The sequence below is a fragment of the Muntiacus reevesi genome, chromosome 13, assembly GCF_963930625.1.
Source record: "Muntiacus reevesi chromosome 13, mMunRee1.1, whole genome shotgun sequence".
NCBI lineage: Eukaryota > Metazoa > Chordata > Mammalia > Artiodactyla > Cervidae > Muntiacus > Muntiacus reevesi.
Genome location: NC_089261.1, coordinates 16556972 through 16845329, shown reverse-complemented (window position 1 = coordinate 16845329; position 288358 = coordinate 16556972). Strand labels below are relative to the sequence as shown.

At 42.9% G+C, this 288358-nt stretch overlaps 1 protein-coding gene and 1 pseudogene across 3 annotated transcripts; one reads left to right on the top strand and one right to left on the bottom strand.

Annotated features, from left to right (window-relative positions):
- Nucleotides 1-69812: 69812 nt before the first annotated feature.
- Nucleotides 69813-122598, top strand: LOC136145463 (cytochrome b-like; annotated as a pseudogene).
- An 11137-nt stretch (nt 122599-133735) lies between these two features.
- On the bottom strand, nt 133736-284888 carry SUDS3 (SDS3 homolog, SIN3A corepressor complex component). Of its 3 annotated transcripts, none has more exons than XM_065904311.1 (13): nt 284338-284888; nt 282029-282098; nt 279228-279283; nt 277730-277801; nt 274675-274694; nt 272975-273131; nt 265772-265867; nt 264735-264796; nt 264567-264588; nt 263299-263404; nt 254911-254995; nt 251794-251879; nt 133736-133838 (listed from the first exon to the last, which is right to left on the bottom strand). In XM_065904311.1, the coding sequence occupies exons 1-13, from the start codon at nt 284714-284716 to the stop codon at nt 133751-133753; spliced, it is 1299 nt and encodes a 432-aa protein (XP_065760383.1). In that variant the 5' UTR covers nt 284717-284888; the 3' UTR covers nt 133736-133750. The 3 variants fall into 3 exon arrangements, with proteins under 3 accessions (XP_065760383.1, XP_065760384.1, XP_065760385.1); XM_065904312.1 differs by lacking the exon at nt 133736-133838 and adding an exon at nt 142720-142771; XM_065904313.1 differs by lacking the exon at nt 133736-133838 and having other exon boundaries at nt 250864-251879.
- Between the last annotated feature and the right edge of the window lie 3470 nt (nt 284889-288358).

Here is a 288358-nt window from a genome sequence, read left to right as displayed (position 1 = left end):
CAGATAATAAGAAGCACCAGACAAGTCAGTCCCAAGTTTCATCACTGCTGAGCCTGACACTGTGTTAGAAGGGGACAGTGCCCTGGAGAGCTCAGAAGAACAAGGACATCAGCACTGCTGAGATAGACGGAGATGACCCAAAGGAAGGGACTCTGTCCCCATTTCCTGGCATTGGTCAGAGGAACTGGGAAACTTAAAAGTTGAGCTGGACTCATGAATAAATAAGACCTACAGGGTGACTGTGCAGATCAGAGATAATATGTGAGAAGTGTCAGCACATAGCAGATGCTCAGTAAAGGCTAAATGTTGTTAAGATGAAAGGCACAAACCGGTGCCATGACAGATGACAGTAGGGACCTGGAGAAAGAGGATCAGACCAGGAGCAGGGATGTCTAGGCACCAAAGAGTTTTGTGCTCTAAGCAAAGTGGAGGCTCTGGAGCTCTGAGTTTTGTAGCTCCAGGACATGGGTTTAAGGGCCTCTACGAAGGGTCAGTTTAGGAAGGTCCTAAGTTAGTTAGGTAGCTCAGCGGTAAAGAATACACCTGCAATCCAGGAGACGCAGGAGATGTGGGTTCGATCCCTGGGTTGGGAAGATCCCCTGGAGGAGGAAATGGCAACCCACTCCAGTATTCTTGCCAGGAAAAGTCCCATGGACAGAAGAGCCTGGTGGGCTAGCAGGCATGTAAGTTAGTTGACTAGTTGAGAGGGCAGAACAGAGGCTTCCCCTAAAGGGAAGAAGTTCTCTCCTGAGGCCAGGGTGAATCTCTCCAATGCTGAGAGTCTACACTGAACCAGAAGAGTCTTTCCTTGAATTCCTCTTCAAATTCACAGTGCATCTCTCTACCCCTTCTCACCAACCCTGTCCTCTGATTTACAGCTTTAGCTTCACTTCCTCCAGGAAGCACTCTTAGACTTTTGCAAGCTACATACTGCTTTTCCCATCTCTATATCCCTATAACATTCACAATCTGCAGCAAACAGTCTAGGCTGCTTTTCTCACCTTATACCTTACTGGTTTCTGGTAAGGAGTTTCCCAGGTGACACTAGTGGTAAAGAGTCCACCTGCCAATGTGAGATCTTGAAGCCCTCTTGAGGGTTCAGACTCTGGCTCATCACCTCATGTATCCCTCACAGTTATGTTTTCTAATTAGGGCTTCTCATGTTGTAATATGCACATGAATTCCCTGGAGATCTCTTGAGCCTTAGATACTGATTCTGCAGGTCTTGCGTAGGGCCTGTGACTCTGCATTTCTAACAAGCTTCCAAGTGATGTCAATACTACTTTGAGTAGCAAGGATGTAGAGCATCTTACCAACATTTTTTCTTCAAGCTTTTAATGTGTTACATATCTAAAAGATAACAAGTCTACTCCAGGAGTTCTCTGAGCCTTTAGTGGGTATTATGAACGTCAAAGAAGAGGTTATGGTGGGCAGTGTCTCCCAACAGAAGCCTCTGTTCAAGGCCTGTCCTATAGCATTTATCTCATTATCAGACACACATCAGTTGCTAATAATAAGAGCAAATATTTATTGTATCCTCACTACAGGCCAAGCATTTTATTACATCATCTTATTTGATTATTCCACTGAACACTGTGAGGTACATACTCTAGGGCTCCTCATTTTAGAAGAGGAGATGGAAGCTAAGAGGAGTTAAGCCATGCGCCCAGGTGTGTGTGGTAGAGTCAGGAATTGAACCCCATTAGTTTTGACTCCAGGGTCCTCCATTTTAACCACTGCACTTGATCTCTAAGCCTGGGCCCACAAATCTTCCTTCTGCCATGAATAATGTTTAAGAGTCCTAACTTGGCGAGTGGACCTCTGTCTCAACGGCAATCAGTTTTGCCTAGGTGTTCTTTTTTTTTTTTTTCACACAGCTATGAGGTTTTTCCCCCTACGGTGAACATTTACTAATCAGATATAGGAAAGAAAAACAGCACACTTCTATTTCAGCTCAGAATGTGTCTGGCGCAAGTAAAGAGGACAAACAGGTGTTTGTTCTTAAAGTACAAGATGTCCAGAGATGTTGTCCAGTCATTAAGTCGTGTCTGACTCATTGTGACCCCACAGACTTCAGCATGCCAGATGAACTGGAGCAAAGTGATGTCTCTGCTTTTTAATACACTACCTAGGTTTGTCTAGGCTTCCTACGTGGTGCCAATGGTAAAGAATCTGCCTGCCAGTGCAGGAGATGCTAGAGAGACAGGTTTGATCCCTGGGTCAGGAAGATCCCCTGGAGAAGGAAATGGCAATCTACTCCAGTATTCTTGCCTAGGAAATTCCGTGGACAGTGGAGCCTGGTGGGCTACAGTCCATGGGGTCACCAAGAGTGGGACATGACTGAGCACACACACAGTTCTATCTAAGCATGTTTGTCATAGCTCTCCTTCCAAGTATCCAGAGATAGACAGAAACTTGTTAGTTTAGCCAACAGAAACCCAGACCCTTTCTTTCTCCCCAGGTGCCATGAACAAAGATGAAGAGACACAACCAAGTCTATGGGTCATATATGATTATACAGATAAGTAACCTCACAATTATGATACCATGTAGTGACAGTTATTTATTTCAACCCTGGATTTCTACAGAAAGGATCTGAGGCACTAACGTACTGTGATAGGTATTATAATGAAGTAAGCACAGGGTTTCTGGGAGCCCAGAGAAAGGGCCCCTCAACTACCTGGGGGTGAAGAAGAGCATGAAGGGTCAGGAAAGGGGTAGATCTGAGTTTTGTAGGGCAAACAGAAATGAGCTGGGCAACAGAAGGTCAGGTAGGCAAGGCATGCTCTGGATATCATAGAGGGACAGAATAATGTTCTCATCTTTCTCTGAGGCTCCCGGACACCTTTGCTTTTCCAGGAAAACTTGCTCGCTTTGCCATGTAGCACAGGAGTCTGCACCTGGGCTCAGAGGTTAAACCAGATGAGATTCAATGGAGACATGCAAAGTTTTAAGAGAACTGTATACTTGAAGAAACAAGTATGACCTCGAAATGAAAGGGACAGAAAGGTACGAAGTGAAAAGAAATATTCAGATCATTAAATTTCTACAAGCAGAAGGCAGAGAGAGAAAACTATTTAGTATATATGCACGCTACTTTTTATATAAAAAGAAGGATAACTCACAGGCTAGAACCAGGAGTCTAGAATTTGTAGTCAAGAGCCTTGGAGAGTTATTCCCAGGTCTCGAGGCTGAATCAAGAACTGCCAATCTGTGCCCAGCTGGATTTCAGAACTGCTATGAAGCAGTGATTCTAGCATTGCCTCACATCTTCCCCTTTGTGAACAAGAATATCTACCCTCTGAACCACCAGGGAAGCCCTCCACCCCACACCAGACAGAGATTCAAATGCTTCTCATCCCACTGACTGAAGAAAGTCACTACTAATTGATTGGGAGTGCCATGCACAATTAAACCTACTTTCCTACTCTGACCTAGATGTTCACACTACCCGTATAGTCCTCATGATTATCTTCTTTATATCTCTAACAACATGATCCTAACAGCATCCTAAGCAATCATGAGCAGACTACTTCCATTTTATCATATTGCCTCTTCTCTCTAGGATCCTCTTACTTTTCTAAAGTGCACTTTAGTAGGACATAGTATGAAACAGTTGAATAAAATCACATTTACCATGAGAATATTATTGAGGATATTGTTCATTACTTTATATACAGTCTTCTCTATGAGGCTCCAGGAGGGAAAAAAAAGGTCTTCTGATCTTAGAATCAATAATAGATGTCTCTCTCCTGAGTCACCAGATTTTCTTGCCCTATGAATCATATGTATTCTGTAACTGACATGTTTCCTTCTTTGCACTGGCTGCAGGAAGCCTATACACTACTTGCCTTATAATTCATGCATTAATCTCATTACAGAACCCAAATTATCTTTCTGGGTTGTTTCCCTCCACTGTCTTATTTATCTTAATTTTCTTTTATTTTATTCTGCTACATTTTGTGCATCTTTGTAAGCCACCTTGAATATCTGGGGGAATAAACTTGGTATAAATAGAGAGGTGGATAACTAATAACTCAATGAATGTGAAGCATTATTCGGTATTTTTACCATTCAATTCATGTGCAAATATTGGGGATGGGATGCATCAGAGTTATGTTTATTGGGGGAGGGGAGTACATAAGACCGTCTTTCTCTTTAAGCATCCACCCTTGTTCCTCTTACTCCGAAGGACCTAAAAAAGGTGTGTGTGTATAACTATATTTGTGTATATATCATCACTTCCTTACTTCATACATGCTCTTACAGGTCTGAGACCACCTCACAGCAACCTCAGTCAGCTTGCTAAGAGGCACATAGTTTAACCTTAATACCAAATGCCTACAGGGTATTTGAAATACCAAGATGACAGAACAGTCACTCTCATTATTCCCCAGAGCCCAGCTCTTCACTGACTAAACTACCTTCCAGTCACATGGGAAATACCCTGGTATGTCCAGTAGCTAAGACTCTGCTTCCAATGCAGGGGACCTAGGTTCAATCCCTGGTCATGAAACTAGATCCCAGATGTCACAAGGAAGATCGAAGATCCTGCATGCTGCAACTAAGACCTGGCATAGCCAAATAAATATTTTTTTAAAAGTTAAACACATGGACTCTGAAGCTGCATTTACCTGTGTTTAAATCCTCATGTTGCCATTCAAAATGCATTTACTTAGCCACTCTTTCTAAGCCTCAGCTTCCTCTTCTGCAAAATGCCTGCTTTCTGGAGTGAGATAACACATGAAAAGCATTTAGCACAATGTTGGGCACATGCTAAGTCCTTAATAAATGATAGCTATCATTCTACAGCTTTTACTATTCTTGTCTCTCTTAATCTTACAAATGGTAGGCTCTGCTTCACTATGCCTGGTGGAGGAAGAGAATAATTTGGTTTATTTCGTCCTTATTAGCATCTAGGCCAGGGTCAGGTACAAGAAGATGTTTAAAACCTGGCTGCTGAATATCTGGTAGAATGCATACCTGGAGACATTGAGTGTCATTGTGAGACACTGAGTGTTTCCCATGCAGTACCTTCCACTATACTGTACCACTTCCTCCTTCCTAGAATGGTCTCTCTTCAGTTGGCATCAATTGTATTGATAGCACCCTCTGCTAGCTGGCAGTAGCAACAAATAACCATGAGATTTGCTCTGAGGGAAAAGAAAGGAAGAAAACAGACATGTACTGAGTGCCCGATGTGTGCCAGCCAACGTCCTGGACATGTCCATCATCTGCGCATAAAACTGTGTGGTCAGTTAGCGAAATCCACATCAGCCCCCTTCAGGTCAATTCTCCCTGTGTGTAAATTCTACAACCAGTGCACCTAACAATCTATACTCTTTCCTGGGTCAAATGAAACGACAAGAGGATTAAAAATGTGTCTCAGAAAACCTTAGCCAGAGCTCAAGGAGCCAGCAACTGGGAGAGTCCTGGTTAATTTCAAGATGCCAAACAGCCAGCTTTCCATCAATTTCCAGGACCTCATTTCCCCCCCTTCATTCTCAGAATTGATGTTTATGTTTCCACCAGGATAGAGACCAATTCTCCTTGGCATCCTCTGTCAGAGAGAATCAGAAATTTTCCACCTGGGATGCTACAAATTGCATTTCTCAACACAGTTCTGGAATACAGGATATGACCAGCATAGCTAATGCTGAGTGATCAAAACTCAGGTGCTCTAACTTTATAACAATCATCATCAGGCAGTCAGAGCTTCACCAAGGGATGGAGCCTCCTGTCCTCTAAGATTCAGAGAGCAAGAGCACAATGATCTGAAAGCAGCTCCCAAGGGAGACTGCAGTGTGAACAGAGGCTGGGTGAAGGCTCTGCCAGCTCCACCCATGCAACTCGGGGCACACTGCCACATTCATCTGAGCCTCAGTTTCCCCGTGGTATGGAATGAGGATCAAAGCAGGACCTAATTCAGTGAGCTATTGGCAAGACTGAATAATAAAACACTATGTGAAATACTTAGCCCAGTGCCTGGATCATGGGAAGTGTGTGATGTCTTAGTCAAGCTAGAGTGGGCAGCTTGGTCCAATGTTTGTTCTTCTTCTGTAAAGATACCTCTTAATCCACACTCTGGTTAGACCCTTAGGAGCTATATTTATCCTATCTGGAACTCCCTACCACCCTCCAGACTTTCCAGCCAATGGTGACTGGAATGCGGAGGAAACCTCTCCCAGACCAGACCAATCAGACTCTCCTCCAGAAACCTGGACTGGAACTAAAGCAGCTAGTCTCTGCTGGTTGTTTCAAGTGAGAACATGAAGAGTTAGGAGCTGGGAGTGTGCCGTCTTCCATATGGGACTAAAGATGCACAGAAAGAGTCTTTGGAGAAAGAGCGTTCTCTTCCAGGTCTGTGGCTTCTCTGGGAGAGACAGACCACAGAGAACAAGAATTGGCTTTAGTTCCAGACCTGTTCTGGCTCATGGTTCCAGGGCCATGGAAGGCCAGGCTGCATCTGTTCCCCATGGGTCCCTGAGTCAGCACTGTGGGTCTTTGACAAACCCCATTTGTTAAGCTATTCTAAGATTTCTCTTTGAGGCAAAGGCAAATAGACTTCAGGCCCCAAACTCTTTTCTTTGAATATGCTACTCCCTGGGATTTAATGAGGAATTCTATGAGGAAGGAAAGAAAAAGAACAACAACAAAAAAAAATTACCATCTAATGAGCAACTACTGGCTACCAGCCCCTCTTCGTGGTGTTCTCTCATATTACCATCCAGATGTGAGACAACTGTATGTGGCTGGGACAATCGTCAATATTTTATGCATTATTTTATCAATATTTTAAACCTCTGAGAGGTTAAGAGCCTGACCCAAGATCACATAGCCCAAAATCATGGTGGAGCTCAGAACTGAACCCAGATCTGTCTGAACCCATGTAAGCATTTTTTATATATTCAGTATTAACAAATTGGGACTTAATTCAATGTCTGCTTCATGGTCACAATCATCATCATCATTACTAGCGCATCATCATCATCTTTGATCACCATCATCACTGTCATCATTACACCATCATGATCATTATGACTAGTATCATCATCACTATCATCATTACCATCATCACCATCATCACCACCATCATTATCACTATCATCACCATCATCAGCATGCTAATGGCTAACATGTATTTAATTCCATTCAATCAGTCTTTGTGTTGAACATGGTATGTATATGTGTTAGCAAACAACAAGCCTTTGAAGAAGGTATTATTATTATCTTTACTTGACAGCTGAGGAAACTGAGGTACTGTGAAGTGAAGTCACTCATCTGAAGTTACATTTTTGTTGTTGTTGTAGTTTAGTCACTAAGTCGTGTCCAACTCTTTGCGACCCCATGGACTGTAGCCCGCCAGGGTCCTCTCCCCATGGGATTCTCTAGGCAAGAATACTGGAGTGGGTTGCCATTTCCTTCTCCAGGGGACCTTCCCAGTCCAAGGGCAAATCTGAGTCTCCTGCATTGCAGGCTGATTCTTTACCACTGCACCACCGGGGATGCTCCTGAAGTCACTAAAGATTCAAACCAAGTCTTTTTGAATCCAGAGCCCACTCTGTATGACTATACTGTCCCGGAGAGCAGGGGCTGCATTTCCTATTTCTTTTGAATCCCCTGTGATGCCCAGCATTGTGCTCTGCATGCAATAGTTTCCAAATAAATATCTGTCGAGCTGATGAAAAATGTGGAAAGGATCGTAGAAATGCTGAAAGGGAAAGAGTTAAATGCTCTGTTCCAGGTCACAAACAAAGACAGCAGGAAAGCCAAGCCCTGAGCACCAATCTCAAGGTACAAAAGGGTCTCTTTCAAGTTGGTAATAAAGATGTTTGTCAAAATGCCTTTCGACGTGGGGTTGAGAGGCTGATGGGAGCGTGCCAAGCATCTCAAAGGCTGAGGTTTGCTTCCTAGTTCTTTACCTTATCTCCAGGGCTGGGTCAGGACATGAATTAATGCCAGAGAATCCCTCTCTGACCCTCAGCTCAAGCCAAGGAGACAATTAGAAGAGAAGATCCCATTTAGTGAGTGCTTGTATGTACCAGGTACTGTGCTAAGTACTTTACTGAACAGGACAAAAATTGCTGAGGTCACCTGATATAAAGTATGGTAGTTAAACAATTAGGCTCTAGAATCAGCCTGCTTTCAGCTCTGGCTCTACCACTCACTACCTGTGTGTCCTTGGACCTCAGCCACCCTGGTTATAAAGTAGGAACGATGTCAATGCAAATCAAAGCTACAACGAGGAATCACCTCACACCAGCAAAATGCCATCATCAAAAAGTCTACAAATAATAAATGTTGGAGAGGGTATGAGGAAAAGGGAACCCTCCTACACTATGGGTGGGAATGTAAATTGGTGCAGCCACTATGGAAAACAGTATAGAGGTTCATTAAAAAAACTAAAGGTAGAGCTATTATATGATCCAGCAATCCTGGGCATATATCCAAAAAAGACGAAAGCTCTAATTCAAAAAGATACATGCACCTAATATTCACATCAGCATTATTCACAATACCCAGATATGGAAGCAACCTAAGTGTTCATCAACAGATGAATGGATAAAGAAGATGTACACAATAGAGTATTATTCAGCCATAAAAAAAGAATGAAATAATGCCATTTGTAGCAACATGGATGGACCTAGAGATTATCAAACTCAGTAAATTAAGTCAGACAAAGACAAATATATGATATCACTTATATGTGGAATCTAAAAAACAGCACAAACAAACTTATTTACAAAACAGAAACAGACTCACAGACAACAAACTCGCAGTTGCTAAAGTGGAAGGAGAGGGGAGGGATGAATTTGGAGCATGAGATTAACAGATGCATGTAATTATGTATAATACAGATAAACAATAAAGATTTGTTTTATAGCATAAGGAGCTATATTCAATATCTTGTAGTAAATGATAATGGAAAACAATTGAAGAAAGAATATAGACATAATATATATGTATTACAGAGGCATGCATGTATACATACATATTCATATATATACATGAATCACTTTGTTGTACACATGAATCTAGCATAATACTTTAAATCAATTATACTTCAATTCACTGGAGAAGGGAATGGCAAACCACTTCAGTATTCTTGCCTTGAGAATCCCATGAACAGTATGAAAAGGCAAAAAGATGTGACACTGAAAGATGAACCCCCGCCCCAGGTTGGTTGCTGCCCAATATGCTACTGGAGAAGAGTAGAGAAATAACTCCAGAAAGAATGAAGAGGCAGACCCAAAGCAAAAACAATGCCTAGCTATGGATGTGACTGGTGATGGAAGTAAAGTCTGATGCAGTAAAGAACAATATTGTGTAGGAACCTGGAATGTTAGATCCATGAATCAAGGCAAATTGGAAGTGGTCAAACAGGAGATGGCAAGCATGAACATCAAAATTTTAGGAATCAGTGAACTAAAATGAACTGGAATGGGTAATTTTAACTCAGATGACCATTACATCTACTACTGTGAGCAAGAATCCCTTAGAAGAAATGGAGTAGCCCTCATATTCAACAAAAGAGTCTGAAATGCAGTCTTGGGTGCAATATCAAAAATGACAGAATGATCTCTGTTTGTTTCCAAGTCAAACTATTCAATATCACAGTAATCCAAGTCTATGCTCCAACCAGTAATGCTGAAGAAGTTGAAGTTGATCAGTTCTATGAAGACCTACAAGACCTTCTAGGACTAACATCCCAAAAAGGTGTCCTAGGGGAGTGAAATGCAAAAGTAGGAGGTCAAGAGATACCTGGAGTAATAGGCAAATTTGGCCTTGGAGTACAAATGAAGCAGGCCAAAGATTACCAAGAGTACACACTGGTCATAGCAAACACCCTCTTCCAACAACACAAGAGAAGACTCTATACATGGACATCACCAGATGGTCAATACTGAAATCAGATTGATTATATTCTTTGCAGCCAAAGATGGACAAGCTCTATACAGTTAGCAAAAACAAGACCAGGAGCTGACTGAGGCTCAGATTACAAACACCTTATTGCCAAATTCATACTTAAATTGAAGAAAGGGAAAAACCACTAGACCATTCAGGTATGACCTAAATCAAATCCCTTATGATTATATAGTGGAAGTGACAAATAGATTCAAGGGTTTAGATCTGATAGACAGAATGCCTAAAGAACTATGGACGGAGGTTCATGACATTGTACAGAAGGCAGTGATCAAGACCATCCCCAAGAAAAAGAAATGCATAAAAGAAAAATGGTTATCTGAGGAGGCCTTACAAATAGCTGAAAAAAGAAGAGAAGTGAAAGGCAAAGGAGAAAAGGAAACATATATACATTTGAATGCAGAGTTCCAAAGAATAGCAAGGAGAGATAAGAAAGTCTTCCTCAGTGATCAGTGGAAAGAAATAGAGAAAACCAATAGAATGGGGAAAAGACTAGAGAGCTCTTCAAGAAAATTAGAGATACCAAGGGAACATTTCAGGCAAAGATGGACCCAGTAAAGGACAGAAATGGTATGGACCTAATAGAAGCAGAAGATATTAAGAAGAGGTAGCAAGAATACACATAAGAATTATACAAAAAAGATCTTCATGACCCAGATAATCACAATGGTGTGATCACCCACCTAGAGCCAGATATCCCGGAATGCGAAGTCAAGTAGCCTTAGGAAGTATCACTATGAACAAAACTAGTGGAGGTGATGAAATTCCAGTTGAGCTATTTCAAATCCGAAAAGATGATGCTGTGAAAGTGCTGCACTCAATATGTCAGCAAATTTGGAAGACTCAGCAGTGGCCAAAGGACTGGAAAAGGTCAGCTTTCATTCCAATCCCAAAGAAAGGCAATGTCAAAGAATGCTCAAACTACCTCACAGTTGCACTCATCTCACACACTAGCAAAGTAATGTTCAAGATTCCCCAAGCCAGGCTTCAATGGTACATAAACCATGAATGTCCAGATGTTCAAGCTGGATTTAGAAAAGGCAGAAGAATCAGAGATCAAATTGCCAACATTCACTGGATCATCGAGGATGCAAGAGAGTTCCAGAAAAACATCTACTTCTGGTTTATTGACTACACAAAACCCTTTGACTGTGTAGATCACAACAAACTGTGGAAAATTCTTAAAGAGATGGGAATACCAGACCACCAGACCTGCCTCCTGAGAAATCTGTATGCAGGTCAAGAAGTAACAGTTAGAACTGGACATGGAACAACAGACTGTTCAAAATTGGGAAAGGAGTATGTCAAGGCTGTATACTGTCACCCTGCTTATTTAACTTATGTGCAGAGTATATAATGCAAAATGCCAGGCTGGAAGAAGCACAAGCTGGAATCAAGATTGCCAAGAGAAATATCAATAACCTCAGATACACAGATGACACCACCCTTATGAGAAAGCAAAAGAAGAATTAAAGAGCCTTTTGATGAAAGTGAAAGAGGAGAGTGAAAAAGTTGGCTTAAAACTCAACATTCATAAACTAAGATCGTGGCATCCGATCCCATCACTTCATGGCAAATAGATGGGGAAACAATGGAAACAGCGAGAGACTATTCTGGGGGGCTCCAAAATCACCGCAGATGGTGACTGCAGCCATGAAATTAAAAGATCCTTGGTCCTTGAAAGAATAGCTATGACCAACCTAGACAGCATATTAAAAATCAGAGACATTACTTTGCCAACAAAGGTCCATCTAGTCAAAGCTATGGTTTTTCCAGTAGTCATGTCTGGATGTGAGATTTGTACTATAAAGAAAGCTGAGACGGGAGGGAGGTTCAAAAGGGAGAGGTATATGCATACTTATGGCTGGTTCATGTTGAGGTTTGATAGAAAACTACAAAATTCTGTAAAGCAATTATCCTTCAATTAAAAAATTAATTTAAAAAATTTTTTTTAAAAAGAAAGAAAGCTGAGCACTGAAGAATTGATGTTTTTGAACTGTGGTGTTGGAAAAGACTCTTGAGAGTCCCTTGGACTGCAAGGAGATCTAACCAGTCCATCCTAAAGGAAATCAGTCCTGAATATTCATTGGAAGGACTGATGCTGAAGCTCAAACTCCAATACTTTGGCCACCTGATGTGAAGAACTGACTCATTGGAAAAGACCCTGATACTGGCAAAAATTGAAGGTAGGAGGAGAAGGGGATGACAGAGGGTGAGATGGTTGGATGGCATCACCGACTCGATGGACATGAGCTTGAGTAAGCTCCAGGAGCTGGTGATGGACAAGGAAGCCTGGCATGCTGCAGTCCCTGGGGTTGCAAAGAGTCGGACACAACTGAGTGACTGAACTGAACTAATACTTCAATTAAAAATAAATAAATAAATAAATAAAATGGGGGTGATTTTATTAATTGTGCCTTCTTCATAGAGTTATTTTAAGGGTAAATTGAGCACATGATTAGTGTTCCATATATATTAGCATATATTAGGCTTCCCTGGTGGCTCAGAGGTTAAAGCGTCTGCCTGCAATGTGGGACACCTGGGTTCGATCCCTGGGTCGGGAAGATCCCCTGGAGAAGGAAATGGCAACCCACTCCAGTATTCTTGCCTGGAGAATCCCATGGACGGAGGAGTCTGGTGGGCTGCATTAGTCCATGGGGTCACAAAGAGTTGGACACGACTGAGTGACTTCACTTTCACTTTTCACTTTCAGTCCTCCAAATGACCCTGTGAAGTAGGTACATCAACCCATTTTTCAGATGAGGACATGGAGGCTCAAGGGCAGAAACGACTTGCCCGAAACCACACACTTAATAAATATATAGAAAACAGATTGAAATCTCTGTCATTCTCATCCCACTGCTGGAGCCTTTACCATTCATACTATCATGTTACTATAGGGTACCCTGCCATTGTGTCCTCAGCTTTGGAAAGAAGGAAAAGGTCAAAGTCTTTGTCTTTACAGACTTTCTGTCATTCTTCCAATGGTTTAATTTTGTCACATGCACATATACATGGGTGCTGCAGATACAAAGAAGCCAAGTGTCAAGGTTGATATCACTCTTGTCTTTATTCATCACATGTTTACTGGGCCAGGCACTGGGAAGGTGCTGGGAATAAAGTCACTGACAAAACAGACTGAATCTCTGACCTCATGGAGCCCAGTTTAGCAGAGGATGCAGACATAAATTCAGCTCAGTAACATAAATTAGTGATGCACTTGTACTATTGTGGCTGTAACATGTGTAACATGTAAAGTAAAACTGATGTTGATGCTCAGAGGGCCTGTGATAGCAATGACAGAGAAAGCAGTCAGAGAAGGCTTCTTGGGGAAGGTGATGACTGAGCTAGAGTGTATAATAGCCAATAGACACAGAAAAAGTGAGCAGAAGTCATTTCCAGTAGAAGGGGTTGCATATGTAAAGGCCCTATGGCAGGGGGAGCATGTGAGTAAGAGGGACTGAAAGGCAACTCGTATGGCTGAAGCAGAGAGAATGAGGGATGCATGTTATGGGAGGCAGCTAGGGACACCACTGGGAGACAGGCCAAGTAGGACTTGAGGCCAGAGCAGAGGATAAGACTGATGCAACAAAGCAAATCAGAGATGCCTTGGTTTATTTGCTCCATGTGTGAGCTTCAAGAGGACAGGGATGTTGTCTATCGGTTTACTGCTGCATCTAGACTGCTGCATGTCTAGAATGGTACCCAGAACACAGAAGATGCTCAGTGAACATTTTTGAATGACTGCATTTATATATTCATCCCACAAATATTTACTGCTTTATGCCAGGCCCTGGCCGAGGTCCTGAATGAATGATGGACCTTGAGTAGTTCTGGGTTAATGAGAAAGGCAGAGGATCCACCAGACTGTGAGTGTCCTAAGGACAGAGACCGTGTCCTTGGTTGACTCTGCACCTTTACAAGAGCAACTCTTCACCTTCATTATGCAGATCCCCAGGACCGTGCTCTCAGACAGTCTAACCTGGAAGTTTATATGTGCACCAGGGATGCTGCATTTTAACAAGGGCTCCTGTTGATTCTGAAGCAAGTAGTTCCCCCAAAACAGTCTTGAGAAACACTGTTATAGAATATTGCATGGAACAAAACATTGCCTGTTCAATATAAAGTTGACAAACGAATAAGTGAAAGGACTGAGTCACTGACTGAAAACAACCTATAATATCACATAATGAGATGGAATGCTGTAACAATGAAGGCACAGAGAAAGAACTACAGAATTGCTTATAGGAATGCAATCGCAGGACAGGGAAGGCTTCCAGGAGGAGGCGGCTTTTGAGTTGAGCCCTGGAGACTAAGAAGACATTTTCTAGGTGGACATGTCTGAATCTCAGTTTTCTCAACTGTTCAATAGGAATAATAATAGCTTCACCAGGATGAGGGTCTAAGAATTATATGAAATTTACTTATTCATCCCATAAATATTTATGGAGCATCTACCACATGCCAGGTACCATTTTAGGCACATGCTCAGTCGCTTCAGTCATGTCTGACTCTGTGACCCCATGGACTGTAGCCCGCCAGGCTCCTCTGTCCATGGGATTTCCCAGCAAGAATACTGGAGTGGGTTGCCATTTCCTCCTCCAGGGGATCTTCCTGACCCAGGGACTGAACCTGCTTCTCCTGCAGCTCCTGCATTGGCAGGCAAATTCTTTATCATTTGAGCCACCACATAGGGGCATATCAGTAAACAAAGCAGTGAAAGAATCCTGTCCTACTTATACACTAGGAATAAGACACACAATAATCCTAATAAATGAGTGTGTTATCTAGTATTTTAGAAGGCAAGAAATGCTATGGGAAAAACAGTAAGGAAATGTATCACATGTAACACATCAGACACCTTAAACTTACACAATGTGGTGGTTTAGTAAGTCATGTCTGACTCTTGGTGACCCCCGTGGACTGTAGCCTACCAGGCCTCTCTGTCCAAGGGGTTTTCCAGGCAAGAATACTGGAGTGGGTTGCCATTTCCTTCTCCAGGGGAATCTTCCACACCCAGAGATTGAACCTGGGTCTCCTGCAACACAGGTGGATTCTTTACCAACTGAGCTACCAGGGACAGTGTATGCCAATTACATCTCAATAAAAATTTAAAAATAAAGACAACCATTGCTGCTATCATGAGCAAACATTTGTCAAGTAAATAACTGCTCTTTTTGACAGATCTTTTATTTTTTTGGCTTTCCTTGCTTGGGATGATAAATCCTTGCTCCCTCAGTCGATTCCGTGAGGACTAAAGTTCTTCCCATCCAGAAAAATGGCTTTTGCCATTAAAAATAAAAACAAGCGAGCAAACAAACAAGCAAATCTCCTACTTCGAGCACGTGACAAATGGAAATGTAAGGTCTGGGGCCCAAGAGCTCCCCTTGTCCTGAAGCACAGGTTCGGGGTGGGTAGTGCTGCCCCCTAGGGGAGAAATCTGGAAATGCTGGTAAGGGGTTAGATCATCCCTGGGTCTGGGAGTGTGCAATGCACTCATACCAATGTCCAGACACTTAATACCCATGAAAAATAAATTCATCAGAACCAACTGAGTCTGACTCTTAATTCCTTTATACATAGAAACAAAAAATATATTTTCTGCATGGTTTAGGCATATATTGAATTTTAAAGGAATATAACTACTGGATAAATTGAGCAAAGGTTGTTCTTTGCTTTGTTCAGAACGTTACCAAAAGTTCTGTGCCATTTCAGAAAACCAGGTCAGGGACAGCAGTGCTGTGCATGATATATTTTTTTTTTCTGTAGGTGACAGAACACATCTGTACAAGTTTGCCGCTGTTGCTGCAGCAGTCACAGTGATTATATATAGAAGCAATTATCTGGCTATATCATTATGTTTTATTGTAGAGTCATATCCAAGCATTTACATATTGAAATATACACTGTCTTATTATAGACTACTTTCACTTTATTCTCTGTTATAATGCTGTTAGGACATTATATTGATTTTTTGAAGTTATGTGTATATATAGATTCTATTATCTGTGAATTTCATTTCTGGATAGTAAAGAGGGGGTTATAAAGTGTTTTTTTTTTTTTCTTTTTACATAAAGGGCATTGAATCTGACTGAGGATCAATTCATCTAAATGCTACTACTGAGCTTTAGAAAGTATGCCCTGTGGATTTCGGCACTATTATTGCCTGATCTCTCCATATTTCAAGAGAAACTGGGCATCTAGGTGTTTACAAGCAAGCTTCTGAGTTTTAAAGAAACAGCAACAAATTTTAAATATGTATAAATATTTAATGAAAAGATGAGCGGTGTCAGGGATTTGGGTGAATAAAGGATGAGTGGGAAGAACACAGATTTTTAAGGCAAGGAAACAATTCAATATGATACCAAAATGGTAGACATATGTCATTATGTGTGTGTGTGAGATGCTTAGTTGTGTCCGACTCTTTGCAAACCCATGGGCTCTCGCCCTCTGTCCATGGAATTCTCCAGGCAGTAGTACTGGAGTGGGTAAACATTCCCTTCTCCAGGGGATCTTCCCAACCCAGGGATTGAACACAGGTCTCCTGCACTGCAGGCAAATTCTTTACTGTCTGAGCCACAAGGGAAGCCCATATGTCGTTATACATTTGTCACAACCATAGAGTGTGCAACACCAACAGTGAACCCTCAAGTAAACTATGGCCTCTGGTGCAGTGATGTGGATCCATTCACTGTAATAAGCATATCCCTCTGGTGTGACATGTTGATTAGGGGGAAGGTTGTACATGGGTGGGGGCGGGAGATCTGTATGGGAACTCTCTGTCCTTTCTACTCAATTCTGCTGTGAACCCGAGACTCTTCTAAAAATAAAGTCTTTTTTTTTTTCTTCTATAAACACTGAAGTGAAGTGAAAGTCGCTCAGTCGTGTCCAACTCTTTGCAACCCCAAGGACTGTAATTCTCCAGGCCAGAATACTGGAGTGGGTAGCCTTTCCCTTCTCCAGGGAATCTTCCCAACCCAGGAATCAAACTCAGGTCTCCCGCATTGCAGGCGGATTCTTTACCAGCTGAGCCACAAGGGAAGCCCTCTATAAACACTATTCAGGACAAATAATCACATCTTTTGGCTAAATATAGCCAGACTGTGATCTCAAATTTTAAAAAAATGATGTATTTGATGGAGGAACCAAGAGAGATATGTGAGCCTCTCCAGGGTGTATGTATTTCAATTGGCAGTCACTAAACATATGTACTGTGCAGTCTTACACACATCATCACTTCATTTCACAAGAAGCATCGAAGGTAAATAGCGTCCATGTCACAGACGAGAAAGCTGAGGCTTGGAGAAATGAACTGACTTGGCTTCAAAGGTAAAACCAGAATTCCCACTGAACTCTGGAATTAACTGTACTCTGTGATTAACTATAGTAATCACTGCTCAAAGCATTTTAGGGCTCACCATTTTCCTGACCCTGTGCACAGTGCACTTCTCTTATGGTTACTATAGACACATTTGGAGAACTGTTTATTGCTACTAACCCATCTCCCTCTGACCCCCTCATGCATGTGTGCTCAGTCATGTGACCTCATGTGACCCCATGGACTACAACTCACCAGGCTCTTCCATCCATGGACTTTCCCAGGCAAGAATATTGGAGTGGGCGGTCATTTCCTACCCCATGAGGCATATATATTTTTCATGCTGCTGCTGCTGCTGCTAAGTCGCTTCAGTCGTGTCCAACTCTGTGCAACCCCATAGGTGGCAGCCCACCAGGCTCCCCCATCCCTGGGATTCTCCAGGCAAGAACACTGGAGTGGGCTGCCATTTCCTTCTCCAATGCATGAAAGTGAAAAGTGAAAGTGAAGTCACTCAGTCATGTCCGACTCTTCGCGACCCCATGGACTGCAGCCCACCAGGCTCCTCTGCCCATGGGATTTTCCAGGCAAGAGTACTGGAGTGGGTTGCCATTGCCTTCTCCAATATTTTTCATGAGGCATATATATTTTTATCCCCACGTTCTAGACTGTGAACCTGAGGCTCAGAGAGCAGGACCTGCACAGACCATACAGCCAAAAAGCCTCAAAGTAATCTCAGAATGACTCCAGCCAGATCTAGTTGATTCCAAAGCTCATATGATCAACTACAATTCCTATATTTACTCTAAAAATATTAGCAATACTTACAGTGGGAATGGCAATCCACTCCAGTAATCTTGCCTGGAGAATCCCATGGACAGAGAAGCCTGGTGAGCTACAGTCTGTGGGGTCACAAAGAATCAGACATGACTGAGCGACTAACACTATAGTTATATTCATTCACTGAACCCCTTCTATGACAGGGAATTCATTCATGGTCTCTACCAGAGATTGTCAATCCTGACTACATATTAAACTCACTGGAGCACTTTAGAAATTATTCATTCCAGGGTCTCCCATCATTGTTCTAGGATATGACCTGAACGTCAATATTTGTGAAAGTTCCCCCATGTAATTCCAATAGTGTTAGTCGCTCAGTTGTGGCCGACTCTCTGTGACCCCATGGACTGCAGCCTGTCAGGCTCCACTGTCCATGAGATTTTCCAGACAAGGATACTGGAGTGGGTTGCATTTCCTTCTCCAACAGTTGGCAGTAATTAGTATAATGAATTAAAGACTTCAAAGTCAGGTGGGAATCCCGACTCTCCTTCTTGAGCCAAGTCACCTCTCTAGGCCCTTTTCTCAAGTGCTACATGGACACTACTTGTCTTAGGTCTTTCGTGAAATTAAGTGCGACCTCCAGGTGATGCCCACGACCTGGCCAGGTCAATGGTCCTCAGGGTCTGTGTGCTAGGATCATCTGGAGGGTGTTCTTTTCTAGTTACAGGTGTCCAGGCTCCATTCCAGAAAATTTTTTTCAGCTGGTCCATTCACTGGGTGCAGATAAAAGCCTCCCAGGTGATTCTACATAAAGGTCAAGAACTACTGAGCAAGGTGTAACTGATACCCTATTTTGCTTATGCACTAAGAGAAACTCACAGAGAAGTGACTTATTCAAGGTCCCATACCTAGCAGGTTGTGTTTTTAACCATTATCCTACACTATCCTGAAAAATTAAAACCGTCTTTCCTTGCCACTAAATCCAGATTTTTGCTAGAACCTTCCTGTCAAGCCACAGAATCATAAGATCTCAGGGTAAGTATGTCCCTTAAAGACTACCATAGTCCCACCCACCATCTGACACTGACCTCCTTGCCTTAGCGGTTACTTTATTCTACTTGGTTCCTTTGGAAGCTGAGAGATCATTAGCGCTTAAGCAATCCGGTCCGCCTTTGAACAGCTCTGACTCCTAGAGAGAGCCGCCTTACTACACAGCTGTTGAGAATTTTGAGAAATATCTGTTTGAGCTGACACAGAAAAAATCTCTGAGATAAATTATTAAAAGCAAAAAGCAAGTTGAAGGACTATATGCCTAGGATGATCTAATTGTTATGCAAAATACAAAACCTTCTGAATGTGTATGTAATTGCATAGGGGAAAAAAACCTGGAATCATGAGAACAAGTCAGTAACAATGGTCCACTTTAATAGGGAAAGGGAAATTTAGAGGGAGTAAGTGTGTATTTTTTCTGAATAGTAATGATATGTACCTCATAGGTTGTTATGGGAATAAAATGCAGAAAGTAAGAGACTTAAACTGATCCTATCATAAACACTCAATGAATGTTAACTAAATATTTTTTATCATAAAAAAGTTTCAAAAGGATTCAATAGTAATTATTTATGGATTTTTTGCTTGGTTGTTTTTAATATTTTTTTCCTAAAATGAGCATTTGGTTAGGGGCCAACAAGAAAGAAAAAGAAGTCACTTCTGTATCAACGCAGAATGCATTTGGCTGCAAGTAATGGAAAACCTAATAAACAGAGGCTTATACAAAGAAAAAATAATAAAAGGGTTGTTTTTATCTCTTAACAAGATTTCCAGAAGTAGGTGGCTGCTGTTAGCTTGGTCATCAGGGACACAGGGCCACCGGGCATCTTAGCACATTTGCATTTAGCCCCGTGCTCCTTGCACGGTGGCTGCTGCATCTGCAGACACCACATCCACTTTCCAAACAGAAAAGGGGAGGAGAGGTGAAGCCAGCTGCATGTTTTCCTTTTTGGTGGGAGACACACTTGTTCCCAGAAGCACTAACAGCAGATGTATTTAGGTCTCCTGGATCTCATTCATGTCACTTCTAACTTCAAGGGAAGCTGGCAAAGTTAGGAACAAGATTGTCAAGACTGGCTTCAGCTCACCACTAACTCAAAGTCTAGGATTGGGTATACCAGTGCCTATTTTTTAAAATGTTGTTCTGCTATCAAGGAAGGAGGGGGTTTAGATATGGGGTATGATACACAAGTGTCTGCTACAGCTTCCATTTGCGGAGCCTCTATTTCTCCCCCACACATCTACCACTGATCCTCGTTGTTGTTTACAAAATTACATGCATTATTAATAACTGCACTTGTAGGCTGCTTACAGTGTGACACATAACTTATTTAAAATCTCATGGGGAAACCCAGCAGGGTCAGAGCTGGGATGTGCAGACTCCCACCTGTGGAGATGAGTAATACTACCACCCCCAGTATTTATTTATATCCAACTGAAATACATAACTGAGAGGGGGGCGGAAATAGCTTGAATCCCAAGTTTGGGATTTATACACATTCAAACACCATCTGAAAGAGAAATGGACAAGGAGGAGTAGAGAATGGGAGCCCAGTTTTAGGGAGGGATGGCTCAGGTTCTGAGAATAAAGTCACCATAAAAGTAAAAACGTGACAGAACAGGGAAGACTTGATCGCAGAGTCTGCAGGGCAGAGGGGGACAGGGGGTCCAGGTAACAGGCAACAGATAGAACATAGTCTAACCCAGATAATGGGTGGTATGTATGTGAGTGTGTGCCCTGGGAGAAAGGGGACTCTCAGACAGAGTGATGTGAAAGTTCAACTTAAGAGACAGTAGCTTGTCTTCTCACTTTACAAGACAATACTCAGCTTCCATGGCACCGTGAGAATCAAGAGCTGCTTACAACAGAGGTTGAGGACTCTGGTTCTAGAATCACATGACTTTGCTGCACACCCCACTTCTACCATCAACTATCTCTGTGATCTTGGCCAAGCTGTTAATCCTCTGCTTCCTCAGTTTCTTCATCCGTAAAATGGACATAATAAAAATATCTACCTTTAAACAGGGTCATGAACATTAAGCCTAGAAAGTGCCTGGGACGTGGTATGCTCTTGCTACTGGTTAGCTGGGGGCCCAGACAATAAAGCGGAGAAGGCAATGGCAACCCACTCCAGTACTCTTGCCTGGAAAATCCCAAGGATGGAGGAGCCTGGTAAGCTTCAGTCCTTGGGGTGGCTAGGAGTCGGACATGACTGAGCAACTTCGCTTTCACTTTTCACTTTCATGCATTGGAGAAGGAAATGGCATCCCATTCCAGTATTCTGGAGAATCCCAGGGACGGGGGGAGCCTGGTGGGGTGCCGTCTATGGGGTCGCAGAGGCAGACACGACTGAAGGGACTTAGCAGCAGCAGCAGCAGACAGTAAAGAATTTTCCTGCAATTTGGGAAACTCAGGTTCGATCCCTGGGCTGGAAAGATCCCCTGCAGAAGGGAAAGGCTACCCACTCCAGTTATCTTGCTTGGGGAATTCCATAGATACTGGAGCCTGGTGGACTACAGTCCATGGGGTTGCAGAGAGTCAGATACAACTGAGCGACTTTCACTTTTCACTGGTTAGCTAGTGGTATTGCTATGCCAAAGGGCTGAGACCACCAGCAACTACATGGGGATTTCAGCATGATGAAGGCCAGCAGTTAGAAATCAGAATTGATTTGAGAGTCTACATGTAAGTCTAATCAAATTCAAGTTCCCACATGGCCAAGTCTGGAGCACTGTAGAATTTGATTGCTCAGCCCAGCAGCCAAAAGTATGCTAGTCTTTTTTTTTTTTTTTTTAATATTTTGGGCACCATTAAAGAGGTATCAAATTCATGACCCCTTTGCCTTACATGCCAACTCTCTCCCTTTCCTTATCAGCACATTTCTCACTCCCAATTCTCCCCTCAAAACCTCCAACCTCCACTACCACCCATGCCTCACAAAGCCTCCTCCTCTCACAGAACTCTGTTCTCTCTCATCTCTGACAAGTCCATCAAGGTCTTTTCAGACAAAATCCCACCATCTCTTCTCTGGTTCTTTATCCAGGGATTAGCACATACTGCATTTGAGTCTGAGGCAGGGAGACAGGGAATGATACTAAATGGGTAATGCCAGAAATCATCCCCCAAAAAATGAAGGATGGGAAAAACACTATGGCTAGTCATTTGGTCTCTGCTTTTTATGCAAGGGTACTTTTCCTTTGCTAATATGGCCATTCAACAGATATTCGTTTGTGCTGGGCACAATTCTTGTCTTGGGCATAGGAGGATGGTAATATGTGGTCTCTGCTCTTAGGAGCTCACTGTCATCTCCTCTTACCTCAGCCACTTGCCAGCACAGGGGATAGCCCAGGTTGCCCAGCACCTGAGCCAGAAGTAGATGCTCAGCCCCCCAGAAAGTCCTCCTAAAGATCCCTGGTGAGGTATGGGGTTCCAGCCTGATGACTATTTCCAGTCTTTCTACAACACTCTCAGGAAATGAAGACGCAGAGTTGACAGTGGCCTTGGCAGAGCCAGAGAGAGATCCCAACACATTTATCACCAGCCAGAGAGCTGCTGTTCAGCCTCACTGACCTGTAAAATCCACACTAAACTCAGATCTGGCTCTTCAGCTTCTAAATTTGATTTAGACCTGAGTAAAGGCCCCTAAGGCTTGATACTGACAAATCACTATTAAATTGGGACTGATCTGCTTAATGTGGATGTCTGAAGGATGCTAGTGGGAAGAACCAGACTTGTCTCATCTACTAGGCACAAGGGACCACAAGCTTCCCTAAATACCCCCTCAATTGGTACTGTTCCCTCATAACACTCTTCACATTTGAAATTATCAAAACAAAATCTTCCTCTTATGATGGAGTGATGAGTTCCAGTTCCAGGAGGGCAGGGACCATATCCGACCATATCCAACCCATTCATCACAGGGCTCTTTCACATATCAAGCTGACCTTTCCCAAGGACACCTGAGTCCTTGCTCCTCCCATCAAATTTTTATATCCCTGTGGGTCTGCATGCTTCTGGGAGATAGCTATATCCACGTTAAACTGGTTTGATGAAGTTGATTGTGAGGCTTAGATTGCTCAGCTTTTCTGGAAGTTACATGAAGGTTCTGAACTGAAATCTGTCTTAGCATTAACCTAATCCTCAGGAGGACCAGCTTCTACTTCTTCAGGGTCACCCTAAAATATTTGGAATCCTTATATCCTGGAGGAATGATTCATAACTGTTCAAAGGGAAGGGGTGGCACAAACCCCTTTAAGAACCTGATGAAAGCTCCAGACTCCTCTATCTGGGAGAGGACACCTCTGCACAAAATGTTAAATACAATGTCGGGAGCATGGTAGACACCTCTCAAAACTCCATTTTGAGATTAGGGTAAAACCCAGGGATGAGAACATCAGAACTGGGAGAAATCTTAGAAATTATCTGGCTGAGCTGGTCCACTGAACAATAATGATAACAACAACAACGATCATGATTATAAAGTCTATCATCTATCAAATATAGTACTTACTATGTACTAGGCACTCTGATGAAACTTCATATACATCATGTCTTTAAGTGCTACAATAATCCATCCTGATAGGTGTTATTTCATCCCCACATCTTAAATGAGGCACCTGAGTCTCCTGGAATCTAAGCCACTTGCCTGTGGATAGGGAATAATTGAGTGGCAGAAAGCCCACTGACTCCTAGATCCAGGCTCAAAACCACTGTGTGTTAGTACCTGCCATTCATAGTTCTTGTTGTCACCCTTGGTGACAAGCAACAGGAACCCGCTGAAGTTAGCTTAAGCACAAAGGGGGGTTGTTGTAAGAAAGGATATCAAGTGTCTTATAGAATCCATAGGGAAGGGATTAGCTGGACTGCAGAATTCACCTGGAACTAGACATTGGTTTACTATAGGAACTGAAAAAAACAATCCATATATTATGGACTGAATTATTCATTTAATGAAGCCCTAATCACCAATGTGACTGTATTTGCACCTAAAAGAAAGTGATAAAGGTTGAAAGAAGTCATAAAGATTGACTCCTAATCCAATAGGGCTGATGCCCCTATATAAAGAGGAAGAGACACAGCAAGAAGGCAATCCTCTGCAAGCCAAGAAGAGTGCCCTCACCAGGAACCAAAGCTTGCCAGAACCTTGATCTTGGACTTTGCACCTCAGGAACTCTGATAAAAGAAACATCTATTGCTTAAGCCACCCAGTGTGTGTTATTTCGGGCTTCCTTGCTGCGCTTAGCCGCTCAGCTGTATCCGACTCTTGGCGACCCCATGGACTAGACCCCGCCAGGCTCCTCTAGCCATGGGGATTCTCCAGGCAAGAACACTGGAGTGGGTTGCATACCCTCCTCCGAGAGATCTTCCCAACCCAGGGATCGAATCCAGATCTCCCACATTACAGGCAGATTCTTTACCATCTGAGCCACCAGGAAAGCCCAAGAATACTGGACTGTGTTGCCTATCCCTTCTCCAGGGGATCTTCCCAACCCAGGGATCAAACCGGGGTCTCCCACATTACAGGCAGATTCTTTACCAGCTGAGCTACCAGGGAAGCCCTTGGACTTCCTTAGTGATTTTTCAACACTGCACACTTCTACAGTCCAAACTAAACTCCATGTATGTGCTATTTCTAGACTGAGGGCAGCCAGCTTGTGGGCTGTGTTTACAAAACCCTATAGAATCCAGTTGGAGGGAGGGATGGGAGCAGAAAGAGAACTTGCTATGGACTCAACAGGCCCAAGTTCAAATCCTCCAACGCTCACTGTGCTGCTTAACAGGTTACTTAACCTCTCTGATCACGGTGAGCTAACCTCTTAATCCTATTGTTTCCAACATTTTGCCAATACAAACAATGCTGTTATAAATCATGCTGTACATGCCATTTTGTATTTTACAAGTCTGTCTGGAGGATAAATTCCTAAAGGAGAGATTGCCAAATGTCACAGGTTATATTCTCTGGAACAGATGCTGAGATGGAGTTCGGGTTGAAAAATGTTTATTAGAAACATATGTCAAAAAAAAAAAAAAAAAAGAAACATATGTCAACATGAAAACTTGTACGTAAATGCTCATAGCCATGTTATCCATAACAGCCAAAAAAATGGAAACAACTCAAATGTCCATCAACTAATGAATGGATGGATAAAATGTGTCATATCCATACAGTAGAATAGTATTTGACAATAAAAAGGAATGAACAATGGATGTATGCTACAGAACAGATGAACAATGAAAACATCATGCTAAGCAAAACAAGCCAGACACAAAAGACCATGTATTAGATGATGTCATTCATCTGAAATGTCCAGAACGGGTGAGTCTTTAGAGATGAAAAGTATATTAGGGCTTGCTTGGGGCTGGAAGTTCTGGGGGGAAAAGAGGAACAAAAGCCAAAGAGTACAGGGTTTCTTTTTAGGGTGATAAAATTCACAGTTGTGAATATACTCAAAACTTGACCTCTGAAAGTTAACTGTCCACCTGAAATGGGTGAATAATATTTCAATAAAGTTGTCCCCAGGCTTTCCTGGTGGCTCAGATGGTAAAAGAATCTGCCTGCAATGTGGGAGACCTGGGTTCGATCCCTGGGCTGGGAAGATCCCCTGGAGGAGGGCATGGCAACCCACTTCACGATTCTTGCCTGGAAAATGCCGAGGGACAGGGGAGCCTGGTGGCCTCAGTCTATGGGGTTGCAAAGAGTCGGACATGACTGAGTGACCACTCACACACACACACAGTTGTCCCCAATACATGGAAGAGAGGGGGAAGGAAAGAGAATTGGGCAGACAAAAAAGTCTAAACTGTAGTGCAGGTCCAGGGCAGTCAGCCAAGCAAGCAGAGAATGGCTGAGCCAAGACAGCCACGCCTTTCTAGCCATCTCGTTCAGCCAGGATGTTGACTGCTCTAGAAGGCATGGCCTTGGCTGGATGAGGTTGCTCTCGACAGTTGAAAGCTGGAAGCCACGTGCTGACCACGCTCCCCGCAGCATAGCGGGAAACCCTCCCCTGAAGCTGGGATCTGGGAAGCCCATCTCCAGGTCTACCTCACCAACTTGAAAGGCAAATTTAATTAATCTTGATAGATATGGCCACACTACATGATTGTCACTGTTACCACTGTCATCCAATAATTCCCCCACCACTGGAAATATTTTTATATCTGGCAGGTGGGATCCTATTGGACAACAGCAAGGGATACCTTTTAGAAGTCCACTCTAAGGAATATTCAAACAGCCATATGAGAGATTTTTCATTTTCTCCTGTGATGACTGGTTCTGTTGTTTTCCAAAGAGAGCTGACATGATGTAAAGCTATGTTTTAGAATACTCATTCTAGAGACAGTGTGCAAGATGAATTGGAAAGGGAGACTCAGAAGACAGGGAGACTAATTAGTTGATTATTGAAAGCACCCAGCCATGAGGTGGGGTGAGTGGGTGGCTGCCACAGACAGGGAAGGAAGGAATAGAAGGAAGAAGTTTTAGCACAGCTGGAGACTGATTGGAACTGGGTGGAAGGGAGAAAGTAGCTCCTTTTAGTCCAAGTTCAGGGACACTGAATGGATGCCTTGGCCCTATCCCATCATACTAACCTCCTTAATATCTTCCCCATCCACCCATTTCCATCTCTACTATGACCACCACCATCTCTTGCTTGAGCAGCTCTACAACTTTCTGACCAATCTCAGAACCTTTATTCTGACTTGCTGCAATCTACTTCCCCTATAATCCCTACTCCCCTATAACCAGAGGGACCTTCTTAAAACTTAAATCAGGTCCTATTACCCCCAGATTCAAACTATTCCAATTGCACCTCATTGTCCTTCAGATAAAGCACTGTCTAAAGGACCCTTCATTGATTGCCTCTGCCCAGCTCCTCAACCTCATTGTTACCAGTCCCCACGCCTCTTGCTGCTGAACTTCCTAGAAGTCTCTGAAAGTTCCATGTTCCCCTTTGCCTTTGAGTCTTCACACACACTGTTCTTCTGTATTAGATATCCCACAGTCTCTAGCCTATTCCTACTCAAACTGCAGGTGTCCACTTAGATGTTGCCTATTCAAGGAAGCTTTCCCTGACCACCATACCGTAAGGATGGATGAGTTTACTGTAGTAGATTATTGGCAAAGATAGCATCGTCAATCTCCCCATCTCTGTTTGCACCTGCTCTGCCTTCCTCATCACAGAGTGGACTCTGTTCCCCCACTCCTTGAATCAGGCTGGAGGATGACCAGCTTTAACCAATAGACGGCATCAGAAGTGACATTCTGGGGTGTCAGATCCCAAGCCTTAAGAGACTACAAATCCTCTTCTGTTTTCAATCAGGGGAAACACAGCCCCCTAGTAAAGAAGTCCAGGAGAGAGAAGTACTGCAAGGAGGAGAAGTAAGGTCCTAAACTATGTGAGAACCAACATCATGAGAAGAAAGCAGCCCAGCCATATGAACAAGCCCCAGGAGAGTCAAGTCATCCCCATGAGGTGTCAGACATGTGACTGAGGTCACCTCAACTCCTGTCTCAGTCCAGATGCCCCAGCCAATACTATGTGGGAAAGAAACAAGCCAGCCTGCTAGATCCTTAACCCATAGAATTGTAAATAATAAAATATTTGTTTTAAGCCATTGTATTTTGGAATGTTTTGATATATAGTAATGGATAGTTGATAAAATGCCCCTCCCCTTAGTTCCTACAGAATCTCCTGATGCCTTCTATCACAGCATCTATTTCACTTGTCTATGGTTACTTGTTTAATCCCTTCTATCCTCCCTTCCAGGCTTCTATGGTGGATCAGTGGCAAAGTATCTGCCTGGCAAAGCAGGAGGAGACACAAGAGAGAAGGAAGGTCCTCTGGAGAAGGAAATGGCAACCCACTCCAGCATTCTTGCCTGGGAAATCCCATGGACAGAGGAGCCTGTCTGGTTATAGTCTATGGGGTCAAAAAGAGCCAGACACAACTGAGTGACTAAACAACAATCCTCCTATCCACACACACATTAGCATCATGAGGAAATGTACTAAACTATGTCTTGTTCAACACTGTCTCTCCAGGACCTGGCAAGTGGTAGATGCTCATTAAATATGTTAATAATTCAATCAATCAAGGTAAGGACACTCTAAGCACCACTTCCCTTAATAAAACCAAGCCATCTCTCCAGGTTGCCAGGGAAGCGTGAATTTCCACTTGGCAAGAGTGACCAGACCTCATTACCACACTCTTTCTCCTCTTCTCTCCCCCAAATTTACCCAACCACTGGCTCTTTGGAGAATTTGGATGTTTTTATGAAAGAAGTTATGGTTGCCCCCTATCTTTTTTCCTTTTAATTGGAGGCTACTTTACAATATTATAGTGGTTTTGCCATACATTGACATGAATCAGCCATGGGTGTACATGTGTTCCGCAACCTGAGCCCCCCTCCCACCTCCCTCCCCATCCCATCCCTCTGGGTCACCCCAGTGCACCAGCCCTGAGCAGCCTGTCTCATGCATCGAACCTGGACTGGAGGTCTGTTTCACATATGATAATATACATGTTTCAATGTTATTCTCTCAAATCATCCCACCCTCGCCTTCTCCCACAGAGTCCAAAAGACTGCTCTATACATCTGCGTCTCTTTTGCTGTCTTGCATATAGGGTTATCATTACCATCTTTCTAAATTCCATATATATGCGTTAGGATACTGTATTGGTGTTTTTCTTTCTGGCTTACTTTACTCTGTATAGTAGGCTTCAGTTTCATCCACCTCATTAGAACTGATTCAAATGCATTCTTTTTAATGGCTGAGTAATATTCCATTGTGTATATGTACCACGGTTTTCTTTCTTAAAAAATTAAACTCATGACCACAGCATCCTTAAGCGTAAGGATTATACACATTATCCTTTCATTTCTGCCCCTCAAAACCTAGCACATTTTTTGGCTCACATTCAAAATCAAGTAATTTGTGTAACAGATAGAACAGAAGAAGCAAAATGGACAGGCTAGAACAGGAGGAAAGGAATGGCTGTCAGTGCCAATGGTGCAGTCTTGGGCAAATTACTTAACATTTCAAACATCATTACTCTTCTTATCTATAAAATGGGCGTAATGATTTTCTGGTAGCTAACATTTAGTGAATAACTTACTATCTGCAAAGCATAAGTCCAAAGGTAATATCTCACTTAATCCTTAAGTAGCTACTATTTGATATTCACATTTATTCTTTTTTGCCTATTTTTATGACCAAAACTCTAATTTTGTTTTGAATTTTTCAGTGTGTGCAAACACACACACACTTCACAGATGAGGAAACTGAAGCAGAACATAATTAAATAACCTGTCCAGGATCACACAGCTTCTAAGGAGTCGAGTCAGGATTCGACCCCAGGACACATAGTGTTTATAAAGACTAAATAGAATGATGGATGTAAGATGCTTAGCTCAGGGCTTAGCATATATGGATCATTCTTAGGAATAAGGGAGGGAGAGAAGGAAACAGGGTATCAGGCCTAGTCTCTGCTTTCTTGTGTTTGTCTCCCCCTTCCAGGTACATAGAGTCAGGTTAATCACTAGCTAATGGTAACCATTTTATTTATTGTTTTTTAAATAATACAATGACCACCATGAACTCATCGCCCAAATCAAGAACCTAAGTATTTTTCTAATATTTATTTTATTTTTATTATTTATTTGGCTGCACCAGGTCTTAGTTGCAGCAAACAGGATTTTCAGTCTTCCTTGCTGCATTGAGAGGATGGAGTCTTAGCCACTGGGCTACTAGGGAAGTTCCAAGAACCTAAATGTTAGCAATAATTTCATCCACACATCCCATCTTCTGTGTTTCTCTTAAAGGTAACCATGATCCTAAATGTTGGATCTGACATCCCACTGATTTTTTTCTTTAGTGTTTTCACATATATATGCCTAACGATAAATTATTTCACTCTGTCTGTCTTTAACTTTCTAACCTCTAGGTCTTTCAATTATAGGCTCTTACGTCTTTTGTTGCGATTGAATTTTATAGTTTCACTCAGGCTGCCATGTTTGGTTGTATGGGCTCTTCGATGCACGAGGGCTCCCAGCCAAGGATGCTGAAGGGGTGGGGGGTGTTGAAATCCACCCTGCAGCTCCTCCGCTCTACTTCTTATCAGCACAAAGACACCAGTCTCCCACCGGGTCACGTACTATGAGGCAGCACCCACTGTTGGCAGGGGGTGGAGGGGGGCAGGGATGACTTTCTCTAATTTGCACAAAGGTGTCATAACGGCTAAAGAGGGCTCTGAGGTCACCACCCCTGAATCACCAGCAATCCCTGTCAGACCCTCCACATTCAAGGTCAAGATCGAGCTACTGGGATTAGAGATGGGAAATGACCCACAATGACAGCCTCTGAAGACAGCCTGCATCATGAGATTCACTGTTCCTGCTGGAAGCTCGCTGGCCTCACTCCATCCGTCCATCTCTGACCCACCAGGAGGGACTTCCTAATTGCGTTCCAGGGGCTTTAAGATTGATGTCAAGGGGCCTCGATTTATTGAATTAATGCTGCTGAGCAGAACTGTAGCTGTTAAACAGTGTGGAGATCTGGATTTTACAGCAATGTAACTAATAAGGCTATTAACACAAACGGGGCTTGCCACTGGCATTTATAACACCATAAATTTCTCTTACCCCTGGAAGTATTTATGGCATGGCATGTCCTCAGAGTTCACTGCCTTTTCTGTGCTCTGCTCTCCGGGCTCAGTGAGGAGGATGTCTGCCCAGTAAGGGGACTAGTCAGGAGGAAGGAGGGAGAGAACTGAATCTAGGCTGATTCTTGTCTCCCATCCCTTCCATCAGTTGGAAAGGCTGGCCACTGCCACGGGCAGATGTAGTAGATCTTTTCAATTATTATTTATGTATTTATTTCCCATTTATGGAGCATTTACCATGTTCCAAGCCCTTTGAATACTTAGTGACTATGACTTCCCCAGAACCTTCTCAGGAATGAAGCCTATATGTTCTCTCACTGAACTTAATTTCTGTCTTGAGCCCCCCGAAACTCTCTGAAGCAGGACATTTAATCTTGTCCCTTATAGCTAAATGCAATCATTTTAGTGATTTTTATTTTCCTCATTGATTTCAGCTTAAACCAAGACAGATTTTGGATTTTCTCCCTCCCTTCCTCTTAGTGGAAAAGATGCCAACCCTCAGGGGTGTGCAAATCTCCCCATGCCATGTGGAGAGGAGTGGCCAGCTCTTTTTTTTTCCTTAATATTTATTTATTTGGCTGTGCTCAGTCTTAGTCATGGCACGCAGGATCTTTGATCTTCCTTGCAGCATGCAGGATCTTTTAGTTGTGGTAGGTGAACTCTTAGTTGTGGCATGTGGGATCTTGTTCCTGGATCAGAGATTGAACTCAGGCTCCCTACACTGGGAGTTCACAGTCTTAGCCACTGAACCACCAGAGAAATCCCTGGTCAGGTTTTTATTTTCATCTGTTCATGTTCTCTACTGACACCCACTGAGATGGAACCCCCAGCTCACTGCCAGCCTCCATGCTGACTGACTTCAGAGATGGGAAGTACCTCATGTAGTCAGCATGTCCTTCACTATGGTGCCGGCACTCGGGCCAGAGGCAACCTTGCAGAACCACTGTCTCACCCTCTCCCTCCCCTCCTCCTGAACTCCAAGTCCCATTTAGGGGCCAGGAACTATGACACTCCAGGAACACTGGAAAGACAGCCTCTGTCCTGCACATGCCTGGCTAGACGCCCCCCCCCCCCACCATGTTTGGTCTCTCCAGCTGGTACACTTCAATGCCACAATGGCTCTGGGGACATCTCCACGAAGCATGTCATCTCCCTTAGCTTTCTTGCTTTCCTTCTTTCTTTTCTTTTTTTTTTTTTTTTTGCAGTGCCTGGGCTTTCTCTAGTTGCAGCACTCAGGCTTCTCTTGTGGACCATGGGCTCTAAAGTACACAGGCTCAGTAGTTTCAGCTTGGGGGCTTAGTTGCCCCATGGCATGTGGGACTTTAGTTTCCCAACTAGGGATCAAACTTGAGTCCTCCACGCATTGGAAGTCAGATTCTTAACCACTGGACCACCAGGAAAGTCCCTCTTTCTTTTCTAAAACACCTTTTCGAACCCTTCTCGGGCACCATTCTCAGGTTTACAAGGTGTGCTTCATTTACTACCACCAACAGGTCTACGAGGTATGATCTGTTTTTAACCACCTCCCCCCCACCCCCCAACCCAATCCTAAATGTAGAAACTGAGGTCCAAAGCTTAGCTCTCCTGTGTAAGGTCACATGGTCATTAAGAGGGAGAACTGGATTTGAACCCAGACAGCTAGACTCCCCAGGGCAATGAGACACTCATAAAATCCAAAACTTAAAAGTGGGGTCCTGCTCCCTAAAACTTTGCCCCAGAGAGGTACTGTCCAGACTCCCATGTGCACACAAGTGTTTAACTTCCCTCCCTTCCTCCAGTCTGGAGTTAAAGGAGTTTGGAGAACAAACAGTTTCTAAAGGAAATCTTAGCATTGTTTATAATAGCCAGGACATGAAAGCAACCTAGATGCCCATCAGCAGACGAATGGATAAGGAAGCTGTGGTACATATACACCATGAAATATTACTCAGCTGTTAAAAAGAATTCATTTGAATCAGTTCTAATGAGATGAATGAAACTGGAGCCCATTATACAGAGTGAAGTAAGCCAGAAAGATAAAGAACATTACAGCATACTAACACATATATATGGAATTTAGAAAGATGGTAACGATAACCCTATATGCAAAACAGAAAAAGAGACACAGAAGTACAGAACAGACTTTTGAACTCTGTGGGAGAAGGTGAGGGTGGGATGTTTTGAAAGAACAGCATGTATATTGTCTATGGTGAAACAGATCACCAGCCCAGGTGGGATGCATGAGTCAAGTGCTCGGGCCTGGTGCACTGGGAAGACCCAGAGGAATTGGGTGGAGAGGGAGGTGGGAGGGGGGATCGGGATGGGGAATACGTGTAACTCTATGGCTGATTCATATCAATGTATGACAAAACCCACTGAAAAAAAATAATAAAATTAAAAAAAAAAATAAAGGAAATCTTCCTAAACTCTCCCAAATACCTCAGCCTTTGGAATTCCAAAGCTTCAGATGTCACTGGAATCCTTTTTTCCCCCCTTTAGGGCAGTGGAGGCTGAACTTGAATACTTCAGGGAACAAAGAAGCCAACAAAGGTGGAAGCTTCATACCTCATACATAGTCACATAATCACATTCAGCCTTACGGACGTCCCCTTGAGGAATATGCAGTCCTCCCTTTTGTTCAGGGGAATAAAGATTGAGGAAAACTCAAGGGCTTCTCCAGTGAAGTGAAACTCACAAGTTGGGAAAGGAGAATTTGGACCCAGGTCTGTCCGAGTTTCAATGGGATCACTAACCTCTCTCCTGGGAGTATAAACTTGGTCTTGATTGGTTTTCCTGTCCCGCCTAACGATGAAGAAACTGGTCTGAGTAGAGAGCTGTCCTGTGGGAGCCAGGCAGGCAGGAGGAAGTACGTCACAGAGGATGCTCAGCTATGGACTCTTGCCAGGAACCTTCTGTTGAAGCAGAATTCTGGAGATCCACTCTTCTGATGCTTCCTGGCTTGCCCCCTTTCTGCTTCTTTCTTCTTTGGCTCCCATTGCTTATATTCAAAATATTTGTGAATCCCTACTATGTAGTGGGTTTCCTTGGTAGCTCAACTGGTAAAGAATCTGCCTGCAATGCAGGAGACCCTGGTTTGATTCCTGGGTTGGGAAGATCCCCTGGAGAAGGGATACGCTACCCATTCCAGTATTCTTGGTCTTCCCTGGTGGCTCAGGTGGTAAAGAACCTGCCTGCAATGTGGGAGACCTGGTTTCAATCCCTGGGTTGGGAGATCCCCTGGAGGAGGGCATGGCAACCCACTCCAGTATTCTTGCCTGGGGAATCCCCATGGACAGAGGAACCTGTTAGGCTACCGTCCATGGGGTCCCAACGAATCAGACAAGACTGAGCGACTTTCACTTTCACTATGTGCTAGGCTCTTTTTAGAAACTGGGGAGATAGTAGAGAGCAAATCAGACTCCTTCGCTTTCCTCAAGATCTTAGAGCCTCAGGGTGACCAGGAAGACTTTTAGTTCCCCTGGAGGGCAGGGTCCTGGCACAGAGTCAGTTGTTAATGAAGAGATCAAGTATTTTCAGTTTCCATCAACTATACAACTTAGAAATACAAGGTGAAGGGACGTCCCTGGTAGTCCAGGGGTTAAGAATTCATTTTTCATAGCAGGAGGTGCAGGTCTGATCCCTGGTCAGGGAGCTAAGATCCTGCTGCACAGCCAAAAATACAAAACATTAAAAAAAAAAAAAAAAAGCAGCAGCAGCAATATTGTAACAGGATCAATAAAGACATTAAAGAAAGTAGTCTAAATAAAAGAAAATCTTTAAAAAAATTTTTTAATTAAAAAAAATAAATACAAGGTGAAGATCTCACAGGTATCTCAAAGATTTGGTCAGTTCTGTGCTCCCCAGATTCCTAGCAATACAGACATCCAAGGTGGTCATTACAGGCTTCAATAATGACTGATGCAAAAGGAGACAAAGCAGATGAGGAAGTACTCAGATTAGGACTGGAACCCAGATGTGAGTCGTTGCCAGGGGAGGAGGAGCCTCATATTTTCTGAAAACCTACTCTGTGCCAGACCTTAGCCTAGACAATTAACCTATACTATTTCACTTCATGTTACAACAGAGGAATCAGTGGGCACTGTTGCCAACCCTGCAAATTATCGCTCATCAATAAAAGAGGGCTCTGTTATTGTTCAATTTCCTGTGGGTGATGATTGCCTACCTCCTATGGGTGTTGAATTAATTTTATGAATAAAACTAGAATGGAAGCCTGACCCACGCTGAACCTGGGAAATGTGGCCTCACATGCCGCAAGGATATGGCTGGCTCATTTGTTTTACTTAATCAAACTTCTATTTGCTAAAATAATATGGTGAGGGTTTTTTTTGTTTCTTTTTTTGCTTCATCAGTACATGTACATGGTTCCTCTGCCTCTCCCTTTCTCTCTTCTAAGTCATCCTCTTCACCCTTCAGGCTGTATCTTAAGTGCTTCTTACTTAAGAGAAGAATCTTAGCCCCAAACAAGTTCATGCCCCTATTATGTGCTTTCCCCATGTCCTGTACTTGTAGTTTAAAATAAGTATTATAGCAGTAATTAATTGCATTTGTAATTATTCTCATAATGTCCCTGGTCTGCAAGTTCTGAGACCTAACACGAAATCCTAGTCAACTCTCATCTCCCAGCTCTAAAACTGCCCTTCACTAATCTGCTTTGTGTTGTTGCTGTGAGGTCTGAAAATTACACTTCTCCTTTGCTAGCTAGATCTCTTTATCCATTTCAATAGCAGGAGATGTCAAGGCTGAAGGAGGCAGAAGGGACGTAGGGACTTGCTCCTTCTTATGGTTGGCATCCAACCCCCATCACCCTGTAGCCCCAGCACCATCACCTCTACCACCTCCCACTCTGCTTTGGCAAGTGATTCCAGGCTACAGTTGCTTTCAGCACTCCCAGAGTCAGGCAATGTGTGCCCTTTCACGGGTGTTAGCACAAACGAGGAGTGTACCCTCATCAGAGGTATAAGCTCAGATCCAAGAGCCCCTCCTCTCAGCTTCTAGGCTTTGATAACCATATGTTCTTCCCTTTGTTCCCCCAGCTATAGAACAGGAGCAGATTCCCTTGGCTATTACATCTATCTTTCTCCTACTTTTGCTTTTCCACAATCTATCCATCCAATTCCCTATATTAAACTCCCCCCATTAAAATATCTTGTGTGGGACTTTTCTGGCAGTCTAGAGGTTAAGATTCTGCCTTCAAATGCATGGAGTGAGAGTTCCATCACTGGTCAGGGAACTAAGGTCTCACATGCCTTGGGGTGCTGCTAAAGTTGTTTTTTTTTTTTTTTTTTTTTTTTTTTTTTTTTTTTTTTTTTACTACCTAGTGTGGTTTCTGTCTTCCTCACTGAACCCTGATGATACAGTAGATATTCAATTAAAATTTCACTGCAATCAGGCATGATCCTATGGTTAGAAGACAACATGAACAACTTAAATCAATCTTTCGAGATTGGGCATCTACTATGAGCCTGGCATTTTGTGGGATTCTGGAGGTCCAGCAATGAAACAAAAACAGAATGAGCCAGGAGTGCCCAAAATACCTTTAGACAGAGAGTCAAACCCCCTTTCTCCTATCTCCACACCTAGATCAGACTTTCTAAGCCTCTTAACAGGGAGAAGTTTAAGCTAAGTTTTCCTCCTCCTCTCTGAATTTTGCAGGGTTTATCAGTAAGCGTCTACTAACATACTGGGGAGAACTTTTTATTGTGCAGGACTGACTCTGCAAGAAGTTTAGCATTTTTTTTTCAACCACCTTAGGTAGATGTTCATGCCCCTCCTCCAGTCATTCCATCCAGTCAGCCAAAAATGTCTCTACTCATTGACAAACGCCTCTTTGGCCGTGTCCACACTGTCTGCCCATAAGGAGGTTGTTCACTGTAGAGATACCCCTGGGGCATGAAGAATTTGCTACTGATTTCTGACATTATCAGCCCCAGCAGAGAAACCTTTAATAAATGTAGAAGATGGTATATTTCTGCCTGATTTCTGCAAATTAACCAAGACAACCAGTGGAATGAAATTCAACAGAGGGCATGACAGGGCGGCAGACTGGTAGGCTGTTGGGTAAAGGAGTAAGGCAGCCGGAAATCTAATTAGCCAAGACTGCTCATATCTGAGTTGTTCTGCTCCCAGCTGCTTCCTGACTTATAACTTGTTGAAAATGAAATAATCAAGAAGCGCTCACACACAGCCCCTTGTTAGAAATGGGTCCTGAGTAGGCTTAATTGGAAGAAGAAGAATAGGGAGAAGGGAGGGCATGGAAGAAGGGGGGTGACAGCTGACTGTGGGTCCCCCATACATATGCTATCATCCAAGGTAGGGTATTTCTGAAGGAATTAAGGTTTTCTCCACTTCTTGCCCCTCCTTTCCCACTATTCCACCCACTGGTGACTTGTGGAGTACCAGTTTTCAACAAGGTAGGTTGATACACTTTAAATGCATGGAAACTGACAGTGAAATGTGGTAAAAGTAACCCTATTGTGGTTTAAAAAAAAAAAAAACAGCACTAACAGCAGTTTTCAAAAGACGATTTGCCTCTTCCTTTTATCTCTTTTTTCAATTCTTTAAAAAAATTAAAGTCAATTCAAGTTGTCTCTCTAATAATATAAATTTGTGGCAGTTGTATTGCAAAATCCTGTCTTACATGGGAGAGCAAAAAGACAGTTCCATGTGTGGATCACAACTCAATGAATCTCATCTTCCCAACACAATTACAAATTATGTTTGTCTTTTACTTTCTATAATTTTCACCCCCAACCAAAGAAAATAGTTTTGACTTTTGAGATTAGCATAGTACCACATGATAAAGGACAGTGGAGCCAGAACTGAATTCTAATCCTTTCTTGGACGTTTAGCGTCTCTGGGATTAACATCAAATTACTAGCCACTCTGAGGCCTAGTTTTCCTCCCCACTGGATACAGCCATTGACTTCTCAGTCTCTGAATCCTGGGTAATCATTCCACTGATTATGTTTGTTGGTTGTGTGTGCATGCTCAGTCATGTCTGACTCTTTATGACCCCACAGACTGTAGCCCACCGGGTTTCTCTACCCACGGGATTTTCCCCAGCAAGAATACTGGAGTGGGTTGTCATTTCCTCCTCCAGGGAACCTTCTCAACTCAGAGATGGAACCTGTATCTTTTGCATCTCCAGCATTGGTAGGTGGATTCTTTCAGTTCAATTCAGTTCAGTCGCTCAGTCATGTCCAACTCTTTGCGACCCCATGAACTGTAGCATGCCAGGCCTCCCTGTCCATCACCAACTCCCGGAGTCCACCCAAACCCATGTCCATCGAGTCGGTGATGCCATCCAACCATCTCATCCTCTGTCGTCCCCTTCTTCTCCTGTCCTCAGTCTTTCCCAGCATCAGGGTCTTTTCAAATGAGTCAGCTCTTTGCATCAGGTAGCCAAAGTATTGGAGTTTCAGCTTCAACATCAGTCCTTCCAATGAATATTCAGGACTGGTTTCTTTTAGGATGGGCTGATTTGATCTCCTTGCAGTCCAAGAGACTCTCAAGAGTCTTCTCCAACACCACAATTCAAAAGCATCAATTCTTTGGCGCTCAGCTTTCTTTATAGTCCAACTCTCACATCCATACATGACTACTGGAAAAACCACAGCCTTGACTAGAAGGACCTTTGTTGGCAAAGTAATGTCTCTAATTGTTAATATGCTGTCTAGGTTGGTCATAACTTTCCTTCCAAGGAGTGGATTCTTTACCATGAGCCAAATCTATGTCTGTCTCTCAAATAATCCTACATGGGAGCTCTGGCCAGAGTGAGTGAGTGGCAGCCCTTTTGATTGCCTACCCAACAACCATTCATTGCTTCCTTTTTACCAACAGAATCCCAATTTTATTTATTTTCCTAACAGCCAAGTGCTTGAACTGGGGCTATGTTCCCTCTTAATCCCAAGAGAGGAGTAAATCTCAACTGGTCAAAATCAATCATGGTAATTCCATTGCCTTTGTCAGTGATTTGTTGAAACATGGGCATGTGACACAATCCTGAGCAATAGGAAGTCTGCTGGGGGCTCTGCAAGATAATTTTCTTGTTCTAACAAAGTCAGTGCCTCATTTAAAATATCATTAAAAAGATACTTAGAAATACATTTAAGAAAAGAAGTATAAGGCCTGTATACTGAAAAACCACATAACATCATTAAAATATTAAAGATTTTAAAAACAATAAAGTCAATGTCTTTTATGATGATGTTCTCTTGATGCTTCAAGCTGTTGCAGACACCTCTGAACTCAAAAAGAAAAGTATAAGGACAAAAGCTAATCACTGAGACTTTGAGAGCCTCAAAGTCTTTGATCTTCAGGGTTAACTCTAGATATTCCCTGTCTAGAGATGTCCTTATGTGTAGGATAATATAGGGTGATCACACATCCTTGCCTTAGCTCAGGCTAATACAACTTGTCATAGACCGAGTGGTTTAAACAATAAGCATTTAATTCTTACATTTGGGAGGCTGAAGTCAGAGATCAGAGTGGTCAGGTTCTGGTGAGAGTCCTCTTCCAGATTGCAGAAGACCCTGAGATACTCCTTTGTATCCTCACATTATGGAAAGAGCAGGATAGCTAGCTCTCTGGCCTCTTCTTGTAAGGGTACAAATTCCATTCATGAGAGTACCATGACCTAATGACATTTCAAAATCTCCATCTCCAAATACCATCACACTGGGGATTAGACACTGGGGGACATAAACACTCATTCCGTAAAATCCTGGTTTTCCTGGAGCTGTTTCAGTTGACATTTGTGCCAGTGTATTTTCTGATTTAGCATTTGTCCTGAACAAAAGTTTACTGGTTTGAATGATAAATCATACGGTCTCCCTACTGATAATAAATGTCCTTATTATTTAAGTCACGTTGAGTTAGATTTATTCTATGCAGTCAAAATATTCTAATTAATAAAGGGCTAGAGAGAGGTATAAGTGATGTCTATATACATATGTGTGCCTATTTATGCATACACACAAGTACATGAATGACGATACTAAAGCTTAGAATGAATATCTTGTCATCGCCTCTACTTAAAATTTTCTGTGCTTTTTCTTCTTCCCTCTTTAGTAAACATCATTACTGTGGAAACAGAAAACACATGAGAGAGAAACAAATAATAACATTATAATCTGAGAATCTATCTTCTCCCAAATGTCTCATGAATCTTCAAGGCAGAGCTATGTGCCTCCCCTCCTGCAACACACTGTATTTTTATTATACTAGCATCTCATGCAGCAAAACCCTGTCCTTCTCAATGTGTGTAGCTCTTTAACTTTCTCCAAAGTTATGCCTGCATTGTTAGAAAATGCATCTACAAGTGCTTGTTCTCACTCTCTCCTTCATCTGTCCTTCCCCAGTCACTCCATTAAAAGCTTCAATTTGCCAGTTGCCCTCTCCTCTTATGCTGTTACAGATAAAGATTAAGATGGCAAAGTAAAAATACGTGTACTCATCTTCTCCTGTGAGAACTCCAAAATTGCAACTTGCTGCTGAACAACCGTCTATAGGAGAATGTTGGAACCTGCCAAAAAAAAAAGATACCCCACATCCAAGAGCAGAGGAGAAGCCCCAACAAGATGGTAGGAGAAGCAAAATCACATTTAGAATCAAACCCAGAGGCCCCCATAGAGACTGACTCAGACCTGCCTGTGAGTGTTTGAGTGTCTCCTGTGGAGGCACGGGTCAGCAATGGCCTGACACGGGGACAGGGGCTCTGGCTGTAGCAGATTTGGGTCACACAGCATTTGGAGGAGGTTGCCGTTAGCTCCACCAGAGCTGCCAAGCAGATGACCCAAAAACTGCAAAACAATTATACCAAAGAAATTCTCTCATTGTTAAGAAAGTTCTAGGACCCACAACAGATTTCCCAACCTGGGGATCCAGCAAAGCGATTAGAACCCACAGCAAATTTGACTTTGGAGGCCAGTGGGATTTGATTACAGAACTTCCACAGGATTGGGGAAACAGACTCTCGGAGGGCGCAAACAAAACCTTGTGCATACCAAGAGCCAGGAGAAAAGACAAGTGTCCTCACAAGAGACTGACTTTGACTTGCCTGTGAGTGTCCAGGATTCTCCGGTGGAGGCCTCAGGCCAAATAACTGGGAGGGAACACAGCCCCGCCCACCAACAGAAAATTGTATTAAAGATTTACTGAGCATGGTCTCACCCATCAAAACAAGACCCAGTTTCCCCCTCAGTCAGTCTCTACCATCAGGAAGCTTCCATAAGCCTCTTATTCTTATTCACTAGAGGGCAGCCAGAAATGAAAACCACAATCACAGAAAACTAACCAAACTGATCACATGGCCACAGCCTTGTCTAACAATGAAACTATGAGCCATGCCCTGTAGGGCCACCCAAGATGGATGGGTCATGGTGGAGAGTTCTGACAAAATGTGGTCCCACTGGAGAAGGGAATGGCAAACCACTCCAGTAGTCTTGCCTTGAAAACATCATGAAAAAAAAAAAGAAAGAAAGAAAACCCCATGAACGGTATGAAAAAGCAAAAAGATATGACACTGAAGAATGAACTTCCCAGGTCAGTAGGTGCCCAATATGCTACTGGAGAAGAGTGGAGAAATAACTCCAGAAAGAATGAAGAGACAGACCCAAAGTGAAAACAACACCCAGCTGTGGATGTGACTGGTGATGGAAGTAAACTCCAATGTTATAAAGAACAATATTGCATAGGAACCTGGAATGTTAGGTCCATGAATCAAGGCAAACTGGAAGTGATCAAACAGGAGGTGGCAAGAGTGAACATCGACATTTTAGGAATTAGTGAACTAAAATGGACTGGAATGGGTGATTTTAACTCAGGTGACCATTATATTCACTGCTGTGGGCAAGAATCCCATCGAAGAAATAGAGTAGCCCTCACAGTCAACAAAAGAGTCTGAAATGCAGTACTTGGATGCAATCTTAAAAATGACAGATGATCTCTGTATGCTTCCAAGGTAAACCATTCAGTATCACAGTGATCCAAGTCTATGACCCAACGATTAATGCCAAAGAAGCTGAAGTTGAATGGTTCTATGTATAAGACCTTCTAGAGCTAACACCAAAAAAGATGTCCTTTTCATCCTAGGGGACTGGAATGCTAAAGTACGAAGTCAAGAGATACCTGGAGAGTCACAGGCAAGTTTGGTCTTTGAGGACAAAATGAAGCAGGGCAAAGGCTAAAAGAGCTTTGCCAAGAGAACGCACTGGTCATCGTAAACACCCTCTTCCAACAACACAACAGATGACTATACACATGGACATCACCAGATGGTCAATCCTGAAATCAGATTGATTATATTCTTTGCAGCCGAAGAGGGGAAAACTCTATACAGTCAATAAAAACATGACAGAGAGCAAACTGTGGCTCAGATCATGAACTCCTTACTGCAAAATTCAGACTTAAGCTGAAGAAAGTAGGGAAAACCACTAGACCATTCATGTGTGACCTAAATCAAATTCCTTATGATTATACAGTGGAAGTGACAAATAGATTTAAGGGATTAGATCTGATCAACAGAGTGCCTGAAGAACTATGAATGGAGGTGTATGGCATTGTACAGGAGGCAGTCATCAAGACTATCCCTGAGAAAAAGAAATGCAAAAAGGCAAAATGGTTGTCTGAGGAGGCCTTACAATTAGCTGAGAAAAGAAGAGAAGATAAAGGCAAGGAAGGAAAGGAAAGATATACCCATCTGAATGCAGAGATCCAAAGAATAGCAAAGAGAGATAAGAAAGACTTCCTCAGTGGTCATTGCAAAGAAATAGAGGAAAACAATAGAATGGGAAAGACTAAAGATCTCTTCAAGATAATTAGAAATACCAAGGGAACATTTCATTCAAAGATGGGCACAATAAAGGACAGAAATAGTATGGACCTAACAGAAGCAGAAGATATTAAGAAAAGGTGGCAAGAATACACAGAAAAACTATATAAAAAGATCTTCATGACCCAGAAACCACAATGGTCTGATCACTTACCTAGAGCCAGACATCCTGAGTCTGCAGTCAAGTGGACCTTACGAAGCATCACTACAAACAAAGCTAGCGGAGCTGATGGGATTCCAGCTGAGCTATTTCAAATCCTAAAAGATGATGCTGTTAAAGTGCTGCACTCAATATGTCAGCAAATTTGGAAAACTCAGCAGTGGCCACAGGACTAGAAAAGGTCAGTTTTCATTCCAATCCCAAATAAAGGCAATGCCAAAGATTGTTCAAACTACCACACAATTGCACTCATCTCACATGCTAGCAAAGTAATGCTCAAAATTCTCCAAGTGAGGTTTCAACAGTATGTGAAATGAGAACTTCCAGATATTCAAGCTAGATTTAGAAAAGGCAGAGGAATCAGAGATCAAATTGTCAGCATCCATTGGATTATAGAAAAAGCAAGAGAGTTCCATAAAAACATCTATTTCTGCTTTTTTGACTGTGCCAAAGCCTTTCACTGTGCAGATCACAACAAACTGTGGAAAATTCTGAAAGAGATGGGAATACCAGACCACCTTATCTGCCTCCTGAGAAATCTGTATGCAGGTCAAGAAGCAACAGTTAGAATGGGACATGGAACAAGACTGGTTCCAAATTGGGAAAGGAGTACATTGTGTCTGTATATTGTCACCCTGCTTATTTAACTTAAATGCAGAGTATATCATGCGAAATGCTGGGCTGGATAAAGCACAAGTTGGAATCAAGATTGCCAGGAGAAATATCAATAACCTCAGATATGCAGATGACACCACCCTTATCACAGAAAGTGAAGAGGAACTAAAGAGCTTCTTGATGAAAGGGAAAGAGAAGAGTGAAAAAAAGTGACTTAAAACTCAACATTCAAAAAACTAAGATCATGACATCTGTTCTGACCACTTCATGCAAATAGATGGGGAAACAGTGGAAATAGTGACAGACTTAATTTTCTTGGCCTCCAAAATCACTGCAAATGGCAACTATAGCCATGAAATTAAGACGCTTGTTCCTTAGAAGAAAAGTTATGACCAACCTAGATAGCATATTAAAAAGCAGAGACATTACTTTGCTGACAAAGTTCCATCTAGTCAAAGCTATGGATTTTCCAATAGTCATGTATGGATGTGAGAGCTGGACTATAAAGAAAGCTGAGCGCCAAAGAACTGATGCTTTTGAACTGTGGTGTTGGAGAAGACTCTTGAGAGTCTCTTGGACTGCAAGGAGATACCAGCCCATCCTAAAAGAAACCAGTCCTAAATATTCATTGGAAGGACTGATGTAGAAGCTGAAGATCCAATACTTTGGCCACCTGATGCGAAGAACTGACTCATTGGAAAAGCCCCTGATGCTGGGAAAGATTGAAGGCAGGAGGAGAAGGAGACGACAGAGGATGAGATGGTTGGATAGCATCACGAACTCAATGGACATGAGTTTGAGCAAGCTCCAGGAGTTGGTGATGGACAGGGAAGCCTGGTGTGCTGCAGTCTGTGGAGTCGCAAAGAGTCAGACATTACTGACTGACTGAACTGAACTGAACTTACACTGCTACCAGCAGACTGGGCTGACCTGGCCACTGTCAAAGAGAAAACTGAGCACTCTGCTGAGGTGGTATATCAAACAAGTGTCCCATTGGTTTTCCGATCATCTGGTGAGCCTCATCCATTAGTTTGGCTGATATGAAACTGGGTTTCAAGGTAAATCTAGCAAGGAGACACCCTAAGTTAAGACAAGCAAGTTAGAACACTCACTGCCTGCCCAGCCTATAAACGACACTTGCAGGCAAACTCTCTTTTATTCCTCACCTGATACAAATCCAAACGTCTGAAATCAACCTCTAACCAGTCAATATCAGGGGTATCTGGACTTGGAAATTGGAATCAAGGAACTTAGAAGATATTCACAATTGTTATGAATACTCTTTCAAAATCAGTGAAACAGGCACTCTTCTATTTTGAAGGTACAGGTATAAAAAGGTACAACATTTTTGAGGGGAAAATATGATGGTGTGCACCAAAAAACTTAAGAGTTCATATACTTTGATTCAGCAATCCAGTATCTATGAATTTATCCTAAAGAAATAAAGGGACAGTATATATGTGTTTAAAAATATTCACTGTCAAGGAACTGATGAGATGATTTAAAATACATCCATGAAACGGAGTACAGTATACTTATCAAAACAAGTCCTTATCATTTTAACACATTTAACATCATTTTAACTGGCACAGTCTGTAGGCTAGTTTGGCAATATGTATCAAAAGCTTTAAAAATGTTCATACTGCTTGAAAGAGTCACTAATGCTATTCACAATGTCTCTGGCTCTCCACCTTCCAGACACACAGTAGAGTTGAACTTCATGGTCTCCTAGTTATTATCCACCTAGTTTCTACACATGGTTCAGATTAATGAGTTGTTAAGAAGAGCTGAGTACCACCTAGACCAGAACACTAAATTGTCAATGTAACACCTAAAGAACCGCTTTCTTCTTCCACAGTGACTATCAATGATTGAAATGGTGGATTTCATCAGCCTTGGTCCCTGAGAGTGAATACATAAGCATAACCCAGCTGAATACATAGGATGAATAGGAAATAAGCCTTTGTTGTTTTAATATTTTGGAGTTATTCATTATTGCAACCTATCTTACCTATGCTGACTGATATACCCTTTGACTTATTAGCATGTCTGTCTCTAGAATCCACCACCCCCCCATAAGTCAACAAGGTCCATTTAACAAGGAATATATAGAGAAAAAGCTTTTACCTATCTCTAAACATATCTGCTATGTTCCCGCCCTGGAGTAATGGGTACATATTTGCTTTGCATCTACATAACCCACTCAAGCAAAGTTTCCACCTTTAGAAATAAAAGCAGCTGGAAATGTAGAAATGTCTCTCAACTTGGAGGGAAATAACTTTTAAGTTTATCAATTCCCTATACCACTATTATTATGAGCCATACAGACATATTGACAATGATGAGAAATAAGACAAAGATATAGCAGAGAGAAATGACATGTTTCACCACCCAGATTAGAATTTGCCTTAGGGTCTCAGGATGCCCCTTTCAGCAACAACTCTTTAAAGTTTAATGACCCTCCTGGATATACCTTCTGAGCCCTAGAAAGTAATTGGTGAAGAGATAAAGTAGAGTGAAAAAAGTCACCGAGGCCCCCAAAGAGAGAGTTTCTCGACTGCTAGAAGTCCTTATAAGTTGCCCGTGGTAGCAACTGTGGCAATAGTGGTAGTAGGGGTGGTAGGTGATGGTGGTGGTAACAGCGAAACACGATAGGCCCACTCATCAGCCTAATCCTGAGCTCTCAATCCAGAATGCTGAATTAATGTGACAGTAATGAGGCATTAATATTTCTAAGGATTTGATATTTTATAACCAGTTTCTCACTCTAGAAATGGATTGAAAACAGAGAGGTCAGCTGTCATCAGGGAAAACAAGTAACTCAAAAGCAAAAAGGGAAGAGCAGGGAAGTCACAGGGAAGAGGTCAGAGCAATGAGAGGGGAGAACAGTGAATCCCACAATGAGTGGAGGATCTTAGAGCGCCTGTCCTCATAGTCTCCCAGTCTACGAGACAGAAGGATCACCAAAACATCTGGCCAACCACTCTTCCCTCATGTTTATCTTCTTTCTATAACATTCTGCCTCTGTTAGCTCACCTATCTCTCCTCCCATGAAATCCAGAAAAGGAAGAGAAAGTACCCTTTTATACCTGGAAAGGCAATAGGCTGACTTCAGGGAACAAATTGACTTGGGTCAAGGCTACCATGCAAGACCAGGACTAGAATCTAATCATTTACTGCCTTTGGGATATCTCCTCTCTGGAAATAGGTGAACCCTACTAAGTATCACAGTTTTTCCCAAAGAGTATTTGAAGATGTAAGCTGACTGGTAGGGACCAGGTCTATCTTGATCACTAACATTTCCCAAGAGCTGGAAAAGTTCCTGCCATACACTCAGAGCTCAACAATGCTTGAGAGATGAACAAATGAGCGGATAGTCCTATGGAATGTTTTCTTTTTAAAGGTTCTATAGTCAAATAGTTGTGGAAAACATGTGTCTCCTAATCCTCTTGCAGAATTACAATGCAACATCAGAGAAGCCTTTGTCCAACTCTTTCTCACAGAAGGTCTCAAATTTGTTTGAACACATTATCCTCCACCTTTTTTGGCTTCCCTGGTGGCTCAGACCATAAACAATCTGCCTGCAATGTGGGAGATCTGGGTTCTATCCCTGGGTCAGGAAGATACCCTGGAGAAGGGAATGGCCCTACCCACTGAAGTATGCTTGCCTGGAGAATTCCATGGACAGAGGAGCCTGGCAGGCTACAGTCCATGGGTTCAAGGAGTTGGACATGACTGAGCAATTAACATTTTCACTTTTTTTCACTTTTCAACTGTTTCTATGGGCCATGTTTTGGAAAATGCTGATACATAGCATTACAGCACAATGGATAGCACAAAATAGCCGGAGTCAGACAAATCAAGATTCAAAATCTCAACTTTGCTACCTTTCAGCTGGGTTACCTTGGACAAGTTGCTTGATCTCTCTGAGTCTCAGTTTCCTCATTTGTGACATGTAACTATAACAATATCTCCTTTATGTTCCTCACAGGGCTTGTTACAAGAATCAAATGCAATACCACACAGGAAAAGTAAACTGCTTGCACATAGTAGTTGTATTTTTCTAAAAGCTAGAATCATCTCAAGGTGACATTGCCCAAAGCAATTTCCAGGTTCAGACCCAGCTAAAGATGCCCCAAGATACGCTGATTTCTGGGAGCTTTTTGGGCTTTGAAGGTACAGTTCATGGTGCAGATGAGTCTTACTATCCTAGAAAACTAATACCTGAACTTTTTAAAAGACTGTTTGAGATACTATAGTAGGTACTCTGTTGTTCAGTCACTCAGTCCTGTCCAACTCTTTGCAACCCCATGGACTGTAGCATGCTAGGCTTCCCTGTCCTTCACCTACTGGTCATTCACAATACCTGTATCCCTTGTCATCCCCCACTGTTTGAAGGCTAGAGATCCAAATACTCAATTTCCAGATGACTTTAAGCTAAGGAAGTTATGGCTTATGAAATATAGCAGACATCATCAATGAAGCTTCTGACTTTGATTTTCTGACTTAAAGAATCAGGCAAAATCAGCCTTCTCCCCACTTCCTTCTTGAATTGAGTACAGATGTGAAGGCTGGAACAGCAATAGCCATCTTGCAACTTTGAGGGAAAATACAAGAGGCATTATTGTGGGATTATTGAGCCAATGCACCTGAGCCAAAAACCACTTTCCCTCAACTTCATGCTATTGTAAAAAATGCTTAAGTCACTATAGTCAGGTTTATGCTACTTGCAGCTGAAAAAAATCCTACCTGATAAAAATAGTGGAGAAAGGCTTTTGTTTTGATTGGAACTTTAAAAATCAAACTAAAAATTATGAAAACAAGTTTATATATCAATTTAAAACAACTTTGTTATAAACAAGTTGCTCTATAATTACAAGCTCTAATTCTCAAAACCGAGAATGTATTATTGATTTGTTTGATACAGAGCACAATTCTTCTAACCAAATTATACCCCAACATATTGTAGAGGTGCTTCACCTCATATCTTACTTTTCCAACAAGTTCATTATAATCAGATTCATCAGTTTTCTTGATAGTCTCTTAGTCCACTGTTTTCCTCATCCCTCCCCTTGGCAGCTCCCATTGTAGGGTCACACTTCTAGATTTTTCTCTTCTTTAATTGCCTAACTCTGCCGGGTGTTCAGTTGTCAAGGGCTGTGCATGAGATGTGAGCAGTTCACTAGTATAATTGTCATCAACTTCATGAAATCCCACATCTTATGCAAGATTTGCAGGTCCACTTTTCAGTCGGTTTGCATTATTTCTTTTTAAAAATTTTTTATTGGATTATAGTTGCTTTACAATGTTGTAGTATTTTCTGTATAGCAAAGTGAACTAGCTATACATATATAAACATTAAAAAAAGTAATAGTTGCTCAGTCATGTCTGACACTTTTTGACCCCATGGAGTGTAGCCCACCAGGCTCCTCCATCCATGGGATTTCCCAGGCAAAAATACTAGAGTGGGCAGTCATTCGCTTCTCCAAGGGATCTTCCTGACCCAGGGATCAAACCTGGGTCTCCTGTATTGCAGGCAGATTCATTACTGTTTGAGTCAGCATACATATATCCCTTCCTTTTTTGTATTTCTTTCTCATTTTGGTCAGAACATTGAGTAGAGTTGCCTGTACTATAGAGTCAGTTTTCATTAGTTATCTATTTTATAAATATATCAGTAGTGTATATGGGTCAATTCCCATCTCCCAATTCATCCCACCCCTTTTCTTTCTCCTTTGGTGCCCATACATCTGTATCTCTATTTCTGCTTTGCAAATAGGAATCTAGAAAAAAATGGTACAGATGAACCTATTTGCATTACATTTCTTAAGCACTGTTATATGTTTACAACATCTGATAATTAAGGAAGAGGCTGACTGAGCCACTGACTATAAGGTAGGGATAGACTAGTGAAGAGTGAAAAGAAATATCTGTAGGGGAATTGATTTTTTAAGTGGAAAGTTAATTGGTGAATATTTTCATGCATTGATGGCATTCAGAAGTATACCATTGGTTTTCACCTTGTTAAAGCCATGAGGGCAATAGTTTGAGAGTCAGAAGGTTGTGCTCCACTTCCACAGATCTGCTCTGTTACACTAAATAAGTCATTTCCTTTCACTAGGTCTGTTTCCTCAACTGCAAAGTGATTAGAATGCATATATCCTAAAATCCTTCAACTTATAAAAAGTCTGTTATCCTGCAGGCAACTGGCAATGAGTAGGGGGTAACAAGCTTGAATCTAAAAGCTAAAAACATCTGAAAGGCATCACATAAAACCCTTTGCAAAGTCCTTTGCTAAATCTGACTCAAACTACGTATTTTCATCTTGAGGATTCACTCGATCTCTTAGCAGCAGAGAAACTAATTAGATTTAATAAGAGACAAGGCTGCTAAATGAAAATACATGAGAAATATCACAGTGCTGAAGATTAACACATGTTCTGGGCTGTCTTTATCATAAAACCAGGGCCCCCATTTATCCTGGAATCTATGACCTATACAGAGTGAGAGGGAAAAGCAGCTTATTCATCTAGGATAATTAAGGATTTCATCCCAAAGTAAGAATTAGGAATACAAGCATATCTAGAAATAGGAAACACATAAGTGGTAAAAGACCAATCTTCTTCCTTCTTAATACTTAGAAAGTCCCTAATGCTTGAAATTATTCAGTGGTTTCCCACTGAACCAACATAACTATCCAGCATGGTGTTCAAAGCCTCCATGATCTGATCTTGCAAGTATCTCTGCCCTTATCACTCACTATTTCACTGCTTTTACTTTGTATTTCAGCATCAAGGAATGTTTTAAATATTTGGGAATATTCTATTTACATTGAGCTCTTCCCCACTTCCATGACTATATTTCTTCTGTATTTCTCAGAATTCTCTTTCCCACCTTCCACCCTATCCCACAGCCAAACTATTTAGAGTTCCCTGAGCACGTTCCCTGCAGCCTCCTCTTTCAAGGACACTTTTCAATTACAGTATATTTTTCTACAATTAACAGAATGCCAAAATCAAAAATAGCTTAAACAATACAGAATTTAAAAGTTTGTTCAGTGACTCTACATCCTCAGGCTTGATGCCCTCCCCCAACACACACACACACACACACACACACACACACACACACACACGTAGCAAAATGGCTGCCACAGCTCCAGGCATCACAACTTACCTAATAGCATCCAAAAATATTCAAAAGAGAACTTTACCTTCTTGACTCTCTTTTTTATGAAGGAGAAAAGTTTTTCCCAGAAGTTCCCACTCTCAGCAGAATTTTCCTCAGATTCCATTGGCCAGAAAATATCTTAAACTTCCCAGGAATAAAACTTACTAAGCACTTACTCTCTGCTCCATTCCTAAATGTCACAGATCTCCCCCTAGTTTCACCTCTGTCTCTGTCTCTTATTTTAGCAACATTTACTAAGTATTACTAAGTGCTAGGCACTCTGCTAAGCACTCTAAAATCATTATCTTATTTAGCTCTGGACTTCCCAGGGGGCACTAGTGGTAAAGAATCCACCTGCCAATGCAGGAGACACAGAAATGTGGGTTCGATCCCTGGGTTGGGGAGATCCCCTGAAGTAGGAAACGGCAAGCCACTCTAGTATACCTACCTGGAAAAATTCCATGGACAGAGGAGCCTAGCAGCCTACAGTTCATAGGAGCACAAGGAGTCAGGCATGACAGAATTTTCCATAGCATTCTATTTGGCGCTTAGAACAACTCTGTGAGGCAGGCATTATTATCCCCATTTTAAAGTCTAGGCAATGGCCCAGAAAGGTTAAGCAATTTGCCCAAGGATGCACAACTAGAAAAAGGTAGAGCCAGGATTCAGTCCTTAGTATGTCCAGCTCCAAAGCTCAACCTCTCAGCCACTCTTTGTCCTTCTCCCATCTGTCTCTTCTCGACATTCTTTACCCCCTCAGTGGCCCCATCTCTTTTACACAGTGGAAGTCTCCCTGTTTAATGAACCCTTTTCCATTGTTTAGCAACATTTTCAGATCTTCCCTATAATTAAAGAGAAATGAGGGCCATTTTCCTTTACCCGATTCTCTCCTCAATCTATCAAGCTTCTCAAAACACCTCTTCACACTCACTGATTCCACAGCTTCAGGACACATTTACTCTTTGCTTAATCTAGCATCCTTCCCTGCCTCCCCACTGAAACAGCTCTGCCCAAGGTCATCAACAACAGCCAATCGAACGGCTTCTCCCCACGTTCCCTCCTCCTGGATGTGATTAATTGGCACAGAAGCCAGGCAGCCACCCAGGGCTCCTGTCTATATGGGACTCCAAAACATCACTGGAAATATAACAAATGAAGAAAACTGTGTTTACCAGAACTCCTTTCAGGAGTTAGTACTGTGTGCAGTTGGCAAGAAAACTTTGATCAGTTACTCAGGGAAGGGCTGGGAGATCTCCCCAGGAGGCTGCCTGAGTAACAACAAATGTTTTCCAACCGCCCACCTATTAGGGTTGGTCTCTAATTGCAGGGCTTATGTTTTGCTGAATATAGAAAGGAGCCTGGAGCCAGAGCTAATTGCTTGGGTCAATAGAGGAGAGGCCTTTGCCCCATATGATGCTCAAGCTCTCTTCCAAATTAACACTGAACAAATATTTAAAGAGCATCAGTTTGAAGGATGCAAAATGGTTAGCTTACTCTATGGACCTACAGTCCTCAGTCAGATAAATCTGCTGTGTATAACATGACTGATCCACTTCCTTCCCCCTCCCTTGATGGTGTGGTCTGCTTTCTTCTGGGCCCCAGCATCCCACTGGTAATTCTCTCTCTCTCTCTCTCTCTCTCTCTCTCTCTCTCTCTCTCTCTCTCTCTCTCATTATCTTTTCTTCATTTCATTCATTCCTCTGCCTCTACCTACACCTATAAAAGGCACATTTCCCCAGACTCTGGGGGCTTCTCCTTTCTCTACATCTTCTCCCTCCTGGTCTCAACCACGCTCGACTGTATTAGTTATCTACTGCTGCATAACAAAGGACCCCAAAACTTAGCAGCTGAAAACAACAAACATCTATTATCTTACAATCAGGAATCCAGGAGTGGCCTAGCACGTGTTTCTGGCTCAGGATCCCTTAGAAGGCTGCAGTCAAGGTATCAGCCAGGACTGCAGTCATCTCAAGGCATGACCAGGAGAGAATGTACTTCCAGGCGAACTCGTGTGCTTCTCCACGGGCCTGCATCACAACATAGCAGTCAGCTTTCCCAAGAGAGAGTGGTCCAAGGAAACACACCCAAGATGGAAGCCACATTCTTTATAACCTAATCTCAGAGTGACATCCCACCACTTTTGCTCAATTCTGTGCACTAGAATCAAGTCAAAGTCCCATCAACACTCAAAAGGAGGGGATTACACAAAGGCATATAAATACACTATACATCACTGAGGCTATTTTAGGGGCTGTATACCATCCAAGGCTCTCCCATCGACTCTAAGGAGAGTCACTACTCTTGTCATGACCCTTTCATCTCAATTCCCAACCACCTGCTAGATCATTCCATGTGGACATGGGAAGTGGCTGGCACCTCATGTTCTATGTACCTCAAACCAACTTTGTTGTGTTCCTTTAAAGCAACTTAATATGCCTGCCTTGTTCCACTGAAGGCATTGCTGTTCTCCCAGTTCCTGAAGATTGGGGGCTCCGAGTCATCCTTTTATTCTTTAATCCAACAAAAATCCTCATGTTGCCATTTATTGAGCCCCTGATATGTGCCAGGCTCTTTCACAGACATTATCCTATTTAATTTCTGCAGTGCTGTAAGGTGAATGAACTCATTTTTCTTTCAAAGGGAAGTCAATTTCCTGGAGTTGGGTCCCATGCTATGTGCTGAGAAACAGCAATGAATAAGACAGGCACAGTCCCTCGGGCATTTATAACCTAACAGAGGAGAATTTTCCTGTACTAAGTACTCCCATGGCTGAGATCATATGTTGTATATAGCAAAAAACTAGGGCTTGAAACAAAACAGACCTAGGTTCATGTTCCAGTTTATCCATTTACCAGATAGGTGACCTTTTGCAAGTTACTGAACCTCAGTTTCCTCTGGGAGAAAAAATAATAGTGCCTACCTCATGAAGCTATTTTGAGTATTAAAGGAGATAATTCAAGTATTCCACCTGGCACACCCAGGGTTCAACAAAAGCGAGGTTTTGATGATGACATGTGATCACAATCATAGCACTAATTTACCCAGCTCACAGCAGCAGTCATCACTAACATTTATGGAGAGCCTCTGTGTACCAGACACATTTTTAAGCACCATATATGCAATAACTCACTCTTCACAGCCAGTCTATGAAACAGACATAATGTTATGGCCATCTTACATATTAGGAAACTGAAGTACAGAGCGCTTAAGTGGCTTGACCAAGGATACAAAGAGGCGGAAACAGAATTTGACCCTAAGTAGACTAGCCTCGGGGCCAAGGCCTGGATAGAATTTTAGAAGTAGAGATGCCTGAAGAACCCAGTGCTTAGCAAATCCTTGTGGTGTGGCTGTCTGTCTGTCCGTGTGCATGACTATGTATGTGTATTTGTGTGTGATCATGTATGTAGGATTACGTGTGTGGCTATACACATGTGTAGACCATATGTGTGTGTGTATGTGTGTGTTCATGCTCACTGTACTGGATAGAGAGAAAGAAATTCACATTCTGGGTCACATTTTTGCATTCTCTTTGCATTTGGGAAAAGAGGTCTTGGTTGTGAAAAATCTTGCTTGTTTGTTTTTCTTAGAATTCCTCTCCTTTTTCTAAAGCATGCTCCCCACCTGTGGTTCAGGGAATGATGAAAAAGCCCCCAGTAGCAAAGTAGAAGCTGCCTCTTAAGGGCACATAAAAAGAACTACAAAACTCACTGAAACCTTTCCTACTGATAAATTATAGGGAGATTTCCTCAGTAAAGAAGACAAATGAATTATACAGTATGTCATTCCAATATGTTCCCCTGCTTTACCCTATATATTTCTAAGACACAACTGGAAGAATAGTTCTATGGGAGGCAGCATTGCCCCATCCCCCAGGCCCAGACTTGGTGTCTTCATCACAAGGGCTTGAGAGTTTATACACCCCTCTCCCAGTGAAGATGTCTTTATTTGGAAGTGACCAATTTTGGCATAAACAAAACCTACCTGCCATGTCTCTCCCACTTTCCCTCCTCTGGGAAAAAAAAACCTAAGGTTTTTTCCCCCTTCCGTCCCATTTCTAACCTCCTCCCCACTCCCCCTGTCCCTTCCTTCTACTTCTCATCTTTACTCATAAATTTAGGATACGCAGGAGTGTCTATCAGGTTGGGAATTGGTGTCAGACTCAGCTTTGCCATTTACTACCTACGTGACCTTAAGCAAGTGGTTTAACCTCTCAGAGCCTCAGGTTCTTCGTCTTAGAAATAAAGGTAATTGTGAGGATTAAGTGAAATAAGTAAGTAAGGAGCTTAGAATAGTACCTGACATGTGGCAAGCACTAAATATGTATTAGAAGTAACTATTAAATGCATAATGAATCACAATGAGGACTCAAAGATTTCCTGATTGAATGCTTATACATATGCTAAGAATAGGCCTCTGGTCAAGAAAGAATTTAGTCTGGCATCATGCAGTGGTCAAGAAGGCAGACCTGGGCTTATGTGCAAGCTCGACAACATACTGGTTTTGTGACCTTGGGTGAGAGACTTAAGCTCTCTGGGAATCAGTTTCCTCAGCTGTCAGATGATAACAATAGCCCCCACCTCCCGGGGGTTGTAAGTGATTGGTTTTAAGCCCTTAGCTCAGATTCCAGGACATAGCAGATGTCCACTAAACGGGCATTCTTAGGATTGAGGTATACCCTTCCCTTTGCAGTCCATCAACTCTCTTTGTCCATTTTTAACTCTTCTCTGTTTGGTCTTTAACTCTTCTCACTCCCTGTTTACACACAAAACAAGGAAGGTTCATGAGAGTGTTTATTAAATGCTGTATCTTCTATTGCTGCCCCCCAAAAAACACCCCAAAACTTAGTGGCTGAAAACAGCTACAATCATTTAATTTTCTCACAAATCTGCAATTTGGGAAGGGCTTGGCAGAGATGACTCTTCTCTGCTCCAAGCAGCATCAGGTAAGACAGCTGGACTGGGTGCTTATTTATTTATTTGGCTGCTCTGGGTCTTAGTTATAGCATGCAGGATCTAGTTCCCTAACTAGGGATTGAATCCAGGACCCTGCATTGGGAGTACAGAGTCTTAGCCACTGGACCACCAGGTAAGTCCCTGGTAGATTCATTTTCAAGATGGCTCCTTTACATGGCCAAAAAGTTGGTGCTGGTTTTAGGCTGGGAACCCAGGCAAAACTATGTACTGTGGAGGTTGGATCCTCTCCACAGGCTGCCTGGGCTTCCTCACAGCATGGTGTCTGTGACCCAAAAGTGAATGTTCTAAAGAGAACAAGAGGGAAGTGCATAGTATTTTTATGAACTAGCCTGGGATGTCATATAGCACCTTCCACTGATATTCTATTGCTCAAGGTAGTTACAAACATCCACCCAAGTTCAAGAGGAAATAGATTTTGTAATTGGCATATAATAGCTTTACAATGTTGTGTTAGTTGCTGTGGCATACAATAGGAATCAGCTATATGCATACATATACCCTCTCCCTCTTGAGCCTCCCTCCCTCCCCACCCCCATCCCACTCCTCTAGGTCATCACAGAGCACCAAGCTGAGCTCCCTGTGTTAACTGGAAGCTTCCCATTAGCTGTTTTACGCATGGTAGTGTATATATGGAGCTTCCCTGGTAGCTCAGACGATAAAGAATCCACCTGCAATGCCTATGACATAGATTCTTGATAGCTAGTAAAACATGTAGGATTGGTGATACTGTTGTGGTCATCCTTAGAAAATACAATCTGCCATAATTGACTGCTTTCTTCCTCCCCGCCCCCCCAACCTCCATCCTCCAAGGAAAGCATTTCACCTAGCTTAGAAAATACAATCTGCCATAATTGACTGCTTTCTTCCTCCCCGCCCCCAACCTCCATCCTCCAAGGAAAGCATTTCACCTAAGTGAGTTATTTCTTCCAAACAATCTTAATCAGGTTAAAGCTAAAAAAAGCCAACCTGAGAGCCTCATAAGACACTGAACTGGCTTCAAGGCATGCTTCCTAATTGTTTGGATTAGCTGTGTGAATCTGCTGGTTTGGCGACATTTTCCTTATCTTTGACTAAATTTTCTCCATCTGGTCATTTGCAGCATGCGGTTCTGAGAAGTAGGGGCCGGGGAAGGGCAACACAAGTGAGAATATCAGACACTGTGGTCAAGTTTAGCTCCTCACTTAGGTAGGTGAAGGTAAAGGCTTAGGAACGTGAACTTAAGATTAAGAGCGAATGGGCTGGAGCCAGGACGTGTGATCATCTCCTAATTCCAAGATCAGCATTCTTTCCACACTACTCCACTGCCCTGGTCCCTAAGGATTTTTTTTTTTTAATTTATTTATTTTAATTGGAGGCTAATTACTTTACAATATTGTAGTGGTTTTTGCCATACATTGACATGAATCAGCCATGGGTTTACACGAAATCTGTTGTATTTCTATACACTAACAACAAACTACCAGAAAGAGAAATTAAGCCAACAATTCCATTTATGATTTTTCATAAAGTATTTACTCACAACAAAGGACAAATACACACCTCTATTCCTATGAAGGCAGCTATGCCCTGCTCTAACCCCTTGTGCCTGGGGAGTCTTATACAATTACCTTCTACATGATAGGATGTGAGTCTACACTTCTGGGGACAGCTGATTGACTTAGGCTTAATCATGTGACCTAAAGGCAGCCAATCCAGAGGGCTGGTGCATAAAGGTGAATTAAACCAATCACATTCTCTCTCTCTGGAACCTGAACTAAGAAATAGAAGGCAGCACCTGTTCATGGGAAATGCTGCTGAAAGTTCATTAAGCACAGTAGTGGTGAACCTGCCTTCAAAATCTTCTGCAAGCTGATACTTTGATGAACAGAAACTATGAGTTACAGATGAGGTAGTCCATGGAGATAGGAGTAGAGCAGTCCCAAAATACAGAGGCAAAGAGTTACAAAAGGAGGGAGAAAACAGTTATTAAAACCATTTCAGATTCTGAGAACTTTCCATTCGAGTTTCAGGAACTTTATCATTAAGCCCATTTTATCCCCAGAATTGGGACTCCTGGATCATTCGGTAGTTCAGTTTTTAAGTTTTTGAGGAACCATCATACTGTTTTCCCATAGCAGCTACACCATTGTACACGACCAGCAATAATGCACAAGAGTTCCCTTTTCTGCACATCCTCATCAACACTTGTTACTTTTTTGGTCTTTATGATAACAGCCATCCTGACAGGTATGAGGTGATATCTCACCGTGGTCTTGGTTTGCATTCCCCTGTTGAGTAGTGAATTTGAGAATCTTTTAATATACTAATTGGCCATTTGTATATCTTCTTTAGAGCGATGTCTACTTAGGTTCATTGCCCATCTTTTCAATCAGGTTGTTTTGGGGGTTGGGTTGGGTTTTTTGTATTTTTTGTTTTTTGTTTTTTTGTTTGGGTTTTGGTTTTGTTTATTGTTCACTTATTTGATTTTGCTATGGATAAAGAAAATGTGCTATATATATACAATGAAGTATTATTCAGCCTTTTAAAAGAAAGAAATTCTGTCAAGAACTTGGAGGCATCTGGGGGACAATGGTTAGGCGAAATAAGCCACAGAACTATTTCATGATTTCACTTACATGAAGTATTGAAAAATAGTCAAACGTATGGAAACAGAGAGTTGAATAGTAACTGTCAGTGGCTGGGGGAGGGGAAGGTGAGGAATTGCTTTTCGAAAGGGATAAAGTTTCAGTTACACACGATTAGTAAGTACTAGAAATCTGCCGTACAAACTATTGCACTTATAGTTAACAATACCACAGTATAGACTTAAAAATTTAGGAGAGTAGTTCTCATGTTGAGTTCTTACCACAATTTTTTTGCTAAAAAGTCCCTTTTATTTACATTGGCCTGTATTCTTTACCAATTACTCTACTGCCTTAGCTCACTAAAATGTAGAGATTTTTCACCCAATTTACAGATAAGTAAACTGAGACTCAGAGAGGCTAACCAACTTACCCAAGATAACACAGCAATTGAGTGACAGAGAGACGCCTGAGTCCTCTCTTACACATCTTTTAGTAAGGCCATCCCTCTCTGACCTGTCCCTCTAATCAACGCTACCCCCTCTGGAGACTTTTCCTTGGGTGGCTGCTATTAAGATATTTTAGCAATAATCCTGTCCTTGACAGATGACTTTGCCTTAGGATTCCATCTTCCTGATGGAATTATTTGATTCCACCTCTTCCTCAAGCTGAGTTAATTGCCAAGACTGTGGGGAAATCTCACTACCTCCTCAGTTCACGCAGCAGGACCCCCATCCTTAACAAGGCAGCTTTCTGACAAAGTGTGTTAGATGGCCTCAGACAAAACTTTCCTAGCAGGGAATTGGAGAGGAAAGAAAAAAAGCAGAATAGAGAGGTGGGGGGCAGGGGGAGGGGGAAGGACGGAAATTTCTTTCAGTTGATTTCTTTGCCATAGAGAAGCCTTTGAAAATCACTTTTTAGCTGCAGACTTCAGACGTGTGAGCTGTTATGCTGAGGGAGGGAGAAAAAAAATCAAATCTGCATTGGATCAAACTGTGATCTTTCATTCATCTGAACAGGCAGCCCTCTTGGTAAACAGAAAATTAGAAATTCAAACAAAAGGAAGAGGGAATGTCCGAGGCAGCATAGGCCTCAGGCAGAATTCTGAGGTTGGCAAAGTGTGGCTCTGGGATCTTCCAGTGCCCCACTCCCCTCCTCCCCCAAGAAGAAACTCCCTTGAGCAAGGTAAAGAAAAGAAGAATTTGACTTTGCCTCTCTCTTAGCATCTCCTTCTCCTTTGTGGTAGATCTCCTGTCACTTGTCCCATTCAGTCTCGACATCATATGTCCCATTAGTGTTCTGTGATGCTAACAAGAGACTCTCAGGAAGGGCTAATTGATATTTCAACCAACTGTTAATTAACTGATAATGAATTCTAAGCTCAAGATACCCCATCAATCCAAGGATATTTGAGATTTGAAAAAGGGAGCTCTTGGAGAGCCCAAAGTCTTCAAGACACAGAACCTATGGTGGAGGAATAGTGTTAGTCACTCAGTCGTGTCTGACTCTTTGCAACCCCGGGGACTGTAGCCCGCCAGGCTCCTCTGCCCATGGGATTCTCCAGGCAAGAATACTGGAGTAGGTTGCCGTTCCCTTCTCCAGGGGATCTTCCTGACCCAGAGACTGAACCCGGGTTTCCGGCATTGCAGGCAGATTCTTTACCATCTGAGTCACCAGGGAAGCCCGGACGAATAGTAAGCAGTGTGTTTACTGAGGGGAGTGGCGGATGCTGGGAAGTGCTGCCAAGATCCCCCTTCAGAAGTGAAAGATGCATTAGCTCAACTGCTGAAGTACTTTCTAAAGAGCCTTTGCAGTTAGCCCTTGCAGGGACTGCCTCAGCTGAAGGGGACTACCTCATCCAAGATCACGCCCCCTGCCCTGGGCAGCCTGCACCCAGATACTAATAAACAGGAGATATGCCGGCTCAGCCTTCTTGCTGAGACAACTTTGAAAGATCATCCCATGTTCAGAACTCCCCCTAAGGCTGGATGAGGTTTCTGCTAAGACTACATTACAGCTCAATTCCCCCCTCTTCAATCTTGCATCCTTCCCTTCCTCCCATAAGTATTTATCCTAAAGTTTCTTCCTAATATGCATCCTGCATGCCAATTCCCATCTCAGAGTCACTTTCCCCAAGGAATCCAATCTGTGACCGGGCAATGAGAGAAAGCCCTCTTTGGTAAATCCAACATGCTTTATCACTCCAGGTACTGCACTTCCCCTGTTCTGTTTGGAAATGGTATTCCCTAGAGTTATGCAATCCTTAAGCCCTGTGTTGTCATTGCTTCAAATCGCACCATCCACTCATATGCATGCACTCACAAGCAGCTAGTTATCTGCTCTACTGACCTCTGAGATTGCCTCTTCCAAGTACCTAACTCTTGCCCTGTGACCTGCTTCTGTCACTCAGGGCCTTGCAGTGTGTTTTCTCTGTACCACTCTCTGGCCTGCTGAGCCATTTCCCCACATCCTGACGCTTCTCCCACATCTGGTCCTCCTCAAAATGTGCATGTTCCAGCTTTGGAACTAAATATATCCGGGCATTGGGCATGTATTTACTCTTCTGAGCCTCCATTTTCCCAATGTGATTATGGCACAGACTGCTGATCAGCTCCCAATACCCATCATTCTCTCCTTCCTTCCCTGGAGCATGTGACCACCCCTGTAGACATTTCCAAGCCTGCCTTGCTGCTAAGAGCCATGTGACCACATTCTGCCCAATGAAATGTGAGTAAGAGAAACTGCCTAGTATATTAACTGCTATATTGTCCACTAAAAGCAAGCTGTTTTACCTCCACATTCCTTTCTTTCTTTCTGCTGGCTAAGAAATCCCAAGAAGTAGAATAGCTGCCTTGAATTCATAAATGCAAACGAGTTTCAAATCAACAAACTCTGCCAGTTATATAAGATAAACAAGCTTCTAGTTTAAGTTACTGTAGGTGGGAGTTACAGCAGTTTTGTATGCATCATAACCAATATACATAAAACCAAGATAATAACCCTTACCTCACAGATCTCCTAATGACTAATCATCCTCAATGAGCATTTCTTCATCCCATGTCTGTTTAACTTATCTCTAAATGAGGGGTTTTAAAAGAACAGATCTCAAGAGATACAGAATAACACAAGGAAAGATCCTCAGCTTAGAGCCCAGATAAGTCAGAATTCACCTTACATAAGCTCTGTAATCCAGGGTTGAATCACTTAACCTCTCTGTGTTTTTGCTTCTTTGCTTTTTGTAGTTATCTGATAGGGTTGTTGTGAAAATCAAATAAGAAAATGTATGTAACATGCTTATGTAAATCCGTGTTACATGATGGGTGCCAGTTTTGCAGACTCTCAATCAAGGGTAGCCATTATTTGTCAGAGGACCACTTTGTCAGAGGGATATGAACATGTGATCTGGAACCAGGCCATCTAGGATTGAATCCAAGCTCCTCCACTTACAATATGTGTGAACCTAGGTGGGCTGCTAAGTCCCTCTGGATCTTAATTTCCATCTCTATAAAATAGGAATGATAATAGTATCTACCTTACGGGTTCATCATAAGGGTCAAATGAATTGATAGTTTTAAAGTCCTAGTAGAGAACCTAGCAGGTGGCAAGTGTTTAAAACTTCTACCTATTGATTATCATTATCAAAAACTCATTGCAGGGCTGATAGGTTGGGACTCTCCTCTCAAAACTGAAAAGCAACCAAAGGCTCGACCAACGGATAATGCATACTCCAGTGAAAATGAGATCTGCCCTCGCTGACCTGCTGTTAGCTGAAATACTCATTATTAGAACCACATCTTCAAATTAAGATGTGTTTTTATAAAAATACTAGCCTCAAAGCAAAATATATTAACAGAAAATGAGACTGGTTGGCCTATTTTATAATTCAGAAGAAATACATTCAGCCACTTATTCATTTAAACATTTTCTTTAACAAAAACATCTTTTTATTTTGTATTGGGGTCGAGTAGATTAACAGTGTTGTGCTAGTTGAACAGTGAAGGGACTCAGTCATACATGTATCCATTCTCTCTCAAGCTCCCGTCCCATCCAGGCTGCCACTTGACATTGAGCAGAGTTCCATGTGCTATACAGTAGGTCCTTTTTGGTTATCTATTTTGAATATAGCAGTGTGTACATGTCCATCCCAAACTCCCTATCACTTCGCCCATCCTTCCCCCTTGCAACCCTAAGTTTGTTATCTTAAGTTGTGAGCACCTTTTCAGTCATTGAAACATATTCTAAGAACCTATAAACATAGTTCAAGGCTCTTAAGATACTAAAAATAATAATAGAAATCTATTTCTCCAGAATACTATCAGATTGTAAAGAAAAAACATAGTGGAAGACACTGCTAATTGCCTTGGCAATATCTATTAATATATCCCTTCTCTCTTGATAATATAATCAAATTTTATTTGGATAAGTAGAGTGCTAATTCCAGGAAATGGATTATGACTGCTCTTCCCAGCCTCTCTTGCTGCTAAGGTGGTCATGTGGCCCAGGTACAGCCAACAAACATAAGCAAAATCTACTGAGAAAGCAGTCCTGAAAAAGCATTTTCTTTTCTGGTAAGAGGAGACAAAGGAACTGGTTAAGTGCCTTTGCCTTTTTCCCTGGCTGTCTTCTTTCTATCCCGAACATCCATAAGATGTCTGAAACTGAAGCAGCTATCACATGCTTAAGATAACAAGCATGAAAGGAAGACCGATGAAAGAACAGATACACTGGCCCTGACATTCCCAAGCCACTCAATGAACCAACACCAGTATCCATGGACCTCTTTACCTCGTGTTATAAGCGATTACAGATGATTCTTACTTGAAGCTGAAAGTATTCCTAAATATTCAGGCTCTCTCACAGAATACAGAGCTATAGAAGGCAGGTCCAGATAGCAGTTCCTAAGACGTGAAGGTATGCTCTTAAACTCAAGTTGTGGGGATGATATGAAAGTTGTGAAGAAGGTGCTAATACTAAACCATTCCCACTTCATCATTTTATCTGTGAGCATCATCTAATTCAACCCAGACTTTTGTGTTTTCCTCTATCATGGATCCAAGTGGCTTATTGATAATACTAAGGGGCACAAAGTATAGAGAACGTGTACTCCTTGCCCTCATATAAAACCCTGCTCTGTTAGAACAGTCTCCCTAGAGCATGGCTTCTTTCTTTCCTATCACTTCTGTTCCAGCACAGAGCAATACTATCTCAAAGACTTTCTATGCCTTTTCAACTCCAGAGTCACACAGCAGTTAAGACCTATCAATATTTCAGCTCATTTTTCATTTGCAGGGCCATGATACCCATTGAGCACAAACTATCTATTTGTCTACCACAAAATGCACCCAAGGATCTCAAAATATAACCTTCTGGTTGCAAAATGAGACAGTGCTTCAGGACCCCAGAAAGCACCCTCCCGGTACCTTTCAGGTCAATGCAAGGGAAATTTCTCCAGGACTTCTCCCACAATCCAGGGAATGAAATGGCCTCTTTTTTACATTATTAACCAGGAAAAAAAATTTAACCACTGAGTGGAGGGAGACAGCCATCTTTTTTAACCTGAAATATGACTCACCTCAGAGAGAGCTTGGGAGGGGATATGTGTGTGTGTGTGTGTGTGTGTGTGTGTGTGTGTGTGTGTATTCACACACAATCCTATGAATTACATGTTTTGCTATATTGGTCTATTCGGTTCTTCAATTTGTATAAAAATAATTTAGATAGTGAGAGATACTTCTGCTATCAACCTCACTTTATGTGAAGAAATTGAGACACAGAGTGCATAGCTCTTAAGAACAGTATTAGAATTTAACCCAGACTGTCTGACCATACCTAAGGTGACTATAATTTACTGTGCAAAATAGCATTCTTTTCAGGGTGAAATGACTGTCATTAAAGATAAGGCCAGAATAGCAGGTGTGAATCAGGACTATCCAACATAAACTAGAATATAAGGTCACTCTAGGTATATGGACCTCAATGAAACAATTGAATGAAATAATGTATTTAAAGAATTCATCTATATGCCCGGAATATAATATGTGCTCAATATATATTACCCATCTCTCAAGGTCATTTGAAGGACTTCATCAGATGGAAGGTATAAAGAGTTCCAGAGATACATAGTACCATCAAGTGATTCCTTAACATGCCTCTTCCACCCTGGTCCTCTTGCTTCTTATGGAAGCATCAGTTCTGGCACGTGACACCAGTCCCATGCGAGCAATGTATAACCAGAAGAATATGAGATGACTCAAGGCCTGCCTGCCTGCCTGCCTTGGGTTGATGGATGAGAAACCAGTAAACTGCTGAGAATAGCCCAAACACCCATCTGCCACATGCCAGCAAAGAAGCCAGTGCTTCTGGAGCAGCCATTGATGTCTGTCTGGGCATCTGATATCTCAGCTAAATTCGGACTGGCAATCAATAGAGACTCCTCCAGAGACCTCATTTTCACAGGTTCGCTTAGCTCTCCAGCATGTCATTTTGCAGTGGTGAGAACTTCAATCAAGGCGGCTGCTCGTTTCTAAGCAGTTGTCTGAAGTTTCCCATTTCTACCTCCACTCTCTTCCAGGTCTTTAATCACTTCATTTTACAGCAAGGAAAACATTTTATCAAGGGCCACTTTCCTTAAGGTGGGATTACAGATACCGAGTCATGAAATCATGGACATTCTATATAAAGCCAGATTGCTTTAAAAGTTTCTAGTCTGATTCCCTCAATTTACAGATCAAGAAACTGAGACACAATAAGAGACTCGCTTAATGTAATAGGCAAATTATTTTAGCATCAGAATGGAGTTGGGTGCAGGACTCTGGAGTTGGACTACCTAGATTCAGATTTTACCTTCATCACATTCAATTTACTTTCTTTTTCTGTGCCTCACTTTGCTCATCCATAAACTGGGGCTAATCATAGTAGCCACCTGCTTATTTCTAGAAGGATTAAAAGAGCTTAAAACTCCTTAGCACAGTTTCCTAGGACTTAGAATAAGCATTAGATAAAGGTTGCATTTTATTATTAATATTGATGGAACTGGTACAAGGTTTTACATCTCAGAAGGAAAAACTGAATTGTCAAATTCTGGGTGCATCCTTAGGAAAAAGGACATTTTTAAAGGTTTTGGAATTTTAAATGTTTTTCTTTGATAGCATTTAATGCTTTCAAGGTAAATTAGCTTGACCAGCATTTCTTAAACTGTATTCCTTGATGTAGATGTATTAATAGTGGTTTCTTCCAAGGCAGGGAATTCCTTAAAATCCCTAGTTTGGTGGTCATACAAGTTTGAGAAATACTAGGCCTTCTATTTCTTCCTCTCCCAGAGATTCATAATGCACTTGAACATATTAAAGATCCAAGAAGTTCTGCAGGAAAGAAATCTGTATGATGCTATTTAGGTTACCATTTCCCTAATATACTTGACCACAAAATCCATTCAAATATCCCCACCGACACTAGTATCCCAGAACAGTTTGAGAAATTCTGAATTAGATCAAAGCTTCTTGACATCTCCCACTCAAAATCAGAAGCCAAGCCATGTCACCTAATATTCCACAGCTTCCCAACCTGAAAAAACCTAGCAAATAATCTAGATGTGACATATTCTGCCCAGCCCAAGACTCCCATGCACTGAGTCTTTTTTTTAAAAAACTAAAAAAAAAAAATTATGTATTTGGCTGCATCAAGTCTTAGTTGCTATTTAGTTGCCCTGGACATGTGGGGTCCTAGTTCTCCGACCAGGGATCCAGCCTGAATCCTCTGCATTGGTAGATGGATTCTTAACCACGGGACCACCAGGGAAGTCCCAGTACTGAGTCTTGACAATCATCTCTGTATATCTTTACTCTGTCACTCAATCCTTAGCTACAGCTAATTGGATAAGAGGTGGGCACTTGACTGAGGATGAACCAATCAGATGCTCTCCAGAGATAGCTTGGCATAGGGAGGTGACCCAGCTTGGAAGTTAAAGTCTCCAAACTCTTACTGATGGAAACTCAAACTATTCTGCTTAGAGCCTATTTCTCAAATGCTTCCCATCTAGTGGTAAAGATGGTGGCCAGTATCACCTACCTACATTCTATTTCTCACTTCCACAATTTCATGACAAGTTTCAGAACTGATTTTGGTTGGCCCTAATTGGCACCACTTGGATCACTGACTCATCCTGAACCAATCACAGAGGACAAGAGATATGGACCTCTGATTGACTGGGCCTCAGTCATGTGGCCATTTCTGAAGCCAGAAGTGACAAAAAACAAAAGAACCCATCTAAATCTCACAGGACTGAGGGTATAGGAAGGGAGGTTCCCCAAAGTAAAACTGAGTTTCCGTAACCAGAAGAGGCAATAGAGGGTGGATAAATAAAAATAAAGATTTCCCCACCATACCCAGGGCCACGTTACAACTTTTATGACACTTCTATCTTCATGAGTCCCTTCCACCATAAAGACACATATATTTAAAATTGTATTCTATGACTGTGTTGTCATAAAGACAAATATAATCCAGGCTGAATTATATTCATGTTTTTCTTCTGATTTTAGAAGAAATTGAAACATTTTTGTGGACTCTAGGCACTTCACCTACTGTGCCAATGGATAAATTAGCCCTGACTACACCAGCTTGCAGAAGGAAATCTTTCCAGGAGAAACTTGTGCCTACTAACCAGCAAGTACTCTCCCTGTGCCTGCCTTCCACACCATCCTCTAACTTGTCCCAAGAGCTCATGAGGAAGGGCAGCCAGCTTTGCTACAGAACCAACCTGGAGAAAAGGGAGCCAAGTAAATTATGGGCTTCTTAATAAGCACAATCTTCCTGCTAAGGGGTTTATCTGCCAGAGTGCCTTAATCTGCTTTTAGAGTTCACATTCATTAAATGCCCAATCTCTGAATAGTGCTGATAGCCCCCTTCACAAATCTCTTATTTGCCATAACCCAAGTTATATTCATGGTTGTTACTTTTAGGATTACATGAAGTCAGTAACCTTTTACTTTCTCCCTCCCCAACTCCAACCCCATAGTTTGAAGAGAGATGAACCAAAGGGATGTTTCCAGGGAGAGGAAAAACAGAGAAAGAAACAAGCTTAAAAGGGCCCTGACTACTTTGAAATCAAAGTCCAAAAGGGACTTTCTGAGATTAGTGAGAAAATCTCTTGTCCCTAGTAATTTACCCTAAACTACTATGGGCATAAGGAATGCCAGTCAGCATAGTGTGGTTCATACATTCCTATCTGTCAACCATTTGCTTAACACGTTGGTGGGTTTTGTCATATTTATGTATCAACTGTACAATTACTTATTAAGCTTTTGTTTACTTTAATCCACCTCACTGTTCCCCACATAACCTTATTTGAAGCCTTGCATCCATGATATCAGAAGTTGATATACCAGTTATATTTTTTCTGATACATTTAATTAAATATTAACTATTCAAATAGAAAACACTCCTGGTAAGATACCTACCACTAACTAGCTTTGTGACTTTAGCAAGTCACTCGTTGTCTCTGAGCTTCAGTTTCCTGGCCCAGTTGACCTCTAAAAGGCCTATGATTCTAAAATTCCTGACATATTTAGGCAGTTGAATTTTCTGTGATTGTGTTCTACTTTCTCTCCCACTTTTCTGGCTTTTATTTTTCTGAGTATTAATTTTAAAATGAGAGGGGAAACTATATAAAGTTTGAAAATAAAATATATCTTAAGTTATTCTTTTTCCTTTATTTTCTATATCCCAAATCTACTGCATTTTTTTCAGACTTCTGTTTACCCAAGCTCCTTCAGAACTTCAGAGGTTTTGCACATACTATTCCTTCTGGAGGCAATGCTTTTCCCACAAGTTAACACTTACTCACCTTTCATATTTCAGTTTAGTGTTCCTCATTCAGGGAAGCCTTCCCAACCTTTTACCGCCACATCCACTATGAATCAGGTCTTTTTGTTAAATGCTTCCGTATTAGTCTGTTTCCCAGATGTAAATTTGGGGGGCATCATTTTAATGCCTGATCTCCTCACTAGAATTTAAGTTTCAGGAGAGCAGGAATAGCATTTGGTTTTCTTGCCACTGTGTTTCCAGAAATTTCTATAATGTCTAGTACACAGTTGCTGTTTAGTCACTAAGTCATGTCTCACTTTTTTGAGACCCCGTGGACTGTAACCCACCAGGCTCCTCTGCCCGTGGAATTTTCCAGGCAAGAATACTGGAGTGAGTTGCCATTTCCTTCTCCATGGGATCCTCCCAACCCACATCTCCTGCATGACAGGCCGATTCTTAACCACTGAGCCACCAGAGAAGCCCCGAGCACACAGCAGGCACCCAATTTGTGGAATGAATAAAATATTCAGGAGGGGGTAGTTTTGGAACTTCATAGAAACTCATATTTCTTTATGTAACCTGTCCTAGGGACTCTCAACCTTTTCAGTCACAAAATGATGCTCAATGTCTATTCTAAATTCTTCCTCTTGGCAGAGAAAATATTTTAGAAATAGAGTTACACCTGAATGCTGTAGTCTTGGAGAGCAAAGGAGAAATTACAAGCTTCCTCTCTGAGGAAGCCCTGGGAATTTCCTCCTACTCTCCACATAGGCTAAATCCAAATGTTCGTGATGCGTGTTAATTGTGAATGAAGCCTCCTGTTACCTGTTTCAATGCAATTATCTACAAAGTTCGGCTCAAGACTCCCAGGAGCTGCACTGTGTCTCTGCCTAATGCCTTTCTCTGGTAACTGGGCCTCAGTGAGCCTGTGCCCGGGAAATGCCAGGGAATGGATGCTCCAGGGATCAGCGCTCAGCCACTGACTGATGCTAGCTGATGGATAAATACTCCAGCTCCCATGCCATCCCAGGTGGGATAATCTGATTGCCCATAGTGGTAACCTGCTTAATAACACTCTTCATTGGCTTAATTCCTTTCATTGTTCCATTTGCTCTGCCTCCTACAGTGTTGGACACAGTGAATCACTATCCATATATCCCTTCACTGAAGGACTTGTTGCCCTAGCTGCTGGGAGTGCTGTTAGCAGATGACCTTCAGTTGTCAATCCCTTTAGGAAATGCCTCAGCTATAGAGAACTCCCTTGCTCAAGGACATACCTTGCTGGGGAAGCCTACATCCAACGACTGATTGATGCAGGATTATGAAGGCTCAGAGCCATCCTAGCCAAGTTTAGGACAACAACATCCTGGTGCTAACTCCTGCTCAAAATCTGCTTTCTGGGGCTTCCCGTCTCTACTAGGAGGAGAGCTGGTGAGGCAGTCAGCATCCCGCTGTGCCCCTCATAGAGAGGGAAGGCTCTACAAGGAAGAAAGAGAGCTTACTAGTAGGCTCCTCTTACCAGTATTCACAGCCTACAAAGCTGCACTTGGATTACCCCTATTAATAACAGTATTGAATACCTACAGCATTGATCAGCTACAAATTCTTAAACTTCTCCAATGTTAAAATTATTATCCCAACTATTATATTAATACAATTAACATGATTATCAAAAATAACATGACTTGAATCACTACCACAACGTATAGCTTACTGATTAGTTTTATCAGCCTATTTCTTCTTAACCAATTTAATGACAACAGCCTTAATTTTTCATTAATCATCTCCAACTCCTATCGGCACCTTTATGAATTTTAAAAACATGACTCTTACCACTAATATTCATTGCCAACCAATGTCACCTATTGAAAGAATCACCAGGAACTTCCCTGGTGGTCCAGTGGTTAAGAATCCATCTTCTCATGCAGGGGACTCAGTTCCATTCCTGGCCAGGGAACTAAGATCCCTCATGCCGCAGGACAATTTAGCCCATGTGCTGCAGCTACTGAACCTGAGCACTCTGCTGCTACTGCTGCTGCTAAGTCAGTTCAGTCATGTCCGTAGACGGCAGCCCACCAGGCTCCCCCGTCCCTGGGATTCTCCAAGCAAGAACACTGGAGTGGGTCGCCATTTTCTTCTCCAATGCATGAAAGTGAAAAGTGAAAGTGAAGTCGCTCAGTCGTGTCAGACCCTTCGAGACCCCATGGACTGTAACCTACCAGGTTCCTCCGTCCATGGGATTTTCCAGGCAAGAATACTGGAGTGGGTTGCCATTGCCTTCTCCCTGAGCACTCGAGAGCTCGAAAACTACAACTAGAGAAATCTACACACAGCAATGAAGAGCCCATGTGCTGCAACTAAGATCCAGTGGAGTCAAATAAATAAATATTAAGAAAAAAAGAATTACTAACTTGGAAAAAGCTATATATTCTATACTAATCATGCTATAGATGTTCCTAATTAGAACATTCCCAGCCACAGAATTGATTCCATTCTGTATCTTACTGGAAGCAACTCTAATCCCACCATTGTTATTACTCACTGAGGAAACCAACAGAACAACTTAATGCAGGACTTTATTTTTTATTTTACACACTAGTAGCATCTTCTCCACTCCTAGTTTCTCATGTATATCCAAAATATTATAGGTTCATGAAACTTTTTAATGATCCAACACTGAACCCAACAAAATCTAACTCTTGATCCAGCATTTTGCTAGGATGCAAAATAGATTTTATAATTTTAAAAAAAACCCTCTGACTGCCAAAATTGCATGTCAAAGCCCCTATTCTATAGTTCCTGTAGCCACAGTACTCAAACTTGGGGGCCCTGGTATGCTACAAATCACAATGATCCTATACCCCTTAACAAACCACATAGCATATCCACTTCTCATATTAGGAATAATCATAACTAGCTCAATCTGCTTGCACCAAACAGATTTAAAATCATTCACCATGATTCACTCACCACATAGCACTTGCCATCACAGCTATCCTCATCCAAACACATTGAAGTTATTTAGGGGCCACCTCGGCCATGGCCTCACGTCATCTATATTACACTGCCTGGAAAATTCAAATTACAAATGTATTCAGAGTCAAACCATAATTTTAGCCTGTGGCCTACAGACCTCTTCCACTAAAGGCAACATGATGACTACTAGCAAGTCTTACAAATCTAGCATTACCCCCCAACAATCAACTTCATTGGAGAACTATTGGTGGCAATCTTTTCCATGTTCCAACATCACCATCATCCTAGTAGGGATTAATGCAGTCAATACTGCCATAGACTCTATATACTAATCATAACACAATATTTACATGAGAAAAGTAAAAAATGTGAAAGTAAAAGTGTTAGTCACTCAGTCATGTCTGACTCTTTGCAACCCCATGGACTGTCTATGGAATTCTCCAGGCAAGAATACTGGAGTGTGTTGCCATTTCCTTCTCCAGGGGATCTTCCCAACTCAGGGATTGAACCTGGGTCTCCCTCATTGCAAGCCGATTCTTTCCCATCTGAGCCACCAGGGAAGCCCTTACACAAAAAACGCCCTTGTAACTGCACCTACTACCCCTCCACTATCACTCAATCCCAAATTATTTTGAGCTCCATGTTCCGTAAATACAGTTTGACAAAAACATTAGATGGTGAATCTAGCAACAGAAAATCAAATCTTATTTACCAAAAAGGTATATAAGCACTGCTAATTCATGTCTTCAAAATTAACCAAACTTCTAAAAGAAAAAAAATAGGAGTAATCCATCAGTCTTTGGAACCAAAAACCTGGTGCAACTCCAAATAAAAGTAATAAGTTTATTCCCCTCTTCTACTCTAGTCACACTAATTACATTAACTCTACCAATTAAAATAACAAACTCCAATGTCTACAGGGGCAACCTATGCTCATTTTATGTCTCACATGTCTTTATTACCAGCTTAATTTCCACAACAGTATTCACCTACTTGGGCCATGAAATAATCATTTCAAACTGACACTGAATTACTTACTCTCCAACCCTAAAACTATCGTTAGCTTTAAAGTACATTACTTCTCAATGATATTCATAACAGCAGCACAATTCATCACATGGTCAGTCATAGAATCCGCAACATTCTCTACACACTCAGACTCTTAACATTAATGGGTTCTTAAAATATCTACTTGTACTTCTCATCACTATACTAAGTTTTAGTTACTGCCAACAATCTTCTCCAACAGTTTAGTTGGGGTTGTACCCTCTTGGCACATGGGGTGAGTGGCAGGACCATACAGACGCAAACATTACTGATCTTCAAATCGTTTTACCTAACCTCATTGATCTCCAGTTGGATTCATTATCAACAGCATGGTTATCACTCAAATGCATGAGACTTAACAACAAATTTTCAGACTTACGTCACATTAGTTTATCCCTGGTCAGTTTTCTCCTAGTTATAGCTGGAAAATCTGCCCAATCTGGCCTTCACCCAAGACTCCCCTCAGGAATAGAGGGCCACATTCCAGTCTCAACCTCATGCCACTCAAACAACAGTTGAGGCAGGTGTTTTCTAATAGCCTTTATCATCCACTAAGAGAAAACAATAAAACAGTCCAAACTATGACATTATGCCTAGGAGCCATTATCATACTATTTACAGCAATCTGTGTTCTCACCCAAAACAACATTAAAAAAAAAAAAAAGGTCACCTTTTCTACCTTGAGCTAACAAGGCCTTAAAATGGTAAACATTGGTATTAACCATCCCTACCTAACCCTCCCCCGTATCTGCACACAAGCGCTTTTCAAAGAAATGCTATTATATGCTCCAGATCCATTGTTCACAGTCTAAATGATGAACAAGTTATTCGGGAAATAAGAGGTCTGTTTAGAGCAATACCTTTTGCCACAACCTCCGTCATCATCGGAAGCCTCGTATTAACAGGAATACCTCTCCTTGGAGGTTTTTGTTCCAAAGAGCTGCTCATCGAAACAGTCAACACATCCTGTACCAATGCTTGAGCCCTCCTAATTATACCTATTGCCACGTCCCTAATTATAGCACTCAAATTCTTTGCTCTTAGGACAATCTCACTTCTCTACTCTAACTTGCATTAATGAAAATAATCCACTCCTAATTAATTCTATCAAACGTCTTTTAATTGGAAGTATTTTTGCTGGATTCTTTATCTCCAGCAACATCTCTCCAACAATTCCACAAATAACTATGCCTTGCTATTTGAAGTTAACAGCCCTTGCCGTGACTATTTGAGGATTTATTCTGGCACTTGAAATCAACTTTATTACACAAAAATCTAAATTCAATTATCCTTCAAATCTATTCAAATTCTCTAATCTTCTCAGATACTTTCCAGCTATCATACACCATCTCTCACCATATCTAAATCCATCAAGGAGTCAGAAATGAGCATCACTACTGTTAGACCTGATTTGACTAGAAAACGTGTTACCAAAATCTACCTGTTACATTTCCAGATAAAAATTTCTATACTAGCCCTAGACCAAAAAGGCCTAATTAAAGTTCATTTCCTCTCCTTTCTCATTACACTTGCCGTAAGAACAGTTCTATTTAATTTCCATGACTTACTTCCATAATTATCACAATGCCAATAAGCAATGACCAACCAGTAACAAACACCAGCCAAGTACAATAATGCAGCAATTCGTATAGCTTCCTCAGTAGAAAACCCAGAATCTCCAGTATCATAAATCAGTCAGTCTTCCATCCCATTAAAATTACACACAATCTCTACTTCTTCATCCTTGAAAATGTAAAGAACCACTGCAAGTTCAGTGGTCACAGCTGTTATATAACCAAAAACTACTAACATACCCCTAGATGGGGCTTCCCAGCTGGAACTAGTAGTAAAGAATCTGCCTGCCAAAGCAGAAAACATAAGGGAGGCAGGTTCAATCCCTGGGTCAAGAAGATCTCCTGGAGAAGCATGTTGGCAACCCACTCCAGTATTCTTGCCTGGAGAATCACATGGACAGAGGAGCCAGGCAGGCTATAGCTCATAGGGTCGCAAAGAGTCAGACATGACTAGTGACCGAACAACAACAACAACCAGATATTTCTTTAATTCTACAAATGTTAACAGGGTTATTCCTAACAACACACTGTACATCAGATACAGTAACTGTCTTTTCATTTGTAACCCATATCTGCCAAGATGTAAATTACAGATGAACTATCCAGTATCTACATGCACATACAGCTTCCGTAATTTTTTATCCATGTAGGGCAAGTACTATATTATGGATCTTACACTCTCCCAGAAACATGAGACATCAGAATCGTCCCTACTATTTACAGTAATAGCTATAGCATTTATAGGCTACGTGTTACCATGAGGCCAAATATGTTTCTAAGGAGCAACTGTCATTACAAATTTCCTTTTACAAATTCCTTACATTGGAACCAGCCTCAGAATGAATCTGAGGAGAATTCTCAGTTAACAAAGCCACTCTTACACAGTTTTTCTTCCACTTTATCCTTCCATTTATTATTGCAGCTTTAGCAATCATCCACCTGTTATTCCTTCATGATACAGACTCTAATAATCCAACAAGGATTTCATTCGACATGAACAAAATCCCATTTCATCCATACTGCACAAAGATATCTTGGTGCCTTGTTCCAGTTTCTGATCCTACCAGTACTAGTAATAGTACTAGTACTATTCTTCCCTGACCTTCTAGAGGACCCAGACAACTATATCCCAGCTAACCCCCCTCAACACTCCCTACTACCACATCAAACCAGATGGATACTTCTTATATCCATATGCAATCCCACAATCAATTTCCAACAAACTAGAAGGTGCACTAGGCTTAATCTTCTCAATCTTCATTTTACCAGTTATCCCAATACTTCATTTATCAAAACAATGACATACAGTACTCAATCCCTTAGCCAATGTCTATTCTGAGTACTCACAGTAGGTTTGCTAACCCGAATCGGAACTTGCTGAATACTCATTTATTATGACTGGGCAACTAGCATCTATCTTATGTGCTGTGCTGTGCTTAGTCACTCAGTCATGTCCAACTCTTTGTGACCCCATGGACTGTTGCCTGCCAGGCTCCTCTGTCCGTGGGGCTTCTCCAGATCTTCCCAACCCAGGGATCGAAGTCAGTCTCCTGCATTGCAGGCAGATTCTTTACCATCTGAGCCACCAGGGAAGTCCAAGAATGCTGTAGTGGGTAGCCTAACCCTTCTCCAGGGGAAATTCCCAACCCAGGAATCAAACTGGGCCTCCTGCATTGCAGGTGAACTCTTTACCAGCTGAGCTACCAGGGAAGCCCAGCATCTATCTTATGCTTCCTTCTAATTCTCGCCCTTACACCACTAATAGGCATCACTGAAAGCAACCTCCTAAAATGAACAGTCTTTGTAGTATATTTATTTCCTTGGTCTTATAAACTAGAAAAGGAAAATAACACATCTCCCTAAGACTCAAGGAAGAAGCTCCAGTCCTACCATCAGAACCCAAAATTGAAATTCTACTTAAACTACTCCCTGAGAATCTGTTATGGGACATTTACACTACCTTTAAGTACTGTATGAGTATTAGCAATGGCAGCATTAAAATCAACACTGCTATGTATTTTGTGCAATATGTGCCCTTCCACATGTGCTGTGCTGGGCTAAGTCGCTTCAGTAATGTCTGACTCTTTGCAACCCTACGTACTGCAGCCCACCAGGCTCCTCTGTCCATGGGATTCTCCAAGCAAGAGGGTTGCCTTGCCATACCCATAAACAGAATATATACTTATTAGACATAATAAATGTATACTCATACACCCATGATTATAAGCATGTACATTATCTTATTGACATTACATAATACATTATACTGGTCAACTCACATTCAACCCTTGTCTCTGCAAACATCTATGAAGTAATTGAACAACTTGATGTTACATAGAACATACACATTTATTAACCAAACATACTGCATTGAGTCAAATCGTTACCATAACCAATGTGCGTGTATGCTTAGTCACTCAGTTGTGTTCAACTCTTTGTGACCCCATGGACTGTAGCTCATCCAGGTTCCTCTGCCCATGGAATTTTCCAGGCAAGAATACTGGAGGGGTTGCCATTTCCTACTCCAGGGGATCTTCCCAACCCAAGGATAGAACCCACATCTCTTTGTATCTCCTGCATTGGCAGGTGGATTCTTTATAACTGCACCACCTGGGAAGCCCACCATAACCAATAACCAGAGCTTAATCAGCAAGCTTTAAGAAACCATCAACCTGCCCACAAACATATTTCTCTTATTGCTCCAGGCCCATAAATCATGAGAGTTTCTATGAATGAGCTATACTTGGTATATGGTTCTTACTTCAGGGCCATCTCATCTCACCTAAAATTGCCCACTCTTTCCCCTTAAATAAGACATCTTGATAGACTAATGACTAATCTGCTCATCCTCATGTGTAACTGTGGCTTCATGTGTTTACTTTTATTCTTTTTAATTTGGGGGAATGCTATGACTCTGCTCTGACTGTCAACAGCCTTGACACATTCCAGCAACTTGTAGCTGAGCTTAAAATAAATATTATTTCCCAAAGTTATCAGCCAATGGTTATGGGATGTGAAGCAATTACACAAATACATACAGAAGTGCACACACACACACACACACACACATGTATTGGCTAAATGACCTGTTTAATCAGACTCCCCTTATCCCTCACACTTTATATGTCATCATCATCCTGCCAAACCCCTCAAACAACAGATTAACCTTTTTTTTTATCAACCCAAATCTAGTATAACTGCAAAGTAGTCTCTGAACTATACCAATGAATTATTTAGATATACCTTCAATGCAGGAGACCCAGGTTCAATCCCTGGGTGGGGAAGATCTCCTGGAGAAGGGAATGGTAACCCACTCCAGTATTCTTGCCTGGAGAATCCCACGGACAGAGGAGGCTGGTGGGCTACAACAGTCCATGGGGTCGCTAAGAGTTGGATTTTCACTTTCACAGCTTATACAGACACCCTCCTAGATCTGCCACTTACTTCCAACAAAATCAAAATTAAACTACATCTTAAAAATACACAGAAGAAAAAATTAAACACTTAGATACTAATTTCAACACAATCCAAACTAATACACTGAATACCAATATATCATCTAAATACACAAATCTTGCACTAACAAAATCCTACTCAACCTGTTGATGTAGTTTAATAATTAAAGCAAGACACTGAAAATGCCTAGATGAGGTTACCTATTCCATAAATACATAGGTTTGGTCACAACCTTCCTATTAATTTTTAATAAAGTGACACATGTAAACATCTCTATCCCATCGAGAATGCCCTCGAAATCATCAAAGATTAAAAGACTCAAGAATCAAGCATAGCAAAAAGCAGCTCACAACACCTTGCTTAACCACACCCCCCATGGGAAACAGCAGTGATCAACATTAAGCCATAAACGAAAGTTTGACTAAGTTATACTACCAATCAGGTTGGTACCTTTTGTGCCAAATACTGCTGCTGCTGCTGTTGCGTCGTCACTTCAGTCGTGTCCGACCCTGTGCGACCCCATAGACGGCAGCCCACCAGGCTCCCCCGTCCCTGGGATTCTCCAGGCAAGAACACTGGAGTGGGTTGCCATTGCCTTCTCCAGTGCCAAATACTATGGTCATACAATTAACCCTAATTAAGAGAAATCTGGCATAAAGTGTATTAAAGAGCACCCCAAAATAAAGTCCTAGCTATGCTGTAAAAAGTCCTAGCTAAATTAAAAACAAGCTACAGAAGTGACTTTAACATTTTAACTCATGACAGCTAAGGTCCAAACTGGGATTAGATAGCATACCCCACTATGTGCATGTGTGGTAAGTCGCTTTAGTCACGTCCGACTCTTTAAGACCCTTTGGACTATACCCACCAGCCTTCTCTGTCCATGGAATTCTCCAGGCAAGAAAACTGGAGTGGGTAGCCATGCCCTCCCCCATGGGATCTTCCATATCCAGGGATCAAACACGTCTCCATGGCTCCTCACATGGATTCTTTACCACTGAGCCACTGGGGAAGCCCATCTCAGTGTGCTTAGCCCTAAACTCAAATAATTAAAACAAAATTATTTGCCAGAATACTACTAGCAAAAGCCTAAAACTCGAAGGACTTGATGGTGCTTCAAACCCCTTTAGGGGAGCCTGTTCTATAATCAATAACTCACCAACCCTTGCTAACACAGTCTATATATTGTCACCTTCAGCAAACCCTAAAAGGAACAATAGTAAGCATAATTATCAGAAATAAAAATGTTAGGTCAGGATGTAGCCTATGGCATATGAAGAAACAGGTTACATTTTCTACCTCAGGAATATAACACAAAAGTTTCTCATGAAATTAAAAACCAAAGAAAGATTTATTAGTAAATTAAGAATGGCATGTTAGCGACTTCCTGGTGATTCAGTGGTTAAGACTTCGCCTTCCAATGCTGGGGGTGCAAGTTTGATCCCTGGTCAAGGAGCTAAGACTCCACATGCCTCATGGCCACGAAAACAAACAGAAGCAATATTGCAGCAAATTCAATATAAGACTTTTTTTAAATGGTCCACATAAAAAAATCTTTTTTTAAAAAAAATAGTGTGCTTAATGGAATCAGGCTATGAAGTACACACACACTGACCATCACCCTCCACAAATATGGTAACTTTTCACAAGCTGTTGACATGTACCAAACATATAGAAGGAGACAAGTTGTAAGCATACTGGAAAGTGTGCTTGGACAAATCAAAGTGTAGCTTAAATAAAGCACCTAGTTTATACCCAGGAGATTTCATACCGCATGAATGCTTTGAACTGAAACTAGCCCAAACTTTCCACCCAATTCAACTAACATGAGAAAATTAAATAAAGCATTCATTCAACATCTAAAGTGTAGGAGATAGAAATTTAAACTTGACTTTATAGAGAAAGTACCACAAAGGGATGATGAAAGAAGCACTAAACTGCCCAAAAGTAAGGTTTACTTATCCTTTTACCTTTTGCAGAATGATATAAGCAGAAAACTTTAACAGAGAGAACTTAAGTGAAATACCCCAAAACCAGATGAGCTACTTATGAACAGTTTAGAGGAAAAAATCATCTATGTGACAAAACAGTAAGATTTACAAGCAGAGGTGACAAGCTTGACAAGACTGACGATAAGCTGGTTGTCCAGAAAAGATTGTTAGTTCAACTTTAAATATTACTTTAAAAATCATAACTTTTAATGTAATTTTAAATATTACTCTAAAAAGATACAACTTTTTAGACACAAAATACAACTTTTCTTAGAAAGCATAGACAATTTCACAGTTGGCTTAAAAGCAGCGACCAATTAAGAAAGCATTCAAGGATTTGCCTGGTGGCACAGTGGATAAGAATCTGCCTGCCAAAGAAGAGGACACGGGTTCGATCCCTAGTCCTAGAGCATTCCACATCTGGGAGCAAGTAAGCCCGTTCCATTTAACACAGCTACTGAAGCATGCTCACTCTAGAGCCTTCAAGCCACAACTACTGAGCCCACGTGCTGCAACAACTGAAGCCCCTGCACCTAGAGCCTGTGACCCACAACAAGAGAAGCCACCACAGTGAGAAGCCTGTGGACCACAACGAAGAGGAGCCCACAGTCGCCTCAACTAGAGAAAGCCTGGCATGGAGCAATAAAGACCCAGTGCAATAAAAAAATAAACTATATATAAAAGAAAGCATTCAAGCTCAAAACACATTCATCTTAACACCAGCAAGAAACAAGCCAACTCATAATTTAATACTAGACTAACTGATCTATTAACAGAAGCAATACTATTAACCTGAGTAAGAGAAAAATTATCCCGGCATAAGTCTATAGCAGAGAAGATAGCCCCCGAATAGTTAACAATAAAATTTAAACCTAATCCAACACTTAATTATTTATTCAAACAATGGTTAACCTAATACAAGCATGTATTTAAGGAAAGATTTAAAAAGGTAAAAGGAATTTGGCAAACACAAACCCTGCCTCTAAAATTATTTACCAAAAATCATCACCTCTGCCATCACTAGTGTGAGAGGCATTGCCTACCCAGTGACATGTTTAATGGTCATAGTATCCTGACCATGCAAAGGTAGCAAAATCATTTATTTTATAAGTAAGGGCTTGTATGACTGGTACCATGAGGCTTTTACTGTCTCTTACTTTTGATCAGTGAAAATGATCCTCCTGTGAAGAAGCGGGAACAGTATAATAAGGCAAGAAGACCCTATGGAGCTTTAATTAACTAATTCAAAAAATAATAATAATAAACAATAACCAAATCTTAGATGGGATAACAAAGATTTTAATGGATTAAGAATTTTTGGTGGGTGATCTCAGAAAATAAAATAACTTCTGAGTTATTAAAATTTAGACCAACTGGTCAAAATGCCTAATCACTTATTGATCCAAAACACTGATCAAGAAACAAGTTACTCTAGGGATAGCAGAAGGATCCTACTCTAGAGTTCATATCAACAATAGGGTTTAGGACCTCAGTGTTGAATCAGGACAACCCAATGATGTAAATGCTATTAATGATTCGTTAGTTCAACGATTAGTCTTAAGTGATCTGAGTTGAGATCCAAGTAATCCAGATAGGTTTCTATCTATTATACATTTCTCCTAGCACAAAAGGACAAAGGAAATAAGGCCTACTTTACAAAAGCACCTTCAAATTCATTAATGATATCATCTCAATTCAATTAATTTACTCTTACCCTGCCCGAGCCCCGGTGGCTCAGAAAGTAAAGAATCTGCCTGAAATGTGGGAGACCCCTGGGTCAGGAAGATCCCCTGGAGAAGGGAATGGTTACCCACTCCAGTATTCTTGCCTGGAGAAGTCCATGGACAGAGGAGTCTGGCGGGCTGTATAGTTCATGGGTTCGCAAAGAGTCAGACATGACTGAGCAACTAACACTTTCACACTTTTTCCTAAGAACAAGATGTGTCAGGAAGATAGAACCCACTAACCATGTAAAACTTAAACCTTTATTGCCAGAGGTTCAGTTCTTCTTCCTAACAAAATGTTCATAATTAACATTCATTCAAGTGGATTCTATCTGACTCATGTATTTCCTAAAAACAGAAAGACTATTTAAAAGAGGGTAGGCTGAAAGACATTGTGCTATCCTGAGTTGGATCTTAGAAAAGAAAAGGGATATTAGTAGAAAGACCAGTAAACTCCAGATGGACTGTATTTTAGTTAATGGTAATCTATCATCATTAATATCTTCATTGAGCTGAATACACCATGGTTATGTAAGATGTTAACAATAGGAGAAATTGTGAAGGGTATAGGAAATCTCTACACTATTTTTGTAGCTTTTCCATGAGTCTAAAATTATTCCAAAATAAAAGGTTTATTTAAAAAAACACACACACATTCTTTCACTCATTACCCCAATCCTACTAGCGGTATTGTTCTTCATATTAATTGGACCAAATGCGCTTAGTCGCTCAGCTGTGTCCCACTCTTAGCGACCCCATGGACTGAAGCCCACCAGGCTCCTCTGTCCATGCGGACTCTCCAGGCAAGAATACTGGAGTGGGTCGCCATGCTCTCCTCCAGGGGATCTTCTCAACCCAGGAATTGAACCCAGGTCTCCCTCACTGCAGGCAGATTCTTTACCATATGAGCCACCAGGGAAGTCCAACTGGACCAAAAGTTCTAGGCTATAGGTAACTCTGAAGAAAGGGTCAAACATTGTCAACCCCTATGGATTATTATAATCTTGCTGATGCAGTCAGATTATTAAAGATCCACTATGACCACCAACGCTATCAATTTCTATATTTATCTTTGATTCAATTCTGGCCTTAACCCTAGCTCTCACAATATGAGTTCCTCTCCCCATACCCTACCCAATGAGTAACAGAAGCCTACACGTACTATTTATACTAGCTGTATCCTCTGATTCAGATGGACTTCAAATTCAAAATACACACTAATTGGAGCCCCACAAGCAATAGCACAGACAGTCTCATACGAAGTAATACTAGCAATTATTCTCATCAGTCCTATTGATAAACAGATCATTTACACTTTCAAACACTAATTATCATACAACACATATGACTAATTTTCCTATCCTGACCCCGAGGCATAATATGAATTATTTCAACTCTAGCAGAAAATAACCGAGCCCCATTTGATTCAACAGAAGGAGAATCAGAACTTGGATTTGGCTTCAATGTAGAACATGCAGCAGCCTGATTTATCCTGTTCTTCCCAGCATGCATGCATGCGTGCTAAGTTGCGTCAGTTGTGTCTGACTCTTTGCAACACTATGGACCATAACCTGCCAGTCTCCTCTGTCCATGGGATTCTCCAGGCATGATACTGTAGTGGGTTGCCATGCCCTTCTCCAAGGGATCCTCCCAACCCAGGAATCTAATCCAGGTCTCTTATGTCTCCTGCATGGGCAAGCAAGTTCTTTATCACAAGTGCCACCTGGGAAGCCCATTCTTCCTAACAGAATATGCCAATATTGGGACTTCCCTGGCAGTCCAGTTGTTAAGACTTCACACTTCCAATGCTGGGGGAGCAGATTTGATCCCTGTTCGAGGAACTAGATCCCACATGCTTCACAGACAGAAAAACAAAACAAAAGAATATGCTAATTTCATCATACTGTGTTAGTTGCTCAGTCGTGTCTGACTCTTTGCGACCCTATGGACTTAAGCCAGCCAGGCTCCTCTGTCCATGGAGTCTCCAGGTAAGAACACTGGAATGGGTTGCCATTTCCTTCTCCAGGGGATCTTCCCAAACAAGGGACTGAACCAGGGTCTCCTGTATTGCAGGCAGATTCTTTACCATCTGAGCCACCAGGGAAGCCTCAATATCAACATAATAAATATTTTTATAACAATCCTGTTTCTAGGAGTATTTTATAACCCTACTTACCATAACCATATACTGCTGATTTCATCATTAAAACGCCCCTAACAATTGCCTTTCTATGAAATTCAAACATACTCTCCATGATTCCAATATGATCAACTCATATATCTAATGAAAATATTCTCTGCCGTTAACACTAGCCCTATGTACATGACATGTCTCACTACCGATCATCATATAAGGCACCCCGCAACAAACATAAGAAATTTGCCTGACAAAAGAGTTATTTTGATAGAGCAAATAAGTTCAAATCCTCTTACTTCTGGGGAATTCCCTGGCAATCCAGTGGCTAGGACTCAGTGTTTTCACTGCCAGGACCAGAATTCAATCCCTAGTCAGGGAACTAAGATTCCACAAGCCACACGGCATGCCCACCACAAAAAAAAAAAAAAAAGAAAGAAAGAAAAAAATCTTCTACTTCTAGAATTATAGGAATTGAACCTAGCCATAAGAATTCAAAGTCCTTTGTAAAGTCCTACCACATTACACCACACTTTATAGTAAAGGTCAGCTACATAAGTTATCCAGCCTATCCCAAAATGTTCCTGTACTAATAAACCCTATTATCTTCACTACCCCTTGGAGAAGGGCATGGCAACTCATTCTCCTGGAGAATCCCCATGGACAGAGGAGCTAGGTGCGCTACCGTCCATGGCGTCTCAAAGAGTCGGACATGACTGAGCAACTTAGCATAGCACATCCTTGCTATTGTTCTACAGACCATCATTTCAGGAACTATAAGTGTAATAACAAGCTCACACTGGTTATTTACCTGAGTTGGATTTGAAATAAACACAGTAGCTGTTATTCCCATTCTATTAATAATAAAACAATTCAACACACGAGCTATAGAGGCATCCACCAACTATTTTGTAACACAAACCACAGCATCAATATTACTTATAATGACTTTATTCAGTTCAGTTCAGTCGCTCAATTGTGTCTGACTCTTTGCGACCCCAAGGACTGCAGCATCCAGGCGTCCCTGTCCATCACCAACTCCCAAAGCCTGCTGAAACTCAAGTCCATTGACTCAGTGATGGCATCTAACCATCTCATCCTTTGTCGTCCCCTTCTCCTCACGCCTTCAATCTTTCCCACCATCAGAGTCTTTTCAAATGAGTCAATTCTTCACATCAGGTGGCCAAAGTATTGGAGTTTCGGTTTCAGCATCAGGCCTTCCAATGAATATTCAGGACTGATTTCCTTTAGGATGGACTGGTTGGATCTCCTTGTAGTCCAAGGGACTCTCAAGAGTCTTCTCCAAAACCACAATTCAAAAGCATCAGTTCTTCGGTGCTCAGCCTTCTTTATAGTTCAACTCTCACATCCATACATGACTACTGGAAAAATCATAGCTTGACTGGATGGACCTTTGTTGGCAAAGTAATGTCTCTGCTTTTTAATAATCTGCCTAGGTGGGTCATAGCTTTTCTTCCAAGGAGTAAGCATCTTTTAATTTCATAGCTGCAGTCACCATCTGCAGTGATTTTGGAGTCACAAAAAATAAAGTGTCACTGTTTCCATTGTTTCCCCATCTATTTGCCATGAAGTGATGGGACCAGATGCCATGATCTTAGATTTCTGAATGTTGAGTTTTAAACCAACTTTTTCACTCTCCTCTTTCACTTTCATCAAGAGGCTCTTTAGTTCTTCTTTGCTTTCTGCCATTAGGGTGGTGTCATCTGCATACCTGAGGTTATTGATATTTCTCCTGGCAATCTTCATTCCAGCTTGTATTTCATCCAGCCTGGCATTTTGCATGTTGTACTCTGCATATAAGTTAAATAAGCAGGGTGACGATATACAACCTTGACATACTCCTCTCACAGTTTGGAACCAGTCTGTTGTTCTATGTCCAGTTCTAATTGCTTCTTGACTGCATACAGATTTCTCAGGAGGCAGGTCAGGTGGTCTGATATTCCCATCTCTTGAAGAATTTTTCACAGTTTGTTGTGATCCACACAGTCAAAAGCTTTGCTGTAGTCAATAAACCAGAAGTAGATGCTTTTCTGGAACTCTTGCTTTTTCTGTGATCCAGCAAATGTGGGCAAATTGATCTCTGGTTCCTCTGTCTTTTCTAAATCCAGCTGGAACATCTGTATTTCACAGTTCACATACTGTTGAAGCCTGGTTTGGAGAATTTTGAGCACTGCTTTGCTAGCATGTGAGATGAGTGCAATTGTGTAGTAGTTTGAACATCCTTTGGCATTGCCTTTCTTTGGGATTGAAATGAAAGCTGATCTTTTGCAGTCCTGTGGCCACTGCTCAGTTTTCCAAATTTGCTGGTATATTGAGTGCAGCACTTTAACAGCATCATCTTTTAGGACTTGAAATAGTTCAACTGGAATTCCATCACCTCCACTAGTTTTGTTCGTAGTGATACTTCCTAAGGCCCACTTGACTTTGTACTCCAGGATGTCTGGCTCTAGGTGAGTGATCACACCATTGGGTTATCCAGGCTGTTAAGATCTTTTTTGTACAGTTCTTCTGTGTATTCTTGTCACCTCTTCTTAGTATCTTCTGCTTGTGTTAGGTCCATATCATTTCTGTCCTCTACTTCGCCCATCTTTGCATGAAATATTCCCTTGGTAGCTCTAATTTTCTTGAAGAGATCTCTAGTCTTTCCCATTCTATTGTTCTCCTCTATTTCTTTGCATTGATCACTCAGGAAGGCTTTCTTATCTCTTCTTGCTATTCCTTGGAACTCTGCATTCAGATGGGTATATTTTTCCTTTTCTTCTTTGCCTTTATCTTCTCTTCTTTTCTTACCTATTTGTAAGGCCTCCTCAAACAAACATTTTGCCTTTTTGCATTTCTTTTTCTTGGGGATGGACTTGATTACTGCCTCCTGAACAATGTCATGAACCCCTGTCCATAGTTCTTCAGGCACTCTGTCTATCAGATCTAATCCCTTGAATCTATTTATCACTTCCACTGTATAATCGCAAGGGATTTGATTTAGGTCATACCTGAATGGTCTAGTGGTTTTCCCTACTTTCTTCAATTTAAGTCTGAATTGTGCAATAAGGAGTTCATGATCTATCCGAGCCACAGTCAGCTCCCGGTCTTATTTTTGCTGACTGTATAGAGCTTCTCTATCTTTGGTTACAAAGAATATAATCAATCTGATTTCAGTATTGACCATCTGGTGATGTCCACATGTAGAGTCTTCTCTTGTGTTGTTGGAAGAGGGTGTTTGCTAGGACCAGTGTGTTCTCTTGACAAAACTCTATTAGCCTTTGCCCTGCTTCACTTTGTACTCCAAGGCCAAATTTGCCTGTGACTCAAGGTATCTCTTGACTTCTTCTTTTTGCATTCCAGTCCCCTATGATGAAAAAGACATCTTTTTTAGGGTGCTAGTTCTAGACTGTCTTTTAGGTCTTCACAGAACCGTTCAACTTCAGCTTCTACAGCATTACTAGTTGGGGCAAAGACTTGGATTACTGTGATATTGAATGGTTTGCCTTGGAAATGAACCGAGATCATTCTGTCATTTTTGATATTGCACTCAAGTACTGCATTTTGAACTCTCTTGTTGACTATAAGGGCTACTCCATTTCTTCTAAGGGATTCTTGCTCACAGTAATATATATAATGGTCAGCTGAGTTAAATTTGCCCATTCCAGTCGATTTTAGTTCACTGATTCCCAAAATGTCGATGTTCACTCTTGCCATCTCCTGTTTGACCACTTCCAATTTACCTTGATTCATGGACCTAACATTCCAGGTCCCTATGCAATACTGTTCTTTGCAGCATCAGACTTGACTTCCATCACCAGTCACATCCACAACTGGGTGTTATATTTGCTTTGGGTCTGTCTCTTCACTCTTTCTGGAGTTATTTCTCCATTCTTCTCCAGCAGCATATTGGGCACCTTACTGACCTGGGGAGTTTATCTTTCAGTGTCATATCTTTTGGCCTTTCTGCCTTTCCATAAATGACTTTATTACTAATCTAATATAAATGACTTTTACTAATCTAATAAATGATTTTATTACTAATCTAATATACTTTAGTCAATGAACTATTACAGGGACTTCTCTGGTGGTCCAGTGGTTATGAGCCTGCGATTTCACTGCAGGAGTTGCGGGTTCAAGCCCTGGTCAGGAACTAAGATCCTACATGCAACGTGGCCAAAAAAAAAAAAAAAAAGAATTATTACAAAAATCTCTAATCTACAATGAGCTCTCCTCCTCATTTTTTGGTTGATGTATCTGTCTCCCTCAATATACCAAGATCTGCAAGGGCAGGGAACATGACTTGCTCATCAATATATTGCTGGTTCCTAGTTCAAATGCCTGACACAAGGTAGTTCCCAGTTAAGTTGTGGTAGAATAAATGTGGAGCAAAGTTCGCCCCACACCCACATTAAACAATGTCCTAAACCCTTTCCAGTTTGGTCCAGTTTCAGTTTCACAATCACTCTGGAGCAATATAGCAACTTCTTCACCGTGGGCCACAAAGAAAATCTTTGCTGTCTAGTCTACCTTTATTTCAATGGGATCACTACTTTTCATGCCTGGGTATTGTGAGAAAATTGACATTTGGCATCTCAAGAGGAAGGACACAATGATTCAAGTTAAAAAAAAAAACAAACAAAAAAAACTTTACAACTCCCAGTCTTGGGAGTGAGATGTGTAGAGGGATCGGAGTTCCTAATAAAGAAAATGGTTTGTTCAATCAACAGAGAAAAGTGTGGACTTAATGAGGACTCCACAGCAGCTGAGATACAGACCTCATCTTTTACAGCTGCCTTCAGCAAGAGAAACAGAGATGATAAATCAGAAATCTGGAATCATTCCCAAGCTGCAGAGATCCATTCCAAACACTAATTGACCTCCAGGAGAGACAGTGGAGTTTTAAAATCTAAATGCATCCTGATGTCCAAGCAACCAATCCTCCCCAGGGGAGCCAGCTGAATTAACTGGGACCCGCTCTGGTAGCTCAGACAGTAAAGAATCAGCCTGTAATTTGGGAGGCCTGGGTTCCATCCCTGGGTTGGGAAGATCCCCTGGAGATGGGAATGGCAACCCACTCCAATATTCTTGCCTGGAGAATCCCATGGACAAAGGAGCCTGGCAGGCTACAGTCTGTAGGGTTGCAAAAAGTCAGATACGACTAAGCGGCTAACACTTTTCACAGCAGACTGTAGCCCGCAAGAAACTGGACAGGGTCTGAAATGAATCTGTTTGTAGGCCAGAGTTGGAAGGGAAATCAGAAAACAATAGTTTGGCTCTGGCACTGCCATTTTTTCTGACAATGCCATTTTTCTGACAAAAAATGACACTGCCATTTTTTCTTTCCCAATAGACTATAAACTTCATGAGGACAGGAATTCTGTCCATTCCTTTACCAATATAACCCCAGGCCCCAGCACAGTGACATATGGGTAACAAATCTTCATCAGATATTTGTTGAAAGAGTGGTAGAATAAATAACTAAACGCTGTAGCACCCTTTCTTTAAATCTTGCAACATTTCATTGCTGTCAGTTTCTCATTTTATGTCTCTCTATTCTCCACTATGGAAATGATCCTCTAGCCAAGGTGAAGATGCAGAGGAAGTGGAGCCATGAGGCATCACCAAGGTGGAAGCCTCTTCCACTTGGACCCTCATTCTCTATTCCCTCTCCCCTCTGGACTCTTAGCTTATTAAAGCCAATACTCCCTCTTCCTGGGTTCATTTCCAGGGCAGTCTTTCAGTCATGTAGATCTTCGTTTTGTTCACTGTTGGATTAGAAGTTAGGGCATGAGGAAGGGAAGGGCTGCAGATCCTTAGAGGAGGAGATGAGAGTTACCCACCCTGGCCTCCCTCATGGTTGATTATCAAAAAGCAAGCAGATAAGTCACACTGCCAAAATTAACCCCCCACCTCCTCATCCTCTATGCATTATTATTTAAAAGAATATCTATCTCCTACTGTTATACTAGCCTTGGTATATGCCTTAAGAACGTGGGAGTGGAGGGAGAAAAACATGTCTTTCTATTCTTCTATCATAATAACCATCACACTAGATTTTGATTTGTTGTTTATAATCTGTTTCCCCTAGAAGACTGTGGCTCCCTAAGGGCATGGACTATCTTTTATTTTTCTATACATCTCAGTGTCCTCGAGGCATTCACAAAGGGGTGGAGGTGGGTGCCATCTGGTGATGTGCTCTGCTGAGTAGTGGCTGAAAGAAAAGCTGCTGCCACTGGTGAAAAAGGAGCATTTTAAAACAAATTCATGTTTGTCTCCAACAGATCGCATCTGTCCAATGTTCTGTATGGTTGTACTTATGCTACAGAAGACAAAACGCACCAAGTGGGAGTTTGGGCAACTGAAAGCATGGACCATTCAGAAGGATGGGTCTACATAATAGCTCTCTCAACTGGAAGCTTTGGGTGCTTCTGAACTCTGTTGTTCAGAATACCGCAGGCAGGATGGAAGATTTAAGATGCCATAAATACACTCTCCAGACTATAAGAGCATCCACAGACACCAGTAGGCACCAGTACCAATCACAGCCTAACATGGGATGGAATTCCAGCCAAGATTTTTAATTAAAAATAGTTTTTTTTAATACAAGCATAATATATGTTGAGGCTTTCCCAGTGACTCAGAAGTAAACAATCTGCCTGCAATGCAGGAGACATGGGTTTGATCCCTGGGTGGGGAAGATCACCTGGAGGAGCAAATGGCAACCCCCCTCCAGCATTCTTGCCTGGAGAATCCCATGGACTGAGGAGCCTGGTGGGCTACAGTCCATTGGTTTGTAAAGAATTGGACATGACAGAAGCAACTGAGCACGCAAGCACACAGTATTTGTTAATTGTGGAAGATTTAGAAAATAAAAGGAAGCACAAATCATTTTTTCAAATACATATGATACTAATACCTAGAAATAAACACCACAACTCCTTTCAGACTTTTATATATCAATCCTAGCACTTACCTCAGAAAGTGCCTGGCCATATCTGCATGTTAATTCAACTCTGATCCGCATGGCTTCTGCCAGGTGTGTTCCTCTCCTCGGGGCCCACTGCCACCTCCACTTTCCTCCAACCACAGTGACTCTCATCTCTGGTGGACTGTATGCATCGTCTGCGGCTCTTTTCTCATTCTACGACACACAAGCTGTTATGTATAAACTCTATGCCCTGCTCCTCTCAAGCCCTTCCCTTTGGATTATGAAGAGCCTGTTTTGGAAACTAAAAATGTGTTACCATGTCCCTGCTACATCCACCCAAGCGCTCCTCAGGGAAGATGTGCGTGTGTATCTGTGTGCTTAGTCGCTCAGTCACATCTGACTCTTTGCAACCCCGTGGACTGTACCCTGCCAGGCTCCTCTGTCCATGAAATACTTCAGGCAAGAATACTGGAGTGGGTTACCATGCCCTCCTCCAGGGGATCTTCCCAACCCAGGGATCGAACCCAGGTCTCCCATATTGCAGGCGGATTCTTTACTGTCTAAGCCACCATGAAAGCTACCTAGGTGCCTCTTACTTAGGTAAGCATACCTACTAAGGAAAAAAAACACTCCCCCATATGCACACACACAAACATTTCTGCATTTCATCAAATCTAAAAAGCTAGTAATTAAAAGATACTATTTTTTAAGTTGTACTGAACTTAAAGCACACAGAGAAATGTGTGTGAAACACAAACGCATAGCTCAATGAATAATCACAAGGCAAACATCTGTGTGACTGCTAGCCAGGTCAAGAAATAGAATGATGCCAGACTTTCAGAAGTGTCCCACTCCGTCATGTTCCCTCTACCCTCTCAGATGATAATACCTGCTTTGACATGTAACACTATATCTTGGTTTTGCCTGGGTTTTTAAATTTTCTATAGATAGCATCATACATTATATATTCTTTTGTTTATGATTTCTATCATTCAACATTATATTTGTGAGATTCATCCTTGACTCACCACTATTTTATGTAGCCCTAAGAAAGAAAAAACACCACCAATTAAACTATGGCACAGAGCCTTATCACTTATAGTTTTTATTTTATACCTATTTAAAGAGCTCTTTTAGACTTATTTGTTCAGACTTTCATCACATATTATTCTTGTGCACTCATAAAAGAGAGAAATATAGGCAAAATAAATTGGCAGAGTATTCCTAAAACTCCTTTATGCACAGAATCCAATTCTGCTAAGTCACTTTTGACCTACAGTCAAATGTCCATTTCCCTTTGCCATTCATTGTACTATCGAATTGGTGATTATGACTATTTTCCAAAGAGTGTTCCACTATTGTCTTCAGAGTTTTCTTCTAAGCTGATGACAGCAAATTTGAATGCTGGAACTTTCTTAATCTTATCAGAAATGTCAATGAAAGATTTTTAGATATTAATCAGAATTCATAGTCTTTCCTCAAATGTTTCCTAACAGTTTGTTGACTGAAACATGGAGCCAAGTGGTCCATTTAGGCCACCAGGAATAAGAAGCAAGTGTACAAATACTCAGACAAGGACAATCACATAAAAATGGTCATCTAGCTGGCAGTGTTGCACATTGCCATCAACCTCCAGGTGCATCCCAGTTTCTGAGATAACACATCATTATTTAATGTATATTTTAGAAACAATGAAATGCATAAACAGATTACTCTTAATCTTGCTTTAGTATATATTAGGACTTATATAACAGGGACATATAATAGGACTTATATTCCCCTAAGATAAGGAAGGGAAAAAATTAACAACCAGAGATAAATGGTTCAGTATAGGAAGAAAATATACGGGCTATAAAAACTTTAAAAGCTTATTTAGGTATAAGGTGGGTTTGGCTGAATTCATCTAAATTTCAACTTAAAACACATTATTTGATGCTTTATGTCTTATTTCTCTAATGATTTCACCATAGCTGTGTTCACCATCACAAGCAACACCATCGCCATCTACCCACCCATCTTCCCAAGACAGAAATTTAAGTGACAGCTCCCTCACTCATGACCCCTACCATCTAATCTAAGTATCTACTCTCTGCTCACACCTCTCCCCTTCATCACCAACACCCCAGTTCAAACCACCATCATCATTGCTCACTTTGATGATACAGACATATTATTAGAGGTTTATTCTTATATCTTCTAGACCCACTACCATCCATCTTCCACCAAACAAGCAAGGAATCTTCCTAAATTGTAAATGTAGTCGTGTTACCCCATGGGTCTAACAAATAATATCCAAAATCCCTTATCATGCTTCATGAGTTCTAGCATTTTCTGGCTTAGAAATATCACAAATGTCCAGACTGGTATATCCTGAACAACTCTAGGACACCCCATGTTCTAGACTACAACTTTATTATGCTGAGAGCTGTCCCCTATACAATCTGCAGACCATACACAGCAGCCTTGCCCCTGCTAACTTCTCAGCTTCATCTGCAGTACTTTCCTTCTTGTTCTCCATCGTGGGCCCACTTGGACCTTGTCTTAGTCTCCCAAACACATCAAGCTCCTTTCCAAGTTTGTCTATGCTGTTCTGTCTTTTTAGACACACTCTTCATTCTCTTTTCACTTAAATAACGCCTACTGACCCTCAACATCTCCGTTTGAATGACAGGTCCCCCAGAAAGCTTTCTCTGATTGTCCAAGATTTCTGCACAACCATTCATAGACCTGGTTAAAACGTTTCATGTGCTCTATGGTTTAATATCTATATTCTTGCCTGGTATGTAAGCTGCCCAAGGGAAGAAGTTATCTGTCTCCTTACTAATATATTCCCAAAGCCCAACATAGTGCCAGCACACAGCAGGTGTTCAATAATTAGGGAATGAATGAATGAGTAGAAGAATAGATGTTGGATGGATGGATAGGTGGGCAACTGAATGAATGAATTCATAAGACAAACAGAAGCAGCATTAATTCACTTGGTGAACCTCAGTGCTATTTGATATCTCTATTCTTCTCTCCTTCTCCTCCCTAAAGTGTCACCCACCCAAACTGGTCTGAGAATTGGGACCCTATAAGGGTTCAAATTGTCTATATGAGTGGCCAAAAGTAGCAAAGAAAACACAAGATACCCAATTAAATGTGAATTTCAAATGAGCAGTGAAACTTTTTAGTATTTCAAAGTGAATAATAATTTTGGAATAATTTCACTTTGATATACTTTAAAAAATCATTGTTGGGGACTCCCCTGGTGGTCCAGTGGCTAAGACTCCATACTTCCAATGCAGGGAGCCTGAGTTCAATTCCTGGTCAGAGAACTAGATCCTACACACTGCCACTAGCAGTTCACATGTGCAACTAAAGATCCCACATGCCACAACTAAGACCCAGCACAGCTAAATAAATTAAAAAAAATAATCACTGTTTATCTGAAATCCACATTTAACTTGGAATTCAGTATTTAATCCAACAGCCATAATTGAACTTCTTCAAACTTTGACCTGTGTACCCTCAGCTCCATCCTCTGCCTTCTGCTCACCTCTGTCAGGGTCTGAACTCTGCTGACTACATTTCCCACAACCCTTTGCTAGCTGGCTTCTGGGTTTGGCCAAGGGGAGGCACAGGTGGGAGAGTGGTGGCTACCAGCAGGAGAGAAGTCAGTCTGTCTTTCCTGTCTTCTCTGCCTCAGGCTTCATCTCTTGTAGCAGCCAGGTCACCTGTAAGCCCAGCCCCTGCTAGAAGACTCTCCATGGTTCCAGCTTCCAAAGGATGATCCCAGCTCCTGGTCACACCACCTCTTCTCTCTGTTCCTTTGGCCTAGAAATAGAGCAGCTTTGGCTGCTGCCAGTCTCTAAGTTCCCTGCATTTAATTGTTTATGCATTAAGACAAATGAATGCTTTTGTTTTCCTGATTTGAACTCTCGACTTCCACTCAGATTGTAGTTAGAGATGCTTCTCTGGTCTAAGGTTCCCCAGGTAGCTCAAACAGTAAAGAATCTACCTGCAGTGTGGGAGATCTGGGTTCAATCCCTGGGTCAGGAAGATTCCCCTGGAGAAGGGCATGGCAACCCACTCCAGCATTCTTGCCTGGAGAATCCCATGGAGAGAGGAGCCTGGTGGGCTACAGTCCATGGGGCCGCAAAGAGTCGGACACGACTGAGTGACTAACACTTTCACTTTCTCTGGTCTAATGTTTGGGAAAATGGCTTCGGTATTATTTTATGAGTAATAACAATAGAGCTAATATTTACTGAGCAGTTACCATATGCAAAGCACATCTCATGTGCTTCATCTCATTTAACTTCCCGTATAACTTTGTAACTGGACACTATTGTCCCTACTTTGCAGATGAGGAGCTGGAGGTTCACTGAGACCAAGGTGATGCCTTTAAAAAAGAGCAAACCCAGCAGGTGTGACTTCATGCTCTGAACTGCTCACTCTACTGCCTGGGAACCCAGTCCCAGCTTCCTCTGCCCACGCTCTTAGAGTCAGTGCCAGTTCTCTCGGAGGACACGGGCATCTTTAGACGCTGCTGCGTGGGCTTTCTCTGGAGGGGTCTTTGAGTTTTTTAGCCAGCAGCCCATACCTTCAGGGTTCTTCGAATGAACCAGTCTCCATAGTGTATGTATATGCAGGGGTGGGTGTAACAAAATGGGAGTGACCTTGAAATTGGCAATGAAGTCACTCTGTGTCAGTTGTCATCATGGTGAGAAGCCAGCCAGCCGGTTCAGCAGGGGATCCAGGGAGACAGGAGAGGCACAGTCAGACTGAAGGGATGTCATTAATCAGGCAGAGGGGCTGCTGGCACCAGGGGAGGACCTGCCCAACAAAATATGAAGTGTCACCCAGCAGCACTGTGAGCAGGTCCCCTGATGTATGCTACCTCGGGAAGGCCCATTTCATGGCAAAAATAAAGAATGAGATGAGTTCCACGTCTATACCTTCATCACTCTTCCGCGTTTCTGGGGAAACCACAGCTAATGGAGCTCTGCCTGACTCTGATCGTCACAAACCAGAATGTGTGGAGGTGCCCCCACAGGGATTCAGGTCCCAGGGGGCAGTTCAAACGCTGCAGACCTCAGCCCTGTTAGCCACCAGCTCCTGGCCTCACACAGACCCAGCTGTTTAACATTTGCGAGCCGTTATCAATTTTTAACATTGGCACGGATGTCAGGGAGTGGGCAGAAAGCCAGGCAGAAATGAAGTTAACACAATTTGATTTGCCCAGGTTTCCTAACCTGAGGAGAAGTGGAGGAGAAAAGGTAGGGTGTGGTCTGCACCAACTGGAAGGCAGACAGAGTACACATCCAGCAGTTTGTTTCCTGGGACTCCCCACCACAAACACCCGAAGCTTGCAGGTCACCACTGTGGTGTCCCAGGAGGGCCCACCTCCCAAGTCTGACTTATTCATTCGCTGTTTAACAGGTAGTTACTGAGCATTACCCTGTTCAAGGCATTGTGCTGGGTCTAATCCTCAGACTCCTGACTTTCTCCATCTTCTGCCCCATTCTGTCAAGATCTTGCCTTCTGGTCATTTGTTTCAAATTGGGTGAGGATATTAATTGTGCACCTACTCTGTGCCAGGCACGACAACTGAATATACAGCAATGAATCAGACAGATCTAATCAGTGACTTACAGTGGAAAGAACGGATTTGGAGGCCAAATATCAACTTTGGACAGGTGGGTCAACCCCTCAGAACAGCAGTTTCCTTGTTGGTAAAATGAGGTTAAGCCTATCCATTCACAAAGATACTACGAATCTCTGAGAATTTGAAAATTACTGTTTACACCTACAAAGACTCTATTTCTAAATAAAGTCACATTTTGAGGTTACCAGTAGATATAAACTTGGGGAGATACTAATCCACAATAATTATACTGAGCTATCTATCAATTAATCAATATTTTTAGAAGTTTGACTATATATTTCTATCTCTTATTACTCAACCACCCTGTAAACTCACAGAGATCAGGAAGAATGGGTAATAGTCTTGGATTCTCATTTTCACCAGCATGCAAATATCTGTTAAGTAAATGAACGATCAAATAAATGGAAGAAGGAAAAATAATAGGGGGTGGAAAACTGAAGGGCCAGGCTGGTAACATAAACAAGGGCAAGAGGGGCCTGATGGCATGAACTTGAGGCCACTTGTTCTTAATGAGGGCACTGCTACTCAACTCCAACCGACTCTTGCCATGCCAGAATCAAGCCCATCATTGCCAGACCTCTAATTTTTCAACAGAAGCAGAAAATGTGACTTTTATGTGAAATCTTCCAAGGGTTAAATGCTGGCAATAAACTTAACCTTTGAAAACACAGTATTGAATAAACAAAATATACTAATAGTGGACCACCAACTTATAACCACTTTTAGGACCTGAGGAGGGCCTCTGATGGTGACACTTCAGGAAGGCCAGTGATAAAGACATCTCTGAGATGGCTGGCCTTGCAGTGCCTCTCCTCTGTGGACCTGTTTGCTCAGTTTGTGCAGCCCTGCTTAGATTTACAAGTGAGAGATTCACATCCTCGTCAATTCATGCATTCGAGAAGTATTTATGGAGCCTCTACTTTGCATGCCTCTATCTGCAAGGCTGGGCACACCCATGAGACTAAAACATACATACTGCCTGCCCTCAAAGAGTGTGCAAAGGGACAGAGAGATTAAACATCACTGCTCAAATAATTATTTAATCATGCTGTGCTGTGCTTAGTCGCTCAGTCATGTCTGACTCTTTGTGACTCCATGGACTGTAGCCTGCCAGGCTCCTTTGTCCGTGGGGATTCTCCAGGCAAGAATACTCGAGTGGGTTGCCATGCCCTCCTCCAGGGGATCTTCCCAACCCCGGGATCGAACCCAGGTCTCCCACACTGCAGGAAATTCGTTACGTCTGAGCTACCAGAGAAGCTCAAGAATACTGGGGTGGGTGGTCTATCCTGTCTCCAGGGGATCTTCTGAAGTCAGGAATCGAACGAGGGCGTCCCACATTGCAAGCAGATTCTTTACCAGCTGAGCTACCACTAAAAAGAAGACAATGGCAAATGTTTCCTCTTTCAGTTTTCTGGCATTTTTCTTAAGTTTATTTGTGAATGGAAATACACGGAAGGGGTCATTGTTATAGCCTGCAGAACCCAAACAGGAGAACAGAATCCTTTAAAAAATGATTGGAAAAGTCAATAACAATAGCTACCATTTAGTGAGCATCTACTATACATCCATCATTGTGCCAGATATGTTAAATGTGTCTTCTTTAACTTCCAGAACAAGCCTGCAGGGTGTTATTTCCATTTTCTAAAGGAAAAACACTAAAGCTAAGGGAGATTAAGTAAACTGCCCAAGATTAGGATTGCAGTGAATGGCAGAGCCGAGAATTTAACTCATATATGTCTCACTCTGCAGCTCCTGGTCTTTCAAGCACATAATATTCTTTCTCCACAAGCATTATAAACACACACCAAGTGCAATGCCCTGTCCAGACTTCCAGCCAACATGGTAAACAATCCCCTAAGAGTATAATAACTCAAAACATAGCAGTTTCTCATTTATCTAATATTTCAGGGCAGTGTTGCTGAATGGTAGGACAGCTCTGGCAAACAGTAACTCAAGGACCCAGAACCTTTCTATCTCCACCTTCAAAATCAAACTGGCTTCCAAGGTGGCCAGGGTGGGGAAAGAACAAGAAGGATTGTGGCTGTGAGGTTTTCATAGGAAGTAGACCACAAATTTCTGTTTGCATCCCATTGGTTACAACTCAGTCACATGGCAGTAGGTACTGCAAGTGAGGCTGGGAAATGTTGTCTGTGAGGGGAGGAAGAAGGAGAACTAATTTAGTGATTGGCTAGTACTCTCACCACACTGCTTCCCAATAATCCATTTATTCCGGTTGTATCTTTTGAGTACTTGCAAAAGTTCACCAAAGCTCTCCTACCCTCCTGGAATGTTCAAGGAGCTTTTATTCTGCTTTGCAGTTTTATATTTACATTGATAGCTATTTTAAGTCTGTATAACTGCTTAACAGTATCATTATCTTACATGCTTTGCTGTGGTTGGAGTCTCAGGGAGAGAGACGCTATCCTTTCTGCAGATTAGAAATGAATATAGGCCCCTAAGCAATCTTGCCAAGGATGAAGAAAATGATACAAAGAATGAAAAGCTTTCAGAAGGAAGATATTACTCACATAGTCATCCAGAGCTAGGTCTGCAAAGGAGATATGAATATACCATAAGCCAATTTCAAGCAAATGTCATCTAAGACACTTCAGAGGTTTCCTCTTGTCAAGTTTCCCTTTACGACACACTGAGGTACATCAATAAATCACGATCTGCCATTTCCCTCCAAAACCCTCCCTGTTGTGAAATTCCACGTAGCTAATCCCTAAGAAGACTTTACTGGGTACGTCTGGGTTTACTTTATGTTACCCTTTACGTAAAGAAAAAACTCTTGCTTTATTCACCACCAGCAGGGGATATTTTTGGGCTCCAAAATCACTGCAGATGGTGAGTGCAACCATGAAATTAAAAGACGCTTGCTCCTTGAAAGAAAAGCTATGACCAACCTAGACAGCATATTAAAAAGCAGAGACATTACTTTGCCAACAAAGGTCCATCTAGTCAAAGCTATGGCTTTTCCAGTAGTCATGTATGGATGTGAGAGTTGGACCATAAAGAAAGCTGAGGGCCAAAGATTTGATGCTTTTGCACTGTGGTGTTGGAGAGGACTCTTGAGAGTCTCTTGGACTGCAAGGAGATCCAACCAGTCCATCCTAAAGGAGATCAGTCCTGAATATTCATTGGAAGGACTGATGCTGAAGTTGAAACTCCAATACTTTGGAGTTCTTCCTGATGTGAAGAACTGACTCATTGAAAAAGACCCTGATGCTGGGAAAGACTGAGGGCAGGAGAAGGGGATGACAGAGGATGAGATGGTTGGATGGCATCACTGACTCGATGGATGTAAGTTTGAGTAAGCTCTGGGAGTTGGTGATGGACAGGGAAGCCTGGTGTGCTTCAGTCCATGGGGTCGCAAAGAGTCTGACACAACTGAGAGACTGAGTTGAACTGAGCAGGAGATGTATACTTAAATGGGTTCTTCTTTCCCTTGTGGGGAATGCACACAGCCTCAAATGCCTCCCCTACAAAGGAAATTACTCAAACTCTGTTTCTTGGCGTACTCTTTCTGTGGATGCTAATAGATGTTTTAAAAGAGAATGGGAAGCAAAAAAAGGATTCTGAAAGGAAAATAGGGTGGGAAACTGGGTTAAAGAAAAAGAGGGTTTTTTAATTGCAGGACTTTCAGAACCTTTTGTATGTTAATTGGGGGTTGAATATTTAAGACAGGGCACAGGTTGACTCTGGAGATAGAAACAGCTGCTCTCCTTTCAAACGGACCAGAAGACACCTACAGAGAGTGATTATGCTTTTAATTTACATATATATTCACATATGTATGATTCTACTGAGCTTGAAAAACAAAGTCCTCTGCTCAAAATATTTCTAGAAGAGGAAATATTAGATACATTCTCTGACAACCCCATAGGAAGTCAAGAATTTGAAGAAAGAAAAAAAAATTCTTTTTTAAATTCAAATTAAGAACAGAAGCTTTGGGGTCAAAAGGTCTGAGTTCAAATCCTTATTTTTCCACTCACCTGCTGTGCAACCTTCATTAACTAACCTCTCTAAGCACCATTTTTTTTTTCCATTTATTTTTATCAGTTGGTGGCTAATTACTTTATAATATTGTAGTGGTTTTTGCATGATACATTGACATGAATCAGCCATGGATTTACATGTGTTCCCCATCCTGAACCCCCCTCCCACCTCCCTTCCCATCCCATCCCTCTGGGTCATCCCCGTAAGCACCATTTCTTGCTGTTTCATTTCCTCACACATGAAATGGGGTTTATAATAACCATTGTCCCTATTTCACTGGGACACAGAGAATTAAGTGATAATACAAACTCTTGAAAATACTTAGTATGCTTGCTGGCACACATAAGTCACCTGCCCTCCAAAAATATTAGCCCCTATCATCATTACTCTGGTATGCTGTATTTCCCAGATTTATATGACATGGGAACCTTTTAACACAGAATATCCATCAGCATCTCAAAGGATGCCACAGAACCAAGTTTGAGAAATGCTAAGTAAGAGGAGGTCCTACGAAAATGGCATCCTATGATGAAGACAGACCAGACCCAAAGAGTTCATTAGGAGCTCAACATCATGAACATGGTCTCTCTGCCCATCTCTCAAAATCCAAAATGGTACATCTGGAGACGTGCCAATTTCCCAGGACCACCTGCAAAGCCTTGGTGTCTGGGTCTCCTGCTCACCAAGTCCCAATCCCAGCCAGGGCTTACAGAGTGTGAGGCTGACCTTTGTCTATTCAATATGAGGTTCAGCTAGCTGAATATCACATGGAACTCTTATAAAGACTGCCATTACATTGACAGCTACAGGCAATGCTTCCCTGTCTCCTCTTGGGGCTCATTCTGCTCCCATCAAATGCAGTTACAGCCATTTGAATTTCAGTGGATGTCAATAGTAAAATCAGAGTCACCCTCTCCTTAGCACTTTCAATGTGCCAGGCAGTGTATAAGCACCTGAAATGCATCACCTCATTCAACCCTTACAAGAACTCAAGAGGTCAGGTCTGCTACCATGCCCACATCACAGATGAAGAGAGTGCAGTTCTAAGAGATAAAATGACTTGCCCAAGTTCTCACAGTCAGTTATGATCTGAACCTGAGCCAAGTCTCCTGAATGAGGTTCATCTACTTCACATCATCTCCTTTTTCTCATGGTTTCTCTCCCTCTCCTGCCTGCTCTCTGCAATGAACTCTGAGAAAGAATGGGATGGATTTTGGCGGGGTGGGGGAAGGCCAGTCAGACACACTGATTTTCAGAAAAACAGCTTTCTGCTCATTGATGTTCAACAAATTGGCCTGCTTCCAGTATCAGAACTAGTGGTTGGTGGGTAACTTAAGAAAGTCCCAGTGAAGAATCATAAAGCATAATGCCTTCATGTCCTAACTGTTTTAGTTTCATCTAAAACAAAGTAAGTCATTTGTTCGCCAATCTTTGGAGGCAGGGAGAAGACTTTGTCTTGGAGCATGGGAACCCTGATGGAATTCCCTGTCTCTTTCTTACATTAATCACAACCATAATATATTACCTCTGATATACAATTTCAATTTCTTTAGAGTAGAGCACTTGAAAGAAGGCACACGTGAAGGAACCTGAGTACCACATTCTTTCAGATTATTGGGATTTTTTTTTTTTTTTTTTGCATATCTTCTAGTTTTCGTCCCCTAATTTGACAGCATTTCTTTGCAACTCACCTCTTCAAGTCTTTTCAAAGCATTTAACTTAGTTGTCACAGAAACGACTCCTCCCTTTTAGCTCTTGTATTTCATCTCTGATTTGTAATACTTAATTAAACTATATGCTCAAAGCAGAACAAGATGTAGGAGCTGTGATCTTCCTCCAGACATCTGCCCAACTGGTTCCCTCACATCCTTCAGATTGTGCTCAGAGGTTCCTTCTCAGTCAGAGGAAATGACCACACTCCCTTTTCTTTCCTGCTCATTTTTCCCCATTTCTCTTCTAATCATCTCAGGTACTGACCATTTTATTTCTTTTGCTTATGGTTGTCTCATCCCATTAGAATGTAAGTGACATGATGACAAAGATTTTAGTCTATTTTGTTTGCAGATTTATCTTCAGGGCTGGGCACATAGTAGGTCTTCAGTAAATATATGCTGAATGAACAAATGCTCCAACTTAGAAGGAATCTTTGCAAATGTAATTAAAGCATCTCTAGATGAGATCATCTTGGATTATCCAGGTGGGCCCTAAACCCAATGACAAGTGTCCTTAAAAGAAACACAGAAGAGAAGAGAGGCCCATGTAAAGACAGAGGCAGAGAATAGAAGGATGCAGCTACAAATCAAGTGATTCCAGGAGCAACCAGAAGCTAGAAGTGGCAAGGAAGGATTATCCCTTGGAGGGAGTGCCACCCTGCTAACATCTTGATTTCTGACTTCTGGGCTATAGAACTGTGAAAGAATAAATCTCTGTTGTATAAATCAGAAAAAAAAAAAAAGAAAAAAACAATGCTCCAAAATGGTGACTAGGAATAAAAGCTAATATCAAAGAGATCTGAAGAACTTCGGTGTTTTAAAGTGAGTCACTAATTTCGAAGGCAGACACCTACCTCTAAGGTTTACCAAGAGAAGTACAACCTGACCTTAGCACCCCCAGTTCTCCCTTCATCCCCCACCTCTTCCCAGATTAGGAAAGAAGGCAGTCACAGCATAATGAGTCATGTTTCATGGTGACGGTATTTCCCAACCTCCACTGTAAGGTGAGGTGGTGCAGTGGGGGAGTTATTTTGCCTACCTGGAGGCCAAGTAAGGAGAGATTTTTCTCTTTATTTTGGTTTTCTATTTTTTTTTCTAGAATGTGCCGAGGTATTTTTTTTCTAGAATGTGCCGAGGTATTTTTTTCTATTTTTTTTTTTTTTCTAGAATGCGCCAAGGTATTTTTTTTAATATTTATTTGTTTTAGATATTTATTTATTTATTTTAAATATTTATTTATTTATTTGGCTGTGTCAGGTCTTAGTTGTGGCACTCAGAAGCTTCGATCTTCATTGTAGCATGCTGGATCTTCAGTTGTAGCAATGCAAACTCTGAGTTGCTGCATGTGGGATCTAGTTCCCTGACAGGGGATCAAACCCATGTCCCCTGCATTGGGAACATGGAGTCTCAGGCACCGGACCACCAGGGACGTGCCAGTTTCCTTATATTTAGGGCTTGGGGTTTGTAGGGCATCTTAAGTCTGGCTGATACCTTTCATCAGATTTGGAAAACTTTTAGTCATTGTCTCTACAAATTCCTGCTTCAGCCATAATCCCTTCCTCCCTCCTCCTTCTGAAACCCCAATTAGACCTTCTCAATTTATGCTCCAAGTCTCTTCCTAATGTTATGAAGTTACCATCCTGTGTCTCTCCATTCTTAATTTTGACTATATTCTTCTGACCCACTTTCCAACTGACCAAGTCTCTTCAAACTGTCTAAATTGCTGTGTTCTTAAGTCACTTTTTTTTTCATTTCTAGAACTTCCCATTACTTCTCTTTACTATTTATAATTTTCTACTGACATTCTTAATTTTGTCTTTTATCTCTTGTACATAGTAATCACGGTTATCTTACGGTCATTGTCAGATAGCCTCAATATATGGAGGTTCTAGGGATCTGTTCTTTTGTCCATTGTTTTTGCTGGTGGTCATTTATTTTGCTCACCTCTCATGTGCCTGATAATCATTTTCTTGTATTGCATTTATAAGCCAGATGCTGCATTTGTAAGCCGGTTTGTAGAAATAAGCTGAGGCCTAGAATGATGTTATTTTTCTCCAGGGAACACTTGTGTTTACTTCCTCTGGGTCCCTGTGGAAACTAGTAATCTGAGGTCACCTCCATACAAATTCAGGGATTTCAGGAATGCTGACCTTCAGTCCCTGCGAGAGTCTGTCTGCTTCCACCTCACCTTTGCCACTAGGAGGCAGCCAGTCATGATGCCACCCAACAGGAAGGAGGATTCACCAAAGGTCTCTTCCCCTCAGCTAGCCCTAAGATCTGCTCCCTGTGCCCCCAGCCCTAGGAGGGTGCTCAGCCTGTTCACCGCTCATCACACATGGGACTGACAGATATTGTCTCATCTTCCTAGATCTCCAGCCTCCCCAGATTCTGGTGAATTTTCACTACTTGTTAGCTCTCTGATGTCTTGAAGTAATGTGTGTGTATGTGTACATATATATGTATACGTGTGTGTGTATACATACATACGTGTATGTGTATATACATATGTCCCTCGTGGCTCAGACAGTAAAAATCTGCCTGTAATGCAGGAGATCTGGGTTTGATCCCTGGGTCAGGAAGATACCCTGGAGAAGGAAATGGTAACCCACTCTAGCATTCTTGCCTGGAGAATTCCATGTACAGAGGAGCCTGATGGGCTACAGTCCATAGGGTGGCAAAGAGTCAGACATGACTAAGTGACTAACACTTTCACTTACTTTTTTTCATGGGCATATGTGTATGTGTGTGTGAATATATTTTGTCTAGTGGGAGGGTTGGTTCAAATCACCTCATCTGCCACTATCAGAAGCAGAAATCTCTTCATTCCTGTTGTCAGGGCCTGGCTGGGGTAAGGTGAGTGAGGCATCCAGGCCCCAAATGTCAGGATGTGCTCACTCTCAGGTCCACACAGATGTAGGGCTGGTACCTGTGCATCCTTGGCAACTTACAAGCCTCTCTCTCATGCCAGTCCTGATCTCTATATGTTTGCAGAGGTTCAAATACCTGGGCAGACTCTAATACATGAACTTATATCTAGAAAATAGGCTGGGGAATACAGACTTTGTTTCTTTATTTACTTCTAGGTTGTTTAATTGTTCTTATGTAACCAAATATCATTTACGATGCATCTTACATGCATCCTCTCAAGGAACTCTCATAGCAATCTTAATAAATAGGTACCATAATCACCTTCAGCTTGCCTAGAAGGAAACAAAAGTACACAGAGATTACAGAAATTTCCTGGCAGTCCAGTGGTTAAGACTCCACGCTTCCGATGCAGGGGTCTCAGGTTTGTTCCCTTGTCTGGGAACTAAGATTCCACATGCCATGCAGTGCAGTCAAAATAAAATTTAAAGATAAATTTTTTTAAAAAGTATATGCAGATTTATTAATATTATCCATGTTCCTAAAACTAAGGTGATGCAGCCAGGTTTTGAACCCAGGCAGCCAGGTTCCTAAGCCTCCACAACACAAATAGCCACTGATACTGACTCTAGTTAAAAGCACTAAATTCCATAGTTTTCCAATTTGAAAAACATGGTGCAATATAAAAGGGAAAATAACGCTTTAATTAATAAATACAAATATGTTCTACATTCTAAAATTCTTCAGTCAATGGTCGAAGCTGCCTCTAGTCCATCCTGAGGCAGGGGAGAAGCAGGGCCCTGTGGCCCCTTCCTCGCTTCCCTGGCCTTTTCATGCTTCCCAGCACAGAGGAAAAATGACCCAGGGCCTAGTCTCAGATATGTCCAGGGGCCAGACCACTGCCCGGGCCACATCGGTCTGCCTGTTGTTACCATGTCAACTCAGGCCTTTGTCCGCGACACGGTGCCCGACTCCCATTACTCACTCTGTCCTTTCCTGTCCAGCTGTGCCAATAAAATGATTTATCACAGGAACTTGGGACGGGCTGCCAGGTTCTGGGCAGAGGAAGGAGGCATGGGAACTATTTTATGAAATAAAGGCCTGGCTGCCAAAGGACACAATTCACAGTCTCAAATGCCTCTCCCACACACTCTGAATATTGCATTCATTCCTTCATTCACTCATTCATTTATTCAACACATGTTTAATGAGGACCTTGTGCTGAGCCAGACATGTGGGATACACTGGTGAACAACAGAGGCAAGGCCTCCGCACCCTGTTCAGAGGTCTGGGGGACGGCAGACACGGAACAAGTTACTTACAGGTGCATTCAAGTAAGTGGGCGAGGTTATCAAGGCAAGAAGCCAGGACCTCAATTAGGTGATCATTTTTTTTATTTTGTCCATACCGCACAATTTGTGGGATCTTAGTTCCCCAACCAGGGATCGAACCTGTGCCCCCTGCAGTGGAAATGCAAAGTCTTAACCACTGGGTCACCAGGGAGGACCTGAGGAGGTGGTCCTTGAGTTGTGATGGGGCTCAGGCCAGGCTGCCCCAAGATGTGTTACTCTGGCACGCGGATTACTTTAAACTGAAAACAATCAGGGTCCAAAAGTTTCAGGAAGAACCTTTGAACCACCCTCTTATTACCTAAAAGAATTTAAGACAGGAGGCCTGTTTCAGGAAGAAGCTATCACTATAGACAACTGGAGTAAATTATTGGATGCGGTGGACAGAGAGGAACCATTTTTCAAAGCCTACCGTCCCGAATGTTTACCAAAATTAACTCTTTTTAGTTCCCTGTGGATTGCCTTCCTTCCACTTGAATCTTCAGACCCCTACCTGCTTCTCCTTAGTCCAGAATACACACACACACATATATAAATACATATAAACACCTCATCTAGCCTTACTGTCTTTGGAATTCTTCATTATGTGGACTCCTTGTGTGTGTGCGTGTTCAGTCACTTCAGTCGTGTCTCTCTGTGACCCTGTGGACTGTAGCACTCTGGGCTCCTCTGTCCATGGGGACTCTCTAGGCAAGAATCCTGGAGTGGGTAGCCATGCCCTCCTCCAGGGAATCTTCCCAACCCAGGGATTGAATCCATGTCTCTTACATCTCCTGCATTGGCAGGCAAGTTTTTTACCACTAGCGCCACCTGGGAAGCCCAGATTCCCCATGCACACATAATAAATTTGATTTTCTCCTGTTTATCTCCCTTATGTCATTTTAACTGCAGGCAAAAGAACTAACGGGAGAAAGAAGGGAAATTTCCCCTCCCCAACAGCCGTAATCTGAAGACAGAATAGGAATCAGCTCTCCCAGGACAGAGGGGAAAGAAAGCCAGGAAGAGGGTGTCGCAGAGGTAAAGGTCCTGAGGTCAGAAGAAGCTTGGTGTTTGTAAAGATATAGTAAGTCTGGGGAAGAAAGCGGCAGAGTGGAAGAAGCTGGGGAGATGAGCAGGGACCAGATGACGCAGAACCTTCCAGGCCCTTGTGAAGAAGTTGGCCTTTATCTAAAACAGCTTGAGAAAGTCACGGAAGGTTGTAGAGGGAGGTGGGTCAGGATCCTATCTGCACTCCAGGACGACCACTAAGGAAAACAGATGAGGAGGGGTCTCTGCACAGAATGAGGGAGGCCACTTAGGAACCCACCACAGCACTTCTCAGACTATTTGCAGGGACAAACCATTTTCTCCACAATCCATCACAAAACCAATGCTCTTGTAAAATACAACACAAATTTGCTTGGATGTCACAGCAATGTCACATTGTTATAAAGGTTTCTAAACACTAAATCCCAGTTTCTCTACTTACCCACTGTGGACCAGTAATACTTTGTTGACTGTCACCAGCCTGTAGATGACAGTTTGAGTAGCACTGGGGTAGCACAAATGAGCTTGCCAAGCCAGACTCTGGTGTCCAAAAAGAAAGCAACTTTATCTTCTGGAACCTAGTTGAGCTTCTGGCGCCTGGTCTCTGACCAGGCTGATACAGGAAACGTTCTGAGCCCTTCACGGCTCAGACAAGCCCACAGGTTACCACTCACACGTCTGAGTGCTTCTTCTCCTCTGACTCCCTTCTGAGTCCTCTCCCCCCATCCCCATTCTGGGGACTCCTGCACACACCGGCCCGGATGGTCTTGATAGACAAGGCACTGCTTTGCTTAGCCTTCATCTGCCTCTGCCTGGTGCCAGCTCCTGCCCTGGACATAACGTGTCCTTCTTGGTCCTTGAGCTTATCCACTGTCCTGCACCGACCACCACTGAGGTGACGCTGCATCCCTCTTCAGTCCTCACCTGTTCAGCTCATCACTGCATCCTCTGCCGCGCAAGTTCCTACATCCTGGGACTGGTTCTGCCTCTGGACTTCCATCCTTCCCTCCTTCCCTGCCACTGGCTCCTTTCCACTCTCTCCGGAACCACACACAACCCACATGCTTTTGGCCAGCTTTCCCTCTTCCCAGCACACCTCACAGCCACCATGACCTCTAGCTTTCTTGCCACTGAGCAGAGCAAGGCTGCTGTCATCAGAGATCACAGGGAGCCAACAAGTCACAGGCAGCCCTTGACCCTTGGGTCTCTGTACTCATAATGGTGTCCCCAGCAGTCAACTTAAGGAGGTGGAGCAAATACATTTATAAAAAATTCTCTCTCTGCCTCTCTCCATCTCTTGCTCTCTCTCAAACTCTCTCTTCTACCGCTCCTCCTTTCCTCTTTCCATCTATCTCTCTTCCTGTTTCTTCCAGTCTCTCTTCTCTTTTCCTCTCCCTCCCTCTGTTCCTCCTCCCCTCATTTCCTACACATTCTTCTCCTCTGCCCCTCTCCCTCATCCCCTCTCCCTCCTCCTCTCCCAACTCACTTCCCACCTGGCCTCTAATTAGAGGTGAGAGGAGAAGAATTGGGTCTGGCCGATGTTGATTTTCTGAATCTTTCTGCTCAGAGCTGGATCAATCTTCTGGATTAAAGAGATGATGAATCACCACCCTTATTATCAGCTCCTCTTCTGCCACCCGTACCCTGGGGGAAGTTATTAGATATGAGTGATGCTCACCAATATTTCCAATTCCTCCTCTTCCAAGTGCTCCTCTGCTCTTGTGAATTAGACATGGTCCTACAAATTGCTGTGGCCAAAAAAAAAAAAAAAACTGTCAGGAGCAACACCTGTCGCTTCTGGTGGAAGCATCTCAGAGTTGTTGGACAATGGGCAATTCTCCCTTTTTCCTACTCCTGCAGCAATCACAGAAGCATGTTCCCTTGATACGGGAGATTCAAAAGATCAAAGCTGCCTGAAATGTTGAACCAGTCACGGAGTACAGCTGTCCCTGGGCATCACCAAGATTGAAGCAGGCTGTGTGTGAACACAAAATTTTGTTTTGAACCCACTGGTTGCCTGTTACAGGAGCATTGCTTGCCCTGACTAACATACCATGTTATTGGCCCAAGCAGTGGATGGTGAAACTGAAAAGAAAAAGCACTCAGTAGCTAATAGCTCTGCAGGTCATCCTCCAGGGGAGGTTGTGGCCATTCTCTGTGCTCTAAATAATGGTGACCTATTTTGTAAAGGTGGTGGCAGCAAAGATGACAGAAGTGGATAGATTGGATACAATGTGAAAAGAGACACGCCTTAGTGAGGGACTAGATTGGGAGGATTAGGAGAGGGATCAGGTTGTGTCCTGGTTTCTGTCCCAAGGAGTCAGGAATATAGAGCCACTGGATGAGATGCAGAGGACCAAAGAACATGCTGACCACATTTCTTGGTCCCAAGAGCTCTGAACACGGCCCCTTACAGCAGCTGAACAAACAGCCTTCATTTGGGGCACTCTCCTGACTCCAGTTTGCAGGCTTGAGGCTGAGGTTTCTCGGTTGTGTGGCAGATGCTTCGAGGAAGAGCCAACAGGACTCTGTTGTAATCACTGCCATTTATAACCATCGGGAAAATACCAAACTACCAGGAGGACTGCTGTATTCCAAAAACCGCTGGTATTTGAACACCTGAGAGAGCTGCCAGTGCTGAGGGTTTGATAGATGGAGAAGGCAAAGAAGAGTGTCTCATTTCATTGTTCATTGTATCAACTAATTACCTGGCTTTCATCCATCAACATAGGATGTTTAAAAGGAGGAAGTCCTGAACTTGAGATCCAGAGGCCTGGGTCTTGGTTCCAATTCTGTCATTCATGACCCTGGGTCAGGTATTCCCCTCTCTGTGTTTCCCCAGCCCCACAAGCAGAGGTTCTTCAGCAGGCTCCTGTACGCTCCTTGGAGATCCATGAATGGGCCTTAGGGATCCCTAGAAATTATATTCAGAACACTGTTTGAGTGTGCAGATGTCCATATATTGAAGAAGAGGGTCCATGCCTTTCATCGGATCCCCAAAGAATTCCACGAAGAAAAAAATTTTAAATTGCTGAAAGTGGAGATGGACACACCAGAGGGTTGTGGGGAATGAGGTGAAAGGAGCTGGCAGGAGCCAGATCATGAAGGACTTCTCAAGTCATGCTAGGGAGCCTGGCACCATCCAAAATGAATACAGGAACCCTTTCTGGATCTTTTCCAAATATACCCAGTCTAGCCAGAACAACAAAACAGAAATATTCAGGGACAGGGCAGACAGAGGATACCTGAATCACCCTCCTGCTTATTCATCTAACAGGCATTTGTTGGGCACCTGTTGTGAGCTGGGAGCAGATACTATAGGCTGCAATGTTGTGATTAAAAAAAAAAAACAGTGAATGGGACAAATGGGCAGAGGAGTGTGTGTTTGTGTGCACTGGTGTGTGATTGAGTCTGTGTGTGTGCGTGTCTCTGTTTATGTGTGTGCCTTCGTGTGTGTCCGTGAATATATGTCTCTGTGTATGTCTGTGTGTGTCTGTGTGCACTGGGTGTGACTGAGCATATATTTATGTGTGTCTCTATAGATATGAGGGCCTTTGTGTGTGTCTATGAATATATGTCTCTGTATGTCTCTGTGCGTGTCTGTGTGCACCGGTGTGTGATTGAGTGTGTATGCATATGTGTCTCTGTATATGTGTGCCTTCGTGTGTGTCTGTGTGTCTCTGCGTATACATGTGTGTTTCTATGTGTGTTTGCAGGTATGTGTGTCTTAGTGGGTATCTCTGTGTCTGTGAATGTGTGTTTGTGTCTTTGGGCATGTCTGGGAATGTGTGTTTCTGTGTGTGTCTCAGCATGCGTCTGTGTATGTGTCTCTGTGTGTATGTGTCCGTGTCCGTGGCCTGTGGAGCAGCTGTGGGCTCGGAGCCCCATCATAAGCTCTTCTCCATCAGAGCCTGACTCCAAAAAGCTCCAGGAAACAGCTTGCATCAAGTTTAGGAAGAGCTGACACTAAAGCTGCAAGGCACATGAGAAGGATGCCAGGGAGCAACAGTCCGGGAACCAAAAAGTCATGTTCCTAAAACACAAGCCTGGTTTAGCAGGGGCTGGCTGCCCCAGTTCTCCTTGAGTCTCCTGTCTCCACCACTGCTGACAGCCAGCCCTGTACTGCCAAGATCTGAAAGCATGCTGGATGTGGAATCCCTAGATGTCTCCACGCCACGCTAAAAAAACGTATATTGTCATCCAAAATTCAAGCTGCCAAAACTAAAAAGTTCTTGGTACATCTAGTTACTGCAAACTGAAAAGGCTTTGAATATCAGGTGCCTTTCATCACCAGAAAGCTGTGAGACACTGGCCTCGATCTGAAAACTTTGAGTCTGGACAGCATAGCACAGGGAAGTGGGGAAGGAGCAGCCAGGAGCAAGGGTCTTAGGGTCAGGATGGACAGGTTTGAACCAGTGACTGATGTGTGCCTCAGTCTCCTCCTTTGTCAAAGGTGACCAGCAATAGCACTGACCTCCGAGGGCTGTGTGAGAGTTCAATGAGTTAAAATGCAAAAGGACTTGCATAGCAAAAAGGACTTCCAAAAGGACTGGTACACAGTAAGCACTAAATAAATACCTTCTATTGTTATTTTTTATTATTGTTGTTCACGAAAAATGATTTCCTCATAGTCATTTGAAACTGTACATTGCTGCGGAGAAAAAAGAGAGGGAGGGAGGGACAGAGAGCAAAGAAGACAAGAAAATAAGATGTTACACATCTACCCATTAATGATACCAGGCAAGAGAAGGGTACATCAATTTTTATGACACATTAATATAAATATTTTATCATATGAGAACTAGCTTAGGCTATAATATATCTTTTTCTCAACTGTAAGGCATTTTTTTTCTTTTCTAAATTAATTATGCCATGTTTCACTTGAAAAGAAAGAAGGAAGGAAAGAGGAGGGGAAGGGAGGAGGGCAGAACTTGGCAGAAATCCTCCCTCCCCCTCCAACCCCTCCACATGGTGACTGACATGCCGGTGCACCAATCCGTGTAGTTGTTTTATAAGCTCCTGAGGATCTGCCTTTCATCAGCTTCTTCTGGCTGCTCGAAAACAATCCTTGAATCAGGTCTTCTCAGCTCCATCTGACAGCCAAATAGGCTGAGGCTAGAGGTTAAGTGACTTGACGCAAACTAACAATAGATGATACTTACAAGGCCAGCCCCAGCTCCTCTGATACCCTGCCCAGGAGCACGCCTCTCAAAATTCTCCACTTGTCCATCCAGCCAGCAGCACTGGGAGTCCTGCTCCGAGCCTGGCCTCATGATCCGCACAGCAGACACAGAAATGAATAAGCTAGCCTTCTTTCATTGGGGCAGGTTAGAGTCTGGTTTCAGGAGATATTTTGAAGGGCTTTCTCCTAGAGGGAGCTTCATTTTTTAAAAAATTTTATTTATTTATTTATTTTTGGCTGTGCTGGGTCCTCCCTGATGCATGGGTTTTTCTCTAGTTGTGGAGAGCAGGGGCTACTCTCTAGCTGCAGTTCACAGGCTTCTCATTGTGATGGCTTCTCTTGTGGAGCACAGCTCTAGGGCCTGTGGGCTCAGTAGTTGTGACTCCCAGGGTCTACAGCACAGTCTCAATAGTTGTGGTGCATGGGCCTAACTGCTCCTAAACAGCAAGTGGGTTTTCCCCAGATTGGGGATCGAACCTGCGTCTCTTGCATTAGCAAGCAAATTCTTTACCACTGAGCCCTAGAGTGACCTTCTGAGACACAAGGAAGCCCAGGTCCCAGAGCCTCAGGGTCACACAGTCCTGTGGTTGAGTTCTGACTCCTCCACATCCTGCTGTGTGATGTTGGGAACTCTATCAACCTCTCTGAGAGACTTTTCCCCCAAATGTCAAATGAGGATGATGATGATGATGATGACAGTGCCTAATTCACAGGGCTCTTGTGAGTCTTACATAAAACATTTCCTACAGAAACACTTCGCCTGTTCTCAAAGAGACGCCTTCTGAAAGGCAAAGTTGATAGATTTCCTCCCTGATGGGTCTGAATATCTTGAAAGGAGATTTAGACAATTGGCAAGGAGTTGAGGGTTGAGTTAGTGGAAAGTACATAGATAACAAAGTCAAGGGAAAAACAAGGCAATTATTAACTTCAGAGAGAACAAAAGACGTTGCAGGAAGGGAAAGTAATGAGTTGACTACATCAGCGCCAGCAGCGCACACCACTTACAGTCCGGGTAATATAAATGCTGAATATTGATCCAACAGAAATTACAGCGGATCTGGGGGGAGGGGCACCAGTGCACGTGGGCACAGGTGGGGGCTGAGGAAGGAACGCTAACTCCTCACCTCCCACAGTAGAGAAGCAAGGGGTAAAGTCTAGACTGGAATCATCAAGGAGTCACAATACAAGCAGGCTACTTAGAGACATACAGGTAAATCAAATAACCCACCCAAAGGGCAAAAGTGGTTGCTTTGGGGGAGAGGGAAGGGAAGAACGGGGTCAAGAGACTGTTGTTTTATAGAACATGCTTTGCAGAGCTGCCTGAATCTAAACAAGGATTTCTCTACCTCAGCATCACTGGCATTTGGGAAGCAGCTGATGCTTTGTATTGGGAGACATTCTTATCAGCCTGCCTCTTTGGCCCTTACCCGTCAGATGCCAACAGCAGATAACACCCCCACCCCCAGGTGTGACAAACAAAGGTGTCTCTAGACATTTCCAAACGTCCCCGGGGGCAACACACACACACGTTGAGAACCACTAATTAAGCACATTTATCAGTTTAGTTCAGTCCAGTCGCTCAGTTGTGTCCGACCCCAGTTTGCGACCCCATGGACTGCAGCATGCCAGGCTTCCCTGTCCATCACCAACTCCTGGAGCTTATTCAAGCTCATGTCCATTGAGTCGGTGATGCCATCCAACCATCTCATCCTCTGAGGTCCCCTTCTCCTCCCACCTTCAATCTTTCCCAGCATCAGGCATGTATAACTTTAATTTTTTAAGTTTTTGATAAAGTACTTAGTGCAGTGACAGATGCATAGTTAGTGCTTAATAAATGGTAGCAAGGATTGTTATTTCCTTGACCTTGCTGAGGCTGCCTTCTCAATCCATCGACAGGCATTCCCTGCATCACAGGAAACAAGCCATGCCCCAGTGAGCTCCTAATCCTTCATATTTGCATACAATACCACTGCCACTAATCATATTAGTATTGATGACAATAACCAAATACCATCTCTGGGCCTGGCACAGCATGAGGCACACAAGAGGGTAAGTGCATCCATACACATCTAGCAATACCTAGTTGCCAAGCTCTTGTACATAATCAGTGTTAATTTCATCCTCACAAGTGCGAGAGGGAGGGAGGAGGATTGTTCTTCTTGGTTACTATGAAGAAACTGAGGATCAGAGAAGCTAAGCAACTTGCCTAAGATCACAAAGCTAGTAAGTGGAAAGGCCTTAGCCTCAAACTTAATTCTTTCCAACTCTAAGGCAAGTCAGCCCCCATCATACTTGGGATCACACCTAGATATTCATCAAAGTCACTGGGGAGCTTTTAAAAAATAATGATGCCTGGACTGTATCCCAATGGCCCAAAATCTGTAGTGGTGGGACCCAGGCATTTGCATTTTTAAAAACTTCCCCAGGTGACCCTGATGCACAGGGAAAGATGAGAAGAAAAGCCCTAGATCAGTGCTTCTCAAACTGCAAGGTGTAAATGAATCCCTCATGGATATTGTTAAAATGCAGATTAAGCAGATCTGAGGTAGGGCCTGGGACTGTGCATTTCTAACAAACTCCCAGTAATGCTCCTGCTGGTGCACAGGCCACATTTTGAGCAACAAAACATGGACCTGCTGCGTGTCCTCACTTGCTAACTCTGCCTGCCGGGAGGGTTAGGAGTTCCCGAGGGAAGAGGTAAAAACTGAATTTCTTCTCCCAGGAACAACAACGACAAAAACAATACCATTTACTGAATATCTACTATGTGTCAAACACTGTGCTAAATATGTTTTAAATAGATGAGCTCGTTTAAACTTCATAATAACCCTATGTGGTAGTTGCTTCTATTGTCATTTCTTTTTAAGGTGATGAAACAGAGACACAAAAAATTTAAGTAACTTGTTCAAGAGCAATGCAGTTTGCCAAGTAGCCAAAAGTCATACCTGAATATCTCTTAGGACAGTTGATCCCTGGCTATCCTGCCTACCTTAATTCAACGCCATTCTCCACTTATGCTGTGCAACCTTAGGAAAACCACTTGACCTCTCTAGCTTCATATGTTCCAATTGAAAACTGAGCAAAAAAGGTCATCCCTAGATAACTCACACCAGGAAGACACATTTTGATGTCAATTAAGACCACGTTCCTGAATGTGGCATTCACCCTTCAAAGAAGAAGCATGTTACAAATACCCTTTCTGAGAGCTGGAGGTGGGGGAGGATGTTTTGTTTTTAACCTTGAGCAGGTAGGTGGGATTCTGGCCCCAGGGAACACAGCTGTGTGAGGGGCTGTGAAGCCGATAGGCATACCTGCAGAAGAAGATAAGGTTTTCACCATCTCCAATGACTGGAAGCTTATTAAGGAGGGGTGGCGGGAGAGATGCTATCTCCCCAGCTGAAATATCAGCTGTTTCATCTCTGGCAGTGACTCAGCCTGGGCAGGGGGAAGAGGCAGCAGGGCGATCAATTACAACGCATCCAGCTCTCCACAGAAGCTGAGAGATGCCACCACCCACAGCTGGTAGGGCTGAGCATCCGTTCAGGTGTGGATGAGCAGTCTAACCTTTCAGGGAAATTAGATGAGTTGCAGGTTCAAACTCTTTCTCAAGGAAGAATTTGTATCCAAAATTACAGAGGCAAGAGACAGAGCCAGAAGGCCCGTTCCAGCACCTTCCGGCTATGTGAGCCTGCCAGGTCACTGGACCTCTTGGAGCCTCAGTTTACTCCTCAGGAAAAAAGGGCTTCCCCAGTGGCTCAGCAGGCAAAGCATCCACCTGCAAGGCAGGCGACACAGGAGACTCAGGTTTGATCCCGGGGTCTGGAAGATCCCCTGGAGAAGGAAGTGGCAACCCACTCCAGTATTCTTGCCAGAAAAATCCCATGGACAGAGGAGCCTGGTGGGCTACAGTCCAAAGGGCACAAAGAGTCAGACGTGGCTGACCACTAAGCATGCGAGCACAAAAAGAAGAGGCCATCTCGCCTGATGTGCCTTCCTCTTTGGGCTGTTTGAAGATTTTCTAAATGACAATATGTATTTTGCATGAACCTGGTTGTATAAAGCAAGTCCAGGTGGTACCTGAACTGATATGTTAATTCTAACAGTTATGTGTTGATTTTATGTGCATCAGGAAAAAATTACATAAACATACATACAGTTATTGTGGGCTTTCCCAGTGGCTCAATGATTTTTAAAAAAGACAAAATCCACCTGCAATGCAGGAGACACAGGAGATGTGGGTCAGAAAGATCCCCTTGAGGAGGACATGGCAACCCACTCCAGTATTCTTGCTGGGAAAATCCCATAAACAAAGGAGCGTGGCAGGCCACTGTCCATGGGGTTTCGAAGAGTTGGACACAACTGAAGCGACTGACCACCGCTACCACGGTTATTTTATTACTGTTGGTTTCTCTTACCTCCATCTGCTTTATTTCACCTCAAATCAGACATTACCTTCAGACATTGCATAAATGCACTAATTCACTCATTGTGTGTCTCCTCCTCACTAGTCATCAGAGGTTTTCTCTTTTGGTGCACTGATGTACTCCAGTGCCCAAAATAGTATCTGGTATAATGTAGGTGCTCAGCAAATATTTATTGAATGAATATCAAACCATGAGTTCACTTGATATGATTGCTTGGGGTTGGGTCAAGTTACTTTGGTTTTCAGTTTTGGTTTTTAAGTAAACAGACTTAAAGAATAGTCAAGATGGCATGCAAAAAACCCAAAGTCAGGGGACCACCAGGTGACAGATGCTTAAATCACTTGGTAGCACCACCGGAGTGTCAGGGGGCATTGACTGCAGCAACAGCAGCAGTCCTTGGGGGGACAAAGGAGTGGCTCTGGGTGAATGCCAGAGCCCCACATCAGCCACTTGTACCATAATGGAATCCCTCCCAGTCCTGTCCTGTTTCCCAGCACTCCTGTGGGAACCAAGTGAATTAACCAAGTGGAACTGTTCTGCAACCTTCAAGAGCTACTGACACAGTAGTGAGGCACTGTTACTATATAAACACTTTGGGTGTTGCCCAGCCTGACCAGCACAAGGATCTCAACTCATTCCCAGGGTAGGTGTTCTCCAAGGGGAGTCTGAGTGGCTCTGGGGTGAAGCCAGACTTGAATTCAAGTCCCAGTAGTGCCACTTGGCACCAGTGTGGTCTCAACAGTCTCTGGACCTCGTTTTCCACACTCAACAAATATTTTTGGCTCTATGTTTATAAAATAGGGATAGCATAGCTGCCCTGAAAAACAACTGATCCATAAACAGCAATAGTAGGTCTTAGGTCTCTGAAACAACCTATTATGTCCACTGTACAGATGGAGAAACTGAGGCCTGGGAGATGGGATGATTATAATTCTATAGCTAATAAGAGATGGAGCCTTGCCTCAAACTCAGGCAGATAATCAAGCTCCAAGGTTGTTTACACTAAGCTACACTGCCTCCCTTTTAAAAATGATGTGGGTATCTACAACTATTGTCTTCATTCATTCATTGAAAAAACATCCATGAGCAATGACTGCGTGCCTGGCACCGAACTAGTCACTGAGGAATGAATGTCATGAATTGGACAAGTTCCCTGCTCTCAGAGGGGAAGCCAAGAGTAAACAGTAGATGCTACAAAGAACAATGGATATGGGGGCTCATTCTGATGGTCAGGGAAGACCTCTCTGAAGATGAGACATGAGTGATCAGAAGGGATCAGAAGAGGTTTTAGGAAGGGAATTCCAGAAGGAGGTAGTAATTAGTGCAAGGTCCATGCAGGGGACAGGCTTGACATATTCAAGAAGGCAGGGATGGCTGAAGCACCATGAGAGCAACAGTGACAAGAAGAACCAGGAATGGCCGGTAGGGGGCAGATCAGGTAGGGTTCTATGGGCCTGAGTAATCAGTATTTAATCTAAGTGCAGGAGGAAGCCTTTGGGAACTTCCCTGGTGGTTCAGGGGTGAGGAGTCTGCACATTCACTGCAGGGGGCATGGGTTCGATCCCTGTTCAGGGAATTAGGACCCTGCAAGCCGCATGAAACTGAAAAACTGAAATTGAAGTCATTCAGTTGTGTCTGACTCCTTGCAAACCCATGGACTGTAGCCTACCAGGATCCTCCGTCCATGGGATTTCCCAGGCAAGAGTACTGGAGTGGGTTGCCATTTCCTTCTCCAGGGGATCTTCCCTAACCAGGGATCGAACCCAGGTCTCCCGCATTGGAGGCAGACGCTTTACTGTCTGAGCTACAAGGGGAGTCCAAGTGGTGCAGCCTAAATAAATAAATTGTTTTTTAAAGAAGAGAAAGGGTTTGGAGGCTTAAGCAATTAAACCACACATCTTATTTAAGATTGTTCTGAGAGCAATATGGATTAAAGGGGGGAAGGGCAGAAGCTGAAACATTAATGGAGAGACTATAACAGTTGTTGGTACAAGAAATGATGGTGGAAACAAAGGCTTATGTACACCAAAAACCACAAACAGAAATGTCCACAGCAGCATTATTCATAACAGACCCAAGCTAGAAACAAGTCACAGGCCCATCAACAGAAGAATGTATAAACAAAATGCAGGACATTCACCCAGTGGAATACTATACAGCAGTGAAAAGGGAGAAACTACCGCTACTCACAAAAACATGGAAGAATCTCCCAACACAATGTTGAGAAGCCAGGCAAAAAACAGTACATGCTATTTAATTCCATTAATAGGAAGTCAAAATGGACAGAATTAATCTACCATGATGGGGGTTGGGGTGTGGTGACCTGTGGAATGATACCAACTGGGAGGGAGCATGAGAGAGCCAGCTGGCCTCTGAGAAACACTCTCTAGCTTGCCCCACACGGTGGTTATATGAGTGTACTGCTATGTAAAATTCATTGAGATCTTAGGATCTAAAGATCACTTAAGATCTAAAACAAGAGAAACAGTCAAAAGAAAAAAACGATGATAGAGTGGGTCAGGCTGGCAGAAGGGAATGAACTCGACAGGTCCCTCTCTTAGGATTCTGAAAGTGAAATCGGCCTCCTGGGACTCTGTCCTCTGACTTGTGAACTGCACTCTTTCCCATAACTGAGGCTGCTTCCCAAATGAGAGATGACTCCAAGGTACCCACAGCGAAAAGAAACAGGATTCCCCAGAGTGTCGGAAATCCCCAGCAAGAGATCCAGAACAATGAGGTCTGGCTCCCTACTCTGCCCACTGAGCCAGGAGGGCTTGGGCTGTGGAGGAAGAAAAGCTTGATCCCATCCAAGGAAGCCGCTGCGGACAGCCCTGGCCGCTTTTAAACAACTTTCCATCTCTGTCAACCCAAGAGCTGCATCAGACCTGGAGAAACTGGGCAGCCAGACTTGACTTCTTCTGCCTGTTTTCAACCTGAACTGCATGCACTGTGTTCACATCAAAATGAATGCAGGTCAGGGCCCTGCTGCTCGGGGAAGCCTCCAGAAAGGCTCCCGTGGGCCAGTGGAAGAGTGGGTTGGGAGGTGTTTGGCATCCTTGTTGTAAGATGTGTCTTTAATATCTCTTTAAAACTTTAGGAAATTATTTAAAGCATCAAGAAGAAAAAAATGCATTATGCATACAATAATGATACACACACAAAGACACATACACAGACACACACACATACAAGGGCTTCCCAAGTGGTTCAGTGGTGAAGAATCTGCCTGCAAAGCAGGAGATGAGGGTTCAATCCCTGGCTCAGGAAGATCCCCTGGAAGAGGGAATGCCACTCCAGTATTGTTGCTTGGCAAATCCTATGGACAGAGGAACCTGGCAGGCTACACAGTCCTCAGGGTTGAAAAGAGTCAGACATGACTGAAGCGACTGAGCATGCACACATGTATGCACACACACAAATGGGGTCCCTTCTCAACTGCCTTTCTTTACTTAATAACTGATTTTGACTATCTTCCAGGGCTGTTTGAGAGGCTTCAAGTGCATGTTTTATTAGCTCCATGTAATGTGTGTGTTAGTCCCTCAGTCGTGTTCAACTCTTTGCGACCCCACGGACTGTAGCCCTCCAGGTTCCTCTGTCCATGGGATTCTGCCGGCAAGAATACTGGAGTGGGTTGCCATTCCCTTCTCCAGAGGATCTGCCCGACCCAGGGATCGAACCCAGGTCTCCTGCGTTGCAGGTGGACTCTTTACCATCTGAGCCACCAGGAAAGCCCTTATAGCTCCATAATAAGGTAATAAGCAATAAAGTTGGAATTCATTTGTTACACACTGTTCCAAGTCTTTATACCTTTACTTCTCACCTCAACCCTATGAGGTCAGTTCTATAATTATCATCTCCATTTTACACATGAGGAGACTGAGGCTCTCCAGAGGCCAGCCCAAGGACAGGACATGGTGCTGTCTTAAATACATGTGCATCTGACATCCAGGTCTGCCCTTGATCAGCACGTGTGACAAAGCATGAATAACTGAATGAGAAAATAATTATTATTGCAACTAAAATTGATAACACACTTTCCTGTGTGCTAGACACTGCTGAATGCACTTTATGTGTGTGAACTCCTTTGTCTAACCCCTCATTTCATCCTCACAATGAGTTTATAAGCTATGGACTAATTGTGTGTGCTCAATTGCTCAGTCATGTCCAACTCACTGCAATCCCATGGACTGTGGCCTGCCAGGCTCCTCTGTCCATGGTATTTCCCAGGCAAGAATACTGGAGTGGGTTGCCATTTCCTCCTCCAGGGGATCTTCCCAACCCAGGGATCGAACACTCATTTCCTAAGTCTTCTGCATTGGCAGGCAAGTTCTTTACCATTGAGCCACCAGGGAAGCCCTAGGTACCAATATTGTCCCCAGTTAAGTGAGGACAGTGACAAATGAGAAAACTTGAGGCATGGAGCAGTAACTCGATGAATACATGAATATAAGAATGAACGAATGCTGACTTACATTAAAATCCCAGTCATCTGGTCTCTATAGAGCGGTGACCTGACAGTCCTTTCACCTCTCTGAGCCACACCTCTCCCTGTAAAATGGGGAATTAAATCACTGCACCTGCACTTCACAGGGAGGTGCTGAGGAGGAAGCGAGTCTGTGTGCATCAAGAAAGCACCTGGCTAAGGTGCAAAATGGGCAAAATGAAGCTGGCAAAGGAAGTGAAAATCCCTTCATTGCTTGGCCTGGTGACCTTGGGCAAGTCACATAACTTCTCTGAATCTCATTTCCTCAGCTGTAAAGTTGGGTTATGAGTACCCCCACACTCCCAAGGTGGTGATGAAGGAGCCTGCAGTCAAGCCTGCAAAGCCCTTTAGCTCAGCCAGTGACTGCCTCAGAGAAAGTCTCATGATGGATGAGTGGCCCTCACCCAGCCAGACCTGCTTTCCAGGACAGCTCACCGGCCAAAACGGACTCCTTGGAGGCAAGTCCAACACAGGCCTGCAGCACCAACCTTTCAAGCTGTCAGACAGGTGGGGCACGACGCAGTGGGGGCACTCTTGCTTCCCCCAGATGAATAAATCATTACAGGAGAGTGTTACGCATCCCACCAGCATCCATAAGGACCTGAATTATGTATAAAAAGGCAGCGAAAGCAATTTATCCCAGGCACGTGCAAGTCATAAAATGGGAGTTCTCGCGTGCCCGAGACAATTTTCAGATATTGCAGTTTTTATCAAAGCAAAAAGGCCCTCTAAAGGAGCGCCCTGCCTCACGGATGCGGGGATGCCTTAATCGGGTTTATTTATTATCAGAGGAGAGTAATCTAACTCTCCCTCCTGGTTCTGCCACCTCCCTCACCCACTGCCCCAGCCTGGCTGCTTCTCAGCTCAGGAGTTCTGGATTTGGAGGATAAGCTGCCCAGAGAAACCACCTTCCCGGTAGAAAAGCTGCTGGGATCAGGGGAGTGGGACCAGGTATGCGCCAGATGCCTGGAGGGAGATGGGAGAAGGGAGTAGGAACTGCAAGAAGAGAAAATGGTCCAGGGGCAAGAGCTCTACTCTAAGCCAGAGTTCCAACGCCCCACTTTCTTTTTTTTATTATAATTTTTTTAATTTACTTATTTTATCTTTGGCTGTGTTGGGTCTTCAATGCTGTAGGGGCTTTTCTCTAGTTGCAGCAAATGGAGACTACTCTCTAATTGCAGTGTGCGGGCTTCTGGTTGCAATAACTTCTCCTTGCAACGGCTTCTCTTGTTGCAGAGCACAGGCTCTAGGGTGTGCGGGCTTCAGCAGTTGAGGCTCTCAAGCTCTCGAGCACAAGCTCAGTAGTTGCGCACAGGCTTAGTTGCTCCAAGGCATGTGGGATCTTCTCAGATCAGGGATTGGACCAGTGTCTCCTGCATTGGCAGGAGGATTCTTTACCACTGAGCCACCAGGGAAGCCCGAGAGTCCCACTCTCACCGCTGATTGATCACATGTGGGGAAACCACGGCACCGCAAGGCTGAGCAACTACTTGCTCAGGGTCACGTGAGGAGAGAGAAGAGAAGCTGGAACAACAGTGCAGTCAGGTTGACAGACATTTATTCGGGGCCTTCGGTGTACAGGTGCTGGGGATACACAGTAGAGATGTCCATGCACAAGTGACTTCCGGCTGCCCCTTCCAACAGTTGCCCTCTGTCTCTGGGCTTCCACTCTGGGTTGCTTTGCCATGGATGCTCAGATGTGCCAAGTGCACTCCTATTCCAGGGCTTTTGTACTTGCTGTTCCTTCTGCCCGAAACTCTGTTCCTCCAGATCTTTGCGTAACTGACTCCCTCCTTTATGGCCTCTGCTTAAATGTCACCTTCTCAGGGAGGACTTCCCTGGCAAGCCCTTCCCACGCCCCAAGGCTCCAGCCCCTTGTCGCATGTTGGGTTGTCCTGAAGCAAACAGTGACAGAGTGTGGAATATAGGGGGGAAAGCAGGTTTGAGGAAAGGGGAGAAAATCAACCATGATACAGTTTCAACAAAGCCTCATTCATACAGATGAAGAACTCTGCAAGCAAGGGTTATACCCCCAGATGTCCTGAGTCAGCCTGAAATGTACCTCCTCCAGTCACGGTCCCTGGATGCAGGTTGTCCCGGAAAGGGTGTGAGCCTGGCAAGGTGGCTCTGCGGCTCAGGCTGACCCCGAAGGACCTGACAGGCGCAGGCTGTCTGGTGACTGCCCTCCCACAGCCAACCAGCAAGTCCTTCCTTGACAGGCCATGTGGGTGAAGCATCTGCTTGTTTACAACACACCTGATCTGCTTGAAATCTCATCCCAGCACTTAACCATCACCCACCCAGTATATGTCTATGTTGCTTTTTTTTTCCCAGTCTTTTATTCATTAAAATAGTATAGAGATGCAGTTGTTTAAGTGTGCCAAAAAGTAAGAATCACCTGGACTTCATGTTAAAAAAAAAAATAGATTCTCAAGAGTCCAACACAAACTGTACAAATTGAACAGATAATCTACAGCTATAACAAGTATCTGGTGATTGTTATTTTCTGACAAGTTTAGAAAACATTGGTAGGTTAGAAAATCCATGACGCTACCATCTTCAGTCAAAACCTGACCCACCGATTTTTGCATGGATCTGTATGTTCCTTTCTGGTGGTCAGGGGTTCTTGCCCACTTTCAGCCGGTGTTCTGAAAGATCTTTTGTGTCTGAAGGTATATTTCTTATGCATCCGTGGAGAGAGATTTACTCCACGTCCACCTACTCCTCCACTATCTTGTCTCTCAATACATGTCTATATATTTACTTATTTATCATCTTTCCACATAACCCAACTGCTGTTTTCAAGAATATACACAATGGCTGTCTTATTCTCATTGCCTAGAACACTGATTGGCATAGAGCAGATACCCATTAAAAATGTGCCCAATGAATGAGTGGAGAAGGTAATGGCAACCCACTCCAGTATTCTTGCCTGGAAAATCCCATGGACGGAGGAGCCTGGTAGGCTACAGTCCATGGGATAGCGAAGAGTCAGACACGATTGAGTGACTTCATTTTCACTTTGCACTTCCCTGCATTGGAGAAAGAAATGGCAACCCACTCCAGTATTCTTGCCTGGAGAATCCCAGGGACGGAGGAGCCTGGTGGGCTGCCATCTATGGAGTCGCACAGAGTCAGACACGACTGACGGGACTTAGCAGCAGCAGCAATGAACAAGTGACTTCTTCTGTTCCGAACTTAACAGAGAAGACTGGACAGTCAACAATTACATTTCAGGACAGTAAATACCATCAAAGTGGATATCCCAAGGGCAGTGGTGGTGGGAGGGGGGGGGGTGGCAGGCGGGCCTCTAACCCAGCCTAGGATGGGGAGTGTCCAGGAAACTCTGTCTGACTCCAAGACAATGGCTATTCCTACTTCATCGGGATAGGACAGGCGGTATGGAAGCAGCTGCCATTGCACCTGGGGCTTCTCCATCATCTTGATGTGTCGGGCACGGTTACTTAACCATTTCATGTTTTTATATATTGCCTCTCCAGCCAGGTTATAACTTCTCTGAGCTCAGGAAGCATGTCTTACATTTCTTTATCCCCTTCAATGCAAGCACTGTGTTTCGTGCACCGCTGACACTCACTGCATAATCGCTAGAATATATTAGTCAGGCCAAGAAGGATGAAGCAGCATGGCTGTGGGTGGCTAGGTTTTCTGACCTCCAGTCGGGACACAAGGTCTGTGAAAATAAAAACAGCTCTCACCTAGTGAGCATCAGCTCCAAACTGCTACTGTGCCAAGCACTTTGCATACAACACACTGTCAGTTCTCAGGGCAGCCTTGAAAGGCAGAGGCCTGAAAATCAGCTCCATTTTACAGATGAGGAAACTGACACTCAGAGAGGGGAAAACATTTTCCCAAGGTCACACAGTCAATATGTGGTCGAGTCTCCAGACAAGCCTAAGCGGGTGCTCTGAACCATTACACTGATATTTTAAGGTTAACGTGACAGTTTCAAAGCAGGGTAGAATCACAAAATCTGGGTTGTGAGGTCAAACATCCCCATAAGCCTGAAGCTGCTAGGGTCTCTGTGTATTCAGGAGGTCTGGGAGCATGACAAATGGCCACCCAGCCCCCCAATCAGTCTCACCTCTGTAGTAATTCCTGATGTCTTCTCTCAGGCACTGGTTGTGCCCCCACCAGAAGAAAGGACTGGAAGATGTCTCCAAAGGAGTTTCTGTGACACAATGAAGATTGGGTGATGGCACTCAGATCATTGCAAACATGGAAACCTGGCTTTCTCAGCACACTGAGTGTGGTATCATCTCATTCGCCACACTTCAAGACCAATGTGTAAACCAGATGACAACTTGATCATGTGCAAAAAGAAATGACTACAGTAGGGATTGGCTCAGAAAGTCTACACAACCGGTACTTTCTCTCCTGGTAAGAAGACCAGTCTGGGGAAACAAATATTAATCTGGTTTCTTGCTGAATAAAATTGGGACAAAGAAAGACAGATGTATCCACTGAATGTTTAGTGGCAGTTGACTCAAATGACTGGGAACAAGCATTTCATGGAAAAGATAGTTCACATGGGATCATAACCTGTTGTTCAGTCATTAAGTCATGTCCAACTCTCTGCAACCCCACAGACTGCAGCATGCCAGGCTCTCCTTTCCTGTACTATCACCTGGAGTTTACTCAAATTCATGTCAACTGACTTAGTGATGTTGTCTAAGCATCTCATCCTCTGCCACCCCCTTCTCCTTTTGTCTTCAATCTTTCCCAGCATCAGGGTGCTTTCCAATGAGTTGGCACAGGTGGCCAAAGTATTGGAACTACAGTTTCAACATCGTCCCTCCAATGAATATTCAGGACTGATTTCCTTTAGGATTGACTGGTTTGACCTCCTTCCAAGAGACTCTCAAGAGTTTTCTCCAGCACCACAATTTGAAAGCATCACTTCTTTAGCACTCAGCCTTCTTTATGGTCCAACTCTCATATCCATACACAACTACTGAAAAAGCCATAGCTTTGACTGTAATTTGTTGGCAAAGTGATGTCTCTGCTTTTTAACATGTTGTCTAGGTTTGCTATAACCTGCCTTCCAAGGAGCAAGTGTCTTTTAATTTCATGGCTGCAGTCACCATCTGCAGTGATTTAGGAGCCCAAGAAAATAAACTCTGTCATTGTTTTCACTTTTTCACCTTTGATTTGCCATGAAGTGATGGGACTGGATGCCACGATCTTAGTTTTTTGATTGATGAATTTCAAGTCAGCTTTTTCACTCTCCTGTTTCATCCTCATCAAAAGGTCCTTTAGTTCCTTTTCACTTTCTCCCATTAGAGTGGTAACATCTGCATATCTGAGGTTGTTGATATTTCTCCTGGCAATCTTGATTCCAGCTTGTGATTCTTCCAACCTAGCATTTCACATGATGTACTTTGCATAATAGGGCTTCCCTGGTGGTAGAGTGGTAAAGAATCTGCCTGCCAATGCAGGAGATGTGGGTTCAATCCCTGGGTAGGGAAGATTCCCTGGAGAAGGAAATGGCAACCCACTCCAGTATTCTTGCCTGGGAAATCCCATGGACAGAAAAGCCTGGTGGGCTACAGTTCATGGGGTTGCAAAAGAGTCGGACACAACTTTGTGACTAAATAACATACAACAATATTTTGTACAGCACAGGGGAATACAGCAAACTCAGCATGTAAGTTAAATAAGCAGGATGACAATATATAGCCCTATTGTACTCCTTTATCAACCAATCAGGTGTTCATAACTCTTAGAAGTCAATTGGCAGCAATATCTGCCTCTATCCTGTGGCAGAGATTTTGGTCATTGTTGAGAGGCAATTGCCAACTCCCTTTCCCATGGTTGTTTAACATTATAGAGATTAGATAAACATACACTCACTTTCCTTAGAACTAAGGGTTGCCATATCTGGCCAGTGATATATAATGGAAGTCATCATAGGGGCTTCTGGGAAGATACTTGCCTTTCTGGTGAAAAGTACAGAGGCAAGAAAAGAGCTCACTGGTACTACCTCTTTCCCTTTTCTTTTGCTTAAAAAATGGATGATATCCAGAGCCATCTTTCAACCATGAGTGAGATGAAAAGTCAAAGTGCTAAGATTTATGGAATGGAAAGAAAAAAAGAGTATGGATCATTGATAATATTGTTGGCCTGATGCACCAAACCTGAAACTTCCTACATCTGGACTTCCCATTAGAGAACACCATTAAATGTCTTTGTCACTTAAGCCTTCGTTGTTTCAGTTTTCCATTACACAATTACAAATCACTTCAAAATTAAGCAGTTTTAAACAACCATTATAATCTCTCGTGATTCTGTGAGTTCACTGGGCTCAGCAGGACAGTTATTCTCTCCACACGGTATTGACTGGAGCTGCAATCATCTGGAAGCTCTACTGAGTCGAATGCCCAAAGGAGCTCACTCACATGACTGGCAGTTGGCTGGGAGCTCAGCCTTTCTCTGTATGACTTGCATTTCTCATAACAAGGTGGCTGGGTCACAAAAGGGAGTCTTCCAAGCATGGAAAAGTAGAAGTTACAGATCTTTTGCAGCCTAGACTCGGAAATTATAGAGCATCACTTCCACTCCATTCTATTTTTCAAAGTAGATCAGAGGGTGAGCTCAATTCAAGAGGAAAGCAGGGAGACACTGCTTCTTAATGGGAGGAATGGCAAGGCAGTTCCAGCCACCTTTAATTCACCACAGTTATCAATATGCTTTTATATGACTTGCAACTGAAAGCATTTCCCTAAGTGCAGCTCTTTCCCTTGGAAAGAGCAAGACCCCCTGTCCACTGGGACAAGCTGCAGTGGCTGCACTGCCAAGGTCGGCATTTGCAACTCTGTCCTCCGGGCCTCCACGGCAGATCATGATGGATGCAACCTTGCCTTAAACGTGTTAATACCTTCAATCACATGACAGACAAGTTTTGCAGGTCTTGGAGCCATCCTGCCTCTTTGAGGTGACTTTGTACTGCTCTGCTTTGATCTATAATATATTGACTTCTTGGTTTAACTCTCAGAAAGGCAATCTTCACTCCCTGTGTTTTCCAAGTGCTTAAGAAAGCATCACTGTAGCCCCCTAAACCTGGCAGCCATCTTCATCAAGATGATTATTCTTGTCCTGTCTCCATCCCAGGGTCGCTTAAAGAATCAGATGGAATGATGGCTGGAAGTATCTTGGAATGGTTAAGAGGGATTATTAATATCATAATCAAATGAGCATGTTGTGTCAGTTACAGCTTTTTTGGTAAAAGTTACATAAAACCCTATACAATCCTGCCAATGCAAAAGGAAGAAAAGGTGGCCAGAAGTCTGAGGGAGCCATGCCAATTTCGGGAATGGCAGGCTCGAGCAACTCAAACATTGTCAGCAGGACCTATTTTCTCTCCACAGCTTGGTCCTGATCTCCTCCAGGTTGCTTCATTTCTCAACAGGACAGGCTGCCAACAACTTCAGGTGCACATCCCCCTGGTCTCTGCTCTCCTAACTCTTTGTTTTTTTAATGTATTTATTTTTCTTTATTCATTTATTTTTGCATGTGCTGGGTCTTCGTTGCTGTGAGGGCTTTTCTCTAGTCGTGGTGAGTGGGGGCTACTCTCTTATTGTGAGGCACAGGCTCTCGGGCATGCAGGCTTCAGTAGTTGTGGCATGCGGGCTCAGCAGTTGTGGTTCGCAGGCTCTAGAGCACAGGCTCAGAAGTTGTGGTGCAGGGGCTTCGTTGTCCCGCGGCATGTGTGATCCTCCCAGATCAGAAATTAAACCCATGTCTCCTGCACTGGCAGGCAGATTCTTCACTGCTGAGCACCCAGGGAAGCCCGTTCCCTAACTCTTTAAACAAAACTCTTTCTTCTGACTGATGTTGGTCCAAGTTGAGCAAAATGCTCAACCTTTAACCAATCCTTATGGCTAAGGGCATGTAATAGGAAGGGGAGATAGACATATGATATAAAGGATGGATGCCTTGACAGGTACCATGTGGGTGAGTAGAAGCACAGATGTGCAGAGAGAAGCAGGGAACAGAGTGGTCATGGCAAGAAGTGGAAGAGAAAGACCGAGCAGCTCCATGAGGAAAGGCAGGAGGGACTTTCCTCCCTGGCGTTTTGTTTCCACCCTTGAGGAAAGAATCAATCTTGGTAGAAGACATCTACAGTGACTTGATACTATATCCAAATTTTCATAGCAGATTGTGCAGTGGTTAAGACTCTGAACTCCAAATGCAAGGAGCACAGGTTTGACCCCTGGTCGGGGAACTAAGATCCCACATGCCACACAGAGTGGCCAAAAAAAAAAAAGAAAGAAAAATATGGGGGATATTTGAGCTGGAACTTTATCTTGAAAAATGAAACTAAAGCTTATCAATCTAACACAATTTAGGTTACCACTTCAATGACATATGAATTCTTATGAAGAGTGAAAAGTAAATTAAGTAGTCAGGGGGGTTTTTTGGTGTAATTTTTCTGACAAAATCCTTCATTTCAACTTTGGCTTACATAAGATGATAGCAAAAAGGTCATTTAAAAAAATATTCAAGGGCTTCACCAATTTTTCCCAAGGCCTTCTGGAATCTTTTGATATTTAAATCTTTCTCTTTTGAAGTGCTCACCGTGTCACTTTCCTTGTCATTTTTTTTTTCTTCAACTGTTAACTCTTTGGGGGGAAGGGATATTAAAAACATTGAATAACCAGTATGTCAGTATCAAATGATCAGCCCAGTCACTGCAACAGCCATCGTGGCCAAATCTGTGGGTTCCAGCTGAGTATCAATATTGATTGTTCTAAAACCACCAGACTCCCAAGGGTTGTCTGTGGTTTTTCTGTTCTTTAAGCACGTGTCATCAACCTCATGGAATCCTGCACTTTGGGCAATATTTTCAATCAAACATTTGCAGCTGGTTTATACTGTGTATGTACCAGGGTCAGACCATCAGTGAGTGGCTGATCCTCTTTGACAGGACTCATTGGTTGTAAGAAACAACAACCCCTCCCAGGACTTGTGACAGGCACTCAAAATTCAGGGGGTCCTTCAGAGAGACTGAGCCACAAGGTAGATGGTTTTGTAGAAAAGGATTCATGCTAGTGTTAATCATTAAAATTTTTAACAATTAATGTTATATAATTACTGTAAGCTTTGAAGGACAACTTTTATATCTCTCAAGAACCCCATCATCTCCAGGATTCAGATGATAAATACTCAACAACAAAGACTCCTTGAATTTTGTTTGTGAACTAATTTTTATGGATTGCCCTTTCTTGCAATCAATAAATCTTGCAAAAGACTATTAGGATTTATATATATAGGGTCACCGGATGATTTCAACAGAAATATCAAAACCACTTGGAAAAAGACACAATGACCATGAATGGGTCTGATGTTTTCTAAATTTGTTTCTTAAGTGAAATGCTCAAATATCAGCCTATGTAGTTCAAACTGGAAATCCTACTTATAAAATTCAGGACAGATTCCTTACACAACTGTAGATGTTAGTTCACCAATTCAGACAGGCGTGAGGCTTGTGTTGTTAATCATGGGACAGAAAACAGAGTAAACACACATGAGGGAAAGAAGCAGCTGAAATGATGAATTTCTCCATCTTGTCTCTTTGCTGAGCCTTTGGAGTTCTGATCCTCAGACTTAGGAATTAGGGCTGAGGTGGTTACAGGTCACTGGGTATCTTCCTAGCCCCAATTTTGAGGAACAACAGCAATTACTTCATGTTCTGCAAAGCTAATTAACTCGAATCAATCAAAGGCTTGCCCAGATCGGAAACAGTTCTGAAAAAAGACTTCTGAATTCTGCAAACAGTGAATTTTCCTTAATTAACATACATCCTTCCCATGCCTCAAGTCAGAGCATTTTCATTTTGGGGAAGACAAAAAGCAAGAGCATCGGAAGCTAACAGTATCATTGGTTTTCAAAAGAGAATAGTGGTAAAAGGCTGTGGTTTTTATAGCCAAACAGGTATGGATGTAAATCCTGGCTCTGCTGCTTGCTCACTGAGTGACCTTGGATGAGTCATCTAACTTGTGTGTGCCTCAGTTTTCTCATCTGTTAAGTGAGGGAAATAATAGTATCCACCTAATGAGGCTTTAACATTAAGTATAAGGTGTTCTCAAGCCCTAACACATAATGAATATCTGATAATTATTATTAATCTGACACAGATGGTGGACAATCTGGATTTTTCCCCTACTAGGCCATTATTATTCCTTGTAGTAATAGCCTCTTGGGTTTCCTTTGAGTAACCACCCCCTCTCTACTAATAGGGAGGTTCAAGAGGGACTAGATAAATTCACCTCAATTTCAGGGCTGAAACTGTGTATTAATATCAGTTTACTAGGACATCACAGACTGGGTGGCTTAAACAACAAAAATTTTCTCAACGTTCTGGAGGCTAGAGGTCTGAGACCAAGGTGCTGGCAGGATTAATGTCTTCTGAGGTCTGTCTCTCTCTCCTGAGTTTGCAGATGGCCGTCTTCTCCCTGTGTCCTCACAAGGACTTCACTCTGTGTGTCTGCTCTAATTTCCTCTTCTTATGAGGACAACAGTCATATTGGATTGAGGCTCACCCATATGCTCTCATTTTACCACAATTACCTCTTTAAAGATCCTACCTCCAAAATATAGTCACATTTAAGAGATACTGAGTGGGGGTGGGGGGAGGTTGTGGTTAGGACTTCAACACATGAATCTGGGGGAGACAAAACTCAACCCATAACAACTTGTGACCCATACCTGGCCAAAATATTTCCCTCCCCTTGGTCAGAGTGATTGAGTCCATCCAAGACATTTTTTAAAAACTTAAGTACAGGGAAATTTCTTCATTTCCGAGATTGTTGTTGCCAAATAAATAAACAAATATATATCTATATATAATGGAACTGCTGGGGTTACCATTTGGAAAAGGTCAGTAGAGAAGAAAACAGAGATGGAAAGATACAGTCCTGATGTCATCATCTGAGTCCCTGGGTCCAGCTGAGCCTGAAGCTTACATTGACAGTTCATTCATATGATTCACTAAACATCCCCTTTTGTGACTTGAGCCAGCTTGAGTTGGTTTATGTCACTCCCAACCAAAGAAGTCTCGCCCAGCATAGTCCCCACTTAATTATTAGGCAACTTGTAGATCCTAAAGAAATAGAAAAGGATCAAGAGACAGGACTGGAAAGTGGAAAGAATATTTACAGAAAAAATTGGGTAGGAATCATGAGCACATAATAAAGGGGTCCATGTGTGCTCAGTTGCTCAGTCATGTCCGACTCTTTGAGACCCCATGGACTGTAGCCCACCAGTCTCCTCCGTCCATGGGATTTTCCAGGCAAGGATACTGGAGTGGGTTGCCATTTCTTCCACCAGGGATCTTCCTGACCCAAGGATTGAACCTGTGCCTTCTGTGCTTCCTGTGTTAGCAGGTAAATCCTTTACCACTGAGCCACCGGGGAAGCCCCATAATACAGGGGACAGAATAGATTTAAGAACAGAGGCGTATTCCTTTGAGCTTACTGTAATAAATTTGACTGCATAGTTGTTAAGGCAAGTAGTTCTTCATTAAACCACAGGTTTCTGAGAGACAGTAATAGTATCTTGTTCAGGTGCAATGTATCCCAAGTGTCCAAGCACTCAAAAATATTTGTGGATTTGAATGGGCTTACTAAGAAATCTTTTGCATTTTATGATTTAACATACACAGCCTTTAAATAATGAATTTGCCATAGTGTTATATTTGCAAACTACCAGTGCACTCAGTGTTGGAAAATTACATTGATAATCATATAGTAGTCTAGTATAAATTTTAATAAGGCCTAATAACTCAAAGAGGAAACTTTCAAATGCATCCCCTCACCATTAGCTGACCTGTAACTGGCCCTTTCTTTACCCATAAATTGCACTGTAATTCTCTATTGCAATCTAGAATTGCTTTCCTTGGGACCCATTACAGCCCCTTACGAAAGAGGTTTGGGTGGGAAAAGGAAAGAAGAGATGTTTACAACCCTGGGTAGCAATATGTAGTGAGAAGAGTCTGGCCTCCTCTATTTGGCTTATAGCGCTGGAGAAGAACCCTGAGCGTGGGAGATGCTGAGTTTCTATCAAGCTGCTGGTTACCTGCCTATTCTCCCGTGTGGAGAAAGATTACTTCTTACCCTGGAAAGTAAGTAAATGTCTCAGGGACATGGAGCTTGTCTCTATGTTTCCTGCCTAGAAGGTAAGCAAATATCCTCCAGGAAGAAAAGCAAACTTTCATGCTTTTTTTTTTTTTTTTTTTTGCTTATACTGAACAACTTATGGGATCTTAGTTCCCCAACCAGGGATTTAATCCATGTCCCCTGCAATGAAAGCACAGAATCTTAACCACTTGACCACCAGGGAAGAAGGGAACTTTCTCCTCTTGGAATGTCTCCAGGAAGAGAAAGGTTCTGTATCTTCAATTTGCTATTCAATCAGCCTTGAATGAAACCCGTCAGCACCCTTTCCTTGGGAAGGTCCAGACCAGACAAGAACCCAAGAAATCCAGGGAGAACTGTCTTCCAACAGATACATACAGAGGTGATGATGCCATAGGATGGAAGGAAACTGGATCCGTGAATCACCAGGTGGAAGACAGCCTTTGCCAACCCACCTGAGGCTTTATGTGAGCAAAAAACAAACCTTTGTGATATTCGATCACTGAGATTTCAGGTCTTGCCTATTCTCACAGCTAGCATTAACAATCCTATCAAAAATGACTTTAACATACACTGAACAAGCTTGTATGAGAAATAAGAGAGCTACAAAATATTTAGTAAACTCCAAATGATAAGAAATGGGGTGGGATTCAGGAGAGGGTAGATTATGACAAAGTTGTCACCTTACTTGTGAAGGTGTGAAAAGAAGCAAAATTTGAGAGAAGCCACATCCATCCAGAAGCCCATGCTCTCAGGCTCAGCACATACACGAGTAATCAGCCCACCTCACTCATGAGCATCTACACTGGAGCCAAAGCTGCGGATGACTTTCACCCTGGTTTAGATGTTTTCAGATCATCCTAAGCTCAATTACAGCTAAACCAATAATACGCCCCAAATATCATTATTGGAAAATCACCAACCAGGCCCACTAATTGTATTTGGGGCCTCTTCATCATATTAGTAAAGCAATGAGTACAGCATGATCTTCCCAGGAGACAGCCACTCACAAGGCCAATTTCCTTAGGAAGAGACTTTCATATTGCACCAGCTTGGAACTAATGTGTCTCGGGAAATCAACTGTCAGATCAATGACATTTGCAACCAGAAAATATTTGGAGAAAACAGCAGAGTACAGCCTGCAGTTGAGACTGGCATGATCCTTACTTGTCACTTGGAAGCTGCTGTCACTCAGAACCTTCGAGGTTTTCCAAAGGGTCAGTTTGGAGATGCTATTCACATTCCTTGGCAAGACACAAAGAAGCTTCATTGTAAGACTTCGTGGTTGTTTCCTGGGAAGCTTGTTGCATCATCACTGACCTGAAAAAAGCAAATGACGTTTACTAAGCTCCTTCTGTGTTCCAGGCTTGATGGCTTGAGTAATATATACAGAAATAAGCAATCTTTATGGAAGTTCACAAAGGAATTCAAATTCTGACTCTGAAGCTTCCTAAAACAGTTTAATTTGGTGAGTCTCAATTTTCAAACCTGCATAATAGGAATAATAATACCTACTTTCCAAAAGCATTTCAATCATTGAAGAGAAAGTATGTAAAGTGACCAGCGTAGTGCATGGCACACAGTAGGTGCTCATTAAACAGTCACTGCTATGACTGAAAATACCTCTTTTTAACTGAACTTAACCAATAGTCATTAAAGAACTTAATGCTCATCCTCAACTGAACCACTTGGGAATTAAGGAGTTCACGCAACAATCTAGATTGACCTCCATAACCCTTCCATCCAAATATAAAAGGCATCTCATTTTGCTTTTGAAGTAACAGAAAGAAAATTTTCAACTTCTCTTCTATATGTTTTTCTTGTTTTTCCTTTTTTTTTTTTTTTGGAGTTTTTTTAGGAGTATCCGAAATTCTAGCAGTTTCAGATAAAAATTAAAAAGTCAATAAAAAAGGAAGAAAACACAAAAAGCTTGGAAGAATGAGAAGTATTTAACAATTCATAATGCTGGGGTTCCTTCTGAATCAGGTAGGACTAGGATTGAATTCTAGATTGGGCACTTATCAACCACGTGACTTTGGGGAAATAACATAACTTCTCGGAGTCATGGTCTACCCTATGCAAAATGGAAATGCCATCTGCCTCAAAGAGTTAAGGTGAACCTTAAAATAAAATGATAAGGTTAAATAAAATGATAAATTTTTAATGAATGTTGGTTCTTATCCCCTCCTTTTCATCACCCATCATTATAAGGCTCAAATTGACTTGTTAAATGTGGGCTAGGCACTGTGGTGGACACAAGGAATATAGTGGTAAACATGACCAGCAAGATCACTGTTTTCACATTTCAGACCACATTCTGGAGGAGAATAGAAAAATTACTAAGTCAGTTCCACAAATCAATGGGAAAGTATACCTGTGAGAAGCACTGGGAAGAAATAATATAACATGCTAATGAGAATTTTCTAAGAGGACTTGGCTGAAGTGTTGAGAAAGGCCTCCCAGAAGATCTCCCTTGCCCATTCTGGGTTCTAAGCATATTTGCCAATGCTGAGAGGCTGGAAAGTGTCTCTGAGACAATAAGCACAGAGCCAGATCATGCCGAGCCTCACAGGGTAAATGACAGGGCCTCCACATCGCACAACCACAGGAGACACCAATTACACTGAACACACAGCCCTGATGTAAGACCAGCAGCCTGGGTAGGCAATATGCAGAAAGTAGAAACCACAAAGGACCAGAAGCATAAATAAAATACATAGGTTGTATAAGAGGAAGTGTTCAGAAGAAAAACAAAAGTCAAGGAACTTTCAAGTGCAGCCGTGGTGGAGTAACTGAGGCAGACAATATTCCCAACAAGTATTACTAGAAAAGCTGGATAAAATACAAACATCCAAAAATTCTATTTGAGGGACTTTCCTGATAGTTCAATGGTTAAGGCTCGATGCTGTAAATGCAGGGGTGCTGGGTTCCATCCCTGGTCAGGAAACTAGATCCCACATGCGCAATTAAAGATCCCACATGTGGCAACAAATATCTTGTGTGCCACAACTAAGATCTGGTGGAGCCAAATAAATAAATTTTTTTCAGGAACTTCTGAGAACCCCAAGCAGGAAAAATACAAAGAAAATCACAGCTAAGCATATCACAGTATAATAAAAATATAAAAATTTTTCCTCATCTGAGAACAAATGAAATAGTAAAGGTTTTAAGAGATTGTCTTTTAATTTACCATTAACAACATGCTTGCAATAAAATTTTTTAATTAAAAAAAATTTTTTTTCAAAAGCATCAGAAAAAAAGAAAAGACATTAACTGCAAGAAAGCGATAGAATGAGAATTGACTTTTCAACAGAGATATGGAAACAAAAAGACAGGAACATATGTCCAAGTTAGAATTCTATAATACTGAAAATATTCTTCAAATACAAAAATGAAATAAAGAGGACTTTCCTGGAAGTCCAGTGGTTAAGACTCTGAGCTCCCAATGCAGGGGGCACAGGATCTGGCCCTGGTCTGGGAATTAAGATCCTGCATACCACACAATGTAGCTAATAAAAAGTAAAGCAAAGATATTTTTAAACAAAATAACTCAGGGGATCCAACTAAATTAAATACCAAAGGGGACTATTTAGGCAAAAGGAAAATGATCCTAGACAGAAATGCAGAGAAGACTGAAGAGTCACAGGAAAAGTAGTGAGTAAATCTAAATGAATATTGAAAACAATAATAATTTTCTATGGGGTTTTAAATATATGTAGGTTTAAATGAATCAAAATTAAAAACAAAAGGCTAAAGAAAGATAAATTACAATGTAATAGGCCCAAGAATGTCTGAGAAATTGTAAAAATACTGATTTATATTAGACTCAAATAAACAAAGGAGATATGTTTCAATTTTCAGAGTATTACTAAAAGGAGATATAACTAACAAATTAATAAAAGAGAAACTGGTTTCACTAAAAAGAAGTCGATTGGTTCAAATTAAGGCAGAAAAGGAGGGGGAAGAAAACAAATAGAAAAAATAGGAATATTGTAGTTATAAAACCAAGTCAGTAATTAATTACATATAAATGGATTAAACACTCCAATAATAGACCTAGCTTGTCAGAGTGCATTAAAATAAAACAGCTATATGCTGCTTATATTAGCTACTCCATAACATAAGGACACAGAAAGATGAAAGTAAAAGAATTAAAAAAAAAAAAAAACACTAGCCAAAAAAAAAAAAAAAAAAGGTGGTATGGTTATATCAATACTAATATTAAGCTATTAAGTCAAGTAATCCTAAAGTTGAGATGAATAACTAGGAATAAAGAGAAAATTTTCAATAAAAAGATTAATTCAAGGTGATTATATTGTTATACATACAAATATTGTGATCACTATGCTGAGCACCAGAAACTAACATAGCGTTGAAGATCAATTATAATTCAATTAAATATTTTTAATTAAATTTTTTAAAAATTTATTTAAAATAAATGAAAGCAATCTGAGTTTTTTAAACTGAGTATAGTGCTGAATTTCTTAGCTGTCAGAGGTTTTCTAGCTTAATTCCACAGTGGTCAAAAACCCTTGATGAATAATTGCAAATCATTCTATATGTTGACCATTCTATTTCTTGAAATCATTTTATGACTGAACACTCTATATGCTTTTGAAAATAATATGTATCATTTCATTGTTTGGTATCGTGTCCTATAAAAAAGAGATTTCAAAAGGTTAATTCACCAGGAAGATACAGCAATTTTATATTCATATGCACATAATATCATACTTTCAAAATACTCAAATCAAAAAACTAAAAAGAAGACTAGATAGATCCACAATATAGTGGAATATTTTAACAAGCCCTCTCAGTAGCTAATAAAACAAGCAGACAAAAAGTGACAGGAGTATAAAGATTTAAGCAACACAGTAAATTTAATTTGTTTGCTAATAGAATGTTTAACAATAGATTGGAATCCACTGCACTGAGGATAGCTGTATATGTACAAATTTTTTCAAGTGCACATGGGACCCATATATGATCTAAAATGGGTCATAAAATAAGTTTTTAAAAATCTCAAGGATTAATACTAAACAATATATATTCTAATTATAATGCATTTATGCTAGAAATCAATAATGATAATTTTAAAATCTTTTAAAACCTGCCTGGAAACTAAGAAAAAAATCACAAGGGAAAGTAGGAATATATTTAAACTAATGATAATAAAAATACAGCATATCAAAAAGTATGGTAAGAGGCTAAAGCTCTGGTAAGGCGAAAACTACCAGCTTTTTCTCTTTTTCTTTTTTGGCCATGCCTTGTGGCATGCAGGATGTTAGTTCCCAGACCAGAGACTGAATCTATGACCCCTGCAGTGTGGAAGCGTGGAGTCTTACCCACTGGACAACTTTAAACAGACATATTAGAAAATAAAACAGGATGGAATCCAATGATATAAACATCCATCTCAAAAAGTTAGAAAAAAAACAGCGAACCAAACTCAAAGAAAGCAGAAGGAAGAAAATAACAAAAAGCAAAAGATCAATGAACAGAAAACAAAATTACAATAAAGAAAATCAACAAAGTCCAAAATTGCTTCTTCAAAAAGGTTAATAAAATTGATAATTGCCAAGCAAGACCCTATGGGCATTGAAAAGATAACAGTAGAATATTATAAACAACTTAATGACACTGCAATTTGACAATTTAAGTGAATTAGAAAAACACACCTTACCAAAACTGACATAAGAAGAAATAAAACATCCGTTTACTTCTATATCTATTAAGAAATTGAATCTGTAATTAACATTCCCACAAAGAAATCTCTAGGCCCAGATATTGAATCCTTCTAAGCATTTAAACAAGACAATACTGACTTTCCACAGTCTCTACTAGGAAATATAAAAAAATGAAATATTTCTCAATTCATTTTTTAAGGTCAACATAACCTTAATACAAATATTCAGGTACCAAAACCTGACAAAGAAATTAGAAGAAGAAAAAAAATACAATTCAAACTCTCTCTGACCCAGATGCAAAACTCCCAAACAAAATATTATCAAATCAAATGCAGTTACACATAAAAAGGATGCTATATCATTATTGAATGTGGTTTATTCCAGGAGTAAAAAGTTGATTTCACATTTGAAAAGAAATCACTATAATTCTCCATGCTAAGGGAACAAAGATCAAAAGAGAACACAGAATCATCTCAGCAGATAAATAAAAGTATTTGAAAAAGTCAAATAACCATTTAATCTTAGCAAACCAAGGTACTTTCGACAAAGGGTAACTACAAAAAAACTAGCCCCAACATCACAAGTAATGGTGAAATACTGAGGATTTTCTCTATGAGGCCGGGAATGAGTTAGGGATACTCATTACACCACTTTCTACCCCACCATATCATAAGTCTTGCAAACCAGTTCTTTAGTCCATGCCTCTGGCAACATCCTCCTTGCCAGCGATAGGCCACTCCTACAGGTTGGGTGTAGCCCACATCTTCCTGTTTCTACATCAGTAGTGGACTGCATATTTCTATGGTGCCCACACCTTCTCCAAAGAGCTCTGAATCTCAGCCTATGCAATGAGGATAGGGTACCCTTCTCAGTTTCAGAGTATCTTTACTTATTCACTGTATCTCTACCCCAGAGGTATTAACAACTTTCTGTAGTTGCTCCTGCTGTAATCCTTATAATCATCTTCTGCACTTTTGAATACTGATCCACCTTTTTACTAGCTAACCAATTTTTATATTAAAATTTCCCTGAATTACTGGTCCAGCTTCTGTCTCTTCATTGGACCCTGACTGATACAAGACCTAAACAAATATAGAAAAAAATAATGTTCAAGGAGTGGAAGACTCAACATTTTTAAGAAGCCATTCTCCTTAAGTTGAGCTATAGATTTTAACAAATCCTTAATCAACGTCCCAGCAGGTTTCTTTTTGTTGGAACTGATACGCTAATTCTATAATTTATATGGAAATAAAAAGAGCCAAGAATATCCAAGATAATCTTTTTTTAATCCAAGATAATCTTGATGATGAACTAAGTTGGAAGATTTATATTTCCAGATATTAAAAAATGTGATGAAGTTACAGTAATTAAGAGTGGGGTAATGGTGCAAGATTAGATGAATAGATCAGTAGACGAGAATAAAGTCCGGAAACAGAGCTATTAATATATAGTTACTTAATTTATGACCAAGTGACCACTGTACTGTGGCAGAGAAAGATACGATTTTTCAAAACTGCGACTCAGTCAATGGAAATTCACATGGAAAAAAGAAAGTATCTTGCTTCACACTATACATAAAATTGATTTAAGGGGACTGACCTTAAACATAAGGACACAAAAATAAATAATTAAAAAAAAAAGCTTCTGAAAGACAAGTATAGAATAAGCAAAGATATTTTTCAATAGGACCTATAAAATACTCACTAATAGAAACAATTGATAGGACTTCATTAAAATTGAGGGCTTCTATTATTAAATTCATCCATAAGATACTAAGGAACTGCCAAACTGTTTTCTACAATATTTGCACCATTTTATATCCCTGCCAGCAATGTAAGAGGGTTCCAGTTTCTCAACATCCGCTCCAACACTTGTTACTTTTCTTTCTTATTTTTAAAATATGACCATACTATGGACAGGAAGTGGTATATCATTGTGGTTTTGATTTGCATTTTTCTAATGATTCATATGAAAAAGCAGAGACATTACCTTGCCAACAAAGGTCTGTCTAGTCAAGGCTATGGTTTTTCCAGTAGTCATGTATGGATGTGAGAGTTGGACTATAAAGAAAGCTGAATGCCAAAGAATTGATGCTTTTGAACTGTGGTGTTGGAGAAGACTCTTGAGAGTCCCTTGGACTGCAAGGAGATCCAACCAGTCCATCCTAAAGGAGATCAGTCCTGGGTGGTCATTGGAGGGCCTGATGTTGAAGCTGAAACTCCAATACTTTTGGCCACCTGATGCAAAGAGCTGACTCATTTGAAAAGACCCTGAGGCTGGGAAAGATTGAGGGCAGGAGGAGAAGGGGACAACAGAGGATGAGATGGTTGGATGGCATCACCTACACAATGGACATGGGTTTGGGTGGACTCCGGGAGTTGGTGATGTACAGGGAGGCCTGGCGTGCTGCAGTTCATGGGGTCGCAGAGTCGGACACAACTGAACGACTGAACTGAACTGAACTGAATGATTCATAAAAACAAATAAAATACTAATATATACTACAACTTAGATAAACCTTGAAAGCAGTGAGCTAAGTGAAAGAAGCCAGGCCCAAAAGGCCACATACTGTATGACTCTCTTTACATGAAATGTCCAAAATAGGTAATTCTATAGGGAGAGCAAGGGAATTCCAGAAAAACACCTACTTCTGCTTCATTGACTACACTAAGGCTTTGACAGCGTGGATCACAACAAACTGTGAAGAATTCTAAAAGAGAAAGGAGTAAGAGACCACCTAACTTGTCTCCTAAGAGACCTGTATGTGGTTCAAGAAGCAACAGAACTGGACATGGAGCAACGTACTGGTTAAAAATTGGGAAAGGAGTACAACAAGGCTGTATACTCTCACCTTGCTTATTTAACTTCTACGCAGAGTACATCATGCAAAATGCCAGGCTAGATGAATTACAAACTGAAGTCAAGACTGCTGGGAGAAATACCAACAACCTCAGGTATGAACTGTGCAATTGGAAAACATTCTTGAGAGTCCCTTGGATGGCAACGAGATCAAACCAGTCAATCCTAAAGGAAACCAGCCCTGAATATTCATTGGGAGGACTAATGCTGAAGCTTAAACTCCAATATTTTGGCCACCTGATGTGAAGAACTGACTCGTGGGAAAAGACCTTGATGCTGGGAAAGATTGAAGGCAGGAGGAAAAGGGGATGGCAGAGGATGAGATGGTTGGATGACATCACCAACTCGATGGACATGAGTTTGAGTAAACTCTGGGAGATGGTGGAGGACAAAGGAGCCCGGCACGCTGCAGCCCATGGGGTCCCAAAGAGTTGGACATCACAACCAACAAGAAATATGAGCTCACTGTTCTGTCAGTTTTGTCTGCTTGCTCTCATCTGATATTCATTGTCTGTAGAGCCCTTAAAGATATTTTGGTTCTTTTACTCCTTAGTAAATTACATATGTTTATTCTTCTATAATAAATCAGTTTGCAAATGACCAAAGGGGATTTTAAAAAAATATAGGTCTTGCCTTTAACAGAATTTTGAAAGTGTCCATCAATGTTTTAAATAATTGAAAATAGTTTTAAAATAATACTAACCAAAAATATGTATGACAAAACCACTTCAGTTCAGTTCAGTCGCTCAGTCATGTCCAATTCTTTGCGACCCCATGAATTGCAGCATGCCAGGCCTCCCTGTCCATCACCAACTCCCAGAGTTTACTCAAACTCATGTCCATTGAGTCGGTGATGCCATCCAACCATCTCATCCTCCATCATCCCCTTCTCCTCCTGCTCTCAATCTTTCCCAGCATCAGGGTCTTTTCAAATGAGTCAGCTCTTCGCATCAGGTGGCCAAAGTATTGGAGTTTCAGCTTCAACATCAGTCCTTCCAATGAACATCCAGGACTGATCTCCTCTAGGATGGATGGGCTGGATCTCCTTGCAGCCGGAGGGACTCTCAAGAGTCTTCTCCAACACCACAGTTCAAAAGCATCGATTCTTCAGCACTCAGCTTTCTTTATAGTCCAACTCTCACATCCATACATGACTACTGGAAAAACCATAGCCTTGACTAGACAGACCTTTGTTGGCAAAGTAATGTCTCTGCTTTTTAATATGCTGTCTAGATTGGTTATAACTTCCCTTCCAAGGAGTGAGTGAAGTCGCTCAGTCATGTCCAACTCTTTGCAACCCCATGGACAGGCTCCTCCATCCATAGAATTTTCCAGGCAAGAGAGTACTGGAGTGGGTTGCCATTTCCTTCTCCAGGGGATCTTCCCGACCCAGGGATCGAACCCAGGTCTCCCGCACTGCAGGCAGACACTTTACCCTCTGAGCCACCAGGGAACCCACAAGGAGTAAGTGTCTTTTAATTTCACGGCTGCAGTCACCATCTGCAGTGATTCTGGAACCCCAAAAAATAAAGTCAGCCACTGTTTCCCCATCTATTTGCCATGAAGTGATGGTACCGGATGCCACGATCTTAGTTTTCTGAATGTTGAGCTTTAAGCCAACTCTTTCACTCTCCTCTTTCACTTTCATCAAGAGGCTGTTTAGTTCCTCTTCACTTTCTGCCAAAAAACCATTTAGTGGTGGTCAATCTGGAAAAAAAAAATAGATTTTAAATCATACAGTGGGATTTCCCTGGTGGTACAGTGGATAGGAATCTATCTGCCAAATGCAGAGACAGGTCAGTCCTGGTCTAAGAAGATTCCACGTACCTCAGGCAACTAAAGCCCCTGAGCCACAACTACTGAGCTCCCGCTCCAGAACCCGAAAGCCACAACTATTGAGCCTTTGTGCTGCAACTGCTGAAGCCCTGTGTGCCTAGAGTCTGTGCTCCACAACAAGAGAAGCCACCACAATGAGAAGCCCATGCACTGCAAGGAAGAGTAGCCCCTGCTCACCGCAACTAGGGAAAGCCCACACACAGCAGTGAAGACCGAGGACAACCAAAAATAAATTATTTTTAAAAAAATCATAAGGTGGCACTTAATTGACCTGTAATAACTTGCTTGTCAGATCCAAATTAAATCATTATCTGAGGCTCTTATCTGGAGCTCTTTTTTTTTTTTTTTTTTCAGTAGAGTTCCTAAAGATTAGCAGGAAAAAATATTAGTAAAGTCCAAGAAACAGCAATGAGAGTTGGATACTGAGCCCATTGTTGAAGAAGCCTAAAAGCTTTTGCATGACTCACATGCCCAGTCTGGTTTAATGAAAACTTACTGAGCACTTTTTATGTACTAGGCATTGTGGTGAATGCTGGAAGCACAGCATGAAGTAAGGAGACAGCTGTCTCCTCTCCTGGACCACACAGTCCAGCCGCTGGCACTACCCAACAGAAAGCGAATATTACCCACATCTGTAATTTTAAATTTTCCACTGGCCACCTTAAAGAATCAAGAAGAAATAGTCGAACTTCATTTCAATGTATATGTATGGCTGAATCCCTTCCCTGTTCACTTGAAACTATCACAGCATTGTTTGTTAATCAGCTATATCCCAATACAAAGTAAAAGGTTCAAAATAATCTAAAAAAGAATACTGGAGTGGGTAACCTATCCCTTCTCCAGCAGCTCTTCCCGACCCAGGAACTGAACCAGGGTCTCCCAAACTGCAGGTGGATTCTTTACCAACTGAGCTATCAGGGAAGCCCAAAAAATGTCTTTAAAAAATATTAATTTATTTCATTTAGCCCACTATATCCCAATTGTAATTCCAACAAGTTACAATATAAAGAATTATAAATGAGGTATTTCACAGTCTTTTCTTCATGCTAAATCTTTGAAAACCAGTGTGTAATTTACAAGTAAGGCACATCTCAGGTCAGACTGGCCACATTTCATGAGTTCAACAGCACATGAAATGTGACTAGTGGCCCGTGTTAGTGCAGTTCTAGGTGTATTACCAAGTCATTTTTGGTTTTTTCCTATTTCATCCTATTTTCTCTAGTGTTCTCAGTATGTCTTTTGGAACTCGCTTTGAGTTAGAATTAACATGGAAAATAGGGCCTAGCGTATGAAAAAGTCCATACTGTCATCAAAACTTTTTAAGAAAAATACTGTAGCAGTATTGTCACATAATATACTCATTTAATTGCCCTATATTTGGTATCTGGTTAGCTGATTCATTTTTAGTACCAGGCACACAATAGGTGTGTAAAAAAAAAAATGCTTCTTGAATGCGTACTGGCCTAGTAAGTGTTATGAGTTCCCAAGTAGGAGGAACCTTTGGAGCTAGAAGGGACTGAGAAGACTTCTTGAAGGGTTTATTCATTCATTCAACAAATATTTTTTTGAGCAGTCACCATGATGGGTTTGAAGTGGGTCCTGATATACCAACAGGACTGGAACAATATAAGTCGTACTGACTAGTTGGTTCACCACGTTGACCCAGCCATTGCTTCCCAGAATTCAGTCCTTTTTTAAGAACCTTAACAATTTTCACCAAAAACCAAGGCACTATTGTGTATCTTCTTAAACTGCCTCACATCATTTGAATTAGGAAAATTCTAACATGTGAACTCTAGCATGTAACATAAATGTGAAACCACTCTCCCTTGTCAAACAGGCAACCGCAAAAAAAAAAAAAAACATAACCAGTGCTGCTTAATTTGCTAAAGGTACTGTTGCCTGCCAGAGACTCTCAGGCAATGGCCTTGTTTCTTTTCTTGTTCAAAGGTAGATTAGCCAACACTAGAGAGGTGTTAGAAACGTATTAGTACCAAATGAATACTGTCTCCCTGCCATAATCAGTAGGAAACATTTGAAAAAAGAATAGCAATGTGATTCAACTGTATGCAATGTTCAGTGCTGCCTAAAGTCATCTTGTGCATAACCAGTGGTACATGTACCAGACTCTGTTCAAAGAACATGAGTGGCTTCCAGAAGGAGGCCAGGCAGGGGGCCTGTTTTATGAGTCAGTGAAAATGCCACACTTGCCTGTAAACCAGACTCTCGATGACATCCTGTTTCCAAAGATGGAACATCCTGTTTCCAAAGTAAGCACACTCTCCTCTCTTCCTCTGCAGTTGGAGGATATGCCAACGTTCACAGTGCAGAATATCCATAAACCATATTCCTAATGTGAAGTCTTGCTAGAGCTTGTTGTTTAAGGGAAGCAATACAGTGTGATGGTTTAAAGCTCAGGATTTAGAGTCAGATAGACACAGGCTGGCATCAGACTCTGCATCTCTATGATGGCAGTCAAGTGACTTAACTTCATTGAGCCTGTGTACCTTCTATGTAAAAGGGGAATAATAGCCCTTGCTTATAGAATTATTGTGGGAGGATTAAATAAGTTGGTATGCCTAAAGTACTTGGCACAGTCCTGACAGTTTAAAAATATTCCATGTTTCTTGCTGTTGTTGCAATTGCTGCTGTTATTGAGATGGAAATTCTTTTGTATCAACCAGAGAAGCAAAACCAATAGGACACAGATAGATGGATTTGTTGTTGTTGTTGTTGTTTAGTCACTAAGTTGAGTCCAACTCTTTTGCAACCCCATTGGACTGTAGCCCACCAAGCTCTTCTGTCCATAGAGTTTCCCAGGCAAGAATACTGGAGTGAGTTGTCATTTCTTTCTCCACAGGATCTTCCTGGCCCAGGGATCAAACCCATGTCTCCTGCATTTGCAGGTGGATTTTTTACCACTGAGCCACCAGGGAAACCCCAGATAGATGGATAGATACATACAAATATATATACACACATAAATACATACATTTTCATATATTTAAAACACATTTTACATACAACATTTTAAATATATATTCTATTATTTCTATGTAGCTACATATAAATATATGCAAAACAAAAGGAATTTGTTACAGTAAATCGACTTTATGCAACTGTGGGAGCTCATTAAACAGTCTCTGAAGCGCCGTTGTCTTCACATCTGATGCTGCGGCTTGACTGACGTCCTTGGGACAGGCAGTTGAAAAGGAAAGGGGGATGCAAGGTGGGGAGAATGTGCTGGAACACCACAAAATGCACGACCATTCCCGCTGTCCCTGTTATTAGTGTTCTGACTGTTCTGAGGAAGCTGGGCCCTTAGGCACAGGCTGCACATAGATGCACACCCAGCCTGAGAGTCAGACGTACTGAAAGCGGAGCCATCGCAGGCCCCACCACTGCTCACCATGTCCCCAAGATGATCAAGCAGATTAGCAAGAACACGCGTGAGCTACAAATTGGTTGCTGTTCCCCTGTGCCCTCCAGATCTCCCAAGAACTGCCCTGGTGGCTCACCCTAATTGGGAACACACAAGAAAATGACTGTGGGGATTGCAGTTCATACGAGCCACACTGATGGGATGTATTACAAGGCCACCCTGCTGTCCAAAAACAGAAGAATTCCTGTGAATGAATTTTCATGCTAGAAGGGAGTTTTCACAGGGGAGTGCCAAGGAATGTTACTTGCACTGCTATGGAACACTGTTTACGGGCATAACTAGCAAGAATCTTTCTCTCCCTCTCCTCTCTCTGTCATGTATCATTTATGAATCTCTATGCACTGACATGGAAAGATCTCTGAGACCCCTTGTTAAGTGAAAACAGCTTGTCATAAAGCAATATGCATAAGAAAATCCCCCAGATGTTAAACATACACGTGCACACATACACACACCAAAAAACAAAGCCGTGTACGTGTACTTAGTATGTGTAAGTTCACAGAAAATGAAAGGATGATACATATGTGACTTACATACATATGTGACTTACAGTATTCATTTCTGGACAGGAGGGGAAAATTGGGTTGGTGGTGAAGGGGACCTTTCCCTTTCCCAAATGATTGATCCACAAACATTTTATTTGGACTAAACAGGTTGGGTTACTTTTTAAATTAGTTTACAACATTTAGAAATTATAAGACTTCACATAAAAATCTCCAGTTCTGGATTTTTTCTAAAATTAAAAGTTCTGGGATTTCCCTGATGGTCTAGTGGTTAAGAATCTGCCTGCCAATGCAGGGGACACAGGGTTTGACCCTTGGGCTGGGAAGATTCAACATGTCTTGAAACTACTAAGCCTATGCATCACTACTGAGCCCACATGCCACAACTACTGAAGCCCAAGCACCTAGAGCCCATGCTCCACAAGAGAAGTCACAGCAATGAGAAGCCCATGCACCACAACAAAGAGCAGAACCCCCCACCACCACTCTGCCTGCCACGACTAGAGAAAGCCCATGCTCAGCAACGAAGACCCAGCATGGCCAATAAGTAAATAAATGAAAGATCTGATCTCTGTTGGCTCACTGTCCATTGTCCAAATACATGCAACATTTTTTCAAAATAAAATGACAAGTTCCGGTAACACTAGGCCCCTCGTATATGACAACACTGGGCTGGAGCTGAGCTGATACCCTGGACAGAGCCCAGGTGCTCCAGGTCCCCACGGTGGCCAAAATTTGCTGCCTAACCCATTGCCCTCCCATCTCTTGTTACCAGAACCCTGATTCTGTTCATCTGTTGAACAATCATGGGCCCCAGGAGAGCTTCTCCAGTCCTGGATGCAGGTGTAAATCTTGACTGGCCTACATCAGTTGCAGAGGGCACATGTCCCTGGCTAGGGACTTAGCTCAGGTTTAGACATGTGATATAATCCCGGCCAACAGGCTTGGGTGTGGAGCTTCTGGGAAATATTTCCCTTACTGATTATAAAAAATAAATAAATCAATGGAGGAAGGAGACTTCACTGGCAGTCCAGTGGTTAAGACTCTATGCTTCCAATGCAGGGTGCACAGGTTCAATTTCTAATCAGGAACTAAGAGCCTACATGACACATGGTGTAGCCAAAAAATAAAATTTTTTTTTTAAAAAAAAGGAAGACACAACCTCATATTCATTCACTGGAATGGCAATGTGAGGAAAAGCTGACTTTTTTTCTTGCTGCTGAATTAGCTATTCTGGAACTACCCCCCTCCAGAGTTCTCATGATGCAACATAATTTTTTCCTGACATTTGAACCTCTCCTGGTATGACTTTCTTTTAATTATAAGCCAAAACACCCTAACAGATATAAACTCAGTCTCAACCTCACTTAAATCACTGGGGATACAACTCATGTCCCTCCAAACACACCACCAACATCCTCATCTTTGTGTTCTAATTCTACTTTAAATATCCTTCTCTCCAGGCCTCCATCTCAGATTCCTGGCTGGCAGGTTCTTGGTCACCCCTAAAAGCCCAGGTTAATTACCACTCTTTCTCCTATAGCTTCTTCAATCCTTGACTTCAGATGAACTTAATTTCTCCTCTTCCATGTTCCCATAAATCGCTCCCCAAATGTCCATTTTAGCTCTTTCTTCCTGGAACTTCATTTGTGAGCCTATCTTCCCACATGTATGCTACACACACACAAGCTGTATCCTAGTTCCTAGAGTCCCAGGGATCTCTGATTTTCCATTGGGGGTTTGCAGAAGTCAATCAGTGTCTTGGTCATTGTCCATGACCTTCAGCCTCCCCACCTGTTAAACAATCCTGAGTAGAATTCAGTCTAGAGACAGAAAGAAGAATTCAAGGACCTTTTGAGCCTCCTTCTAGCTCTGTGACAATTTTAAGACTCCCAGGTCACAGGAAGCAGAGTAACAGAAAAATATCTGAAGATTGTTTGCTAATGATCCAGAGAGCTACATTCACTTATTTATTCATTTATCTCCATAGCAATTTACTGGGCATTTACTACTCTGTGCCAGGCATTGTGCTAAGCATTAGGATTATCATGGAAAACAAGACAATTGGCCAAGCCTTCATGAAACTCAACCATTGATCGGAAAGAGAGAGCCCAAAAAAACATGTGATAAACGCTATGAAAAGCTAGGCACATATACCCAGAAGTGGAATTGCTAGATCATAAGGTAGTTCTATTCCTAATTTTTTGAGGAACCTCTATACTGTTTTCCACAGTGGTTGTACCAATTCACATTCCCACCAACAGCGCACAAAGAAATGCTCCTTTTCATCCACATCCTCCCCAACACTTGTTATCCTTGTCTTTATGATAACAATCATCTTAACAGGTATGAGGTATTATCTCATTGTGGTTTTGATTTGCATTTCCCTGATGATTAGTGACGCTGAGCAGCATTTCATATACCTGTTGGCCATTTGTATGTCTTCTTTTGATAAATACCTATTCAGGTCCCTTGGCCATTTTTTTAATTGGACTATTTGGGGTTTTGCTACTGAGTTGTATGAGTTCCTAATACATCGTGAAATACTAACACATTACCCAAATCATGGTTGGCAAATAGTTTCTCCCATTCTGTAGGTTGCCTTTCACTCTTTCACTCTGCTGACTATTTCTTTGGCTGTGCAGGAGTTTCTTAGTTCAATGCAATCTCACTGATCTATTTTGGTTTTTGTTGCCTGAGCTTCTGGTATCACATCCAAAATATAATTGCTTGTAGTGATTATTTCACAATGTACCATATAACAGAACATCAAGTTGTAGGGAATTTCCTGGCAGTCCAGCAGTTAAGACTCTGCTCTTTCACTGCTGAGGACATGAGTTAAATCCCTGGTGGGGAAACTAAAATCCCACAAGCTGTGAGGCACAATCAAAAAAAAAAAAAAACCCTCATCAAGTTGTACACCTAAATATATACAATTTCTATTTGTCAACTATATGTCAATAAAGCTGGAGGGGAAAGAAGCTATGGGGACCATGAGCACAAATAGAGATGCCTAGCCCAAGCAGAAGAAGTCAAGAGATTGCTCGCAAAGGGATTCTATACGAGATAATACTCAAAGGTTGTAGAAAGGAGCTTAGGAAGTATTCCATATAGAAGGAAGAGAGTGTGCAAAGCACAGAGGTGAGAGAGCATAAGAAGCTTTGAAAAGTTCGGTTTAACTAGGACACAGAGCTCAAAGGTGGCTAGGAAGGTAGCAGAAAGTCACATTGCAAAGGATTTGGTGAAGTCATAGTAAAGCATTCAGTATTCATCCTGAAGGCAATGGGGAGCCATTTAAAGATCCAGGCAGGAGAGTGGTACCGATTTTCCTGTTAGCGCTCTCTAATTTGGTGTGGGTATAAGCTTCAGTTAGCCTGGAGGAAGGAATGGAAGAGGATGGTGGTGAAGGATTTGAAGGTGGAAAGAACAGAAGCCCACAGCACATCCACCAGAATTTAGAACACTGCAAAAACAGTTGTAAGTCACTTCCCCTATCTGGGCAGACACATAAGCAATAGTCTTACTCAAAGGAAGTTTCAAGAACCCTGCCACATGTTCCAAGGGTCAGTTAGAATTATTGTACTTGGTCAAATACATTTAAAAATACTGGGTTAGCCAAAATGAAGCAGATGTCTTTACTGCAGGCCATCTGAAAATCTTCAATATGCGACTGTGAATTTGCTAAAAAGAAGATACAATATGTGACATTTTTCACACGTAGTCGAATATGAACTGCTTCTCCTTCAGTCTTTTCCACCTCAGGAGATGGTGCCTTAATCCATTCAGACCAAAATTCCTCTTTTCCTCATCCAACACCACAAGTCCTGTAGGTTCAACTTTCAAAATAGATGCCAAATGCAACCACTTCTAGCCACCTTCATTGCAACTCTCTGGTTCAAACCACCATCATATTTCCCCTGGATCCTTTCAACACTTCATAAGTCAGCTCCAGGCTCCCACTCCTGCTCCCTACAGTCTACTCTACCCACAGCAACCAGAGTGATCCTTCTGAAATGTAAGTTGGATCATGTCATTTTCCTGCTTAAAACCACCCAACAGCTTCTTATCTCATTCAGATGAACATTCCAATGCTTTATTATGGCTCCTGAACACTGTGCAATCCGGCCCTGCCATCTCGCTCACCCTCTCTCTCTGCTTAAGCCACTGGGAGCCATATTCCCCACTCCTGTTCCATGAATCCACCAAGTGCATTCTCATCTCAGGGTTCACTTGCTGGTGCCTCTGTGTGGCAGACTCTTTCTCCAGATCTACACAAGACTTGCTTCTTCTCATCATTCAGGTAACCACAGACAGAGGGAATTTGCCTCATTTTTTACTGGGTCCTCATCATTTAGAGTAGTGCCAGGCATATGACAGGAGCTCAGAAAGTACTGAATTGAATGAGTAAATTTATATTTGAATAGAATGGCACCCAACGACTCATGATTTCAGGAGCATATTTGGCTAGATAAATGTGATAAAATTTCTTTCCTCTTGCCATTTCCCAGGTAAGAAGAAAAAAGAACCCAAATAAATAAAAACAAGTCACCGTTCTTCCCTTTGATGTGCTGAAACTATTTCTTCACAACAGCTTCAGTTCATTTTACAGAGAGAAAAGACAACAGCCTGACTTCTGCAGGTTAATTCAAAGCTCAATATTGGCTGACAAATGATGGATGCTACATAACAGCCCTTGTCTGGCTTGTGTCTTTGGCACAAAGCTCAATAAATATTGGCGGGAAAGGACAGGAAGGGAGGGAGAGCTGATCTATCAGTGAAAAGATCTTGGTTATAGGCTGTAAAGTCCACTCCTTGGTCACAGTTGCTTCATGCCAACCCTCAGTAGATCAAATTGGTCGGTCCTAAAGGAAATCAACTCTGAACATTCATCAGAAGGACGGAAGCTGAAGCTGAAACTCCAATACTTTGGCCACCTGATTCGAAGAGCCAACTCACTGGAAAAGACCCTGATGCTGGGAAAGATTAAAGGCAGGAGGAGAAGGGGACAACAGAGGATGAGATGGTTGGATGGCATCACCAACTCAATGAACATGAGTTTGAGCAAACTCCAGGAGATGGTGAAGGAGAGGGAAGCCTGATGAGCTGCAGTCCATGGGGTCACAAAGGGTCAGACATGACTTATCGACTGGACAGCAATAACAACCCTCAGTATTTTCCAGGTGCCTGTGAAGATTCCAGTGCTAAGCCCAAAAGAACACGGGAGAAGACAGAAAGAAGATCCTCAAGGAACTTACAAGTTGGGTCAGGCATCAAGCAGAGGTTAGAAGCAAAATTCAAATCCCAACACAGTCTAATCCTAATCCAAGCACAGTCATCTCTCTCCTGTGAATGATCTCTTGCTAGTTTGGAAGACTTTGGGCATATTATAATCTTTTTGAGCTTTGTTTGTTTATCTGTAAGAGGAAAATATTAACCTGTGGCTCAAAAACTCATTGCAAGAATTCAATATGCACAAATATCACTGTGCTTAGCATAATTTGGCACATACTAAGTTTCAAAATGATCAGCTATTAACATTAATAACATTATGGATGTCCAAAGCCTCAGTTTCCACACCTTTAACATGGGGGTAGTGAGTTGTTCATTGGTTTTTTATGGGTATTAAGTAAGTAGTTCTCAATCTCTGCTACATCTTAGAATCACCTTTGTTTTTGTTCAGTCACTAAGTTGTGTCTGATTCTGCAACCCCATGGACCTACAGCATGCCAGGCTCTCTTGTCCTCCACTGTCTCCAGGAGTTTGCTCAAATTCATGTCCGTTGAGTCAGTGATGCTATTTAACCATCTCATCCTCTGCTGCCCTCTTCTCCTTTTGCCTTCAATCTTTCCCAGCATCAGGGTCTTTTCCAACGAGACGGTTGTTCAGCTTCAGCAAAGCTCCTGATGCTAGGCTGCCACCCCCACCCCCATTACCCCTAATTGTATCATAATCTCTGAGGGTGGGGATCAGGCATCAGTATTGTTTAGCTCCCTAGCAATTACAGTGTGCAGCCAAATATGAGAACCAGTGGACTAAATTAGCAAAATCACATTTGTAAGCACATGGTAGACATTAAATGTCTCTTTCTTCTACTCCTCCAATGACTCTGGGAGAATGAGTTCCTCACGAGATCTGAGATCTTTGCCACTTCTATGATTATATAAACAGAAATGACAAAGCTTTTAGAAATCAAATAAGATGTAACTGCATAGACCAAGATAGGTTATGCAAATTATATTCAAATCAACAGCTAGTTATGCAAATACTCTTGTGGCCCTTCTAACTATGTTATAAGCCCAGATGAAGCCCCAGGAAGACTCTGGTGGAAATGCACGCCTTAAATGACAGATACAAAGAGAGAAAGCTACTGTCTCAATAGCAGATGTTCACAAAACAAGGCAGCTCGCCTGAGTACAAAGAAAACAGTCTTGGGAAAGAGAAAAAAGGGTAGGTTTTGGTTCTAATCAAATAGATGATCTTTAGTAATTGCATTAGTCACGCAGTCGTGTCTGACACTTTGCAACCCCATGGACTGTAGCCCACCAGGCTCCTCTGTCCACAGGATTCTCCAGGCAAGAATACTGGAGTGGGTTGCAATTCTTTCTCCAGGGGATCTTCCTGACCCAGGGCTCGAACCCATGTCTCCTGTATTGCAGGCAGATTCTTTACCATTGGAGCTACAGGCAAGTCCAGATGATCTTTATTGGGGTATAATGATTTTAAAACTAGACACTGTCTCTTCCTGTTTCAAGAAACACATTTGCAAGGTCTGTTGCAGGGGGAAAGTAAATGAGCAATAACAATAATACAAGTGTTTTTACCTTGCTTTTCTTCTGTGGCTTTAGAGGCACTTTATAAATATTAGTTAATTAAGCCACCAACAGGTTTACAAAGAATATACTATCATCCTCATCCTTCAGATGGATGAAACCACCCTTATTGAAAGACAGGGCTAATCCATTATCCCAGGACTAGTCTTGGCAATTCTCTCAGCTGAATGGATACGGTTGGTGTGGGGGCTCACTTCCTCTGCATTCATTTATTCACAATCATTCATCCTGCAGGCATTCCTTGAGGGCCTACCATGGGAAATAGTGGGGTGGAGATAAAACCACCTACTGGGCTTAGTGGGGGAATACTAGAGTCTGAAGACAAGGATCGTGTCTTAGTCTTACCTGCACACTCAAGATGAACAAAAATGAGTGAGACACAAGTCCTGCTAAACACACACAGTCTGAGGGAGGGTGGAATGAGGGACCCATGTTTCACGCCTTACTCCCCCTCCCTTAACAATAACAACTGCTAGTTATTCTATGCCAGAGACCAGGATAAGTGCTTTAGACACAACAGCTCAATGAATCCTAAGAAAAACCCTAAAAGGTCAGAACTGTTAGTCCCATTGGAGAGAGGAAGGAATTGAAACCTAAAGAGGTATTGATGGAAGACAGTAGAGAATCATGATTTCAAACCATGGGCTCTAGAATCCCAGCTCTGCTCCAAATACTAAGCCCTCATCCCAGTGACTGTGAACTTACTTGGAAATAGAGTCTTTGCTTGGAAATAGTCTTTTAATTTAAAAAATTAAATTAAGGATCTCCAGATGACATCATCCTGGAGTTAGGCTGTGACTGAAATCCTCGTGAGAGATTGGAGAGGGAGACTGGAGACACAGAGAGGAAGTCATGTGAAGAAGGGACGGAGCCTGGAGTGATGAGCCCCCCACCCGACCCTCACACCAAAGGCAAGGCAAGGAATACCAGCAGTCATGAGAAGCTAGAGAGAGGCAGGGGATAGATCCTCCCTCAGAGCCTCCGGGAAGAACAAACCCTAAGGACACCTCGATTTCATCCTGTGTGTGTGCTCAGTCATTCAGTTATATCTGACTCTTTGCAAGCTTATGGACTGTAGCCCACCAGTCTCCTCTATCCATCGGATTTCTCCAGGCAAGAATACTAGAGTGGGTTGCCATTTCCTCCTCCAGGGGATCTTCCCAACCCAGAGATCGAACTCGTGTCACCTGCACCTCCTGCACTGTCAGGCAGATTCTTTACCACTGGGCCACATGGGAAGCCCCTCGATTTCAGACTTCTGGCCTAAAGAACTGTGCAAGGATAAATTTCTGTTGTCCTCAGCCGCCAAGTTTTCAGTAATGTGTTATTACAGTAGCCCTGAGAAACCAAAAAAAGCCCCTACAAACTTCAACTCAAGCACCTTCTCCTTTCTTTTTCTTTCTTTTTAAAATTTTAATTATTACAAAATGCCTCTAGCCTATTAAAAGAAAAAAAGAAAAAACGACAGACACCAAGATAATGAGCACCACAGATTCATCACCCACCTTGGGAAATGAAGCTGTATATATACTAATGAAGCCCCAAAGGCACCTCCACCCAAGTTCACTATCTCCCAATGGGAAATCAGTCCCCTGAATTTGGAGTTAATCATTCCCTTATGCACTTTTATACCTTTACTACATATGTATGAATTCCTAAATAACAAATAGAATTATTTCACCTGTTTCTAAACAGTCTCTAAAATGGTGTGTCCTAGAACACGTATACTTCAACTTGAATTTTAACTCGACGTTGTTTTTGAGATACATGTTGATTCATATGGTTCAAATTCACTTATTTTCACAGTTCCACTGTATGCATATATCACAAATCCACTGATATATTCTCATGTGGATAGGTCTTTAGGGTTGTTATTTTTGCTTTTGTTTTGCTTTTTCCAAAAAAATTTTTTGTTGTTGTTATTACAAACAATGCATCAGTGAGCCTTCCTGCTTCCTTGTGTATAAGAATTTCTCCAGGGTTCTGTTTCTCAAAGTGTGGCTGGAGACCCACCAGTGAATAATGAATTATTTCAGTGGCTTTGTGGTCAACACAGCTATTTTTTTTTTCTTTTTTTGGCAGAGGACAAAATATTAAAGTGCATCATATGGCAAGAATAAGTATTGCTTCATAAAACTTCTGCTTCAATTATAGATAACTGTATACTGGGTTGCCATTTGAAATGTGTTATTTTACTGGCAGAGCCAATAGAAAGTTCAGAAAGCAGTTCCCTTGGGCTTTGCTACTCAAAGTGTGGCCCAAGCATCAGTACCACTTGGGGGCCAGCCAGATTTACAAAACCACAGGCCCCATTCAGGATCCATTGAGCCCTACATTTTGGTAAGATCCCCAGGTTCTTCATCACTCCAGTAAAGTCTGAGGAGCAATTCCCTAGGGATAGACCAACAAGGACAGCAGTCCCCAACCTTTTGGGCACCAGGGACCAGAAGAAAATTTTTCCATGGACTGGTGGGAGGTGTGGATCAGGTAGTAATCCCAGTGATAAGGAGCAGCAAATGAAGCTTCTCTCGCTCACCCCTGCTACCCTCAGAGCCACTCATCTCCTGCTGTGCAGTCCAGTTCCTAACAGGCCATGGGACCAGTATGGGTCCTCAGTCCGAGGGTTGGGGACCTCTGAACAAGGGGACCAGCTGAATCATAGAATGTGCCAAGTTTATTTAGCTTTACTAGATATTGCAAAAATGCTATCCAAAGTATTGACATTAAGAAGCACCTTTATAGATCTGCTTTCTGTGGTAGAGTTCTTAGCAAGTCTTCATTTGATCAAAGCATTCTATGGCTACAAATTTTTTATTTTTATTTCCTAAATCACAGTCCGTTGCTGCTTTCCTGCAACTTCCTTCTTCTCCATCCCTCTTGGCTGCCTACAGAGGAGTGAGGGAAGTCTGGATAAACAAGGCCCCCTTCTGGGAGAACAGGGCTTCACTTGAAGACAGAGCAAGAGGGATAGCTGCCAACACTTGGAACTACCTGAGATGTTGACACATCACATCGGAGAGACACCAGTCCCAGGAGAACACTACAGGCCCCACCTTGGCAGCTCCTGGCTTTCCTGAGGCTAAGGGAAGGCTGCAGTCTTTTTCAGTGAAGCTGACATTGTTCCCTGGCTAGAGCAGCCCTGCTCCCGGATGCAAAGTTTAATATGATTTTTTCACTCGAGTAACCAAAGCATTTCTGATGCATTGCTTTTCATGAGGTCCTGGCAGTGTATCAGCTGAGTCATTTCCTCAGGCCTCTTCTACTTTCTGCTCTGGTTCACACTTCCTTTTCCTGGGGTTTCAATGCCTCACTCACTACCCAGCATCCGCTTCCTTATGCAGAGTCGATATAATAATATACCTCTGTGCTGACAGTCATGCTCACTGAGGGTCCACCATAAGCCTGGAGCTGCGCTGGGGACCTCCCCCACCCCACAGACACACACTATTATCCCCATTTTATGCCTGAGATCATCATTCCAAGATGCACATTGTCAGACTGACAGAATTGGAGTGGGTTCTGGAAGCAATGGCATCTCAATGCCATATGACAGATGGCAGTAGTGGACATCCCCTGAGAACTAGAGAACTTGGTTGGTTTTCCTCATGGTCTGAGTAGACAACTGCAGCTTCTCAATATTGCAGTCAGCCTGTCCCATCAGAATGACAAGCATATAAGCAAGAAACATGAGTCCTAGCTATTGTCTGAGGATCTTCCTTTGGTACTTTCTGGGAAGACCAAGAAAGCACCAGCACTAAAACTTGCAGAATGGGGTTCAGGGTCTTGAATGAAAACCCTGGAGTCCAGAATGGAGTCCTCCTTAAGAACTGCTCTTGACAGCAGGACCTGGTTTCTATTGAGCATAACAAAGCCCCCCAAACAGTACTTAAAACAACAGCAATCTTTTACTTTGCTCCTGGATCTGTGGGTTGGCTGGGCTCATCCAGCCAGCTTTCTATTGGGAATATCTCACGCCCTTGCATTCATTCTAGTTGACACCTGGTCACCCTAGAGGTTTCTTCACTCACACATCAAGCACCTGGGCTGGGAAGACTCAGACAACTGAGGGCAGAAACACCTCTTCTTCTTGATGTGGTCCCTCTACATGGTACCTGCAGGATGGCCATACTTGGGGAAGAAAGTTCCCAGACTGAGTATCCCAAGAGAAACCAACAGAGGTTGCCTTTCTGTTCTAATCTAACCTTGGAAGTCACACAGTGTCACCTCCACTGTATTCTGTTTACCCAGCAACCACAAAGGCCCACCCAGATGAAAGGATAGGAAACAGACTGCACCTCTTGAAAGGAGGTGTCAAATCATGTGTAGACACGTTTTAAAACTCCTATAGTCTGCCTGTATGGCATAAATTATACATATACAACACAAACCCACCCACTTCCAATGACCCCTGAAAATCTCTCCTAGAAGCATTAAACTCAGCTCAGGATCCTGTCGGGCTTCCCCAATGACTCAGAGGTAAAGAACCACCTGCAATGCAGGACACAGGTTCAATCCTTGGTCAGGATGATCCCCTGGAGTAGGAAATGGCACCCTACTCCAGTATTCTTGCCTGGAAAATCCCATGGATAGAGGAGCCTGGCAGGCTACAGTCCATGGGGTCACAAAGAGTCAGACATGACTGAGCATGCATGCACGTGTTCACGTGGGATGTTGTCCTCTAAATCAAGTCTAAGTGTGGGCCCAGCTTCTTGCATGAAATTCAACAAGTATACTTTCTGTTTATCTGAAGACCTGTGGACTAAAAAGACAGAGTATTTTCCCTCAACACACCCAACCCACCACAGTGAGCCAAGGGAACTGCTATAGACCTTCCCACTAAAAAGCAGGGAAGTGGGAGCCACTCAATAGTCCACAGAATTTCCAATAGTCCACAGAATTTCCAATTGTTGTCAATGCCTTGATTAGGGCTCAGTCCGACTGCCTGGAATGTACCCAGTCAGGATCATGGGTTTTATTGGGGCTCCCAGAAACTTGCCCCCCAAAACTGCCCAAGTCAGCAAGTTCCATAGGAGTCTATCAGTGAGATCACCTTCCTGCCCAAGCACAGTCTTTAATGATAATTCTCATTCTCCTTCTCATTTCTAATGTTTTTTAGTACATTCTCCCTAAAATACACATTGTGATTTTTTTTCAGTTGTGTTGTGTCACAAAGGTTGAGACACATCCCTAGTGGTTGGTTAACAGTAGCAAGAAGCAGAATGCATGAGAACATCGAGAGATCATTCTCTGGTGAATTGGGAGGGTGACAGGAAGATTCAGGGTAACAAAATTTTGCACAGTACCTACTATGGGCCAGGAATCAGATGAATGAACTAGTACACAGCACAATGTTTAGTATGCAATAGGTATTCAAAACTTCTTACTAAAAGAAGGAAGGAAGGGAGGGAGGGAGGGGATAAGGGAGGAAGAGAGGGAGAGAGGGAGACTATGCCCTCAGGGAAAAAGAGACTTATAAATATATCTTTGCAATAGCATAGAGGAGGGGGTACCTAATTTAGCATGAAAGAAAAGTTACAACAAACAGAACAGCAGATGCAGAGGCATTTTCACATCCAATTATCCACCCTATGAGGTAAGCAGAGGGCATGTCATTCTGCTCCATACATAGATGAGGAAACGGGTTCAGAGTCACGTTTCTTGCTCAAGGACACATATCCAACAACTGGCAGCCCAGAAGTAGGATTCATGCCTCCTGACTTCTAATCCAAGGCTTGCTCCCAATAAATGAAACAATATTTATTGCTACAGGCAATGCCACAACCCTTCAGAGATCTCAAGAAAGGAGCCATCTCCTCTCTCATCAAAGCAGCACCCAAGGATAGTAGTCAAGAGCTCAGACCCCAGAATCAGACTGTCACTTACTAGATGTATGGTGTTGAGATCATTATTTCATCTGTCTGAACCTCAGTTTTAAATATATGAAAGAGGACAGTAATAACATAAACCCCCAGTAGACCTCTCATCTTTTGTCTCTCCTTTCCAGGACTCAGTCCCCCTCTTCTGGTAAGCATATGTACTTTTTTCTTTTGGAAAATCACCACTTCCCCATTCTCAGTCCATATGTTTCAGATGAAGTTAAACACGCTCCCAGCCCCAGATGTGGGCACATGACCAAGGTCTGGCCAATCAGAGTAGTCCACCCCTGAGCACATGAATCAGAACCAGGCCACAGTGATTGGTTTAGAAACTAACATAGGACCTCAGTTGGTCCAACCAGACACAGTATGGTCTGGTATATATTTATAAGATATATTTATAAGATTACAGTATGAACCACTGGAAAAGAGAACCTCTCTTCCCAATGGGTTTGCTGAGCTGATCACTGGCATCTCTGTAACTTTTAGAAGGTCAATCCGCCATCACTGAAGGAAAAGGAATGGAGAAGCTGCTTGAGAGAGAAGCCAACACAGAGGAAAACAGTGGAAAAGATGGACAGAAACCATTGACATTATATAAACTCCTAGATCCACGCTGTGCCTGATTCCCCCTCCACTTTGTCATTTCCTGAGCCAAAAAGTTATTTTCCCCTCAAGTCATGTTGTCTTGGTTTTTCTGTTACTTGTTTAAAAAAAAAAATTAACAGGAGTCTTAGGATATGATAACAGAAGACAATGTTCATGGGGCACTTAGCAGAGAGTCTTGCACACAGCAAGTGCTCAATAAATGACTCATTATTTTATTACCCCTGGATTGAACCAATCCATCACCCTCAAAATAATTAACAGAGCAGTAGCCATGACCCTGAGGATGGAGCTTCTGACTTAGCCTGTGCATTCACTTACTTCTCCCTCACTGCCTCTCAGCTCTCTGTGCAGAAAGCCCCAATGCCAGATGGCTTGGGAAGATAGTGACAGATGAAAGCTGGTACAGTAAAGGTGGGTAGCAGCTCCTGATGAATAGAGAGGCCATCGGAGGGGTGAAAGATGGGTAGAGAGGAGGCAGTTAAAGACTAAATGAGCCCGAGGGACTTCTGAACCTCCAGACCTCCAGCTGCTGGCGAGTCATTCTTGGCATGGGCAGGTACCCAGGACTCTCTGGACCCAGTGACCTCATGCCAACCTCATCCATCTAGCAGGAGCCTGAGGCAGTCCCTCTGGCATCCCTGCTGCTTGTGCTCTGTGCCGAATCACCTCCTCACTTGTCTCTGCACAGTGAGGTTTCAGAACATTGCTGAGGGCTGTAAGGGCATTGCCATGAGAGCTACTGTCTGAAAACAGTAGCAGAAAAACACAGGAGGTGTGGGAGACCGCTTCTTGGTTTCTCCTCCTCAATCCTGATCAGGATAAGAACAGGTGCCCATACTTGCCCTTGCCCTTGCCCCCTCTCCTTCACACCTCCTTCACCTCCTTCTGCTCCAGACAGCTGTTATTGTCCCCCACTATAATGGGCCCTAGATCCCCTTGCATCCCTTTCACCACTCCTGTACATCCCTGAGCTTCTGTGAGCTGTGCTGCCAAAGCCCCACACACATGACCTTCAGAGCACTGTTCTTGAGCAACTGTTGCTGTGTTCCCCATTTAGCGATTCAGAAGTCCCTGGGGATTCACACCCATGGAAGCCCATGGCCAGTGGCTGGTTCATGGGTACAAACATCAATTCCTGTGCCCGAGGCAGGATATACTCCACAGTGTATACATCCAGAGCTTCCCATAGGATCAGGTTAAGGCTAGGACTTCACCTCAAATCCCACCCGTAGTTGACTTCCTCCCTCTTTCCTTAGCCTGATTTCCTCACTCCCTCACCAGTTTCTCCTATAAGCATGACTTAATAAATTACTCACACACAAATCCTCATCTCTAATCTGCTCCTGGGAGAACACACCTGTCCAGCACTCATTCCCCTTCTTCTAATAAAAGGACATAGATTTTCCTTTGGAGAAATCGCCCTCTCCCACTCTTATTTCCTATAGTTTGTTTAAAGCTGATGACCTCACCTCCCAGTTTAATGGAGAGACATGCCCCAGACTCAGAGATTCAAGTTATTCCATTCACTCATGATCTCAGTGATTGTTCCAAGGATGGACACGTAACTCAAGTTGGTTCAGTGGGACTCAAGACCATAGATTTTGCTGTAACTATAAGGAAAAAGATCTTGTTCTACTAGGTTTGTGAGTAGGGTATAAGTTTTGAGCTACTGGGGACTATCTTACCATCAGGAGAAGAGGGCCCTCATGGGAGTGAAGTCAACATGAAAGAAAGCAGAGATGAGAGGAGTATGGAATGGAACCAGGCCATGATCTCATACGAACACCTGGATCCAGCTGCACCTGAAGACCTAACTGATGGATTTTAAGTTTCTGAGGTTTCAGAGTCTCAATCTGTACCCCATACTGCTTTGGTAATGACATTCATTTACTGAGCACCAAGAGGTACCAGGCACCATGCTAAGTACTTTCCACAAATCATTTCTAATTCTCACGAGACCACTGCAGATATTATTATTTCCCATCTACAGAAGCAGAAACTGAGGTTCAGAAAAGTGCACCATCTGTCCCAAAGTCACATGCCTGTCATGTAGTGGAGCTGGGACTTGAATTCAGGTCTGTGCACCCTCTCTACCAAGTCAATATTCAATCAATGCTCTTTGATTTATTTTTTTTTCTTTTTTTGACTTTTTATTTTTATTTTATTTTATTTTTTTTTAAATATTATTTTATTAGTTGGAGGTCAATCACTTCACAACATTTCAGTGGTTTTTGTCATACATTGACATGAATCAGCCATCGAGTTACACGTATTCCCCATCCCGATCCCCCCTCCCACCTCCCTCTCTACCCGACTCCTCAGGGTGCTCCCAGTGCACCAGGCTCGAGCACTTGACTCATGCATCCCACCTGGGCTGGTGGTCTGTTTCACCATAGATAATATACATGCTGTTCTTTCAAAACATCCCACCCTCACGTTCTCCCCCAGAGTTCAAAAGTCTGTTCTGTACTTAATGCTCTTTGATTTAAATCAAATTAATTTTCCAACCTCTCCAAAACAAACATGTAGGACATGGATAGAGTAAGTTTGGTTCACCCAACAGTGAAGGTTATCATCTCCTCAGAACTATGTCAGCAACAATTGACCTACGCACACTCTTCTGCTCCAAAAACAACTTCTACCTCATTCCTCACAGGGCCCACATATCTGCCCTGGGGGCTGATCCTTTCCTTGACTCTAAAATGCTTTTTGCTCTCCACACAATCCCTATGAAATATGAGTCATTATTATCCCCATAATTCAGATGAGGACACTAGGATTCAGGGAGGTGAAGTCACTTGTTCCAGATCACACAGGTGCTTTAACAAAAATCAAGATCCTAGAGAAAAGAAACTGAGTGAGACTGTGTCTTCATCCCCTTCGAACTTACAAAAAAGGAAACAGTAAATGCTTGCTGTATGCGTGCATGCATGAATGAATGGGACAGAAGGAAAAGCAAACAAGTAGTTTCCTACTTTCAGTATTTTTTAGAAGGTGAGGGATGGTCTTGACTGATGAGAAATAATCCTTTCAATCGATAGTTTCTTTACACGAAGCTCTAAGGAAAGGGATGGGGGACCGATTTGGTCTGTGAGCCAAGAGAATTAGGATCTGACTGTGCCTTTATTTCCACAACAGCACATTTAGTGATGCAATGGAGAAAACAAAGACTGTGGAGATAAATCCAGAGTCAAATCCATAGTCTACCAATTATTAACTGTGACCTTGAACAAGTCACTTAGCCTCTCTGAGCCCATTTTTCTCATCCATAAAAAAAGGACAATTCACAGATGTCCCTCCCAGGGTTGATAAGATGCACTGAGTAGAAATTCATTAAATATCATCTCCCTTTAGCATTTCTCTTTATTCTCCCATAATTCGGTACTCCTACATTTACAGAGATGACTGTAGCCCTTGCCATTTGAAGAGAATTGAATAGTTGCCAAAGACCTTTCATGCAATAGCCACCAGCTGCCTCCCTGGGGAATTGGAGGCTTAAATGGGACATTGCATACGAAATGCTTTGTGGGCCTTGGAAGAAAAGGGACAAGAGAAACCGGAGGGTTATTATTAGACATGGAAACAGGAGAGCTGGAGCCCACACATGCCTCTCGTATAATCAAACTGACATTGAGGTTTACAGTGCATTGAACACTGCGTTCCAGTCCGGGGAGCTAAAAACGGAAACCTGTGAAAACAGCAGCTGGGTTAAAAAGAGAGCAGGCCTGGAGTGGAGTGTGCTGAGCTGGCTCCCACCAGCCAGAGAGCAGAAAGGACACCACCACCACCTGAGCTGAGACAACAGTAGACCCTGTGCTGGCTGGAACATGTGTTCCACTTGTCACGGACCTCTGAATGGGCCATGACCTTGCAGGACTCCTGGAAATAGCCAAGTCAGGGTTATAGCCTGTCCGTGGGTAAGACATCTCACCGTTCTGGGCCTTGGTTTCCCCAGCTGCACAATAAAGATATTACAAGGGCGGTTATGAGGACTTAGTTAATACACAAAAGAGCTTCTCAGACTGACATGGTGCATGTAAACTTCAACAGCCTTTAGCTTATATTCTGTGGTCCTTGTCTCTCCTGCCTCTTAGCCTTTACTTAAGCCATGTTTCCCACCTGAATCATCCCCTCCTTCTAATCTCACTTATTTCTTCCTAAGTAAATCCTATCCATCCTATAAACCCAAGTTCAAATTCCATTTTCTGGTAAAAACTACCCATGTGCCAGAAATTCATTCATTCATTCATTATATATCTACTGTGTGCCAGTAGCTGTCCAAGGTGCTGAGTCTACAGCCCTGAACTAGGCAAAAGTCACTGCACTCGTGAACCTCCATTTTTGTGTATATATAGTTATATTATAGTTCTTCCAATTATATTACTATAACTACATAACAATGAATATTTTTGTGTCCTTGAACATTTCAGAATCAGCTCATGTACTGCGGGGCTTCCCTGGTGGCTCAGTGGTAAAGAATCCACCTGCCAAGCAGGAGATGCAGAAGACACAGGTTCAATCCTTGAGTCGGGAAGATCCCCTGGAGGAGGAAATGGCAACCCACTCTAGTATTCTTGCCTGGAAAATCCCATGGACAGAGGAGCCTGGTAGGATACAGTCCATGGGGCTGCACAGTCGGATGTGACTTAGCGACTAAACCACCATGTACTACGAGAATCAATGCACTGATGCTTCAGATACACAAACCTTCCCACAAAACAGGCAGCTGAGGTGCTTCAGGGCAGGGTGGGTCCAGCTGTCTCCCTGGAACACTCAGCTGGTCATTTTTCTGGAGGAAAAAAAAGTCTGGCTGCCTTGAGTCGAGAAGTCAGGCGTGCATACCTCACATTTCTCTCCCCATTTATCCCAAATAACACCAGATTATGCTAAAATAATCCTTTGTACAAACTAGCCTCTCCGCCTGCATTTCCCTGTTACTCCACACCTCAGATGACATTTCAGCAGCCTGCTCAGCTGTGTCCAGATCTCTCCCCAGAGTGCAAGAGCAAGAGGCTGCTCTCAGTCTGGCAGCACCTGGCACGGGTACGTGTCCTCAGAAGGAACTGGCCTTGGGGGCCCGAGGGCAGATGTTCTAACTGAACAGCACCCAACTGCCTGCAGTCAACTTGGTCTTTTCTAACCCACAGACCCTGTAATCCCTGGAAGAAAGGAGTCCACAGCGAGCCTCTCAGCCCTGCAGGAAGGGAGGCTGTGAGGCCACAGATCTGCTGACAGATGCAAAGAGTGTCAGAGCCAGTGACCCTCAAACCTTTCAAGGGGACATTCTTCATCCTCCCACACAGCATAACAGAAGCCATGCAACAGCCTTGGGTGGGGTTGGGGGTGCGCAATGTCAGAAGATCAGACCTTCCATCTAACACACTGACCACCAGCCATGGGAAAGTCATTAGCCTTTCTGAACCTTACTCTACCCATCTATAAAGTGGGAACCAAAAACATCCCCCTGACTAATCTTACAGGTTTCCCTGAGAGGAACTGAAATGAGAGTTTAGTATTTTGTGACCACTGTCTACTAACTGTGACCAACACTTGCTGTGCCTCATTTTCATCACCTGCAACATGGGTTTATCAGGAGAAAGTTACTTGGAGTTTTGTTGTAAAATAAATGAATGAGGTCAATAAGGAACAAAAGTTTAGAGCATGTTACACAGAGTGAAGTAAGTCGAAAAGAGAAAAGCAAATATCATGTTTTAACACATGTATATGGAATCTAGAAAAATGGTACTGATGAATAGAGATACTGACATAGAGAACAGACTTGGGGACACAGCAGGGGGTGGAGAGGGTAGGACAAACTGAGAGAGCAGCACTGACATATATACACTCCCATGTGTATTAGTAAAATAGACAGCTAGTGGGAAGGTGCTGTGTAACACAGGAAGCTCAGCTCGGTGCTTTGTGATGCCCTAGAGGGGAGAAGGAGATGGCAACCCACTCCACTGTTCTTGCCTGGAGAATCCCAGGGATGGGGGAGCCTGGTAGACTGCTGTCTATGGGGTCGCACAGAGTTGGACACGACTGAAGCCACTTAGCAGCAGCAGCAGCAGAGGGGAGGGTTGGAGGAGGAGGGGAGGGTTGGAGGAGGAGGCAAGGGAAGTTCAAGAGGGAGGGGATATATGTATACTACGGCTGATTCATTTTGTTGTATGGTAGACACCAACAGCATTTTAAAGCAATTATCTTCCAAATATAAATAAATTTTAAAAAAAGAAACAAAAATTTAGGGAAGGATTGAGAAGGGTGATTGATCATCCCTGTTTGCCCACATCTGACCTGAGGTGTTGGTTCTTCAAATGGAGAATCCCCAGCAAACCACGACAAGCTGGTCACTGAAGGCTTCAATGAGTTAATGTCATGTCTGGCATTCAGTAAGGTCCAACGGGCATTAAGTACCTCAGTGAGTAAGGCTGATGCTTAAACCAACAAGCTCAGAATCTAGAAGGTCCCAGATGGTTTTAATGAGGAGCCAGTGCCTGGAGGGGAGTAAAATCCTTCTAAACCCTTGTCTCAATCCTGCCCTACAGATGGGTGTCACCTCAGGTGCTTTGGGAAACTTCCCATGCGTGGTCCCCATTCCCCAAACTAATGGAATCAGAAGTTCCTGAGGGGGGACTTGGCATCATTATTTTTTTATTGAAGTATAGCTGATTTATAATATTATGTTTGTTTCAGGTGTATAACATAGTGATTTAATATTTTTATAGGCTATACTTCATTTAAAGTTATTGTAAAATATTGGCTTTATTCCCTGTGCTGTATATTACATCATTGTATCTTACTTATTTTATGCCTAGTGGTTTCTACCTATTAATCCCTTTCCCTTTATATTGCTCCTCCCCCCACCCCATCTCCACTTTTTTTTTTTAAGTTTTCTCTCTTGGTCTCAGTTTGTTTTCTGGGTTTTTTTTTTTTTTTTTAGTTGGAGGCTAATTACTTTACAATATTGTAGTGGTTTTTGCCATACACTGACATGAATTTACATGTGTTCCCCATCCTGAACCCCCCTCCCACGTCCCTCCCCATCCCATCCCATCCCTCTGGGTCATCCCAGTGCACCAGCCCCGAGCACTTGTCTCATGCATCCAACCTGGACTGGTGATCTGTTTCACAGTTGATAATATACATGTTTCGATGCTGTTCTCTCAGATCAACCCACCCTCACCTTCTCCCATAGAGTCCAAAAGTCTGTTCTATACATCTGTGTCTCTTTTTCTGTCTTGCATACAGGGTCATCATTACCATCTTTCTAAATTTCATATATATGTGTTAGTATACTCTAATGGTCTTTATCTTTCTGACTTACTTCACTCTGTATAATGGTCTCCAGTTTTATCCATCTCATTAGAACTGATTCAAATGTATTCTTTTTAATGGCTGAGTAATATTCCATTGTGTATATGTACCACAGCTTTCTTAGCCATTCGTCTGCTGATGGGCATCTAGGTTGCTTCCATGTCCTGGCTATTATAAACAGTGCTGTGATGAACATTGGGGTGCACGTGTCTCTTTCAGATCTGGTTTCCTCAGTGTGTATGCCCAGAAGTGGGATATGGCAGTTCTATTTCCAGTTTTTTAAGAAATCTCCACACTGTTCTCCATAGTGGCTGTACTAGTTTACATTCCCACCAACAGTGTAAGAGGGTTCCCTTTTCTCCACACCCTCTCCAGCATTTATTGCTTGTAGACTTTTGGATAGCAGCCATCCTGACTGGCGTGTAATGGTACCTCATTGTGGTTTTGATTTGCATTTCTCTGATGATGAGTGATGTGGAGCATCTTTTCATGTGTTTGTTAGTCATCTGTATGTCTTCTTTGGAGAAATGTCTGTTTAGATCTTTGGCCCATTTTTTGATTGGGTCATTTATTTTTCTGGAATTGAGCTGCAGGAGTTGCTTGTATATTTTTGAGATTAATCCTCTGTCTGTTTCTTCGATTGCTATTATTTTCTCCCATTCTGAAGGCTGTCTTTTCACCTTGCTTATTGTTTCCTTTGTTGTGCAAAAGCTTTTAAGTTTCATTAGGTCCCATTTGTTTATTTTTGCTTTTATTTCCAATATTCTGGGAGGTGGGTCATAGAGGATCTTGCTATGATTTACGTCAGAGAGTGTTTTGCCTATATTCTCCTCTAGGAGTTTTATAGTTTCTGGTCTTACATTTAGATTTTTAATCCATTTTGAGTTTATTTTTGTGTATGGTGTTATAAAGTGTTCTAGTTTCATTCTTTAACAAGTGGTTGACCAGTTTTCCCAGCACCACTTGTTGTATATTTCTCCATCTATTTGTGTCCTCTTTGCCACAGCAATCAGAGCAGAAAAAGAAATAAAAGGAATCCAGATAGGAAAAGAAGTGAAACTCTCACTGTTTGCAGATGACATGATCCTATGTAGATAGAAAACCCTAAAGACTCTACTAGAAAATTACTACAGCTAATCAATGAATATAGTAAAGTTGCAGGATATAAAATTAACACACAGAAATCCCTTGTATTCCTATACACTAACAATGAGAAAACAGAAAGAGAAATTAAGGAAACAATACCATTCACCATTGCAACAAAAAGAATAAAATACTTAGGAGTATATCTACCTAAAGAAACAAAAGACCTATACACAGAAAACTATAAAACATTGATGAAAGAAATCAAAGAGGACACAAACAGATGGAGAAACATACCGTGTTCATGGATTGGAAGAATCAATATTGTCAAAATGGCTATTCTACCCAAAGCAATCTATAGATTCAATGCAATCCCTATCAAGCTACCAACGGTATTTTTCACAGAACTAGAACAAATAATTTCACAATTTGTATGGAAATACAAAAAACCTCGAATAGCCAAAGTAATCTTGAGAAAGAAGAATGGAACTGGAGGAATCAACCTGCCTGACCTCAGACTCTACTACAAAGCCACAGTCATCAAGACAGTATGGTACTGGCACAAAGACAGAAATATAGATCAATGGAACAGAATAGAAAGCCCAGAGATAAATCCACAAACCTATGGACACCTTATCTTTGACAAAGGAGGCAAGGATATACAATGGAAAAAAGACAATCTCTTTAACAAGTGATGCTGGGAAAACTCGTCAGCCACTTGTAAAAGAATGAAACTAGAACACCTTCTAACACCATACACAAAAATAAACTCAAAATGGATTAAAGATCTAAACGTAAGACCAGAAACTATAAAACTCCTAGAGGAGAACATAGGCAAAACACTCTCTGACATAAATCACAGCAAGATCTTCTATGACCCACCTCCCAGAATATTGGAAATAAAAGCAAAAATAAACAAATGGGACCTAATGAAACTTAAAAGCTTTTGCACAACAAAGGAAACTATAAGTAAGGTGAAAAGACAGCCCTCAGATTGGGAGAAAATAATAGCAAATGAGGAAACAGACAAAGGATTAATCTCAAAAATATACAAGCAACTCCTGAGGCTCAATTCCAGAAAAATAAATGACCCAATCAAAAAATGGGCCAAAGAACTAAACAGACATTTCTCCAAAGAAGACATACAGATGGCTAACAAACACATGAAAAGATGCTCCACATCACTCATCATCAGAGAAATGCAAATCAAAACCACAATGAGGTACCATTACACGCCAGTCAGGATGGCTGCTATCCAAAAGTCTACAAGCAATAAATGCTGGAGAGGGTGTGGAGAAAAGGGAACCCTCTTACACTGTTGGTGGGAATGCAAACTAGTACAGCCACTATGGAGAACAGTGTGGAGATTTCTTAAAAAACTGGAAATAGAACTGCCATATGACCCAGCAATACCACTTCTGGGCATACACACTGAGGAATCTAGATCTGAAAGAGACACGTGCACCCCAATGTTCATCACAGCACTGTTTATAATAGCCAGGACATGGAAACAACCTAGATGCCCATCAGCAGATGAATGGATAAGGAAGCTATGGTACATATACACCATGGAATATTACTCAGCCGTTAAAAAGAATTCATTTGAATCAGTTCTAATGAGATGGATGAAACTGGAGCCCATTATACAGAGTGAGGTGAGCCAGAAAGATAAAGAACATTACAGTATACTAACACATATATACGGAATTTAGAAAGATGGTAACAATGGCCCTATATGCAGGGCAGAAGAAGAGACGCAGAAGTACAGAACAGACTTTTGAACTCTGTGGGAGAAGGGGAGGGTGGGATGTTTCGAAAGAACAGCATGTATATTTTCTGTGGTGAAACAGACCACCAGCCCAGGTGGGAGGCATGAGTCAAGTGCTCGGGCCTGTTGGGCTGGGAAGATCCAGAGGAATCGGGTGGAGAGGGAGGTGGGATGGGAGACCGGGATGGGGAATTCGTGTAACTCTATGGCTGATTCACATCAATGTATAACAAAACCCACTGAAAAATAAAAAAATTAAAAAAAAAAAAAAAAAAAGACTCTACTAGAAAATTACTACAGCTAATCAATGAATATAGTACAGTTGCAGGATATAAAATTAACACACAGAAATCCCTTGTATTCCTATACACTAACAATGAGAAAACAGAAAGAGAAATTAAGGAAACAATACCATTCACCATTGCAACAAAAAGAATAAAATACTTAGGAGTATATCTACCTAAAGAAACAAAAGACCTATGCATAGAAAACCATCTCCACTTGTAACCACCAGTTTGTTATCTGATTCAAAGAGATACATGCACCCTACCCTTCATAGCAGCATTTTTCACAATTGCCAAGACATGAAAACAACCTAAGTGCCCATCAACAGATAATTGGATAAAGAATATGTGATACATGCATACACACACACACTGGAATATCACTCAGCTATAAAAAAAAAATGAAATTTTACCACCTGCAACAACATAAATGTCTCTGGAGGGTATTGGGCTTAATGAAGAGAGTCAGGGGGAGAAAGACAGATACTATATGTTTTCACTAATATGTGGAATATAAAAAATGAAAACAAAGAAATGAATATAGTAAAGCAGAAACAGCACACGGATACTGGCATTGTTCATTTTGATGAGTTCCGTGCATGAATCTAATGAGCAGGCAGCAACAAAGACCCCTGCTCTAAAGCAAAGGAGGCTCCCACCCAAGGGATGTGTGTCCTTGCACACCTCCTGGGTGACTTTCAGGGGCCAGTCATTTAATCAAGGTTGTTATGAGAATTAAAGAAGAGAAAGTAACTGAGAAGAAGTGGTAGGCTTATTATTGTTCATTTAATCAGCATAATGAGTTGGTTAACAGTCCAGACTCTAGAGTCTGCCTCAATTCCAATCCCAGCCCTTCCACCTTCTGAGTGTGTGGACATGAGAATGTGACTCACCTCTCAGTGCCCCAGTATCCTTCTCTGTAAAATAAGGAAGTGAATTTCTGTCTCATGGGGTTGTTATGAGAATTAAGGGAGTGAAGGTGGGAGCATTGAATAAAAGCTGAATAATTGAGCTCTTACTCCTCAGCACACGTTAATGAACCCATTTTGCAGATGAAAAAAAAATTTTTGCCTTAGTTTTTCCAAGTTCACCCAGCTACTAAGTATTGGGGACAGCAGCTGCCAGATCCGAAATCACTTGTTTCTGTCACCTGCCACAGAATTCCACACCCTGGCTATGTGCCTTCCCTTCCCTGTTCCCATGTCCATCCCCTGTGTTCATTTCACCATCTACACAATTTCAGTTCCTAGGCCCTGCAGCCACAGGCAGACATGCAATGCTAATTGCCAAAATGAGTTCTGACTCAAAGACACAAACATAAACAGGGTCCCTGCACCCAGGTGAGTTTTCCAGGTAGAATCTCAGAGCATGACTATCTTGCCACCTTCCTTTTCTCCATAGAGAATCCAAATTCTGTGGATACCTGATAGCAACACATGCCAGGCCTGGTCTAAAGGTCTATTAAATGGCCCATGACTCCTTTAATTCCCTACAGCAACCAATGAAGTATGTACTGTTATGATCGCCATTTCACAGATGAGGAAAATGAGGCTCACAGAGAATTAAAATCTTTGTCCAAGGAACCCAGGGGGTCTGGCTACACTGCTGTGCTCTGAACCAGGTCCTGCCTCCACATCAGCTAAAGATCAGTCCTTGGTGGAGAAGGAGGTCAAGATGCAAGTCAAAAAGACACTAGGGCTTGTCTGTTTGGGTTTTTGTTTTGGGTTTTTGTGTGCTTTTTTGTTTATTTTATTTTTGTTTTCCTAGCTCCATAAAGAAAGCCTGGGGTCAAGAGTAGAAGACATGAGAAGCACTTTTCAACACAACATAAAGAAGAGCTTTCCAACCATTAGAACTTCCTTAAAAAGAAAGATTGCTGTGACCATTAAAAAGCATGTTGGAATTATTGAGCATGGTTAGCCCCCAGGAGGTGGTGATAGAGTGGGGTAGAGTAACTCCAAAGAGCCAGTTAAAACCTCTAGATGCCCTGAGCCCTGGGAAGATTATGTGATCCAATTTTTTAAAACCAGAAAACAAGCATAAGGGATGCCAACAAATGCTTTCTTTGAAATATCAAATTCTTTATCCCAACAAGATAAATGGGGAAACTCCCTTAGACTGCTCTGGATAATCTAGCAAGAGAGAGTGGGTGTATTTTCTATTCTACAAATTTCACCACTGTTTAATGTTGGTACCACTTTTATAGATAAAATAATATTAGCATTATTTTAAATGGTCTGAGAGAGTGTTTATAATGGGAGAATATTTATGATGTCATGCTAGGTCAAAAATAACACAAAAAATATTTCACAATGTAACCGTTCATCTCTTTGTTTATTTTTATATACCTAAACATTAACAGTGAGTCTTCTCTGGTGGCTCAGATGGTAAAGAATCCACCTACAATGCAGGAGATCCAGGTTTGATCCCTGGGTTGGGAATATCCCCTGGAGAAGGGAATGGCTACCCACTCCAGTATTCTTGCCTATAAAATTCCATGGACACAGAAGCCTGGTGAGCTACAATCCATGGGGTCACAAAGAGTCAGATATGACTGAGTAACTTTCACTCACTTACTCACTCAAACATTAACAGTAGCTGGTGTGTGATAGTATAATGGATGGTTTTTATTTTCTCCTTTATGCTTTCCAATAGTAATTTATGTTTTTTTCTACAATTCATAAGTATCAGCTGTATGATAAGGGGAAAAAGGCTGTTTTTGAAAAGGAAATGATCTCTGCTCAGGATTGAGCCTCCATTAGAAAGTTTCAAGCAGAGGCAATTAACAGGGGTTCAGGGGTTCAGGGAATAGGGGTTCAGCTTGGGGTAAAGTCAGATTTAAACCTAAAGAATCCTCCACACTGGGATTCTGAGGTTCGTAAAACCTGAGTGAATAGCCAAGCTAACGGTTGATGCACTGATCAAAAACCAGGACAATTAGAAGAAGATTCTGGAAAATGAATAAGGTGTCAAGTTTGATATGATCTCAGACACATTCAAACAAGCGGAGGTTGTAAACTTCGGAATCAAGGAAAAGGTCAGGTCAGTAAGTTAAATGTGAGAATTTTGTGCTTCAAAGTGAGCAGTAAGCCTGACATAGGGAAAGATTCTCAGGAAAAGTCTTACTCCAGATTTTTCAGCCTTGTTGCACCTTAGAATCACCAGAGCCAAATAAGTCAGAATCGCTGGCCACAGGGCCTGGAAATCTGCATTTTAACTAACAGACTTCATTTTTAAAAGCAGTTTTAAGTTCATAGCAAAATCAGGCAAAAAGTTCAGTGAGTTTCCACGTACCTCCTTTCCCACCACACACAGAGAACCATATCATCTTCAACATCCTCCATAAGAGTGGTTCAGCATTACAGTTGATGAACCTACACTGACACGTCATTTTCACCCAAAGCCCACAGTTTACATTAGGGTTCATTCTTGGTGTTGTACACTCTACAGTTTTGATAAATGTACAATGACAGGTGTCCATCACTGTATTATCATCTAGGATAGTTTCTTTGCCCTAAAAACCTTCTGTGGACACCAGCATTTCTGGAAACTCCCCACGTGAGTCTAAGTTACAGCCAAACTTGAAAACCACTGCTGTAGCTAGCAAGAAGAAAGTTAATATGCATTCATATCTTGAAGAGGGACTTCCCTAGTGGTGCAGTGGATAAGAATCTGCCTGCTAATGCAGGGGACACAGGTTCAATTCCTGGTGCTGGAAGATTCGATATGCCACAGAGCAACTAAGCCCATGCACCACTACTACTGAGAGGCACCCCGGAGCCCTTGAGCCACAACTAGTGAACCCTCGGGCTGCAGCTACCGAAGCCCGTGCGCCTAAAGCCTGTGCTCCACAGCAAGAGAAGCCACCACAATGAGAAGCCCGTGCACCACAACTGCAGAAAGCCCATATGCAACAGCAAAGACCCAACGCAGCCAAAAAGAAATTCATTTTTCAAAAAAATCTTGAAGAGAATTTGCTCTTGGAAGAGTGGAACAAGAGAGTTTTTTTTTTCTTTTTTTTTTTTTTACAAGTGAGTTTTGAAGAGTAAGATAAGACAAGGTTGTAGAGATAACAGAACAGTGTTGTGAAAACTAGAGAAAGGATGAATTTTTTAAAGAAGATGAAACATGCTGCAGGAGTGAAGAAAACTGAGAAGTGAGAAAGAAAATGGAGAATTGTTTCTGCAAGATCTTTAGTGGCCTCTGAAAGTTCAGCTTTGACCGAGCATGTGGGCAGGAAAGGTGTGTGAAAGCAAACTGCAGGGGCTCATCATTGAGTGGGTGGTGAAATTTACCTGATAAAGAGTTCAAAGTAATGGTCACAAAGATGCTTATATGAGTAACCTTGAGCTGGTGATGTAACTCCTCAGAGCCCCAGTTTCCTCATCTTTACTAAACAGTTTGACATGACAGTCTCTCCAAATAGCCCTATGAGGTTATTTAATAGCCCTGCAAATTAAAATACGCAGAGCTGCACTTTTTCTGAAAGTACTAAAGAAGAATCCATTTTCTCCAGAGTTTCTAGAAGCTGCCTGTATTGGGTGGCTTATGGCCTCTTCCTCCATCTTCAAAGACAGCTACTGCTAAGTCACTTCAGTCGTGTCCGACTCTGTGCGACCCTATGGACAACAGCCCACTAGGCTCCTCTGTCCACAGGATTCTCTAGGCAAGAATACTGGAGTGGATTGCCGTTTCCTTCTCCATTCCTTGGCTCCTGGCCTCTTCCTCCATCTTCAAAGACAGCAGCACAGCATAACTCTCTCTCTCACCTCTGCTTCTGACCCCACATCTCCTTCTCTGACTCACCTATCTCCTCTCACAAGAACCCTTTAGATTACACTGGGCCCACCCAGATCCTCCACTATAATACTCCCATCTCAAGATCCTTAACTTTACCTTGTCTGCAAAGCCACTTTTGCCATGCAGCTTATTCACAGGTTTCAGGCTTTGTGGCTCGTTATGCTTACCTACCACTAAGGACAACTAAGGAGTCCATTCTTATAATCAAATAGCCACAGCGACTCATAATACTGGGAACACTCAGCCGACTTGAGAGCTGGAAGTAACCTTAGATGATTCAATGGTTCTATTGGGTGTTTACCACATGCCAGGCTCCCCAGGGGAGTCCCAGGAGATGGGAAGATGTGTGGCTGAGGTTTGGGGATCCTCCTCAGGCTACTGTCCACTCGTACCTCCTTTATATATTGAATTGCATTTTAAAATTGATTTTGTTTTTAAATTTAGTTATATATGTATGTATGTATTTATGTATGTGTAATTATTAAATTAAAATGGATTTTATTTTTTAAATGTTCCACTACATTAAAACATTTTTTAAAAGCTCTGGTCTAGCCAAATGCTCTTATTTTTAATGATGAACTGAGGCCTGGGGAGATTCAGTAACTTATCAGAGAGGCACAGGAAGATCAGCTCAGTCACTGAACTCTGAGCTGAGCTGGTCAGTCACCAGGCTGTCAGCAAAGAGGGAGCAATACATAGTGGTAAAGAGCATGAACTTCAGGCACACACGTGTTCAAGTCCTGACCAGATGCTTGCTGGACAGTGTGTTTCTGAACCTACTGTGAGGGTGAATTAAGTGAGCCAATGCACCAAAAGCACTTAACCATGCCATCTATCATTGTTGGCTAACTGGTATTGTCCTTTTCCATATATTTCTTACCTCTCAAGCTATACTCTTAATTTCTTTGAGAGGAGAACCTAGGATGATCTGTATTTTGTGACACAGCTGGGTGCCTCACTCACTCTCTCCACCTCACCAGCCCTAGTTCACCTCTCAGGTTTCAGCTGAAATAACCCTTCCCTAGGAATCCATCCTGACCACCTAGAAGGCAACAGGTCTCCTGGTTTACACTCTTGTAGCATCCCGAATTCTCTTGTAGTCTTCATCCCAATTATTGTTAAACAATTATTTATGCAATAATTTGTTTGATCCCTGCAACACAAGCTAAAATGCAATCTCTCTGAAGACCGCTAAACATACCAAATATTCCATGTGCTCGATCCACATTTCTCAGCCTCCTTTGAAGTTAATTAGGGCCATGTGACTAATATGTGGCTCACGGGCTGAGTAGAAAAGTGATACATGTCACCTCTGGGCTGAAGCATAGAAAAGCTGGCACAGTAATTCTCCAGTTATCAATTCTCCTACCACAAAGATGCCAAGTTTCACCAGCCTGGGCCCCTAAGTGAATAAGTGGAAGAGTGCCCACTGTTGATCCACAATAGAAGTGTAGCTTAATGAGAAAAAACAAACAAACAAAAAAACTTGTTTTAAGCTTCTATGATTTCAAAGGTACCTTGTTACATTAGCACAACCTAGCCTATCCTGACCAATACAGTACTATATTCCCAGCATTCACATAGCACTGGGCATATAGAAAGTGCTCCATAAATAATCTGATGAATGAATGAGCCGCGGAAACAACAGGCAAAAATCAGAATAAAAGATGTTTCTTAAGTCAGTGGAAAAGGACAGCTTACCACTACCAAAAATAAAAGAATGAACCATTAAAAAGCTAAATACCAGGATCCCTGTCACCCAGGATAGAAGTTAGAAACGCAGGCTCTCTGACCTTGAAACTGCTGGGCTCTGAGTCATTGTCGCTTCGCTGCAGGTCACAGAAACACTCAGTGAGGCCAAGCACGATTAGGTACTCAACAATGTGATAAAATCCACTACAACCAAAGCCATTAGTCACAGAGCATTTAGAAACTGTTGCAATTTATAATACTTATGAATTGATCTGCAGGAAACCATAAACATTGCTCATCAATATAACTAATTGGCATTTATGAGTTTGTTTGGTCGGCTGGTACAGTCAGGTTGGCGTCATCATGGTCTTGAAGGGAAAGGTGAAGCCATGCAAGCTGGGGCCTTTGGCTGGGGTGCTGGCCTTCTGACCATCCCAATGGATTGGACAAGGAATTGAGTGAAACTGGTATATTTAAGAAGTGGACGATATGTTTATGTATGGCTGACTCATTTTACTCTGTAGTAAAAGCTAACACAACATTGTAAAACAACTATACTGCAATAAAAAATCAATTAATGGGGAAAAAAAGTAGAGGAAACATCATATGGAAATGAGGAAGATATAGCAAATAATGGGTGTGCTATACTAAGTGAGCTACCACAGAGGGAATAGGAGCTCAAGGAAGGAAGAGGAACCACGAGGAAACTCTGGAGAAAGGTGCAAAACACACCTGTGTCCTCCTACTCACCACTTGTACCTACCTTCCCCTCCCTCCCTCCTCCGCCACCCTTCCACTAACCCTTCCTTGCTCACCCTTCTCCATCCCTTCTGCCCTCCCTCCCTCTCTCTCTCTCCTCTCTGCTGACCAGTTTTCTCTCCCTTTCTTCAAGGGAGAGAAACAGGTATGGGCCATCTTCTACAAGTTATCATTTCAGCCACTACAGGCTGCTCTTTCTCTCTCTATTCTCAGTCTAGGGAAGCCTTCCAACAGGCCCAGCTTGGGTTTGGAGAATATACCCGAAGCTATTACCTAAGGTCGAATGCAAGTCTCATGGTGGTGAAAACAGTAGCTCCCGTGGTGTCTCTGTGCTTAGAGTGCTGAATTAGGGTACAGGTGGGCTTTACCCAGAAGAAAATAGGTATTTTCCAGAATTAAATATTCATTAAATGAACAATCCTTAGGATCCCTCTACATTCTAGAAATCTTAAAACCTGAACTCCAGGTTTTTTGTTAAAATGGCTAATAGAGTGATTTTTAACAATAAGTGGTACGTTCTTGAGCTGCAAATACAGCACAGTGGCATTTTGTACCCCGCAGGGCCCAGATGAAGAGTGGGGCTTGGGGACAAAGGAGACCTCTATCCACAGCACGTCATCTCGAGGCCTGGCTTCCCAGCCCCACTCTCAGAGACAGTGACCCCATAGGATGTCAAATGGGCCTGCAGATGGAGTCCTGTTGCCTACTCAGCGGAGACACGTTTCTCTGCATCACACAGAGACGAAGGCCCTGGCTCCCATCAGCACAGCTTTCGCTTGAGCCGCAGATGGCAGACGGAATGCTCGTCCCCGCCCCCTGCTCCCTGGCCCGTCTGCTTCCACATTCCTCGACAATAATGCTGTTTCAGAAGCTGGAACTGTAGCCAGCGCTCGCCAGGCACAGCAGGGCGGGCAAGGCAGAAGGGAAGCTGGCAAGGTGGGACACAGGGGCTATTTATTTTATGCTGGCCCCAGCAGCCTGGAGAATACTGTGAAGAGTGGGCAGCAAGACTGCAGCAGATGACAGGTAAGGGGTGGCGGGTGGAGGCTCAGGAGAATGATAGCCCCACTTGCCAAGTCTCAGAGACACCTGCATCTAATTTACCATAAGGAAGAGACTATGGAAAAGGGCTGCCACCTTCCCCGGATGCAGATGCTCACGAAATCTAGTCTATTCCATCTCCACCTCTCTCCAACTTGCTCTCCATCCGCACCCTACCTACTCTAAGCCGCCATCATCTTGCCTGGAGAACTGAGGCTGCCTCACAAACTCTCTCTCCCTGTATCTGCTCCTCAGGCCACAACAGTCCATTCTCCACCCAAGGACTAGAGTAATCAAAGTTAAGATCAGCTTAAAACTTAAGATCAACAGTGCTTCCCCAAAGGGTGGAGTCTGAAACCTCTCACAACAGCTCATGAGGGCCCCCACAAGCTGATCCTGGCTGACCCTAACAGCTCCAAGCCTCAAAGGGGATTGGAGTACACAGCAGATGCACTGGTACCCTGCCAGGTCCCCTGGCCTTTACCCTACTGGTCCAACTTCCAAAGGCCAGCACCTGCTTTCATTTGCCTGATGGCTTCTCTGGCAATTGGGATCCACTTTGACTCATACACATGGCAGAATGGAGGTGCCAGGGAATTAATTTCACCCAACCCTAAGAGCAGTCCTCAAACAATCACTGATGGGAGATGTTGTGTAAGTACCCCACCTTGGGTGGAATGTTTAACCATGGCCCCCAAAGCTCCCCACTTGCTCACAGAGATAACTGATACGATGATATATCTGGATCCTTCCCCTCCCTGTCTCACCCCCTCCCCTTTTCTCAACTCGTACTCAGAACTGCTTCTCAAAATGCAAACGTCTTATATTCAAATCTCTATGTCAGGGTCTTCTTTGGGAAGATCCCTGAAAAAGCAATTATTTTCCATGAGCAGGTTTTCCAGCTACATACCTATTTGCACACATTAGTTATGTGCCATATCTTCTGCAGCCTCAGGACCTTTGCATAACCTATTCCTTCTGCTTAGTATTCTCTCCCCTCACCTGACCCCCCATCTCCACTGCCCAGTCCATCTCCTGGATGGACTTTAGCATAGATCTATGTTCTCAGGGAGGACTTCTCTGAACCCATTCCACACACTGATGCTTCAATTCCCTTAGAAATTGTTCTCCTCACCCTCTATTTCTTTCATTTCACTCATACTACCTGTAATTATTTTTGAAGCCTGTATTCCCCACTGCAATGTAAGCCCCATGAGTACAGGGACTCTGTTTACGGGATCATTTCTGTATCCCCAGAGTGGACACAAAGCAGATGCTCAGTGTGAAGTCAAATAAGTGGTACTTTGACCTAAAAAAAAAAGTAGAAAAAAAAGGTATAAAACCACCCAGAAATGGAAATGTTCAATACACACTAATTAGATAACCACAGTCACCATCACTGAGCACATATGATGTACCAGACACCATGCCAAAGGTTTCACAAATGTCAATTAGCCTTCATAAGTAGATTCTGATATTGATTCCATTTGACAAAGGGGGAAACAGAGTCAAAGACAGGTTAAGTAGTTTGCTAAATTACACATAGGTAACAAGAGGCAGAGCTGAGATTTGAACCTAGAGAGCCTGGCACCAGAATACACATGTTTAACCACTAAGTTCTCCTGCCTCTCAGCGCTCTGGAGGGAGACTCCAGTTGTAGAGACCTTCATGGCACCTGTACACAGAGCCTTTCCATACTCAGAAGACACAAAATGAAGAAAAACAAACAGAATCACTGACCTGGGGACATTCACTCTTTGCATCAGATATTAATAAAGTACCTACTATGGACCAGGCCCTGGTGGCTCAGGCAGTAAAGAATCTGCCTGCAATGCACGAGACCTGGGTTTGATCCCTGGGTTGGGAAGATCCCCGGAGAAGGGAATGGCAACACACTCCAGTACTCTTGCCTGGAGAATTCCACAGACAGAGGAGCCTGGTATACTACAGTTCACGGGGTTGCAAAGAGTTGCACATGACCAAGTGACTAACACAAGTGTACAGTGGGCCAGGCACTGTGCCAGACACAAGGATGGAGTGGCAACCAAGCCAGACACTGTCCCTGTCTTCCCGAGGCTTACAATCCAGCAGGAACGACAGACACTCAATGAATAAACACACAAAGAGGTATACAAATACAAGTTGTTTTCAATACTATAAATACAACAGAGCATGGAAAGCATTTAACTGGAATCAGCCAGAGACGACATTTAAATGAAGACCTGAAATGGGAAAAGAATTCAGCCATCTAAGGGAATGAGCAGACCATTTCCCACCAGACCTTAGGAAATGCTAAATGTTATTCTAGGTGCAGGGGGAGGGTGCGGGGGAAGGAGCCAGCATGTGGTCTGTTTACATTTTCAGACATCCCCTACAGCTGTTGAGGGAATGGGGACAGCAGGGAGCAGGAGCAGAGAAACCAGTTCAGAGGTTGCTACAGTGGTTTACGGGAGAGACAATGCAGCTCCATTGAGGCTCTCCAGCACGGGAGATGGGGAAACAGGCTCCAATCAGGATACCTTTGGGAAAAATCAGCTACAGAACTTAGCAGTGAGCTGAGTGGAAGGGTCAAAGCAGGAAGAACATCCAAGCTGACTCTCAGGAGCAGGTGATGGGATGTCTCAAACCTGGTCCAAGAGGACCAGCTTTCACAAAGTTTTACCCAGGCAGGTCCACTCTCCTCAAGGCCACATCTTTCTCAATCCGCCCCTTCACCATAACAAACCTCATTCCATGATCAGTTGTCAAAGCATTTTAGGAAAGATGGAAGAAGAAAGCCTCAAAGCTAGTTTTTGCATGCTCATTTTGTGTCAAGCATATATTTCATGCAATCCTCTCAAATATTCTATGACAAAAGGTCTATTATTATCACCATTTACCAGTGAAGCTTAGGAAGGTTAACTTTTGCCCAAGGTTCACACAGCTAATCAATGACAAGGGGCTTCAAACTTGGGAGTGGCAGATTACACAGCTGTATCCTGCCCCTTTGCTCCCTTTTTGGGCAGATTTGTCCTTGGAGAGACCACTTGGTGATCTTGTCTTCTTACTGTGGGCCCTGAGTACCCTGGGACTGCCTGTGTTTGTCTGTGGGTCCAGGAGAACTGATCAGAGGTGCCCCTGATGCCTGACTCTGAGACAATTGCCCAGAGCCATCCATCCTCACCAATCCAGCAAACTCCCCAATTTTGCACAACCCGCTGATCTTGGCTCAGACTAAGGAAATTTCAATCACAATAGAAAAATACCCAGTGTACAAAAAAATTAGGATTTAAGGTAGAAAAATATCTTTTATATATAAATAAATCACAACAAAAGCAGGTACCACAATGCCCAGATCCTCAATGTTGTTGACAATGCATTGCCTCTTACAATATTCATTCTTTTGACACTTTCTGAGCATCTACTGTATTAAGCCAAGTACCAACCAGCCCAAATAATGGGACACACAGGTGGGTAAATCATCTGCCTTTGAAATTCTGGCTCTGGTGTTGTTCAGGAAGACAGCATCGCTAACCAAAAGAAATTGGGATTTTTTTGGTGGTTCCTTTCAGGACCACCAAGAAAGAGGGGGAGAAAAATGCAGGCCTGAAATACCTACTTGTCACACCCATGGCCTGTTCAAGTGTCTCTCCTCCAACCTCCTGACTCATTAAATTCTTTCACATACATTATTTCATTCAATCTATGGATGCAGATCATTCTGTCCATTCTTACAAGATGAGTAAACTGAGGATCAACAAATGAAATCACCCATGAGCTCAGAGCCAAGTTCTGAAGCCAGGGCCTCTCCAATAGCCTTTCCAACATCATTTGCTGGTTTGCTGTGGAAACCTTCTCAGAAGTTTGCTCTTTATTGATTTTTGTTCTAAATGCATTTTCCCACTTTAGCATCAACCAAGAATTAGAGAGAAGGGGTGGTGATGGGGGAGTGGGGGTGGGGAGACAGGGGGGGCTGGAACACAGCAGGGGCATGATCCTAAGAGGAGCAGTGATTTGAACTGAGCAGAAATTGGTTTTCTGTTATCTTTGTAGCCACGACATTTGCAATTCAGGACCTGATGCCCATGTAATGGGCCAAGCACTGCCACAGTTTTCTGATCAAATCTCCTTCCCAGGAAGACAACATTAAAAAAATTCTCTTTAACCAATCTGGCAATCTGAGCTCCTCTGAAAGACCCATATCACTGAACGAGTTCACAGAGGACTCAATCCCAGTACATCCAGAAAAAAGTCACGCTCCACCACATTTGCAGGGCCAGGTAGTAAGATAAATTCACAAAAGCCTGTGTGGAGCCAAGAGGACACATGAAAGTACTGAGACACCAATCAATGCCCCCCCTACTCACATCCTTGCTAAGAGAATCTGCACCAATCATAGCCCCTGATGACCTGTTTGCCTCATGACTGATATCCAGCCATTGAATACAAATACAGACATACCGGAATATTAAACTCTTTCTGTGTGCATACATGCTAAGTTGCTTCAGTTGTGTCCAACTCTTTGTGATCCTATAGACTGCAGTCCGCCAGGCTCCTCTGTCCATGGGGATTCTCCAGGTAAGAATACTGAAGTGACTTGCCATGACCTCCTCCAGGGGATCTTACCAGGCCAGGGATTGAACCCAAGTCTCTTATGTCTCCTGCATTGGCAAGCAGGTTCTTTACCACTAGCACCACCAGAGAAGCCCAAACTCCTTCTGTACACATTGGTCAATTACCCCCTGAACGCCTCTGAGAAACTCCATCTAAAACAATAAGGAAATGTGTCATCTCATGCAACAGGAAATCCACAGGTAAGGAGGGTCTCAGGTCTGGTTGATTCAGCTGCTCAGCAAGGACCCAGGTTCTGGTCCCTCTCCTCTGCCATCTGTGGCACTAAGGCTTTCTTATTTCAATCTAAGAGGAGACAGAACCTCTCCCCAAATCATGGACTATGAGCTCTTCCTGTTAGTAGTGTATTTGGACCAACTTGAGCCACATGATTATCCAGATCAGTAATAGTCATCGGGGAAACGCCTTCAGAGGCATTTGGCAATGTCTGGAAGCATTTTCAGCCATCACGCTGGGGTATGGGATGCTACTGTCAGTCTGTAGAGGCCAGGAACGCTGTTAAACATCCTAGAGTACACACGTCAGTCCCCGCAACGAGGAACTGTCTATTCCAAAATGTCAACAGTGCTGAGATCGGGAAACCCAAGCTTAGGTTAATCTAGATCAGGGTTGGCAAACTACAACCCATGCGCCATATTTAACCAACTGCCTAATGTTATAAAGTTTTATTGGAACACAGCCACATTCATTCATTTACACATTGTCTACAACAGAGAGCTGTCACATGGCTAGTGGTGACAGAGATCATATGCCCCTCTAAAGCTTAAAATATTTACTCTCTGGCCTTTTTCTGCAAAACCTTGTTGATCCTTGATCTGGAGCTACTTTTAAAGCTGGGAATGGGAGAATATGTAAACAGAATTAGGGTTCGGTTAGGAAGAAGGAGAAGAATTGATATTGGGAAGCAATAAACAGTAATGACTATAAAGATAAATGTCTGTTTCTGGAGGTCACACCGTAGGGCATAGCTCTCAGCAGGAATGTTCCCAGTGAAAATTTATGTCTACATAAAAGACTTAGACCTTATGCAATTTTTAAAATCATTTGGCTGTGCCTCGCATCATGTGTAATCTTAGTTCCCCAACCAGGGATCAAACCCGTATCCCCTGCATTGGAAGCACAGAGTCTTAACCACTGGACTGCCAGGGAAGTCCCAGACTTTATGCAGTTTTTAAGTTGGTGGGAGCTGTGAACACTCCAATGCACCCCCACCCCACCCCCCAAAATCAAAAGTTTCCCCTTCGACACCTACCAGAGGAACAGAAGTGATCATCAGAGAGTGGTGAGTTCTGAGCCCACAAAATCTCAGTGTCAGGCCTGGCGTGAGCTCTGTGACAGGCCAAAGTCACACTAAAATCAAAGGAGGGGAACACACAGGGGTGCCTTAGAATCTTGGGAGAGGAAGTTACTCAGCAGAGAGAATCACGGGACAGACCAGAAGCATCTCCAGAAACATGGTTATCTGACAAGACTGTCTCATAATGCCATGAGGCCCTATGGATAAGTCCTTTTTTCTCTACACATTTAAGTGGGAGTTTTCTGGATTCCTGAAGAAGACAAGACCCCCTGAGTCACTAAACACCCTTTCCAGGACCGTCCCCTTGTTGCCTCAGGGGCAGGGTAAACATTCACAACTGGGTTGTTTGGCTCCTCCTCTCTTCTTCCATCCCAGTCATCCAGGGAAATTCCTGACCCACTTGGCAGGAAATCAGACAGACCCAGAGGCCTGACAGAACATTCAAGATTTAAAAACTAAGAAATCCAGAAGGGAAAATGGTACCTGACTTTTCATAGTTATTTTAAAGTTTACTTTCAATGGCAACTATAAATGGTTACTGCACTTGTCAGACTTGAATCAATATCAACTCTTAAAAAGGACTAAGAAGGGGAAAAAAAAAAAACACTTTAAGTGGAAAAACTCCACAGCCATTTCTTTTCCACGTGAGATAATAATGTGACTTTCATCTTCCTGCTCATTCAGCCTGGTCTTTAAGTTATCTGAAGCCCCCCCCACTAAACGCTGTGTTCCCATTACTTCCCTATTTGATATTTTAATTGAATGAGAACCATCATATCCTGGCCAATATTCATTCCCCATCTGTTGCTTCTCCAGTTTCTCTGGGAGTGCCTGGGGCGACACTCCTTCCTGGAACAAAATCTACTCTCTCTGACTTCCTCTGGAAGAGATTCTCTTTCCTGAAGCCAGAATCATTTGCCTCCTGGAGGCAAATCTGTCCTGGAGGAGTCCCCCTGGGGGCCACCATCTGGGTTTCCCGGCTGCCCTTACGCAGTAAAAAAATGATGGTACCATCGAACGTGTTCCCACCACTGGCTCCAGCCCACTCTCCTCGGGCTGAGGCTGTGGAAAAGGGGTCCCTCTCCTGAAACCACAACAAAGGCAAAATTACACAAATGAAGATTCTGAGTTACACAAACTGACTTCTTCCTAACAACCTCACAGTGAAGACAAAAACCTCATGTGAACATATTCAATACACGCACTCCAACAGACAGAGATGAAGAAAATGTAATCTAAAGCCTCAAAGAAGCCAGCCTTAAACATACTGTTCAGTAGAAAAATAGCCAAAAAAGCCACATTTGTAATGTGGGGGTTTCTAGTAACTATACTAGAATAAGTACAAAAAGGGAATTCCCTGGTGGTCCAATGGTTAAGAAAGCACCTTGCAAGCAAGGGATGCAAGTTCGATCCCTAGTCTGGGAACTAAGATCCCACATGCCATGGAGCAATTAAGCCCCCACGCTACCACTAATGAGCCTATATGCCACAACTAGAGAGTCCATGGGCCACAAGGAAGATCTTGCATATTGCAACCAAGACCTGAGGCAGCCAAAAAAATAAGTGCAAAGAAACAGGTACTTCCAGGCATTTCACATACATTATTTTCTAATTTACTCCTCAAAACAAGTGTACAAACCATGAATTTTTATTCCCTCATTTTGCAGATGGTAGCACTGAGGACCAGAGAGGTTGAAACTGCTCAGGATCTGACACTGATAAATGGCACTATGGGAACTTAAACCAGACAATTTAGTTGCAAACTCAATGTTCTTGGCACACTTGATTGTTACAGAAAAGCTGTTATTTAGAAAGGCCAAGTGGGTGGGTCCCTTCCAAAGCAAGAAGTCTTTTTTCTTTCATCCTTTAATCTATTTCTAACTTATAAATTTAGATTTGGAAGTTGGTGATGCCATCCAACCATCTCATCCTCTGTCATCCCCTTCTCCTCCTGCCTTCAGTCTTTCCCAGCATCAGGGTCTTTTCCAATGAGTCCGTTCCTTGTATCAGGTGGCCAAAGTACTGGAGTTTCAGCTTAAGCATCAGTCCTCTTAATGAATATTCAGGACTGATTTCCTTTAGGATGGGCTGGTTGGAACTCCTTGTATTCCAAGGGACTCTCAAGAGTCTTCTCCAACACCACAGTTCAAAAGCATCAATTCTTCGGCACTCAGCTTTCTTTATAGTCCAACTCTCACATCCATACATGACTACTGGAAAAACCATAGCTTTGACTAGACAGATTTGTCAACAAAGTAATGTCTCTGCTTTCTAATATCCTGTCTAGTTTGGTCATAGCTTTTCTTCAAAGGAGCAAGCATCTTTTAACTTCATGGCTGCAGTCACCATCAGCAGTGATTTTGGAGCCCAAGTAAATAAAGTCTGTCACTGTTACCACTGTTTCCCCATCTATTTGCCATGAAGGGATGGGACCAGATGCCATGATCTTAGTTTTCTGAATGCTGAGTTTTAAGCCAGCTTTTTCACTCTCCTCTTTCACTTTCATCAAGAGGCTCTTTAATTCCTCTTTGCTTTCTGCCATAAGGGTGGTGTCACCTGCATATATGAGGTTATTGATATTTCTCCCGAAAATCTTGGTTTCATTGTGTTTCATCCAGCCCAGCATTTTGCATGATGTATTCTGCATATAAGTTAAATAAGCAGGATAACAATATACAGTCTTGATGCATTCCTTTCCCAATATGGAACCAGTTCATTGTTATATGTCCTATTCTACCTGTTGCTTCTTGACCTGCAAACAGATTTCTCAGGAGGCAGATAAGGTGGTCTGGTATTCCCATCTCTTGAAGAATTTTCCACAGTTTGTTGTGATCCACACAGTCAAAGGCTTTGGCATAGTCAATAAAGCATAAGTAGATGTTTTTCTGGAACTCTCTTGCTTTTTCGATCATCCAGTGGATGTTGGCAATTTGATCTCTGGCTCCTCTGCCTTTTCTAAATCCAGTTTGAACATCTGGAAGATCTCAGTTCATGTATTGTTGAAGCCTCGCTTAGAGAATTTTGAACATTACTTTGCTAGTGGGTGAGATGAGTGCAATTGTGCAGTAGTTTGAACATTTTTTGGCATTGCCTTTCTTTGGGATTGGAATGAAACCTGACCCTTTCCGGTCCTGTGGCCACTGCTAATCTTTCCAAATTTGCTGGCCTATTGAGTGTAGCACTTTCACAGCATCATCTTTTAGGACTTGAAATAGCTCAACTGGAATTCCATAACCTCCACTAGCTTTGTTTGTAGTGATATTTCCTAATGCCCATTTGACTTTACATTCCAGGATATCTGGCTCTAGGTGAGTGATCACATCGTGGTTACCTGGGTCATTAGATATTTTTTGTATAGTTCTGTGTATTCTTGCCACCTCTTCTTAGTATCTGCTGTTTGTATTAGGTCCATGCCATTTCTGTCCTTTATTGTGCCCATCTTTGCATGAAATGTTCCCTTGGTAGCTCTAATTTTCTTGAAGAGTTCTCTAGTCTTTTCCATTCTATTGTTTTCCTCTATTTCTTTGCACTGATCACCGAAGAAGGCTGTCTTATCTCTCCTTGCTACTCTTTGGAACTCCGCATTCAGATGAGTATATCTTTCCTATTCTCCTTTGCCTTTCACTTCTTTTCTCAGTTATTTGTAAGACCTCCTCAGACAACCATTTTGCCTTTTTGCATTTCTTTTTCCTGGGAATGGTCTTGATCACCGCCTTGTGTACAATGTCAAGAACCTCCATCCATAGTTCTTCAAGTACTCTGCCTATCAGATCCAATCTCTTGAATCTATTTGTCACTTCCACTGTATAATCGTAAGGAATTTGATTTGGGTCATACCTGAATGGTCTAGTGGTGTTTCGTACTTTCTTCAACTTAAGTTTGAATTTTGCAATAAGAAGTTCGTCATCTGGGCCACAGTCAGCTCCCAGTCTAGTTTTTGCTGACTGTATAGAACTTCTCCATCTTCAGCTGCAAAGAATATAATCAATCTGATTTCAGTATTGACCATCTGGTGATGTCCATGTGTAGAGTCGTCTCTTATGTTGTTGGAAGAGGGTGTTTGCTATAACCAGTGCATTCTCTTGGTAAAGCTCTGTTAGACTTTGCCCTGCCTCATTTTGTCCTCCAAGGCCAAACTTGCCTGTGACTCCCAGTATCTCTTGACTCCCTACTCTTGCAATCCAGTCCCCTATGATGAAAAGGACATCTATTTTTGGTGTTAACTCTAGAAGGTCTTGTAAGTCATCATAGAACCATTCAACTTCAGCTTCTTCGGCATTAGTGACTGGGGCATAGACTTAGATTACTGTGATATTTAATAGTTGGCCTTGGAAATGAACAGAGATCATTTGGTCATTTTCGAGACTGCACTCAGGTACTGCATTTTGGACTTTTTTGTTGACTATGTGGGCTACTCCATTTCTACTAAGGGATTCTTGCCCACAGCAGTAGATATAAGAGTCATCTGAATTAAATTCACCCATTCCAATCCATTTTAGTTCACTGATTCTTAAAATGTCAACGCTCACTCTTGCCATCTCCTATTTGATCACTTCCAATTTACCTTGATTCATAGACCTCATATTCCAGGTTCTTATGCAATGTTGTTCATTTGCTGAGTACCTATTACATGCCCAGCACTGGCCTACACCGGGCTGGATGCTGCAGGCAAGAGAAAAAAGACAAGATGTCCACTCTCAAGCGAATCCATGTTGTCCCAGAGGCAGCAGACACGGTGGACAACTGCAGTACCATATGATGAGAACCACAGAAAGGAAACTGTGGGAACCCTAGGGCAAACACTTAGGGGGTTCCAGGGGATGGGGAGGGCAGTGGGCAAGGAAATCGCCCTGGAGGAAGTAATGACTGAACTGAGCTTTGAAGAATGAGAAGGAAAAAGCAGGAGACAAGAGGTCAGAAAGAAATGAGGCTGGAGAGATACACAGGGTCAAATCATGAAAGGCCTTGAGTACGTGAGTAAGGAATTTGGACATTTACTTGAAGACAGTGAAAGACTGTGCCTCAGTTTCCATATCTAAAATGAGTAAAATAATCCCATCGACTTCATGTACTTTTTGTGAGATGAAACCACAATTACTGTTGAAAGTTTTTAGAGAGACTGATATATGGTAATACTAAATAGTGTTAATATGATGCCTACCATTAATTCAATATCTATACAGTGTTAGATGGGCTTCCTGGGTGGTGCTAGTTGTAAAGAACTTGCCTGCCAACGTAGGAGACATAAGAGACACAGCTTTGATCCCTGGGTTGGGAAGATCCCCTGGAGGAGGTCATGGCAACCCACTCCAGTGTTCTTGCCTAGAGAATCCAATAGATAGAGGAGCCTGGCGAGCTACGGTCCATTGGGTCACAAAGAGTCAGACACAACTAAAGCAACTTAGCACACATGCACGAGCACATATGTGCTAGATATGGCGCTAAGCACCTCATGAACATCATCACTGTTCTTCTAAACATTTGTCACCACCCGAGACTGTGTCATGTAACTGTTGGAATGTGCAGTTACTGCCTGCTTCTCTCACTGATATAAAAGCTCCACAAAGGCAAGACTTGCCCTGTTTGCTGCTACATCTCCAGGGCTTACAGTAGAGACTGATGCATGAAGTAGGAGTTCAATAAATCATGTTTGGATGAATAAATGATAACCCCATTTATAATAATCCAGAGAAGTAAACAGTATTTCCTTGCTTTTACAGATGAGGAAACTGAAGTGTAGAAAGATCATTCAGGCTGCAATGTGGACAAAAGAGGCAAGATGAGAAGGCTGGAGGCAAGAAGACCAATGAGAAGGCTATTTTAGGCATACAAGGAAGAAAACTGAGATGGAGAGAAGTTACTAGATTGAAGTGATATTAAGAAAGTGAGTGAGTAGGCAGGTGAATGGATGGATGGATGGGTGGGTAGATAGATGAATGGAATATGTGGGTGAAGAGATGGGTGAGTGAATGAATAGTTGGCTGAACTGATGGATGGGTGGATGGATACATGGACAGGCTGATTACAGGTGAGTGGATAGATCTTCAAAAGGTCCTAATTGCCCTTGCATGAAGCAGTTTATACCTAGAATAAAATTTTTACCGAAAGGAACCAGAATAGATATCAAAATACTCATGGAATAAAACAATTCTCTCCAACATCCCTTCACACCAATTTTGCCCAAGACTCATGTGCTCAGTTATTCTTCCCTTTACACCTTCAAGACAAATAAGGCACAAATCAGCCCTTAAGCTGTCATTCCTTAAGGTGATTTCCAAATCCAGAGTGCTGAGGCATTAAATTATTCTGTAGCTAACTTGCTTAAGCAGTACCTGGGTGCAGATAGGATGTCAGGGAGACAGAACTGGCCTGACCTGCAGAAGCTCCTGCTGAGGCTGTTGCTATTTCATGGAGAGTGTTAAAGCCAATTCAGAATGGCCTTGAAAGACGAATCCTGTCCAATCAAGTTCCAACAGATATGCAGTCATTAAAAATTCCTCGTTGGGTCATTCTCCCTTATTAAAGGCAACACGTAGACAGATAGGAAACTGTTCTTCTTTTCTTCAGCCCCTTCTTACCACCTTTCCCGTGTGTGTGTGTGTGTGTGTGTGTGTGTGTGTGTGTGTGTGTGTGTGTGTGTGTGTGTGTTTAATTTGGCTGCGCCGGGCCTTAGTTGCCACATGCAGGATCTTTGATCTTCAGGGTCTTATAGTTGCACTATGCAGTCTTTTAGTTTCCACATGCAAACTCTTAATTGCAGCATGCGGGATCTAATTTCCTGACCAGGGATTGAACCCTGGTCCCCTGCATTGGGAGCTCAGAGTCTTTGCCACTGGACCACCAGGGAAGTCCCCCTTTCCCAGTGTCTCGAACACACACACACACATTGACTGCCAAATTCAGGGGTAGAGTATGTGAAATATATTAAGATAGTTTAAAGGAAAGTCCCATCTCAAAACAATATCTTCCCAATCTTTCCTTGAAATTCCCCCACAAGCACTACACTCTTTTGAAATAAGCACTACCCTCTTGTGACCTGCTGATCTCATTTTAAATAATACTTAAGAATTCCACAGGCTGGACCAGCAGGAGTCAATATGTCCCTATGAGAACTTCTCCTAGGCTGTTGATTATTCGTTACCCAGTGTATTAGTTTGCTGGGGCTGCTATTACAAAGTACCACAGACTAGGTGGCTTGAAAGTGAAAGTGAAAGTGGCTCAGTCAGGTCCAACTCTTTTGGACATGGTCTGGAATTCTCCAGGCCAGAATACTGGACTGGATAGCCATTCCCTTCTCCATGGGACCTTCCCAGCCCAGGGACTGAACCCAGATCTCCTGCATTGCAGGCGGATTCTTTATCAGCTGAGCCACCAGGCAAGCCCAAGAACACTGCAGTGGGTAGCCTATCCCTTCTCCAGCAGATCTTCCCAACCCAGGAATTAAAGCTGGGTCTCCTGCATTGTAGGCAGATTCTTTACCAGTTGAGTTACTAGGGAAGCCTGTACTGGGTGGCTTAACCAACAGAAATTTTTCTCAGTTCTGGAGGCTGGACGTCCAAATTCAAGGTCTTCTCTCTGTACTATCTATGTCCTATGCATGCCTGTTCGGTCGTCAGTCATGTCCGACTCTTTGCCACCCCATGGACTGTAGCCCACCAGACTCCTCTGTCCATGGAACTTTCCAGGCAAGAATACTGGAATGGGTTGTCATTTCCTGCTCCAAGGGATCTTCCTGACCCAGGAATCAAACCCACATCTCCTGAATCTCCTGCATTGGCAGTTGGATTCTTTACCACTGTGCTACATGGGAAGCCCATCGGTGTCCTACTCTCCTCTTAAAAGTGGAGCGATATCAGTTACATTGGATGAGAGTCCACCTTAATGGCCTAATTTAACCTCAGTTACCTATATAAGATGCTATCTCAAGTACAGTCACATTCTGAGGTACTCGGTGTTATAACTGCAACATATAGATTTGGGAGGAGACATAATTCAGCCCCTAACACCCAAAGAACACACAATTGCATTCTTCTTACATGCTAGCAAAGTAATGCTCAAAATTCTCCAAGCCAAGCTTCAACAGTACATGAACTGAGAACTTCCAGATGTTCAAACTGGATTTAGAAAAGGCAGAGGAGCCAGAGGTCAAATTGCCAACATCCACTGCATCACAGAAAAAGCAAGAGAGTTCCAGAAAAACATCTACTTCTGGTTTATTGACTACAACCAAAGCCTTTGACGGTGTAGATCACAACAAACTGTGGAAAATTCTTCAAGAAATGGGAATACCAGACCTCCTGACCTGCCTCCTGAGAAATCTGTATGCAGATCAAGAAGCAACAGGTAGAACCAGACATGGAACAACACAATGGTTCCAAATTGGGAAAGGAGTATATCAAGGCTGTATATTGTCACCCTGCTTATTTAACCTGTATTCAGAGTACATCATGGAAAATGCTGGGCTGAATGAAGTACAAGCTGGAATCAAGATTGCCAGAAGAATTATCAGTAACCTCAGAGATGCAGATGATACCACCCTAATGGCAGAAAGTGAAGAGGAATTAAAGAGCCTCTTGATGAAAGTGAAAGAGGAGAGTGAAAAAGTTGGCTTAAAAACTCAGCATTCAGAAAACTAAGATCCTGGCATCCAGTTCCATCACTTCATGGCAAATAGATGGGGAAACAGTGGTAACAGTGACAGACTTTATTTTCTTGGGCTCCAAAATCACTGCAGATGGTGGCTGCAGTCATGAAATTAAAAGACACTTGCTCCTTGGAAGAAAAGTTATGACCAACCTAAACAGCATATTAAAAAGCAGAGACATTACTTTCCCAACAAAGGTCCGTCCAGTCAAAACTATGGTTTTTCCAGTAGTCATGTATGGATGTGAGAGTTGGACTATAAAGAAAGCTGACCACTGAAGAATTGATGCTTTTTTTTCTTTTTTTTTAGATTTGATGCTTTTGAACTGTGGTGTTGGAGAAGACTCTCAAGAGTCCCTTGGACTGCAAGGAGTTCAAAGTCCATCCTAAAGGAAATCTGTTCTGAATATTCATTGGAAGGACTGATGCTGAAGCTGAAACTCCAATACTTTGGCCACTTGATGTGAAGAACTGACTCATTGGAAAAGACCCTGATGCTGGGAAAGATTGAAGGCAGGAGGAGAAGGGGACAACAGAGGATGAGATGGTTGGATGGCATCACCTACTTGATGGGCATGAATTTGAGCAAACTCCCGGAGTTGGTGATAGACAGGGAAGCCTGGCGTGGTGTAGTCCATGGGATCGCAAAGATTCGGACACAACTAAGTGACTGAACTGAACTGAACTGAACTGAACACCCTGGAACACTGAGTGGTCCAGAGAAGCATCTTGTCCAACATCCAAATCAAAGAAGTCTTGCCTCCAATGGGCCTCGACAGTCCTTAAATATATCCACTTGTACATGAATGTTCATAGCAGCAATAGGTATAATAGCCAAAATGTGAGACCAACCCAAGTGTCCATTAATGAGTGTATAAACAAATGTGATAGAAGCATGTAATGGAATATAATTCAGCCATAAAAATATATACAGTACTGATATAGGCTACAACATAGATGAATCTCAAAATATTATACCAAGAGAAAGAAGCCAGCAAAAGACCACACAGTCTATTATTTCATTTATATGAAATCTCCAGAATAGGCTTCTCCATGGAGATATGAAGTGGATATGGAAGGTTGGAAAAGAAATTAGTAAACCTTGGTGTATGCCTGATGTGAGAGCACACAGAAAAAGGTCTACAAGAATATGTTAAGGTTATCAGCAGCAAGTACCTTTAGGGAGTTCAATGGAAAGGAGTTAAGTTTTTTCACTATTTGTCTTAATACCCCTTCCTACCTTTAGAATATTCTAAATATTTTTTTAAACAAAAGCCCTCAAAGCAAATTGGTAATATGCATTACCAATTTTAAAACTGTGTTTGAGACAAATTAATAGAGGGCTGTTTGTGTATATGGATGTTTATCTCATTATTTATAATACGGGAAATTTTCAAACTACCAACAACAGGGCACTGGTTAAATTAACTACGCTCCATACATATACTAGAACACTATGGAGTCATTAAAACTCGTATTTTCCAAAACCATTTAATGAACAGAAACTGTCTATGATACATTGCTAAAGAGGGGGGAAAACTAATTTTAAAGATTATTGCATGTAATGTCCAAAATCTTGTTTAACTTATCTGTGTATGCATATGCAATATATACAACCAATATGCATAGAAGACCATGCATAGAAGAAGGTCAGGAAAAAATGTTAAAGACATTACCTCTGAGTTACAAAATTATGGGTGATTTTTATTCTTATTCCTTTCATCACCTCATAATTATTGTGTACCTACCAAGTGTCTTCTGCATTTCCTTTTTATGAATATGTTTTATGTCTGTAACTAGAAAAGAGCAATAAATGTCCCTTTTAAAGGGATAAAAAAAGATCTCTGGAAATGAAACAGAATACCAGCTTCCTCCAACTCCCCTAAATCTGAACTATTGTTTGCACTTAACCTGATCACCTGCGATCTGACCACCTCAGGAGCCTTAAAGGAAAAGGGACCAAGTAGGGACATAAGCTTTGCTTCTGCTTAGGACCAGAACCATCACTCCAGGCAATCCTTCACCATCATCTCTCGTGGCCATCTTCCAAAAGTACAAAACCCAGTTACTTCTCTCCTTTCCTATGTAGTTCTCCTCTTTTCTACACATCTTTGAATCTTCCACACTAATATTCAGAGTCACATCCCTAGGTTGGACATCTATAGTTTATGCCAACCTGCATCCATTCACTCTCCTCCTAGCAGAAAATCCTCAATTTTCTCTGGGGAATACCACCATGTGTTCTCATCCACTGTGTCACAGGTGGGGCTTCATCCCTAGCCCAGGGTCAGAATATACAACCCAGGCCCAATCCAATGAGCACATTAAATATTAAATTCCTCTAGGACTTCCCTGGTGGTCCAGTGGCTAAGACTTCACACTCCCAATGCAGGGGGCCCAGGTTCAATCTCTGGTGAGGGAACTAGATCCCACTTACCTCAACTAAGTGTCTGCATAGCACAGCTAAAGATCCTGCACGTAGCAATGAAGATTCCATGTGCCACAACTAAGACTCAGTGCAATCAAGTAAATGAATAAATGGCAACTACTAAATGGCAGTTGTCAAAATGGCAATCACCAAATTCACCAAAATTCACATACCATCTCTGACTTTTTGCCATGTTACAATATTTTCACACAAATGAATTTCATGCTTAAATAGATTTTGCTGCACCTTAAGCAATAATATGATATCTCAAGGTTGATTCATGAGATACAGACACAATATATTACATATTTATAATTACATGTCATATATATGATAAATACATATCATATATCACATATTATATACATATCACATATCATGTCACAATATTTCTAATTTACATTACAGTAAGTGTGCTCAGGTGCTCAGTTTTGTCTGTTTGCAGCCCCATGGACTGTAGTCCTCCAGGCTTCTCTGTCCATGGAATTTTCCAGGCAAGAATACTGATGTGACTTGCCATTTCCTACTCCAAGGGATCTTCCTGACCCAGGGATTGAATCCACGTCTCTTGTGTCTCCTGCATTGGCAGGTGGATTCTTTACCACTGTGCCACTTGGGAAGCCCACTAAAGTAAGTACATAGCAATTAATTTTTAAAATGTTTTTGTACTTATCACTGAAAATCAACTCAAATACTACCAGTAGGTGACAATAAACCACGCAAAAGGATTGTGGGAGGTACAGGGGACAGAAAAAACTATTTCTTCTGGTTATTCAGAGATAAAAGTGCTAGTTAGCAGCAAGTAAGGTAATTTAAAGATGAAATTAAAAGATGCTTGCTCCTTGGAAGAAAAGCTATGATCAACTAGACAGCATATTAAAAAGCAGACATTACTTTCCCAACAAAGGTCTATTCAGTTAAAGCTTTGGTTTTTCCAGTAGTCATGTATGGATGTGAGAGTTGGACTGTAAAGAAAGCTGAGCACTGAAGAATTGATGCTTTTGAACTGTGGTGTTGGAGAAGACTCTTGAGAGTCCCTTGGACTGCAAGGAGGTCAAACCAGTCAATTCCATCCTAAAGGGAATCAGTCCTGAATATTCATTGGAAGGATTGATACTGAAACTGAAACTCCAATACTTTGACCACCTGATACAAAGAATTGACTCATTGGAAAAGACCCTGATGCTGGGAAAGACTGAAGACAGGAGGAGAAGGGGACCACAAAGGATGAGATGGTTGGATGGCATCACCCACTTGATGGACATGAGTTTGAGCAAGCTCCGGGAGCTGGTGATGGATAGGGAAGCCTGGCGTGCTGCAATCCATGGGGTCACAAAGAGTCAGACACGACTGAGTGACTGAACTGAACTGAACTGAAGGTAATTTAAGAAGTCTAGTAGAGAAGTCTAGCCTGCAGATGGACCTTACTTTAAGAGAGAACTCAACTTAAAAAAAAAAAAAAAAAGATTTACCTGAGTAGAGAAATGAGAGGGGGATTATTTGAATGACAAATCTTTCCTTTTACAAAATGGCTTGCCATGGAGACCCTTTAGATTGAGAGCTCCCCTACTGAATAAGTGCCTAGTACAATCATTAAGTACTTGACAGAGCACCTGGGGGTAGCTGGGGAGGAAGGAAGGGGTGGAGAGGAGTCTTAAAGCCGAGTCCTAGCCCATTTAAGACCAATTTGAAATGAAGATTTCAGAAAGTCTGAGAGTATAATTTAAATGAATGGGCTAAGTTGGCTTCCTTGAATAAGTCTTCCACTTAGACTATGTTCCTCAAGAACATACTACTCAGCAGCCATTAAAAAGTGTGTTTTAGGAGGACATTTAATGACATCGGAAACATCAGAAAAAGCAGGTGGCAAATCAGCATTTACAGCGTGATTCCAATTTCAGATTTAAAAAAGAAATTCTATACATGGGTAAAAAAAGACTAGGAGTCTACATTAAAATGTTAACAGTAGTTATATTTAGATGGTGGGATAGATGGATGATATATATTTTCTCCTTTATTCTTGTCTGAATTTACTCAAGTCTCTGATAATTTTTTGAGCAAAGAAGAGTGGTTTTTCAAGAAGAATTCAATGACAGTCTATTATAAATTGTACTAATTTCTTATTGACTAAAAACATAAAATAGGAAAACTCTTAGCAGAAGGGCCGAATCTCATGTTTCAAATATGATGATATAATGATAGATAACACTTGTAACCACTTATTACGTGTCAGGCACAGAGCTCAGAAACGTATATAATTATGTCATTGACAATGATTCTTTACAACCTCTCTATGAGATGGTTATTTTTATGCACACACTCCCCACAATTTTCCAAACAAAGAAACTGGGGCAGAGAGCAAAGACATAAGCCATTCAAGGTCACTAGCTAGCAGGTGACAGAGAATCCAGCTCTCCCTATTTCTAACTCAGGGCTCGCTCTTCTCCACAGTGTTGGGTTTCTACAGATGCCCTAGTTTATGGGCTGAAAATATTCCATAATTACCCCATAAATAAGCCATCGAACTTATTTATTCCTTGCATTTAACTTATTATTTAGCATTTAAAGGACACATTACATTGAGCAAGAATCATCAATCTTTCACATAATGCTCTGGTTAATAACTTGGTAATTATAATCCGCAGTCACAAAGCTGAACACACTTGTTGTTTCCATGGCACCAGATCACCTTTTAAAGAAGAGAACTCATCAATTATTTCCGGCCTGCTCACTTGGTGAATTTACACCCTCCCAGAACACCAGCAGTTACCCTGGTGGTCGGAGAGTTCAACAGTAATTGCAGAGGCCCTAAACCTAAGGATTTGAAGGCTGGGTATCCATAATCCCCTTTAATTTGGTATCAGAATATCATTTAGCAGTGAAGACCAGAGCAGCCAAAAAGAAAATAAATAAATAAACTTTTTAAAAATTAAAAAAAAACAAAGAATATCATTTAGCCATTCTATTGAAAAGCATTCACTGTGTGTTCCAAGACTTAAGGTAACTGCTTTGTATACAGGAAAATAGTAGAACACATTGCTTATCAACCTTATCAGACTCACCATCTCTTTGTATCAGTTAGTTTCTGGTGCATAACAATCTCGAAATCTCAGTGACTGACAAGGAGAAAAACCTTATTTTTATACTCATGAGCTTGTGGTTGGCTGTCGTTCTGTTGAGCTCACTGCGACACCATGATCTTGGCTCCAGGTGGTGCTCAGATCTGTTCCAAGTGTTTCCCCATTCTCCACAGAGCAGCGGAAGCACATTTTTCTTACAGAAAGTGTCAAAAGAACAAGAGGATGAGTGAAACCATGATGATGCCTTTTGCGGACCAGGTTCAAGACTGGCACATTTCCATTTCTTTCCAGGTATTATTGGCCAAAGAAAATTTCATATCTAAGCCCCAAATCAATGAGGCACATAAATACTCTCCACCCACTCTACTGAGAAGTACTACAAAGTCACATGGCAAAATGTGATGATGTCCAATTCCATTATGGGAGAGAAGGACAAAGTGGGAGCAATGATCCATTCTATCCACCCTTTTATAACAAACATATTGTAATGTGCTCTTTACATTATCACAAAATGAAATTCAGAGATAATATAACCTGCATACATGTATATAATTTCCAAAAATCCATTTCATATGTAAATGCTAGAAGACATAGGTAGCCTGATGATAGCACATAAGCAAAGAGCCAGTGTGTGTGTAACAGATAAAATGCAAGCTAACTCGGGAGTGTGATGCTGGCCCCTCAAATACCTTGAACAATGTTGCCATTGGTGATGTGGTTTTTTTTTTTTTTTTGGAAATGGTACACACAACGGATAACATTTTGAGCAAAATAAACTAAAACCACCATCCCTTGAGGTAAGCTGCATTCCTAGAAAAATCAGAACCTGTTAAAACTACATAAAATATACTCTGTATATAAGACAAGCTCAGATGATAATAAATGAGTTTTTTACCTACACGGAGGTCTGGCAAGGGCACTGAAAGGTTAAGCAGGACACATAACAGATCCTCCCCACACATTGCTAAATGTCTAGCTTGCCTCGTCCCCTAAAGCAAATCACCCAATGTCATGATTTTGTAACTTCCCATCACCATCATCACCAAAACTGTCCCCACAAATTTCTGAAAAGAGCCCTATGAGGCAGTATTATCTCAGTGAGAGCTGCTGGAGTTGCATTAGAGTGAAATCTTTGATGTTCTACAGCTTGATTCTGAATCCAGGCTCTGCCTCCTACCTACTATCTCCTACCTACTGTGTGACTTTGGACAAGTTACAGGACTACTCTGAGTCTGCCTTTAAGAATTAAATGAGAGCATGCAAATGGCAAAGCATTTAGCACAAGCCTGGCACAGATGATGCACTCAATAAAAGTCAGCATACATCTTATTTTCTTGGGCTCGAAAAACACTGTAGATGTTGACTGCAGCCATGAAATTAAAAGACGCTTGCTCCTTGGAAGAAAAGCTATGACCAACCTAGATAGCATATTAAATAGCAGAGACATTACTTTGCCAACAAAGGTCCATCTAGTCAAAGCTATGGTTTTTCCAGTAGTCATGTATGGATGTGAGAGTTGGACTATAAAGAAAGCTTAGTGCTGAAGAATTGATGCTTTTGAACTATGGTGTTGGAGAAGACTCTTGAAAGTCCCTTGAACTGCAAGAAGATCTAACCAGTCCATCCTAAAGGGAATCAATCCTGAATATTCATTGGAAGGACTGATGCTGAAGCTGAAACTCCAATACTTTGGCCACCTGATGTGAAGAACTGACTCATTTGAAAAGACTCTGATGCTGGGAAAGATTGAAGGCAGGAGGAGAAAGGGATGAGAGAGGATGAGATGGCTGCATGGCATCACCCACTTGATGGATATGAATTTGAGTAAACTCCAGGAGTTGGCAGTGGACAGGGAAGCCTGGCATGCTGCAGTCCATGGGGTCGCAAAGAGTTGGACACAACTGAGAGACTGAACTGAATTGACATGTTACATTATTCAATTAACTTATTCCCATTTTGCAGATAGGAAACTGGGGCTCAACTGAGACATCTTTGGAGGTCATTCCTCCTCCTCTCCTTGCTGTCTTCTAGTCTGAAGATTGACACGCACTGATGTTCCACTGAGTGGCAGTTTCAGAAGAAATGTAAGACTAGAAAGGTGGGATTGACAGGTGAGTCCATGAGTGAAGGGGACCCAGATTCAAATTCTATGCTAGGATATGTAATTAGTGGTTTTACTCTGGGAAAAATAAAAAAAGCACTTACCAGACTTCCCTGATGGTCAAATGGTTAGAACTCCATGCTTTCACTGCTGTGGGCCTACGTTCAATCCCTGCTTAGGGAACTAAGATCTTGCAAGCTGAGCAGCATGGTCAAATATGCCTATGCATGTAAGCAGACAGATAGATAGATAGATACGGAATGAAGAAAGCACTTCCCTTATAACCACATCAGTGTCACCACTTAGTACACTCAAGAGTGGTGGCAGGATAGAAGCACCCAACAGTGGTCCAGAGAAGGATATGGTCTTCAGTAGTAACATCAGGAGAGGTTAGAGAGGCAGAATCAAAGACAGACTCTGGATCCAGATGCCAGAGTGCAAATCCCAGCTCTCTCACTTACCATTCAGACATCCACATGACCTTTGGGTAAAAACACCCCCGTGCCTTAGTTTCCTCATCTGTATAAGGGGGAATATTAGTACATACTTCACTGGATTGTTGTGAAAACTAATGAATTAACATATGTAAAGCACATAGAACAATGTCGGCATTTGATAACCTCTATATAATTGTGCATTACTGCACAACTGGTGTCCACTTACAGGTTTAGTGCAGTCACACAGAGCCTGACCTATGGTGGATGGTAAAAAGTGGTGAAAAGAAGAGATGAGTGGGTGGACATGGGTTGGAAATAACTGTGAACTTTGGAAGCATGTAATTTTCAGCATCCTATTTGGGCATCTGGGAAGCTGCAGTGGAGAATTTATGTTTATGGGCATGCTCTCAGCCACTAGACCGTATGGTCTTTCAAAAATGCAGAACAAAACTGAGGTGTGTCAAGTTGTGCTCACAGCAGTTAACATTCTAAATGAACTAAAACCATCAGCATCAATCTTATACAGACTTGCCCTAACAAGTAATCAGTAGTTTTGTTTTTTTTTTTAACTCATCCTTGTCAACATTCACAAAGGAGAATGAAGGAAGGAGGAGGCATTGGTGGGAAGAAGAATGAGACAACAGCACGAAGGAACACAGTCAGAAGCAGAATGCCGAGTACAGTCCTGAAGCAAAGCACGACCTTGGTCATTATTTAATTTTTTTTAAATTTTACTTATTTATTTTTGGCTGCGCTGCCTCTTCATTGCTTTGTGTGGGCTTTCTCTAGTTGTGGCAACCAGGGGCTACTCTTCCCTGTGGTACACGGACTTCTCATTGTGGTGGCTTCTCTTGTTGCAGAGCACACTCTAGGGCGTGCAGGCTTCAGTAGTTGCAGCTCTTGGGCCTTAGAGCCCAGGCTCAGCGGTTGTGGCACATGAGTTTAGCTGTTCCTCGGCATGTGGGATCTTCCTGGACCAGGGATCAAACCCGTGTCCCCTGCATTGGCAGGCTGATACTTATCCACTGCACCACCAGGGAAGTCTGGTCATTATTTGTTGAATGAGTGGATAACTGAAGGAAACGATGAATTGATGGATGCCTAATCTCCCCTTTTGTCCCCATATCAAACCTCACACAAAGATAGAAGATTTCCAGAGATGAATGATCAACTCTATTTGTTTTTTAAAGTCAACAGCTTCCTCAGGAAGAGATAATGAAAATACCATGCTTTCCTGTGTTAGACCAATCATAAATATCTCCAGTTCTGGTGAAGCTCTGCCACTTACTAGCTATGTGACCTGCAGTGAGTCGATGTGATTCTCTGAGCATCATTTTTCTCACAGGTGGTCTCTAAGAATCCACACAATGCAGACATTGTATCATATCATGAATGGTTTATGTGCATGAATGTAGGCTCATATTTATACATTATAACCAGGGCCCAGTTCATTAGTTTTATTCATGCCAACTCTCTTATCATTATTATTACACAGCATGTCATTGTATATTGATGACTCTTTACTTCTACACAGTATTCAAGGATTTATAAAGCACTGTGATGCCATGGCCACCATTTATTTAACATTTATGTGCTCTCACACAGGTCCTCACAACTCAGTGAATGAATATTTCTAATCCTGTATCAGTTATATATTTCCCCAGTGATGTTGAGTAACAAGCAAGCACAAAACTCCCAGAACATTTAGCAATAAACCTGTGGGGTTCAGCCATCCCAGGCAAGGTTCATCTGATTTTGCTGCCTCCCTCACAAGCCTGTGGGTAACTGCAAGTTATCTTCACAGCTCTGCTGATTTTGGCTGGACTCACTGACATATTCGATGTTGGTTGATTTAGGATAGCCTCTGCTGGGATACCTGGGAAAACATGGGCCTCTCCTTCTCTAGCAGGCTTGCCTATGAAATTTTCGAATAGCAATAGTACAAACACTTTTGCAGACTTTTGCTGGCATTGCCTCTAACACTCCTTTGGCCAAAGCAAATCATGAGGCCAGCACAGATCATTTAAAAGATGGGAGGGGAGGGCTTCCCTGGTGGTGTAGTGGTTAAGTCTCCATGCTTCCAATGTAAGGGACATGGGTTGGATCCCTGGTCAGGAAACTAAGATCCCATATGTCATGCAGTGTATTCAAAAATAATTTTTTTAATAAATAAATAAAATTAAAGATGGGAAATACAATCTAACTTTTTTATAAAAGGAATTGCAAAGGTTGTGGGTACAGGAAGGGTATTATCACTTGAACTGTATATCCTTAAAGTTCTTATCGAAGTACTAACTTCAGAAAGGGCTATTCAGTCCTATCTCAGGATGTGACATTATTTGAAGACAGTATCTTTACAGAGCAAATGTTTTATGATGGGCCCTACTTCAATATGACTAATGTCCCTATAAGAAAGAGAAATTTAGGGACTTCCCTGGTGGCCCAGAAGTTAAGAATCTGCCTTCCAATGCAGGGGACGCAGGTCCAATTCCTGGTCAGAGAACTAAGATTCCAACATTCTGTGGAGCAACTAAGCCTACATGCCACAGTGAAGACACAGTGCAGCCAAAAAAAAAAAAAAGAGAGAGAGAGAGAAATTTAAACACAGACAAGCACACTGGGAAAGCAATCTGGAAAATGCCATCGAGAAGCCAGGAAGAGAGGCCTGGAACAGATGCTTCCTCACAGCCCTGTGGGCACATGCTCAGTCACTCAGTCCTGTCCGACTCCCTGGACCCTTTGGACTGCAGCCCCCGGGCTCCTCCATCCATGGAATTTTCCAGACAAGAATACTGGAGTGTATTTGCTATATGACTCAGGGATCTCAAACCGGGGCTCTGTGACAACCTCGAGGGAGGGGTGGGAGGAGGTGGGAGGGAGGTTCAAGAAGGCGGGGACATACGTATACCTATGGCTGATTCATGTTGATGCATGGCAGAAATGAACACAATATTGTAAAGCAATTACGCTTCAATTAAAAATAAATAAATAAAAACAAATCAAAGAGAAAATATTGGAATGGGTTGCCATTTCCTCCTCCAGGGGAGCTTCCCAACCCAGGGACCGAACCCACGTCTCCTGTGTCTCCTGCACTGCAGACGTATTCTTTACCTGATGTACCACTGGGGAAGCCCCTCACAACCCTCAGAAGGAACTGATTCTGCCAACACCTTGATCATGGACTTCTGGCCTCTAGATGTAAGATTATAAATGTCTGTTGTTTAAGCCAGCCAGTCTGTGGTACTGTGTTAATTAAAGCAGTCTTAGCAAACTAATACAAGAGGTAAAGAATCAGGGCATTAATGCAATCAATCCCCAATACCTTATTTAACAGTGGGGACACTAAGGCTGAGAGAGTCTGGTTAAGGTACCACCCTAGATGCACCAGAATTGTGAGCAGAACCCACGTCTTCTTTGCCAGACCTACATCCTTGCACCTGCCACAGAGACACTTCAGTTCCCAATCCTTCGTCATTTCCTAGGTGGTTTCCAACAGGGAGGCACTGGCACATGCAGAACACCGTTCATGCCCAACTAGGCAATGCTGTGCATGTTGCTTCAAAGCTTCTGTTTTACTGTCCTTAATGAGCTAGTAATTGTGTTTATGGCTTTCCAATGAAGTGTGCAGAGTTCTGATAGCCATCACTGGTTTCTTGAGGGTCTTTATTTGATCTGAGACTGAAGAGAGCTTCTGATAGATTAAAAAAAAAAAAAAAAAAAAGGGTGTGTGAGGCAAAGAAGAGAAAGTTCTAGTCAAATATTTTTCAGAATGGTTTTTGACTGATCATTCTACACACCTGGGCTACCAACTATATCTGCATTGAACATAACACTCAATTATTTGAGATAACTCTGAAGCCATTGGAATTTATTTCTTTGGACAGAATAAAATTAAAGGAAAAGAATTGGGTTATTAACACATGTGTCAGTCAGGTTTCTCCAGACAAAAAAAAACCCAATAAGGTGGGATGGGATGGGAGGTGGGAAGGAGATTTAAGAGGGAGGGGACATGTGTATATCTATCGCTGATTCATGTTGATGTATGGCAGAAACCAGTAAAACATCATAAAGCAATTATCCTCCAATTAAAAATAAATTTGAAAAGAAACAGCTTTAACAAAGAAAGAACCAAAAGGATAGAGGAAAATAGATAGGTAGATAGATATGATATGATATTCATTATGGGTATTGGTTCACATGATTATGGGAGGCTGAGAAGTCTGCCATCTACAAGCTAAAAACCCAGGAAAGTCAGTGGTGTAGATCAAAGGCCCTGGAGCCAGACAGCTGATGGTACAGATTCCAGTTCAGGTCCAAAGGCCTGAGAACTAGGAGCACCAAGGGCAGGAGAAGATCAATGTCCCAGTTCAAATAGTCAGAGTCAATTCAACCTTCGTCCACCTTCGTATTCTATTCAAGTCCTCAATGAACTGGAAGAAGCTGCCGACATTGGGCCATTTTCCTTACTCAGGTAGACAATTTGAAACTAATCTCTTTCAGAAGCGCCCCCACAGACACAACTGGAAACAATGGCATCCTATCGCCCAGTCAAGTTGACACATAAAACTGATACTTACGGGATACCTACTATGCACCAAGCACTATCACAGGTCTTAAAAGACAGACATGAGTGAGGTACAATCCACACATACACAAGAAACTTCACTGCCTCATTCAGTGTTCACTCATCAGATACTAATTATGAGCATCTACTGAGATGAACCAGACACACACCGTGGCTGCTCTCAGGGATCCATAGGTGAGCTGGTGAGACAGGCACTGGATAACTCGTGGCACAGTTAAGCAGTGACAATTGTGATGAGCACCACAAAGAAGAAGCTGAAGTTGTTAATGACTGTGTAACAGGAAGGCCTGACCTATTTATTTTGTTGGGGACATGGTTGGCGGGGGTGGGGATGGATGAGGAAAGATTATTGTTAGGAAATGAGGTTTGAGCTGAGATCTTGATGTGAAGGATCAGTAGGGTTTATCCAGGCAAAGACAGTGAAAACTTCCTTCTGCGAAGGAAAAGAGAAACTGCCCCAACATCCACAAGCTGGTACTCACATCCACTTGGCCCCGGTGCTGCTCTAAGCTGATCTGCTGGCTAGGGGTTGGTGTTCTCCTGCTGAAGATAAACAACTGCACAGAACATCAATATCAGACAAGGCTACTCTGATGCCACAAAGAGCAAGACAATGGAACAGAGACCAAACAGGAACACTGTTTAAACCACAAAAATGACCCAAATTCCCTACCCTAATATGAGAGGCTGCTGCTTCTTTACCAATTTCCCCCAAATTAGTTCAATCTAGTCTTTTCTCCCTTTGGATAAAATTTATTAAGATGCCCATCATAGAATTATTTTCTCTATTTCCTGTCAGTATTCCAGTCTAGAGCAAAGCCCTAGTTCTTTAAACCTCCATGAATCACCCAACCTAAGCCCAAATCCCATAGTAACCGCATCCTTTTTAATACCTTCCTACTGAGATGCCCCACAGCTCCTAGCGTGCATTTCCCCCCTCAGAGCAGTAATACTAATTCCAACTCATTCCACTGTAAGTGTGTTCCTGGTGGTCTTTAGCTGAAGAGCACTGCCACTTGATAAATGTTTTTAAGGTGTCTGAGGAATCCAAACCACGCTCCAAAGGCACTTCTAAACTTAAAGAGATGAGGAAGATTATTATTTGGATGCTTAATTAATATTTATCATAGCAAATGTATTAGTTTAATGGTAAATTTAAGGTGGAATTGTTTTTATGTGCTGTATATACACTTTCACAGTACATTGAGAACCTCTTTTATAATTAATGTGTCTAGTATATCTTTATTTAGATTTGAAGATTAGTTTATTATCTTACATCATTAGTTTATTATCTTAAATTGTGTGTGTTCAGTTGCTCAGTCGTGTCTGACTCTTTGCAACATGATGGACTGTATGCAGCCAGCCAGGCTCCTCTGTTCATGAGAATTTTCCAAGCAAGAATACTGGAGTGGGTTGCCATTTCCTCCTCTAGGGTATCTTTCTGACCCAGGGACTGAATCACGTCTCCTGCATTTGCAGGTGGATTCCTTACCTCTAGCATCACCTGGGAAGCCCATCTTAAATCATAATGAAGGCTTACAATTCTCACAGCTCTGCTTTTGACAGTCTCTAGGTGTCAGCTTTTTTCCAAGTCCTAGCCTGTGTCACTAATGATCAGAGGGGCATCCACAATAAGCTTTGGCCTTTGGCACCTTGTCTTAACTTGACCAAATCAGAACTCATCAATCACTTCTAAAATCCTGGCTGTCTGGAAATTTAGAAGAATTTATCCAATCTTTTTAATGTGTTTAACCTTTGACCCAGAAACTCTACTCTGAAAAATTTATCCCATAAATTCACTAGCATAAAAATCCAAAAACATACAAAGACATACATAGCTTTATTGATAACAAAAACAACAAAAAGACAAAAAAAGAAACCCTGAAAACAACCCACATTTCCATCAATACTCAGTTGGCTATTATGCACACCTCCACAGTGGAATACTATGTAGCCATTAATAATAATATTGTAAATATACATTAACTGGTTTGAAAAGATGCACAGAACATATTGTGGAGGAAAAGTTGTATAATGGTATAATCCGAGATTAAAATACACACATTTTTAAATCATAAGTAAAAGTGGGTTACTTCTGAGGACTGGGATTGAAGACTTATAGCATCTACATGTTCAAAAGTCATATTGCATTGCTTTTACTTTTTTAAAAAAATAATTTTTTTTCCTTTTTTTTTTAACCTCACCTCAGGTGGCTCATACAGTAGAGTCTGCCTGAAAATCGGTAGACCTGGGTTCGACCACTGGATGGGGAAGATCCCCTGGAGAAGGAAATGGCAACCCAGTATTCTTGAATGGAAAATCCCATGGACAGAGGAGTCTGGGGGGCTACAATACAAAAGGTACAAAGAATCAGACATGACTGAGCGACACACACACACACACCCCATGCAGAATCTTCCCCAACCAGCAGTTGAACCTGTGTACATACACATACACACACACACACACACACACACACACACACACACACACACATACACACACCACACACACACACCATGCAGAATCTTCCCCAACCAGCAGTTGAACCTGTGTCCACCCTGCAGTGGAAGCACAGAGTCTTAACCACTGAACCACCAGGGAAGTCCTAAAAATATATATATATATATATTTTGTCCCATTTGCTATATTCCTTTATCAGATTTACCAACCACCCAGTCCCCATCTAGGATCTCTTCATTTCTTGTTCCTAAACCTAGACATATGCTGAGCCAAACATTTCTACCTCTGAGACACTTTTCAAAGCTTCACCATGGCCTTCCCTCTGGTGTGTCCTCAGTCTGACCGGGCAGTTCTCCCTGCCTCTTGCTTCCTCACTGTCCCAGTGCATGCTCTCTGCTGCTCCAAGAGACTCCTTCTAGCATACATAACCATAACCTTCATTCCTCTGCCCCCAAACCTCTAGCTCTCCTGGACCAACAGAATAAGCCTCAAACTTTCACTGTGGACTCCAAGACTCCACTTTAGCTCCACTTTGCCATTTCAGGCTTAGGTCAAGCATCCAAGGCATCCTTCACTCACATCCCAGTCACAGCTGCATTAATGGATCCCCTGAATTTGAATCTGCACTGACATACCTTCAAATCTTTGCTCACGTTGTTCCCTCTTTCCCCATGCCCCTTCTGTTACTTAGACATTGTAAATGATTCTTCTTGCTTATACTGAGAGATAGCCTAGCATGATTGGGAAAAGGCACAGATTTTGAGCCAAACAGCTGGGATGAAATCTCAGTTGTCATTTACTAGCTCTGTGACATTTACTTTACAACTCTGCACCTTGGTTTCCTCATCTGTAAAATGGGGATAATAATAAAGTCAGTCTCCTAAGCCCATATTCACAAAGCACAGAAAGCACTGAATATAGTAATTACTTCAAAGTGGTAATTATATTGATTATTGGATTCTAAAGTGATGTTATTTCCTGTTGCTCTTGAAGCATGTAGTTTTTTTGCTCCTAAATTAAATTCTCCCAGGAATTCACTGGAAGACTAGTGATTAGGAATCTGTGCTTTCACTGTTGAGGGCCTGGGTTCAATCCCTGGTTGAGCAACTAAGATCCCACAAGCTGTGCCACAGCCAAAACTTAAAAAAATTTTTTTTCTCATTAAAAAATAAAAAACAAGGGCATCCCTGGTGGTCCAGGGTTAAGAATCTGTCCTTGCAATGCAGGGGACACTGGTTCCATCCTTGGTCAGGTAACTAAGATCCCACATGCCTTGGGGCAACTAAGCCGGTGGGCCACAACTACTGAAGCCTGCATGCCCTAGAGCCCACGCTCTGCAACAGGAGAAGCCACGGCAATCAGAAGACGGTGCAGTCAGGAAAGGCCCAGTGCCGTCAGGAAACAAATTTATAAATAAATAATTAAAAAATAAATAAAAACAAATTAAATGCTCCCCTCCTAAAGCTACTGAGCCTTTTGAGTTCTTACAATTGTTTTTTGTTTATACCTTCTTTTGGCCTAAGACTCTATACATAATTAGTAAAGAGCTTAAGCTCTGAAACCAAACTTTCTGGATTCATGATCTCTACTGGATTCAAGACAAGCTTGGACAAAGTAACCAAGTCTACCAGCCTCAGTTTCTCCATCTATAAAATGAGTGGATAATATCCCTGCCTCTTAAGGTTGGATTTGAAGATTAAATGTGATAATCTCTGGAAAGTGCTTAACATGGTGCTAGCACATAATAAGTACTCAATAAATGTTAGCTCTGATTATTTAACATCAGAGAGAGAGAGAGATTGGGAGGGAGAATATACTCAAGATAGTTTTTAAAAGGTGGGATTTAGGGACTTCCCTGGTGATCCAGTAGCTAAGACTCTGTGCTCCCAGTGCAAGCGACCCGGGTTCGACCTCTGGTCGGGGAACTAGATACCACATGCTGCAACTAAGAGTTCACGTTTTGCAACTAAAAGATTCCTCAAGCCGCAACAAAGACCCAGCACACTCAAATAAATTAATTTTTTAAATATATTTAAAAGGTGGAATTCAGGGACTTGCTTTGCTGTCCAGTGGTTAAGACTCTGCTGTTCCAGGGAGCAAGGGTTCCATCCCTGGTCAGGAAACTATGATTCCGCCTGAGTGTGGCCCAGTCAAAAAACAAAAGAAAAAGTTAAAAAAAAAACAAACAAACAAACAACCTTTTAAACGTGGAATTTATTTCAAGGACCCATACAGAAAAATAAAGCTACCTCAGGGTGTCTCAGTAACGAAGTACTGTTGACGTTTTGAGGTGAATTGTTCTTTGTTGTGGGGGCTGTTCTGTGCATTGTAGAATATTTAAACAGTGTACCTGGTTTCTTCCAGAGACACAACAGTTAAAAAAATGAAGAGGGGACACTGCCGTTGAGAAAAACAGCTTCGGAAACCGGTTAGAACCAGCCACACCCAAGATGGCGGAAGATTTTACTTCTGGTAGAGCTTGAGCCACATTATACGGTTATTGTAATATATTAGCATACTAAATGACACGCCCACCAGAGCCGTGACAGGCACCATGACAGTTCCAAAGCTGACCGTAAAACACCAAAAAGTGGACAGTGGCCCAGTTACTGGCGACCCTTGCCACTTCTCCAAAGCAGAATATTCTTCAAACTCATTAGCATGTGAAATTAGTAGTAGTGATGTTAGTCACTCAGTCATGCTGGTCTCTTTTCAACCCCATGGACTGTAGCCTGCCAGGCTCCTCTGTCCTGGAATTCTACAGCAAAAATACAGGAGTGGGTAGCCATTCCCTTCTTCAGGGGTTCTTCCCGACCCAGGGATCTCTCACATTGAGGAAAATTCTTTACTGTCTTAAGTCACCAGGGAAGTCTCATAAAAACTAACCACTCCCACACCCCTGGGGCCTCTCACCTCCTGAGAGAGTCTGCCAGTGAACTTAAATTAAGCACGTGGTGCAGGTGCAGGCTAAATGCCTTCAGTCCTGTCTGACTCTTTGCAATACTATGGACTGTAGCCCACCAGTCTCCTCTGTCCATGGGATTCTCCAGGCAAGAACTCTGGAGTGGGTTGTCATGCCCTCCTCCAGGGGACCTTGCCAACCCAGGTATCGAACCCATGTCTCATTATGTTTCCTGCATTGGCAGGCAGGTTCTCTACAATAGTGCCATATGGAATTGTATCTCTAAATAAACTTCCTCCCACTTTACTTTAGCTAGCTGCTCTTGAATTCTTTTCTGCGTGAAGCCAAGGACTCTCACTTAGTGGCTTACCCCAGGAACTCACTGGTGACTATTCTCTTGCTCCCACTTCCCCTGAAACATTCCCACTAGATGCGAGTAACACTCTTTCATCTAGCCCAGCTGTTATAATGATTAAAGTAATAGTTAATAATGTAATAATCAAAAATGATCCCAAACATTGCCAAATATCCCCCGGTGGAGGGGATGCAAAAATCATTTCCCATTGAGAACCACCAGGCTACCTAAACAGGACCCAGACATTTGTTAGCCCACACTGCTCTGTCTTCTTGGTTTCTTTCTACCCTTTAAATTACTCTGCAAATTAGCTTCCTCTGCAAATTCCACATTTCTATTCCCCCATAACTTAAGCCTATCTAAGCTGTAGCTTGCATTGAAACAGGAGGGAAAGGGGCAGGACAAAGTCTTTTAAAAAATGACAGAGCCCTTGTTGTTGTTGTTGTTCAGTCGCTCAGTTGTGTCCAACTCTTTGTGACTCCATGGACCACAGTACACAGGCTTCCCTGTCCTTTACCATTTCCCAGAGTTTGCTCAAACTCATGTCCATTGATTCAGTGATGCCATCCAACCATTTCATCCTCTGTCATCCCCTTATCCTCCTGCCTTCTATCTCTCCCAGTATCAGGGTCTTTTCCAAAGATTTGGCTCTTCGCATCAGGTGGCCAAAATATTGGGGCTTCAGCTTCAGCATCAGTCCTTACAATGACTATTCAAGACCGATTTCCTTTAGGATTGACTGGTTTGATGTCCTTGCAGTCCAGGGGACTCTCAAGAGTCTCCTCCAACACCACAGTTTGAAAGCATCAATTATTCAGCACTCAGTCTTTTTATGGTCCAACTCTCACATCTATACATGACTACTAGAAAAACCATAGCTTCAACTAGACAAATCTTTGTCAGCAAAGTAATGTCTCTGCTTTTTAGTATGCTGTCTAGGTTGGTCATAGCTTTTCTTCCAAGGAGCAAGCATCTTTTAATTTCATGGCTGCAGTCACTGTCCATAGTGACAGAGCCACTGAGGAGATGACAAAGACTAGTTAGAACCTGTTAGGTCCAAGATGGTGGAAGACTCAACTTCCACCATCTTGTGCTCAATTATGTCTGACACTTTGCCACCCCATGGATGGCAGGCTCCTCTGTTCTTGAAATTTTCCAGGCAAGAATAATGGAATGGGTTGCCATTTCCTTCTCCATGACAATTTAAGGCTGACCATAAAAGGCCAAGTGTGCAGTGCCCAATTCCTAGAAATCTCTGCCCCTTTCCCAAAATAGTTGGAATAATCATCCCACTTGTTAGCCTAAGAAATTATACAACCAATAAAAACAAACCACCCCGTATTTTGGGGCCACTCACATTCTGAGATGGCCCACACTCTGTGGAGTCATTCCAAGGCCAATCTTGCCTTTTGGGATGGACAGCATTCTGTCTATGGAATGTGTATCTCTCTAAATAAATCTACCTCTTATCTGTCACTTGGTCTCTCACTGAATTTTTTCTGCAATAAGACATAAAGAACTTGAGCTTCATTAAGTCCTGAGACCAGATATGTGATCTCAATTAAAGGACTGTGGGTTTGGCACTTCCCTGGTGGTGCAGTGGATAAGAATCCACCTGTCAACGCGGGGGACACAGGTTTGAACCTCAGAGCAACTAACCTCCTGCTTTACAACTCCTGGGCCCATGTGCTGGTGCTGCCACTACTGAAGCCTGCACACCTAGAGCCCATGCTCTACAAGAGAAGCCACGGCAATGAGAAGCCCTCACATCACAATGAAAAGTAGCCCCTGTTTACCACTAGAGAAAGCCTAAGTGCAATGAAGACCCAATGCAGCCAAAAATAAATAAAATTTTTTTTAAAAAAGACAGTAGGTTCAGGGACTTCCCTGGTGGTCTGGTGGTTAAGACTCTGTGCTTCCATTGCAGAGGATGCAGGTATGGTCCTGGTTTGGGGAACTAAGATCCCACATGCTGCATGGTACAGCTTAAAAAAAAAAAAAAAAAAAAAAACCTGGGTTCAAGTGCCAGTTGGGGTTTTGGCTGAGTTCACATCCTGGTCCATGAGTTCAAGTCTTAATGTCTTAATCTGAGTTGTGCAGTTTCAATATGATACCAACCCTGGCCCATGCATGCCCACGCCTTTAACCATGCCTTCTATTTCTCCTTATAAAGATTCTCAAGAAACAAAGACTCTGACTGGCTAAACTATAGCCAAGTGTCGACCTCTAGTCCAATCAGCTGTGACCAGGTGAGAAAAAGCAGCTGGAATCAATATGGAAGCCCTGGGTTCCACACTTTGGGTGTGGGGAAAGGGGGTGCGGCCAGGTCAGGAATCCCCAGATCAGTTCCCATAGCATCTATCTTTTCCATTTTTCTCAGATGGTTTTCAAATATGGCTCCCACTGTCAAGGAGTCAGCCACCATCCAAAAACTTCTATCAAGTTTTTGCTTCTGGTCAGTTACACAGGCTTTTTAGCACTGTTTGGCAGCTTCCCAGGTAGCAAAGTGGTAAAGAACCCACCTGCCAATGCAGGATACACAGGAAATGCAGTGTCACAAAGAATCATGACATGACTACATCAACTTAGCATGTACACATATATGTATAAATACATATAGAGAGAGAGAGCTTCCCTGGTGGGTCAGCAGGTAAAGAATTGGCTAGCAATGCAAGAGACAGGAGACATGGATTCGATCCCTGGGTCAAGGGAGATCCCCTGGAAGAGGAAATGGCAACCCACTCCAGTATTCTTGCCTAAAAACTCCCATGAACAAAGGAGCCTGGTGGGCTATAGTTCAAAGGGTCAAAAAGAATCAGACATGACTGAACCACTAAACATACATATAGATGTATCAGTTAAAACATATATTGTATCCAGGGTGTTGTCAAAACACACACATTTACCTTATTTGAATTCAGTCATGAGAAAGAGAGAAAAATGTATCCTGCAGCTCTTAAAACAAATCACATTAGAATTTGGCCTCAGTGCCTCATAGACAGGAAGGTCACAAGCAAAATACAAAAAGAAACAAGATAAGTTCATTCTTGCCTTTTGCCCTTGTAAAGACCCAGGGTATTTAAGGTAATTTTTGCACTCACCATTAACACTAGAGCCTATCCCTTCAGCCTCTCATTCAAGATGTCACTCTACTGGCTTCTCCTATCAATGGTTTTCAAACTGCAGGCATCCACAAATAGGTTATCATAAAAACAATTTATGACCAGTGGGTCATGACCCACATGTTTTTTAACTAAATAGAACTAAATAGAAAATATCAGAGTGCAAAATTCACAGTATGATTATTATTTCATAAAAACTTTGCTTAATTTTTATAGTGTGTGTGTATGTGTTTCTTACTCTATCCAAAAATGTTTGAAAGTCATTGTTTTATAGTCTGTTCTGTCCAATAATGGTAGCTAGTAGGTACATGTGTTTACTGAGCACCTGAAATGTAGTTAGCCAGAATAGACATGTGCTGTCAATGTAAAATACACATGGAATTTCAAAGACTAAATTACAAAATAAATGATCAAAGCTTGGTCTCAATACTTTCTCTTGAACAAGTCTCAGTAACTAATGATTTTTTTAAGTTTTTTAATATACTTATTTACATTATTTGGCCTCACCAGATTTTAGTTGTGACATGCGGGATCTTTAGTTGCAGCATGCATGATCTAATTCCCTAACCAGAGATCAAACCTGGGTCCCCAGCACTGGGAGCTTGGAGCCTTAGCCACTGGACCATTATAGAAGTCCCCTTAATGATCTTAAAGAGACAAAAGAATGCAAAACCAGGCAACTGTAATCAGGCAAGAGATGTAATAACAGCAAAGATAATATATATCAATTGAAAGGACTCCTAGTTGTGTTTCAGTAGTAAAGATTAGCCTGAAGCACTCAACCACCAGATCAACTGGAACTTAAGGGATGATGATGTCAACCTTCACTGACTCCTTTAGTGACTTCAATCAACTAAAACTTGGACTATGTGGACCACTCAAGCCCCTTCATGAATATACATGTGCCCTTAGCTTAAAACATCCCCAATTTTGCTGTTCCAGGAGACGCTGCTTTTGGAAAGATCCCCAGTGTTCTCCTCACTTGCTGCAAGAAATGATGAATCCTTCCTTCTCCCAATCTTCGGTTTGGTTGTATCTTTTGACTCTATACCTATGTCACCCTGCTTATTTAAATTATATGCAGAGTACGTCATGAGAAATGCTGGGCTGGAGGAAGCACGAGCTGGAATCAAGATTACCGGGAGAAATATCAATAACCTGATATGCAGATGACACCACCCTTATGGCAGAAAGTGAAGAAGAACTAAAGAGCCTCTTGGTGAAAGTGAAAGAGGAGAGTGAATAAGTTGGCTTAAAGCTCAACATTCAGAAAACTAAGATCATGGAATCCGATCCCATCACTTCATGGCAAATAGGTGGGGAAACAGTGGCTGACTTTATCTTTCTGGGCTCCAAAATCACTGCAGATGGTGACTGCAGCTATGAAATTAAAAGACGCTTACTCCTTGGAAGGAAAGTTATGACCAACCTAGACAACATATTAAAAAGCAGAGACATTACTTTGCCAACAAAGGTCCATCTAGCCAAAGCTATGGTTTTTCCAGTAGTCATGTATGGATGTGAGAGTTGGACTATAAAGAAAGCTGAGTGCCAAAGAATTGATGCTTTTGAACTGTGGTGTTGGAGAAGGCTCTTGAGAGTCCCTTGGACTGCAAGGAGATCCAACCAGTTCATCCTAAAGGGGATCAGTCCTGGGTGTTCATTGGAAGGACTGATGTTGAAGCTGAAACTCCAATACTTTGGCCACCTGATGTGAAGAGCTGACTCTTTTGAAAAGACCCTGATGCTAGGAAAGATTGAGGGCAGGAGGAGAGGGGATGACAGAGGATGAGATGGTTGGATAGCATCACTGACTCGATGGACATAGGTTTGGGTGGACTCCGGGAGTTGGGGATGGATAGGGAGGCCTGGCGTGCTGCAGTTCACGGGGTCGCAAAGAGTCGGACACGACTGAGCGACTGAACTGAACTGAACTACCAAGAGGCAAACTCAGTTAAAGGGTAACAGAATTATTTTCACATAGTTTTTTTTTACTATTCTAATGTGGTTACTGTGGTCTAATGTGGTCATACATATAGCAAATGACCTTAGACTTCCCTGGTGGCTCAGACGGTAAAGCGTCTGCCCTACAAAGCGGGAGACTGGGGTTCAATCCCTGGGTTGGGAAGATCTCCTGAAGAAGGAAATGGCAACTCACTCCAGTATTCTTGCCTGGAAAATCCCATGGATGGAAGAACCTAGTAGGCTACAGTCCATGAGGTCACAAAGAGTTGGACACGACTGAGCAACTTCACACAATGTGGTTACTAGAAAAATTTTAACTACATATATGGTTGTCATTATATGCCTATTGGACAGCACTGCTCTTTATGTTTTGGCTGTTGTTATTTTTCAGTCAATCAGTCATGTTTGACTCTTTGCAACCCCGTGGATTACAGTACACCAGGCTTCCCTGTGCTTCACCATTTCCCAGAGCTTGCTCAAACTAATGTCCATTGAGTCAATGATGCCATTCAACCATCTCATCCTTGTTGTCACCTTTTCCTCCTGCCTTCAGTCTTTCCCAGTATCAGCATTCTAATAAGTCGGCTCTTCCCATCAGGGGGCCAAAATACTGGAGCTTCAGTTTCGGCATCAGTCCTTCCAATGAATATTCAGGATTGATTTCCTTTAGTATTATTATGTATATATATGTGTGTGAACATGATATATCTATAATCTGGCTTATAATATATCATGTTTACATAACATATATCACCGTGTTATTACCAAACACTTAGATCTGTTCAATGTCAAAATGAACTCCATCCTTTCAAAATCAGCTAAAAGGGCTGCCCAATTGACGCACCCACTTTCAAAGCAGAGAGTACCTGTTGACTTACCCTGACTCATCTACCTGACTGACCTTAGTCCCATGTTGCAGAGCTCTGGCAGAGAAGAACAGACCTCTTGGTAGTGTTTTTCTTTTTTTCTCTTAACTTTATTAGTTCGGAAAGGATTATAACCATCCTGTCAATGGGTATGCACTCCGAATGACCGCACACCCTGGATCAGTCAGGAAATGATTGGTTATCTATTGTACTTCCTATGGACTCCAAAATCACTGCAGATGGTGACTGCAGCCATGAAATTAAAAGATGCTTGCTCCTTGGAAGAAAAGCTATGACCAACCTAGACAACATACTAAAAAGCAGAGACATTACTTTGCCAACAAAGTTCCATCTAGTCAAAGCTATGGTTTTTCCAGTAGTCATGTATGGATGTGAGAGTTGGACTATAAAGAAAGCTGAGTGCCAAAGAATTGATGTTTTTGAACTGTGGTGTTGGAGAAGACTCTTGAGAGTGCCTTGGACTGCAAGGAGATCTAACCAGTCCATTCGAAAGTAAATCAGTCTTGAATATTCATTGGAAGAACTGATGCTGAAGCTGAAACTCCAGTACTTTGGCCACCTGATACGAAGAACTGACTCAATGAAAAAGACCCTGATGCTGGGAAAGATTGAAGGCAGGAGGAGAAGGGGACGACAGAGGATGAGATGGTTGGATGGCATCACTGACTCAATGGACATGAGTTTGAGTAAACTCCGGGACCTGGCGATGGACAGGGAGGCCTAGCGAACTATAGTCCATGGGGTCACAAAGAGCTGGACACAACTGAGCAACTGAACTGAACTGAACCGATGCTGTCTATAAATCTCTGTGAGCATCAGTTTTACCATACCTCATATTCTCCTTCCCTCTCCTAGCCCACAGAGGGTCTTGTTATCTGTCCATCACAAGCTTGATCTTTCTACTTGTCAAAAGTGTATTATAATGACCCTCCCACCACACACACACACACACACACACACACACACACACACACACACACACACACACACACCCCTCTGCCATTCTTGACTAGTTCTAGCCTCTATGGAGCCACTCATTTTCCTCAAGCTTGACTCTTTCTACATCCAATACTTCAAATCATATTGATCTTAGAAATTCTTCCTTCATGTTAATAACAGTAATAATAACAAGCTGTCTTTTATAGAGTACTTATCTTCAGACATTATGCTAAGCACTTTCTCTCATGTAAACATCACAATAATTTTGTTGTGTTGCGAATACTTCTGTCACTTCAAAAATAAGGAAACTTTGCCTTATGGAGTGACCTAAACTTTAAGATCCATGATGTCTTGTTCACTATATACCCGATGTATACAACAAATGCCTGGCACATACGTGTGAGTGTTTAATAAATGTCTACTGAATAAATAAGAGATTGAATAAATGGTGGCATACACTACTTTCTACTTTAACTTATAGTTGTGTCCATGTGGTAACAACTTTATTAAGTTAAACTATGAGTTCCTTGAGGTCAGGACATAGTTTTGCATTCCCTGTGCTTGTAAGCACAATACCTTCCATAGAGTGAACACTCAGAGATGTGTCGAATAAACCAATAAAAAATGATTAAGTGAATGTCACATTCCCACAACTTTGGAATATGACATTCCCTTGCTCCCCTGGTGGCTCAGACGGTAAAGCATCTATCTAAAATGCAGGTGACCTGGGTTAAAACCCTGGGTCAGGAAGATCTCCTGGAGAAGGAAATGGTAACCCACTCCAGTACTCTTGCCTGGAAAAATCCCATGGATGGAGGAGCCTGGTAGGCTACAGTCCATGGGGTCGCAAAGAGTCAGACACAACTAAGCAACTTATATTTCTTGCTAAATATCATTCAATGGCTCCCTATTACCCTTAGTCTAAGGCCCAAGCTATTCTTCAAAGCCTATGAGGACTCCCACACCACTTGAACCACTCATTATCTCTTAAGAGCTCCAGTTACAAGCTCCTCAAATGTCTTTCAGCTCCGAGATCTTGAGTTAGGCAAAGGTCAGAGTCTCTCCTTCCCCCCGGTGAGGGCATTTCACCTGGCCATTCTCACCTGCACCTAAGCCCACTGCTACCACCGCCACCTGGCCAGTTCCCCTCAGAGAGCTCACGTCGTACCCTGTGTTTTGGCCTTGTAGTACTTATTGCAAGGATAATTCAGAAATAATGTTTATGTTTCTTTTATCTAGTGTTTATTTCCTGAAGCACCCCATGAAGTAAGGAGCATGTCTGTCCTGTACATCATAATGCATCTGTGTCTAACTCCAAGATAGGAAACCCCTGGCCTGCACATGTTTTTGGCCCACCCTCCTCAATGCTTCATATCTATACACAGGCTTCCCAGGTGGCGCAGTGGTAAAGAATCCGCCTGCCAATGCAGGAGATGCAGGAGACTTGGGTTTGATCCCTGGGTCAAGAAGATCCCCTGGAGTAGGATATGGCAACCGGCCCCAGTATTCTTGCCTGGAAAATTCCATGGACAGAGGAGCCTGGTGGGCCACAGTCCAGAGGGTCACAGAGTCAGACATGACTAAGCACACACACACATGCATACACACACACACACACACACACACACATATATATATGATTTGAATTCATTACCAACTTTTTAAAGTATTTCACAAAAAAATATGGATTCATAACTTGGGGGAAAAATCCAAAGATCCAGTGGTACTGCACATAAGAGTCAGAATAGGAGCAGTACTGCAGTAAGGACCCCAGAGGACTGGTTTCTCACTCACACGGCAGGTCTGATGTGTGAGTTCCATCTGGAACACTGGCAGTCACTGTGGCCGAAGGACAAGGAGACCCGCAAACCACAGTCGTCCTCTCACCCTGAAGTGACACATCCCTCTTCCACCCACATTTCGCTGGCCAAAGCCAGTCAACAGCATGGAGATACATAATCCCCCTGCAGGGAGGGCCTTGCCTCCCAAAGTGACAAGAGTCGCTTTGCTCTGCTGATGGACTCAGGGATGTGGAGGGCAGATTTCCTATTTCCTTCATGCTTGCTTTCTCCACACTGTAAAGATATAAGCAACCCCAAATTTTCTTTAAAGTTTTATCTCTAAGAGATCTTAAGATACCATGATAAGGCATCTATAATCATCTGCAAAATAGTCTCCTGTCCCAATCTGCATCACTTCAACTAATTTCCTTTCACCAGGCTACTAGATTTCAGGCTATCTCTTCCTACCAACAAACACCAGTGATCCCATGTGGACACTTGACCTGACATCATTCCATTTTTAACCACATTCCAGATTATCCCCCTTTTCTGAGTCCCATCTGCTGACTCTCTCATGTGTGTATGTGAGGAGAAACACACATGTGCATTTATGAAGGTGTAAATTTCATCACTTCTTCCAATGAACATTTACTACAACGCTAGACACTTGGGGTGAAATGATGAGCAAGATAAGTATGAACACTAGCCTTCTGGTGCTCAGAGTCCTAATGGGAAGACAGCAGCAATCACAGGAAATGGTTATGACAAGTTCTACAATAAAAGGAGTTCAAAGAGCTACAGGAAGCCTGAGACCAGATCAGGAGAAATGACATTCAACCTAAGACCTGAAGGTCGGTAGTAATTAGCAAGGCAACTCCCTTCTGAGGGGACAACTCTGAGAAGACCCAGAGTCCAGAGAAAGCACAGGATCCATAAGGAACAAATAAGTTTGGCTCGGCCAGGCCATGGGTAGTAGAAGGCCTGACGGAAGCAGGTGGGGAGATAGTCAGAGAAGAAGCTGATGAGGGATGCAAGTGCCAGACCTTATAAGGCCCTGGGTGCTCTGTGAGGCAGCTGGAATTTAATTCTGAGTGAAACAGGGAGCCAAGGCAATGAAGGCTTTTAAGCAAGAGAGTGATGAGATCTGATTTACATTTGCTCTACAAGGATATTCAGAATGGGCTGCGAGTCTTGGCACCACCCATCAGAATGGATTTAGAGGTTCCTGGAGGCACCCTGCTCTTTTCGGCATTTACCCATTGGCCTCTGGAGATCTGAAGTGTCCTGGGGGAGAGGCTGGACTTCCTGGGGGACAAGGGACTCGGGACAGTGGCTTTTTGTCACTATATAGCGTTAATTTACCACTGCATTAATTGTATTCGTAAATATCTAAAAATACACATATGAGAGAGATGAAGAAAACAGACACCAGCCAACGTTATCTTTTAGGATAACAGGATGAGCAGCCTAATTCCTAAGTATTTTAATATTAAAACAACCAGCATGGCCATCCTGAGGCATAACAGCTAAATACATGTGCTAATGTCAGCACTGAACAAATAAGCTGGGATAATATTCAGAAAGCTTAACTGATGTTCTTTTCCTACACCACCAGTATGTCCTCCTGCTCCATGGCTGTTCTCTACTTAAAGGGTCAGACCATGGCTCAACCATGAAAGCATTAAAAAGGCTTTTAAGTTTCAAAAGATTGAACCTTGAAGGGACTCATGCCAAAGGAAAACAAGCAGATCAGGGAGTTCTTGCCTTCAGACAGAAAACATAAGAAGGAAAGCTGAAAGAGCTTGGGCATTGGGGTGTACCTGTCCCCCATTACCACAAGGGGCCGCTATCAACAGAAACACTCGATTGGAATCTGAATGCTGGAAATCTGTGCTCTGAGCAGTTCGCCCAAGAAGCCAGCAAGAATCTGGCAAGAAGACCCAAGAGGGGAAATAGGATCCAGGCAAGGTGAAGCAATCTTCCAGACTTCCTCCCATAAAAGACTCCACACCTCACTCTCACCCCACCCCCCAACACTGATATTATTTAAGCCTCCAGGAACTTAAAAAAGAGGCTCTCAGAATGTAGCTATGAGAGATGTTTTGGGAACAACTGGGGAATTTTGAATATGGACTAGATTTTAGATGATATTATGAAATTACTGTGAATTTTCTTAACTGTGGTAATGGTATTGCAATTATGTAGCAGAAAGTCCTTTTACTTAGGAAAATCACACTGAACTATTAAGAGATAAAATACCATAATAACATCTGCAACTTATTTTCAAATAATTCAGTGGGGGAAACATACAGGTACATTCAGGAGAGAGACAGAAAGCAAATCCAGAAAGTTGTTAAGAACTAATATAGAAGGGGACGGCATATAGGTGTTCCCTGTACTAGTGTTTCAACTCTCATAGGTTTTAATTTTTCAATAAACTTCTAAAATAAAATTTTATACTCAAATTCATAACTGTATTATGAATGCCCAGAAGTCACAAGGAAAATATCGATCCAATAATATTAGTTTAAAATGTGTTAAGAAGCGTAAAGAATGGTTTGTGTTAACTGTATTCATAAATTTGTAAAAACTTATACACATGAAAAATATAAAGAAGGTGCAAATAACAGCTGTTAAATTAGAATGGTGGGATTATCTATGGTGTTTTTCTCTATTTCTCACTCTTTTGTGTTTTTATAGCATTAAAAATTAATTTTAGATGTTCATTTTAAAAAGACTGGTGAGGAGACGAGATCCTGAGTTGACTGAGATGAAGTATCTACCACCCAACATAATGGGAGTTCAGAATATAAATTAAAAGGAATTCCCTGGTGGTCCAGTGGTTGGGACTCTTGAAATTCTCACTGCCAAGGGAGCTGGTTCATTTCCGGTCAGGGAACTAGGATCCCACAAGCCGGGGTGGTGCAGCCAAAAAAAAAAAACATACCAGAATCTAAATTAAATTTAATTATGGAAAAGTAAGAAAGGCACTGTTTTTCTGCGGTTAGTGAACCAAGAGTTTACACAAATCAGGTGTCCCAGGTGCAAGCAACAGAAAACAGCTCTGGCTCCTTGAAGCATTTTGGGGCTTGAGGAGCTCACAGAACCACCTGGAAGGTTGGAGAGCCAGGCCTGGCAAGTGGGCAGGCATAAAGGCCACTGCCAAATTCAGGTGACAAGAAGAGTTCAGAGAGGACGAGAGTGCAGCAGCCAGTGAACCAAGGTGTACCGTAGCTCAGACCTCCGCCTCTGCTGGCCCTGGGCACTACTTTCGTACCACTACTGGCCTCCAGAAGCCTACTGCTGCTTATGTCATCTCCAAAACACAACCTCCACAGACCTGGCTTCTGCATAATGTGGTTCCCTGGTAAAACTCTCATACACATGCATCTAATTGGTCGAGTCTAGGTCACAGGCTCACACCTGAGCTGCAAACACCCTGAGAAGGCAATTACTTCATCTTTGAAGCTTCTGAAGCACCAGGAGGGTCCTACCTTTCCCTAAGACTCATATAATGGGCAAATTTCCAAAGATTGGATGCAGATTCTAACACTGGGCACCAAAAAGTGACAAATGTCACCATACCTGCTACAACAACTGGACCAGGCACTGTGTAAAGAGAAAACAAGACCAGGACGTGGCCTTTGTCCTCAAGGAGTGACTTTGAGAGTGGATATTATATCTTACTCTTCTTTGTTAGCCATGAAGTTTGACAGAGTAAACACTCAGTAAATGTTTGCCAAATAAATAAGAACAAGTGAACAATCTTCCTTAGACAAACTGAACGGCCCTTTGCAGACAGGAGACTGAACAAAAGAATACTCTAGGACCTTCCAGCAAGAGGATTCTTAGAACTGATGATCTTGCCTGAGAATCACTGAGAACCACAGTGACTATCTATGAACCAGAAGCTAGAGAAAAACTGCACTGATGCACACAACCTTAACAAAAGCCAAATATTAGATTTTGTAAATGGATCCACCTAGAAAACCAGTTCAAATCAAGTCAAAATCCAAACATCTAAAACAAATGGATGAGAATGAAATTTGTTCTGAGTCCCTACTTACAGCTGAACTTTCTTATGTTTTAAGCCAAAAGCCCAATGTCATTAGTTTTGGTCATACACTGGCCTCTGGGGCCATGCTGGGCTATGTCACAGCACACATCAGCAATAATTTTTTAAATGTGTTCTCCCCAGCTGCCTACCTCTGAGCTTGAATCAATTTCCAGTCACAGTTTGCACATTTCATGCCAAAAGACTGCAATGGGGGTACTGATGTTTAGTGTGAAATTATTTGTTCTGCAGATCTTTAAACATAGGTAAGAATCATCTCTCCTTTCAGTGGTTTTTGTCTTGGTTTTCCTAGATGCAAAGTTGCTAGGTTCTGTGCAGTGTCTGAACTCTTCATTAATCCATTCACTCAACAATTTGCATTCACTGCTTACTGTGGGTCAAGAACTGTGTCAGATGCTGGGGATATGACAGTGACCAGAGAAGATAAGGTCCTTGAATTCATGCCACTTAAATTCTAGGTGGAGATCCATAGATGAACATGTAATTACAAAATGGAAAAGGGTTTGGAGTTGAAAAGTGCTATATACAAGAATATAAGACTAGGAAGTCAAACAATGCAGCCAAAAATTAAAAAAAGAAGAAGAAATTATATATTCATTTTCCTACTAGAATGTAGGGGCAATGAATTCAATGCTAAATCCAATGGATTCTTTTGACTTTCATCTTGACCTGACTTCACCACAGAATTTGATACTGTGTATACCACTCTTTTGGAGAAGGCAATGGCACGCCACTCCAGAACTCTTGCCTGGAGAATCCCATGGACGGAGGGGTCTGGTAGGCTGAAGTCCATGGGGTCGCTAAGAGTCAGACACAACTGAGCGACTTCACTTTCACTTTTCACTTTCCTGCATTGGAGAAGGAAATGGCAACCCACTCCAGTGTTCTTGCCTGGAGAACCCCAGGGACGGGGGAGCCTGGACCCCATGCAATCCATGGGGTCACACCAAGTTGGACACGACTGAAGTGACTTAGCAGCAGCAGCAGCATACCACTCTTTTCTCTTTTTTCATCAAGATTTGATGCTGAAATTTTTCTATAGAAGATGAAGTTGTAAGAATAGTACAGTAAATGCCCACATCTTATTTCCAGAAATACCTGACACTTGAAAATGGTAGCCATTTCTAATCAGACTCTCAGTGTCCTCATCTCTAAGGTAGAAATAATAATGGTAACCTCACACGGGTTGGGTGAGGATCAAACGAGATCATATAATGAGCCAGTCCTTTGTAAACACTAAACCTATCCCTTGACTAACTCAAAACGTTCATAGATCAGTAGCAGTAGCCTCACTTGGAAGTTGGTTAGTAATATGCATCTTGGGCCCCACTCCAGGCTTCACCCACCTGCTGAATCAGAATCTGCATTCATAAGATTCCCAGATGATTTGTATACGCAGTAAAGTTTGAGAAGGACTGCTTAATCCCAAGAGAATTACAGACACATTCATAGAATATATCATTTGTTAACCTTCAGGTCGTGGTCCTTCTCACACAAGAAGTCCTTCCTGATCAAATGAGAAAACATGAGGTTCACGTAAATGGCTCAGCCTCATGGAAACAGGGCTTTCAAAGCCTGACTCTTGATGCTCGCTGTCGATTTGACCGTGGGCAAATTGCTTCACCTCTGCAAACCTCAATTTCCTCGTCTCTAACACAGTTGTGAGAGTACCAACCTCCCCGACCGCTGTGATGACGGATGGAGATATTGCACATGAATGATCGAACACAGAGCATGGCATGTGCTGAATACTCAGCTAATTATACTTCTTTTTTTTTTCAAGTAAAGAAACTCACAGTCAGATGGCCCCCCATTTGCCATGAATGTGTAAAACCCGAGCTTGTCTCTGGTTCTGCCTAGGAGAAGAATGGGAATCTCCTTGCTCCACATCTGGAACGAATTACCTTTTCCCAGAGATCTGGATGGATGTGCTTTTTTTAAGCTACCTTTTTTTTTTTTTTTTTTAAATTCCTACTATGTGTCAGACATGTTAAATCAAGTGAAACTATATGGTCTTTCCATTCCTTGTGGTGGGTTCCAAGCCTGGAAAACAGAAGGTGGGCAGGAACTCAAGCAGCTGAACAGAAGGAGAGGAAGGAGCTGGAAGGAGAAGGGACAGCCTGCTGGAGGCCCAGACTGGCATGCTCAGATTCATCCTGCCAAAGTTTATTTCGATCTGGCTGGAGTTTCTCAAGCTTCAAGCTTAACAAGCTCAAAATAATAACAATTCCCATAGCTCAGCCCCTTGCCTAGAGAAAGATACTTCTCAAACAAAATATCAAGGACCTCTCATACCTAAGATGATTGCGGCTCTTCAAAGCGAAAGACGGGCCAGGTAACAGGCGTCATCAAGCTACAGACTGATGTTCCCTAAAACCCTTTTGAGATTCTGATGAACACAGTATTGTATGTCCTCCGAAAAAATAATCATGCCATAGACACACAGTTGTGCATACAATTTTGGGGAAGGAGAGATTGCAGTCCTTGAAAGGAGTCTGAAGACCTTTCCATCTAAAACCCCTACCTTTAAGCCATGTTTGCTGCTTTTTGTGCAGATATTTGTGTATCAGCACACAAGTGCAAGCAAAAGAGTATGCATACACACACACACACTGCTTTGTCAATCATTTCATTTTCCTATCGAGATCCAGAAGCTGAATAAGTTAACATTTTCCTGACAGCAAAGTGGAGCCGTGTTTTATCTAGAGATTACACAGATTAAATCATCAAGTGCCATAATCCACCCCCCCAATAAAGGTAGAAAGATAGACAAGAAAATTTGGATATAGCCATCTAAGCCCCCAGCAGGAAACTGTAAATTCACAACTCAGGAGCATCCTGGCCCACAGAAATGCCCATGTGCTTCAGTCTCCCTCCTGGGAAAAGTGCTTCTCTGATCTAACTGACATTGTTCAGAGAAAAACACATCTTCCGTGGAATGAGACTTAAAAAAAATAAAAATAAAAACTGTACAGTCAGAATGACTAGAGCCGCTTGGGAACCACTAATGATTTCACTTCTCCTTATTACTGTTTGACTAAGTAAATACTCAAAACAGGCTTTATAATCGAACAGTAAGCATTCTGGCCCCAAAGCTCAGCAAAATAGAGTCCAATGGTCAAAAGCATGGGGCCTGAATGGAACCTGACTACTTGGGTTGAATATGTGATCTACCCCTTTCTCTGAGCCTCAGTTTAATCCCAAATATAAGGGACAGGGACTTCCCCGGCACTCCAGTGGTTAACACTCTGTACTTCTAATGCAGGGGGTACGGGTTCAATCCCTGGTCGGGGAACTAAGATCCTGCAAGCCACATGGTGTGCCCAAAAAAAATTTTTTTAAATATAAGGGTCAATAGGAGCACCCAGGTTGTTTCCTGGGGTTGTTTTTGTTTTGTAAAGACAAGCTTCCCAATGGCTTTCATCAAAGAGTTTTTGTGTTTTTTTTATAATTTTATTTTATGTATTTTTGGCTGTTCCGGGCCTTCATACTTGGGTTCCTCATTGTGGTGGCTTCTTTTGTTGCAGAGCACAGGCTTCAGGGTTGGAGGGCTTCAGTAGTTGCAGCCTGGGCTCTAGAGCACAGGCTCAATAGTTGTGGTGCATGGGATTAGTTGCTCTGTGGCATGTGGCATCTTCCTGGATCAGGGATTGAACCTGTGTCTCCTGCACTGGCAGGTGGATACTTTACCACTGAGCTACCAGAGAAGACCCACCTGGGGTTGTTTTGAGTTAGATGAGGTGACTTGTGTGAAGACCTTAGCTTAGTACATGGTAAGTACTCGATAGAACCTACACCTCTAACAGGGATGTCTTAGAACTCCACAGCCACTAAAGCTAGTGGGGTCAGAACAGAGTCTCCAGATCGCATCTACTCCTTCCCCTCAGGTGTTCCACCACAGGCCACAGCATCTTGGTCATGCATTGCACCGAGCACCACAGGACTTGGCAAAAGTTCACAACTTTAACTTGAAAGTGAAAGTGAAGTCGTGTCTGACTCTTTTCGACCCCATGGACTGTAGCCTACCACACTTCTCCATCCATGGGATTTTTCAGGCAAGAGTACTGGAATGGGTTGCCATTTCCTTCTCCAGAGGATCTTCCTGACCCAGGGATCGAACCTGGGTCTTTCATTTATTTGAAGTTTATTGTTTACTTTTTACTTCAGTAAAAAATGGGTCCATAATGTAAAATTTGCTACTTTGACCAGGTTTAAGCATACAACTCAGTGGCATTAGTTACAATGTTATACAACAATCACTGGTATCAAGTTCCAAACTTTTCATTGCCCCAATGGAAACTCTGTATACATTAAGCAGTAACTCTTTACTCTCTCCTCTCCCAGCCCCTGATTACCTCTACTCTATTTTCTGTCTCTATGAATTTTCATATTCTAGGTATTTCATATAAGTGGAATCACATAACATTTGTCCTTCTGTGTCTAGCTTACTTCACTTACTTAGCATAATGTTGTAAAAGTTCACCCATATTGTAGCACGTACCAGAATTTCTTTCTTTTTATAGCTGAATAACATTCCATTGTATGTAGAGACCACATTTTACTTATCCATTCATCTTCCAGTGAACACTTGAGTTGCTCCCAACTTTTGGTTATTGAGAACATTAGTGTACAAATATCTGTTTGAGTCCCTGCTTTCAATTCTTTGGGATACACATCTAGTAACAGGATTGCTGGATCATATGATAATTCTATACTTAACATTTTAAAGAGACACCAAATTGTTTTCCACTGCACCATTTTACATTCCCAGCAGAAGTGCACAGGAGGTCCAATTTCTCCATATCCTCATTTCGTATCATTTTTCTGTAGTTTATATGTTTGTAATAATACTGCAACTGTCTCACAAAACAGCAAACTTATTGTTCTAAAATAATTGAGAAGTGAATAATTCTACTTTAGTATTTCTCACCTAGGGACAATATTTTCCACTTAAGGAACCTCTGACAATGTCTGGAAACATTGTCAGCTGTCATGATCGGGAACAGGGTGTTAATGGCATCTCGTGGGTACAGTCCTGGGACACTGTTAAAACATATAGATGGACAGGACAGCTCCCACAACAAAGAACTGTATCAACAGGGCCAAGGTTGAGAAATGTTGTTCTAGTTTAACAGTTAGACTATATGCCAGTCTTCAGATGAGAGGCCCAGGATTCCAGAGGATACATGGGGCCTGTCATAAGGGAAAATATCAGGGTCCAAGTGATCAAGGCTTCAGTACTCCCTCCCCACTTCTTCTAAGGAAACTTCTCATATAATTATTTTACATAATGGTCTTCCTGTAAGATTTCATTCAATGGTTTCACTTCTCTTTCCTACTTAAAAACATATTTTAAAAAACAGTTATTCTGGGACTTCCTTGGCGGTCCAGTGGTTGGGACTTGGAGCTTTCACTGCTGTGACCCAGGTTTGATTCCTGGCTGGGGAATTAAACCTCTGCAAGCCACAAGACATGGTCAAAAATAATTAATTAATTTTTAAAAAACACCCATTATTCCAATCAAGTTGCTTTTGGCTACCAGTAGTTGAGTGATACCATCAAGGACACAGGCTTTTTCCATTTCTTTGCTTTGCCACCCTTCACACTCTGGTTCCCATCCTCAGACTTGTCTCCTCATGGCCTCAAGCTGATTGCTGCAGATCCAGCCATCACATCCTCCCATAGCCATGTACAAAGTCAGGAAAGGACAGGAGATGCTAGTTCAATTTCTGGCTCAGGAAGATCCCCTGGAGAAGGAAATGGCAACCCACTTCAGCATTCTGCCTGGGAAATCCCATGGACAGAGCAGCCTGGTGAGTTACAGTCCATGGGGTCACAAAAGAGTAGGACACAATCTAACAACTAAAACCACCACCACCCAAGAAGAAAATCTATCCCAGAATTCAGGCAAGAGATTTCCCGCTATGCCTAAAACAATCATTGGCAATGAGAATAAAATCACTACTTAAAGTCTAGGCTCCTGTAAGTTTACCCCTCTAAGACTGGGCTTAGGGGGAAGGTGAAAATGCAAACAATAGGAGCTGTTGGAGGTACTAATCCGTAGACTATTTCATTGGTGTTTTAAAATAGTTTACTTGTCATTTGGTTTCAGATGCAAATAACAAAAACTTGTTTTTGTTTTTTTTTTAAGAAGGGATTATCCAGTTCATATAATTGAAAAATCCAGGGACAGACCTTGGCTTTGTATGGATATTGGTGGTCAAAAGCCATCACCACAACTCAGCAGTGCTTTCTCCAGCTCTTCTGCTTCCTTCTGTGTTGGCTTCATCCTCAGGCTGTCTCTCCCCTGCTGGTGAGAGTATGACCAAAACCAAGCCTCAGAACTCTGTCTGCATAAGCTGTGATTGGTCAGGCTTGAACCACATGTTTACTGTTGAACAAATAAATCACGGTGGCTAGGGAAATGAAATAATCTGATTGGCCATCCTTGGATCACATGGCTCCCGGCAGCACTGGGGAAGGATGCACCGCAAGCAGGAAGGGTAAAGGACGCTGGGTTTGCAAAATCAATACACATGCATTCCATATATAGAGTGGATATGTATATATTTTGGGCCTCTAGGTAAATCAGATATTATAAAAATGCATCAATTCGTTCCACAAACATCTACTGAATGCTGTGTACCAGAGACAATGCACTGGAGAGGTAAATAAAACAGGGTCTCTTCCACAAAGAATCTAACCCTCTACCACTAGGCCACTGTGTAACCCTGAATGAGTCCTCAACCTCTCCCATTCTCCTATGCATCCTGTGTAATAAAAAATGGCCGAAGTACTTAATTTCTTTTCTCTCTTTTAATATTTATTTTTGTGACACATAGGATCTTTAGCTGCGGCACACAAGATCTTTTAGTTGCAACATGTGGAATCTAGTTCCCTGACCAGGGATGGAGCCCAGGCCCCTGCAATGGAAGCACAGAGTCTTGACCACTGGACCACCAGGGAAGTCCTTGGAGTGCTTGATTTCTGAGTTGATTTCCAATTCTGTACTCAATTAATTTCATCACTACCTCCCTGGAAACTGCATTGAATCTTTTTTTTCCCCCTAGATGCTATCCATCAGGCCAGTTCCATTCTACTTGAATGGCTTGTTGCCACCACAAGGAACAAATGAAAGAGGAGTGAAATCAACTCAATCAACTATGACTGAGAGACTGACCTTAGGCATCCAGAATTCACTAAGTCTTGCAGCCAGTGAGCCACCTTATGGGTGACTGAGGTGAGGAAGCCCAGTGGAGAAAGAGGGGTCTGGGCAAGAGGGAGCAGGGAAGCCTAGCCCCAGGGAGGCAGCTCTGAGCCACAGATGGTGCTCTTTGCTGGCTTCCAGCCCCAGCCTGGATGAGCCACTTCCAGGCCACATCTATTAAAGGTGCTTGGCAAAAAATAGACTCATCGGTACCCTCTGCAGACTGCAAACTAAAATTAGCAGTGGGAGTAAAGCTGACTCCTTCAGAGTGATTGCAGGACCCTGGAGGTGCGGTCTACTGCCCATCACTCATGATGCTGGCTTGCAGGGAAATGGTGTCAGGTGCTTGAAATGTTTAGCGACCCTTAAAAGACAAAATATTGTAGCTGAACCCAAGTGAATACGCCTGCTCTAACAATCCTTTATTCTTTCTCCAAAGGGATGAGCATAGCAATAATCAAGAGGTAAGAGGCTGACAGCCCTCACGTGAGGCGTTGTGCAGGTTGGACACTGCACAACTTTAGGGGCGTCAAGTACACTGCCGGCTATGGAAGCCTGGGTGAAAGCTGCCCCCTAGAGTAATGCAGTGCTCAACCTGTGTAACCACACAAGTCAGTCCTTAATGTGTGCATTTCCTCCCTGACAGCACAATCAGGGAAAAAAAGGCTGATGTGGGAGGAATCCAGAGATTTTCAACCAGTCAACATGTAATTTTTATATACTGAAGTGATATGTTAGATACATTGGGCTTGGGACTTCCCTGGCAGTCCAGTGGTTAGGACTCTGTGCTCTCACTGCAAGAGGCACAGGTTTGATCCTTGGTCAGTGAATCAAGATCCCACACAGTGAGGCAAAAAAAACAGAGAGAGAGAGATAATAGGTTAAATGAAATATGTTAATGTTAGCTTCATCTGTTTGTCTTTATGTGGCTACTAGAAAACTTTAAGTCACATATATGGCTTGTATTTGTCTTGCTACAGGGAACTGTGCTAATCTCTACCTTTCCTTATATGCAGCTTGCATATAACCAGGCAGAGATAAAGAAACCAACAAAGGAAAGGTTAAATACCAGATTTAAATAACAGAACAAGAGATGTGCATGATGACCTGCCAAGTGAGGAGTACAGAGAGGAGTGCTAAGAGCCTGAAGGAGAAATGATATTAATATGGAATAGTGTGATGAGGAAGGAAATTTCTTCTTGGCTGCAAAAGAGCTAAGTGCTGTCCGACTTGCTGCCAAGAATGGGTTGTGAAATATGAAGTGTGAACAAGGACCTAGACACGGAATGACTTCAGTGCTGATGGCAATGTGCTGTGTATTTTGTGGAGAGTTCACTTTGAAATGCATTGTGTATGCGTGAGTATGTGTATATTGGGGCTCAGGGAGGGTGCTAAATCTGATTCTTATTTCACTCACTTCCCTTGTGAACAAAGTTGTCAAGGGGATGTAGCCTATTGCAGAAAGCCCAAACAAAATATACTTTTCAGAAAAGGATCAAATGTTCTAACCCTTCCCCATTAGCACCTTGCTTTTTGCAACCGAGATGAGCAAATATAAGTGTCACCGGAGGAGGGGCAAGTTTTCACTCTATGAGCATTACTGACTGTTTACTGTGTACCAGACACTGTTGAAAGAGCCGTGAAGAAACCAAAAAGCAAATGCTTTGTAGCTTTCAGGAAGAAGAAATAAACCCCTGCCACCATTCAGGCCTTAAATAGCAGTTAGATAAACACCCTAAAAGTACAAAAAGGAAATAATTAAAATGTTGTGAAGACTAGACATTTGGGTAGCTACCCATTCTCTTATTTGCTGTTCTCCTTTATAGGAGTTACAACCATTTTACAAATAAGAGTCCAGAGTTAGCTGGAATTTTAAGAGTGGTAGATACAGTATTTATTCTGCAGCAGAACAAACTCGCACTGAAGAATTGGGGGGTGGTGCTGTCCAAGGTACCAGCTGGAGACTCCATAAGCCTAGCTGGGATTTGAACGTAATTATGAGTTCCCCTGGAGAAGGCAATGACACCCCACTCCAGTACTCATGCCTGGAAAATCCCATGGATGAAGGAGCCTGGTGGGCTGCTGTCTATGGGGTCGCACAGAGTCGGACATGACTGAAGTGACTTAGCAGCATGAGTTCCCCTATAATTTTCAGAGGTAACATTTTGTCCTTGATATGTAAATAAGCATCACAATATACAATTATGTGTATGTGTACCAAAAACAACTTTTTTTTCATGTATTTTTTAATATTTTATTTTTCTGTTTTCTGATTCATTGATTTCTGCTTTTATCTCAATTTCTGTTGCACTATCTCAGTTTTTTATATTTATTTATTTTTTGGCTGCACTGGTATGGCATGTGGGATCTTAGTTTCTCAACCAAAGACTGAACCCATGTTCCCTGCATTGGAAGGAAAGTCTTAACCACTGGGCCACCAGGAAGTCCCTCTTTCATATACTGTTACTTTAAATGTCCTGTCCCTATTGAAAAACAAGTTCCATTAAAATGCAAAGAATTAGGAAGTTTTTCTATCAGTTCAGTTCAAATGGTTGTAAAGTGCACTTCATCTTGTAGATGATATTCTTCCTTAGACCCAATTGAAAATTTCTCCTGCTTAGATGTGGAAGTTGCAGATTCAACTGTCTACAAGATCAGTTGTTGTTATTTAGTTGCTAAGTTGTATCTGACTCTTTCAACTCCATGGACTGTAACCCATCAGGCTCCTCTGTCCATGGGGTTTCCCAGGTAAGAAAACTGCAGTGGTTTGCCATTTCCTTCTCCAAGGGATCTTCCCAACCCAGAGATCCAACCCGTGTTTCCTGTGTCTCCTGCATTGTTAGGCAGATCTTTACCACTGAGCCACTAGGGCAAAGTAAATAACTGAAATGGGGCATTTAAATAGTAACTGACATGGCTTCTGAGTTGGGGAGATAACTGGCATGGTGGGACTGGTTACCAGGAAAGTGTGTGCTGTCTAAAAGGAGACGCCTCCGTGGGAGGGGGGTTCAGGATGGGGAACACATGTAAATCCATGGCTGATTCATGTCAATGTATGGCAAAAACCACTACAATATTGTAAAGTAATTAGCCTCCAACTAATAAAAATAATTGGGAAATAAATAAATAAAAATGTACAAGAACGAAAAATAAATAAATAAATAAAACCACATGCTCCATTCTTCCTAATATAGAAAATAGATAAATAAATAAAAGGAGACACCTCTACTCAACACCAGACATTGTGTTCATGTAAGACAACAAACTCAGTCTTACTAAGTTAGCTGGTTATCCAGGAGATGTTCAAACACTTCTCAATTTAAAAAAAATGTCTAGTTAATTCAATTTCTTACTGTTCATTGTGTAAGCCAAAGAGAACACCTCTGGGTTGGCTCTTACAGGCTTCCGCTTTGCAATCTGTTCAAGGCTGGTTCTCTTACTTGAAATCTCGTATACTTAAAATATTGGAAGATGCAAAAACACGTATTTTCTTCCCCATTTCAAAGATGGAAAAATTGAGGTACAAAACATCTTAGAGTAACTGACAGGAGCCAGCCCCTCCAGGGCCCAGCCACCACCCTGAAGCAGTCAGTTCCATGTTCACTGCTAATTTTAGCCTACAACTGCAGAATACCAATGAGTGTTTTTTGCCAAGTATTTTTTACTTTGTGGGTCAGACAGTCTTTTTCATAACTACTCAGCTCTTCCCTTTTAGTGTGAAAGCAATCATGGACAATGTGCATATTTATGGGCGAGGCTGTGTTCCAATAAGACAATTCACCAAAGCAGGTCACAGGCTGGATTTGGTCTGTGGGTCAAGGTTTGCTGACCCCTGGTTCAGAATAAGAATACGATGATATGGACTTCCTTAATGATTCAGTGGTTGGGACTCTGCACTTCTAATGCAAGGGGCACAGGTTTGATCTGCTGCCTGTATGGGGCATAGTTCCTTGGGAACTATGATCCCACATGCTGTGCAGCACAGCCAAAAAGAAAAAAAAGATGTGTAATAGGATAAAGCATACTATTTATTTATTTATTTCAAGAAGTCGGCTGCATAAATACTTAAACCTCTGGAATTTAAATCAAAATCCAGGGTAATCATGGGAGATGAGATACCAAAAACAAAATTGCTAAAGTGATTTTAGGCCACAAAAAGCCAGTGTGTTTGGTATGGGCCATGCCTAGATCAGTTCTGGATAAAGTAATGTGAACAGGAGCATGTTCAACCGAGATTAGTGATAAAAAGACTCGACCAGAAAAGGCTTTATGCTTCATCTGGTGGGTGTGCCTGCCACCCCACTCCACCCCACCCCAATCCACTGCTGGTGGCCACTGCATGGAAAAGGATCATGAGACGTCACATGAGGACTGAGAGAAGATGAGGGCCATGATTGATTAGTAATGTCTGTCAAGGGAATAAAGGAGAATACTAATGAATGTGCCACATAGCTTCCATCTTTAAAACCATATCACATGGGGAAGGACAGGGAGTCAACAAACGGAATTTGCTATCCCAAATAAGCTGTATAACCCAAAATATAATTTTCTTCAAACTGACAAAATAGTATCATACTTTATAAATATTAATCTTATCTTGCTAACAATGCACATGACTTATCCAAAATGGTTTTTATTACAGCATGCAGCACGGAGCCAGGCTAGGTCACCTCTGAATATTCTTCTCAGCCCTGCACAGGACTCTGTGATTTTTCAAGACGCCTCATTGTACCATCCCAGCTGTGTTCTGGGTGGCTTAGTCTTCCCAATAGCTTTGCTTTGAAGATGTCATGAATATTTAAACACACTTTAGGCTAAACATTTTTCACGCTTCTCATTTCACCCATAGTCCAAAGGTGGGTTTTGTTTGGCAAGAAAGCTCATTTTTGAGATGTGTGTATGTACATATATATGCATATAAACCCACTGGCATTGTTTTATATACACATACTCGGACCTCCAAGGTGTGTGTATGTAAATTCCTCCTCTTAAATTTTGACACTTGGCTCCGAAGTCAAAGTCTGTAGGTCAAGGCCGCTGATGTGTCTTCAGGCATGAACCAGCAGGTGTGCTTAGTATGGATGGACTGATTATTCAGAACCGACTTGTGAGTGCTTCCACTGCAGTTATTCATGTGCTGTGGCCTCAGAACCACAGTGACAGTGAGAAAGCCAATGTCCTCTTACTAGTGTTGATGAGGAAGAGGTTCAGAGAGTCACAGAAGGTCCCAGAGAGAGATGCGGACAGGTAAGGCATGAAGGGCTGGTTAAATATACATAAAGTGTTTTGTTTTTGTTGTTGTTTTAGGTTTTACACCCATCAGAGTGGAGAGAACAGGCAGAGGGAAAAAAAAAATGACTGTAGAAGCTGAATGTAGACGAAAAAAACAAAACACAACAGTGGATAAAGCAGAGGAACATGGAATACCAGCACCTAATCAGGAAGGAAGATGCCTCTAGAAACAAAAGTGAAGGCAGTGGGAATGACTGAAATTCAGCTTAAGAAGCTGTAAGTTCCTCAGATCTGTCTCCCTATTTCCTGTAGCAAGACTGCCAAGATCCCAACCTGGAAAGAGACTGGAGATTTCTCCTCTAGAGAAGGTAAAACTAAAGGTCTCTGGACTAAAGGACTCCAGAACTGGGTCCTACATTTTTTTCTTTTTAAAGAGAGAGAATGAAAAATTACAGAATAAAAAAAATTTTTTTTAATTTGTTTTAATGAAAGAGCAAAAGTTAAACTCCAAAGAAAGTTTAGAAAATAAAGTTTAAAAAAATCACCCAGAACAGAAAGGAAAAAGACAAATAGGAAATAAATGAAAATTTAAAGACTGCTATAGGAAGATTGAGGACAGGAAGAGAAGGGGACGACAGAGGATGAGATGGCTGGATGGCATCACTGACTCAATGGACATAAGTTTGGGTAAACTCTGGGAGTTGGTGATGGACAGGGAGGCCTGGTGTGCTGTGGTTCATGGGGTGGCAAAGAGTCGGACATGACTGAGCAACTGAACTGAACTGAATAGGAAGTCTACTATTCAATAGGAATCCTTGAATGCAAGAATAGAAAAAATGGAGGGGAGGAAACCATCCATTATATAATTTATCTATCACTGCATAAGAGGAAAGTCACTCAGGGCCTCCCTGGTGGCTCAGTGATAGAAAATCTGCCTGTCAATCCAGGAGACATGGGTTCAATCCCTGGTTCGGAAAGATACCACATGCCACGGAGCACCTGTGCATCACAACTATTGAGCATGTACTCTGCAACAAGATAAGCCACTGTCATGAGAAGTCCACACCCCACAATTAGAGAGTAGCCCCCACTCTGTACAACTAGAGAAAAACCCATGCAATAATGAAGACCCAGTGCAGTCAATAAATATATATATATAAACTATTTTTTTTAATCACCCCAACCGCACAGAAAACTTATAACAAACATTTATTCTCTTACCTTGCTTCTGAAGGACAGGATCTGGGAGCAGCTTAATGGCGTAGTTCTGGCTCAGAGTCCTCCAAGAGGCTTCAAGCAAGGTGCCAGCAAGGGTTGCTGTCTCCTCTGAGGCTGGACTGGGGCTTAGAGGAGTTTCTCTAGGGTGACTCACTCACATGGCTACTGGCAGAAGCCTCAGTTGCTAACTGGCTGTTGGCAGGAGCCTTCCCCATAAGGCTTCTGCACATGGTAGCTGGCTTCCCCCAAAGCAAGCAATCCAGGAGAAAGAGAGAACATGGCCAAATGGAAGTCACAGTGTCTTTTATACCCCAATCTCAGAATGGAGTTACTATCACTTCACTGTATGCTGTTGGTCACAGAGACCAACCCTGGTCCAATAATGAGAGTGAACTGTACAAGGGTATGATTATCAGGAGGTGAGGATCATTGGGACCATCCTGGAGGCTGACTAACACATCCACAAAACATGTTATGTGTGTGTATATAATATATATATATATATATAAAATCCTGAAAGTCTGAGAATTAAAAATATATATTTATATTATATATAATATGTAATATTATATACAATATTTTAATGTATTAATATTAAATATTTAATATATTAAACATATGTATTTAAGTATTTCAACTCTCAGAATTTGAGGATCTGTTTCCAGAATTGAAAAAGCCTACTAATCACTCAGCACCATGGGCCCACGCCACAGCCCACTGTCATGACTTTCAAAACACGAAGGATCCAACGAGCTTCCAGAGATGCTAAAAATTCAGATCACTGAAGAAGATGCACAGATGATCCACTGGTACATAAAAAGGTGCTCAGAGAAATGAAAATCAAAGCCACGATGGGATGTTACTTCACACCTGTGAAATGGTTATTATCAAAAAGACAAGCTTTAACAAGTGCTGGCCAGGATACGGAGAAAAGGAAACTTATGCAGTGGTGGTGGGAATGTAAATTTGGACAGCTATTATGGAAAACCTGTGGAGGTTCCTCAAGAAGTTAAAAATAGAACTACCAGATGATCCAGCCATCCCACTCTTGGGTATATATCCAAAGAAGATGAAATCATCATCTCAAAGAAATATCTGCACCAACTTGTCACCAAAAAATTATTCACAATAGCCAAGACATGAGAAAAACCTGCGCTCACTGATAGATGAATGGAAAAAAAATGTGGTACATGGAATTCTCTGGCATCCAGCGGTTACTACTCAGGGCTTTCACCGCTATTGGACCAGGTTCAATCCCTGGTCAGAAAACTAAGATCTCGCCGAAATAAAAAAACCACAAGCACACACACAAAAAAGGAAATCCTATCATGTGCAACAATATCAATGAACCTTGAGGGCATTATGCTAAATGAAACAAACAAAATAAAAATGCTGCTTATAACTTACATGAGGAAGCTAAAAAAAAAATGAACTCAGAGAAACAGAGTAGACTGGTGGTTGCCAAAGGTGGGGCATAGGAGCTAGAGGAACTGGGTGAAGGTGTTCAGTGGTACAAACTTCCAGTTATAAAATAAAATCTGAGGATGTAACGGTCAGCATGGTGACTACAGTTAACAATGCTGCACTGTGTGTTTCGAAGTTACAAAGACAGTAGATCTTAAAAGTTCTTACCACACACACAAACTGATAACTAATGAGGTGATGGACATGTTTAACTAGCCTTATTGATAATCATAACACACACGTATCAAATTATGCTGTACACCTCAAACTTGTACTCAATGTCATAAACCAAGTATATAGTGATGAATTAGCTGGAGAAAAAGGTCAGATCAAAAAATCAGTAGTCAGAGTGGCTTCAGACTTCTCAAAGACAATACTGAAAGCTAGAAAGCAATAAACAGTGCCTTCAAAATCTTACAGAAAAACGATCTCCAAGTTAAACCCTCCAAAATGGAGAAACACTGGAGAAGAAACAACCAAATTTTAGAAGGTGGAAAGTAAACTGGGAAAAAACAAAACAACTGAATTTTAAAACCTGAAAATGAAGAACTTGAAAATAATGAATTAGCAGCACAAAGCCTTTTTAGAAATGGATGTCCAGGGAGGGAGGGGCTGTCTGAAATACCATTAAGAGCTAAGTACTTATGAGGCCTTATCAGTTCTGGAAATGTAAGGGACTAAATTCTGGGCATGAAAAATGTAGTTATACCAGCCAAAGCATCAAAAAAGTACAAGAATAGAAGTGCTTTGAATCACGCTTGGTAAGTTACTGCAAGATGCATTTTACCCAAATTGGGTAGGAAGTAGAGAAACAAGAGAAACAAGAAATGGGAGAGCCAAACACAGATATAGGGGAGCGCCAGGATGGTGCTGAGGAGGGGAACCCCAGAGGGACAGCTGTGTGCCAGGCTGCAGGCCAAACAGCTCAGAGTGCAGGTCAGAGGCCCTCAGGCTGATCGAACGGACGGAATACCTGGTGCATCTCAATGTCTTATGGGGAACTGAGACACTCATTGAAGTCTGAGGTCAAATTTGTAAGAGTACATAGAAAACCAAGAAAACAAAAATGAGGGGGAAATGCAAACTAATTATTAACTCCTGGGGGAAATATTGTCCAGGAAAGAAAAGGCAACCACAGTTTACAACATGACTCAGCTGCAACTATTTACAGCCATAAGGATGTAAACACTGAATACTGACCTAATCAAAATTATTAAAGATCTATTTTGAGGGAGTACAGCATGGCTTCCACAGGAGGCATTTAATAGAGAATGCCTAGGACGGATATGCCCAGCATTAGTAACAAGGAGATATAGAAGTTAAATACCAAAATAATCAGCTTAAGGAGGTGAGGTGGTAGATTCTGGAAGGGGAAATGAAAGAGAAAACAGAGGACTACTGTATTTTGTGGCCACTTCACAGAATCTTTTGACTTTCTAAACTGCATGTGCATCACTTTGATCTTAGAGATTAATAAGCTGCAATCCGAAATCAGGCAACAGTCACCTATCCATTTGTCAATAAGCATTTAATGTGTGCCTACAGTATACCATCCCCGGGAATTTGGAGGAAAAACAAAGTTTCTTGATCCAGGCCCTTTCTTTACTGGCTCATAGTCCGTTATGTTTCTCAGCACAACCAGAGGGGTAGTGGTTCAAACTATTCTCTAGAGAGGCATTAACATGGTGAAGAGGAGAGGCCTGGACACCTGCTTGGTCTTGAATTTCAATCCCTGTGGCCAGTGGTCTCCGTTGGCTTACTGTGGGCAAGGGAGCAGTGAGTTTAACCTCAAGTCACGATGGGACACAAGCAGGTAGGAAAGATGACAACTAAGATAACAATGGTCTCTAACAGGGGCGGTGAGTGATGTGGGATACATTTTCTAAAGTGCTAAGCGCAACCTAAAGGCTTGTTTCAAGTATGAGGGCCATTGTTCTGGCTGCCTGCTTTCCATGACCTCATTTAATCCTCACAGTGAACTTCTGAGGTGGCTTCAGTTCAGTTCAGTTCAGTCGCTGAGTCGTGTCTCTTTGTGACCCCATGGACTACAGCACGCCAGGCCTCCCTGTCCATCACCAACTGCCAGAGTCCACCCAAACCCTTGTCCATTGAGTTGGTGATGCCATCCAACCATTTCATCCTCTGTCATCCCCTTCTCCTCCCGCCTTCAGTCTTTCCCAGCATCAGGGTCTTTTCAAATGAGTCAGCTCTTCGCATCAGGTGGCCAAAGTATTGGAGTTTCAGCTTCACCATCAGTCAATTGAACACCCAGGACTGATCTCCTTTAGGATGGACTGGTTGGATCTCCTTGCAGTCCAAGGGACTCTCAAGAGTCTTCTCCAACACCACAGTCTGAGGTGGCTAACCAGGTGTGAAAATGGAAGGGGTTGACTCCAACCCTATCTAAGCATCCTCTGGACTTTGGCAGCCTGTTAGGGACAGGGGGAGCCAAAGGGAACGGAAACACATGAAGGGGGTGCAGAGGTGAACACATTTTCACTCCTCTGAGCCTCCATTTCCTCATCTGGGAAACGGTTGCTGTTGTCTAGTTGCTAAGCTGTATCTGACTCTTTCGCAGCCCCGAGGACTATAGCCTGCCAGACTCCTCTGTCCATGGGATTTCCCAGGCAAGAGTACTGGAGTGGGGGCTTCTTTGGTGACTCAGTGGTAAAGAATCCACCTGCTAATGCAAGAGACAGGGGTTTGATCCCTGATCCGGGAAGATTCCACATGCCGCAGAGCAACTAAGCCCAGGTGCCACAACTACTGAGCCTGGGCTCTAGAGTCCAGCAGCCCCAACTGCTGAGCCCACACGCTGCAGCTACTGAAGCTCGTGCATGCCTAGAACCTGTGCTCCACAACAAGAGAAGCCACCGCAGTGAGAAGCCTCTGCACCCTAACTAGAGCTTAGCCCTGCTCACCGCAACTAGAGAAAGCCCATGCAGCAATGAAGACCCAGCACAACCAAAAATAAACTAATTAAAAAAAAAAAGAATACTGGACTGGATTGTCATTTCCTTCTCTAGGGGATCAAACCTGAGTCTCCTGCACTGTAGGCAGATTCTTTACCAGTAAGTCACCGGGGAAGCCCCCTTCTGGAAACTTAGGGAATCATTAAGACACACCTCTCATGCTTGTTGAGTGCATTAGATAAGATGATGTATGGAAAAGATCTTAGCGCTCACCTGGGCACAGAGTAAGTACTCAATTAACACAAGCCCTTATTCCTTCCCAGTTCTTGTATGACTACAGGGTTCTCCCACACTTGGAGTTCTGAAAGCTCCCACTTCTGGTAAGGGTGGTGCACCATGCTTGTGGGAAGACGAGGGATCAAAGCAGAAGAAAAGGGAGTCAAACAGAATTACTGTCTAACAGGGATGTGTGCTGTTGCCCTTTATTGGTTTTACATACGAGTTAGTTTACGAATACTTTCAGGAGCATGTAAGTGTGAAATTGGAAAGCGTCACTGCAGGACTGCCACGAGTCACTGCACTGGCAATATAAAAGGCGAGGAGGGCGGGGGACACGGTGGGCTGGGAAGAGCGAGAAAAGGAGGGAGGCGGGGAAAAACAGAAGGTGAGCCCCAGAAGGTACAGAAGGACAAAAAGACATGGGGCTGGGGAGCAAACTGGCTTTTAAGTTCAAAGCACATTCATGCAGGCTGATGGCTGAACACACACTTGACTTTTTCAACATGCCCCCCACTCTCCCACCTCTGTGCTTTCTTTCACTCCAGCTGTTTCCTACATGTGATTTCCCATTCCCCGCCACAGACACTGCTCGAGGCTCGCCGAGCTTTCAGGCTAAGCTCAAATTTTATTTTCTTTCAGGAGAAATTATAAAGTGTTCCATGGTTAATAAGAATACAGACTCTGGGTCAGCAAGACCTGCTTTGGAATTGAGTTTGGCTGAACTTGAGGCAAGTTTCTTCACCTCTAGAAACCTTAGCTTTCCAATCTGTGAAATGTAGATCTGTAGTCACAACCTCATAGGGTTACAATAAATAATAAATGATAATGTACAGAAAGGCTAAACCATCTGCTCAATAAATGTCAGCTGCTATTATTTTCTCAATCTCCCACATTTTAGTCCCACTTCCTCCACACCTATTACATTGAACCAGAATTACTGACAACCATGGAACCATGCTTTTACCTCTAAATCCTCAAAAAGAGCCTCGTCTTCTACATAACATAAAATAGATGTGGCATAAATATCATGTGAATTGAATGTAATGACTATCACAGTCTCTGATTATGGACTGTTTCAAGAAGAAAAAACATCCCAAGCAATTGGCTACAGGTGACCAGATGACCATGGGTAGGTTCCTGATCTCGTCTGGGATGAGAGTGAGGCTCTCCAGGAAACCATTCTGTGGCAGAGACATATCAGCTCCCATAATAATAAGAACAAGAAACAACCAACAGGTACTGAGGTCTTACTACATCCTAAACAAGCACTTATTACTTCTAAGTGCTTTACCCCAAATAAATCAGCTAATCCTCAAAACAACTCCATGGAAAAGGGGCAATTCTCACCACCATTTCACAGAGGAGGAAACTTAAGAATGACCAGCTGTCCTGGTTTGCCAGGATCTGAGGGGGTTCCTGGGATGTAAGATTTTCAGTGCAAAACCCAGAAAAGTCCCAGGGACTCTAGGGTGAGTGCTTAACGCTGAAGCACTACAGATGTTATACAAATGTCCCAAGGTCAATGAGTGGCCGAACCAGGATGACAAATCCAGGACCCCCATCACCTCTACTGCAGACACAAAGGCGAAAATGAATCCATTGAGGCAACAAATTAGCCAGGTCATAAAGTGGACTCTCCACCGGGCTTCCCAGCACAGAGTCTGACACGAGTGCACATTCAAATGACCGTCCCAATCCTATTCTAGCCATGCACTGCCCAGAGCTAGTCATGTGACTCTCAGGCAAACTGTTATCCTCCCTGGGCCTCAGACACTTTCACCTTCAAGATGAAGAAAGGGGTCTAACTCAGGGATGGCAAATAACAGGCACCCTTTGCCCACGGCAGGAGAAAGTAAATGATCAGACTACTCTTTCCCACTCCACCCAAACCTGGGCCACAGAGTCCTTCTCAACCCAACAGAGTGGGTATCACAGCCCATTTGTAGCTGATTTTTAGCATGATTTCCTAAGCCAACATCTTTATCTTCATCATCTATTGACACTCAACCAACCAGCTTCCCAGGAGTCACTCTGGTCTCTTAGGATCCGGCTCTCAGACTGACAAGGACAGCAGACAGATGGCCACAGGATGACAATAGAAGGGACAGACTCCACTTCTGGGCACGCCCTGTCCAGCCCTGTGTTACGGACACCTCACCATGGTACAGCACCGTAGACAAGGGCAGGGACTCAGGAGAAACCACCTGGCCTTGGCATCCTGGCTTATTGACTACATACAAGCAGTGTGACCTTGGGCAAGTTACCTAAGCTGATTCTCCATTTCCTCAACTACATAATAAGGATTATAAGACTACCTGCCTCATAGGATTATAAGGATTCAACTAGTTAATATATGTAAAATGCCTAGCACACAATAAGCAGTAGATGTGTTAGTATTATTAGAATCCTCAAAATCACCCTCCAAGGTGGATATTATTATTTAACAGATGAAGGAACTGAGGTTCAGAGGGATTACGTTGCCCAAGGTCACATGGCTAGTTAAGCAGCAAAGCCGGATTCAAATGCTGATTTCTAAGGCTTTGCTCTGCCACACTGCATCTCTGTAAACACTTGATGGTGAAATAAATAATTCTTGACTGTCAGCAGGGCCTTGCCTGGATTCCTAGGGCTGCACCCGCACCCCCAGCACCTGCTTGTTCTCTCCTGGCTGGCTCTGGAATACCCCTGCTTTTACCCCGGCCCATCCACACCACCGGCCAAGGGAGCATTGATGCCAACAGGTCTGGGCATCGGCCAACAGAAAACCAGAACCCAGACTGCAGAGTCTCCAGCTCCTGGGAAACAGGGGAGAGAAGCTTCACCATTTTGATTATTGGTCTTTTCCAATCTGTCAAGCAAATTCTGCCATTTTATAGATCTCTGTCTTTCAGGGAATTGAGTAGACACAGATTGGAGAAAATGGGTTAAAGGGATTAAGCACCCAGCTACCTACGCTGTGTCTTATCTACCTCACTCCCCTGGGGAGTCTCCTAAACATATGTATCTCTTTGTCTTAACAATAATCACACCTATTCACAAAAATATCAATTCCAGATAGCACTAAAAAAGTTGCTATAGCTAATGTATTTCTGGCCATGCTATTATGTCCAACAAGGGTGAGCTGGTGGTGTCGTATTTCTAGTTCATTCCATCCAGTGCTTTTTTTTTGGCCAAGCCGTGCAGCTCACAGAATCTTAGTTCCCTGACCAGGGATCAAACCCATACCCCTTGAAATGAAGTGTAATGTCTTAACCACTAGACTGCCAAGGAAGTCCCAATGCGCCTTGCTGGGAAAGTGCTTACCCCAAAGATGGGGCTTGGGGAGTCTCTGACACTCATAAGAGACCAGAAATTGGTTTGGTTCCTGCTTCTGCCCAGGTCACCGCTGGGTGCTGAGCTTGCAGCAAGTGACGAGGAACCGGGTAGCTCTCGCAGCTGGTGACTCCACAGGACGCGATGTGCAGAGTGCCGCACTGTGTCAGATGTTTAGCTCTCTGCCCACATTTTAGAACCAGGTCGATGGCTCCTAACCCTCCTCCTCACTTTACACACAGGAAAGGCAGGAAGAAAGTGGGTTGGAAAAACAGATTCGTGTCTTCCTCTGAAGTCTTGCTCTCACTGCTCATGAGATCAGGTCAGCTCCATCCAAATGGAAGACTCTTCGTGTTCTCAACGGTTCCTTCTTTTGCAGAACTGGTACACTCACGCCTTTTGAAAGGCAGGCAACCTCCTGGCCCGGAGCTTGGCTCTCTCTGCTCTCCTACCAAGGGAGAATGCCAGAGTCATCTGGCAAGGGGAAGGGTCCAACCAAGTAAGTGTTTTCACCTCTAAAATCTGCTCTGGATGTGTGTCCAAGAGGTGAGAGCAGATAAAAGCAAACAGCCAGGGAAGAGCTGAAGGAGAAAGGTGTGAATGCTAAATCTGATTTTAACAGAAGAGGTCGGGAAAGGACAGCAAAAGGTATTAGGTAGGAAAGCTGGCTTAGAATCCAAAAGATCTGGACTTAGCCTCTCAGTATGGGACCTTGAAGAAGTTACCGAACCATTTTCTGTGACTAATGGAACCTGCTTCCTCCTCTGTAAACTGGTTGATAACAATGATGTGCTCCCTCCAAGACTGTTACAAAGCTTCAACAAGAGGATGCAGGTGAAGGGCACAGCGCTGGGAGCCGGAGCCATGCTTACTGACCAGTCTGCCTCACTCTACCCATCATTTTACACTAACACTGCTCGACAGCTACCATTCACGGAGCACTTACCAGGCATGGTGCTGATCTCTGGGTTTCAAAGTAAGCCTTGGATTGATTTTGTTTCAGTACTCTTCAACAGATTACTGCCACGATTAAGTGAGAAAACACCTCCTACGGAGGGTTCAGTCTAGTGCCTGATACTCTATGTAGAGTACTCAGGTAAAAGGCAGATACTAACATCAGGGGCAGGCCACATTCGCCTTGGTAACGAACAGGAGAGTGAGCTGGTGGACCTGAGTCTGAACCACACCCTCTGCTGCCAGCTCACATCCCTGGTCCACAGCCCCTAGCCCACACCGGAAACTCGGCTCTTCTACAACTAAGGAAGGACCCATACACCTGAAGAGCTTGAAGGCTAAGGTGATTACAATAGAGGAAACTTGTCGGGCTAGCAGGGCAAGGAGAGATAACTGAAAGTCTACGGAGCTCACGGACGCTGTCTCTTGGTTTAGATGCTGGTTCCATGTACGTGCTCACACTGAGAAAACAACTTCTACAATTAAGATTTGTGCACTTTTCTATATGACTGTTGCAGTGGTTCAGTTGCTAAGTCATGTCTGACTCTGCGTCTCCATGGACTACAGCACGTCAGGTCTCTCTGCTCTACTATCACTCGGAGTTTGCTCGAGTTCATGTCCACTGAGTCGGTGATGCCATCCAACCATCTCTTCCTCTGCCACCCCGTTCTCCTTGAGCCTTCAATCTTTCCCAGCATCGGGGTCATTTCCAATGAGTTCTATGAATGTTACGATAACAATAAAAAATTATTCAGATTGTGACTGCCCTTCTCCATTATCCCAAGTGTGGAGCAGCCCTTCCCAATGGGTGTTACAAGCACAACTGGGCTGTGAGCGCACGAGCCCCCAGGGGCAGAAAGCGACCTCACCACGTTACCGCCCCCCCACCACCGGGGAGCTGTAGAAACACCATCTTTTTTGGTGAGATTGGCAAGTACTGCTCTCGAGTTCTCAATGAACAGCATCCTCCCCATCAGACCAGTTTACCTTAAGGCCTTTCCTACCTTAGGTCAACTGTATTCACTCCATTTTTAATCAGGTTCTTCGATCCTTTCTGACCAGAAGACAGCTTAGCTGGCTACACTTAAGGGTCGACAACCGTAGACTGGCTCTTTACAGACCTGGGAGTTCATCTTGACATCACGCATATCTAACCCTTCAGCAAGCTAATGTCTAGGAGGTCCCTCCCTCTTCTCCAACTTTCTTCCCCCATGACCACTGAAGGGGAAACCTAAAATAAATTTTAATCATTTAGGCAATCAATGGATGTCACACAGATTACGTGCTGGTTTTCTCTTTGAAAGTTTATTGTCATTTAAAGAAAAAAAAATAAAACCCTCTACTTGTTACATTCACCTCTCAGAACATTTAATGTACCAGTTAATGATGTTATTGTATTAAAAAAAAGCCCACCAACTGCTTGAAATGGCTATAAGTTATTATTATTTTTTGCCATGTTCTGGTATTAAAGTGGTTTAAACTCTTTGAGAAAAAAATGGTGTAACATTAAGTACCAAGATTTCAAATTCCCAGATTAGAAACAAGGTTTTTTTATCAGGAGGAATTTTAGTAAAAATTCAAGGGTAAAAGAAAATGCTAATAGAAAATAAAAAACAAAAATATTGTAAAAAATAGAATCCCCCTCCCCACCCCCCACCCAGTCAAGTTAGGTTAAAAAAAAAACATTGCAACCAAACCCATTCTATCCCACCCCCCATATTTCTCTTAGAAAAGACACCCAATCCTAAACACAGGGTCTCATACACCAATACAAGTAGCTTGATTTGCAGATCAGCTTCTGGGATCTTCTACTGGCCCCAGTTAGAATTTCTTTAAAATAAAAACTTAGGTAGTTAGACTTCTATAAATACTGGTATCCAAATCAAGGAAAATATCCTGGCTTTGGTATGGCTACAGAAATCTGGAAACTGTTCAAGAGGACACTGGCTTAAAGAGGGAGGTGAGGGAGACACACAACTCCTAGGTGGAGGTAAAATAAATATTAGGACACCCCCGCAGCAAACACTGCAGGTAACACTTGAGACTGATGCCTCGAACAAAACACGTGTACAGGTTCTTGATCAGGATCACACACATACAGCTTCTTGAACACAGTAACACACACACAGGTTCTTGATCAGATAGATTAACATATGTATAGGTTATTGATTGGAATTGTCTGGACCAAACTTTACCCAAGTACCACTTGCAGGAAATAGCTTGAATCTGGGAATTTATCTGGTGCCCTGATGAGATAAAGGCCTTTTGGAAGAAGAATAACCACCTGGGCTAAAAGCCAGGCCCCTCTTATTCTAGGAAGCTCAGAATCTGTTTTTTCCTTGTCTTGTTTGACTTTGCCCATCATAAAAGCACCTCTATCTCCTAGCAAGGGGGGTCTTCCCTCCCTGGTCACCAACCATAGGGGTCTATCTGAGGGGCAGAACTGCTGACTCTTCATCTCTGGAGTGACTCAATAAAAAGCCAATCTGCCAGGATCAGGAACATAATTTACTGTGCCATGTCCCAAGTGGACGACATGGTTTCCCCCATTCTCACTACATCATAACTGTTAAGGGTTGTGGGGATACTGAGGAGAAGGTAGCAGTGTGGTGGAGTCCATGCTGAAGTGTGGCCTCAAACATCCTCCAATTTACAGAAGAGAAAAGGATAAAGTGTCTGGTCTTCAAATCACTATCTTTTCATGAAAGCACAAAGGAACCACCAGGCAAGGCCAGAAAACAAGGTGAGCTGCTGCTGCTCCAAAGCTGAAAAATTGTTATCAATACAATTCTTACCACCACCACTCCCCCAAAGAAACTCTAGAGCAGTGGTAGGAAGACAAGACAATCATTAAAAAAAAAAAAAAATTTTTTAAACCATGTTTGATGGCAGCACACACAAAATACATCTAAATAAACTTCCAGCACAGTGTGCAAGGGGATAACAAAGAGCTTCCTGGCATTACGGGAGGTGACACACCACAGCGGAAATTCCGCCAAGAGAGGGCCGCCCTTACAGCAAAGGTTGCCAAGAAAAAACAAAAGGTGAAGGCCCTGTTTAGTGCAGATCTGGTTCGCTATTGTAAAAATCACTGTGGGAGGCTGGAAGGCAGTAAAGAAACTCAGAACGCCCAGGCAACTTCTGATAAATGACGTCATTTATCCTGTTTTCTAAATGAGACTCCAACACCAGAAGAAAATGACAGAAAAACTGGATTATAAATTAAAACGCAAATGTACCTGTACAAGCCTTTACTCTCGGTCACTAAGGTTTGGTCTCTGTTGAAGCCAGGACTCTGGAGAAGGTAATCTACTTGTCCTCACAGCTCCGCAACCTACTTTGGGACATGTGTATCAAGAGATAACACGAAGACAATCACTTGAGACCAAGGGAATTGCTTACAAAGGTTTCCTAGGATGCATCACGTCTACTGATTGCTCAGAGAGGCTAACACTTGACCCAAATACTTTAACATCTTAAGATGGCAACAAGAATATTAAAGCAAACAATCAGCCAGTAAGTCATCTGTCCAATTTGGAGAGTGAAGGAACGTGAGCAGGGCAGGCTGTTTCATCAGGATTCATTTAGGGAGAGGGTAGGTTTAATGGCAGTCACAGCCTTCGTCTCCAACCTGGGCCAGAGCTCCTGGGAGCTGACAAGATCTCATGGTTTGGAATGGCCAAGGTGAAACACTGGCATCAGCAACAAGAGTGTGATCCGAGTTAGGGCGTACAGATCACTGATGACTCCACTATCTATCTCACCTCCCCACAGACAACCCAATCATCAGCTGGCAGCAGGGACCACCTCATCTACTTGGGAGCAGGAGACAGCAGTGAACTACACACTAAAATTTCTGAAATGATCACTTCGTGTTCCAGACTGAGCTAGAATAAATCTGTGTGAATAAACCACTTGCCTTAAACAACATTTGAAATATGGTACCTCCAGTACTTTATAAATATGAAACACTCTCCTTGCCCCGGCCCCGTTTACTGAAGTGCACGTTGTCTCCCACGCAAATTTTCCTGTCTTTCAGACAGTGGAACGGATGGCACACACAGACGTAACACAAGACATTCATTTCTCCACGAAGGCTGAGTCCGGAGAATGACTCTCCTTCTGCTAGGATCTCTGCCCCAAGCTTCTGGGGAAGCAGCAAACTGCGCTCGACAAGGAAGGGACCTACGTGATCCACTGATTGGATTCAAAAGGTGAAAACGCATTGCAGAAGGTACCCCTTCCTGCTCCTCGCCATGGAAGACAGACCTACAGATAATAGAGAGAACTGTCCCTTCAAATCAGAGGCGGCTTTAAAAGAGAAAAAAAAAAAAAAAAAGACAAAGCATAAGCAAAAAAAAAAGAAAATTGGTAAAGCCAACTCCCAATGCTCCAGAGAGTACAACAGTCTCAGGGTGACGGATGACTGGAAGAAGTCGACGCAGGGAAAGAATGATGCAAGGCGGGATGGAGCTGGCCACCAGAATGCCTTGCAGAATCCACCATAGTGTTCTCCATCTGCCAAGGCCAAGGAGCCATTCCCAAGTTAAAAATTTTCTATTAAGAAAACAAAACAAAACCAAAAAACATTCCAGAAAAGGGGTCGAGGGAAGAAGAATACTGGAGAACATCAAGCCGCTGACCTCCGGCGGATCACAAAGAGCCCACGCTGAAGCTGGCCCAAGTAAATCCTCATCTTGGTGCTGTCGCTTGTCTTCCTCACCCAGATCTGTGGGGGAGAAGGAAGAGAAACAGGATGAGAGGCCAGTACTGAGGGACACATGTTTCAGAGCACAGGGATGTCTGCATGAACTAGGTGCCAGCACAGAGCTGGCAACCTCTTCCTGTCAACCCAAGAGGCCTTCACAGGCACCTCCTTGACCTCTGGCCTCCACTGCAGACAGCAGGCATCCGCCCTTGAACTCATTTCTTCCAGTCATCTCTTTTACAACTTTTGAGTACAAAAATAGAAAGCAGTTATCTGGAGTTTCTTTGTCATTTCTGCCTCCATCTTAAGGACTCTTTCTGGTTTGGTTTGATTACAGCATTAGCAATATTAAGACACACATATTGATAAACAAACTCCTAATCAAATAGGAAAATATTTTCCTTGCCCCAAGGGACTTTCATGTTACAGCCTTCCAGAACTCTAGTTTCCTGGCAATTATGGCTAATGGTCATAACAAGAAAGGATAGAAAACTTAACAACAACAACAAAAATGCCTGTAAGTGAGTGAATGTCCAATTAGGATGCTGAGAAGGCAAAATTAGCTTAAGACAGTCCTTCTCTCCTGATCGTATCATTCTCCCACAGATTCGATCAGACATCTGGCACTGGACAGGGCAGGTGTAGTCTTCTACAGAACTGAAAAAGAACTCTTCCAGCAGGCGGCCTGCCAGAGCTGCCAAGGGCACTCAGTACATAGCATCCTGCAGCCAGGGAGGGGAAGGAGGGCTCCCCCTCCATCACCCACCTCACCTGAGGGAGGAATTCCTGGGGGCCAGGCACTGCGATGACCAAGCTGAGCTCCTTCATTCTCAGAAAAACCCTCAGAAGTAAGTACTGGCATCATCCCTGCATTACAGAAGAGCAAGGCCGAGTCCACCTGTCTGATGGAAACCCTGCACACAACATCAAGGCCCTCTGCTCTTCCTCACTAAACCACAGCGCCTGACTCTTGTTCTCACCCGTTCTCTCAACCACGTACCTAACATGCAATCAGAAGGAGATAGAAGTGTAACATAAGTCTTTTAAAGATCTGCATCTCACCATATATGCAAGTGCAAGTTCACAGATCTCTCTCCTCTTTCCCCCATTCACTTTTCAGGTTTTAAAAAAGCTATTCAAAAAAGTCGCTCAGTCACGTTCAACTCCTTGCAACCCTACAGACTATAGCCGGCCAGGCTCCTCAGTCCATGGAATTTTCCAGGCAAGTATACTGGAGTGGGTAGCCATTCCCTTCTCTAGGGGATCTTCCTGACTCAGGGATCGAACCCAGGTCTCCTGCATTGCAGATAGATTCTTTACCATCTGATCCACCAGGGAGTGGGGGTTGGGGGGGGGGGGACAACACACAGACTATTTTCAGTTTCACCTCAATTTCCTTACTGTGATTATTTAACAACACAAAGACTTTAGTCAAGTACACTGGTTTAAACATAAAGACCTCACATGAAGCCAAGCTTCTAAAGGACCTTGTAGAACCATTTTAAACTGAAAACTGACTCCAAGGAGGGCTGAAATAGCAGGCAGTCACCAACATGCTCAGACCTATGACCCACGCACCAAATCTGCCCACGGTCAAGTTATGCAGCGGCCAAGTAGCTTCAGTGTCACTTAGGATTTGACCTAAAAAAATGAGCTGAAATATTTCCAAGAATTGAGAAGTTTCCCCATTGCCAGAGTTGCAAGGCTCCGATGCACTGAGGCTTCTCCCCCCTCCAGGAGACGTCTCAGTCTCACTGTTCCCTTGTCAGACCTCGCTGATACTCTCTCAAAGGGTGACAATCTTCAAAAGAAAAAGCAAAAACCTAACTTGCATTTCTATTTTCCTGAAAAGTCCTGAGGTGTCACAGCACAGGTTCTGAAGTTAGGTTCAGGTACCAGGAAGTCACACACGCCTTGTACAGTGGCCCATAGGGCCAGGCACATGTGCTCTACTGTGAAACTGCAAAGCCTACTGCCAGGAGACAGTAGGCTTCTGAGGTGCCCTGTGCTGACTTGGCTTGGGATGACACACAGATCCCAAGCCTACAGAAAAATGACATTCATTTATCTGGTAGGCTCTCCGTAACTACTAAGTAAACAATCATTCTGCAAACTAGTCACATTGGAGGGCATTTTCAACTCAGGAGGCTGGGAAAATAGAATAGGCTTAAGTTATTTCATAATCCAGCTTCATTAGATTTACTGTGCACTGGCACGAATAAGTTGGAGGGTAGACACATAAAAATCAATTTCTTTGCAGACATTTGTAGACTGATAAAAGATCAAGCCAAACCAGCTATTAAAGTTTTAAACTGTTTTTTGACTACTAACAATACCCAGTTACACACTGCTGACACCCTGCTAATGAAGGGCCAGCAGGAGAGCTCACAGGCCAGTCCCATCGTCCTAGAGTATGACCCTCTGAGCTGACTTTCAACCAGCCCCCATCCTACAAGAGTAACTGGAGGAGACCAGTCCCTGAAGATATGAGTCTACCATCTCCTTGCTCAGAAGCACAGCAGGACATGCAGGATTCGAGAGACAGCAGGCGAGGAATGGCGTGTGGGTCAGATTAGACCACCACCCATTTACTGAGCACTTACTGTGTGCCAGGTGTCTTGTTAGATCCTCAGAGCGAGAAACAAATCTGAGTACCCATGAGAGCTCGAGAGAGAGAACAACAAAGACGAGATGGCTCCACAGCAAGTCCCACCCTCAGTGGATTGCTTCCTTAAAAAGTGGCATGGTTTGAACGTGCAGAGAGCGAACCGACTTGCCTTGTGTTCCTTCCTGCAGTCTATCTGAGTGCTGCCCAACTCAACTACTCTGTAGGAAGTCCACAATCACAAGGAATATACAAACCCGCATATACTGTAGTCATACAGAGGAAGAGATTTTCAAGAGCAATATGTGCAATTTCTGCCTGAAAGTGCTATCTTTCGAATCTAACCCACATACAATATAGTGATTCCACTGTACTTTCTTGGTGGTGCTTGCACTGCAGGTTTGCCCCATTTTGCATTCCTAAAGGGTGAGGGAGTTCAGTCCTTACTTCGTTGGCTCCGACAGAGCTGATCACACAGCTCAGTTTCTGGTTGTCCTTTGACTCCAGATAGATGGCCTGGCTCTTATGGTACCTGTCAGAAACAAGACATACACTTATTTTTTTAACCACTTTTTTGAGATGTGATTGACATGTGAAATGTGGTATATATTCAATGTACACAAATCAGTGAGTTTGAGCATAAGTACATACCCATGAAGTCATCACCACCAGTCATAAACATCTGTCTCCTCCCAAAGTTTCCTCCCACCCTCTTTATTATAACTATAGTTTTGTAGCTTTTTTTTTTTTTGAGTAAGAATATTTAACATAAGGGCTTCCCTTGTGGTTAGGCTGGTAAAGAATCCACCTGCAATGTGGGAGACCTGGGTTCGATCCCTGGGTTGGGAAGATACCCTGGGAAAGGCTACCCACTTCAGTATTCTGAGCTGGAGAATTCCATGGACTGTATAGTCGACGGGGTTGCAAAGAGTCAGACACAACTGAGCAACTTTCACTTCACTTTCACTTTACCCTCTTAAAAATTTTAAGTAAGTAAGTACTGGCACAAATTTAAGAAAGTAATAAAGAAATGAAGAAAAGGAGGGAAGACAAAAAAAATACCACAACAAAAAATATAATTAAAGGAGTCTTAATTTATATTTGAGGAACAGCCTGGATTTCAGGTTTAATTTCAATGCTTCCATCCTTAGATTAGACAACCTCCTAATCTTCCAAGTCTAAAATCTACATTCTTGGTCCCACTGCAGAATAGAAAAGGGGGCCAAGGAAAGGCCTGGAAAACCAACTCTGTTTTAGTTTTTTATTTAAGACTATGTGACCAGTTCACTAGTGGAGCTGATGGAATTCCAGCTGAGCTATTTCAAATCCTGAAAGATGATGCTATTAAAGTGTTGCACTCAATGTCAGTAAATATGGAAACTCAGCAGTGGCCACAGGACTAGAAAAGGTCAGTTTTTATTCCAATCCCAAAGAAAGGAAATGTCAAAGAATGCTCAAACTACTGCACAATTGTACTCATCTCACACACTAGTAAAGTAATGCTCAAAATTCTCCAAGCCAGGCTTCAGCAATACGTGAACTGTGAACTTTCAGATGTTCAAGCTGGTTTTAGAAAAGGCAAGGGAACCAGAGACCAAACTGCCCACATCCGCTGGATCATTGAAAAAGCAACAGAGTTCCAGAAAAACATCTATTTGTGCTTTATTGACTATGCCAAAGCCTTTGACTGTGTGGATCGCAATAAAGACTGGAAAATTCTGAAAGACTGGAGAATACCAGACCACCTGACCTGCCTCTTGAGAAACCTGTATGCAGGTCAGGAAGCAACAGTTAGAACTGGACATGGAACAACAGACTGGTTCCAAATAGGAAAAGGAGTACATCAAGGCTGTATACCGTCACCCTGCTTATTTAACTTATATGCAGAGTACATCATGACAAACACTGGGCTGGATGAAGCACAAGCTGGAAATCAAGATTGCTGGGAAGAATATCAATAACCTCAGATATGCAGATGACACCACCCTTATGGCAGAAAGTGAAGAAGTAAAGAGCCTCTTGATGAAATTGAAAGAGGAGAGTAAAAAAGTTGGCTTAAAGATCAACATTCAGAAAACTAAGATCATGGCATCTGGTCCCATCACTTCATGGCAAATAGATGGGGAAACATTGGAAACAGTGGCTGACTTTATTTTTGGGGGTTCCAAAATCACTGCAGATGGTGATTGCAGCCATGAAATTAAAAGACGCTTGCTCCTTGGAAGGAAAGTCATGACCAATCTAGAGAGCATATTGAAAAGCAGAGAGATTACTTTGCCAACAAAGGTCCATTTAGTCAAGGCTATGATTTTTCCAGTAGTCATGTATGGATGTGAGAGTTGGACTATGAAGAAAGCTGAGTGCCTAAGAATTGATGCCTTTGAACTGTGGTGTTGGAGAAGACTCTTTAGAGTCCCTTGAACAGCAAGGAGATCCAACCAGTCCATCCTAAAGGAGATCAGTCCTGGGTGTTCACTGGAAGAACTGACGTTGAAGTTGAAACACCAATACTTTGGCCACCTGATGCAAAGAGCTGACTCATTTGAATAAGACCCTGATGCTGGGAAAGACTGAGGGCAGGAGGAGAAGGGATGACAGAGGATGAGAGGGTTGGATGGCATCACCGACTCAGTGGACATGAGTTTGGGTTGGCTTCGGGAGTTGGTGATGGACAGGAAGGCCTGGCATGCTGTGGTTCATGGGGTCGCAAAGAGTCGGACACGACTGAGCGACTGAACAGAACTGACCCAGTTCAAAAAGTAAATTATACCCCTAAAAAAAAAAAAAAAAAAAAAAAAGTAAATTATAATTTTTCAAGTAAAACTTATGTCCCCACTCTCTATCTCCATCCCCAAAACACTGAGGAGTGAGGGTGGACAAAATGAATAGACGGGCTTGAACACACTGTTCCATTATTTTCTATTTTTTCAGATAACAAGTAGAAAATAAGTAAATTTGGCCTGCCTTTTTCAACAAGACAACAGGCCAAATTCAGCTCTTATTCTGATTGCTCATTCAACAAATACTCATTAGCCACTCACTGTATCACTGGCCACCCTGGAGGGTGGAGGCAGACAGCCAACAAGGCCACAGGGTCTCTGCTGTCAGGAGCTTTGAATATAGTGGCAGTGACTATTAAATACTCATACCTGCCAAGTCTAACTCAAGTGAAGTTCTGAGCATTAGACTTGGACCGAAAGGTACCTAACTTTGCTCTGGTCAGTTGGGAGAACGGACGGAGAAAAGACCAGACTCTCCCCCTTTCAGTCTCTGCATCTATTCTCTTGGCCTGTAGTGCAGGACCATTTTCACTTTCTTCTACAAGTTCAGGGACAAGGCCAAGGATGAAAGTGAGGAAACCAGGGCCAAAGCACAAATGAGTCAAAAACAGCTGCCACAAGGGGAAGAAGCAGCTGCTGTGTGAGAGCTAGAAACATCAGCAGAGGTGCTGCTGGCAACTCTGGCCTGGGCCAGTCCAGTACAGTCAAGAATGTAACCTCTGATTCATTCTGGCTGCGCAGAGTTGACTTAACAGACCCACCAACTCATGTAGCTTCCACCAAAATGCATCTCCCGGCAAAGCATTGCCATCTTACCACGATTTCTGCTGGGGAAGAAGACAGACTCTGTTTTGCTGGTACAAAGAAATAATCCACTGCCAGGAAATCACAGCTAAGGAGGCACTTCACGCCCACAGGGCTTCCCTGTGGCTCAGCTCGTAAAGAATCTGCCTGCAGTGTGGGAGGCCTGGGTTCCATCCCTGGGCTGGGTTGATCCCCTGGAGAAGGGAACGGCTACCCACTGCAGTATTCCGGCCTGGAGAATTCCAAGGACTGTATAGTCCATGCGGCTGCAAAGAGCTGGACACAACTGAGCGACTTTCACTTTCACTTCACGCCCAAATGGGCTTTTCTCAATCAAGGTTCTAAGCACTCTTTAACCTGCTACTTAGCTGAAAACTCAAGTTTCCAAGTCAATTTATTTCTTGAGAACACTATTAAAAGAAATAGAATCATAGATTCAATTAGAACAGCAACACTGGTTTAGACTCAGCTTTAAAGTTGCTTTTGGCCAGGGATTAGCTGGTAAACTGGGTCAGGGGACCTCCATAATGCTAAATATGTTAACAATACAGCACATGAGGAAAGGGTGAACTGGTTCACGGCAAAACTCAAACCTGAGTTTTCCTCCCACATCTAAGCCAACCATCCTGTGTAAATGGTAAAGTTGTGAGTAATGGTTAGAATAAAAACAAAAGGGGAGAATATTCACAGCTACTCTATGGGGATTATGAGTTATTAAAGAGATAAAAAACACAAAACAACAAGCAACTAGCCTCAAATCATCCTGATACTACTTTCAAAATACTTTAATAAAGAAAGGTCATGGGTGGGTGTGGTATAGAAATATATAACTAGTGTGAAATGTGCTCAATATACTGCTAAGTCAAGAAAAAAGCTTCATCCATTATGTCCCTGAGCGCATAATACAACATAATGTGTGTTACCTGTGTATCATATACACAGAATAAAACCAGGTAAGCTTATATATTAAAATGTCTATTAAATATATATTAAAATTTCACCAAAATATAAGACAAAAACCTCAGAAAAGAATGATATTTCTTTCATCACATGGTTTTCTTCTTTTCAGAATAAATAGGTAAAAAAGTGTGAAAGCATTAGTCACTCAGTCATATCCGACTCTTTGCAATCCCATGGACTGTAGCCCACCAGGCTCCTCTGTCCATGGAATTCTCCAGGCAAGAATACTGGAGTGGGTTGCCATTTTCTTCTCCAGGGGATCTTCCCGACCCAGGGATCGAACCTGAGTCTCTTGCATTGTGGGCAGATTCTTTACTGTCTGAACCACCAGGGAAGCCCCATTACTTGTATTAAAAAGCATACTGTACTTTCTTATGAGCCACAATACTGGAAAACACCAAAGTAACCAAAAAATGGTAAGAAGAAAACTTAATGTCACAAATTATGTCTTAATATCTGTTAAAGACAGTTCTGGGAGAGAGTCACAACAGCTGTCCTGGAGAGGCACTGTCTCTTCCTTCCGATCCACTCAGCATCCAAATGCCAACACACCAGCCCGGCTTTAAGGCAGATATCAGGAGTAAATGCAATCTGGTCTGGTAAGCCTGGGAAGCGGTCTAGCACTTACATAACTGGCCACCTCTCAAACCTGCCTGCTCTGGGGTCTCTGAACCATGGCGGCTTGACTGCCCACCACTGCTCACATGCTCCCCTGCCTACCGTATGCTCCACAGCAGAGCTGGCCAGCACTGTTTCCCAAATGAGCGGACTCCCAAGTCCTTCTGAAGCAGAGGCTCTGAGACCTCTGGGAGGTTCTCTCGCGACACAAAGTGGTCTTGAGGAACCATTATCCCTGGATATCAAATCTACTAATTACCCAAATTCTCTGGGAAAAAACAAATCCTCAGAAATTAAAGTGCTCATACATAGTGGGTGGTGGGAGGGGTAAGTTTTCAAGATGAAATCAAAAAGTGTATAGCAACCTTACCATACAAATTTATTTGCTAATTCTAAATACTAATAAAATAATAGTGGAAAATTCAAAATATGTTCAAAGAATGTTAAAAAAAGCAACAAAAATTGAGTTAAATTAGCAAAAGTGTATCCTTTTTTTTTTTTTAAACCAATTAAGTTGTTTGATAAGCTACAACTCATCTCTGCTGAAAAAATATTTTAAATATCCTCAGAGAACAAGCCCCAAACGTCAAATTGACCTTATTACTAATGGAAATTCTGACCTGGGGGAATCGTTACAATTAAGTCCTTCAAGTTTTGCCTCTACTATTAAACCCAATGAACTAGAACCACCACTACTATTATTGAAGAAAGCAATTCCTTTAGAAGGTGGGTCAAAAAGTGGGGCAGAGAAGGGGTAGAATTAATTTAATTTTGTATCCTCCTGGGAATCTTGATATTGTTTTATTTCTCCCAAAAAATGAATGCCATGTTACAACCACAGGATTGCAAGGAGTCCCAATTCCAGCTGTAAAGAGGCGCTGCTGGGGAGGTGGCGGTGGGTGGGAGGCTCAAGAGGGAGGGGATAAACGCACACTTACAGCTGATACAAGGTGCTGTACAGCAGAAATCACAACACTGTAAAGCAATTATTCTCCAATTAAAAGTGAAAAAGAGTCACTGTTTTGAGTTATTAATAACAGCCAGGCCAGAGGGTTATATCCACCCATGCAAGTGGGTGATCTCACTGGATTCACTTCAGCAGCCCCAGATTTAAAGTGAGGAGAGAAAATAAAGTCCACCGGCACAGGCACCTTAAAATCTCAGCTACTTTCACAGTGCTTTCTAAGGAGGGTCATTAGTACAAATCAAAACATGAGGAAAACCTCCAGCAGGACATAAAATATCTTAAAAGCTGTGTACCCAGAGGCAAGGGCAGACGCTCATCTTCCCTTGCCTGATAAATGAGCGTTCAGGCCAAGATGGGCAGCCCAAATCACACTCATTGTGCTCAAGTCATTTAAAACTCAATGAAATGTGTTTTGCCAGAAATACTGTTTCACCAAAATACTTCACGCCACCGGCAAGAGCAGAAAGCAATTCAGCTGACCTCTCAGCCACAGGCCAGGCCTACTGAGAAAGAAGGAAGAAAAAGAGAACCTCCGAACTGACAAGGACACAGAACCAAACATCAGGAGCCTGATGAGACGTGAGAGGCCGGTCCTGCACTGGGGTGTGCCAGCCAGGATTCTGGCAAACACACCTTCCAGATTCAGCAGAAAGGGAGGGGCCCTCTCTCAGCAGATGTGACGTGAACTCTGACCAGCAGGGCCACAGAAGAGGAACACAGAGAATGCAGAAAACAACAGTCATCATACTTAACAACAGAGTAAGCAACCTGAAAGTCACTTCAGTGACTTTCAGGTTGCTTACTCTGTTGTTATCAGAAGCTCCCGGACACTTGACAGATCTCTGCTGGCACTGGGAGAAAGACAGTGAAATTCCTTCCAAACGCTTAGGTGGTTGGACACATCCCACTTAACCACGGTCTACACTGTGAAACCCCCATCACTGTGGATCCTTTCTTTAGAAAAACAAAGAATTTTATTTTACTGCGTTTTCATATCTCGTAAATCTGAGGACTAAGCCGTAGGAGGAGGAAGACAGAAAGCGACGCAATGACAAAATGAACATCATCTGAAATATTACAGGGCTTTAGGACTCACAGATTCGTAAAGATGTTAGTGATAAATCTCATCATCTTTGAAGACGGTTCTTATGTGTGCGCTTGATCTTTAAAGGTTATTTGGTTTTCATTATTAGAAACATTTTTCATCTTATTTTGCCCCTTGATGTGTTGAGTTGTCGGGGCCTGCCATCTAGTGGTGCTTGTGTTCTGACAAGCAACCCTAGAAAACAACACAGCTGGCCTTTTAGAAGGACACCGAACAATCAAATGACAGGGGCAGAAGTCACCAAGATCAGGCTGACAGACAGATCCCGCCTTCCTCCTCTCCTGCGTTAACTCACTGTAACCTCATAGGCGGAACTGCTGTACTTCAGGCACCACGAGGTCTCTGAGCAGTTTTACCAACTTCAGACATTTAACACTGGGGCTTTTTTTTTTAAAGAAACCTCAAAACATTCAAAATAATAACTAATTTTAGAATTTTGGTTTAAATACTGAAACTCAAAACATTATATAACCATTATAAATGGCAATTACAGAGACCCTACAATAACCCAGAGAAACATTCTCCTTACAAACAGGTAGAAAGGCAGAAGGAAGACGTGTCCGCTGTGACTTAACCTGAGAAACAGTGTGCCTACGTGTGGGCAATGAATAAGAGGAGGAACTGAGAATTTAAAGAAAGGATGGCAGGGTCCAGCTGACTTGACATCTAGCAGATAACCAGTCACAGAGCACACAGTAGGAAACCTTTACAAAAAGAGCAAATGCATGAATAAGGTTTTTCATATTGTTTTGCTAGTTCCTTCCCAATGACCACAATGGTGGCCTGAAGGTTTCAAACCGTCTTCAATCTAAATTAGTAATGTTTTAGGCTACACCTCTTCCAAGTACTTTCCCTGGAACACTAGGGCTGCAGGATGTGGTGTGCAAAAGGGTCCATGCATGCTCAGTCACTGACTCATGTCCTACTTTTTGCGACCCCACCAGGCTCCTCTGTCCATAGGATTTCCCAGGCAAGAAGACTACAGTGGGTCACCATTTCCTCCTCCAGGGTATCTTCCCAACCCAGGGATTGAACCCACATCTCCTGCACTGGCAGGCAGATTCTTTACCACTGAGCCACCAGGACGGCCTGTGTAAAAGGGTACCTTGTCAGATAAGCAGTACTGAGTAACATCTCATCAATTCAGTGTACATTAGCGTTATCAGAAGACCCGGAGTGCTGCAATGATGAAACCCACTGATCTTAGTTAACACAGCCACTGCCCACACTCACCTGACCACAGAATCTTTTCTTCCACAGAACCCCTATTAACTTCAGCATGCAGAGGGCACAGTTAAGGGGAGGAAGAGGGGGACATAAACCCTGACCCCAGTCTACAGGGGCACCACAGAAGATGTAAGCCTGCAGGTTCTAGTATGGTGGCAGCAGCATGACCAGAAGAACATGTTTTGGGGAACACTGCCTTCAGAGATCTAACAAGCAGCATCAATCCAAGACTCCCCACACACTTCTTAATGTCCCTCCACCTCTAGTTAAGCAGCAGCCATGCTCTGAAATAATAACTAGAGACAGCCCTGGCCATCTTTCCAAACGGTTCTTTCAAGATACTAATGAGTAACCTATATTCACATAGAACTTACCATCTTTTATCGTAGTACAGTTTGCCGTCTTCTATCCGAGCTTCAAATCTCTGGGCTGGAGACTCCGCAGGGGTGGTGGGCAAGTGTTCGGGAGAGGACGGGGATGCTGGAGGAACCAAAGGGATATTCCCACGACTAAGCGTGTCACAAGCATGCGAGGCCATCCACTAACATGCTTTAAGTGAAACGCTATTTATAAGGGGGCAACAGTCATGATCCTCAAGTTCTTACCATTGCAATAAATGGAAATTCAACAAAATTCTTGAACATCTTCAAAGCAACTCTGTGAGCAGGCAAGGCAGATTAACCTCCTCACGGAAGAGAAACTGAAACCTGAGGCTCAGGCAGGCTAAAGACGTGCCCAGGGTGACTGAGAGTAGGACTAAAATACCACTGATGATCAGAAGCTCCAATAGGCACGAACTAGAAAAACCTCGTTAAATTTATAAAAATTAAATCATGTCTAGAAATATTTATTAAGATATAGAGCAGGTTATTGGGGTATGTATCGAGTCAAGCTAATAGAGCTGATAACTAAAATGGGTTCAAATCATCTAAATTCACACACTTACTCACAAACCCACCCCACCAGGCCTTCAAACACTCAGGACCTCGCTCCGGACCATGGTGGCTTTCAGGAGGGAATTATTCAGAGTGGGAAGAATCTTGTTTCCTTTCATAAGAATCGCCTCATGGAGGGATGTGTAAGTAATCGCCATGTTTAAAAACAACAGCGAAAAATGCCCTGCCAGTCCAGAGTTCTATTTTGCAGGCTAGCAAAGACCCTTAAGTGCTGCTCTGAAGGAAGCACCCTAAACATTGGGCCTGTCTCTTCTATAAGTTGGGACAGGGAGCAGCCCGAAAGGCCCTTAGGAGAACCAGCCTGTGAAAGCCACAGGATAAGCATGCCTCGTGCTGAACTCTACCAACTGACCAACACTGAAACATCCTCTGATCTCATTTTCAGAAATGGATCTGTGCTGACATCTTATGCCTAATGCCTACAAAGAAAAGGAAAGGATCATAAGTCTTTTTTACAATAAATCCTAAGGAAAAGACAATGGTACCTTTAACATAGCAGGGTTAAAAATAAAAATCAGGGGAGGATGAACTTAAAGGTCCCCTTTGGTTTTCATGATGACTGCTCTTAGGTAAATGATGAATGTTTTATTTTTGAAAACCATGACAACTCCTTGTCAGGGATTCACATGCTTTTCCAACAATACAATAAAAAGGCTGCACAAATGCCTGTAACATCGTGCACTTACCTGGTCTCTTGGGTGACTTCAGCTGTAGGAAGAACAACAAAAAATCTTAGAGAAAATCATTTCAGATGCAACTCAAGGTGTCAAAGGTATCACAGTGATTTCATAAGCAACATGTGAACAAAATAAACCCTAAGCTTTCAAATAAATAAAAAAAAAATCACACTGTACCTTATTTAACGTTCTCAGATCCTCCATGATCTGCTCATCTGTTAACAAATAGTTGAGCTGGGGTACTGAGAGTTAAAGGAATATGTCTAAAAAGGACAGTTTCCAAGCAAACAGAATTCAACAAGACGCTGCCAGCGTTTGAGAATCTACCAAGTGAGAGGAAGTTCCACCATGTTCCTATAGTTTACCTCTCGGAGCTTTCTGATCCTCCTACTCAACGTGGTGGAGTCAGGTATTTAAGAGTCCAAATTCCCCCATCTTACAAATGTCTATGCTAAGAAGGTGAAATGAGACTCCACAGGTAACTACAGTAACAGTGAGAGCCCAGGGTACAGGAAGAAACTTCACCTGCCACTTGTGAAGTGCTTTTGTCCCGAAGATCCGAGACTTCCACACACATACATAATCTTGCCTAGCAGCTTCAATTCTTCCCAATTCTTCCCAAATCTTCAATTCTTCCCAATTCTTCAATTCTTCAGGTCCTTCAAGATGAAGGGACCTGAAGTCATGCCCTATCCTCTTGGCAGATAAATAAGAAAACCATTCTGTACAAATGGCTACTTATCATCTCCTCAAGAAATGGAAACAACAATCCCCCCCATCATGTGTCCCCTTTCCATTCTTATGATGAGAGGGGTTTCTTAATGTCTGACTATAACTCTTTTTTAATTGAACAGCAGTTTGCAATCCACTGTTTGGGGGATATAGGTGACTGAAGTAAAAGAGGCAGTTACTGTCCTCATTTGCTAAGTGGAAAAATAAAGGGCACATGAAATTTTCAGCTGTCCCAAATCTCCAAGTGAGTGTAAAAGGAGCCCAGAGTCTCTTTCCAAATGACTGCTCTCTGCGATTCGCTCCCACTCAAAGCAGAAACGACAGGACTCCGATCATAAAACGGCCACCCTCTATATGTGCTTTCCAACCTAATGTGATAATTCCTGTAGGACAAAGGCCATGTTCAATCTATCAGAAGGAAAAGCAAAGGATTCAGTGGTCTAAAGGAAAAGGTGTGATGAAGGGTTGATGTGAGTGGATATCAGGAGCAGGTTTCCTCCTCTTGTCTGGGATGGGGACAGGATCATTCGGTCGCCTCCGCAACTTTCTGGTCATGATGGGTTTCACTTCCATGGAATCTACGGCAAGAATGGAACAGGTAAAGCTATCCAACTGCCACCTGAAGTCAGCAAGAGTCCACAGTAGGACTGTCAGCCCCTGAGCCACCCCACCAGAATTGTTTCATGAGGGACATCCAGTTCACGCACGGCCTGGGTCAGACGCCGATGACTTCTGAGGGGCCTGTGCTCAGGAGACTCTGAAGGCTGACCCAAGCACACATCCCCCTCAGAAACGGCAGCCCCCCTGAAGCTTCCCACTGCAGCTGTGGCTGCTTCGCTCCGACTCCCTGGAAACTAGGCGTTTTCCTCTTCCTTCTCTCTCAAATCAGGAGGCTACAGAGCAGTAGGTTACTTAGGATTGGAAGGAACTTCTGGGTTGTCTCAGCTAATTCCCACCCTTCCCACAGACAGCGAGTAAACCAAAGCCCAGTGGTGTAATAGGTTCTTGAGAGGCCTCTGGCCTCAGTCTCAACATTTTTACATGAGATTTACAAATCTCAACTACTATTATTTTATTTTGCAACCTTTTTTAACGACTCGACTATCCAGACTGATACCCTGAAGGCTCCTGGTAAAGGTCTAGTTTCCTCCTCCTCGACTTCTCTTGACTGGCTGTCATGGTGGCCACCTCCCCTCACACACAGTCTCTCCCCACGGTCCCTCCCCCTCTCCTGGTTTGCATCCTTGGGCTCCGCTTTGCTGGCCTGCTCCTTAGATGCAGGTGAGCTCTGAGGTCTTGTCAGTTCTCGCTCCAGCTCCACCCACCCTGTCGCACAGCACCCCACACCACCATTCTTCTCCAGGTTCCGAGTGAACCACTTCTTCCCTGAGATTCACCCCGAGACCATCTCCTCCACCACCCACCCTCCCCAGTCAGAGCCAACTGTCACCTGTGACTTTCTTCACCCACACATCAGACCCAGATAATGACAGTCCTGCCCTTTCACTGGGCTTCCCAGGGGGTACCAGTGGTAAAGGATCCACCTGCCAATGCAGGAGACTTAAGAGACTTAAGAGCTGCGGGTTGGGAAGATCCCCTGGAGGAGGGTGTGGCAACCCACTCCACTATTCTTGCCTGGAGAATCCCATGGACAGAGGAGCCTGGTGGGCTACAGTCCGTGCGGTCCCAAAGAGTCAGACACAACTAAACCAACTTAGCACTCACACATGCTGCCTTTTCGCTACCTCTCAACTCCATCCCCTCCTCATACCCTCGCCTCTGTCAAACGGCTCTTCCTCAGACACAAACTCGACATCATTCAGCACGTCACTCTTCTCAGGAAACATACCAATGCCTTGCTTTGGTTACAGAATAAAGGCCATGCCGGCTTCCCTGGTGGGTCAGATGGTAAAGCGTCTGCCTGCAATGCGAGAGACCCAGGTTCAATCCCTGGGTCGGGAAGATCCCCTGGAGAAGGAAATGGCAACCCACTCCAGTACTCCTGCCTGAAAAATTCCATGGACTGAGGAGCCTGGTGGGCTACAGTCCATGGGGTCGCAGAGAGTCGGACACGACTGGGCGACTGCACTTCACTTCTCCCGTCTGGTCCCGCCCCTTCTCCTCCCTGCACAAGGTCTCTGTGCGAGCTCTGCAGCTCTTCTGTCACCCACAGGCCCCTGACTGTTTGTGCCTTCAGCCTCTGTGTGCTGTCCCTTGCCCAGCCTCCTCTTTTCTGCCAGGAAACTCCTACACACAACCACCTCCGAGAGCCAGCTCGACACCCGTTGCTGTTACGGCTTCTGAGAAGTCCTGCCTTCTTCCCAGCAACCAGAGCATCTGTCTGAGCCCTTCCAGCAAGCTCCTGGTCGCTCCAACTCCACCCCAGGGCCGAGCACACTTCCAGCACACAGCAGGGGCTGGCTGCACAGGATTTCCCACAGAACAACTAGATGAAGTCAAGCCTGATGCTGAGGGCCACTTCATTTGTGACTCTCACCTACATGAACAGCTGACAGGACAGCCTGAAGGAATTCGACATGGCCTGTCCACCATGGCAACGTGCAAGGCTTGAGAGGATATAACGGGGCAGAGTGAGGGGCCGTCTCCCTAAAAGACATCTCTTACCCTGTGCTGAGATGCCACCCTCCCCAGTTTCTTACTGGTTGGGTGGTGGGAATCCCTGTGGCAGGGTGTGACGTGTCAGGCAGGCTGAGTAAATACTCTTGCATCTCAAGTTTCCTCATCTATAAAATGAAAATATCAGTAACACTTCCCTTACAGGGTGCTGTGAAGATGACATGAGATGACAGGTATAAAGCCCTCAACATGGTGCCTGGCATAGCTAGAATTCAGTCAATGCCAGTTTTTATCATTGAGCTCTCAGTCAGGAAAAAACCATACAGAGATCTTTCTGAAAAGTCATGGCACAAACAGCTGCAATAGAAATTACAAACTTGAAGGCAACTGCTGTCAACTGTGAGGCTTTGCAACATTTAGACCTAATTTGGAAGATGAAAGAACACCAGAGATAAGGCACCAAGACTCCAGCCAAGCATGCCCTGCCCTCCAGGGGCAGGCAATACATGATGGAAACAAGCAGGGAGCGGGAGAGCTGAGAAGATCTGGGAATAAGCTGGTCCATTCAAAGCCAAAAAACTCAGAAAAAAATAACTGCACCCAATCACTCACAGATAAGAAAACATAATCAACTTCTCTTCTGCAATGGTAAAAATCAATCCATTTCACTGACCTAGTCATGACATTAGCCTAATCAGTTTACCCAAAAGACTACTTCAGCATAAGGAAGGTGCTCTGAGGAAATCTCTAAAATTAATTAGCATGTCCCCACCACTGTCTAGTAGAATGAGTGAGCAGGAAATAGTCCTGGCCCAGGGTCCAGGTGGAGGATGTAACTCAAGGGGAAGAGCAACGTGTGTAAGCATCATAGTCCCAAACGACACAGTAAGACTGTTTATTTAACTCACTGTGCTCCAGTCCCACCAAGGTTTGCATGGTTGGCTTCCACAGACGATTTCTCATAGAAAGATGAGAGGTGCTGACCACCCGGGTCTGAGCTGATCTGGAAATTCTATTCCTCACCAGAATCAATAGGCTGGGTTTACATCAGTCTCTTGGGTTTAACCAGAGGTCCCAAGGGCTCTGACAAAAGACAAACTTCTGGGACTGAAACTCAAATCTCAGAGTGTGGCCACTCTGGAGAAGACACTCGAGCAGGAAACAGCGTCTTCTCCGACAGAAAAGCCACAGCAGGATCAACACTGTGGCAGATGGGCAGTTACCCCCAAACCAGGGACTGGACTGAAGGCCCGGGTCAAACCCCAGGCACCCCTTTCTACTGGCAACGTCACAAACCCAGGCTGCATAGTGACTATAAACGGGTGCCTGTAAGAGATGGGCAGGGAGGATGGAAATCAAGATCAGGCCTTCCGTAGTCAAACTGGGTAGGAATGAAGGGACTGATCTCCATTAGGCCAGCAGCCCACAATACAGAAGTTGCATTCCAAGGGTGAACCGATGAAGCCCCCACAACGCTTGGATTCCACAATGGCAGCACCAGAAAAGAACGTCTGGGGGACGAGTCCACCCCACCCCAAATCCAGGTTCCCTCTTCCGGCCTCTCTCCCATGCCGTTTGTTTGGAGCCTCTTCTGACTTCCAAGGGCCCTGCTCACTGGCATCTGGCCTGTGTTGTGTGAACCCCCTCCTGCATCACTACAACCACATGTGTTTTGTAAAGTTTCTTTGCCACTAGAAAGCAGCCTGACACATTTTTACCTTCATTTATTTAGGACACTGCTCTATCAGAACCACCTCACACTGAGGAAGGCACGGAAACCACGTCAGTCTTCTAACTATGAGAAAACAGGCTCCTTGAGGACACAGACCTTCCGGGCAGCTCATTCTGTGAAGCACTCAGTGCCACAGGAGTTCAGAGGGTTTCTGGAGTCAGTATCATGTGGTGGTTAACAGAACACGTCTGGAGTCGAAGCATCATCTCACCAGGACGCTTGGAGCAAAGGTCTCCGCTCCCACGCGCCTGCCCTGCTAAGTCAAGCTGAAAGAGTTGCAGGGGCTGAACGGGGTTCGAGCTTCACCAGGCCTCAGTGCCTGCTCTGTGCCAGCCCCCCGGGGCACATCGCGCCATCTCCACATCAGACCTCTACAGCGGGTTCTATCAGCTCTCTGCCAAACAACAAAACCCCACCACAGAAGCAAGTTCAAGGCAGGGTTGGGGTTCATCCACTCCTGTCAGCCTTCAGCGGCAGTTCTCATATTTTCATATAACACCTAGCTCAAGGTAGGTACTCGGAGCTCCTACTTGATGTTATCATTACTCATGGCTCCTGCCAAGAATCCAGTATCCTCTAAGGAACCTCACAGGCTTTACTGAGGTCATGAAAAGCTTCCACAGGGACCTGCAGGTTGGTTGGAAGATGCCCCTGGTGAGGCATGAACTTAAAAAAGATGAAGTGGTGGTTAGTGGTCTGTCAGCAGGCAGGAGAAAAGACAGCTGGCCTAAGGTAGGAAGGGGACACACAAACAAAGAAAGATAAAGCCCCCACACGTCTTCCAGCTCATGAAGGTCTCATTAATTATCGCGGTTACTTATAACTTGGTCTCAACTGCAGAGAAAACTCACACTTGGGGGTGATTCTGTCTATAACCTCACTCCTCCAAGTGTGGTCTGACCAACAGCATCATGGGCCCTAAAGAGGTGGTTAGAAATGCAGATCACTGGCTCCGCCCCAGACCCCCTGAATTAGAATCTGCATTTTATCAAGACCACAGGTGACTCACATCCACACTCAGGGTGAGGGAATCACTGCTCACATCCCAGTTTCTTTAAGACAGTATGCCTTCCTGCCTGAACAACCCAGCTGTCCCAAGTTCTCCACCAGTGGTTCACACAGCCTAGAGAATGTCCCCCCATTTCCCATGGAGGGCTGTAAAGGCCGAAGTCCTGCTCAGACAGAGCACTTCACTGGGAATGCCCGTTTTCCAACGGGTTATTTGGTTTGAGTTTCTGATCGGACCCGCACTCCATTTTGCTTTTCAAGAGATTTTCATGTTGAACCAGAAAAGGAAATTTTAAGAAGCATCTTTTCTGGACAGAGCTAGGAAGCACTGATATTGGGCATCAATCCACAGAGGTGAAATCAGTCACTCAGCAGGAGGAAGGCAGGCGGGCCTTTAGGCCAACGCCATGGCAGCACCATCTGTGGAAACGCTCATTACCCTTCCAGCTCCAGTGCGTTCTCGTCAGACACTCCATCATCACCTTGGCAGCGCTTTCCACGCCAAGGGTACCAAATGGCTTGAGGAAGGACATCGGTACCTTTAATGCCCATGGCCGGCTTTAAGCACTCCTGTAGTCTGTTTTACTGCGTCACAAATGATTTCCCTGCACTTATTTGTCTTTTCTACCCTGGCAGGCTCGGCCTCTTAAGTCACCGAGGATGCCTCCTGTCCCCGTTAAAATTCCGGCTGTAAAACGGTCTGGCCCAACAATGACGATTGCCTGTCAATATTTAGGATGCCAAATCACAGGTGAGGGGCTGACAGCCTTCCCCACAGATGGAAAGGGAGCGGCTGTAAACTGACAATGTTTCCCACCCGCCTAATGAAGGCTCCAAGCATCTGGTGGCGCTAGCGGGGATCGATGAGGCGTCAATGCCGCCAGACCCACGTTGGAGAAGAGGGTGTGCAGGTCAGAACGCAGCCACGCAGACTGGGACCAGACAAGGCACCACCGTGCTCTCAGCTTAATCAAAAAAGCGCCGCAACAAGAACAAGCCGCGGCTGTTCTGAAGATGCCGTTTTATACAGCATCCATTCTCACCAAGACATATTTCTGAGCTGCAGTCAGTGGTCTTCAAGGAATTCATTGCTTTTGCCAAGTCTTTCAATGAGGAAGGTATTAGAAGAGATTTTTCAAGAGCCAGACCCCTACTTTAGACACAACCACAATATCACTGGTGTGTCGTGAGGACTGGTGCTAAAAGTCCATGTCAGGGGGAGGGCTGTGTTGGCTAACAGCACCAGAAATACCAAAAGGGAAATAAAGCTCTAAACTGTTACTTTTAGCTTCAAAGTCAGCCCCAAGGACTTACATAAAAACAAGGTCTTTCTAGAGCACTCGGCAAAAATGAGACATGCCAGAGCCCCAGGACCTTCTGAACATGATTATAAGAGTAAATCTGGGGGTGTGCAGAAGGCATGCCATTTACACATCCAAGTGACAAACTCACCACTGACGTGCCTTCAGTATTTGCTGATGGAAATTTTGCCAAGTTCCAAAACAGCTAGTTCAAGCCAATTCCCATCCTGTATCCTTCTCAGAGTCATTGGTCTCATATGGCAACAGAAGCAGCAGCCCATATTGCTTCTCCCTAAACCTGCCGAGTTCCCATATGCAGATGACTAAATCCTAGAAGGCCAGGGAGGGACTGGCTCCAAGTCTAACGTAACTTTACTAGCTTCACAGGAGAACAGCTGAGTTTACCTACCGCTGCTGAAATATTCACAGTAACACCTGGGGCGAAGGGATCTAACAGCACAGATGATATAGCCAAAGCCTCTGTTCTCACATTCAGGTCAAAGTTAAGACAATGCCTTTTCCATAAAGAAGGTAGAAAGAAAAAAAAAAACAAAAAACAGAGGGATTCCCACCAGCACAGAGGAACTTGGCTGAGTAATTCGTGAAAATAAGCAAGACTGGAATGACAGCTGACCCAGGAATTTTGTTAAATAAAGCAGAAGCCTGATGCTGCAGTCACTGTTAAAGATCTACCATTTAATTTACCCAACACCTGTTATGTACAGGGCCCTGTACTAGGCACTCATATTTCTAATCAGTTTTGCAGGATGAGGTATGATCAGCCTCATTTTACAGAGGGGAAAACAGGCTCAGAGAGGTTAAGTGGCTTGACTAAAGTCACACAGCCAATACAAGACAGAGCTATAACTCTGACCTGCCACATCAAAGACCGCCCCTCCACCCCCCCTTTCACTTCACTCTGCTCTGATGATGAGGAGTGGGCAGGAGTCAGCACTGGAGTGCCTCTCTCCCTCGAAGACCCCCTCAGACTGCCCTGGTGCTCTGCGGTGCTCTCGTCCCTCCAGTCACTTCCATCGTTAGCTTTTCATTTTCAATCATTTTCGTACCTCCAGTCAGTTCCATCGTTAGCTTTTCATTTTCAATCATTTTCTTCTTTTCCTCTAGCTCAGCAATCAGGTTCTCTTTCAGCTCAACCTTCTTGTCTTCAAATTCTTTCACTGCCGCCTTCTTTTCTTTGATGTAATTTCTTTCCACTTGTTCAGTCTAAGCAAAAGAGAAACACAGGTTGTGGCTATATGACCCTGGGAGCCAGGGTCTGAACACAAAGCCTTGTTCTGTGTGCAAGCACAAAGAAAATACCTTTTCTAGAAATAAGAGAGACAGCAGCAGTCACACACCAACATGCAGTAACGGGGTGTCTGGGAGCAAGCTTTCCGATGCATGCATGAAACTGAACCACACAACTTCTGGTTTTTATGCGAACCCCTCACTTGTAAACAGGTATTTCCTCTCTTCCACATCTTATACTTTGTGGCTTGTATGTGGAAACAAAACAAAACTTTCTCAAAAACAGTAAATAAACCCTTTTGAAGACACAACTTTGAAGGAAAATAGTATATTCCAGATGAAATACCTATATTCAAGATGAGTTACAAGATACCAAGTCAAGACAGCCTGAGTTACCCTATTTTTTGATGCTTACAGTAAGGTAAGATCTAACAGTAAGATCAACAAGAGGACAAGATCACTTATCAGGTGACTGAACCCCAAGAGACACTCAAACACTAAGTTTACACTAAGTAAATTATACTAAGTTATACTAAGTAAATTATACTAAGTTATATATTATATTAAGTAATTATACTAAGTAAAATTATACTAAGTAAAAAAAAATGCATAAGCATCTACTTTCCCAATCCCATCACTGCCTGAAGTGAAGAACAAGGGGACTCCTGGCGGGTGAGGCTGTGGATCGTGTAACCCTCATGATCTTCGGGTCGTGACTGTGTGTGCTTATGCTGACTTCAGTCTCCAATAACGCAGCTCTGAGAAACCATGACCACCCCCCACCCTCCGGCTCCACCACACACACACTGGCCCCCTAGGAGCAAGCACAGCACCCAAGATTTGGCCCTCATCACTGCCTGCAGCTCTGCGCCTCACACGCGACCAGAACTCAGACATCTGCTGAGTCAAAGATCTTAATCAGTCTTTCCCTCCCATCCCGAGTTTCAGAGGGATCAATCTGAGCTGATTCGGAGATCTGGTTGCTTTGAGGACCAATATAACCAACTATTAGGCCATTATAATTCAGTGCGTGCATGCGCGCTAATTTGCTTCAGCCATGGCCGACTCTTTATGACCCCGTGGACCACAGTCCACCAGGCTTCTCTGTCCATGGGATTCTCCAGGCAAGAATACTGGAGTGGGTTGCCATGCCCTCCTCCAGGGGACCTTCCTGACCCAGGGATCACGTCTGCGTCTCTCACATCTCCTGCGTTGGCAGGTAAGTTCTCTACCACGTACCCCCGAACGGCTGTAACGTGAGATGACAGTCAACAAGAACGCAGTGAGGGGGAGTATCCATCCGCTAAGCCCCTGGGATAAGCACAGGCTGCCCGACCAACAAACAGATGGAACTTCTGAGCTGAGACCAAATGTCCTTTCATCAAACAGAACCCTAAGAGAGACTTCCAGCAGGGCTTCCCTATGTCTATGTGGTGATGAAGGAAAGGCCACCGGGTTGGAAGACCAAGATCCCACTCTGACAAAGATCCTGCAAGCCCAGAAGACCTGTGGTACTTACTTCCAGCTGGAGGAAGAGTTCTGAAAGAGAGAAAACATGCAATTAGATTCACGAAGCTGTGCCACTTTTTTAGACAGTGACGTTAGGATTCATTTAGAAGCAGTAATTGCTTTCTGAGAGCACCGTTACACAGAGCAAATGTTTCCATCAGTAAAGTGTGGCTACGTGAAGAGGCAGGACTAGTTAAAATCTGGCTCTCAACAGAATCCGCTCTGGCAGCTCTGCCCAAGGGTGAAAGGGGGCAGCAGGAACCAAGCTACCCTGGCAAAATAGAAGTAAAGTTAGCCCTTCTTTCATTGAGCACACACCCTCAACAGTCCTAAGGGACAGAAGAAACAACTCAGTCACACCAGAAGCAGAGGCAACGTGGGTGTTTATAAATCGTCATGCACAGGGCTCTCTGTGGTGAGAAAGGACATTCTCCAAGCAGACAGAGGGGAGAGGCCCCCAGCCCTCCTGGGGCTCTGGTCACAGGCCACCCAGCCTCTGGTCACGCCCAGGCCTCCACCCACAACACCCTCTGGGCTCTGACCACAACTCGAAGTTTCAGATCTACTGCAGCCTCCTCAGCAAGGCCTTTTCTGAGGCCCCGTCACCCACCAAGCCCCTCTCAGACACCTCACAGCATCCACTCACAGGATCACTGGCTATTTAGCACCCACTGGGTGCCAGGAGACTAGTGCCTGTTAAACCAGCAGCTCCCCCACCCCTAGACTACAAGGCCTCTGCAAACCTAGCACCTGGAACAGAACAGGTCCGTGGCTTCTCATCTTTTCTGGGTGACCGCAGAGCTGCTGCAAATGGTCCACAAAGATTGCTGAGGGAGTAACAGTTCTGGGGGATGCTGATGCCATTTGACAGGGTCTCGTGTGCAACCCCAATCAGTCCCACCGATCCATCCACCCACAGAGGAGCACATATGCACAGTCACACAAAACTGACAGTTTCAGAAACTTGAGATGAAGACTCCAATGTGAACCAACAATTGCTGAATGAGAAAATTAACTGAGAAAACAGACAAGACACTCGCAATTTTCTAACCCTCAGAAGCTCCCACCCCGGCGGCCCTGGGAAGCATGGCGCCCACGAGCCCGAGTGCACCCAGCCCCACATGCCTGCTCCTAGGACTGCTGCACTAGCACCGTGTGAACAGGCAGACGTGTGAGGTCTGTGCCATTCTGAGACATCACACCTGCACCAACAAGTCAAGTGACAATTAGCACTCAGAGCTGGTGGTGGATGTTTCAAAGCAGCCAGACACCAGACACAACAAAAGCAGGTGGATTAGAGCTGTCGGAAATGTGCTTTTTAAAGCTCAGGATGCGACTGATTCAGGAGCCCTTCTGCATTTTCACCTGGGGATGGGTGTGGGGGTGGAGGGGTGTTTATTAAATAAAACTTCCTTGGTGGCACAGTGAATGACAACGTCCCTGCCAAGGCAGGGGACATGGGTTCAGTCCCCGGTCCAGGAAGATTCCACGTGTCACGGAGCAGCTAAGCCCGTGCACCACAACTAGCAAGCCTGCGCGCTGCAGCTACCGAAGCCCGCGCAGCGTAGGGCCTGCGCTCCACTACGGGAGAAGCCACCGCAGTGAGAAGCCCGAGCATCACAACGCAGAGCAGCTCCGACTCACAGCAGCTACAGAAAGCCCGAGCAAAGCAACAAGACCCAGTGCGGCCAAAAATAAAAAACACAAAAAACATAAATAAATCAAAAATTTTAAACTAGTAACCTAAAAAAAAAAAGAAAAAGAAAAAGAAATCAACATCCAGCCTACGGTCCTCACTTAAGAGAAATGGCTCACATCAATTTTCTTTCCCTCCTTGCATCTCAAACCAATTTTGTGAGACGTTAGTATTCCTCTCTCCAGATGGAGAAATGGAGGCTCCAAGGGTAAACACTCACTTAAGAGGTTTAAGCCCTTAAGGGCTGGGAGGAAGTCCTCGGCCTCTGCCGTGCCCCCTCCTCTCCGCTAATGGGGCTCCAGGAAAAAAGCCCTGAGGAGATGCCTCAGCAACTTAGAGTGAGGGGGTGGCAGTGCAGTGGGAGGGGGCTGGGTCACCACAGAGGCTCTACCCCGACTTTCCCTGCATCCCCCACACCCTGCAGCTCCTTTGCTGTGCCCTGGTGGACATGGACACCTGCTCACTGAAGGAAAGAAGGCCTCCACCCACACAAAGCTGGGAAGTCAATGACCCAGACAGCGAGAGGAGAGCAACTCGAGGGCGGGGTCCAGACCTCCTTTACGAACCAGGCGCGAGTTTCACCTCTGGGGGAACAAGCACCGCACTGGCCCAGCATGCTGGCCAAGGAGCTTCAAGACTCACCACTTACAGAAGATTTCCCATAAGCACAGGGATCTCTGTTTACACACAATTTCAACATTGATCACATCTTACTTTTCGTGTGACTCTGAGTCACGATGTTCCTTAACCTGGATATGTTTTTGAAGATCTTCTACCGAAGAAATGGTGAGTTTCCTAAAATCAAGGACAAAGCATTTCACAGCTGTATGTCCTCAAAGAGCAGGGATGGAGCATGGGCTCAACACATGTGTTGAAGGAATACAGCTCCTGTGCACAATAGACCAAAACAAAGGCACACAATCTTTCCCTCTAAATGCTTCTGATACCATACTTGAGGGGAATGACATGAGGGCATCCTGTCTTCTTGGAAGAAAAGACCAGAAGAAGCAAACTCAAAAATGGAGTGAAGCGGCCAACAATCCTTTTTCACGTCAGCTCCTCTGTCATCTGCTAAGCCAACTACACAGATGCATGAAACACCGTGCGTGACTACTCTGGGGGCATCACGGAGGGAGCCTGACCACAAGGCACCTGCGAAAACAACCTTGACTACAGGCCGCTCGCTGGCATAGAGGAACAGCTCTGTGTAAGAGAGTTCTACATAAGTGCGGCTTTGGAGTCTCCCAAAACTCACCCCACAATGGGATGTCTGAGACACATTTTGGAGAACGGCTCTTCTGGCCACAGTACGTCCAAATTGCTGAAAATCTGGATTAACTGGGTTTACTTCCAGTTAAGAGAACCTCACCTGCATTTCGTATCCTCTCTTTGTACTGCTGATCTAATTTCTTCATCCTCTTCTGGTATTCTTGTAATGTACCTGACAGAGATTCACAAAATAGTTACTGTGGAGATAAAACTGCTCTACACTTTGGTTCCTAAAATTATTTTCTAGCACTGACAGAGAATGTTTTAAAAAACATCAGAAGAAAATACACACTGTGAATAGGCACCCACGAACAGAACCATCTCAGTTCCTGGCCAAGGCACACAGCAGAAATTACCCCAACCATGGTTTTAAGACTCTCGAGCAAGTGAGGAGTGGAAGAAAGGAGCAGCCACCCATCAGGGACCCTCATCATTCGCTGCTACAGCTCTGGCCCATGGGCCTCCCTCTGGTGAAGAAGCTCCTTCCGCCGCCTTACGGTCTAGGTCAAGGCCGTCCAGTAGAACTTGCTGTGCAACGGTGAAAACAGGCTATACTGAACTACTAGTCACACGGGGCAGTTGAACATGGGGCCACTAGTCACACGGGGCAGTTGAACACGGGGCCACTAGTCACATGCGGCAGTTGAACATGGGGCTAGTGCCAGCAAAGAGCTGAATTATTAATTTTATCTACCTAAATGTAGGCAGCCACACATGGCTAGTGACACTCCAGCACAGAGCCTGACCAAGTGGCTCTTCCCTGAAGCAACTAATGATGAGGGTCCCAATTCATGTGGGAAGTTGCTTTCTGACGACCGCTTCAGTGGGATATGTTAATGGCACCTTTTTCAAAATTCCTCACTCAGCTCTACCAAGCACACCTTACAGACCTGCCTAGAGGGGGCCGTACTTCTTTCTTTGGCAACACCGCCTTTCCCCCTGGGAGGAAAACTAAAACAGAGATACGTGATTGCAACTCACAGGAGTATGTTTCACCCTGCAGGGGAAATCAAGGTTGGCCACTACCAGCCCTGAGCTGTCACAGGGCGTCCAGGTGTGCTGGTTGCCCCTCACACACAATCTCACTTGCCTCCATTTTCTTCATTTCACAGAACAGAAGATAAATTAAGGAGGAGACAGTGACGTGCCCAAGGTCAAATTTCTAGAAAGTAGTGAAGGTGGGATTCAAACTCATGACAGGACTTGACAGCCTGTGCTCTTCACCTGGTGCTGAACTGCCTCTAGCATCAAATGACCTTTAAGAAGGCACAACCCACCTGCCATTTAGGAAACAAAGAGAGCAAACACCAGATGACCCACAACTCATTAGCATCTAGTTTAGAAACAACAGTACAATTATATTTATTCTTGGTAAAAGCATCTCTCCTAAAATCAGCCAGCTTTTGGCATGGTGGTTTTCAGTTCTTGCTCTGCAGAAGGCCTTCAATGAGAAAAGTCTGAAAACGGCCACTTTAATGACAGCTAAGATCAACCAGACCAAATTTTAAATCACGCCCGCTGAGAAGTGAAATACACAGATTTCAAAGGTGTGTAATATTAGGAAGGATGTTTAGAAAAGGATTAAATCCCACACCAACCTTCCTGCAGTTGTTGCAACTGTCTCTTGAGAGAAGCCAGTTTATCCTGATACATCCTGTTTGGAAAAAAAAAAGCCACACTCAGAAACAAAAACATCCAATACCCAAGTCCACAATAATCTGCACACAGAAACTGCCTGGGTTTTTATGGGAATGTCGTTAATGTCCTTTAGTGAGAGAGAAAATGAAAGCCTGCTGGTGCTTTAAAATATGCCCACAGCTAAAGGGATCAGAAAGAAATAAGGCTTTTGTGCTCTTGAAAGGCAGGTACTCCTGTGTTCTGTCATCTTTAGAGAATCAGTCTAAAATCCACAAATATGAAGAGATACAAATTTTAATAAATAAATTACAATAATAATGTGTTAGGCAAGAATATAAAGAAAAATTGAAAATGTAATGCCATTTTCTTCAAGGTTCAGAAGGGTAACATACACACACAAACATAAAAAGCATTAAACACGGCTCTTATATCAACTCTGAAACTAGATTATAAACTGAAAGGAGTAAGATTATGCCTCCAACCACATTTTTCTGTATAGACAGCACAGCTGTGTAAGCACTAAGTTAATAAACCCTCATGTCATTTTTAAGAACACTACTTTTATGATCTGAGAAATAACAGCAATTCAGTGACAAAAGTAAAAATGCAGGATTTATTTGCAGCCCCAGCAGGGTAAGAACACAGCACACGTGAAGCAAAAGAACTTGGCGTGTTACTCTTCCCCCTCACACTGAATGGATCATAGGCAACTACGCACCCTGGTAAATCTGCTCGAACTGTGAATGCCACACATAAATTACATTTCAGCCATATTTTTGCTTCTACCCAAAAAACACACTCAATTTCACGAGGACAAAAAAGACTTACAACCCAAAAGAACACCGTCCAACAGGTAACAGGAAGGATAGCCTTACGATTGCTCAAGTTAGAGATGCAAATACAATCCATCTGTCCATAGGCTGAGGAAGAATAAGAATCTGAGAATTACACGGAAGCCCAGATTCTTCTAGGGAGAATTCTGATGTACTTTCAGTGCTCACCTTGAATCACAAAGGGCATTCAATTTTAATTAAAATCACTTACATTAGGGGGTATGTTCACTTAAACATGCCAAGTATAGAAAAGGGAAAAGATAGGTAAACTGCACACAAAAAGCCAGTATTTGGAACCCAGTGTATTAAATTGTCCACCACACTGAGTGTGACAGACGATGCCTTTGAATCCTTAGTCTGTCTTTAAAAGAGAATATTAATAGATTCAAGAAGTAAACAATAAGAAAATTCAGATTAGGGAAGAAAACAGATATGGAAAAATACATCTCAAATGGGTCCAGGTAAGTCAGTAAGAAGCCTGGAGACAGGGCAAGTGAAAGAAAAAGCCAGCAGCACAGTTTCACGGCTAAAGTTGTGAGAAAAATCACATCGATTATTAAAGCAGTCCTCCATTCGGCCCTGGACAGATTTAGCTGAGTTTCCCTTTTATATTCCAAAGCTTGAAAAGCGTAACAGAAAGCAGAGAATGGTCACAAAACATTTGCATACAAAAACATTCCATAAGGAAAAGAATGTGGATCATCTAGTTTAAAGACAAAGAATTTGAGGGCTTCCTTGATGGCTCAGTTGGTAAAGAATCTTCCTGCAATGCAGGAGATCCTGGTTCGATCCCTGGGTTGGGAAGATTCCCTGGAGAAAGGATAGCCTATACACTGCAGTATTCTTGGGCTTCCCTGGTGGCTCAGCTGGTAAAGAATCCTCCTGCAGTGTGGGAGACCTGGGTTCGATCCCTGGGTTGGGAAGATCCCCTGGAGAAGGGAAAGGCTACCCACTCCAGTATTCTGGCCTGGAGAATCCCATGGACTGTTTAGTCTATGGGGTCACGAAGAGTCAAAAAGACACCAATGAGCGACTTTCACTTCACTTCAAAGAATTTCAAAAGCCAAGGCAAGATTCTCAAAACACATTCCACAAATACTTAGCAGATCTGTGCTGTGCTCCCTTGAGTGCTGGACAAGAGGGAGTGCTGTCAGTCGCTCTGAGGTGTGGCCCCACTGGAGGCAGGGTGTGAACGCAGGGCGAGTGGCAGGGGCACGGGCGCAGGCGTCGGGCCGGCCCCGCTCTCCACCCTGGTCTCCCTCGGCCTGCCTGGCGTCCACACGCAGCCCTGCCTTGGCCAGTGCTCAGCGTGGTCACACCCACCTGAGAACCAAGGGGCTGGGAAACGTCATTTCCCCTCTCCAAGCAACGGTTTTCACTTATAAAAGGGGGGGAGGGAGCAACCAATGGGTTCCCCCTTCCTTCCTCCACGGTCGTCTTCTTCTGGGAAAGTTTCTTCCAGGTTCTTTCTAGCCTAACCCTCAAAAGATTCTTAGCACAGGAAGACTGGTTAAATGTGACAAATTTAAAGGGGGGAAATTGTACCCACATGCGTGGTCTCTGCTGCTGTGGTCATGCGTACTCACTGCTGCTGCTAAGTCACTTCAGTCGTGTCCGACTCTGTGCGACCCCATAGACGGCAGCCCACCAGGCGTCCCTGGGATTCTCCAGGCAAGAACGCTGGAGTGGGTTGCCATTTCCTTCTCCAATGCATGAAAGTGAAAAGCGAAAGCGAAGTCACTCAGCCATGTCTGACTCTTAGCAACCCCATGGACTGTAGCCCACCAGGCTCCTCCGTCCACGGGATTCTCCAGGCAAGAGTACTGGAGTGGGTGCCATTGCCTTCTCCACCATACACACTAGGCCACCATTAAAGATGCCTTGTCAATTCTGTATTCCAAAGAAGAAACGTAAAAAATCATACTCACTGTTCCTTCATTTCTACATAGTCTTCTTCATCATGCTTTGCCAGGTCAGTTTCACTAGCATCCTCAGTGTCTGAGCAAAATTAGGGAATAAGGGTTTGTTAAAATCGTAATTCATAGAGTTGGTATCACTTGATACAGTGACACTTGACAGAGTTCTGAAAAATGAATTTCTACTCAATGCAGACCTGTGTGAAGCCATCAGTGAAACAAGAAAGCGCCATTTCCAACTCATATACAGCCAGACTTATCCAAAGAGCCTGCCTTTATCTGAAGTGCAGCCAGAGAACAGGGTGCATCAGACACAGCTGGTCACAGTCAAGGCTGTTACTTTGGCAGAAACACTGGCAGTTCAGAAAAAGATGTGGGTGTAAGACTGGAAAACTACAGGCAGCAAGCTTTGCTCCTACTCCAAACCACCTAATACATGCATCCTCTTTTGGTATATGCCCAATTTGAATCCCTATGAGATTTTACATCACGTATTCCAGATGGCGCAGTGGTAAAGAATCTGCCTGCCAACGCAGGAGACTCAAGAGATGGAGGATAGATCCCTGGGTCAGGAAGATGCCCTGGAGAATCCACTCCAGTATTGTTACCTGGGAAATCCCACGGACAGAGGAGCCTGGCGGACTACACATATACAAAGGAGAATCCAAACCAACTAAAGGAACTCTAACTACAGAAATATTTTCAAAGGGAGAAGGAAGGGGACAAGAAAATTAAACAGAAACTGTTTCAGAATACTTTAAACACTGTTTTTAGAATAAGCAAATGGCTGGACTATCTACCTGATTTCAACAGTCCCATTTGAGGGGGAAACGAAAATCAATTTTTGTTTCACTGCTCCCCCTTGTGGGCATTAAAAGCAATACAAGTGATTCATCTTCAAATTCTCTTGGTTAAGCCTTGCCTTCAAAGGTAGTTCAACCAGAATTGTAGCAAGTTCCTTCAACTTTGTATCTGCACACACAGCTGCCTTTTTAAAGCCTGCTGCAGTTCCAACCCTCCATCCCACTTTTCCTCCCTCCTTCAATGAAGGAGCCTACCCTGAGTGGTCACCTGTCTGCCACTCACAGTGAGATGATTAATAAAACATACTCCTGATTCCAGATAACTGCTCTAGCTTTTGCTCCACCGCGCTATTTTGAGCCATACCAGTCCACCCAAATGTTTCTCTTTCTCTCTCTTCTTTCCTCTCTTTTGTCCTTTCAAAACTTCTTCACCTTTCTCCTCCTGCGGCCAGCTCCTTCCTCAGTTCCTCAAAAAGTGTTCCTCACACTTGCCAAACTTCAGTAATGATAATATAAACACTGTGAAACTTAAAAAATAACACCTGAGCATCATTAAGCAAATCCCTATCTCCTGCTCCCTGAGCGTGTTTCCCCAATGGTGAACACTGAGGATTTTTATCAAGGACCAGTTCACATGCTTTAAGCCAGTGTGTGTGCTCAGTTGTTAAGTCCTCGCTGGCTCTTTTTGCGACCCCATGGACTGTAGCCCACCAGGCTCCTCTGTCCATGGGATTTCCCAGGCAAGCAAAATGAAGCAGGTTGCCATTTCCTTCTCCAGGGGATCATCCCCACCCAGGGATCGAACCCGTGTCTCCTGTATTGGCAGGCGGATTCTTTACAACTGAGCCAACAGGGAAGATCTGCTTCAGGCCTGAAGCTCATTTAATCCTGGCACCTACGCTAGGAAGCAGGTACTGCTGCCAGCCCCACTGCTGTTGGAGAAACTGAGACTCAGAAGCTTAAGTAAATTGCCTGATATCATTAAGCTGGGTTCACTGAGCCAAACTGAGATCTAATTCGATCTGACCGATCCCAGGTCTCCTTCTTTTAACCAACCTGTCCAGCACTGCCCAAAGCAGGGCTGACTTAAGCATTTCCCGGGGCGGCGGGGGGACATCTTGGTAACTAGGAAGCTAAACTGGGCTTTTGCTCAGATCCTCTCAGGAACTAAAAGGCGAGGAGTGCTCAGTAGACCTAGTGAATGGCGGCTTTCTTACTCGAACCCGAGAAGAGCTGAAGTTCAAACGGAGACAGCTGGGAGGAGACGAGCAGAACCTTAAAGGGACCTACAAGCTCTGACAACAGCTCCTTAAGGCCCCTCTCCGCGTTAACTGTCCTCAACCAAGTCCTTCCCCAACACAGGTCGCGGGAACTTCCGGGAGCCGCGCTCCTCCGGGCAGCCCCTCCAGCCGACCCCCAAGCTCCAGAAGTCGCCCCGCCCCGCTCCCAGACAGCCCCACCCCTTCCCGCAGCCGTCCCACCCCCGCCCGGGGCTGCCCAGCGGGCGGGAAGGCGGACCTTCGTCCGACTCGCGGCCCCGGCAGCTGCGCTCGTCATCCTCGGCGCTCTCCAGTTCCTCGTCCTCCTCCGGGTAGTACTCCGGGGCCGGCGGCGCTCCAGCCGGGGCCGGGGCCGGCGCCAACAGCCCCGCAGCACTCATGTCGCCTCCGCCCGAAGCTAGGCGTGCCCCCCGGGAACCACAGCCACCCGCCCTCCAGGCTCCACGTCCGCGTCGCAGCGCCTGAGGGAGCCGCCGACTCCAAGAGCCGGAGCGCCGGCGACCCCTTCCCCGTCTTCGCCAAGCTCCGCCCCGCGCGCCCGCTCTCGGCAACGGGGGCCTTGCGCCTGCAGCAACTTCCGGGTCGCGAGCTGCCTGACGACCGCCTGACTCCGCCATCCTAGAGGGAGTGACGAGGCCGCGGGTCGCCCTCTTCGCCGTAACGCCATCTCCTTCATCGCCGTCTTTAAAATCCTCGACGGGTAGAGGGGAGGGGCACAGATAGGCTCTCGAGTTAGGCAAATTCTTGGGCAGGCCCGACCGCGGCTAGGACCCTAAAGCTCAGAGGCACTTACGGAAATAGCCACCAGGCGGCGCCTGGAGCCAAAACCAGAGATGCTTTTTTAGGGACTTGGGAGGCAAAGGGTGCCCAGGGCTCTGCTACGTAGGTGGAGGTGGTCTCTAACTTAAACAGGTGAATGGCATGAACCATCCCGTTTATAGGTCGGGAAACCTAGACATTTAGAGTTTGCGTGATCATCCCGAAGAAAAGGAGCCCGGCTCCTCGTCTGACTGCTTAGAGCTTTTGAAGAACTAAAATGAAAACGAAGATGCTAATATTCCATGCTGGGGCCAAACAAAACTCTATTTTCCCAGTCGGTGGGTAGGACTTTCCGCTTGTGTAGGTTTGCTCAGTACGGTATTATCTCGATTTTACAGATAAGAAAAGAGCTGTCAGTTTTCCTTAAAAAAAAAAAAAAAGGTAACGGCCAGCCTGCTTTGTTTAGACTGTCACCCGCCAGGTCCTCTGCAGTACAGGTGCCTCATATTTCTCAGAATATAAATTTTTTAAAAGGTTATTTTTCCCAATCCAGGAACTTGCTAACCAATTCTCAACAGAGCAAGTGGAACATGTGCCTGCAGAAAATTAATTAGACACAGGTAAGGAAGGTGCTAGCTGGTAACTTGGAAAACAAGAGAGTTGATTATCTGTATGAATTCATTTGTGTGATTACTGAGTAGAAGGAGACATGGTATTATAAGCTTTGCTTAATGAACAAATTGAGGATGTCCCTCATCCAGGTGTGTGTAGCAAGAAAAGGGATAAAAGTGCCCAGAGATGTTTAACGGTTTGTCCAGAGTAACACTATTCTTTATGTTGCATCCAAATCTCCATAGGGCTTCCTCGGTGGCTCAGTAGTAAAGAAACCATCTGCCAATGCAGGAGACTCGAGTTAGACCCCTGGGTCAGGAAGATTTCCTGGCGAAGGAAATGGCAGCCCACTCCAATATTCTTGCCTAGGAAATCGCATGGTCAGAGGAGCCTGGCGGGCTACAGTCCAGGGGGTCTCAAATCAGTCAGATACAACTGAGCAACTAAACAAGTCTCCAAAGGGAAAAAAAAATAATGTACAAGCAGTAAAGTTGAACACAGATGTAAAAGCCAGGATGGAACCCAATATCAGATCCTCTGTGACCAAATTTATCTCTGAATTGGTCCCCATAGAGACTTTTCAAAAAGAAAATTTTATTTCTCATCCCATTTAACATTTCTTATTTTATGCTTTGTTGTAAATAAAATCTTGGCTCTACTTCTGACGGATTCTTCCTCCCAACAAAACTCAAAAATTTTCAGAATGGAATGCTGTTATGTCTTCCCAGAAGTTCAGAGATCTTCTAACGCTCCTAAGTAAGAGGCATTCGCGTGGCTCCCTGTAGGTCCACCATCTATTTTAAAACTAAAACTTCAAGACTGTCTCTTGTCCAAAGGATGAAGTCATTTTCTTTTTTTATGCTGTTGGGTCACATCTAAATTATTTGTAATCAACTATATTGAGCAACTAGAGTTTCCATCAGTAGCAATAATAACACCAAACAAAGCACCAACATTTTAGAAATCAGAGTTCATTGATACAATGATATAATGATTTTTTAAAAAAGAGTTGATATCATTGCTAATTGGTTTCCTTTCAAGATACTGGCATGTCTATGTTGTTTACTTTTGTCTACTTAATTGCAAACAGCATCTGTTAATGATCATGCCTTTCTTTTTTATGTAACTAGACAGAACTGAACACTTGCATAGTGAACTTATCCCTTTTTTTTCTATCCATATTGAGCTCTTGGGCTTCCCTGCTGGCTCAGTTGGTAAAGAAATCTGCCTACAATGCAGGAGATCTGAGTTCAATCTCTGAGTCAGAAAGATCCCCTGGAGAAGGGAATGGCTATCCACTCCAGTATTCTTGCCTGGAGAATCCCTCGGACAGAGGAGCCTGGGGTGTGGGGGGGTTGGGGAGGGGGCTACAGTCCCTGAAGTTGCAAAGAGTTGGACACAACTGAGCAACTAACACTTTCACATTTTCAGGATGAGCTCTTAACTAATAAATACTTTATAAAGAAACAGGACCTAGTCAAAAATATTCTCTCATGACTTTAGTCTTATCCAACATGTACAGTTGTCTAATATGATTTTGGACAGTCTTTCCCTAGGCCTCTAAAAATCAAGTTCCCTTAAAATCAAGTTTTACCACCTTGAAATCTCTGCATCCCTTCCCAAAATGGCACTCAGTCACACGGCTCAGGCAATATCTACATAAGAATTCATGTTAGAGGAAGGCCTGCCAAACCCTTGTTACATACCCTAACACTCAAAATTACATCTTAAAGGGAGCATCGTAATTGGTGGTTGTTGTGTTAGTCGCTCAGTCATGTCCGACTCTTTGCAACCTCATGGAGGTCCTCTGTAGCCCACCAGGGTCCTCTGTCCATGGAATTCTCTAGACGAGAATACTGGAGTGGGTTGACATTTCCTTCTCCAGGGTATCTTCCCGACCCAGGGATCAAACCTGCATCTCTTGAGTCTCCTGCATTGGCAGGTGGATTCTTTACCACTGTGCCAGCGGGAAAGGATGGCAAGTATGGTCTTAGATCAGTATGATCTTAATTGGAATGAGCACTACTTTAAATAACGATTTTAAATCATACTGTGCCGTCCTTCCCCACTGGCACAGTGGTAAAGAATCCACCTGCCAATCCAGGAGACACAGGTTTGATCCCTGGGTCAGGAAGATACCCTGGAGAAGGAAATGGCAACCCATTCCAGTATTCTTGCCTAGAGAATTCCATGGACTAAGGACCATGGTGGGCTACAGAGGACCTCCATGGGGTTGCAGAGTCGGACGCGACCAAGCAACTAACACAACACACAGCAATGATTTTAAAATGCTAGGAAAAACCTGAATATTGTTTAGAAAAATTTTGTTAGCAGGAGTTAAAAAAGAGTTAATGATGGAGACTTTTGTAAGAGCAAAGTCCTGTATACATCTGATAAGGCTTAGGAACAAACTGTGTTCCTAAAATGAAACAATGTCTTCACAAAAGGCTGAATTGTCAAAGTCCATAAACTTTAGGGTTTAGGGGTGAAGGTAGCGGTTTTAGTTTTAATTGATTTAATCAACATAGCCAGTTTCACAAAAATATAAAGAATGACTCTGAGTTAATAGGATGCACTTTCACCCCTGGCAAGTATCCTCTTGGCGCTTGGGTCAAGATGGGTTTCTCTGGTTATCACGGGTTGCTTTTGGGTCAAAGTTCATTATATTTTGGCCATTAATTCCCACAAAATCATTAAAACCATTTCATGTTGCCCTGAAAAAGAGTATGTTGAAGTCTTGCTAAAGCTAGCAAGGGTTCCCCTAGCACACAGTTCCTGTTCCTACTTGTCAAAATGATTATCATAACCCACAAACTAAGGATTTCTTAAGCTTTGTCCTTATACCTATCAGTGTTGAGTGCCTAGTTGTGCAGAGTATGCATGTAGTA

Coding starts and splice junctions, on each gene's coding strand:
- SUDS3 (XM_065904311.1), bottom strand. CDS start 284,716: ATGGCGGAGTCAGGCGGTCGTCAGGCAGCTCGCGACCCGGAAGTTGCT. Junction 273,132..274,674: donor AACTCTTCCTCCAGCTGGAA/GTAAGTACCACA, acceptor TCTTTTGCTTAG/ACTGAACAAGTGGAAAGAAA. Junction 251,880..254,910: donor GCTCTGTCGGAGCCAACGAA/GTAAGGACTGAA, acceptor TCTCCCCCACAG/ATCTGGGTGAGGAAGACAAG.